At 41.0% G+C, this 288,358-nt stretch overlaps 2 protein-coding genes across 2 annotated transcripts; both read right to left on the bottom strand.

Annotated features, from left to right (window-relative positions):
• Positions 1-106,779: 106,779 nt before the first annotated feature.
• On the bottom strand, positions 106,780-107,728 carry LOC134498591 (taste receptor type 2 member 40-like). Its single transcript, XM_063304748.1, is given in 4 exon segments — positions 106,780-106,923; positions 106,925-107,037; positions 107,040-107,359; positions 107,700-107,728. Coding segments are annotated over 4 exon segments (606 nt in total).
• A 5,862-nt stretch (positions 107,729-113,590) lies between these two features.
• LOC134498590 (taste receptor type 2 member 40-like) lies at positions 113,591-272,836 on the bottom strand. Its single transcript, XM_063304747.1, has 3 exons — positions 272,798-272,836; positions 124,034-124,193; positions 113,591-114,507 (listed from the first exon to the last, which is right to left on the bottom strand). Exons 1-3 carry the CDS (start codon positions 272,834-272,836, stop codon positions 113,591-113,593), a joined length of 1,116 nt encoding a protein of 371 aa, XP_063160817.1.
• Between the last annotated feature and the right edge of the window lie 15,522 nt (positions 272,837-288,358).

Genomic DNA, 288,358 nt, shown 5'->3' with positions numbered 1-288,358 from the left:
TTCTCTAAAGCTACATTTCACATTTTGGAGCTTATATTCTAGCTGGCAATCTATTAGTTGGAGCAGCAAATGGTTCCCCTGCATTTGCTGGAACTGTTGCCCTACTTCCTTCCATCTTTCTTTTCCAGCCCTCCCCATGACATCACCGCAGCTAGCACTGCAATTAAAGTCTTGAACTAGAAAACAATTCTAATGCACTGTCAAATAAGTGTTCTTACTTTTCTTCTTATTAGAAGGCAGGAAGCTAAGCCTGCCTGCTGTTGGCCCAGAGGACCAGCCTGTGCTGGAGGCTAATGTTGGTAACTTGTTCAGTAAGAGTCAGAAATTGTGGCACACTGCAGGCTTCGTGGAGAGGGGAAGAAATGAAACGCGGTGGGTGGGAACTAAAAGGAATTCAATAGGTAGGTAAAAGATGAATTTGGAGATGAAAAAGCCAAAGGAGCTGCATTCTCTTTATTATGCGCTGGGCTTTATCCAAACTCAATAGCAATGTGTTTTCATTTTTAGTTTTTGCATTTGTGTTTGATCACAGCCCATGCAGATGTTGTTTCATGCTTCAGGTGTTTAAAATGACTAATTTTAAAGATGTCCACTGGGCATGCATCTTTTAACTGCTCCAAGAGGCTTTTCACACTTCACCTCTCCCTGCAGGCTTCAGGAGAGTTTTCTTTACACTTGAAGACGCTTTCGTGAAGTGAGCTGGAAGCAGGATTTCTTGACAAGATTTCTTGGCGCATTTGTGCAGAGGGCGAAGAGGAAAGAAAGGCAAGAACTTGGAGAACACCACTGTTTGCCTTTGCAGATCTCCAGCATCCATTTCGAGAAGAGGTCAGAAAGTTATTGGGGGCTTTCAGTGGAAGCAAGAATGTCAAAAGTATGCTAAATATTTGAAGGAGCTGTTTAGAGGGGGTTGGGAGAGAAAGGGGAGAAAGCAAAAGGAATTTGTGCAAAATCTTAGGCGGGGCTGGTTTGAAGATGTTCTGCCAATATTACTCAATTCACAGTCAGCAGGAAGGTAAAGTAGGCAGGAGATCCTTGGATGATTCTCAAGACAGGAGTATAACTCTCCTGTCACCCACTGTTCAAAAATAAAAAATCTTAGGATTCATGTAATCAGAACCCCTGATTTCCTGTTTCTGCTTTCTATTTTCATAGTCCTAAACAACTATGGCATCTCAGCTCCATTTTTTATGACCTCTTGCAGCCCTTAATGTGCCAATTTTGGATTACAGGTAGTCCTCACTTAACAACCATTTGTTTAGTGATGGTTTGGACTTACAACAGTATTGAAAAAAAAGGCCTCATGACTGGTTCTCACACTTATGACTGTTGCAGCGTCCCTGCAGTCACGTGATCACGATTTGGGCCTTTGGCAACTGGTTCACATTTATGACCATTGCAGCATCCCATGGTCATGTGATTGCCATTTTCAACCTTCCCAGCCAGCTTCTGGCAAGCAAAATCAATGGGGAACCAAGCGATTTGCTTAATGACCACATGGTTTGCTTAACACCTGCAATGATTGGCTTAACAACCACCGCAAAAATGGTCATGAAATTGGGTCAGATTCACTTAATGATCACTTTGCTTAGCAACCAAAATTCTGGTCTCAATTGTGGTCATTGAGGACTACCTGTACATGATTTTTACTCATTTCATGAAAGCCACTCTAAAATAGGCATGCTAATATTGTTGGAAGCTTAATGCACCTATTTTTTTAGCTCCTCCTGAATGGGTTGGAAAGATGGGTCCCATATGTAGCTTTCAGGGGGTGTGAAAAAAGAATAAAATGCAACCCAGGGGCACAAAATAATTGATTGGGCTCAGCAAACATTCTAATTGATGGAGTTGGGTGATCTAGCAAATAGCAATCTAGATCCTAGAAGTTGGAACTCTGGCCTTCAAGGTCCTAAACTATCACCAAAATGTTCACCTAGAGCAAAATTCAAAGAAAAACATGATGCTTTTTAGCTTTGGAGGAACCTCCAGATCATTGAAAAGAAAGCCCAAACTTGTTTCCATCAAAGTACTTCCATGAATTCTTTTGCATGAAATACACGTATTTGGTTTCTTTGATGCTTATTGTTTAACTTCTTCTGGCTTCCAGTCCAAGTTAATAAAGTTTTGGTAATGATGATGAACAGCTTTTCTTTCTTTATCATTCCCCCTGCTCTTTAGACTTCAACTGAAGCTTAGCATGCAGAAACGTAATAACTCAAGCTTCAGTAGGACCATCCTTAACCCAATTCAACATTCTGAACTTCAGACCATTCTCTTTGCTAACAAAAGGTTCTTCTAATGTCAGTCTCTCTTGTTCTTGCTCTCTGTTTTGTGGGAGAGAACAGTGATGCTCTAAGGCAGTGTTTCCAAACCTCAGCAATTTTAAGCTGTGTGGACTTCAACTCCCAGAATTCCCCAGCCAGAAATGGCTGGCTGGGGAATTCTTGGAGTTGAAGTCCGCACAGCTTAAAGTTGCTGAGGTTGAGAAACACTGCTCTAAGGTGTTATGCCGTTCTACATGCCTAGTTCTCCAGGGCAAGTAAGATGTAATAGTTGGTACCCAGACTGATAAGATTCAGGAGACAATATTGTAAATGGCCAGCTGCATGCTGCTCTTCTACAAGTGACCATGGTCATCACTGGACCATAGGAAGTCTATCAGAAAAACAATCTGAAAGTCTCTGCCATAAAACTTGAGGATATGTTGGTTCTAACCTAAAAACAGTTCATTTGCTAGAATCCTGGTAACCCATCCCTCTTGTCTCAAGAAATCTTGCTAAAGAGAACTCTGTGAGGATCATGCTGGGAAGAGAATCACATTCAGTTCAGGCAGCTGTCATCAGGAAAGACCAATCCTGATTTATAAATCCAGTTATAGAAAACATGGATGCTGAAAACTATCACAGTGGTGGAGGGTGAAGGCCTCCACTCAAACTAAGCGCAGGGAGATAGAGAACTGATAGTATTTCTTTATAAAAGTTAAGCTATTGGATTCGTTCCCACTTAGTAAGAAGATGGCCACTGGTTTAAATCATTTTAAAAGCAAACTGGACAAATTCAAGAAGGATTGGGTTATCACTGACGTCCAGCCAGACAGAAACTTTTTTTGGGTCATTGGCCAGTAAAAATACATTCAGTAAACAAACAAAGCAAAGTTAGCCCCTGACATCAAGAACAGCTGGCCACCATTGATGGGCAAAGCTTGCGCATAATGTAGCAGAATTTGGTACGTTTCAAGAGATAGATTTATCCTAGTTGTCTAACAAGCAATGCAAATAAAAATTATCAGAGTGCCCCAGAAATTTAATAAAAGAGGGGTAATCAACCAATGGCAAATGTCCTGTAGAACGGACAATACAAAAGAACATGAGCGGAAGTTTCCATGGCACCCATGTCACAGGGGTTCATAAGCGGTTTTCCTATATTTCCTGTCCTAACAACCAGGAAACACACTGAGACAATGAACTGGTCTCTAATATTTATTACTAGTACTTAACAGGAATCCTAACAAACTGAAGAAGCGTGAGAAAAACCCAGACAAATAACCCCCAAGGGTTAAGGCGGTCCCGATCTGTGTCTCTTTGAATGGCTGAACAGTTCCTCAGTGCTACGCATGCGCTTGACAGTCTGGATGGGAGCCCCCTGCTCGCCATCCTTACTCATGACATTTCCCTTCCAAAACAGCTGTGGGGAGAACATTAAATCGAGCTAAAGATAAGGCTCTCCTGCAGGAACTGTAATGTGATATAGATATGAAGCTGGTTTAGGAGCAAAAATTTGGCCATTTACAATTATATTATGAGAAAAAGCAGCCATTTCTGTTTGGCCTTCTCCATCTAAGATCCTTTGCCTTAATATTGATCCAGCTTGATCTGGCCCTAAGGGACGCGGTGGCGCTGTGGGTTAAACCGCTGAGCTGCCAATCGGAAGGTCGGTGGTTCGAAACTGCGCGGCGGGGTGAGCTCCCGTTGTTAATCCCAGCTCCTGCTCACCTAGCAGTTCGAAAACATGCAAATGTGAGTAGATTAATAGGTACCGCTTCGGCGGGAAGGTAACGGCGTTCCGAGTCGTCATGCTGGCCACATGACCCGGAAGTGTCTATGACAACGCCGGCTCCAAGGCTTAGAAACGGAGATGAGCACCGCCCCCTAGAGTCGGACACGACTGGACTTTACGTCAAGGGAAACCTTTACCTTTACTGATCTGGCCCTAAATTTAAGACGGCATCTCTGGAAAAGCCATCGTGGCTCAGTTTCTTCGGGATCGCTGTTTCCCAAGCAGATTTGAAGTTGTCTGCCAATATTAGATGGGTCAGTCCACCAGGACTGTGGTGTGGTTTTAGCCAGTAGGTAAAGAGAGATTGGATTTATCCAGAGATTGGATTCAAGTTTACAGACTGACTTCCAGTCTGTGGGAATGACCTTGGAAGACAGGAGGGAGAGCTGTGGACTGGACAACTGGTGTGTAAAAGGTATCTCAGCCCACAGAAGGAGGGAGGATGTGGGAAGCATCTCAGAAGGGACCCTCCCTGGTTTTCTGAAGTGTAACAGGAAAGGAGGGGATAAATACATTCAGTCTTGCAAGATTCTGCAAATGTAACCTTCCAATAAAGATAGAGCTAGTCCTATTTTTCTGGACTATCTTGCAGAACTAACCCAGTCTCAATGGTTGTTATCTCAGGAATCATAAAGAGTATCCCTTGAAACTCAGCTAGTCGTGAAAAAGAATGGAAAAGGTCAATGAAGCTCCCGTCCATGAAAATTTACTCAATATGTCTGCTTAGCAACCGTGTGACACAGAACCCTGAAATAGATAGATCTTTAGCCTAACCTGGCAGGACTTGGTTTACATTCCCTTTTCAAAGTTGCTTCTAATCCAGAAGAAGTGCTGTACTAAGATAATTTTAGATTCTGCATTCAACAGCCTGATTGCCTGTTCAGTTTGGAATGAATTTGCCTTCTCTCTCTTTAAAACCCAACAAACTGACCTGTGGTTGGCCTCTTGTTCTTTTTAGAGCCTTTTGACTTTTGTCTTGTTGCTCTGTCCTAAGGGGACCACCAGAAAAGAGTGACTTGGAGAGGCAGATATCTCATAAAGGTATACTAGCTATGCACAAACCAGTGGTAAAAAGTTTGTAGCACATCAACCTAGAACAAAAGCAATGCAGTCAGACTGCTGTTTCTGGGCTAAGCTGTAGCCTGACTTGACTTTTCCAAGAGAACTCAGACTGGAAAGTGTTTGTGCATCAAAATCCATGATTTTTTACTAGACCCAACTTCCTTTCCCCCCCTCCCCCAAAGGCAGACCAGTGTAAAAGAAATTGGGTGGATGAAGAAGAGTTGAACATTACGTTACACTTCAGAAACTTTGTTTTGCTTTGCTTACAGTAAGCAAAAGATGGGCCTCTCGGGGGAATTTCAATGCCTATTGAAAATAATTGAATCTCATTATCAAGCGTTCACCATGCCTCCATTTCATTTACTCTCAGTCGACCATTAAAAGGGGCTTCTGCTCCTCTTAGCATTCTCAGTAAGCTGGCCTTCTGGGTCATTTTAAAGGAGTACAAATTAACTCTCCCTTTAGGCTGTCCAAAAACTGGATAAAATCAGGAAGGATCCAATGTCAACATCACTTCAGACATGAAATTATTTACTTATTCTTGTGCAAGTGGAACATCTTCATGATGCATGTTGATTCTGGAGTTTCATCCAGCACTGAACTTTGACTTGGTGTCACCAATGAACTGTTAAAACAAAGTGTGAAAAGACCACCACAGAAAAGTTTGTCTTTCCTTAAGACATCCCTCCTTCTGACACACTGTGTCCTGAATCTGGATCAAAACCTTTTTCATTAAGAGTGTTTAGTGAGGAAGCCACCTAGCACAGAACACAACCAGAGAGATGTTGCTTCAGCAATGCTGAGCAGCCTTATAGGCAAGGTTTTTCCACCCTCCCATCCTGGTTTCTCACTAAGATGATCTGGATGTTCTCACATGGAGAACTGAGACCTATAAGGGCACTTTTGCTCTTCAAATGTTGTAACTTTCTTGAATGAGTCATTTCCATGACTGGTGATCTCAGGAGGCTATTGACATCTGACTCTGTTCCATTCCCTGCACATATAAGAACCAACAATAAATCCTCATCCTCCTCTGGGGTAATTCCAGAAGGCAGGACCAAAGCCAGTGGGTTAAAACAAGGAAGAAAGGAATTTCAGGCTAAACATTAGGAGGAACATGCTGACCATACAAGCTGTCAGCCATTGGAAAAGGCTGCCCCATGGAGTGGTAAGTTCTTCTTTGCTGGAGGTCTTCTGACAAGCTGGATGGTCCTCAATCAGAGATGCTCTAGTGGATCCTGAACTGAGCAGGGGATTGGACTGGATGACTTCTGAGGTCCCTTCTTCCTCTATGGTTTTGTGAGATTTTTCCACACCACACTAATTACATTGCCAGATTAGCATGGGTAGAATCTGCCAAATGTGCTGTAGTAGAAGTCAATTCTAGTTCTCAGAAGACCAATAAGACCAAACAGCCAATAAGTGTCACAAGACATAATCCAGCTTCTGATCTTCACACCATGAGCACCCTCACATCTTTCTCCCAAGAGCCCATGTTTCATGTTTAGGTTCTAGTAAGTTTAAGTGCAGGCTTTGGATTGGGAGGTAAGCTGCATTACAGTGATCCAACCCACCAGCTCTTGTTGAGTTTTCTTAAAGAAAGATTCTGTACAAATCTCCATAAACTGCCTGAGGCATTCACCTGAGACTTTTTAAAAGATCCTAACAATTCCTGCAGCATCTCACAGCACAGCCTGCTTCTTTGATAAGGCTTAGCAGCACACATACTTAAGAATTCCTCTTTTCTAACAAAAAATGCTACGGGCTTAGCAGAAGTGGGGCAGGGGAGTTAGAGAAATAGTTGAAACTTCCCTGTTGCGATCACTCTGGGAATGAAGAAGATACCCCTTGTTGATTAAAGGAGGGTTAGCTGGATTCCTTTTTAAGAAAGAAAAGGCCATTTTCTGTAAGGTTTTTTTTTTTCTGTTTAAACAGTGACATTGTCCATCTGTGCATGTGTTTTACAGACCAAGATTCTGCATAAACTCCTGATATACAACAGACTAGAATAGAACCCTTACCGCAATCTGGGACGTTTATCTTTGTATTTGGGGGAATGTCATCACTGGGAGTGTCTGGTTAAAATGTCTCTTATGCATAACTAACAAACCATCCTCTTTGCCATCACCCTTTGCAAGAATTTATATTTTTGCCTACTCCAGGACCTTTGCAACCTACATATGAATTCAACATATGATCTCTACTTGCTTGGCACTATCTTTTTATTTATTTACAACATTTTGGAGAGGGGGGGAGTCACTCCAAGAACAGACTCAAAAATGGGAACGGGCGGAATAAGAAATAAGAAAGGAGGAAGGGAGGAAGGGAAGAAGAAAGGGCAGCTCCTAACACTAGGTGCTTGTTCCTCATTCATGACCAGCTGAATATAATTCAGGGAAAGTTTGGAAGACTTCATCTGGCACGGCTGATGAAATAACCCTTTCTCATGTCATTCTGTTGCACCCTGCGGAAAGATTTCTGCTGGGGAACAGCTATTGTTTTGTTTTATTTATTTACTGGAAGTTATATCCCAATCCAATTGCTGATGACTCTAAGCTGCAAACTGACCCAACATCCACAGATTAGGTTAAGTAGTAAATAGGGTGGCAATAATACAATCAAAATATATCTACATATGTAAACATATCTATATCTATAAACACTAGGAGCATTAATGACATTAAACAAATATTCTAATGGCAAAGGGAGCAGCATCACAACATGTTGAAGGAGCTAGTAGAGTCCCACTTACAGAAGGCTGATGCAGTGGTAACTGTTCATGTACAGAAAACAAAAATGGAAGATGAGGACAGTTCTCCACTACAGCTAACAGGTTGACTATCAGCTTGTAATGATTGCTCCAGCCCAAATACTCAGACTCACAAGAGGCTGCTATATGAAATCTGATTTATTAAGGAACTTAGGGCAAAAACAGAGAAAGCTGAGAATAAGCAAAAGCGCGCCAAATACAAACTTAAACCCTTGGTGCAAACGTATCCCGCCTCCCTCGTAACAGCCCCGCCCGTCACAGGTGCTAGCAATCGTCAGAGCTGCTAGCCTGGGAAAGTAACCTTGAACACAGTAGATAATGCAAATACATTCCAGAGCAAAGCCAAAAGATAACTACTCCCATCCTCCCGAGAAAGATGAAACACGCATCCAGCTAATGACATGCGAAACGTTACGATGTATCAAAGACATTGAAACGGCGAACATGACACAGCTTCAGTATTTCTCATGTCTAAACCCTAAGTGGGAATGGGCCATCACCAGGAAGATTTTTCTGCAGTTCTAACTGATCAGTTCAAGAGCCAGTTTTGTGTATTGGTTAAGGCACCAGACTAGAACTTTACTAGGTAATCAGATGCAAAGTATTTGGGCTAAGGAATCTTGAGCAGGAAATTCAGCAGAGGCTAATCCGCCTCATCTTCTGTAGCACTAAAAGCTCTTGGTGAACCCATTACAAATTTCATTGGCTGCATTCCTGAATTTTGGGTATGTCTTCTCAAGTTGAAGTTGAGCAGAGGAGTCTTACTGAAATAGCCACAACATCAGCAGCATTTTTATTTCCCAGAATACTTGTGGGACCAGTTAAAACAGAAGTCAGAGGCATTCTGGGAAAATGGAGATTACAGTTGCTTCGGCTAGTGCTTCTTTTCAACCAGAAAACTTTCTGTCTCGCATTTGATTCTTTTCTGTTCTCTAAAGTTTTCATGTTCTCTAAAAACACAACTTTGTTCTACCTTGTTTCTGTTTCACTTACCATTTTTTGGTATATTGCAAAATTCCTATACATTTCTATGTACTAAATCCTGCAGATTTATGCATCTGAATAAAAACTCTTATTTAACACAGATGTTACCCTACATTCCCTGATATATCTATTTCCTTAATGTACAGATTTTCCTACATAGCTGCAGAAGTTTTCCCTACTGTACAGATCCTACTGTTTATTCCCAGGCACATATGGATAAAATTGTAGCTACTGTCCAATAATCCAAGATTGGACTCTTGGATTTAGGGCATTCATTGTTTCATCAATTTTCCAGTCATAAGCAGTAGAGAGCCTCGTGTGGCACAGAGGGGTAGGTGGCAGTATCGCAACTGAAACTCTCCCCACGACCCGAGTTCGATCCCAGCAGAAGCTGGATTCTCTCTTGGGTAGCCAGCTCAGGTCGAATCAGCCTTCTATCCTTCTGAGGTTGGTAAAATGAGCACCCAGCTTGCTGGGGAAGGTGACGAATGGGGAAGTCAATAGCAAACCAACCCGATAGAGTCTGCCAAGAAAACATTGCCAAAGCAGCGTCCCCACAAAGGGTCAGACATGACTCAGTGCTTTCACAGGGGACCTTTCACCTTTCACATCACACATGCAGTAAATAGATGGTGCAGTGCTGGACTTATTTAAAAAAAGCCCAAGGAAAACTACCAACTCAGGGAAAGACAAAAATAGTACTTAAAAAAAATGTTTCTGTAACCTTCTGTTTACAAGGCAAGTGTTATACCCATTGTGCTATTGTAGTATTTCTGTAAAAGTAGCTCTAGAAGACATTAGAGACCATTGGCTCAATTGAGGGGCATTTCTTCCTTGGCAAAATAGCTAATGAACTGCTAGGGCTTAGTCTGTAATGAAATGAAATTTACCAGCCAAAACAGATAGGAGCGCTTGAGGTAACCTAAGGGGGAAAACGGTACTTTAAAACCACAGCAGGAAAATGTCCTGCCCTCCAGAAATGGTTCTGCTAATGGGGCACACAGGCAATTAGAAAAGAAGAAGAAAAAAAGGGAGGGAGGGAGTTCTGCAAAACGAGTGTCTGTCTGTCTGTCTGTCTGTCTGTCTATCTATCTGTAAATTGTCACTCAATAGCATTCTGCTAGTTTCAACCTGCAGGGCATTTCCAGGCACTAAAAAAAGGCCATTGAGAAGAGCTGTCATAAGGAGCATAAAGGGCATTGTGTGTTTGGGAAAGGGCCTTTCTTTTTCTTTAAACAGAGAGCTTGTCCTAACACTGTGTCTTCAGAAGACTAATAGCAAAGTGTAGATGTTACCAATGCAAAGCTTTCTGTTTCCACATACTTCCCCAATACAACCGCATCAGAAATCTTATTTACAATACCTCCCTCCAGGCTATACTGCCAAGAGCATCAAAACTCAGTGCCTGGAGCAGCTTCCACCAAGGTGTCTGCTTTGGTGAGGTTGTGATGTTCTTTCTGATTGATGTCTTGACCTTTCTGGACATCACCCTACTTCTGCTTAGGTGAAAAGAACACCTGATCAATGGAGGCAAAAATAAAGAGGGTAAGAGGTGAACAAAAAAGTTTGGAGTCAGGAGAACTGCTTAGTTCACTCCAGTCTACACTGCATAGCTTGGGGAGGGGGTAGAATTTATTTAATAGTACAGAAAGAAATATTACCAAGCTACAATTCAGAATATTGAATATTACATTTGGGTATGTGTGTTTCTCTGCTCTATATCCAGTTGTTGTTGTGTTTTTCTCTCTCTCTTTCTCTCTTCTTTCTAATATATGTATTCATTTTTAATTTCTATGCTTCCCTTCAAAGCCAAGTTTTTTCAGAAGATATTATTTACACGTTTATATATTTATCCTGTGGGGGAAAATATATAATATATAAAATTCCCCTGATGCCTGGCCATTGCATGTATGAATGAGGCAAGAAATGCATGAAAAAGGTTGTGTGAATTTTAAAACAGGCTTCCAGGAAAGAAAGAAAGAAAGAAAGAAAGAAAGAAAGAAAGAAAGAAAGAAAGAAAGAAAGAAAGAAAGAAAGAAAGGGAGAAAGAAAGAAAGGGAGAAAGAAAGAAAGGGAGAAAGAAAGAAAGGGAGAAAGAAGAGAGAGAGAGAGAGGAAGGCAGGCAGGCAGGCAGGCAGGCAGGCAGGCAGGCAGGAAGGAAGGCAGGCAGGCAGGCAGGCAGGCAGGCAGGCAGGAAGGAAGGAAGGCAGGCAGGAAGGCAGGCAGGAAGGCAGGAAGGCAGGAAGGCAGGAAGGAAGGAAGGAAGGAAGGAAGGAAGGAAGGAGTGCTAATCCTAATTTTTTAAAAAAATCTCCCCCTGCTTATGTGTGGAAAACAAGCACATGCACTTTGCATCAACACCCTCCCCCCCTTATGGAATTCTTGTCCCAAAATTAAATGACTTACCACTCTTATGAGGTCCTCTTTTAATGCTTGACTGAAAGGGGAAAGGTCCCCTCTGCAAGCACCGAGTCATGTCTGACCCTTTGGGGGAATGCTGCTTTCATGATGTTTCCTTGGCAGACTATAGTGGTTAGTATTTGGTTGCCCGAAATAATAATTACATGGTTTCTTGAAACAAAGACTTTTAAATACACTCCCATAATTATGTGCATGCCCAGCCAGATAACCTTAAATTTTATTAGTTTATTAGATTTATCTTCCACCCTTCTCTCAGGAAGCTCTGGCGTGGGCTGGTCCATGAAGTCACGAAGAGTCGGAAGCGACTAAACGAATACACAACAACAACAACTTCTCTCAGGAGCTAAAGACATAAAGAAATAAATAAACTCTCCCATGAAATTCCACTCAAAAGAAATGGTAATACCAGGCTACATGCTGGACAAATGTGATTTGCTATAGTGCAGCTTCCAATGTTCGATCTATTTTTCCTTCTCCTGCTTTGCTCCATCATCCTGTCTTCCTTAGACTAACACCAAGAGGTAAACTGGCCTTTGGGGTAACAAGAATAGGCAAGACAATTCTTTGTGCTAATCTGTAAGACAGACTTTGCCTTTTTTGAAAACAGCTAGGAGATGATATTTTGATTTCCCTCAAGAAGGAAACATGCTCCACAGCTATAGGGGAAAAGATGAAAAGAAAAGGATGCTAGTTGAACATCTGGTGTGGCCATCATTGAGGATTCCTCCTAATGTTTTCAGATCTCTGAATTGCATTTATTTTTCTTGCACAATTCCCACAACTGATTGCCGTGAAAACTCTGGTTCATTGCCCACTTATTATTTTACTATTAAGTAACATGCTTGGAAGCATGGTGGAAGGAGGATGTCCCTTAGACAGATGTTTTCAGTCCTAATTCAATAGAACAAGAATGAAGCCCGTCTATGTTGTTAATATGCAAGCCCCATAACATTGCTCACAAAGGAAGCATATCTATTCATGAAAGCAAACAAACAAACAAAAAGTGCTGATCAAGAATGGGAAGAATTGCTTTGTTCTCAGCAATTCATTTGTTTCTCTTCTTTGTGTGCTTGTTTTAATGTTTGCTTTTCAATTAGTCCTTTTTTTCTGGGGTGACAATTGTTTGCAATGGATTGAAAATATAGTTATTGGGAGCCGGAACATCTGCAAGGGTGTCAAAAATTTCAAGATGGCAGGTGTGATTGTGTGATTGAAGCCCCACCCCTGTTTTACATGCATGTGATATAAAAGGGGTGGAGCTTCAATCATGCAGTCACAGTTGCCACCTTGAACTTTTGATACTCCTGCCCTCTTGGACATCCTTAATATTTGTCCCCTGATCCCAAAAGTCTTTAAACTCCCCATAAAGGGAGAGGAATCATTTATTTGTTGTTGTTTATTCGTTTAGTCGCTTCCGACTCTTCGTGACTTCATGGACCAGCCCACGCCAGAGCTTCCTGTCGGTCGTCAACACCCCCAGCTCCCCCAGGGACGAGTCCGTCACCTCTAGAATATCATCCATCCATCTTGCCCTTGGTCGGCCCCTCTTCCTTTTGCCTTCCACTCTCCCTAGCATCAGCATCTTCTCCAGGGTGTCCTGTCTTCTCATGATGTGGCCAAAGTATTTCAGTTTTGCCTTTAATATCATTCCCTCAAGTGAGCAGTCTGGCTTTATTTCCTGGAGGATGGACTGGTTGGATCTTCTTGCAGTCCAAGGCACTCTCAGAATTTTCCTCCAACACCACAGTTCAAAAGCATCGATCTTCCTTCGCTCAGCCTTCCTTATGGTCCAGCTCTCGCAGCCATATGTTACTACAGGGAACACCATTGCTTTAACTATGCGGGCCTTTGTTGTCAGTGTGATGTCTCTACTCTTAACTATTTTATCGAGATTTGTCATTGCTCTTCTTCCAAGGATTAAGCGTCTTCTGATTTCCTGACTGCAGTCAGCATCTGCAGTAATCTTTGCACCTAGGAATACAAAGTCTTTCACTGCTTCTACATTTTCTCCCTCTATTTGCCAGTTATCAATCAAGCTGGTTGCCATAATCTTGGTTTTTTTGAGGTTTAGCTGCAAACCAGCTTTTGCACTTTCTTCTTTCACCTTCATCATAAGGCTCCTCAGTTCCTCTTCACTTTCAGCCATCAAAGTGGTATCATCTGCATATCTGAGATTGTTAATGTTTCTTCCAGAGATTTTAACTCCAGCCTTGGATTCCTCAAGGCCAGCTTGTCGCATGATGTGTTCTGCATACAAGTTGAATAGGTAGGGTGAGAGTATACAGCCCTGCCGTACTCCTTTCCCAATCTTAAACCAGTCCGTTGTTCCGTGGTCTGTTCTTACTGTTGCTACTTGGTCGTTATACAGATTCTTCAGGAGGCATACAAGATGACTTGGTATCCCCATACCACTAAGAACTTGCCACAATTTGTTATGGTCCACACAGTCAAAGGCTTTAGAATAGTCAATAAAACAGAAATAGATGTTTTTCTGAAACTCCCTGGCTTTTTCCATTATCCAGCGGATATTGGCAATTTGGTCTCTAGTTCCTCTGCCTTTTCTAAACCCAGCTTGTACGTCTGGCAATTCTCGCTCCATGAACTGCTGAAGTCTACCTTGCAGGATCTTGAGCATTACCTTACTGGCATGTGAAATGAGTGCCACTGTTCGATAGTTTGAACATTCTTTAGTGTTTCCCTTTTTTGGTATGGGGATATAAGTTGATTTTTTCCAGTCTGATGGCCATTCTTGTGTTTTCCAAATTTGCTGGCATATAGCATGCATTACCTTAACAGCATCATCTTGCAAGATTTTGAACAGTTCAGCTGGGATGCCGTCGTCTCCTGTTGCCTTGTTATTAGCAATGCTTCTTAAGGCCCACTCAACCTCACTCTTCAGGATGTCTGGCTCTAGCTCACCGACCACACTGTCAAAGCTATCCCCGATATTGTTATCCTTCCTATACAGGTTTTCTGTATATTCTTGCCACCTTTTCTTGATCTCTTCTTCTTCTGTTAGGTCCTTGCCATCTTTGTTTTTGATCATACCCATTTTTGCCTGGAATTTACCTCCAATGTTTCTAATGTTCTGGAAGAGGTCTCTTGTCCTTCCTATTCTATTGTCTTCTTCCACTTCCGCGCATTGCTTGTTTAAAAATAATTCCTTATCTCTTCTGGCTAACCTCTGGAATTTTGCATTTAATTGGGCATATCTCCCCCTATCACTGTTGCCTTTTGCTTTCCTTCTTTCTTGGGCTACTTCTAGTGTCTCAGCAGACAGCCATTTTGCCTTCTTGGTTTTCTCTTTCTTTGGGATGTATTTTGTTGCCGCCTCCTGAACAATGCTGCCAACTTCTGTCCAGAGTTCTTCCGGGACCCTATCTACTAAGTCCAGTCCCTTAAATCTATTCTTCACCTCCACTGCATATTCCTTAGGAATATTAGTGAGCTCATATCTAGCTGATCTGTGGGTCTTCCCTAATCTCTTGAGTCTGATCCTAAATTGTGCAAGAAGAAGTTCGTGATCTGAACTACAGTCAGCTCCAGGCCTTGTTTTTACCGACTGTACAGATGTCCGCCACCTTTGGCTGCAAAGGATGTAATCAATCTGATTTCGGTGTTGTCCATCTGGTGAAGTCCATGTATAAAGCCGTCTCTTAGGTTGTTGGAAGAGAGTGTTTGTTATGCAGAGTGAATTGTCTTGGCAAAATTCTATCAGCCTGTGTCCTGCTTCGTTTTGTTCTCCCAGGCCATACTTACCTGTAATTCGAGGTGTCATTTGACTGCCCACCTTAGCATTCCAGTCTCCTGTGATGAAAATAACATCTCTTTTAGGCGTGTTGTCCAGTAGGTGCTGCAGATCCTCATAGAACTGCTCTACTTCAGCTTCTTCAGCATTTGTGGTTGGGGCGTATATTTGGATCACTGTGATGTTAGATGGCTTGCCCTGAATTCGAATTGAGATCATTCTATCATTTTTTGGGTTGTATCCAAGCACTGCTTTAGCCACTTTACTATTAATTATGAAGGCTACTCCATTTCTTCTGTGGTCCTCTTGTCCGCAGTAGTAGATCTGGTGGTCATTTGATGTGAAGTGGCCCATTCCAGTCCATTTCAGTTCACTGACGCCCAGAATGTCTATCTTTAATCTTGACATCTCACCAATAACCACATCCAATTTGCCCTGGCTCATAGATCTTACATTCCAGGTTCCGATGGTGTGTTGATCCTTAGAACATCGGATTCGCCGTTCACCACCAGCACCGTCGGCCGCTAGCCGTCCTTTCGGCTTTGAGCTAGCTGCGTCATCACATCTGGGGCTAGTTGAGCTCATCCTCTGTTCCTCCCCAGTAGCATTTTGACCATCTTCCGACCTGGGGGTCTCATCTTCCGATGGTATACCGACATATCTCTGGTTGTACTGATCCATTTAGTTTTCACGGCAAGGATACTGAGGTGGGTTGCCATTACCTTCCCCAGGGATCGCATTTAGTCTGACCTCTCTGTCATGACCTTCCCGTCTTGGGTGGCCCTTCACGGTTTAGCTCATGGCATCATTGAGGTGCTCAAGCTCCAGCACCACGACAAGGTAACAATCCTTTGCTGAAGAATCATTTATTTACTTCGATTTATGTTACAATTTGTCTGGTAGAGAATTTCCACCTTCAGGTACACAAACTGAGATCAGGAGAAACAAGAAGGAAACTAGTTTCTCAAACTCGGGTTACTAGCTTGGCTCAATCTAGAAACAAAATCAGGATGTTGGCTGCAACTGTGCAATTAAAGCTGCAACCCTTTTTACATGTATTGCATGAATGTCACACGTAAAAAGGGACAGAGTTTCAATTGCATGATCACAGCTGCCATCTTGATTTTTTTTGACACCCCCCCCCCACCAGGGATGCACCTAGTCCTCCCTCTACAGAAAAAGCTATTATTTCACAAGACAGCCTTTGTGTTAGCTGGAATTGTTTTCTTCCCATTTCTCCCTTGTGTTCTAATTTGTCATTTGGAACAACTGCAAACTAATTTGCTCCCATTATCTTTGGATGGTCCTTCAGAATAAAATCCTACCCAGAGAATCAACTGGGTTTAACAACCTCCATCTTCCTTTCTCACTAAAGTCTTCTCCTCCACAACTATTTCGAATAATGATGCTCGGAGATCACACTTGTGATCCATTTGTCCTTAGAGCCTTACAAAGACAAAAGTAAAGATCACCTAAGGACCATACCTAATTTGAGATCTGCTTACATGTCACCCACCAACCAGAAGTAGTCCAGATCTTGTGGTATGCTTAGTTTGTGTTGTTCTCAAGAAGGTTTGGGTCTTCGGATGTTCTGAGAATTTTTACTGACAATGGTTTCCTCTGCTCCTGGACTATTTGATGCTTTACTTTGAAATGAAGCAAATTTTGCTTAAAAGTTTGCAAATTCAATTTGCTTAATCAGACAGTCTGTTAACACACACCAGGCCATTCTGTCCCCTTCCCCCAAATATTTCCTTTTCATTTAACCTGAATTTTTAAAGGAGGGGATGGAAAATTTACAAGGACAGAAGGTATAAACAAACATTTTCTAAAACATTGGGTTATTTCTATCTAATCTGGTAAGAGCCAGAAAAGGAGGTGAGTCAGACATGACAAGCGGAATTGAGTTTGTCTTAGAATCAGAAATGGTTAACTTATGTAATATGACAACCTCTGTACAATGTGCCACTTTGGTCAAAAGGAAATCAGACACAAAAAAGCCATGGTAAGAAACTGGTTTGTTTTTATTGACAGAACTGAGCAGGTGAATAGATATTCTCTAGTCCCTATAAAGGCCTACATCTGCTGTGGAAATGCAACCATTTCCCATCTTTGATTTGTGAATCTGGTTCATATTAAACTAGCTAGCACAGTGTGGATTCATGTAAACATGCAGACCTGGTTTCATTCCCATGCCTCACCACAAATCAACACATTCCATGTGAATTATTCCTATGAACAGGGCTGGGTAAGCTTTTGGACATTACTTGGGTAGGCAAATGTTGCAGGGGGTGGGATGGGCATGTGATTCTGTGATGTGGGTGGAGCCATTTTACATACAATGGGTGCGCAGGATTTTTTCCCCTCTGTGTTTTGCATGGAAAAGCAAAAATAAGTCTAATTTAGCACCTGCCTTCCAGCTTTTTGTTTTAGAACAGTAAGAAACCATGTCACCAATTGTAGATGTGCTCAGAAGCTACATGCAGCCTTAAGTTACCTCCTCCCCTTTCTTAGAAGCACAAAAATTGAATCTTTTAGTAGCATCGACTCTAAACCTTCTTGAGTGTATTTAGTGGGTGCATACTCCAAGATGCTTGATTAAGTAGCCAATGAAAGACCTGTGCAGCAAATTATGATAAATTGCTGATACTGCTTGTTTTCACCAGGCAGGTGAGACCGTCTCGTGTTTAAATATTGGAATGCAGTCAAGGATTATTTGACCTCACCTTTGCTCTGGCAACCTGCCTGAAATTCATTTGAGCTGTCATTCAGTAGCAATTGGACATACGTTGATTTATCCATTCAAGGAGAGGCAGATGTGTTATCTGTTGGAGTGTGACACTGGTGGCTTTCAGTTGGTAGGCAAGAGAGAACTTCAAGATGTTATCAAGGTTGGTTGAAGTAGGTTTTTTTGTTTATTCGTTCAGTCGCTTCCGACTCTTCATGACTTCATGGACCAGCCCACGCCAGAGCTTCCTGTCAGTCCTCACCACCCCCAGCTCCCCCAGGGATGAGTCTGTCACCTCTAGAATATCATCTATCCATCTTGCCCTTGGTCGGCCCCTCTTCCTTTTGCCTTCCACTCTCCCCAGCATCAGCATCTTCTCCAGGCTGTCCTGTCTTCTCATTATGTGGCCAAAGTACTTCAGTTTTGCCTTTAATATCATTCCCTCAAGTGAGCAGTCATGCTATATTTTCCACACTAATTAATCTGTACCTCAATCAGCAAGAAACTATTTCAATTTCTCCTTTTTTTGCCTTGTTTTGGCAAATTAGACATTTTTTTTCTCAACAGAGTTAATGGCTGCTTCTTTTCAAGTTGTCACTGTTTCTTCTGGTTGTAATGAATGGAGCAGAAGGATTGGTGGAAGGATCTACTGCATCAGTGATCTACTATGCATGTTATGTTTTGTTTTGTTTTTAGTCCCTATCCATTCATCATATATAACAGTAGCCTCAATCTTCACAGATGATTTATAATGCAACTAATCTACGAGAAATTTAAGGCAAGTCCAGTCTACAGAGCAAAAGAATCCTTCTCAAGAAGTTCCAAATGAAACAAAAAACCATGGACAAACAATGGGAAAATTTACCTGTCAGGTAGGACCATTGATACCACCCCTTTTTGTTGTTGTTGTTTGTTTCTGTATTCTTTCAAGGTATGCAGATAAGATTAAGATGAAGTTGGTGGTTAGAGCAGTGCCTGGTAATATCACTAATGAAATCTTTTGCTCCTAAAGCAGAGGACCTGTGAGACTGTTAGGGCAAAATCTTTCTATTTTGTCATCTTCCAGAAGACCCCTTCTATCCATGTCAGAAATATGTTAGAAGGAAGGAGACTAGGTCTGTCACAAACTCAATCAGAATTAGCCATGCAATTATGATAGGGCAAATAAACTATCCAATTGCTTTCAAGGAGAAAGGAGAGAATGTAATTCATGGCCTTCCCAGATCAAAGTGGAAGATCTGCATTGAGCTGCGACCATGTTTAGCTGACTATGATTACATACCTGTGTGTAATAAGGGGTTTTCACTGCTTAGGGCTTCTGATATCACGGAGACTGAACTGTATATGTGATTAGTTCCATTACAGGCTTGTTCTGTCAGGACAGGGAACCTCAAGATGAAAACCTGTGGACCAAATTGCATCTCTCCATCTTCCTTCCATGGCTTTCTTTTCTAGAAGATGGATTAATGCCTACCTTACTCAGAATTTGTCTTTCACCCATCATTTGTTCATGTCAGAAGCTCATAAGGCACAATCAGAGGAAACCTTCTAGAAGATCTAGCCTTCTTCCTAAGTTAAAAAAGCCAATTTTATAGAATTTCATTTCTCTGCTTTCAAAGAAAAGTAGAAGCATGATATTACATTTTCCCCATTTCTGCTTAGCACTAATGTACAGTAAGTTTGTTACCCAAAATAAAATGTTGAGAAAAATCGATCAACAGAATTTGAATCCAAGGAAAAATGTGGACATGCAGAGGAAGGTGAAAAACAAGGAAGCCCCCAGACTAGGTCTGGATACTAGCTATCAGAGATAAGAACTACCATACAGCAGGTCCAAACAAGGTCTTGAATGACAACTACCAAAGATAAGAATGGCCATGCAATAATCACATAAAGGTCAACAACAGGCTGAAGTGACATGGAAAGGCTGAAGTTGCTGCTGGCAAAGGATAAAAGACAAGCTGTACAAGTATCTGTCAGAAGACTTCCCAATTCATGCCTGCAAGTATCATCTATAAGCACTCCTGGTCTTTCCCAACATCCATGCATCTTATCAGTTTTGTGGTGGGCAAGTAATTATAAATGTACATATACAGCTATGTGTGCATGCAGTTCCTAAGCAATTGGAACTGATGAAGCTTTTGTACGTTAATAGGGACTCTGTTTGCTGCATATTTCTTTGAGCATTTCATTCCTGCATCAGATCAGGAGATTCTGCATCTCCATTGAAAGTGCATGAGTGGGTTAGGTAGATCATAAGGGAGGTGATCTGCGTATGTGTCTCAGTGGGAAATTTGAAAGGGGAAAAGAATTAATTCAGTATAAATGGAGTAAATCAGTATAAATTAATTCAGCATGAATTGGTAACAAGGTGGGCTTTTTTGTTTTATAAATGATTCTTCTTTATAAGAAGATTAAAGGCCTTGAAATTTAGGAAGGCCTCTAGATACAGAAATGGCTTCAAATGCTAACATGACAAAAATGATACCCATGCACCCATTATCTTGTTTGTGTGTGTGTGTGTGTGTGTGTGTGTGAGAGAGAGAGAGAGAGAGAGAGAGAGAGAACAGTAGAGATCAAATACAAAAAAAAATCTCATTTTGCTATGTACCAGCTCTGAGAAGATACATGCATTCATTGATATTATGTCTAACACTCAAAGTGAAACTTTTTCTCTCCCTCCAGATATCCCTCTGGAATAAACCATTTTTCTTCTATAATAAATTCCAGCAATCTTACAATCTCCTTATGAATTCACAGTAGCACTGATAGCATTTGATCAGTCATTTTTGTTTTCCGCTGGTATCAGCAGTGCTAAATCTTTGGCCATGCCTTCACAAAAACAGCCATCTCTTATTCCTCCCTTTATTTCTTTAGGTGCCCCCAGTAATAAATAAATCACTACCCCAAACATCTTATTCCATTTAACAATGTGTTAAACCTAATGAAATTGCCCATTTTTGCGGTGGGGGGGAGGTGTCCTTGAATAGTCAACTCAATCAGGAGAGGGAAAAGATGTTGTTGGATAGTAAGACTTCTTTGCAAAAAAAAGAATGCTAGACATCAGGGGAACTGTGTCTTCAGAATGGCTGTTCTATAGCAACTTGGAAATACCTGTCAGCTTGCGGACAATGAGGTTTCTCTGTATCAGGTTCTGCTGGGGTTTGATGGACGTTGGTTTGCTGACATATCTTGAACACAGTCTCAGCTCATTGCAGGCTACCAACTGCTACAGTATGAAGGTCCCTTGGCAAGAGGTTTTAACAAGACCTTCCGTTAAATTTGGTTCAAGTCAAGATTCAGAACCAAACACCACTAAAGCTTTCTGCTGAATGAAATGACTACACAATAGCAAAGGAAGCAGAGAGATGATAAATACCTCTAGTGTTGTGCAGAAGATTTGATGTAATGTTCATTCAGTCAATGACCAGCAACATAAATTAATAAAAATAACAAATAAAATCAAACTACATCAAATGAGTATGTTGTGCAGAAGTGTTATCTTCCTTCCCCACCCCTCCCCTCTACACAGGTCCCATTCAGTTTGATGAATACAACTAACTTGTGCCATTTTCTCTTCACATCTCAAGGACACATTATTGATAGGCTCCAGAGACTATAAAAACAGGTCTGAGAACAACTTATCCATGGTTTTGGTCCCAATACATCTGGAGAATGCAGGTCGTTCCATATACCATGATTTGATTTAACGAGATAAACAGCCTCACATTTTATTTCCAGAAAAAATGGCATCAAATGATGCATATATCTTTGAAGGCCCTTTTTAAGGAATCTCCTCAACCATCTGTTATGTTTGCAGATCCTATTTTTGTTATTGCTGTGGCAACTGTATCAGGCTCTGCAATTTACAATCTGAATATTTAAAATTAGGTTTTGAGGGAAAATGTTGAACTAACAGACATATCATCTTACAAAAGACCCTGGACAATCAAACTCCAGGTGATCCTGCATGGAATTTACCTGAACATGGACCATAATTCATCCATCCATCCATGACTTGTATCATACTCAAAAAGTGATCATCAATGTTTCTCTGTCAAGCTAGAAGTATGAACTGAATGAGATACCATAAGTTTCAGTCCTGGGTCATCTCTTCTTCAAATTTTTTATGAATGACTTGGATGAAGAGGTAGGTGGAATGCTTACCATTTGCAGATGATAAATAGGGTAGCAAATACTCTAGAAGTGGAGTGGGTAGGTCAAAATGATGCTGAAAGATGGACTAAGAGTAACAGAATGACATTTAACAGAAAATGTAAAGTTCTTCACTCAGAAACAAAAGCCAAATGCATAGGTTTTGGATGGGAGATACCTGGCTTGGTAAGAGTACAGTACTTGTGAATTAGATCTTGGAAAAGCAATTGATGGCAAACATATGAGAGAGCAGGTGAGATGCAAAATATAGATGTAATTTCAGATTTCATCCATAAAGGATCATTTCTAGATCACAGGAAATAATATTTCACTTTATTCTGGTTTGGTTAGACTCTGTATCAAGTGTTATGTCCTCAAAAAATGGAACAGGTTACGAGAAGGATCACAAGGGACTTCTGGTGGGGACATGGTAGACTGAACAGCTGTGTTCAAGGGTTTAGCAGGTGGAGCTGACAACGCAGCAATCTTGGGGGGGGGGGCTTAGGCAGATTTTCTTGAAGCCCAGGGTACAGAACTAATTAAGGTCAGGAACTGAGCTTGTTAATTTGCAGTTACCACTTTTTAGGCACAGGCTACTCTATGGAGAAAAGCATCTCAGGAAGAGATCACTTTTTAAGCAACCTCTCCACTCTGAGAGAGGGGAAAAAAAGAGAAAAAAATGGGTCAGGCACAGGACAACACATACTAACTGACTGTAATGGCAAACAAGTGACAGAGAGAGAGACGCTGCAATGTTCATAAATGTGGACATTAGTCACAAAGTTACTTTTTCATCACCATTGTAACTGCAAACTGTTGCTATCTGAGGCAGTCACTGAATGAGGATTATGTGTACTGTTACATAGCTTCACCCCTTGATTTACCAAGCATCAGCTTCTAAACTCCAAGTCTTCATCTTCTACCCCAGGTCCTGCACCTCAAGTGATCTAGCAGCCTTCTGGAGGAAGCTCCCAAACATCCATCTTGTATTTCTGATCTTGTCACCCAGCCTGTGGATATCCAAGAAGGGGGCAAAGGGCAGCAAACAACAAAACATGTGTTGTGATGCAAAGTCTACATCTTTTGTACAAGTATCAGCATGTAGTATGCAAGAACCAAAGGGGCGGAGCTTGAGTCATGGCCAGGAGTGTCCCTGATGAGATGGTTATAATGCATGTACCGTAAAAGAGAGGTAGGTGTCATGAGTACTGATGGCGAGCAGGAGGGGGCCCCTATCCAGGGGGGAAAACACATGCATAGTACTGAGGAATTAAGCAGCCATTCAAGGAGACACAGATCAGACCCACCCTAACTTTTGGGGTTTATCTGTCTGGGTTTTTCCCACGCTTCTTCAGTTTGTTAGGATTTTCTGTCTTATGTAGCAGTAATAAACACTAGAGACCTACTCCTCATCTCAGCATGATTTTTGACTGTTAGGACATCAATCCTAACAAACTGAAGAAGCGTGGGAAAAACCCAGACAGATAAACCCCAAAAGTCAAGGCGGGTCTGATGTGTCTCTTTGAATGGCTGCTTAATTCCTCAGTTCTACACATGCGTTTTCCCCCCTGGATAGGTGCCCCCTCCTGCTCACCATCAGTACTCATGACAGTAGGGCTCCCATCATCATACCACATCTGCCAACTTGCTCATTTTAACCCCTCCCCAATGGATGCCCCTGGTCATAACATGACATATGCTTCGTCATTTTGATGAAACTTCAGCTTGCTGCCCACACCCCAATTTAGCCCTTCAGGATAAGGAAGACAAGATGGAATGGTCCTCACCAAAACAGAAGAAATGATTTGTGGGTCACCTTTCCCCGTTTTGTAAATTGAAAAGTTTCTAACAAGAGGCTGAGTGACCACAGTCACCCAGAACTGTCCACAGCTTGCTTTGTGCAGTTATTATCCAGGAAGATTTTCAGTGGTTTCTGTCATGCATTTTGGGGTAGCTCAGTGCTACACAGTCTAAACTAGTTCTTGTCCATCAAGGCTGCATTTACCCTAAAAATAAAATGGTGGCAAGGATGGCTGGGTTGAAGTTGATTCTCCTCTGGTGGTATCTTATATACATGATTTAAATCCCCACCCCCACCCCCCTCAGTACCTTAAGCATAAAAACTGCTTGAATGAAAAAATGCTTGTTTTCCCCAGGGCTTTTTTTTTTTTTCCTTCTCTTTCCCCTTCCATTTACAGTCATTCTTGATTGAGTGAAGGAGATAATACGAGGCTCGACACTGACTTAACAGGGACCCACTGCCTCCCATCAATCACTCAGCCAAATGTCCTCTCTAGCAGATACTAGCTCCATACTTCCCAGCAGTTCGTGCACATGGTTTGGCAGCAGCAAGGACCTGCCAGAAGGTTCTGGCCATGATAAACAAGGATGTCAATGAAAAGTGACAGAAAGCAGCCCAGGCAATCTGGGGAGTGTCGCAAAATTGCTGGACAGGATTGATCTGGAACCACAGGCTTTGATTTCTCTACAGACACTGGCAAACATCTTCTGATTCAGCTATGAATGTAGTCTATAGAGTCTACAGTCTGGAGTAGCAGGTCACCAGGTCTGCATGCTGGAAATCTCCGTTTCGGTCCTGAATCCCCTCAGGAAAGGGAGAAAACACTCCTTTCTAAAATCCTAGGGAATTGCTTTTGTACCATCCTTGGAAGATGGACCAATAGTTTGATTCAGCAATCAGTGCAATAGAATTTGCAGTTAGTCAAAATGAGGCTGGAAGGGTCTTGACAGGAGCTGTTCCCAAAACATCATGGAACATTTCCAGTGCCAGTGTTTGGATCTTCAGACACATGAGAAGACTTGAGCAATTTTGAACCAAGGACATCTAATACATATAGTATTTCTAATCTATCTTTGACCTTATGAAGTTTCCAGGTTCAATCCCAAACATCTCCAGTTAGTAAGATCAGAAATCAGATGATGTTCATGACTGTGGAGAAGCATCAACAGAGAAGGCAATGCTACCTTTGATGGGCGCTATCTACACTTATATACTGGATACTGGTATGAAGTGCCAGCTTCTTCAATCCTAAGAGTGCTGGAAAATTTCAGTGGTCCCAGATGCAGTTGGTAATGTTTGTTTATTGGATTTCTGTATTGCACTTCATTAAAAAAAAATCCCAGAGCAATTTACCAAACTAAATAAAAAAGGCAAGAAGAATTATTTATCATATTTATTATAACACCCTGGCAACTTGCAAACACACAAAATTCCGAGGTGAAGAGATGCATCTGGGGAAGATAATTAATGTACCTCCAGAAGTGGAGATGTCACAATCAAGAAGGCCCTTACAGCTGATCCCTAGTAATTGCCCATCACCACCATCACAAGTAGGGCATATCTATAGATCTCAGTAGCACAGTGTGGGGAAAAATTACCAAGCAGTGGTGCATATCAATCAAACATGCCATCTACATTCTTGGGCAACTAGGTTGCCATTATGGTCCCCCAAGCATAATTTCAAGTGTTGATCCTTAGTTTTAAAACCCAAAAATCTCGGGCCAGGATATCTTAAAAATGCCTCCCTTCATATAAATGAAGATACATTGTCTCGTTAATGAATCTCTTATAACTGAAATTGTTTGGATGGACACTTGGGATGGCAGCCAGTCTTACATGATGCTGATTTTGTTGACAGAACTCAGCATTGCTTTTCAGCTGTCATTCAGGTTTCAGGAAACCCCATTACATGACAATGGCAAAAGCAAGGCAATTTCCAGCAGTGTGTGAAAGAGTAACAGGACAATACTTAAGTAAAAACTTCAGGTCCCAACAGACCCAGTGGTGAAGGACACTGGGTGCTGTAGTTTGGCTACATGTGGAAGCTCACAAGTCGCCTATCCTTTTATAGGGTTAGGGTGAATTTACACCTATTATATCCTTTCCTATGAAGCCTCATAAGTTTACTTGACAATGACACCTATTGTTCTGTTCTGTTCTGTTCTGTTCTGCTCTGCTCTGTTCTGTTCTGCTCTGCTCTGCTCTGCTCTGCTCTGCTCTGTTCTGTTCTACTCTACTCTACTCTACTCTACTCTACTCTACTGGCACCCAACTCCATGCTGACTCTCAGCAGCTCACAATAGAAAGGAAGGGAGGGAGGGAGGACACACTGCAGACTAAATAAATAGGATGGGATCTGGCCACTCAACACAAAACACATCCAACAAGAGGCTCCATTCACTCTAGCCCAAGGCCTGGGACAACAGCCACATCTTCAAAGCCTTCTGCAATTACATGGGGGGGGGAGGGGGAGAGATTTAGAAGTAGCAACAATACTCCAATAAGCACTGGAAAACTACTTACAAGTCCTACAATGTGCTGAAGCTCTTCCTATGTAAATATTCTCTAGGCATTATGGGAAATTTAAATGCAGCTTAAGATGCCAGAAGTTCACCAGAGGTAGTTCCAAGGCATGTCTTTTTGGTAAACCTCACCACTAACCTTCCATGTGCCGCTGTGAGTCCTGATTTGCCCCCAGAGTGTTATTAAGCCCCCAAAATTACAATTAGTCAATGAATCCTTAGTAGCGCGGTTTCTCCCTCCCTCCCCTCTCTCTCTCTTTAAGCTGTAAGACAGTCGAAATAGTCTTAACAAAGTTGTCACATTTCTAAGTTGTATTATCAGACTACTTCTCCTTTGAACTGTGTCATAGTTGCAGGAATAAATGGGCACCCTCTTGTCAACGGCTTTCAATTTTCTGAGACAGCCGTCACTAAGCCTTCTTTAAACACCTGCCGTTTCTGATATAAAAAAAAACAGCACTGTAAATCACATAGATAAAATGGGCAACAGGGAAGGGAAGGTGGTTAAATATATGCCATTTCTTTTCTCCATTTTTAATTTGAAAAGAATTGTTGTTTATTCGTTTAGTTGCTTCTGACTCTTCATGACATCATGGACCAGCCCACGCCAGAGCTTCCTGTCAGTTGTCAACACCCCCAGCTCCCCCAGGGACGAGTCCGTCACCCCTAGAATATCATCCATCCACCTTGCCCTTGGTCGGCCCCTCTTCCTTTTGCCCTCCACTCTCCCTAGCACCAGCATCTTCTCCAGGGTGTCCTGTCTTCTCATTATGTGGCCAAAGTATTTCAGTTTGGCCTTTAATATCGTTCCCTCAAGTGAGCAGTCTGGCTTTATTTCCTGGAGGATGGACTGGTTTGATCTTCTTACAGTCCAAGGCACTCTCAGAATTCTCCTCCAACACCACAGTTCCAAAGCATCCATCTTCCTTCTCTCGGCCTTCCTTATGGTCCAGCTCTCGCAGCCATATGTCACTACGGGGAACACCATTGCTTTAACTATGCAGGCCTTTGATTTGAAAAGAATAGGTGTGAAATTATGTTCAGCGCTTGGAATTAGATTGGAATTTAGTTGATTTCCAATTAAGTATTGCAGTTAATACATAGCGTGTACTCTACAAATGAATCTTTAGTTTATATAGCTCTGGAGAGAGAGAAGGAGAAGAGAAATACCAGACTGGTGTAGTGGTTAAAAGCATCGCAGTAAAAACCGGGAAACAGTGATCATTAGTCCTGCCTTAGGAAGATGGCAGTAGCAAATCACTTCTGAAAAATATTGCCAAGAAAATTGCAAGACATTGCCATGCATTCACCAGGAATCAATGATGTCTTAACTTGAAGGACACACACATGCACACAAAAACAAGTGGCACAGCTGTTCTGTAAGAAATTACCATGTTGCTCCCAGACTGGAGAGTTTCTTCATTATTTCGTAGCTTTTTCACTGACTGTAATGAAAGCATTTTCCTACTGTCCATTTGTAGTGAATTGGGCTGCTTTCTCTCTGTGCTTGCTTTGAAGATTCTGTAGGATGCTTTCACACTTGGAAAATAGCCCTGGATGATCAGTGATTGCAGGATACAATCAATATGTCATTCATTCAATAATTCGATAAGCATCTCAAGATAGAGTGATTGGGAAAGGACGTCTTTGTTATGTACATAGCACTAGGCTGAACTTTTGATTATTTTTCTTGGTGTAATTGTTTTAAATCCTTTCAGCCAGTGCTATCTGAAGAAAGAATACATTCATACCATGTAATTAATCCAGTTCATTGTAGAACATTAAAACTCATTACCTTTCTTTGATTCTTGGCATTCCAGAGAAGTCTACGAGAGTAGTCCACAATTTTAACACCTTATGTTGAGACCATCAGCCACTTTCAAGGAGTTAATCCCCTTGTTTGTTTACAAAGAATGAGTTGTTTTCTCAGGATGAATTATTAATTGCATACGGAAAGTGTCTTAGATGCAAATAGTAATTAATGGCCCATACCATGCAAGCTACTTCAGCATTAAGGAGTCTCATGGATCAAAGATGTGGAACATATAAGACACATTTACAAATAATAGGATAGAGTGTAAGTGGTATTATTTATAATCTACATTAGAGCTGCAAGTAAAACATCCGTCAAGGATCAGTGTCTTGCCTTGAAAACAAGTCAACATGATTAGGCAGCCCTAGGATAAGTCTTGTTCTTTTTTAGAAAACTCGTGGAGGAAAGCCTATAGAGTCAATCAGCAGAATGTGTAGTCCATCAAGATGAAGGGGATTGTCATGACCCAGCCCCTGAGCTGCAGCTAGGACAGTCACAGAAGGAAGAACATCACTTGGACCAAGAAGAGCAGTAACACAAACTGTACTAAAGTATAGGCCAAGACAGTAAATGAGAGTCAGGACTGTCAGCCAGGATGTCCTAGAAACCTTTGAACTAGAGTTCCAGTCTCCAATGACAGAAGTGCTCAGCTGATTGTCCTTGGCTACCTTCATACGAAGGGACTTGAACTTGGCAGACAACTTTTTTTTAAATTTTAATTCTACTTATTAAATTTAAAGCTACCCAACTCCAGAATGACTCTGGATGCCTGACATTATAAAAAGAATAAAAGAAACAATAATAGAAGAAACCATGAATGTCCAGACAAAACAAAATATACAACATACACCTTACAGGCACTCAACCATACCCTACTCCAAGGCCTGGGAGAAGAGCCAGGTTTTTAAGGTCTTCTGGAACACCATGAGGTTGGAGCCACACAAATTTCTGAGGAGATGTGCCATGGTAGAGAAGGCATGATTCCTGGGTCCTGAAAGATGGCATTGTTTAATAGATGGGACCTGCAGAACACCAACTCTGCCCAATCTTATTGGGCAGGCAAACCCTTGGAAAATAGGCGGACCCTCAAATAACCAGGCTGTATGCCATGAAAGGCTTCATAGGTAATACCCAGTAACTTGAATTGCACCTGGAAGTTCACTAGCAACCAGTGTAGTATGCAGAGCACGGTGACATGTGGTCATACTGAGGCATACCCATCAATGCCCACACCACTGCATCCTAGACCAGCTGTAGCTTCTGAATGGTCTTAAAGGGCAGCACCATGTAGAGTTCATTGCAATTGTCCAACCATGAGATGATGAAGATATGAATGACTGTCCAAAGGGCCTCCCAAGCCATGAATGGGCACAACTGGTGCACAAGATGGAGCTGTGCAAAGATCCTCTTGGCCACAACTGCCATTTATTCTTTGAGCAGGAGTTTTGAGACCACAGTAACCTCCAGATTGTGCACCAACATCAAAAATGCAACCCTTTCCAAGATTAAAGATGGAAGTTGTCTGGATCCAAGTGGCCGTAATATCCACAGCCACTCATTGTTGGTTGGATTGATCTTGAGTCTGTTTTTCCCCATGCAAACTGGCACAGCTTTCAGGCACTGGGACAGGACATTGAAAGCATCGTTTGGCTGGCCTGATGTATAACTGAGTGTCGTCAGTGTATTAATGGTATTGGACCCCAAACTGACAGATGACCTCACCCAATGGTTTCATGTAGATATCAAACAGGAGGGAAGAGAGCATCAAGCCTGAGGTACTCCACCAATGAGGGGCTAAGGGCATGATCTCTTCTCCGCTGTCAACAGTGACTGGAACTGGACATAGAGAAAGGCAAATAACCACCATAATACAGTGCCTCAACACCGAAACCCCACAGACGGTCCAGAAGGACACCATGATTGAAGTCATCTTCACAAGGGTGAAGATGTTTGTGGAATTCTTATTTTTATGCAGCCACTCTGTTTCTACTAACTGAACCTACATATAATGTAGAACATAGAGACTAAAATATCAGAACACAAGAAATGCACATAAAAATGGTGATGAAAACTTGTTGGAAGTTGTGAGGGAAATTCTTATAAAAATCTTCCCCATGACTAGCAAAGCATAAATTCTGTGCAATAAAAATTATTGGCACATTGTCCATTTTATACTTACTGTGGCATTAAATTCTTTTTGAAACACAGAGTTCTGTTTAACTCAGTACCTAACCAGTAGGGGTAGATATTGAAGTAGAGAAGAAATTTGTTGGGTTCACATTTTAGATTTGCATTTCTTGAACTAATTTATGAACTGGAATGCAATTCACTGCTGATTTTCTCATTTCTTTGATTTTGCAATGTGATTCCCTCAATGTACACAGAATGTATATATAAAAGGAAACTGATAAAAATGTGCATATGATGGAAAACTGTTTGCAAAAAAAAATGCATGTATTACAGGAACTGGTATTAAGATGCAGATTATAAAAGATGCATAAATGTGATGAGAAAGAACAATGAATTTCTGTCTATATTTTCTCATGGATTTCTTATTTCCCTCTATGCCAACCCCCCAAAATCACAAAATGGTCCAGAAATACAACAGTATAAGCTTCAAAAAAGCTGAAGTTTAAGAAGAAGAAAAGCAGATAGAATTGTTCAAATCAAGCTGGGGACAGTTAAGTGCGGTCGGATTGGAACTATATGGATTAACATTTGCAAGTTTGATCTGTCACGAAAAATCATTTGTAGCTCTTCTGAGGACAGTCCTATCATTTCTTTGATTCTTCTGTCCATATTATCCACTCTTGAGTTCTCTGAGCTTGGTTGTTTTCCTGCAGACGTTTCATAACCAGGCTAAATAACTTCATCAGCGCATGGGGGAGTGAAGGTTGCTGCTTGTTTATCTAAAGTAGCTTGCCCCACCAGTCTTGGTTGGGTGGGGTTTCTTCCCTGATGGTTGTTCGGAACCTTGGCATTGTGACGAATCAGCCATCAACAAACCCATAGAGGTAAACCCCATCCACATACCATTTAAAAGATAGAATCAAAAGTCAAGGGAGATAACAAATAGCCCAGAGCACATTCTTCCTAGCGGTCAACACCCAGATGAGGAAACTGCATTAGATAAACAATCGGGGGGGTGGGGGGGAACCAATATCCTAATCAAGTAACCATTAAGGAAGAAGCCACACCCCAACCAAGACTGGCAGGTCAAGCTACCATATATAGACAACCAGCAAATTTCACTCTCCCTTGCTTGGATGATGTTACTAGCCTTGTAACAAAATGTTTGCAGGAAAACAACCATGTTCAGAGAACACCAAAACCCCAACAGTTTAATCCTGAGTTATATACATTCTGTGCTGTGGGTACATTATCCGCTATCTTTCCCTTCTGCTCCATCAACTTTCCCAAGTCAAGTCACTTTTTTTGGACCATCATCTCCTTGCATCTCAATGGAGCAGTCAGCCTTTATTTGGGCCAGGACCTATTGTCAGTCTCCTTACAATGCATACGGCTAATAACCATTTCCAAATCTATAATTTGAAGGTCTTTATCCTTCCAGTGGGAAATAGTTTTGCCTATTAAGTAGCTTAATGAAGACATTTCGATTCTCTTAAGCCCTGGCTCTATCCTTGGTGTTTGTCTCCTGCCTTATGTGAGCTAGCCAACAAGATTCGGGCGCCAGTTTATGCTAGCCCTCCACATCCTCCCCGCATCCTAAAAAGACTTTCTAATTAAATCCTATTTAAGTGAACAAATATTTTCTGACTGCTCTGCACCACAGAACTCTGGTAAACAGTTTTGTTGCTTATGCTTGGTTGCAAACAAGCTTGTTTTCTCTCTCTCTCTTTGTATACATTTATTGATAAGTATAACAACCAGGAGATATGATAAACTACAGCCAAAAATATAGCAGTGCTAGTAAAATAAGAAAAATTATATATACTGTATAGGATAATGAATAAGTGAATAACATTTTTAGAAACTAAAAGTATATCCATAAAATATTAATACAAAACTAGTTCAGTCCTTTAACATATTATTAAATCTAACCATATAAACAATCTATTGCTCCATCTTCTCAATTTTAGTACAATATGTTATTCGATACAATGATATTTATAGAATATACTTTAATTCTTAATATTCTATTATGTAAATGCCTTAGAGTATCAAAAGTAAATAAGTGAAAAGAAAAGAAAAAAATGATATTCTGTAAATAGTAATTACAATCTTGAATGTTAATGTTCCAAGCATTATAATTATTTGACTTTTCTTCAAAATAAAATACAGGTAGTCCTTGCTTGCTGACAGCCTCATTTAACAACTGTTTGAAATTACGAAGGTGGTCACTAAGCAAGGACTACCTGTATAATGAATATATAAGTGAAAAAATGAGAGAAAAGCATACATCAAGATAATTGTACAATAATAGTTGGGGTCTTAAGGTAAATTAAGGTAAAGGTTTCCCTCGACATTAAGTCCAGTCGTGTCCGACTCTAGGGGGTGGTGCTCATCTCTGTTTCAAAGCCGAAGAGCCGGCGTTTGTCCGTAGACACTTCCGTGGTCATGTGGCCGGCATGATTAAACGGAACGCCGTTACCTGCCCGCCAAAGCGGTACCTATTAATCTACTTGCATTGGCATGTTTTCGAACTGCTAGGTTGGCAGGAGCTGGGACTAGCAACGGGAGCTCACCCCGTCATGCGGATTTGAACCGCCAACCTTCCGATCAGCAAGCTCGGCAGCTCCGCGGTTTAACCTGCAGCGCCACCGCATCCCCTAAGGTAAATTACTTGTTATTAAAATCTCCATTGTATTATTGCAAACCAGGTTCTTTCAAGCAGCATGCTGTTCTGCTCAGAAGAATGAACTTCCCTTTATTCCCAGAAAACTTGCTTTAAAGCAGTGCTTCTCAACCTTGGCAACTTTAAGATGTATGGACTTCAACTCCCAGAATTCCCCCAGCCAGCATGCCTGCTGGGGGAATTCTGGGAGTTGAAGTCCACACATCTTAAAGTTGCCAAGGTTGAGAAGCACTGCTTTAAAACACACTTTCGTACACTCATGCAACCTATTGCAAAATCAGGGGTGCCCGCGCTGCTCTTGATCACTGAATCATTGCACATCTTATTGCTTCCACTGACTTTGCACAACTTAGTGTTTTATTGATTTTGATTGTAGCTTGGAAATCGTGGGACTGAAAAGGGGGCCTCAAGAAAAGAGGGCCAAGAATTCAGTAAAGTACGTGTTAATATTGGTGAGTGCAACTTGACTCCTCATACTATCACTACAGTATCTTTATGATCCTCCCATTAGTTGCACTAATCAGCTTCCACTTCTGGTGCTTCAGTAAAGCCAAATCAGGGGCATGTTCCATAAATTGCCACCAATCCCCATTCTCCTCTGCCCTCTGCAGCCTTCTACTCAAAAATTTCTGCCAGCAGCTAAACAATGAAAACCAAACAGCAACAGAATTATCAAACCAGAACAATATTGTAAAGACAAAGCAAGAACTTTACAGGTGGTCCTCGACTTATGACTGTTTGTTTAATGACGGTTCAAAGTTATGACAGCATCAGAAAAAGTGCCTTATGACCTGTACTCACACAACTGTGGAACTGCCCCCGCAGTCACATGATTGCAATTCAGGCACTTGGTGACCGGCTCTCATTTACAACCGGTTACAGCATCCTGCAGTCATGTGATTGCGATTTCCAACCTTTTTTGCCATTTTCCAGCAAAAAATGGCAAAAAACATCCAGTGGAGAAGCTGGATTCACTTAACGACCTGTGATTCACTTAACAACTTAATAAAATGGTAATAAAATCGGATCGGGTCATGTATGAGTCGACTTATGACCACAATGACTTACAACGGAAATTCTGGTCCCAATTGTGGTCATACTTCCTTCTTAGCTGCAGCATAAATGTGAAACACTTTAAGTGCAGTGGGAAAAACTACCTAAGCGTTACAAAGATAAGCAGACACAAAATGGCCAAATGACACATAGCCCCTCCAAATCTCCAAAGCTAAATTGCCTACAAAAGCCCATGAATGAAACATTGTCCCCTAGTTAAAGTTCTGTTCTGTCATCTAAATGTGGTGGACTGGTGGTAGAATACATGTGAAGGAGGTGAAATGTTTTAAAATATTACACAGAATGCTGGGAACACTGGATATTGGAATACTGGCGGTATGATTTTTGTGAGAAGCTAAGATCTGAACCCGCCAAGGAAGTATCAAGAGGCATCTCCAGTATCCAATATCAAGATTACCTTTGGTAAGATCCACTTTGCAACAGCATTTACTCTCCTATAATTTGCCTACCACATTTACATTATTTTACATTTACACTGCAAGTGATAAGGCATTAGCCTGTTTCCTGCTTTGTCCTTTGAGTAATTCAGCAATGGTCACCATTAACAGAACCCTAAAATCCTGCATCTAGCAAATGAAGCCAAAGTTGTGGCAGATTTATGTTTCAGCAAAGAAATAAAACCAGCTATTCTTGGATCAAGCTAATAACCATTTGCCCCTGACCTCTAAAAAGATCTGGGCTGACATTCTGCAAGTCCGAATATTCGTTCCCTGTTTGGGAAGGAGGTGGGTTGCTTAGAAATGGAAAATGTCTCCTGTCTCTCTTACATTTTGAGGAGGCACATTCTTTTGTGCAAGTTTTTTTTAGACTTTTTTATCCCACTTTTATTATTTTTAGAAATAACTCAAGGCGGGGAACATACCTAATACTCCTTCTTCCTCCTGTTTTCCCCACAACAACCCTGTGAGGTGAGTTGGGCTGAGAGAGAGGGACTGGCCCAAGGGCACTCAGCTGGCTTTCGTGCCTAAGGCGGCACTAGAACTCACAGACTCCTGGTTTCTAGCCTGGAGCCTTAGCCAGCAGTGTTCCTCCCTGCCAGCTCCATCTTTCTGCAAGCTACCCTGTTTAATCCTCCATCATAGCTGAAAGGTGATGTTACATTTATTGTGACATACTGTGTTTATGGAAAAGCCATAATGAGGACCTGAATTATGTACTTACACATGTATGCACAACAAGAATCAGCTAACAGAACTTGCTTCCCCACAATCACATGTTTGTAGGCTGTTCTGGTTTCTTTTTTCTTTTTTGTAATGTAATTGTTTTTTTAAAAAGGAAAATAAAAACCAATACAAACTAATATAAAGTAAGAAAAAGAAAAGATAGATAGATAGATAGATAGATAGATAGATAGATAAATAAAAGGAAAAGCTTAAAGTGCAAGAAGGGAAAAAAAAGAAAGTAAAAAAAAATAGAAAAGAAAGAAAAAAGATACAAAGAAGTTGTAGTTATAAGAACAATCATAAATTTACCACTTACTCTATGGTTACAACATGACTCTCTTCTTTCTATGATCTATCCTGTCTAATCATCAGAACCATAAGTCATAAGTTCATTTTTTTCTGTTTCCCAAAAAATCTATAAGGGGTTTCCAGGCAGCCGTAAATGTAGATATTGTCTTTTCTCTGATTAAAGAAGTCAATTTAGCCATCTCAGCAAGTTCCATCATCTTTACCAGCCATTCTTCCATTGTGGGTAGTGTTGATTTTCCATCTTTGTGCGTACAATAATCTCGCTGCAGTTATCATGTACAAGAACAAAGTTCCACAACTTTTCTCCAATCAATCCCTATCAATCCCCAAAGAAAAACCGCTGGTCTCAATTGTATATTAATCTTTAAAACACTCTGAACCAGTGTGTATTGTACCCAGAATTTTCTGGATTCAATTTTCTGAATTTTTACACACCTACCAAACATAACAAAATGTCCCTTCTTGTTCATATTTCAAACATAAATTTGAAGTGCCTTTATACATTCTGGACAATTTCTCTGGTAACATATAGCAACAGTACACCATTTTATAAAAATTATCTTTAAGATTATAACATAGAGTAAATTTCAATCCTCTCCGCCACATATTTTCCCATTGTTCCATCTGTATATTATAACCAAAAATTTTAGCCCACTTTATCATACATCCTTTCACTTGTTCTTCTGTTTCAAATTTCAATAAAAGTTTATACATTTTAGCAATTACATGTGCATCATTTGTACACAATTCTATTTCAAACTCAGTCTTACAATGTTCAAAACCATATTTTTTTTTTCTGGTCTACTGTAAATCTTTCTAGTGATTGTAAATAAGAGAACCATTGACAACTATATCCCTCTGCTACCAGTTCTTGATTTTATTTTACATTCCCCTTGGTAAAATTCTAGTATTTCATGATAAGTTAGCCATTTGTGATTGCCTATTATTTCTCATCTATAAAATGCTTCTTGTGCTGAGAGCCACAAAGGTGTTTTCTGGCACAGCCTGGGTTCGTATCTATTCCCTATTCTCAATATGGAACATCTAACAATGATTTGTAAAATCCACATTAACCTTGACTTTATCGTACCACCAATATCTGTGCCACCCAAATCTCAGGTCATGTTCTCCTAACTCCAAAAGCCTTCTATTTCAGCTGCACCCACTCTTTCATCCAAACCAAACAGCAAGCTGCAAAATATAATTTCAAATCAGGTCAACCCAATCCTCCCCTTTCCTTTGCATCTTGTAACACCTCATATTTAACTTGTGGTGGTTGTTTTTTCCCCTTGCCATACAAATTTAAATATATCCTTCTGCCACTGTTTAAATGGTGCATCAGTTGTCAAATGATTGGATAGGCATTGTCTAATGTAGGCTGTTCTGGTTTCAATCCAACTCATAAATAGTCCCGAAGTTCTAACCTAAATGTTTTTGAAATAGCAGAGCTTTTTCATCCTGTTGGCAATGAATTTTCTTTCATCTTCTGTTCCTTTACTTTGATGAGCCCTGTCATTAAGATCTTCAGCAAAAGACCCCAGGGATGGGAGGCAAGGTATTAAATCCTCTGTCTGGTTCTGCAGAAGAAAACCGGAAATGGCAAGTATTCCTGCAGGGCCGTCTCTTCACTGTAACCTTGCATCTGTCGAACAAGCCTGTTGCTTCCCTCCCAGGTACACAAGAATGACAGTGTAGGTGTTAATCAGCAGTGTGAGTTTAAGCAGGATAATGCTTGGCTCAGCCATGACAGGCTGTCAGCTGAAGAAATTTCTTCAGGAGCAAGGAGAATATTGTGCTGCCAAGGTGATGTTCTCATGCCACCGGCTTGCCAATCTGCTCAGGGATACTGTTGTTATTACCAGAAAACAGGAAGAAACATAAAAGTTTGGATCCTTATCAGGAATTGTCTGTCAAAGCTCCTGGATTCTTAGTGTTGTTATGCACACAACCACAGGATTCATCAGCTATGATAAGGTAAAGGGCATATTTTCTACTCTTTTAGTTATAGACGCATCACAACATTTGAATATCTTTTCCAAGGTCTTCATTGCTACCACCTTAAATTATTTGATTTTAATCTCTCCCCATAACTTGTTAAACTTTCTAAGTCCTGGGCACATGTACTAAAAATTCTTGGACAATGGCTCAGGAGCCCCCTTTCTTTCAAAATCACCCTAGATCTGTTCAATCTACATTTAATGTCAGAGCAACATTTGGGTGAACAACGATGCTTTGCTGCCCAGAACTTCTTTGTTGCTGATCTCCGATCTACATCTTCTGAATCTTTCACCCCTGGAAATTGCTCGAGATCTGCCCTACTCTAAACAGGTTTCTTTTTCGACACTTAAAGACCTTTTCCAACAGCGCATCATATATAAAAAGAGAAATTAAGGAAATGAATCAAAAAGGTTGTACAGATATTAGAATGAGTGTGAACAAAATACAAGAAAGTGCCAACAACTGTGCCTCCTCTAGACTTTGTCTGCTGAAAATGCCTAGCCTGTTTAGAAACCACCAATCACACTTTTAAAATCCCATCCAATTTCTTCTGTCCATTTAATTACAGCACATAGCTCCATACAAATGGCTGTGAATGCTTCTTGAGTTTTTGCAATAGGTGAATGACATTTTCTACATCTTCCCAAGTTTTGAATCTGTGAAACAAATCCATCAAATATTAAGTTTGCCCCCATGATACTGTCAACTACCTAGAGTTTGGGAGAGGTTTTTTTTTTTAGAAATTTACTTTTTATTAATTTGCCAGCATGTTTAAGGGTAGACATTGCAGCTAGGATTCAGCTTGGGATGCTTAAGAAACCCTGTTAAGAACTGAAATCTGGAAACTCTCGGTACGCTCATTCAAAAAACCCAGAAAAGGTTTTGTGAGCACTCATCGTGAATACTCACCAAAAGATAAGCCACAATAACACACCATTCAAAAGAGACAATAAAAAACCAAAGAAGGAAACAAAAAGATTACAACACGGCCTCTCCAGCCGTCCACATTCAGCTAAGCAGGGATCAGCACCAGACAAATTATCCGGCAGAAAACAATACTCAAGGACTCACTTGGAGGAAACAGCACACTCACCAAAACTGGCAGGGCAAGCTACTGCATATAAACAGGCAGCAAACACCACCCTCACTTGCACTGATGATGTTCCCTAGTTGGGTCATGAAAAGTCTGCAAGCAAACAGCCAAGCTCAGAGAGTACAGAGGACTCCAGGAGTGGAACACAATATGAGGGAACTGCCTATCTATATATGATTTATATTTCCTGTTTGATATTTTCCAAAAAATCCCAAACGTCTGTGGGTGTGTATTCATACCTAAAAGGCAGTTTTCTCTGTAGTCTCTATTCCATATTCAGTTGTTTGTCTTTCCAAAACAAAAGGAAAAGCAATTGATTCACCCACAGCAGGAACTCCCCACCTCCAGCATGCATGTTCTTGTTAATCCACCAAGCAATGACACCATTCTAAGGGTGTGTCTCCATCTCCCTCAAAGCAACACCCCTCCTCAAGTTCTCTTTCTTCTTGAAAGCAAGCACACTATTTCTCTGATAAAGAAGACAGGTGAAGTCATTATTTCTCTAGATCAATGCTGGTGAAACCATATCTGAAAGATTCTGTAATGATTCTGGGCAACACATTTGCAAAGAATAGTGACAAGTTAGAACAGGTCCATAGGAGGTGACAGAGATGATACAGGGACTGGAGAACATGAGGACAAGTTGACAGAAACTGGGATGTTCAATATGGAGAAAAGAAGACTGTGGGAAAGATAATGGTTGGGTTCAGATATGTAAAAATGGTCCAGAAGTATTTTTCATCTCCAGGGAAACTAAGATAAAAGTATATTATAATGAGGTACTGTAGCTACCTAGATTTTGTTTAAATATAAGGAAAAGCTTCCTGACAGTAAATCTGTTCAGCAATGGAACCACATATCTATGGATTTGTCGGTTGTCCATCTCTAGAGGTTTTGAAGAAGCTGGTCATCACCTCTCATGGAAGGTTTAATTGGTTTTCCTGCACACTGAAGAGGTTTGGACATAGACTAGAGCAGTGTTTCTCAACCTCAGGAAGTTTAAGATGTGTGGACTTCAACTCCCAGAATTCCCCAGCCAACACTGGACTAGAGAATCCTTGTAATCACTTCCAGCTCTTTGATAAAGGGATGTTCCTAATACATCCCTAAAGGGCCTCTTCCATTTTTATTCCAGAGAGCTACCTTTGCTTTACCATATATACACAGAGGTTGTTTTTAATTATTCTCTAGTGATAATCCTTTTCCTGCAGAAAGGTACAAGGGAGAGCAGAAACCTGCCTCCTCTTTTCCCATTTTCCAATATTCTAGAAAGTTACCTTTGGAACTTCTTATTCATTGACTTTGCAGTAAATGTGTATCTAGTTCAGGAAAAACTCAAAATCAGTGTCCAGATCCATTTGGAATAGATTCCTATCTCCACCCAGAGCTGTCACAAAAGCTAATATGGCTGATATGTGCAATAAAGATGTAACCTAGAACATCTGTAAGTAGAAGACCAGCCATACTCAGAGAAAGGGACTGTGCTAATGTATTATTGTATAATTATACTGCTAAATTACACTTTGAATTATTGATGCAATATTGACCCATTTAGTATAACCTTAATAACCAATTCCTAGCATACACCACTTACAAGTTAATACACTCTAACAAGGGATTAACAGCAGAGTAGAAGGAACTATAAATTTAGCATTTTTTATCACTCTATGTTTTATTAAAATCCATTACATTCTTTCTGTGTGTGCAAGGTCAGGGACTAAAAGGTATCCACCATTACTTCAATCATGTTACAGCAGAAAGTACATGCTAAAGTGTCCGTGATATCTCTGACTTTAAACAAAGGATGTAGCTATTTGTACACAGATATGAGACCTTCAGGAAATGCAGGACAAGTAACTGGACATCCCAAAGATTTTGCAGGATTGCCACCGGATGAAGGAAGGTGTAACTGGAAATGTACTACTCATAATGGTGCTGCCCACTACATCCAGTGAACATTGATTCCATCCCTCAGATTGGTACAGTCTTAATGAGCTTTCAATAATATAGAGAGTTTTATACATATTCCAAAGGCCATGCATGGAATTCACCTTTGGACTTTTCCATCCAATGGTTTTGAGGATTGGATGGAACAAACCTGAACATAAGCCATAGTCCCCTCACAGGGTATGTTTGCAGATATTCAAGGGAATGGATGAAGGATGTCAGATATGGAGGGAAAAATCAGAAACTGTAATGGTGTGGGAAAGACTTTGGGAGATGGGGAGAAGAGATGCTGCCAAGGGAACAGTCAGATAAGAGAGGGCATAGCCCACAGCTGGATAGTGGGTAGAGAAAGAGGCTCAGAAGGGACCCTCCCTAGTTTCTCAGGTTGTAAAGGAGAAGGCAGGATAACTGTACTTTCAGACTTGCAAGATTCTGTTAATGTAGCTTTACAATAAAGTAGAATTAGCTCATCTGGTCATGTTTCCTGTCTGGTCTACCTCGTCAAGCTGACAGAAACTGATAAATGACAAAGATCAGAGGTGAATAGGGCACAAAAAATAGCAGTTACAATGGGTACCTCAAATTTCCAGTAAGTTGTGAGTTGATTGGAATGGAGAGATGTAAGTCCAGGTAGCCAGCATGGTGTAGTAATTAAGGCATGGGACTAGGAATAGGGAGCCCCAGGTTCAAGTCTACTCTCAGCCATGGAAGTTCTTTGTGTTAAGCAATCTTTCTCAGTGCAGCCTATTTCACAGGGTCGTTGTGGGGAAAAAGGGGGGAGAGAGCACTATACTTAGTGCCTTGAGCCTTGAGAAGGAAAGGTGGGATATAAATATAACAAATAAATAAATTATATGGCACCACCTAACCACACATGGCTGGTTTCAGAAAATGATGCAGCATCAGACCTGGTTACTACTTGGATGGGACACTACCAGGAAATTGCTCACCAGAATGGGAAGTTGAAAAAAAAAAATCCTAAAAGAAGGCAATGCATAGTACATTGCTGCCATGGATATACCCATGAGAACCAATATGGTATAACATGTCAAGCATTGGATGAGAACTAAAGTGCCCCAGAATCAAGTCCCATTTCAGCCATGTGTGGCTGGGTAACTTTGGGCCAGTTCCTTCTTCTCAGGCCAATCTACAGTATTTCACAACGGATTTGTTTTGTGGATAAATGAAGCAAGATTCGCAGGGAAGTTGCCATGAGCTCTGGAGAAAGAAGGGATTTTAGCCTAACAAAGAGCTGTTTGACGATGGGATAGACTACCCCAGAAGATGTTTCAACAGAAGCTGTCAGAATGCTGCAGTGGTGGATTCGTTCACTTACGAACTGGCCTCAGTGATCTCCAGGGGGCCTTCCAACTCTTCCGTTCTACGATTCTATGAAATAATGAAAAACTAAAATGAAACCACCAGCAGTTAACCTCAACTCAGAAGAGGCAACTTATATTTTAGATATAAAGAATTGGCTCCCAAAGATACATTCCTGTTGTAACTGGAAATGTCAACAGTTGTCTGTTTTCATTTTTCCTGAAAATGATACCCAACTCGCTTTGAAATTTAGAGAGTCCTTTGGGATGTCTCCAAGCCCAGCGAGACTTTCACCAGAGGCACTGAAAGCTTTCTGTATTCCCTTGAAATGCATCTGATACTTATCCTGTGTAAGAATAACCTAATTGATTTGGAATTTTGCTTTAGGGGAATTTAAATCTGATGGCCAGCAATATTTTTGCCCTTGGGATAGCAGCTTAGTGAAGCCTATCAATTCAGCACAGGAGTTCTCCTGATTGCCTGGTTTTAGGATAGGTTGTTATTTCTCCCATAACTGCCCCCTCCACCCAAAAGAACAATGCTATGTGATAAATCTCTATTATGAAGGCTTCTGGGTAAAAAATGGCAACCCTTGGACAAAGGCCCTCTTGCAAAACACAGTGTTATTTATTTCCTAGATGTATAAGCTGCTTCAATCACAGGAGATTTAAAGTAATATACAATGGTAGTAGACCACTGTATATTAAGCCAATGCAGGAACAATACAAGGGAATACCACCAACCACAACAAAAACATGCAACAGCAACAATAAAGACCGGAGTCTGAAAAATGGTTCTGAAAATTTGTACCAAAAGCTGTCTATGGATGGCAGTGTTGGTATTTCAGGTTGTTGTGCAAGGAGCAAATCACAGAGAAGCCAGGTACCCATGGTAACAAATCATTTCTTAAGTGTCAGAAGGGTGAACAGGTCAGGCTTAATTGTTCCCAGGTTGGGGTGTGAAAAAGGATGACCAAATAAGGAAAGCTGCTGCATGCTTGGTGGAACTTGCCTAGACTTGCCACCAGAAGGTTCATTTTTCTGCTTCTGTTCAGCCCAGCTCAGCAGCAGCTCTTCTGCTCAGCACACTTGGATGTGTGTGTATTTGTAAATATGCTCTTTTGTATTTAAGAAGCTTTTTGAGCCCATCCAGGCTCTGGATGAGCAAACTGTTTATGGTCTATGCTTTGTTTAAATACAATTATTTTTGTTGAAATGCCTGGTGACGTCCTGGCTTAAGCAAAACCCACGCTGAGATGAGGAGAATGTCTCTAGTGTTTATTAAACTGCTATAGTAAACAGAAAATCCTACCAAACTGAAGGAGCGGGGGAAAACCCAGACAGATAAACCTCAAAACTCAAGGTGAGTCTGCTCTGAGTTTCTTTGAAGGATAGTTCAAAGCCCCTAAACTACGCATGTGTTTTCCCCCCTGGATAGGGGCCCCCTCCTGCTCACCATCCGTACTCATAACAGGTGTCTTCTTTCTGATCTCTCAGGCCAAATGCTTCCCAGCACTCTGCACAAACTCCAACAGGCAGTGATGGAGAAAGCTGTGGTCACTAGGACTGTGCAGTGTTTTGCCAAAGGCAAGATGTTTTTGCAGGAACGGCCAGTTGGGAAATCCTTAAAGCTCCTTGGGCTGCAATATGATGCCAAAGAAAGATGTGTTTGGTTGAAGGAGCCTCAGGGGGTTGCCACATCCATGTCTTTATGTGCTCTGAACCACCTTTTTGCCTTGAAATCCCAGGATCTGCAGAACATTAATGCTCACTCTACCAATGAACAAATCCTTCCATTTTTATGATAGCTGGAGTTATAGTAGCCAAGGTATTTCCATCTACTCACTTTGAGTCCAAGACACAGAATGTTTGCTTTTTTCCAGAAAAGCAGATAGAGAAAAGGAGAGAAGTGGTAGTTTTCCCTTTGATGCATGCTTTCAAATGATGGCTAGATCATCATTTCCAAGGATGATTTAATTTGGACTGCACTGAGCAGGAGTTGAACTTGATGGCCTAAATGGTTTCTTCCAACTCTATGACTCAATCATCTCCATCTCCATCTCTATCTCCATTATCATCTCCATCATCATCTCCATCATCATCATCATCATCACCCTCTTATCTACCTTATCTGGTTTTTCCAAAGATGGAAACATGATGTAATATGTGTTCAACACATATAAGAAAATGTTGAATATCTAAAATATTTTCCAAAAAGCTGCAGTCCTCCAGATTGTTTGAACCCATAATTTTTTATTTCAAGCAGAATGGAAAATAGTCATGATTGTTGGGGTTGATGGATGTCTAATGCATTTACAAGAAATTTGGGAATGCTGTTCTGTAATATTTTACATAATACTATATTTTGTCTTTATAATTTAGTATATGCATTTCACTTCCTCTTTAGTTTTCTTAAATACTTCTTTTTTAAAAAAATCCAGTTAATTGTAATTGCTGGCATTCTGCTGGGTTTTAAATCTCAGTTTATCTTTGCTGGTCTAGTTTGGACATTTTTAAAAGATTTTAAAAATGTAAAGTTGCCCTCAAGTCAATCCTGACTTTGTGCTTGTGCCCCTGCAGTTTTCTAGGCAGTGGTTTAGTAAATGCCATCTCCTCCTCCTTCTCCTCTTTTCAGCTTCCCAGTCTAGCTACAGCCCTGGAATTCTCAGGTGGTCCCCCATCCATGTACTAACCAGATCTAACCCTGTTTAGCTTCTGAAATCAATCAAGGTTGGTTAGGTGCTGCCACCTGCTGAGATTTCTTAATAAAAATTGTACTGTTTTAAATACAACATATTTATGTGTCTTTAAATTGCTTTTTAATTATGATTGCTTATGATATTGTTAAAAATATATTTAGAGTAATTCGCTTGTACTGTAAACTATTCAGTGATGCTATTTGCCTGGAAAACGTGAATATAAATATTTAAATAGATGAATAAACAACATCTATGAATCATATTTATGTCCAGGGAGCTCAAGGTTGCCCATATAAATTTATCCTATTTTTACACTACAGCAGAGCTTTAATATTTAGCCATGATTATTTTAACAATTTTTGTTATTTTTGCTGCTGTTTTCTTTGTCTAGCCCCTTCAGGTGCCAACACTTAGCAACCTTGGGTGATCTCCATGTCTCTACCCCTCCCCCACTCATTCTCTCAATTTTCACTTATTTATGTTAATTTCAGAATGTTAAACATGATCACACCTGGTTAGTACTTGGATGGGAGATGCCCAGAAAGTTTTTAAAACACGTCTAGCTGTCACCAAGAATTGCTACCTTTTTCTTACTTCATCTAAAAGTATAGATTTCATATAGAAGGGTTTTTGATGGACATCATAGGTCACCATTTGTAATTCAAACTTTCATGATGCCAATCAGTTCTCAGCATGATCTTTGGATTTCTTCTTGATGCACACAATCTGATCCTACCAACTCCACACTCTTTGGGACTAATCCACCCAATTATCATGCCCCACAATGCCACTTTCCCAATCATTTTAGTCCAGAAGGCACATTAGAAGTTTTGAGAACACTTATCTCATGCTTATCTCTGACAAATCCTCAAATGAGGTTCAGCAACTGCTGCGGTAGAGTGAAGAAAAACTGTAAAGGTTGAGGTCCTGGACCAAAATGAGGCAAGACCAAGCAGTATTCTTGGAGATAAGGGAATTAATGGGGAAGAATTTATGGACTCTGCATGAAGTCCTATTCTCATTCCTAGCAAGTGCCACTTCTGACAGGTGCAGGACATTTGGCATATTGAACAACTAAAACAGAGATCTTGGACAATTAAGATTCCCAAAATATATTAAATAGTCACTGATACTTGGGCCCAGGAGAGACATCTCTGTTGTAGTACATGAAGTCTGACTAGCACCTTTTCACTGATGCCAGCAAGGGTCAGCTAAGGCACAACCTCAATGTGGTCTTTTGTGTTTTTTCTCCCTATGTCAGATTTGTTCCCTGGGTTTTGCTAGTACTTATGCATTGATCTAGACAACTTGTTTATTATTAATTTCCTGGCTACAGACTTTCAGCTCTCAGGTGTTAAGTATCCATTTGTGACAGCCGGAGAGAAGACAAAAACAGTTTGCACAGCCAACTAAACCACAAGGCCAAATGATGAGGCTGTTCCTTGCCATACTCAACTCCCAGAGAGCACACTGTTAAGTAAAGCACTGAGTTGTCAACATGCACCCTGAGTCTTTTCAATCCAGTGAAAAGTTGGGAAGATATTATGTGAAAGGGCTTGTTCAGGACTCTGTCTGTCCATCAGCAGGATAAAGCTCTGAAAAGAGAATGCAATCAAGTTGCCAACCAAATAGTGAATTCAAAAATGGGATGGATTCAGTTGTGGATTAAAGAAATTCAGAAAAAAACCCCTCTCTCTCTGAGACAGGCAGTGGGGCAGTGGCTTGAAACATTGCTGACTGTTCCATTCAAAGCCCACCTCCATCTTCTTCCAAGACACATTAACCTAGAACAATGCATTTTTAGGTGTTGGAAAGAATTCGAGCAGCCATGCTCTGCATGCTTCCCTGACTTATTTATTCTTTTCAACCCACCATAATGTTGGAAAGAAGATGTTTCAGAACTCTCTCGGTCTGCCTCACCATCAACAAAATAATCTCAATGCATCCTTTGGAAGAGGCAGTTGAATAGTGGCTCAGATATGTTGGCAAAAACTCCATTCTATGCCTCCTTCCTTTATCCCTCCTGGTGATGTGATCCAGAGTGGTGAGTATGCAACCCACCTTGTGCTTCCCTGTACACCCACACCCACACACACACACACACACACACAGTTACTTCATGCCACAGAAGAAAGGCAGATATTCCTTTGGCCATTATTGTACAGAGGGTGGAAATAATTCCAAAAATCATGTTCTGCACACCTTCTCTGCCTCCTTTTTATTTTGCAAGAATATCTGTGGTTTCTGGAGACAGTAATATCAGGATTGTGCTGGAGATTGTCTCCTTGCTATCTAGTTATTTAAATTAAAGTCCCATTTTGCAAAAGGAGATCTGGCAGGCCTTGGAGTGTACCAGGTAGGCTAGCACTGGTCTACACCAACCTTATTCAACTTTGGGTCCTCAGTTACAGCTGAACTACTGTTCCCATCATTTGCATCCACTACAGCCAGAGTCAGGAATGGGAATTTGCAGTTAAGAATTAAAAAAAAAACAATCAAACAGGGCTCCTGGAAGGCACCAAGAGACATATCCAGGGGACCTTGCTGACTATATGATACTGTGTTTAGACTCCAGCACATCTGTGATCAAAGAAGGAAAACCCAAAGCAGTATTCAATCCCAAGATAAGTTAAAGAATGTCTACAACCTTCTATTTTCATTCAGGCTTATACTAGACTTGAAATTTTCTTGGCCCTCTACCAACTTATCTTTTGCGATATTGCTGGCAGAAATAATTTTGCTTATCTGTGTGCAGGGAGAAATATTAATGCAGGCCTGAAGGGCACCTCGTTGCTGGGCTCAAATGATAAAGGGTTTGCATTGTTCTTGAGTTTTCAGCCACAAGTGTGTCCCCTGTCAGCAGGGGGAAAAAAGGGACAATGAAATAGCAGCAAGAAGAATCAAGGACTGCTAAATGGTACATGAAAGAATAGAAATTATTAATGAAGCAAGGAGTTGGGGATAATGCAGTTAGGTGCATTAAATGAGCTGCTGATGCTGTTATTATTATTACCACTACTACTATTCTTTTTATTAGTAATACTACTAGTAGTAGATTTCTTTTTTTTTTCTTCCATAATGCATTTTAGGATGGTTTATGCAGCGTAACCAGGAAACTTCCCCTCCATGATTTTATGTAGCGGCTTGGATGATATTCTGGAATAGTGCCAAATAACTGGTTTGTACAATGGGGTGCTGTTGTTTATTCATTCAGTTGCTTCCAACTCTTCGTGACTTCATGGACCAGCCCACGCCAGAGCTTCCTGTCGGTCGTCAACACCCCCAGCTCCCCCAGGGACGAGTCCGTCACCTCTAGAATATCATCCATCCACCTTGCCCTTGGTCGGCCCCTCTTCCTTTTGCCCTCCACTCTCCCTAGCATCAGCATCTTCTCCAGGGTGTCCTGTCTTCTCATTACATGGCCAAAGTATTTCCGTTTTGCCTTTAATATCATTCCCTCAAGTGAGCAGTCTGGCTTTATTTCCTGGAGGATGGACTGGTTGGATCTTCTTGCAGCACAAGGCACTCTCAGGATTTTCACAATGGGGTGTCTCTGGTTTAAATCATGCCACCCCCTCTCTTGGTGAATTATTTGTTTACAATCTTGTTTTTGAAAAGGGGGCCTAGTAATAACAACCAGAGGTGTCCAGAGTGGGGTGGGGGGTCCAGGGGAGCAGCAAACAATACAAGCTGCATTGCCCTGTTGCAATGCAAGCTCCCCCCTTTTTGTAAGTGTTTGAGACCTTTCACATACAGGCACACAGCTTGCATCGTGAAGGTGCAACACTGTTTCCGTCATTCTCCTATTCTGATCCGGTGGACTCCTCTCTTCATCACATTCAAAGAAGTGGGCCAAGTGGGGGCAGGCAATTAAATGTGCAAGGCAACATCACGATGCAAACTGCTTCTTGCACACTCATTTGCAATGTCATGATACAAGTACCAGAGGATGGAACATTGTGCATTGTGAAGTTGTGGCACACATTTCATAATTTTGGCATCATAGGGGTTAGGTACGGACCCCTTTGTTTGGGATGCACATTCCTGGGTGGCCTTTGTTCTTCAATTTGGTGTTATAGCTTTCAAAAGCAGAACTTTCAATGCAGGGAGACAGTCATCGCGGCCGTTTTTAATTGTTTTTAATTGTGAATACAAAATCAGATTCAAGATAAAGCCAAGGTAACCACATTGGAGGGTTGCCTCATTTTTAAGGTGTATTCCCTATCATTATGTCAACGTCCACTTTTTGTTTTAAAATCAATTCATTTCACCCAATGATTTTAATGGCTGATGTCCTGACTAAGCAAAGACCACGCCGAGATGAGGAGAAAGTCTCTAGTGTTTTATTACTGCTATTGTAGACAGAAAATCCTACTAAACTGAATAAGTGTGGGAAAACCCAGACAGATAAACCCCAAAACTCAAGGCGGGTCTGTTCTGAGTTTCTTCGAAGGACAGTTCAAAGTCTCTAAACTACACATGCGTTCTCCCTCCTGGATAGGGGCCCCCTCCTGCTCACCATCCGTACTCATGACAGCTGCCTTATAGAAGCTCTGCAGTAAAAGTGGGTTTCCATGACAATGATCACGTATAATGGATGGTTAATCGTATGTTCATTAGCTGGATGTCAGTGGGAGACCAAGTAGTGATGCAAATTAGCAATGGAGAACAGGTTTCACCTGGTCGCCAGCTCAAAGTCTGAGCAGTTTCCATCTCTGGAACTGATTTGCAATGCAAGTATGTTTGTGAACCTGACCAGTAACTTTGATTAGAAGGATACAAATCCTCAGTAAGAAACACTGCGTCCTCCTTAGCCAAACTGATTTAGAGGAAAACAGGTTTGCTTTTTATGGATGTGGTTCCCTCACTTTGATTCAGAATTTCTTCTCTATTTACAAGCTTTTTGAGTGAACTGCAAGGAAAAAAAATTGTCTTACAGTTAGCTTGCAACACTGTCTGTCTCTGCAGACTTATTGGAATGGCTTTATGCTTCTTGGAGACATCTGATTATTAAAGATAATTTCTGGATTAAATTACTCTTTGCTCTGGACTGTTTGTATTGTCACATGCCAGTCCATCTAGTTCTACACATTCTTTTGCTGTTCCTTATTATTCATGTTTCCTTTTAATCAGTATCTAAATGAAGCAGTTGAAGCCCTGTTAAGCTGATAGGGTCTAAATAAATTCTTCCTGAGCACTATTTTTAAGCAAATGAAATTAGTAACACAAAATTCTCTCTCTCTCTCTCCCAATTAAAATTCAGTAACACACAGTAATAAAAAAAAGTAAAACCATGCATGTCTTATGTTGACTTGGTCTTTAATGGAGCTGTTCCTTAGTTTTAAGATACCATCTGAAAGCAATGAAGATAACCACCAGAACTTCTATAGTATCTTCATTTCATGTTTCAAGACCCCTTGAAATAGGAGATCTATCAATACTTTATTGGACAACACTGGTTGGTGCATCTGTGGGTGAAACTTTCGCAGTGACAACAGCAGCAATCATGACTTAGAGCAGCCTTTCTCAACTTTTTGACACTGGAGGATCCCTTGAAATATTTTTCAGGCCTTGAGGAACCCCTGCACATTCAGGCTCAAATATAGGCCAGAAGTTACAAAATTATTCTATTTGTTTCATGTGTAGGCCTGTATAGATGCATTAAAAGTGTCCTTAAACTAAAAACAAAGAATGAAACTTACCTCTTTAATGTGAAGTTGCCGAAATTTGAAATAATTTTTTAAGCAAATAATGATCTCCCATGGAACCCCTAGTGACCTCTCACAGAACCCGAGGGTGCCACAGAACCCTGGTTGGGAAACCCTGGCCTAGAGGATATATAAGGAGCCATAGTGGCCTATTGTAATTCTATACTCCTATCTTGATGCCCCTTTCAGTTCCAAATGTGTGTCTCTGAAGATGTCTTCAGGACAGAATAGGGTTTTTGCTGCTATATCACCTACTTTGGATATGGCTCCATATCCAGAGTCAATTAGAGATGGGAGGTATCCAAGTGGAAATAAGTAAATAAATAAATGAATAAGGTCTGGAGAACCCTAGTTTCTAGAGTGCTCATTAGGATTTTCTGATCCACCATTACAGAATATTACGCTAAAGCTCTGGCTGGCCTCTGAAACGGAAACAACCTGGGTGATGAATATAATTGAAAGCCTCTTCAGCTGGTCTAGAATCCTGCTGCAAGAACAGTTATAGGCATGCCATAATACGCCCATGTAATACCTCTGCTTCATAAACTACACCGGTTATCACTAGGCCCCTGGGTGATGCCTGATTAGCCCTTTCTTAGACAAAAAGCAAGCACAGTGACAAATAAAGAGGGACACAGAAGAAATTAGTGGTTGGTCAGACAGTCATGGGGGGCTGAAGAGTCAGAGCCATAGGATTTGTACCTCCAATGTATAATCTCCTTCTTTCCTTCCCTCCCTCCTTCCCTCCTCTCCATTTTTGTTTTCATTGTTTCACAATACGGTTCACATTCAAAATCTCACTGTATTATTGCTTAAACTGTACTGACATCTGGTGGCTCACACTACTTAAGGATGTTTTTTGAAAGACACTCAACTATAACAGACAATTTAGCCTCCTTTTTTCTCAGCCTTCTCCCCAGCCGCCCTACCCCCATCATTCATCTTTTTCCAAGGACTAGTTCCATCCTTCCCAAGCTATAAGCTATTTCTCCGTTTGAACACATCAATACTTCTGGGCAGGTTTTCCATTAGCATGAGGTAGATGTGTTCCAGAAAGAACATTATTTTATTTTATTTTTATCCCCCTTTATTATTTTTATAAATAACTCAAGGTGGCGAACATACCTAATACTCCTTCCTCCTCCTACTTTGCCCACAGCAGCAACACTGTGAGGTGAGTTGGGCTGAGAGAGAGGGACTGGCCCAAGGTCACCCACCTGGCTTTCATGCCTAAGGCAGGACTAGAACTCTCCTACCACGCCTGATTGGCTCTTGGGCTGAGAGGGACTGGCCCAAGGTCACCCAGCCGGCTTTCAGGCCTCCGGTGGGACTAGAACTCACAGACTCCTGGTTTCTAGCCCAGCACCTTAACCACTAGACCAAACTGGCTCTCAAAGCATTGGAAGATTTTGTTATTTTCATTCCCCAGAGCAACAATGATATTAATCTGAATATCTCTGAATAATTTTTAAAGAGCCTACTAAACAAGCAGTTGATTCAATGTGTGTTTGCATGTAGGTATGGATATGCATGTTTGTCTGTCTCTGTGTGGACACAGGGCAAAGAGAGACAGAGACAAAGAGGGGTGTAGACACAGGAGGGAGGGAGGGAGGGAGGGAGGGAGGAAGGAAGATGATAGATAGACAGACAATATGGCAAAGTGTTTTGGAACAAAAGTTTCTGAAATTGAGCCCCTTTTCATCTGAGTTGGCAAACTGATTCAAGGGGAAATACAGTAAAGAGGAATTGCTTTCTTTTTTAGAAACTCCTATTGACACCCCTATTGAAGCTCATTGGAGGATGCAGACCCGTGCACGATATGGAAACCAATTGAAACAACTTTTTCTGCTACAGAGGCAGGTCTTCACCGTTCTCCAAAATGCCAGTAGGGTGGCAGCCACCCAAATCTCAGGAGGAACCTCATTCCAAGGGCAGGTGTTGTAACAGAGAAAGTATTCTTCCAGGGTCCCAATCGATGGCATTATTTAATCGAAGCCCCCCTTTGCTTTCCTATAATATTGTAACTTGTGATGGGTCATAGATTTAGGACATGCAAATAAGATTATGTCACACAAAGCCTAATTTGTTTACGGAATACTTTGCTGCAGGAGTTCAGAATGGCCACAACTTAAAATCCTTTCCCAAGGAAGTTGGACAGGGACTGTCAATGGCTGCTTGTCAAGAAATATCTAAATGGTCATCCACATTTGGAAGCAGTATGATGAAGGATGCGTAGAACAAAACAAATCAAACTAGTATTTAATTCTTCTCATTATAAAAGCAGATCTCTGTTTCGTCATTTTTCCCCAACAGATTTATTTTTAAAGTTCCTTTTTAAGATCCACATCTCTGGTTACTTGCAATTTTCCTAACATATGGAGCTCTTGTAGAAAAATTCCCCTAATATAAATTCTTTTTAACAATAAATCTCTCTGACATTCCTTTTCAAATGCAAATTGCCTTGGATTATTCTTTTTTTTTTTTTGTCTAAATTTCCCTGTTATGGGATTATTAAACAGACATTTCACCAAGGATCCCCAGTATTGGCTTTTTGGGTGCAGTAGCCACATGTACTTACATGCCGTATAATCTTCAGTTTCCTCATTTATGTCTTTTGACATTCAAGCAGAGCTTTAATCAGAGAAAATTGTGGATCCCATTCTATACAATGTCTGCTTTCATAGATTTCACCAATCTGTCCCTCTAGAAATCCTCAGAGGACTTATTTTACATCTCTAAATATAATACTTCTGAAAAACACTATAGAAGTCACCTCTTGCCTTCCCATTCTGGTGAAGAACTTCTGGGTTGACTTCTGGGGCAAACAGGTTGCCAGCTTGATGAAAGCTTTCATTTGACCAATCAGAATGCATTTAAAAAACGCTCAACCTTTATTTTATGAATTAGGGTGTTCCACATTTCCAAAATAAGTTCACCTCAACATAGGCTTTAGGATCTATGTAATCTGAGGTGTCCATCTTGACATTCAGCTGCAAGATGCAACTGATGATGAATGCACCATTGGAAGACCTGAAGGCCAGGGTGGGGACAGATCAACTTGATCAATTAATCAATCAATCAATCAATCAAGATAAATAAATATATTTCATTTTAAAAAATTGAGCCAAATCTCAAGAGTTCACACCATGATCCTAAACAAACATTTTAGTCCATTAAGTATTGTTATGCTTTAAATTATTCATGTGTTCTTGTTGATCCAGAATGTTTGAAAGTCAATGAGATTTTTTTTTTGAATCCCTAGCCAGTATCTCTGCCTCTGGAAGGCCAGGATGGAAACCATGCTCTGTCTACACACCTCCTACCAGCCTTCACCACCCTAGAGATTCCAACTAGGCTACACGTTCTATCATCTTATTATCTATTTATTTATTTTATTCAATTTGTACACCTCCTGGCTCCCAACGACTCTGGGCAGGTCACAAGAAAATATAAAACTGTAAATCAATAAAAGCAATACAACAACAAAACCAGAAGCAAAAATGGCACAACCAGACAGCCACAAAAATGTGCCCACTCCTTGAAAGGAACCACCCACATTCTAGCCAAAGGCCTGAGTGAAGAGCCAGGTCTTCACAGCCGTCCGAAATGCCAGTAGGGTGGTAGCCACCCAAATCTTGGAAGGAACCTCATTCAGACAGCAGGTGCAATAACAGAGAAAGCATTTTTCCAGGGTCCCCAAAGATGGCATTATTTAATCAAAGGAACCCAGAGCGTGCCAACCCTGTCAGATCAGGTCAGCTGGGCAGATACTATGAGAGACAGGTAGACCCTTAGATAGTTAAGCCCTGTGCCATGAAGGGTTCTATAGGTAACAACCAGCATTGCACCCAGAAGCAAACCGGCAACCAGTGTATCTCTAGTTAAATAAGTGTACATTTGGTTACTTGTGGTCTGAATTTTGTACATACCCAGGATTCACCCAAAGACTTAGAAGCCACATTTGAGACATTAAGCTTGGTTAGAGTTAACTTGGTTTGTTGTTTTGGAAGAAGATCGGTAGGCGTACTGTCACAACTCAGACCATCAATTAGTTTATAGTTGCATGCATCATGCAAACACAAAACATGGTCTAATTCGATAATGAGATTAAGTGAGAACACAGCTTTAAGCCATTTTTTCACTAATGATTTAGTGTTTCTCAGCCTTAGCAATTCTAAGATGCATGGACTTCAACTCTTGGCTGGGGAATTCTGGGAGTTGAAGTCCATACATCTTAGAGTTGCCAAGGTTGAAAAATGCTGATTTAGAGCATCTTATAGTATCATCAGCCTTCCTTGTGCCAATAGGATGCCTCTCTTCATTACTGTTGCACAGAGATGGTTGGATGACACTGTGAAACACTTCTGAGGAATTGGCCTCATTTATTTGTTTCTGCATTGTGGTAGTAATTGTAATTTAACACTAACAAGTGGAGCTCTGGACAACATGGTTGATTTTTTGAGGGGCTGGAATTTTGAGCTGGATATTAATGGCCTATAATAAAGTATGGTTTTATAGACTATTAGTAAATCTCAGGTGCTGCTTCTCAACAATAGACTCCCTCCTCTTTTTATCTCTATTTGCCAATTTCCAGCTAAATCTCCTTTCCGTTCAGTCACATTCTAGAGCAGTGTTTCTCAATCTGGACAACTTCTATATATGTGGACTTCAGCTCCTAGAATTCTCAGTAATGGCCATGCTGGCTGTGGAATTCTGGGATCTGAAGTTCACATATCTGGAAGTTCACATATTCTCCACCTGAGCAAATGCACTCTGGCTTCTCAAGATTTCTAGATTTTAGGACAAAGCTCTTTTCCTACCTTTGGAGCTCCATGATACAACCTGGTGTAATGGCTCTGGCACCAGAAGCTGGGGGCAAAAGATCATGCAAGATCACCAGTATCTCTTGATACTTCAAAGCAATCTTGGGAGATTTTCAGCATCCCTGCTTCATACCTCCCAATATGTTGACATTCTGGTAAAAGAACTTGTGAATTTTTTAAAAAAATAACAATTCTTGGTGATTGTTATTGTTTGATTTGGGGTGGACTCTAGTGGACAATCTGCACCCCATGGAGCATGTTGTTGATTCCCCCATAGTAAGGTATATCAAAGTTCTGTATTGGTCTTGCTAAAAGAAACTAATATATAGCCTATGGATTCTTTAATTTATGGTAACAGGGAAATAATCTAAGTGAAGGCAGCCAGAGCATATAAGAGGGAAGATGGGATTGGGGGGTATAAAATTGGTACTATAAGACAAGCAAGAACAGCATCATCAGGGCGCATGGATGTAGCACAGCTGGATTCTTCGAATTATATCCTCTATAATGTGTTTCAAGTAGAGGTTCCAAAGGAGAAAATTAAAAATGGGCTTAAGGAGGAAAAAGCACCTTATCTATTGGAGATTTCCATAGCGTTCTGGAATCTGTGGGATACTTTTTTTTAATCCACTTTCATTTCCTGTAGGGTAGTGAGAACTCTTCCCAATATTTCAGAGTCAGCAAAGAGCATTCTCCATCCAGCATGTTCCTCACACTTCCTCTTGCTGTGATCGCTGATCCTAGCTATTGCTATTGCTGTTTCATGCCAAGCATCATCACTTTGATTGAAGTCTATAATCCCTGAAATTTACCAATATGTATAGCCATGCATCCATACACGCAGACACCTACAGGTTCAGTTTATTATCCTGTTTTTATTAGGCTTTGCCATACACATCAACATGTTCACACAGCCTATGAAGGATTTCTCAGTCCATGTTAGCAAAGGAGAAATGTTTTCTATATGCACCCATTCCTAAACATTTCTTACTTTTGCATAGAAGTGAATGGGGAAAAGCTTCAATCTAGAACTTCTTTTCAGGTGCTGGATTAGATGGGTGGAAACGACAAAACCTCCTAATTGAATACACAGTCCAACAGTGCTCTCCTTTAGCGTTGTCTGCACATCAAGCTCAAATGCACTAGATAACATTTATCTATCTATCTATCTATCTATCTATCTATCTATCTATCTATCTAATTTATCACCACCCCTCTCCCAAAAGGGACTCTGGGTGGTTTACAGTCAAACATGAATAAGAGAATTTTAAACTATAAAATGCTATAATACCTAATAAAATAAATATAATAAGAACCCAATGGCTAAAAGTTCTCTGTGATTCGCAAGGAGAGCAGGGTCCTTCGAAGAGACTAGCCATCTCCAGGAATGACTACTCTCTCTCCCGCCCCAGGCATGATGACAGAACCAGGTCTTTAGCTGTTTCCTAAAGTCCAGGAGGGAGGGAGCCAATCTCACTTCTGGGGGAAGGATATTCCAAAGGGCAGGGGCTGTTGCCGAGAAGGCCCACCTTCTGGACCCCGCCAGATGGAGTTCTCTTACGGACGGGGTCCGTAGCATGCCCTATAAATAACTCAAGGTGGCGAACATACCTAGAACTCCTTCCTCCTCCTATTTTCCCCACAACAGCAGCCCTGTGAGGTGAGTTAGGCTGAGAGAGAGGGACTGGCCCAACGTCACCCAGCCGGCTTTCATGCCTAAGGCGGGACTAGAACTCACCGTCTCCTGGTCTCTAGCCCAGCACCTTAACCACTAGACCAAACTGGCTCATAGTGTTGGGACTTTCTCCTACACAGAATAGTCTTAGAACACATATAGAGGAGAGTCTTCCCATTCCCACTTCTCTTTTTCAAATCCATCCTTCTTGCTACTCAATCTGACTCCAAACTTAGATACCTGATCATCCAAATCAGAGGATGTGACAGGTTAGAAAGCACTGCATGACCAGGTGGGATGGGTTGATGTGATAGGGGTGAGATGGTCCCTTAGGTAACCTGGACCCGTGCCATGTAGGGCTTTTATCATTATCTGTCTAGGAGCATTTGCCCATGATTCAAAGTGAAAATAAAAAGAATTTTTGAATCCCTGGATCACTTGAGAGTTTGCAAAAAAAAAAAAGAAAAAAGGTAGAACTCTATAAGAGCATACATCTCTCTGATCCCAGCTGGTTATACATGCACACACACATGCACACACAGAGATCCACATCATATTGTGCAATTTAAATCATGAACATTTAAATCAGTGGAAGCAATGAAATTAAGCATAACAGTAGGTGGGAGCAACTGGTCAGCCAGTTGGAATGCCCAGTGATAAACGGCTCATTTAACTATAGAAAGAGACGTACGTTCTTCCGATAATAGTACAAATACAACCTTTGCTAGAGTCAGCTTGACCATTTCAGCCATGCTGGGACAAGCAGCCGTTTGTCTCCAATTTTGGGGAGGTGGGGTGTGTGGGTGAAGCCCTAAGTGTTGTTCTGCCATGCTGGAGGTGGCTCTTCAGAATCGCATCCCATCAGAGGCCTATCTCTCTCCAACATCATCTTCCTCCTGGAAACATTGAAAACAGAACTTTTCCAGAAGACTCTGGAGATCTGAGGCCATGTATAGTTTTGGGATGTTTGAATGTATTGACAAGATATTTTTGTTTGATTATGGTGTTCCGTTCATCATTGTGGGCTGCTAAGATACTTTTATGACTGCAGCAGGATATAAATTTGACTAATAAATATTCAGCAAATAGTATCAGAAGAATGTGGGAACATTTTGGTAGGGTGCCTCTTCACTCCATCTCCACCTGGCTTCCCCAGGTGTTGCAATTGTTTCCCAGTGTATTACAGCTTGTGAGACTCAAGCAATTTTAGGTAGATAATAACAATGGTCATCAACCAAAGAAAAATACAATTTGCTCTATCATCTGTTTTATCAAAGGATAAAGAGACCCAGTTTGGTATAGTGGTTAAGGTGCTGGACCAGAAACCAAGAGAACGTGAGTTCTAGTCCTTGCCTAGGCATGAAAGCCAACTGGGTGACTTTGGGCCAGTCCATCTCTCTCAGCCAACCCACCTCACAAGGTGATTGTTGTGGGGAAAACAGGAGGAAGAAGGAATATTAGGTATGTTCCCTGCCTTGAGTTGTACAAAATAAACATGGAAAATAGATCTAATTTAATAACAACCTCATCCTTCTTTGGAATACAGATCTAACCCACACTGATATGTACCTTCTGCAATAAACAGTCCCACAAAAGAATTATTATATTTCCCACTGCTGGTCTCAGAAAGGTTAATCAACTTGCAGAGGGTTTTTTTTATGTGGCCCATCAATATACAGTATATTGAGGAGCTTGAACACCATATGCTAAGGAATGAAGTGCCAAATATTTATTCTGCAGTATATTTTCAATGAATTTTTATTAAGCACAAAATCAGTGTGTTGTTTGGTGCATTTAAATAGGTTGCGGTTAATGGGGAACAAACATAATAGTATAGTGGTTCTGCTTATTTATTCATGAGACTCTGAAATGCCACAGATGGGGGTTGGGAGGGACCACTCCATCTGTCCCCTTTCAGAGGCAGATTTCTGGTCTGGCATAGTTTCTTACCTTGGTTTCATAATTTCTTTCACTCAGCAGTCAGAATTCCAAAGAAAAGGAGAACATTGTGCGACATTTTCTAAAACCATCACAAAATAACTAAGATTACCCACTAGGGCAGTGTTTCTCAACCTTGGCAACTTTAAGTTGCGTGGACTTCAACTCCCAGAATTCCCCAGCCAGCCTTGCTGGCTGGGGAATTCTGGGAGTTGAAGTCCAAGCATCTTAAAGTTGCCAAGGTTGAGGAACACTGATCTAGGGTATTGCAGAATCCACAAAGATCTCATTTTGCTCTCACTAATCTATGGCATTTTCAATCATCTATGATTGCCCTCCGAACAGTCACTCGTGCCCTTGTCATCTCCCATATAGACTATTGCAATGTGCTCTACATGGGGCTACCCTTGAAGAGTATTCAGAAGCTTCAGCTAGTCCAGAATGCAGCGGTGCGGACAGTTATGGGTGCTGTGAAATCAGCCCATGTGACACCACTGTTACACGAGCTGCATTGAGTACTAGTTCCGGGTCCAATTCAAGGTGTTGGTCATCACCTTTAAAGCCCTACATGGCATGGGACCAGGGTACCTGAGGGTCCGTCTCATCCCCATAACATCAACCCGCCCCACCCGGTCAGGCAGGGAGGGCATGCTACGGACCCCATCAGCAAAGGAATTTCATCTAGTGGGGTCCAGGAGGTGAGCCTTCTCTGCAGTGGCGCCCACCCTTTGGAACATCTTGCCCCTGGAGTTGAGACAGATTTCCTCACTCTCGGACTTCCAGAAGAAACTTAAGACCTGGTTCTGCTGCCTTGCTTGGGAGGGGGAGAGCGATAGCTCCACCTGGGGGTGGCTGGCGCTATAGCACCCCTTAGTGATTGTGTCCACTTGGATTTTACATTTATTTTATTTATATCTTAATGGTAATTTAGATAGCTATGTTTTTAGTGTTATTTTATTGTAAACCGCCCACTGGGGGAGATGGGCGGTGACATAAATTTAATAAATAAATAAAATAAATAAAATAAATGTATCACAATGAGGATAGAAAAAGATCCTGCAACCTTCTTTGTGACCTCAGAACACTCATTCAAGAGCAGGATGAGGATACAACCTGTTTTACCTAGGTATCCAAAGGTGTTTGCAGGGTGTGGTCAAAAAAGTCAAGATGGCAGCTGCATAACATACAGGCAGAGCTTCAAGCGCAGCGCTGTGGCTCCCATCTTGACTTTTTTGAGCTTATCCTGCAGACATCCCTGCATCCCTACCAGAGGGGTTACAAGGTCAGTGCAAAGGTCAGAGTAAGCAGCAATACAATAGCACGTGTGTGGCTGGATTTATTTCTCCAGTTGCTCAAAGACATCTGTTTGGATTTGAGCGGTTACCATAGTTCCCTTCCAAGGCACTGAGAGTAAGACATGGAATTGGGGAAAAGTTGCAATGCATATACAGGATCCTGCAAGTATCTTGCAAAAGAAAAGTATCCCCCTGTCAATCCCCAAATGACAAATCTGGGGTTATGTGCCCCAACGCTAGAGTATATTGAACAGGATTTGATTTCCACTGTTGCTCTGTCAAATCTCAGTGCCATCATCTAAGGCAGGGTTTCTCAACTCTGGTGGATTTATCATGATTGGACTTCAATGCCCAGAATTCTGGGAGTTGAAGTCCACCCATCTTTCTCAACCCACCAAGGTTGAGAAACCCTGATCTTGAAAATCTTTGGGACCTTCTTTCTCCCACACCAACATACTTTGGAAAGCAAGTTTCCCTAAGATTTTTTAAAATTAAAAATCCATGAAAAGTTCACTAGCATGGACCTGGGAGACAGATCGACCTTCAGTTCCCTTCCAAAATTCATGAAAGCTCTGGTTTATCTTTCTTGTAAGTTTAAAACTCTTGTCTAGTTGCTTGCTGGACTCCTTACAAGTGGGAAAGGACAAGTGTCAGCCAAGGCTTTGTTCCCATTAATATCTGAACTTTCTGGAGCCACAGGAAATGAAATATCAAAATTTATTTTCAGTGGAGACAAAGGCAAATTTTATTTCATCCTTGTTAACCCTTCAACCTGCGTATTTTTTCAGGGTTGTTGAACAATGTGTATCATTTCACGCAGAAACAGAACTGATTCTATACAACACAATCTTTTTAATGTTTCTCTGCACAGAGAATTTCCTTGCACCCCAGTCAATCAACACACATCTTCACCTTCCTTCCATACTTAGAATCCTGAACACCTGTATAAGGCAATGAAAGTTATTTTTCCTGAAGCTTATTGCAAAGGGTAATTAGATAACATCCTTTCCTTTTTAAGGACTTAAAATATATGAAACCTTCATCCAATCTGTCTGAAATTTGGAAAATATTACATCTGTGGAGAATCATACAGTCATGCCATATGGATTAAAACCTTTCATATCTGAGGAGGAAAACACAGGGAAATTTCCCATCATGCAAGCCAAGGGTATTCCCTTTGACACTTCGTGGAAGTGAAAGTTGGATCTTGAAGAAGCGGGATAGGAACAGTAGAGATGCTTTTGAGCTTTGGTGTTGGAAGATACTGAGAATACCCTGGACAGCCAAGGAAACAAACTGATGGCTCATCAAACAAATCAACCCAGAGTTCTTATTCAAGTCACAAATGACCAGGCTCAAATTACCCTATTTCAGACACATTATGAGAAGACTTAGCTGTCTGGAGAAGGCTGTTATGCTGGGAAAAGTGGAAGGAAAGAGAAGAAGAGGAGGACCAGCAGCAAAGTGGAGGGACTCAGTTAGAATGACGATGGGTACACTGTCAGAAGACCTGAAAGAACAGGTTAGGGACAGACAGTCATGAAGAAAATCTATGTAAGTGGTCACTAGGAGTTGAAAGCGACTTGATGGCACACAATCAATTAATCAATATGCAAAGAGGAGATCACCCTCCTCCAATTGTCCATTAAATAGGAGTGATTGTCCAAACAATTCAACCCTAGGTAGATGTGGTGCCCTAGAATATAATTCGGAGTCTGAAAATATTGGGCCATTTTAGTGAAGAACTATAGAGACCTACGAAATAGTATCAAACAATTAATGAAATGAGTTAAACAGGCACGGAACCCAGATTGGTAAATTGACAAAACTGATTTTCCTCCTTCCACATTATTGACATCCATTGGCCAAGAGGTCACTGTGCTAATCTGCTACTCCCTGAACCTGAACAAGACATTGGAGTTTCCAGAGGATGGGGAAGGGGAGACAAGTCCCATTGTGTGCATCATTATGTCATTATGCAGATGCCACAAATATTGTTCTTGCATCATTTTGAAGCTGCCCAGAGTCACTCGCTGAGATGGGCGGCTATAGAAATCAAATGAATGAATGAATGAATGAATGAATGAATGAATGAATGAATGAATGAATGAAATAAGTGTTCATGACTTCTACTAGACACCTAGGATGAGACTCTCACCATAACTTCAAGGTCACAAAGCCAAAAATTCCTCCAAGTGGTCAAACACAGGGGAAGAGCAGGCTCATTTAAAGTCAATCAGAAATGGGCCTATTTGGTGTTGGAAGTCTAAGTCCAATGGCACTAAATCTTCAGCATCTCAGGATCTACTCACCACCCAGGGCAATGTGGTATAAATAGAGAGTTAAGACTTTCCTCTGTGTTCCCCTCTTTGTCTCTCAATCTGCCTGCTCTTTGTGTGAAAAATTGCTTAGCTTGGCTTGTGTGTAAAAGATTGTTTATCTTGGCTTGTTTCCTTCTGGGTTCCTCCACACATGCACAGAGCACATTTTCTTTTTATTCTTCTCCTGGTGGGATGTAGTTACCAAGGGATTCTTGTAAATAAATCTCCTTTCTGATATAGACATAATAAAATCATTGCTCAGAACAGGTTCCCATTCTCAAGAATGCTCATATGTGCACACCCAACACTTCAACCTCCAACATTTGGCAACCGCGGACACATGGCAAAACATGGGTTAATACAAGGGCTCAGAAATAATTCTGTCTTTTCTTTTCTTTCTTGTTTCTTTTCATCCTGTCTTCTGCAACGATCCAGAAAACTATTATGCCCAGAAGAATTCTGAGAGAAAATAAAAAGTAGAGAGACAACCAGGAACAGAACAGTGCTGAACCAATGGAAGAAAATAATGGAAGAAAAGGAAGAAAATAATAATAATAATAACCCGCTCAGAAAAAGAGTCATTTATTTATTTCATTAAATGTATTCTGGTTGCCCACGCCAACAGACTCTGGGCAGCTTGCAAAATCTTATATAAGATAAAATAAAAACATGGACTATTTTTCTATGCAACTTTAGACTATTTTTCTAAAATGCTGTAATTTATCAGGGATGTTGTATTGTCCTTGTAGCTAGCCTTATTATTATTATTATTACAGTATTATTATTATTATTATTATTATTTAGATCTTGCCTTTTCTCTGAAAGCTTAAAGCAATATTTAGGGGGGATCTCTCATCTTTTGTCCCTACAACAATGTCCCTGGGAGGTGGTTTGAGCTGAGAGGGAATGATTAGTCCAAAGTCACCCAGGGAGCTTCCATGACTAAGGACGGACTTGAATCTTGGGTCTTCTGGTTCCAAGTCCTGGTATTAAGCCGCTTCACTATACCAGCTCTCATCATTGCTGAAATACCTTTCTTTGCGATTCACCATGCAGGATCAATGTGATGCAGTGGCTAAGGTGCTCAGCTGGGATTGGGGAAACCCAAGTCCATGGCCATCCTCATCCATGGAGACCCACTGGGTGACTTTGGGCTAGTCATTCTCTTGGTCCAACCTGCCTCATCCCACTCCCTTTGTTGCTGTGGAATAAAATGTAAGAAAATCCTGGTGTAAGCCACCTTGTGCTTCTGTAGAAAAGGCAGGAACCAAGGAATAAAAACAGATAAATAAATATCTCAATCTCACTTGCAAATTAGGAAAGAATGACCTTGTTAACAGGCATAATCCAAGGAAAGTTGCCTGAAAAAGTCCATGCTACATATTTCTGGGTTCAAATTGGAGAAACCTTGGTGGCATCTTTTATCTTCATGTTGATTTCATTGTTACTGGATCATAGTGTAGAAAATCCTGTGTCAACACTAAATCTACCCCCCGTTCCCACATTTTCCAAGGAGGAGGTGGAGGAGGAGGAGAAAACATTTGAAATGAAGGAAACAAACTTTAAGGACTTACAGGGTGCTCTACCATTGCTTGCTGTCCTTCCTTTCTGGGCCAAAATAAAGAAATAATGTAGGCAGCAGTACATCTTTAGCAGCCTAGCAACACAGCTTATCCATTTATATATACCTCCATAAATAAAATGAATTTAATTTGGAACTGCAGTTGATTAATACATCACAGTAATTAAAGTAATCAAACTGACTGCTTCGCTTGGAGTTGCATAGGTCTGAAGTGCAGCAAAGTGTTATCTATGTAAACAGCGCACATGAGAGATGTGTGGAAATTCAAACGTACGGAATGCAGCATAGTTTCCTCAATAATTACAGTTCAGCATTCAGTAATTTTCTAAGCTCTCGGAATGATCTATTAGTCCTAAATATTTCCTCTGAGGCTTCTCCTTCCTTCCTTCCTTCCTTCCTTCCTTCCTTCCTTCCTTCCTTCCTTCCTTCCTTCCTTCCTTCTTCTCCCCCCATAGTTTTATCAAAAGTAATAACAGAATGCAAGAAAACTAGTGTTAATCATATAAATGGTTAATCATACTGAACATTTTTAAACAGATAAAATGTTGCATCTCGAGTTTTGATGACTATGAAAGGTGCTTGTATCAGTCAGGGAGCCTCAGAAGAAGGAGTGGTGGGGGAGGAGGAAAGGTGCATTTAGTTTTTATGGCAAAAACATAGAAGGGTGTTGCCCTGGCCTTCTGACATTCTTTTAAACCTGTCCAGTCTAACCTCCACCCATAGGATTTTCTGGTGGGCTCCCCTCCAAATGGCAACTAACTCTGACCCACTCATTCCCTATCATTGTTAAAAATCTCTCCATCATTCTGTAGTTAGTCTTTCTCTCCTGTCATGTCTAAGAGTATATTTGTGAGAAATCCTCATTGCTTTTCCACCAGCATTGCAGAGATGCAAACCTAAGGCTACCATATTTGGGCTGCCAATCCTCCCCCCCACCAAACCCAGACATCTTTTTCACAGGGAGTTGGCACACCAGCCTAAGTCTTGCCCACAAAATTCAAAGTCCCCCCAAATGGATTAGGCTTTACCCATGCAACCCTTTGCTTTGAGGTAAGACCTACTGAGCTCTTTGATAGGGCTGCCATTTCTAAATTGCAAAACTTTAGAGAGCCACTAGATGGCAGCAGGGTATTCAAGCTTCCTGTATTGCTTTGCTACCACCTAGTGGTTGTCTGGATTTTTGCAACCCAGATATGGTAGCCCTATGCCAACCGTGAGACTGTTTTACAGTGACTGCATGTACCCAGGGCAAGAATTCCCATCAAACTGAATGATAGTGGTTGAAAAAAATGGATTTAGACTAGAGCGTAGTTTCACTCTTTTCTTATGTAGACCTGGATGAGCTGTCTGAACAGCATAAGCCCTCTAGATAGCTACAAATAGCTATAACTGAACTTTTGCATCCCTGTTTCTATCAAGAAGAGCAAACAAAAACAACTGGACCTCATTGTACATGGTTTTATATGCACAGCCATTATCTCTGTTTATAAAACCCAGAGCACATCTCAGTTCCTTCTTTAACTGTGAGGTGGATGAATGGATAATTATTTACAATTTGCCACTGACCTAGTTTTTCAGGTACAGTAAAATGAAAAGCCATTTGGAACTTAGAACTAATTTGTTTGAGACAAAATAAATGTGGAAGCTTTTACTATATTCTACAGTGAGCTGAGATACAAGTGGGCCTTCAAAAGCACTGGCCCATCCATGGATTTTTCAGTGATGGCTTCAGATCAGGTTTCAAAAATTTATCTGCTTAGGAAACATAAACATAGCCAGTTCTGAAAGAGGAACCAAACAGTGTCCTTATTCAGAACTGGCTATTCTTATACTCAATTATGTTGTCTCAGAGACAAAAATAATTGACCACATCATGTTATGACATTGCCCCATTCACTCTTTGATTGGATAGGATTGCTCATGTGAATAACCAAGGAAAATGAGAAACATCAGTGAAAATAAAATTTTAAAAAAATGTAGCAGAGGAAGGGAAAGAGGAAGATGAAAGAATCAAAAAGATTTTAGTGTTTCACATTAGTGGGTGACAGAAACATTTGCAATTATGTACACCTGAAGAATACTTAGTGTACACAGGTCTATGTAAAAGTGTCTACAGAAATGTTTCTGCAGAAGAAAGCCCGCAACAAAAAATACCTTAAAACTGGACATTAAATACATAAGAGATAAGAGTGCATTTCAGGGTCCAAAAGGCTGGTCCAGAAGCTGAATGAAGCTGCCAGCATGATTTTTGTGCCCCCCACCCACCCAAGTTCTTCCAGAGATTATGGGCCATAATAAATGCCCCTTTTTTTTTGCATGTTTGGAATGGAGGGCAGATAGTTTAATGTGTCTTAAACCTAGAAGATGCTTCAAATATCCATCTTGCCTTTTAAAACCCCTAAACACCCCCTCCATAATGGAGGCTGATTCTTCTGATTTTTATATGTAGCCTTCAATGGGCTACATAAAGCTGGTCTTGACTTCAAGCCACCAGAAGCTGTGTACCTCTAATGTAACTTCATACGATTTTGCCTCTAGATCTAGGCCAATGACATCTATGGAGAATGGGTCCAAAAAAATCAATAAGGTGGTTGCAACAGCTTGGTTGAAGCCCTGTATCTGTGTATGTAGAAGTGATGTCAGCATGATACAAAATGGGCAGGGTTTTGATTATGCTCTTATGACTACCATCTTGATTTTTTTGACACCTCCCTCCCGGCAGACACCATTGGTCTAGGTTTTGTAGCCCAGTGAGCTGCAAAATTTAGGATCACACAGGTTAAAAAATCATCATTATCCTTTCTCCTCATCCTCCAAAGAAGCAAGATCTCGATACTGGTCATAATTTTAATGCTCCCAGTAGCCTTCCAAATGTGGAAATATTCAAGGAAGGAGAGAAAGTGCTAAGAAGAGAGAGAAACTGCAAGTTTGTCAAGGGGAATAAGAAGGAAAATTCAAGACAGCCAGGAGATGAAAATTAAATGAGACAGAAATGAAAGGGCAGAAGAATGGGTGGTATGAATGTGAGGATTTGCCCAAAACCTTCTTAACCATGCAGTTTACAAAAAACTAAAATTAAAATTATTACTATACCTGCCTAGCCACCAAATTCCTCACTTAGACATTTTAACAAATACAAGTTTTTAAAGTTGCCCAGGAATAGCAACAGAATGCTAACTCTGGACAAGAAGTTCTAGAGCATCCTGCCCTAAGTGAGCAGATATTCAGCTCCAGCTCCAAGTAAGCATTAACCTGAGTCCATTAATTCTTCCCAACCATTCTTCCTCTGTTTTGTCAAAAAGTAATGGAGGGCACACTTGTATTACTTAGCTGCTAAGAAAGTTGGCCCCATTCCCAATGTCAGTTGTTGAGCTCTTTTCCACAAATAAACCCATAACCACAACACTTTTCAAGGTACGGTCAAATAAAAAGCAAATCTTAATATGAGGCATATGGTGATTCCATTTTGGCCCAATCTGAACATGCAACTGACATCTAAATGCAACCCAGTGCAGAACGAAGAGTAAGCTTCCCCTCCAAAGAATGGAAATGAATCAGAGCTATAAGAGAAAAGTAAGCCATACAACATAAGCATGTCAAAGTATCAGAACCTGGACCTATACAACTTGGGTCAATCTCAATTTGCAATGTATCTGCCAGAGCTTGCAAAAACAGTGCAGGAGTCTCAGCACAACAGACAATGAACTATGCATTTTTTCATTAGATTAGTTTGTACATTGGATCGTTAAATATCACAAGTTGCAGGCAGAAGGCATACAGTGCGGCATAGGAACGTATTTTACATATTCCATGGAAAAAGAATCTGAGACTCATCCACCCATATATATGCATACAAATTGCAAATATGTTCTCATAATCGGTCAAAGGGCAATCTAGCAAAAAGAAGCTGAAATCCAAAAAAGTATGACTTACTGGGTTGTCGCTTAAACTTCTACTTGCATCCCATTCATTGGAGTCCCTGGAAAGATAAGAAGCACTGATTTATTCAATGGGAAAGCATTTCCACTGTTCTCAGAAGAAGAAGGGGGAAAAAAATCATCTAATTGGCTCCATGTTTTTATCAGGTATAAAAACATGGAGCCAAAGCTGGGAATTTAATGCAGTGCCAAAACCTACTGTACAATTCCCTTACAGCTTTCTTCTCTTCAGGAAAAGAAAAAAAAAAAAAGCTTCTGCTTTTCCTCCTTATTCTTGAGGTGCTTAAGAATTTCCTTTGAATTTTTCTTGCTGTTTCTGAGTTGAGTGTAAACGAGGATTAGTTGTCAATGGGGGGATAGGATGTTGTTTTGGGGAACACGTTTTTTGAGCATTCTGAGTTCTCCCTGGATTCACATCCTTCCCAACCTGGAAAAAACTCCAAATGAGGGCAAGAATGACACACACTATCCATCTGAACCTTATTGCATTTCCTTCTTTGGGAAAACTTTGTAAGGCAAATCCTCTTTTATCAAAATGAGTGAGAATTGGGTGGGGGGAAATGCAGAAAGCTTCTGTTCTGTGCTAATTTTTACCTCTGTTTAAAAAATAGTCTTAATTTTATGGATGTATTTTCTCCTGGAAGGGTATTAGTATATTCAGATGTTCTTTTTGGTCTAGCACTGTGCAACCCTAATGGGAAGAAAATGCTTATAGATGGATATACTTACAGGATAGAGAAAGATTGTCTATACAATTCAGAGATGTACAGACCAGTCTTAGCTGCCCTGTTGCAAAACTGAATACATTCAGTCATTATCCAATCCTCCCCCCCCACCACCCCCCGAAATAAATTGCTAAACTGCTTTTTCATCTATCTCAGGACTGAATCCATTTTAGGAGATCATAATATTTCAATTAAAGAGAAATCCAGACTGTGTGTCTTCCACCACCCTGGAGTGAATTCTTTTCTTTCATTGTACAATTGTCTCTCTGTTGGACTGCAACTTCACCAGCTTCTTGGGATTCAGTTAAAATCCTGCAGAGGACTTTAGGAGATGATCCCTCCCATGAAGCTCTTTCAGATTAGGAAGAATTCTTTGGGACACAACAAGACAGATTTAAGCAAAGTGCTGCATGGCTGAATTGCATGTTCTGTCTCAGTGCTTGTTCCAGCTGCGAAGAACAGGAAGACGCTGAGTGTAATTGCATGCTTTGGCATCATAAGCCACACTCCTGTGTGGGTAATGCTGCTTATACCTAGTATCATAATCTCATGTGCTATAGGATCCCTGATTAGCTGGGATTATATCATGAGAGAGAAGAAAATAACTCAGAGAAGGCAGGAGAAAATAGCTATTGCTATAAAAAGATTCACCAACAATTCATCCAGACATTGCATTTATTTCACTGAGTTAACCCAACATGAAAAAAAAAACCAAGCCTTATTTTTAATGCTCAACATTTTCCTTCATGGATCTATCAAGCCAATGATGTTTAATATTCATTCAAAATTAAACACAGCTTTGGTTTAACTCAGCATTTGACATTCAGTTTCTATGTTTCTAGATTGTTTGTATGAAAAATGATCTCATACAGGAAGAGAGGGTGACTAAATTAAAATTTACCATGTACAATGGGATTATGGTTCTATTCTTCATTCAGTACTGGTTGATTGTCATATTATTCATTTTTTAACAAATATAGAGATGAGAGAACAGAAAAACGTAAAGTATGGTATAGTAGCTCTCTCTATCTCCAAAATATCTCCCTCAAGAATTTACCACTGAGGTCCAGTGTGATGTGTTGTTGTGTTGTTTATTCGTTTAGTCGCTTCCGACTCTTCAGGACTTCATGGACCAGCCCATGCCAGAGCTTCCTGTCGGTCGTCGACACCCCCAGCTCCCCCAGGGACGAGTCCGTCACCTCTAGAATATCATCCATCCACCTTGCCCTTGGTCGACCCCTCTTCCTTTTGCCTTCCACTCTCCCTAGCATCAGCATCTTCTCCAGGGTGTCCTGTCTTCTCATTATGTGGCCAAAGTACTTCAGTTTTGCCTTTAATATCATTCCCTCAAGTGAGCAGTCCGGCTTTATTTCCTGGACTGGTTTGATCTTCTTGCAGTCCAAGGCACTCTCAGAATTTTCCTCCAACACCACAGTTCAAAAGCATCCATCTTCCTTCTCTCAGCCTTCCTTATGGTCCAGCTCTCGCAGCCATATGTTACTACGGGGAACACCATTGCTTTAACTATGCGGGCCTTTGTTGTCAGTATGATGTCTCTGCTCTTGACTATTTTATCGAGATTTGTCATTGCTCTTCTCCCAAGGATGAAGCGTCTTCTGATTTCCTGACTGCAGTCAGCATCTGCAGTAATCTTCGCGCCTAGAAATACAAAGTCTTTCACTGCTTCTACATTTTCTCCCTCTATTTGCCAGTTATCAATCAAGCTGGTTGCCATAATCTTGGTTTTTTTGAGGTTTAGCTGCAAGCCAGCTTTTGCACTTTCTTCTTTCACCTTCATCATAAGGCTCCTCAGTTCCTCTTCGCTTTCAGCCATCAAAGTGGTATCATCTGCATATCTGAGATTGTTAATGTTTCTTCCAGAGATTTTAACCCCAGCCTTGGATTCCTCAAGCCCAGCTTGTTGCATGATGTGTTCTGCGTACAAGTTGAATAGGTAGGGTGAGAGGATACAGCCCTGCCATACTCCTTTCCCAATCTTAAACCAGTCCATTGTTCCGTGGTCTGTTCTTACTGCTGCTACTTGGTCATTATACAGATTCTTCAGGAGGCAGACAAGATGACTTGGTATCCCCATACCACTAAGAACTTGCCACAATTTGTTATGGTCCACACAGTCAAAGGCTTTAGAATAGTCAATAAAACAGAAATAGATGTTTTTCTGAAACTCCCTGGCTTTTTCCATTATCCAGCGGATATTGGCAATTTGGTCCCTAGTTCCTCTGCCTTTTCTAAACCCAGCTTGTACATGTGGCAATTCTCGCTCCATAAATTACTGAAGTCTACCTTGCAGGATCTTCAGCATTGCCTTACTGGCATGTGAAATGAGTGCCACTGTTTGATAGTTTGAACATTCTTTAGAGTTTCCCTTTTTTGGTATGGGGATATAAGTTGATTTTTTCCAGTCTGATGGCCATTCTTGTGTTTTCCAAATTTGCTGGAATATAGCGTGCATTACCTTGACAGCATCATCTTGCAAGATTTTGAACACTTCAGCTGGGATGCCGTCGTCTCCTGCTGCCTTGTTATTAGCAATGCTTCTTAAGGCCCATTCAACCTCAATCTTCAGGATGTCTGGCTCTAGCTCCCTGACCACACCGTCAAAGCTATCCCCAATATTGTTATCCTTCCTATACAGGTCTTCCGTATATTCTTGCCACCTTTTCTTGATCTCTTCTTCTTCTGTTAGGTCCTTGCCATCTTTGTTTTTGATCATACCCATTTTGGCCTGGAATTTACCTCCCATGTTCCTAATTTTCTGGAAGAGGTCTCTTGTCCTTGTAATTTATGGAGCGAGAATTGCCACATGTACAAGCTGGGTTTAGAAAAGGCAGAGGAACTAGGGACCAAATTGCCAATATCCGCTGGATATTGGCAATTGCTTGTTTAAAAATAATTCCTTATCTCTTCTGGCTAACCTCTGGAATTTTGCATTTAATTGGGCATATCTCCCCCTATCGCTGTTGCCTTTTCCTTTCCTTCTTTCTTGGGCTACTTCTAGTGTCTCAGCAGACAGCCATTTTGCCTTCTTGGTTTTCTCTTTCTTTGGGATGTATTTTGTTGCCGCCTCCTGGACAATGTTGCGAACATCTGTCCATAGCTCTTCCGGGACCCTACCTACTAACTCCAGTCCCTTAAATTGATTCTTCACCTCCACTGCATATTCCTTAGGAATATTAGTGAGCTCATATCTAGCTGATCTGTGGGTCTTCCCCAATCTCTTTAGTCTGATCCTAAATTGTGCAAGAAGAAGTTCATGATTTGAACTACAGTCAGCTCCAGGTCTTGTTTTTACCGACTGTATAGATGTCCACCACCTTTGGCTGCAAAGGATGTAGTTAATCTGATTTCGGTGCTGTCCATCTGGTGAAATCCATGTATAAAGCCATCTCTTAGGCTGTGGGAAGAGAGTGTTTGTTATGCAGAGTGAGTTGTCTTGGCAAAATTCTATCAGCCTATGTCCTGCTTCATTTTGTTCTCCCAGGCCATGCTTACCTGTAATTCCAGGTGTCATTTGACTGCCCACCTTAGCATTCCAGTCTCCTGTGATGAAAATAACATCTCTTTTAGGCATGCTGTCCAGTAGGTGCTGCAGATCCTCATAGAACTGCTCTACTTCAGCTTCTTCAGCATCTGTGGTTGGGGCATATATTTGGATCACTGTGATGTTAGATGGCTTGCCCTGAATTTGAATTGAGATCATTCTGTCGTTTTTTGGATTGTATCCAAGCACTGCTTTAGCCACTTGACTATTAACTATGAAGGCTACTCCATTTCTTCTGTGGTCCTCTTGTCCACAGTAGTAGATCTGGTGGTCATTTGATGTGAAGTGGCCCATTCCAGTCCAGTTCAGTTCACTGACACCCAAAATGTCTATCTTGAATCTTGACATCTCACCAATAACCACATCCAATTTGCCCTGGCTCATAGATCTTACATTCCAGGTTCCAATGGTGTGTTGATCCTTAGAACATCGGATTCGCTGTTCACCACCAGCACTGTCAGCCGCTAGCCATCCTTTCGGCTTTGAGCTAGCTGCGTCATCACGTCTGGGGCTAGTTGAGCTCATCCTCTGTTCCTCCCCAGTAGCATTTTGACCATCTTCCGACCTGGGGGTCTCATCTTCCGATGATATACCGACATATCTCTGGTTGTACTGATCCATTTAGTTTTCACGGCAAGAATACTGGGATGGGTTGCCATTACCTTCCCCAGGGATCGCATTTAGTCTGACCTCTCTGTCATGACCTTCCCGTCTTGGGTGGCCCTTCACGGTTTAGCTCATGGCATCATTGAGGTGCTCAAGCTCCAGCACCACGACAAGGTAACGATCCTTTGCTGAAGTGTGGTAGAGTGTGGTAGAGTGGCTAAAATGTGATTTAGAACTGGGGAAACCCAGGTTTCAAATCTACTCTCAGCCATGGAAAATCATGGGGTGACATGGGGCCTCTTTCTCTGCCCAAGCCACCTAGGGTTACCAGGTGTCTGGCAAAAGGAGGACATGTCCTCCTTTTTGGCCTCATGTCCTCTGTCCAACAGGCATAGCCTTAAAATCAAATATTGTCTGGTTTTGGGGGTGCTTTTTTTTTGGACTCTCTTCACAACAGTAGTGATTCAAACTTTCATGTAATGTGATCTTGTAGCTTATCTGGTTCTTTCTTTTCCTTATCTGTCAATAGACTTGACAGCCTAGATTTACCTTATTTAATTTATTTCCTGATTCCAGCCATCAACTTCAATCCAGCCCCTTAAATCTATGATTACTGTAGTCTGGAGATCGCATGACTTGTCATACATTTCTAGGGTGAAATTTGGAAAGCACATTGTAGTTGATTCTTCATTATCACTAGTGTATGTTCTTGAAAATAAAGATTTGTTGGAAAAATATTGTGATTGAAAAAGCAACCTTTCAGAGGCTAGAAAAAGTAAGTTCAGGTACATTTAAGCCTAGGGACATTTTTGCTGTAATTTTTGTCACAGATTATCCATGTCCTCCTTTGCCTGTTCAGATATCTGGTAACCCTAAATCTACCCCCTAGGGTTGTTGTTAGGGGAAAAAACGGGTGGGTTGCAATCTTATAAGTGATGCATTGTTGACCCTTCCTTTCAAGACGATCAATATCAAAATCCTGGATCTGGCCAGTGAAAATGCTGTCCTAGATGGAACAGAAAGGGTATTAAACAGGTAATTAGGTATCTGCCACAGAGGCCCCCATTCTAATAATAAGTACGAGAGATTATGGGGAGGCTGGAAAAAGAATGGAAGAAATGTTGGATATAAACAACCAAGAGATAAGGAAGGAGTAAATAGCAGATGAAAAAATCCACCAAGAAGAGATTCAAATTAAAGAATGAACTCACTATTAATTGAAAGCAGGAAATTATGTTGCTGTTTCCAAGATTCTATAACTTACACCTAATTCTGACACTACAACCCCCTTAATGACAACAGTTAGAACAACCAGCCTTGGAACTGACAATAAAGATATTGAAGTGGGGGATAGCTTCTCCCTTTCAGGATCAACCATCAACGTAATGGAACAGTCAAGAAATATGTGCAGACTAGCACTTGGTAGAGCAGCCATGAAGGCCTTGGAAAAGAGATTCAAATGCTGTGATATGTCTATACAATCATACAATATGGATTAAAACCTTCAATGTCTAAGGAGGAAAACACAGGGAGATTTCCAGTCATGCAAGCCACAGTATTCCCTGTGATACTTTCTGGAAGCAAAAGTTGGACTTTGAAGAAGCAGGGCAGGAAGAGTATTAATGCCTTTGAACTTTGGTATTAGAGAAGACTCCTGAGAATATCGTGGACAGCCAAGAAAACAAAACGATGGATCACTGGACAAAACAGCCCAGAGTTCTTACTCAAGGCACAAATGACCAGGCTCAAATTATCCTACTTTGGACACATGATGTGAAGACCCAGCTCTCTGGAGAAGGCTGTTACGCTGGGAAAGGTAGAAGGAAAGAGAAGAAGAGGATGACCAGCAGTGAGGGGGATGGGCTCAGTTACAGTGGTGATGGAGGCACCATTGAAAGACCTGAAAGACCAGGTTAGGGACAGATTATCATGGAGAAAATGACGATCTATCAATGTGATTGCTAGGAGTCAAAAATGACTTGATGGCACATAATCAATCAATCAATCAATCAAATCCTTGTTTGTGCCTTGATCCAAGTCTTGTTTTTCAGTCTCCCAAGTGTCCCTCTTAAACCTGGACACTCACCAGCATTGGGCTGATAGGAACAATAACTCAAATCTGAAACTATACCTTTCGTTCAGGAAGAAACAATTTTATCAGTGAGTAACTGGGCCAAAATAACCTTCTGAAAATGTTGGTTTTAGCCAAATACTTTAGTCAACAGATTGTAATGCAAGCCTGTATAATGGCCAAGTTGAGTTCTAGTCAGGAAAGAATATCTGGCACACAAGTGGGGACATTAACTCTTATGAATTTAGATAAGAGTTGTTTCTAAAGCCCTCTGTCTTTATAAGCATGAGCAACAGCACCATAAAGCAGAAGGCTCAACACCTTAGCTCTAAATAATTTTACTGTGGTGGGGACAAAATTATTGCCATTACAGCTAGCAAATTGGATTATAGCTTTGAAAGCCCTTTGGGTTGGAGCTGTGATATTTTTTGTTTGTTCTTTTGAGCTGTAGATGATGAAATAAGACCTCTAGGTAATTGAAGTCCTTGACTTGTTCTATGTGGATACCATTCATTTTCCAATTGTGAAGGCAATTAACATGCCTCTTGGAGAATAAAATCACTTTTGTTGGGGAATTGTGAGTGTCCAATTTTTCTTCTCTGCCAAAAGTTTCTAGGGTTCCATTCTCCACCAAAGGCCCACATCCATCAAAGATAATGTAGCCCAAAGGGATGCAGTAAAGTTGGAGCACCCTGGTGAAAATCTGGAAATAATTTGGGTGCTAGGAAACTGGATGCTGAGGGCTAGTAATTAGTAAGCTGTAGGCAAGAAACCTCGGATGAAAGATCAACAGGAAGAAATGGGGTTTAAGATAACAGAATGGGAAGAGGGGTTCTTACTAGACAGTGGGTAGCCTACAAGAAGATCTGAATTGGAGACATTCCCAAGGGGCGATTGGAGATCATTCTTCAGACATGAGACAAAGAAACAAAACTTTGAATGAGTTTTGAGCTTTTCAAAATGAGTTTTGAAAAGATACAGGGGTCTCTGCAACATGTGGTTTAAAAGGTAAATGTAGTGGACACAAGAGAACAATTGAAGCATTCCCTATTTGTTGTGTGCATCACAGAGCTTCAATCTCACTGTCATGGCCACCAACTTGACATTTGTGCCACATCCTATGGACACCCCTTGAAAAGTATAAAAGATGTGGAGTTGTGAAGAACAGGAACAGGCCTAGGGCCAATCTTGGAACCATGTACTAAGAAAAAGAAAAGGAAGTGTTTCTTTAGAGAGGGACCCTGAAGTGACGAAAAGGAGACAGATGACTCAAGGATAAAGGAGATACAGAGAAGAGGCAAAGCTTTTAGAGCTGGAGAAAGATTTGCAGTGAATCAGGCAACTTAAGGAGATAGAAGAGATAAAAGACAAAGACTTTCAGGTAGAAATGTGAATGAAAGAGTGATTAATAATAAGCAAGAAGGAAGCTTTTCTTCTTGCTGGTGTTCCTGCTTTTGGCTCAGGTGCAAGAAGGGTAGTAAATCAGCTGGCAGGTTCCCCCCAGTATAACAGCTGGGGGAGCAGATAAGGCCAGGGGGATGAGGAGCACCCAGGATGGATTGAGGTCGGCCAGAGGACTGATAAGCATCCAGCCTGGGTTTAGATTGGGGTCAGCAAGGATGAGATGCAAGAAGAGTTAAGAAGACCCAGGAAGAAGAGACAAAAAATGTTCCATGAGATTTAGCTATATTTCCTTTTACTGATCTCATTCCTTTAATTCCTATTTCTTATGTTTTTTCTGGGTTCTGCCTAATGTAGCCTACAACAAAAGGAACAGTGTGATTTGTGTGTGTGTGTGTGCGTCTGTCTGTCTGGTCTGTCTGTCTATCTTTCTATCTATCTATATCTTTTGCCTCAGTATTTGTTGTAATACTTGTCCTTCTCAGGAATGCTAAATGTATACAATTTCTGTACCCTCCAATATGTCATTAATTCTGTTTTCTTATTGCTGAATCCATTACCAGAGCAAATCATTAGGTGACCTTTCTTTTTCTTTTTTTTTAAGGTAAAACAAGTCCCTACAATTCAATAAAACTTACATTATCTGGAGTTGCAGGAACATTAGTCTAATGTGCTTTAAAAGATCACCTTCTTGGAGTGCTATAATAAGTTTGTGTGAAAAGCAGAAAGCATGTAATATGTAATAAAATCTGGCCCTTAATGAACCATGGTGGCACTGAGGTTGCTGCTACCGCTTGGCAGAAGACGTCCCTTTAATTAGTGAATAAAAAAAGCAAGAGGCTGTTACCTTTGATAATAATTCTGTTTAAGGATGTGAAAGAAAGAAAGAAAGAAAGAAAGAAAGAAAGAAAGAAAGAAAGAAAGAAAGAAAGAAAGGAAGGAAGGAAGGAAGGAAGGAAGGAAGGAAGGAAGGAAGGAAGTGAGGGAGGGAGGGAGGGAGGGAGGGAGGAAGGGAGGAAGGAAGGAAGGAAGGGAGGAAGGGAGGGAGGATGAAAAAGAAACCTGCCTGCCTGCCTGCCTGCCTGCCTTCCTGTCAACTATGCAGCCATATAAAATGAATGAATGAATTTATTTTTCATTTGAACCCTAGTGCTTACTGTTGGTCAGAGTAAAACAATTGCATCTGTAACAAAGGTAGAAGAGAGAGGTACAGCATCAGCTCTTTCTGAATTCTTTGGCCATTCTATGTAGAACACAATTGTGTGTCTTTCACACAACCCTAATCCAGATCACTTTCTTCAGAAACAGTAGAAGATTCTAACCTGAGGCCTGTAAATTCAGCTTCCGGCCTGTACAAGATGGAGGCGTGGCATCTTGTCTTTTATTTTTAACACCAAAACATCTTGGGATGCCTCTGCCAGACCCATTAGTTGCTGAATGGGAAGATCTAAAGTAAGGTTCCCCTCATATTCAATTAAATATGAGTAGATGTCTCTGCACAGTGAGGAACTCTGAACCAAAGAGTCATTCATTGAGTGAGATGGGCAGTGACGAAATTTGAAATATAAATAAATAAATTATGGAACTTCCTTTCAGAACACATTGTTCTGTGTATCTATAGAAACTGGGGATGATAGGAATGCATACACTTTCCTACATGTTGTTCTTAAATAATGCCAGAGAAAGTCTTGTATGTATACATTTGAGTTAAATAGGTGACTGCTGCCTCCATTTCAATTAATTTTCTCCTCTGCTTCTGTTTTTCAGAGATGTTCCCTAAAAAAAATAAGCATTAATTTAAAAAAAGTTTCAGAAACATTTGAAGTTCAGTGGGTTGCCCCTGACAGTGACCAAGAAATGAAGGGAAGTGTCTTGTTGTCTTCCACAGGCTGTGGAATAACTAGTTGCCATTCTAACCCACTGGCCTTAGGAAATTAGAATGCTGGAATAAACCTCAAGACACCTTAGGTATCTATGTAGTTGTACATTTTAAAAAAGTGGATCCAAGAAGGACCACTCTTCCCTATAATCTGAGCAGTGGGGCATTCAGGAGAGACAAAAGAATGTACTTCACTCAACTGACTGTTAAACTATGGAAACACTTTGGCATAGCATGTGGTTGGGGGATGAGCCTGTCCACAGCTGTTAGTCACAATGCCTACATGCTCCCTCTAGTATTGGAAGGAGCATGTCTTGTCATAAAAGGTGGAGGTGTTGACAGTAGGGAACTTCCACTGACTTTCTTCCCATACTTGTGGTCTGCTATAGTTGTTATTTATTCATTCAGTCGCTTCTGACTCTTCGTGACTTCATGGACCAGCCCACGCCAGAGCTTCCTGTCAGTCATCAACACCCCCAGCTCCCCCAGGGACGAGTCCGTCACCTCTAGAATATCATCCATCCACCTTGCCCTTGGTCGGCCCCTCTCCCTTTTGCCTTCCACTCTCCCTAGCATCAGCATCTTCTCCAGGGTGTCCTGTCTTCTCATTATGTGGCCAAAGTACTTCAGTTTTGCCTTTAATATCATTCCCTCAAGTGAGCAGTCTGGCTTTATTTCCTGGAGGATGGACTGGTTTGATCTTCTTGCAATCCAAGGCACTCTCAGAATTTTCCTCCAACACCACAGTTCAAAAGCATCGATCTTCCTTCGCCAAGCCTTCCTTATGGTCCAGCTCTCACAGCCATATGTTACTACGGGGAACACCATTGCTTTAACTATGCGGGCCTTTGTTGTCACTGTGATGTCTCTGCTCTTAACTATTTTATCGAGATTTGTCATTGCTCTTCTCCCAAGGATTAGACGTCTTCTGACTTCCTGGCTGCAGTCAGCATCTGCAGTAATCTTTGCGCCTAGAAATACAAAGTCTTTCACTGCCTCTATGTTTCTCCCTCTATTTGCCAGTTATCAATCAAGCTGGTTGCCATAATCTTGGTTTTTTTGAGGTTTAACTGCAAGCCAGCTTTTGCACTTTCTTCTTTTACCTTCGTCATGAGGCTCCTCAGTTCCTCTTCACTTTCAGCCATCAAAGTGGTATCATCTGCATATCTGAGATTTTTAATGTTTCTTCCAGCGAGTTTAACCCCAGCCTTGGATTCCTCAAGCCCAGCATGTCGCATGATGTGTTCTGCGTACAAGTTGAATAGGTAGGGTGAGAGTATACAGCCCTGCCGTACTCCTTTCCCAATCTTAAACCAGTCCGTTGTTCTGTGGTCTGTTCTTACTGTTGCTACTTGGTTATTATACAGATTCCTCAGGAGGCATACAAGATGACTTGGTATCCCCATACCACTAAGAACTTGCCACAATTTGTTATGGTCCACACAGTCAAAGGCTTTAGAATAGTCAATAAAACAGAAATAGATGTTTTTCTGAAACTCCCTGGCTTTTTCCATTATCCAGTGGATATTGGCAATTTGGTCCCTAGTTCCTCTGCCTTAGCCTGCTATAGACATCTGGGTAAAAGAATGATGGACCATAGAAATCTTTATTCTAATCCAGCAAGGTTATTTCTTATTCTTAACAGTTTAGGCCAGTGAGTTAACAAAATCTCCATATTTGGATACACAGACCAAATGCACTGAAAGATGCTAGTCCGGCAGCATCCAATGAGGATCCCCCAGCCACCATACAATTTTCTTTCCTCCTTCCTCCCTATCTGATTTCTTAACCAACCTAAACACTTGTAAGTGATACTCCTATTCCTGCTTAAATGTTACCAAAAATGAACATTGCCTATGAAAAGAATGCTTTTCCAAAGAGGAAGATTTGAAGTGGGTGACAAAAGCCCATCAGGGAAGGTCCAGTTATGGAACTCCAAAGTCATGGAGCTCCATTATTTAGGCACAGCTTTTGAACATGCTCTGTCTCTCATCCCCACAAGGTGATGTATGCAGCAAAGGACCTTACAAAAGACCTCTCAATTTGACCTTAAGAATGTAAACTTGTTAGATTGTTTAGATGTTCCAGACGTTAGTTGTGTTGCATTTAGACATGTCAGTAAGGGAGTAATCTTTCCCTAAAATATCCTGTATTAAGCCCTTTGGGATTAGAAGCCATTTAGAGCATTATCCTCTATGTTTTCTTTGGAAACAACAGTGAACAAAGGATACCTGATTTATATTGCAATATAAATGACCTTGCAATAATGCACTATAAAGAGCAAATAGTTGGAGCTAATTAAAAACAAGACATTGTTATTATCTGCTTGCATGCAAAGCCTGCAGAATTCACAGAAGTGGTAATTAGCAGTCTAAATTTAATAATATTCCCTGAATTTATGAGGTGTTAGCTGCAACTGGTACTTGGTGCTGAACAAAGGCTGGGGCTTTGTCATGCAACAGTTAATTGGCAGAGACAGTGCTAAATGCTGTTCCTTATGGAAGAAGGAGGAAAGACTCCAAAGGCTGTTGATGCAAGGCAAAGATCACCAGGAGGCTAAGGTGGAAGATGGATGGAGCCAAATCCAATTATGGACGAAGCCCCCAAAGGTGGATTGTATTTCTGGAGTTACACAGTTCTTTTTATCTCCATGCTTATTGGCCGCCTCTCTCATGAACATGCAGCAGAGTCGAAGAGAGTTCCCACAGTCTTCTCAGGAGTCTTCACCAACCCCAAAGTTCAAAGGTGTCAATACTCTTCCTATCCTGCTTCTTCAATGTCCAACTTTCACTTCCATAGAGTATCACAGGGAACATCATGGCTTGCATGATTCTGATCTTAGAGGAATATACACTAGCAGACAGTTATAATAAGAGTTGGGCAAAAGTAAATATGGTAGAGACAAGGGAATCAGATGGAGTGCTGGATGGGACTCTGGCTGGCTTTGCCCATCATTTTACTTTTTACTTGTAAGTTGGTTGAAGAGGATGGTAGTTTATTGATTTTATTTTTAAAACCCATCACCCCTTCACTTAGCAGCCCCCTGTCTGTCCCACAAAAGAATGCCCTTCCTAATCTCTTTCCTGGGGATAAACTGATAAAGAGGTAGCCATAGAGTTTGCAGACCTGAAGGTGTGAGGACTGTACCCAGAAAGGCAAGATATTCAACCTTCAGACATTGCTATAATTACAACTTGGTTTGCCCAGCTAGTGAAGGCAGATAGCTAGCCTTATTCAGTTTCAGAAAAGTGAAGCTGGTTTGGATCTAGTTATTATCTAGACGGGACACCACAAGCACAGCCAGACATGAGCAGGTTATCTATTCTCTAGTAGGTGATCTTTCATGCCATCCTGGGGATACCTTCAGGAGGCTTTGAGTCTATTAATGCCATGGGTCCACAGACAGAATTATATAGGAGACTAAGTTAAATAAATGGTTTTTGAACTCTCTTCATGCCCACTTATGTAGCTAGTGAGATAGATAATAGTGACCAAATGTAATTGGGAACTAAGGCTACAGCTTAGTTTATTGTAAACTGCCCAGAGTCCCCCTTTGGGGGGAGATGGGCGGTGACAGAAATTTGAAAAATACATACATACATACATACACACACACACACACACACACACACACACACACATACATACATACAGCTTCTTGAATACTTTTAGATTTTTCTTAAAGGTCCAAAAGATAGATCAAAAAGCAGGGATGGAAGAAAACATGGGAGCAGATTCAGCCTAGATAAAGAAAAACATTTGGCCTTAAAATTCCAGAAAAGTGAGCAACCGTTTGTTTACTCATCTACTCATTTATTAAGAAGAAGACATCTGTCTAAAAGAAGAGAATGGCAAGAGGGTAGTCCTGGTTCCAGTTTGATACAGCGCTACCTAGTGACTCAACTTGATGAAAACATTATCCACATAGCTGAGCAAAGAAGAGAGCCAGAACAGAACACTGCAGGAGAATAAGCTACAGTGTCCTTCCAAAGGGGACTGGGATGCTCAAACAATGCTAAAAGACTAACTGCTCTCCAAGCATCAGGTGCCACTTAACTACTTCCTAACAGGATCAGCTATGATAAAGCTAGACTCAAGGTACCTATCATTTTCAACACAGTAATCAATTGATCAGCTCAATCTACGCTAATTATAAGGATACATACACAGAATAAAGTGAATTAAGTGAGATAGATACAGAATGAAGTGAGACTCAAAAGGGTGGGAATGGGAGAAACCACATCCTGGTCAAATGTCAATCATTGAATTCAGGGTGCTCAGCATAGGGTAATACCCAATGCACTGGAGTTTTGATTTGTCTAGATTTCAAATACACACACACAACCCCCTTGGGCCAACGTGGCCTGTTAGTCCTATTGTTAATATCCCCCGGAGTAGCTGATTATCATTTATCTGGCATTTGCTAAGCAAGCTGTCTTACTTCATCTCGCTGCGCCTTGCAATAAATCAAGGGAATTTACAATGCGCATTCTTATCTTAGCAAGCAAGTACACTTTCAACCTTGATTGCCGAAATCCCATTCTCCTTGCTATGCAACAGCCTGAATCATCACATTTGAAAAGAATGACGCTTGTAATGCCTCAAGGATAATATCCGAGTGGCTGAAAAAATTGGATGTTTAATACGTTCAAAATATCTATAATCCAATGGTGACGTATACAGAGAGGATTCAGCAGGAAGAGAGCTTCTTGATCCAAATCAGTGAGAATGAGAGAAGCAATTCCTTCTATTTCAGATGTTCAGAGTCTAAGAGTCATTATTTATTTTTATTTATTAGATTTGTATCCCACTTTTTGTTCAGGAGTTCCAAGTGGCCTGCAGAGCATACCTCCTGCCTTCCCCCCACCCCCCACAATGACCCTCTGGGATTATTTATTATTCCTTCAAGGTTAGGGAGATCAACTTTAGCAAAGGGCAAGGGCCAATATAGATAATTAGGTGATCATCCCTAAATATCCAAGCCATTTACTGATGCATACAGAGACATTATGCTTTAGATATGTGGCTTGTGAACAAAAAAATCAAAGTAGCCTAATGGGTAAAAGATCAGGTTTAAGAATTGCAGTAGTTCTATTCCATTCTAACCTCCTTGCAATACAGAAGACTTCCAGCACATCCACTAGAATGGGGTAATAGGTTTGTACAGTACACATAATTACTGAATGACTCCATTTTCTGAGTTTACAGAAAGTTCATAAATTGACTGAACAGACTGGGTTCACCCACCATGTTCAGCCAGGAAAAAAAAAAGGACCACAGTTAAAATTAACTACGTGAGCATCTGGGATGGGTTATGCAAACCAGAACCACAGAATTCCATACATCCATGGGCTGGATTCACCCCACTTGCAAGACTGGGGTTGGATAGTTTGGGGTTCTGCATATTGTGGGCACTTAGTCACTGGCTTAGGATGTTGTTCAGACCAGAAAGCCATAACATGGCTTATTTGTTTTGACATAACCTACGTGGATAGAACAATTCTGTTTCATTAACCTGGGGTTAAGATTTAGTATTTGACTCCTGGGAACTACAGTTTTCTTGCCAAGGTTTTTCAGAAGAGGTTGGCCATTGCCTTCTGCTTCCTAGGGCTGAGACAGAGAGAGAGACTGGCCCAAGGTCACCCAGCTGGCTTCATGCCTAAAGCAGAACTAGAACTCATGGTCTCCTGGTTTCTAGCCTGGTTCTTTAGCTACTACACCAAACTGGCTTTCCTAATCTACTATCATAAAGGAATATTCCTGTAACCCTTGTGATGTCAGTTTCCTGAGCTGGCCTCCCTTGAAGGGCTGACACCATGCTTTTAACTTTGCAGAGAAGGGTTAAAGATGTGGGCCTTGTTTGGACACATACAATGTGATCATGAGTAAAAAAAATCTCTCCATCTGAGAGCTGATGCAGAATTTCTCCATTCAGCACATAAATTTCAACCTGTAGGGTGAAACTCATATCCATTTTCCACTGAGAGGCCTTCAAATTGGAGATGCGGGTAAAACTCATCATTGAGTACCATCTACTTCGCTGGTATTTCTTTTTTTTAACACCTATTTGCTGCTTAATTACCATGTAATGACTCAAGTCATTGGTGCTAAATGTACACTGTGTGCTCATCATTCTTATTTTATCTGCGGATGATCGACAAAATGTGTAACATTTCTGGAAACATATTCCCTCGGAGACTTAAAGGATGTATCATAAAAGTTGGCTAGATGGCACCAGAATATATACACTGGAATGCAAATGTGTTGATGAGACTTGTTACTAAGATTGCCTAATCCAAGTCTCACACATCAATTTTTCTTGTGGATCATCTTGGTGAAAAAGAGGCCCCAAAGTGAGACTTGTATAACCCATAGTCTAGGAAAAATTAGGCAACCGTTCTCAGCAGAAGCCCACCTTCCTTCTTCTTTCTTTTCTTTTCTTTTCTTCCCTTCCTTTTCTGTTTTTTCTACTCCAGTCCACAAGGACACATCCTAGATCAGAGATTGTCCTTCAATGTCTTAGATCAGATTCTCACCCAGCACAAAATTAATTACATGGATTTTAAAGATTACAATGTTAGCATAATAAAGTGCAAAACACTTTGCAATTTTTTTCTACTCTACCAGTTCTCATTGATTTTGTTCAAACTGTCCTCCAAAGGAAAAAGGGCTGAATGCAGTTTTCATGGACAGAACAGATGGTCCTTGTTTTCCTTTAGGGATAAGGTGGCCAAGAGTATGTGTGAATCACATTCTGTCCTCGTCACCATCCCCTCTCTGGCCATTGACAGCCTGTAACTACTGAAATTAATGTGGCCTTTGTAACAAACCAAAGAGGTTAAGAAAAGCATGCTGTGGGCCATGTATCAAGAAGGAAGAGGGCAGGGTTAGAATGGAGTAGTCAGCAGCATTTTTAGTTGCTATCCCCTGCCTCTCCCATAGGAGGGGAATTGAATAATTCTTTCTCTGGATCTTCCTTCCTTCCTTCCTTCCTTCCTTCCTTCCTTCCTTCTTTCCTTCCTTCCTTCCTTCCTTCCTTCCTTCCTTCCTTCCTCACCAACCCATTTTTTAACTCAATTTTTCTTCTGCCAATTTATCTTCATACACCAAATTCGGTCCTCTTCCATTCAGGGTTTGAATCATTAATTAACCAGATGAGGAACAGAAAGACAGATAGAGTCCTGACTCTGAAATACCCACAATGGAGGAATGGTTGGTGAAGATGACAAAATTTCCAGAGAGGGCAAAATTGACTTGTTTGATTAGGGAAAAGACAATAACTACATTTGTTAGTGACTGGAAACCCTCTATGGACTTTTTTGCTGAAAGCAGAAAAAAAATGAACTTGCGATTTATGGGTTTGATGATTAGAAAGGGTAGACTATGGAAAGAAGGGATCCATGATGTAACTGTAGAGACAGAGGATAAAATAAAAATGCTTTTATAACTGCTGTAAAGAAGATCGGAAGCCCTCCCTCCCTTCCTTCCTTCCTTCCTTCTTTAACTTTGTATTGTTTTTATTCTGTAAAAAAAATTATTTTTTTTAAAAAAAACAACAGAGTCCTGAGCCACTTGTTATAATATCCTTGTTATGTGCTTGATGGCCATTTTATATTTTGCATTTGTTTATTGTCATATGGTAAGGTTTTTTCTTTTTCTTTTTTAATTTCTTTGTTTTTTATGCTGTAGGCCACCCAGAGTCCCACTGTTTAAGCTGGGCAGTCTTAAAAACCTTATCAATTGCTCACTCACTCACTCAATGAATCTTTCCAACCTGCTGGTGGGTTGGGCAGAATAAAGAGTAGCCCAGAGTCGCTCCCTGAGTGAGATGGGTGGCCACTAAATTTGAAGTATAAATAAATAAAAATAAATAAAAATAATAAGGCAGAGGAAGCCTGCAGGACAGGACTTCTGGAATTATTTCCAAGCTCTTAATAAGAACTTCATTCTATATCATGTGACTTGGAGATAAGAGGCTCAGAATGGAATAGTCACCAACATCCCAAGCTGCTGTCCAACTATCTCTGCCCTAGAGTTACATTGGGTTTTTTTTTTCCTGATTTTTTTTTCTCTGAGGTCCCTGGCCAGATCTGGCTCTTATTTTAATGTGACCAACTAGTTTTGCTCAATCTGCTGATGGGCAAATAGAAGGAACCCTGATCCCCTTACATAATTACTTTCTGCCATTCCATTGGGATGGAAAGAATAAAGGGATGATTGATTGACTGATTGATTGATTGATTACATGCTATCAAGTCATTGCCAACTCTTAGAAACAGCATGGAAAGATTTTCTCCATGACGATGTCTCCCTAACCTGTCCCATCAGCTCTTCCACCAATGCATTCATCACCACTGAAACTGAGTCCCTCCACCATGTCACTGGTCATCCTCTTCTACTCTTTCTTCCCACCTTTCCCAGAATTAGAGTCTTTTCCAGAGATCTGGGTCTTCACCTAATTTGTCCAAAATAAATGGATGAAAAACAGCATATTTAGTTAAGGAGTTAAAAATTATATCTCAAAGGGAAAGAGCTTGAACAGGAACCTCGTTTGGTTCTGTCATTACGGTGCCTTGCTAACAAGCCTTGATAACCTGGGTGGTGTTCCCAACCAAGTTATCTGTAATTGCAGCCACACCAAGGGTAATCTGTATGAAATCCACCTAATGTATCACTTGCTGGAAGGTCTGTCCATGTGTGGTAGATTAAGGAGTTCTCATCGTGTCTTCTGACTGCCAGTTGGTGTTTGTGGATGCGCTCTGCTATTCTTCACCTGCCTGTCCTACAGAGTGGCTGTTACATTCCTTAACCTGTATGTTGTAGATGACTCCTCTTTTTCCTTCCTCAGCTACTGGGTCTTCTGGTTTACTTAAGATGTTCCAGAGGGCTAGTTTCGTTGGCTTGTGTGCTACGGTGATGCCGTGAAGTCGTAAAAGCCTGCTGGTTGAGATGTTTCTGACGGATGGCAGTGTTATCCTTTTCATAGTTTGTGTTGGTTGTGCTGTAGTGGGTTGAGTGGTCAGGCAGTTTTTGATAAAGTTGAGTGGGTATCTGTTTCCTTCTTCTGGTGTTCTTGTTGCAGTGTGTTTGTACTCATCTGAATGATGTTCTTACACAGCTCCTCTTGTGGCAGGTTGGGTGGTTGCATTGGTAATGGAGCATTTGGTTAGTGTGGATTGTTTTTCAATAGACTTGCATTTCTAATTGTCTGCCATTTCCTCTGCTGATGAGGTTATCCAGGAAGGGTATTGTGTTGTTGTTTCCTTCTTCCCTTGTGAATTTTATTCCTTTGAAGATGATGTTGATTGTTTCATATGTCTTCTCTAGTTGTTCCCTTTTTATTGTGACAAAGGTGCCCTCTACATACCAGATCCATACTTTGGGTTGTATGTGTGGGAGGGCTGTAGTTTCTAGACGCTGCATTATGGTCTCCGATGTGAATCCTGAGAGTGGTGATCCCATGCGTGTTCCTCTGATTTGTTGGTATATTTGCCCATCACACTGAAAGTAGGTAGTGAGGCAGAGTTGATGAGGTCCATCATTCTGAGTTTTGTTGGGTAATGAAGCGTCTGCAAGCAAACAACCAAGCTCAGAGAGCATCAAAGACTCCACAGTATTAATCGTTTATTTATGGGCTTATTATTTTGTAAAAAAGCATGTTAAATCTGCTATAGTAATGCTCAGGGAGACTGTGAATCACTTAGACTGCTGGCCAATATCTAGATGTCCACAAAGGTATTTTAACTTCAAGAAGTTGCATATTTTTAAAATGCTTGCTTTTCTTTTTAGCTAATGGGAAGCACAGGAGTTCAATTGAAGCCTTTTCATCATCCTTACAACTTCCAGCCGAGAAACAAATATAGAGAGAAGAAATGAAGCAGTGTAATTAATACCTAAAATTAGGGAAAGAGGGACAGAATCCAGACAGGCCACCTACTTTCACCCTGATAGTTCAGGCAAAGAAATTTGTACCTACTTTGCATTCATAATCAGCTGAAGGAGCATAATTATCCACAGCCTGGGAAGCAGACTGTTTTCCATCTTTCAGAATGTTCATAAATCACTGCACCCCTTTAAATAATATTTATTATTCAGCATTATGCTCTCATTTTCTCATTCCCACTGATTGTCAATTTCCTTAAGAGCTGTTATCAAGTGAACATATGGGTTATTTAAAAAAAATAAAGATAAATCCATTGATAAACAGGAAGATGGCTTTTCATTTCCCCAGAGATCTATAAATGTAATGTGCTTATCTGTAGACTCATAAAAAGATACAGGCCCTTGGCAAATGGGATGATCATATATGCCGACAAGGTGAAAAATGAGGAGAACTTTGCTTTAATTTGAATATGAAAATTGGTGTTTGGAAAGCACCTGAGAAATGAATTGGAGGCTCAGTTAACTGCAAACCATATACATTAAAAGCAGCAAATAATCACATGGGATGTTAAAGATTACTGTACTGAATATGGCACAGTGAAGTGCAGAAAACTTTTCATGCTTTTTTTTCCCAGTCAGTTTGAGAAATCTGAAAGACACTTTCAAACACCTAAAAATGAGATAATAAAACAGATATGTTTGCAGGAGAAGAAAATGTTTGAGGATTTGAAGGGAGTTAAGCCTTGGTAGATGCTAAACCACAAAATTCTATGACATTGTGTGTTTGTTGGGTTTTAGCAGTGCATTTCTACGTTCAGAAGTAAGACCTACTGAATTCAATGGTAGAGCTACCAGATCTAATCTCCTAAAATCCATCTAGTGATCATCTGGAGTTTTGCAGACCAGATTGGATAGCCTTATTCCATGGCATCATTCCCAGATAAATGTTTTCAGGATTACAGTCTAAACTATTAGCCTTCAAAGTACCAGATTTCATTGATTCACTGGAAGATCTAAACTAAGGGTGAACAACTTTCAGATCCATGGTTCCATGCAGCCCCCAACTTTTTCTGCAACCCTTGAAGTCCTTATGACCTTAGTCACCCCAAATCTGTAGTAGGTACTTTGGGGACAGTCATTATGTCTCAGCCCAATGTATCTCAGAAGATTGTGTTGGTAGTGACAAAACTGGAAGAGGGAATGTTATGCAAACCATCTTGAAGTTCTTGAAGAAAGGTAGGACATAAAGGAAGAAAGAAAGAAAGAAAGAAAGAAAGAAAGAAAGAAAGAAAGAAAGAAAGAAAGAAAGGGAGGGAGGGAGGGAGAAAGAGGGAGGGAGGGAGGGAGGGAGGGAGGGAGAGAGAGAGAGAAACCAGTATGCCTGGGTGTTTTAGGCATTTTTTATTAAAGAGTTGTCCAAGATAAATTATTTTCCCCCACAGGCACTTCTCTCAGCAGGGAATTTTCAAGGGCAGTTAAAGAGCTTAAATATAATTGCTGTGCTTTCATTGATATTTCCTCCCTTTCTCCTGCCCTCAAAAGTCTTCCAATGTGTATTTGTATGTGGTGTACCCGGCTCTGGGACTGGGTGGGTGGGGAGTGAAGGGTATGTATGTAAGAGTGAATGGCAGAAACTGAACACTGAAAACTCCTGAAATCCAAATGAAGATTGCCCAGACCCCACTACTGATGCCAAAGTCTGGTCAATCAGAAAACTGGAAGCTAGGATGAAGTTTCAAGGATAAGAAGGGCTGTCATGTAGAAAATTAGGGCAGATTTGTTTTAAAACACACACGTCTGAAAACAATAAGCCATTATTTCAAGGAAGCAGATTTTGACTGGATGCCAGGAAAAACTTTCTAAAGATAAGAACTGTTTAACAATGGAATAAACTAGAGAGGTGGTGGACTTTCTCTTGATGAAAGTGTTTAAACACACCGGATGGTCATCTGCAGTAGTGGATTGTTGCACTAAGCAGAGAACTTGACTGGATGGTCTCCAACACTCATTCCAAGGCTCACATTCTGATCCTATGCTCATGCCCATGAAATGCTTTTATGCTATTCAAGGAGACCAGAGGCCAGTGTGTGTCCATAATTATTATTACAATCCACTCTGGAAAACTCATTTCATGGGAGAGTCTATGCAGTCAAGGAACATACTGGTTGGGTTTCCAACTTTTTAAAACTGGTTACCAAATTTACCACTTTTTCCAGATGTACTCAATATATTGACTTATAAACTAGCCAAACTAGCTGGGTTCATCTAACATGCCAAATGACAAAAAAAATAACCAAGATTAACACTAGTCAAGCTTATGCACAACGTGCAGAGGCAGCCATAAATCTTTAGCAGGTTAAGCATAACGTGACTTTAACCTGAGCTTGTGTATCTCTGCCTTAAGAGATACACTAGCCTTGGATATTTCTGCTTTCCCACAAGCTAACATCATATTCACAAGAGCAGATATTTGAAGTTTCATAGAGGAGATCTGAATTGCTGTCACAGTGCTGATGGGTGCATTGTTGGAAGATCTGAAGAACCAGATTGCAGACAGATCATCCTGGAGGAGGTCTATCTACAGTCAACATTGACTTGATGGCACATAATCAATCAATGGACTAAGGAAAGCTGAAGAAATAATGGAAAGTGGAGGAAAAACTGGTTCTCCTCTCCCTCCATTAAGCCAGTTATTTATGGTGTTTGCATAGATTTAATTATTTTTGTTGTGGTTGTTTTGTGCTCATCGAAAATAAACACACATAATCCAACTCTTTCATCAATCCAGCTAAATCTACTCATCCTGTTTTTCAGCAGCACAATGACCTTTCTATGCTGTCTGAGTAATGTGAGCTTTACAACATTTGTAACTGATATAGATTGCTCATTCTGTCCCTGCGTGGTGGCCTAATGATTAATAGCATGCTGAGAACTAGCTCCTTGTGCTCAATTCATCACCTGTCATAATTGTTCAGCAGTTAAATATTACAGATTTCAGAGGATCACAAGACCACATGTTTTGACAAGGAGGCAAAGGGCAACCACGTTCTTTTGTTGAGTCACAGCCCTGTAACCCCATCCTTTGTGCTGCTATAGAGTGAGGACTTAGTCATGTATCACCAGTTCTTCATCATTCTGATGAATGTGTTGATTTGAGCTGATTTCCTGACTGGTTCTGAGTATAAGACTCAAACTACTAAACTGAAGGGTTTAATAACTGGGCTTTCCTTATCTTTTGAAATGTATAAAATCTCAATGGATCTTCCATTAACTGAATTGGATGGGCCAATTTATTTTTCCTTTTAACAATCCCTGCACTCTACAGACCATTCCTAACAACTACATTTCTTTGTAGTAGAAGCATTGGGCTACGATGGGGGTTGAACTGGGAGGCTGTTTGGTCTGGCGCTTGGGGGGAAGGGTACTTCTGTTTTTATCCTTGTTTTTAATGGATTGTTGTGAGCCCCCTGGAATCATTATAAGAGATAGGCAACCATATAACTCCTGGAAAGAAAGAAAGAAAGAAAGAAAGGAAGGAAGGAAGGAAGGAAGGAAGGAAGGAAGGAAGGAAGGAAGGAAGGAAGGAAGCAAGCTTTGTGGTTTTTGCTTATCTCCTAGGGTAACTCCAGATAGGTGTCATTTACTCCATAAAGGGCAAGAAAACCATCCATCCTGCCTGCTCCCCACCACCACCATCACTGCACCCCTTAACAGTTCCACCTCCATGCTATTTATGAACTGGAGACATTTCTATGGAATAGAAGCTTGCACAAGGTTGTATCCCCTACAGGATCAAATCCTGCAGTCAGAAATCCCCATTATAGGATACCCGTGTGTGTTTGGCATAGATAGTAAAGGGACAAAGAGACAGGAGACACGTGTTGCTAGAGATCTTCCAACAGAAGCTGGATGGTCGTCTGTCAGAGATGCTATCGTTGATCATGTGTTGAGCAAGGGATTGAATGAGATTATCTCTAAGATCCCTTCCAACTCAAGGTTGTTACAATTCTATGAAAGCCCCAGAATTCATATCTCTGAAGCCCCCAAAGCTAGCTGCAATAGCAGCACAAAATGAGCATAAAGTTCCACAGCATAATGTCTCAAGTTATATTCTGACTTGTAATTACAGCTGTAATAATAACAGAGGGTGGGTGGTCCTGTGTCAGAGATGTTCTAGAAGATCCTGCACCTAGAAGGGGATTGGATTAGATGACCTCTGAGGTCCTCTCCAAATCTGTGGTTCTGTAAATCCCATTTCTGGTTCAGATGATGTATTTCGTCCTAACTGGATTCTCAGAACACATTCAGCGAGCTTAAAATGGAGTTGGGTACTTTGTGGTTCACTGAGTTGTAAAAAATCCAGCCATTGTCTTCGCCTGTTCTATGAGCCAGACCCTGATAGAGCATAGAAACATAGAATGTAAGGATTGGGGATCATCTAACCCAACCCCTTATCCAGTGCAGGAATTCACCACTACAGCGTGGCCCTCCACTCTCTGTTTAAACTCTTACAGCAAAGAATAGGCCACAACTTCAATATTCTATGGTTTGAGCAATGCAAAATGATAACTATTACATTATCATAATACGGCTTTGTTTCTTTGTTTACAGTATAACGGGAACTCTTTGCAATTATGTTTTGTTGTCCCAAGTTTAGGCAGGCCCGCAACTAGGGTCTCCGTCACCCGGGGGCAAACATGGATTCCACGCTCATTTTGGTGCCCCCCAGCGCTCATTTTGGCACCTCCCCAGTGCGGTGCCCGGGGCACATGCCCCACTTGACCCCCCTAGTTGCGGCCCTGAGTTTAGGGTTCAGTGAACTGTATTACCCTATGATGGAATAAATAGGATCTGAAAATAGGATCTCATGCATATCCACGTAGCAAGCAAAATGGGGGGGGGGCAATAATTCTTTTAATAGTGGTAGAATTTGCAGCTCTTGTGGGTGCAGAAAACCTTGCTCACCTTGTTGAGCTTGGTTACCAGACTCCCAATCCAGAAAAATTCACACTTCTCTGCCAACAGAGGGAGGAACAAAGGAGTGATGGAAAAGTGAGAAGATGTCCCAATAAGGTCATAAGGTTCACCTGTCTATTATCATCATGAAGTGAGATCTATGCCCCAGGCTGAGAAATGAAACAAGGAATGAGCAGTGAGATCATTTCAAGGCAAAACCCAGTGAAATATGTGCTTGAGTGGGTTGGCTGATGAAATGATTGTTCACTCTGCAGATTCACAGACATCTTCACTATTGCAAGTCTATTCTCTGATACGCCACTTCTAAAATGAAAAGATCATTGTGGTCCAAATCCCAGTTATCCTCGGCCTGCCTGTATAACATCTATCCACTAAAACCATTTCTACATTAGTAGTTTTATACTGTTTTACCGCCGCACCCAGCCATTGCTGTGATGATATACAGCCTGTCTTCACTTCCAATGTATTGCCACAGGGACAGTTGGATGCTGCTGCAAGCTGCTGTTGACCCAAGTGTGGAAATAACATGTGTTATCCTTTTCCAGGAAGAATGTTGAGCCACAAAGCTCACCAGTGCTGTGCTCCTGCATTCCTTCACAAGTGTCCCCAAGGAGGAGCCGAGCAGATTTCCAAACCTTTTTTTTTTTTTGCAATAGGAGCCACACGCTCCATGGACAAGTACCATGATCTCCCACCAATCACCAGTTCTCAGCCCTGTATCTTTCCATCACTTTCCTCAGTTGCAAAGGCATCGTATTTTCTTTTTACATTCACTCATTCTTTTTTTTTTCCAACCCACTGCAGTGATGAGACTCTCACTGGGTTATAGTTTCATAAGAAAGCTTCCACAATATTTGATTTCATTGCAATTTCTTTCTTTGATTGTTGTGGACTGCCCAGAGTTGTTGAGAGTTGGGTGTCATATAAGTTTAATAAATTATTATTATTATTACTATTATAAATAATTTTACATAACCATATGTCATAATTGCAGCCATGAGACCAACTCCAGGCAGGTATCATCAGTGATATGGGATGTGCTAAGAATTGTACTTCAGCCACATCTGCAGGAGGACCACAGGTATAGAAAGAAGCTTTTCTCCATCTTAGAAACTGAGATCTACGAGAATTGTTGAAGATTTCCTAATTTAATGTGGAATTGTTCAGAACTCTCATTAAGAGAGCCAGTTTGGTCTGGTGGTTAAGGCAACAGCCTAGAAACCAGGAGACTGTGAGTTCTACTCCCACCTCAGACATGAAAGCCGACTGGGTGACCTTGAGCCAGTCCCTCCCTCTCAGCCCAAGAGCCAATCAGGCGTGGTAGGAGAGTTCTAGTCCCGCCTTAGGCATGAAAGCCAGGTGGGTGACCTTGGGCCAGTCCCTCTCTCTCAGCCCAACTCACCTCACAGGGTTGCTGCTGTGGGGAAAATAGGAGGAGGAAGGAGTGTTAAGTATATTCAGAGAGCCAGTTTGGTCTGGTGTGGTTAAGGTGCTGGGCTAGAAACCAGGAGACTGTGAGTTCTAGTCCCATCTTAGGCACGAAAGCCAGCTGGGTGACCTTGGGCCAGTTACTCTTTCTCAGCCCAACCCACCTCACAGGGCTGTTGCTGTGGGAAAAATAGGAGGAGGAAAGAGTAATAGGTCTGTTCGCCGCCTTGAGTTATTTCTAAAACTAATAAAGGTGGGATAGAAATTAAGTAAATAAATTAAATAAATAAATAAATAACCCAAGTTGTGAACCTCCTCCTTCAGGGCCAATGCTACTCCATCAAGAGAGACAGCTGGAGGTGTCAGGGACTATAGAGTTGTATGGAGGTGGCTTTTATTTTATTCATTGTCACATTTCTTCCTGCCCAACTCGTACTACGATGACTCTGGGTGGTTAAAGAAGATGTTCAACAGCTGTTGTTTAAACAGCAGCTAAGCCCTGAAAGGGAGGAGTGAGTAAGAAACTCAAGATTGCTCCACCAGAGGCCATCTGGCAGACTTTCAAGATTATACCCTGCAACAATAGAATAGTGTTACAGCGGTCCTTATGGAGTTTGTTTCCTGACCTGGCCGACCCTAAAGAGCTGGCAGGGACCCACAATAATCAAACTAATTATCTCATCTTAGAGTTCAGCCTCAGCCTACTCCATCCCATTCAGGCCTTCACAGCCTCCAGACAGTGGGCAAAAGATGTAGACAGCATCACCTGTCCTGCCTGGGATGGTGATGTACAATTGGGTATTATCAGCAAACAGGCAGTCCTCACTTAATGACCACAATCGAGACCAGCAACTCCATCACTAAGTGATGCAGTCATTAAGTGAAACATCATGTGACTGAGCTAGACTTAGAATTTATTTATTATTCAAATTTAGCTACCGCCCATCTCCCCCAAAAGAGGGACTCTGGGTGGTTTACAGTAAAATCATACAGTAGAATGTCAGTTCTACTGAGGTCTTTAAGCAAATCACCCACAGTCATTAAGTGTGACATCATGTGACCACAACTTGCAACTTACTGCCAGCTTCTCCGTTGACTTTGCTTGTTGGAAGCCAGTTGAGAAGCTCTCAAATGGCAATTGCATGACTGCGAGGACACTGCAACAGTCATAAGTTGGAGGACCCGTCATAAAACTACTTTTTCAGCACCATCATAAGTTCAAACACTCACTAAACAGGGCAGTCATTAACCAAGGACTACCTGTATTGATGATACTGAATGCTGAACAGCCTGATGATCTCTCCCAGCAACATCAAGTAGATGTTCAAGAGTAGGGAGGAGAGGACCAAGCCTTCTGGCACCCCACAGACAAGGGGCCACTTGGCTGAGCTCTCATCCCCCACAAACATCAACTGGCTTGCCCATTGAGGAAGGAGCAGAACCACTGCAATCCAGTGCCTCCAACTCCTAAGCCCAGCAGGTGGTCCAGAAGAAGACCCTCACTGATGATACCAAAGGCTGCTGGCAAGTCCAATAGGGCCAGCAGGGGCGAACGCCTCTCATCTCCGGATACCATAACATCATAATACCTTCCAAGTCTTTTCCTAACCAGACAAGCTATAGTTTGCTTATTTTTTCCCTGACCTTGAGAAAATACAGCAGGAAAGTGAGGACAGGGAGCAATAACAGCTGGAGGGCCTATTTCTGAACTCTTCATTAGTTGGATGGAGGAAACGGCATGAATGCATCCCAAAACCTAAGGAGAGTCCAGCTCAACTCAAAGGCAGTTTACCTGCTCAAGACACCCAGTTGTTGTTTATTCGTTCAGTTGCTTCCGACTCTTCGTGACTTCATGGACCAGCCCACGCCAGAGCTTCCTGTTGGTCGTCAACACCCCCAGCTCCCCCAGGGACGAGTCCGTCACCTCTAGAATATCATCCGTCCACCTTGCCCTTGGTCGGCCCCTCTTCCTTTTGCCCTCCACTCTCCCCAGCATCAGCATCTTCTCCAGGGTGTCCTGTCTTCTCATTATGTGGCCAAAGTATTTCAGTTCTGCCTTTCATATCATTCCCTCAAGTGAGCAGTCTGGCTTGATTTCCTGGAGGATGGACTGGTTTGATCTGCTTGCAGTCCAAGGCACTCTCAGAATTTTCCTCCAACACCACAGTTCCAAAGCATCGATCTTCCTTCACTCAGCCTTCCTTATGGTCCAGCTCTCGCAGCCATATGTTACTACGGGGAACACCGTTGCTTTAACTATGCGGACCTTTGTTGTCAGTGTGATGTCTCTGCTCTTAACTATTTTATCGAGATTTGTCATTGCTCTTCTTCCAAGGATTAAGCGTCTTCTGATTTCCTGACTGCAGTCAGTATCTGCAGTAATCTTCGCACCTAGAAATACAAAGTTTTTCACTGCTTCTACATTTTCGCCCTCTATGTGCCAGTTATCAATCAAGCTGGTTGCCATAATCTTGGTTTTTTCGAGGTTTAGCTGCAAGCCAGCTTTTGCACTTTCTTCTTTCGCCTTCATGATAAGGCTCCTCAGTTCCTCTTCGCTTTCAGCCATCAAAGTGGTATCATCTGCATATCTGAGATTGTTAATGTTTCTTCCAGAGATTTTAACCCCAGCCTTGGATTCCTCAAGCCCAGCATGTTGCATGATGTGTTCTGCGTACAAGTTGAATAGGTAGGGTGAGAGTATACAGCCCTGCCGTACTCCTTTCCCAATCTTAAACCGGTCCGTTGTTCCGTGGTCTGTTCTTACTGTTGCTACTTGGTCGTTATACAGATTCTTCAGGAGGCAGACAAGATGACTTGGTATCCCCATACCACTAAGAACTTGCCACAATTTGTTATGGTCCACACAGTCAAAGGCTTTAGAATAGTCAATAAAACAGAAATAGATGTTTTTCTGAAACTCCCTGGCTTTTTCCATTATCCAGCGGATATTGGCAATTTGGTCCCTAGTTCCTCTGCCTTTTCTAAACCCAGCTTGAACATCCGGCAATTCTCGCTCCATGAATTGCTGAAGTCTACCTTGCAGGATCTTGAGCATTGCCTTACTGGCTTGTGAAATGAGTGCCACTGTTCAATACTTTGAACATTCTTTAGTGTTTCCCTTTTTTGGTATGGGGATATAAGTTGATTTTTTCCAGTCTGATGGCCATTCTTGTGTTTTCCAAATTTGCTGGCATATAGTATGCATTACCTTAACAGCATCATCTTGCAAGATTTTGAACACTTCAGCTGGGATGCCATCATCTCCTGCTGCCTTGTTATTAGCAATGCTTCTTAAGGCCCATTCAACCTCACTCTTCAGGATGTCTGGCTCTAGCTCACTGACCACACCGTCAGAGCTATCCCCGATATTGTTATCCTTCCTATACAGGTCTTCTGTATATTCTTGCCACCTTTTCTTGATCTCTTCTTCTGCTGTTAGGTCCTTGCCATCTTTGTTTTTGATCATACCCATTTTGGCCTGGAATTTACCTCCAATGTTTCTAATTTTCTGGAAGAGGTCTCTTGTCCTTCCTATTCTATTGTCTTCTTCCACTTCCACGCATTGCTTGTTTAAAAATAATTCCTTATCTCTTCTGGCTAACCTCTGGAATTTTGCATTTAATTGGGCATATCTCCCCCTATCGCTGTTGCCTTTTCCTTTCCTTCTTTCTTGGGCTACTTCTAGTGTCTCAGCAGACAGCCATTTTGCCTTCTTGGTTTTCTCTTTCTTTGGGATGTATTTTGTTGCCGCCTCCTGGACAATGTTGCGAACATCTGTCCATAGTTCTTCCGGGACCCTATCTACTAAGTCCAGTCCCTTAAATCGATTCTTCACCTCCACTGCATATTCCTTAGGAATATTAGTGAGCTCATATCTAGCTGATCTGTGTGTCTTCCCTAATCTCTTTAGTCTGATCCTAAATTGTGCAATAAGAAGTTCGTGATCTGAACTACAGTCAGCTCCAGGTCTTGTTTTTACCAACTGTATAGATGTCCGCCACCTTTGGCTGCAAAGGATGTAGTCAATCTGATTTCGGTGTTGTCCATCTGGTGAAGTCCATGTATAAAGCCGTCTCTTATGTTGTTGGAAGAGAGTGTTTGTTATGCAGAGTGAGTTGTCTTGGCAAAATTCTATCAGCCTATGTCCTGCTTCGTTTTGTTCTCCCAGGCCATGCTTACCTGTAATTCCAGGTGTCATTTGACTGCCCACCTTAGCATTCCAGTCTCCTGTGATGAAAATAACATCTCTTTTAGGCGTGTTGTCCAGTAGGTGCTGCAGATCCTCATAGAACTGCTCTACTTCAGCTTCTTCAGCATCTGTGGTTGGGGCATATATTTGGATCACTGTGATGTTAGATGGCTTGCCCTGAATTTGAACTGAGATCATTCTATCGGTTTTTTTGGATTGTATCCAAGCACTGCTTTAGCCACTTGACTATTAATTGTGAAGGCTACTCCATTTCTTCTGTGGTCCTCTTGTCCACAGTAGTAGATCTGGTGGTCATTTGATGTGAAGTGGCCCATTCCAGTCCAGTTCAGTTCACTGACACCCAAAATGTCTATCTTGAATCTTGACATCTCACCAATAACCACATCCAATTTGCCCTGGCTCATAGATCTTACATTCCAGGTTCCAATGGTGTGTTGATCCTTAGAACATTGGATTCACCGTTCACCACCAGCACCGTCGGCCGCTAGCCGTACTTTCGGCTTTGAGCTAGCTGCGTCATCACGTCTGGGGCTAGTTGAGCTCATCCTCTGTTCCTCCCCAGTAGCATTTTGACCATCTTCCGACCTGGGAGTCTCATCTTCCGATGGTATACCAACATATCTCTGGTTGTACTGATCCATCTAGTTTTCACGGCAAGAATACTGGGGTGGGTTGCCATTACCTTCCCCAGGGATCGCATTTAGTCTGACCTCTCTGTCATGACCTTCCCATCTTGGATGGCCCTTCACGGTTTTGGCCATGGCATCAGTGAGGTGCTCAAGCTCCAGCACCACGACAAGGTAACGATCCTTTGCTGAAGCAAGAGACCCAGAGTCATTTTTATTCCAGTCTGCTTTCAGATGACTTTATTGCACAATGTTTTAAGCATGATTTTTATCGGCTTCTGTATTTTGTGATTTAATATGGTTGTTTTATTTCTGTTCTTTAATAGCTAGTAATTTTATTGTATGGTGTCTCTGTCGGTCGGTTGGGGTGATGAACACTCAGAGAGAACAAGAAAGCCATTAGATAAACAGCTAACCGGAGAAGAAAAATAGCAGAAGGTAGGTAGACCCTCTTAAAACCTAATTCAGGCATAGATGAGGATTTAAGCCAGGGATAGGCTATGTCACCTTGCTGAATTAGGGCTTCAATTTGCTGCAGAGCTGCGGGCTTGCTCCAGCATTATCATCCCCTTGCCAAAAGAATGCTTCAAAATGCTCAGGGGGCCACAGCATTCTTGAGAAATAAAAATAGCCTGAAGTAGCAACTAAAATGCATCACTACAAGGCCTTCTGGGATAATAGAAGGGATGGTGGGAAGCCATATTTCTGCTCCTTCCCTCCAAGCATCCTTAAAGGCAGTTGGACACAGGCTTCTATGTAAGCCACAATGGAATCACATAAATAGCGCCAATGTTGTCATTTGTGCAATGGCATCACAATGTGTATGATGTCTCCCTTATCTCTCCTGGCCCCATCATTGATGCCCCTGATGGTGGGAGGCAGGTAAAGACCACCCCAAAATCTGTTCCCCCTGGATTCTTCCCTTCCTTCACACCTCACAGAGACATTGTTATCAACAGGTTGTGCAGGTTGTTTCCCATAACTGGTCTTATTGTGTTTTTTTTTATATTATTCTGGTTTTTTTTATGAAGGTTACTAAGAGCAACAATCTTGTCTATGCGCCTTCTGATAAAGGGATATTTTGTGACTGGACATGCCTAGCAAAACGTCTTGCCCAGTAATAGCTATTTTGTAAGAGTGTTTATGGGGTGCTCCCCAAACTCCATATGAGTCCACTGTTACAAGAAATAAAATATTGGGAGAAACTGATGGATGGAATTTGAACCCAAGGAAAATATGGATGTGTGGATGGTTGAAAAACAAGGAAGCCACCAAACCCGGTCTGGATACCAGCTACCAGAGATAAGAGTTCATAAGGAAACAATCCATCAAGATTAGAGAAGGACTGGAGGATAGCAATCACAGATAAGGATGTTAACATGGAACAAGTCATGTTTGACCCTGCGGCCTAATAGATCAATGGAAGGCTGAGGTGATGCAAAATGGAATGGGTGATTGGCAGTTCTGGCAAAGGATAAAAGGACAAATTGTACCAGTCTCTGTTGTAAGATCCCAATCTGTTCATGCAACTGAGCATTTCATTGCTGCCTCAGAAGATCCTGAACTCCTGTATCTCCACTGAGAGTGTGAAGGTATCTACTAATCCAGAGTTTCTCAACCTTAGCAACTTTAAGGTCCATGGACTTCAACTCTCAGAATTCCCAGAATTCTGGGAGTTGAAGTCCACACATCTTCAAGTTGCTAAGGTTGAGAAACCCTGTACTAATCCCACACCCCACTCCCAAGACAATGCCTCAGCTGCACCAAGCTAGTCTTTGGACTGGGTGGAATGCAAGGGAGATGCAAACCAAATGAGGGAGATCTGAAAGAGGTAAAGAATGAATGAAGTATAAATGGAAAAAAGTGCAACAAGTACTTATACTCTATCCTGCAAGTGAGCGATGTCCTTTTATAATTGGATTGTTCAGAAGACCCTGACAATAGTAGAGCAAGAGTGATATCTAGGCAAGGTAAGTTGGTGTGTTACTACTTATCTAGAAGAATTTTATTTATTTATTTATCTATCAAATTTTATCACTGCCCGTCTCCCCCCAAAAGGGGGACTCTGGGCAGTTACTCAGAATACTGCCGAGAAGGAGCTTCATCATGAAGGGATCCCCATTACAACCAATCTACTGATAAGCTACCAGTGAAGATCCTCCTATTACCTGGAGGGATGGAGAAGAAGCCAGAGGGAGTCAGCCTAAAATTCTACACAGTGATGTGGGCTTGCCTGTCTGGGGAAGGAAAGGGTCTGGCTTGATATGGAAATAAATGCATTTTCACTCTCCCTCCCATGCTTTTAGCCCCTTATGCTTACACCAACAGCTGCAATAAGATAAAAAGCAGGAATTTACAGCCCAGCAAAGAGACATGGGGGTGGGGGGAGAGAGGGGAACAGAGATTACTTTTCTCCAGATTGAAGCTGTTGGAAGTGGGAGCGAGAAAGTGAAAAAGAAACTGAAGTTTCTTATCAGCGAAACTGGAGTGGGGGGGCTTTTCCTGTCATCTCTAGCAGTGTTTCTCAACCTTGGTGACTTCAACTCCCAGAATTCCCCAGCCAGCTCTTCTTGCCAAGGTTTTTCAGAAGTGGTTTGCCATTGCCTCCTTCCTAGGGTTGAGAGACAGTGACTGGCCCAAGGTCACCCATCTGGCTTTGTGCCTAAGGTGGAACTAGAACTCACGGTCTCCTGGTTTCTAGTCTGGTGCCTTAACCACTACACTTAAACTGGCTCTCGGATTAAACCCTAAAACCATGTTAAACGCATGCCTATATTGGGTTGGTGTTGCATATCTGCAGCCATTGTCCTACATATGTTTGCATAGGAAAAGTATTTGTCCTGGTTTTATTATAGAGACAGGGAAAGTTCCATTCCACTGACCCAATTTGATTTCATGTATTTGGCACATAGCAGTCTGCAGTAGCTGTGCCCTCCTGTTCTAATGAGAAACTCATGATACCTTGGAAATCTGTCAGATAGTCCCTCCAGCAGCCCCTTAACTAATGACCAGTCAAAAATGTGTAGAAGGCCAGCCTGGCAGCCAACTTTATCATTGTCTATAACTAACTTAATATTATTAACATCTCCTTGAGTCCTTGCAGAAGAAGCTAGTAACAAGATTGGAAAATAATTGGCTCGGGACCAAAATATGGACATGAAAACTTCACCAGGTGAGTTTTATGCAGTGGTTGTTAAACTGTCAAGAGTCTCACTTTCAAATAGTGGCAAATTAAGGAACATTTTAATGGCTCCAGGTAAGTAGCTGCTGTGCTGGTTTCTAGGCCAACTTTTTGAGATCATCAGGTCCCATCGGATCAAATCATCTTTGCCCTGTCTTCTACCAGAACAGAGTCCACACTACAGAAGAAAATGTTCCCTTTGGGTGATTTTCCTTAAGTGCCCTCTAGATGCCTATCATTTATTTTAAATAATCTAATTTAAACAAAAATAGCCATATGGGGCCACAACAGGTTTCATGGTCCTTAGACACTCGTGATCAGAAGTCTCAGGGATAAGATAGTCATTTGGCATCCAGAAAGCTTTTTGAGGTCACCTCCAAGAGCAGCCACAACTATAATACATCATAGAAATTAGTCCTGGAGATTAAACTGAATGGATGAGAATGCAGAAGTCCAAAATACCAAGACAACATGGGTTCTAAATGACCATGCCTGAATTAATGCCCAAATTCCAAATGGACATTTCATGAGATTATGGATGCAAAAATTAATATGCCCATCAAAATTATTTCACAGTGGGTCTGTTTCCCTAACCTTCATCTCATGAAAAGTCCTATCTTGGTAAATGATAAGTTCTCCTGTAGGCAGAGTGACATTTTTTTGGATAAGAGAAAGTCCTGTATTTTGTCCATCTGCTACAGAATGCAATTTACTTAAAGTAGTTTCCCAATATTATTGGAGAAGTTTTAGCTTGTGGCCTCCTGGGATGCAAATCTGAGAAACATGTCACTGTGGAATTTGCATCCTCCCTTGTACAAATTATAACATCTTCTGTCACCAAAATGGAAAGCACAATAGATGTTTAACCTGAGTACAACCAGAGGTATCTTCAGGGAGGGGGTGGACAGAAAAGTCAAGATGGTGGCTACAACCAGGTGATCAAAGCCCTGTCCCTTTTTTATGTGCATCCTCTTGATGTCTAGCCACCATTCTGATGTTTTTGACACAGACACATATACACACAGACACCCCGGCATACAGCAATCGAAGTGGTAAAGCTCTGTCTTATTCCATCACTTCAGGCTGCAGATGGGATCTCACGGAACTGATGTTTTCAAATTAAAACACAACCACACTCACCCGTCCACCTATGCACGCACGCACGCACGCACGCACATGCACACACATCCCAACACAGAGAAAATTAGCACCTCAGGGAAAATGAGTGAGGAAATCAGCCCCTAAATTCAGTACTGCATTTACTGAATTGTGTTTGAATAAATCCACTGACATTTGCTGTACGTTTTACCAAAATACACAGCATGCAATTCATAGGGAGAATATCTGATGATGAAAATGTACACAGCACACTGCCGTCAACCATCTGAATACACGTAGAGGTCTCGCCTAATCTCTCGGCATCCAAATTTTCCCTCAGGTATTGATATCCAGAATTCCCTGGCCTCATTTCTAAAATGATGCTCATGCAATAGAAGTTTAATTGTTTTCTTTTCTTTTCTTTTCTTTTTCTGAGAAGTGGACGCTTGCACTGTTTGTTTTGTTCTTTCATACCTTTAATTTGTTTTCTCCTCTACCTTTTTTTTTTTCCTGTTCAATCATGGCCAATTCTCGGAGACAACCTGGACAAGTCCCTGCCGTTTGTTTGGCAAGGTTTTTGGGAAGTGGCTTGCCATTGCCTTCTTCCTGGGGCTGAGAGAAAGTGACTGGCTCAAGGTCACCCAGCTGGCTTCATGCCTAAGGTGGGACTAGAACTCCCGGTCTCCCAGTTTCTCGCCTGGTGCCTTAACCACTACACCAAACTGGCTTTGGTGTACACCAAACTACACCTTTAATATGACTTATTTCCATATGTTTACTACTAAAAGGTCATAAAAAAAAATCTTGATGTAATGACCCTAAATTCAGAGTTAGTTTGTGATTGGAGCAGCCTAAGTTCTATAAAGTTCTTTCATTCATTCATTCATTCATTCATTCATTCATTCATTCATGGATTTTTAAAGATTAAGACCCACTTAATGCAAGACCCACTATGCACATTGCAATTATAACATCCTAGACTGAATGATCCAACGCTGTTTAAATATTTCCTGCAAAGGAATCCCATCATCTTGCAAGACACCAAGTTTCTTTTTGTGCAGCATTTTATTGATTTATCAGGTATGTTTGTATCTGCACTGATAGACCATTGCAACATAAGGAAAAAAAGCAATCCTAATATCATTGCATTGAAAGTTAATGAAAGAGTTCATAAAATTTAACATTTCTATCGTGAGCTGCATGGCTACACTAACAAACCAAAATATGCCCAGGGTTGGATAACCAGGCTTGTGTGTGTGTGGAAGCCAAGTTCTAAGAAGCACAGTTGAAAATACTGGGAGATTTAGCTATTCAGGGAGGCATGACAGCTGTCTTCAGGAACAGCATGCAGAAGATGGAGTAAGTTTCTCCTCTGATGTTTTGGAAGGACTGGAACCAATGGTAGAAATTTCAGGGCAGCAGGTTTTATTTATTTGTTTATTTGTTTAGCTTTTAAAATAATAACAGAAAAAGAAAAGAAACAAAGATAATTATAATGCAAATGCATCTAGGGAAGCAGCTTTGAGCTAAATGTTTTAGGAGAACATCTATCCTGGAGTTAGTAGATCTTCTGGAGACAGAAGCAAGTCTGGCTGAGGTTGTACCTGATACTTTAGAATCCACGATGAGCAGAGCATTGGATTATAGATATGAAACGTTGCTTTGAAATCAACAAGTCCGTAAGGTCCTATCAAATATTGCTTTTATTTTATTCTTTTTCTGGAGTCCAAGAACGGATCAATAAAAAAGAAACGTGCTTATACCGCAATCCTTGAATTAATTTTGGAAATCATACTAGCTAAGATAAAATGTTGTAAGGATTAAATGCTAAGTCAATTGTAAATGGTAAACAGAGTAGCAGAATAGAAGAAAGGAAATCCACTTCCCTTGGTTACAATCCTTTTCTCAAAGAAAGGTGAGTAGTACCTGCATCTAGATATGTCCTGCTATGAGACTGAGGGCTTGGACTTCATTGAAGGATGGGAGGGGCCTTATTTGAGACCCCCTGGCTAGAAGCAGCAGCCTGATTGGCCACATCGCCCCTATTTTTAAAGCTCTTAAGGATAAGAATCTAAGAAATTTGGAGGCCACCATCTGCTCTTAACACTGACTTAAAATCCCCTGGAAGTAATGTACCAGCATCTTGTAGCATCTTTCTTAGTATCATCCAGGTTTTATCCTGCTTGGGGTGGCTAGTATCTTCAATAAAATTAAAAGAAAAAAAGAAAGAAATAGGAGGTATTGGATTATCTTGTATTTAGTTAAGTTATTTTAGTTAAGTTATTTAGTTATTTGATTTTGCTAAAAATCCTCCTGGAACTTTCAGCCGCGCCCAAAGATTTGGCCTTCCTTATATTCAAGGATGGCTCCATGCTTCTCAACATTCTTTCCAGTCCTAATGTGGATTAAGGCACCTGCTTTGTCTTCTCCAGATTCAACGTTCAATCTGTAGTATTTCCCAGTAGGACTGAGAAAGATCCCAGTAGAACTGAGAAAGATAACCTGGAGGAGAAACAAAAAGTCTACCAAGAAGTATATATAACACTGGATCTCAGGACAGTGACCTTCTGCCCTGCTAGTAGAGCCACCAGATCTGGGTTATAAATATTCAGACAGACAGCAAATGGATGCAAAGATGTATAGAAAATTCTTACACTGCTGCCATCTCATGGTCCTTTAGGGTTTTGAAGATGAGATCTGGTTCTCTTGTCCCCTCTGGGGAAGGAAAATACCTGGGCCACCATCTGCTGGACCATCTGCTGGTTTCAAACTTGATGTAACATCTTTCAAAGTATCATTCCAAACTTATTTTATTTATTCTCCAAATCAGAACCAAAACCAAACATAACTTAAGAAAACACACAAAATAATTCATCATGACCTGTTTTAAATTATGAAGTTTGATTGGACTATGCCCCCCCCAAAAAAATTTCTGCATAGGTACAACAATTATGGTGCTATTTATTTCCCAACAGCAGGTTTAATTTTATTCAGGCATTAAGGGTAAATTCAAATTTTCTTAATTCAGTCATCTACAAAACTGCATTTTGTAGGTGCTGTCTATATCCAAAGCACTTCAAACTGAGAAGGTCGCTAAAGACATGCACTAATAGGCTGTAAATGTGGGTATACCATATTTAAGATAAGACCACTAAGCTGTGGTTTCGCTTCCCTTCTCTTCCAGGTTTTTGGAGCAATATGACAGGATCTCTCTTTCTTCAGAAAGGTCTAAGGAATAGTCTTTTTTCTGATGGCAGGCCACATAAAGGAGAATGCTAGCTTCAGTCCCAAATTAAAGAGAGTTAACAGAATGTGGACTGAAGGACACACAGCAATCACAAGCAAACAGATGTTTCCTCCCCATTTGCTGCTAGCTCAACAGGAAGGAATCCCAAGCAGCATGCCGGGTACAAAACTGCAGATGTAGAGCATTGGGAAAGAGATTAGAGTTTTAATGGCAGTGATGTGAGCCTCTGTCCTTGGATCCTTGAAACCCGTTGTGCGCTGCCTCATCTGCTTTGGTGTGCCTCCACAGAGATGCAATTAACAAGGTGGATGATGCCAGGGAGAGCAGAAGGGGAATGACTGCCCAAGTCAGGTGCAAGATGAAGACTTTCAGATGGGAGATGCTCCCCATGTGGTTGTCAATGTGGAGACATTCTTCTGATGGCTCCCAGTTGAGTTGTACAGATGGATGCTATAATCCATCCAGATGAAAGGGAGGCACAAAATCAAAGAAACTAACACTGACCCCAGCAGAAGCATTGGAACCATCTCTGTAATTCTCAGCTTACAGAGAAGAGAGTACCATTGAGTGAAAGTGGCAATTTTTGCACAATAGAAGGCACTGAGGCAGGCAGCAAACCAAAGACAAGCTGTGCTGGCCAGCAGCAGAAGTACCTTGAGTACATCCCACCGGTGTAACTTGAGTGCAGGATGAGTGCAGGATGGTTCCCTGAAAGAGAATCCGAGGCAAACTAAGACCCATCAGTGGGTCTTCACAAGTGGGCAACCTTTTCCCTTTCGCCCACTTTGAGTAGCCCCAGCCACAATAAAGGCACTTGCGACTAGGCCGTGATCACAACTTGGAAGGTGGTGACACTGTTGAAATCCACTTTTCTTTTCCGTCTTGCTTTTCCCCAGTAATCAGATCTCCTTGCTGACCCCTCAAATGATCTTCTGTTGACTCCCTTCAATGGTAGCATGGGAAACTGGCCAATTTTGGAAACAGGATGCCTATATATAAACCATCAATTTAACCCAATACAAGTATTCCTCTCTCCTTCCCTTCTTACCATCTCTTGATGTACTGTATGATAGGCATTGTCCTCAAACTTTGCCTTCTCTCTGTCCTGGAAAATTTGTGGAAATCGATACTCTGTGCGTTATTCTGGTGTTGTTTGAGAGCATGCAAATATCAGATAGCATTTCATTGTGGCTTTGATGCCAACGAACACACCTGCTCTTGTTACATTCGCCCTTCCTATTATTCATTCCCTTTCTGAATGTCAGATTTCAGATTCTCAACTCCTTGGAGAATAAGCGTATCTTTTCTTCTTGTATGCTCTCAAAAAGTGCTGAATAAAATTGCTGTCTCTGTCTTGGCTCAATTGACAGGTCATGCTTTGATGGTTGGGGATGTATGAAGGCCAGTAATTGATTTTGGGGAGTGGGGGGTGAGGGCAAATTTAAGAGCATTTCCTTGGCATGCATTTCTCTGCTCTGTTGCAGTGGGTTGGTCCACCATGTTTCCTGTCATTCCCCCTTAGTTGTCCAGAATGCTGTTTGAAACGGGGCACCGCAGCTGTTCGGTTGGGGACAGTGAGATACATGGTAGTCACCAGACCTGAAAATGGACTTTGTAATATTTTAAATCTTAAATCTGTAGACCTGTCCTAACAACCAGGAAACACACTGAGACAATGAACTGGTCTCTAATATTTATTGCTAGTACTTAGCAGGAATCCTAACAAACTGAAGAAGCATGGGAAAAACCCAGACATATAACCCCCAAGGGTTAAGGCGGTCCCGATCTGTGTCTCTTGGAATGGCTGAACAATTCCTCAGTGCTACGCATGCGCTTGACAGTCTGGATGGGAGCCCCCTGCTCGCCATCCTTACTCATGACAAGACCTTAGCGACAGGGAAGATTGTCTTTGATCCTTTTATTAACACCTATGTGGACTTACTCACACAGCTTTCAAAAACCCAACAGTTCAACCAGCCCAAGCTTCTGACATATCGATAGCAGAGTATGATTAAATATAACCATTATTACTAGTCCCCCAAGAATTCACCTCCTTATGATTCATCTCGTCATACATTTTGTATAAAAGTAAGAATGGGAGGTTGTGTTGAATCAGACCCACAGGGCAGGGGGCTAAAAGATTTAACGGTTCCTCTCTAATCATTAGATTAGGAAGAAGAAAACTCCAAGCAGTACAAACAGGAATCTTTTAACTATTACTAATTTCAAGCTCAGATGGACAGACAGATCCAAGGGGGGCTCAAGGAGATTTGATGATGAAAAGACCATCCAAGCCTCTAATTCTGTGGATACTTCTGGGGGTGGATGATTTTTAAAGCAAAGGACAATGGCTGGGGAGAAAAAGAAGGACCTCCATGTTACCTGCAGTGGAGTTGCAATCTGCATACCCACTAGTCCTCATTGCTTACTTCACATTACATAAAAGAACCATACAGAGCTGCATCAAAGCAAAGTCTTCAAAACTGAGTTCATCTCCTGGTGACCTTATTCATGTAATTTGCTGGAAACAGTGCAGAAATGCTTGCTTTTTTTTTTTGAACTTCCCAGTCTGCCTTATAATCCTGGGATTTCATAGTGGCCTTGCATCCAAGTACTAACCCATTCCAACCATTCAACGTGGCCTAGATGGTATCAGCTGCCGCAACAAAGATTAAAGCATTCTTTGTTTCAAATTTGACTCAGGTGGGACACCATGGACTTGACCCTGGCAATAATGCAGATGTGATTTGCCATTGATTTCTTTCTGGATGCTTTTTAAATTTCCTAGTCTAGCCTATAGTCCTGAGATTTCTAACTTGCTTAGGTTTTTTGAGATCAGCCAAGGTCATCTAGGTATTATTATGTATAAGAATTAATTTGCAGGGAAACCTGTCAAATATATAGGACAGCTCATACATACTGTACTCTGCACTGCAGTTTGCATGGAAAAATAATGTATCCCAAATACATATAGTAGGGAAAACATGCGCACGCATGCACACTATAAAAATTGTATTATAGTTGTGGCAAAAAAATGCCCCCAACCCATTTTCCTGTAGAAACATTGCTTACAAAAAATGGGCAGACAAATGAGTACACAGGCAATGCAAAGAAAATATTTAATTCATAAATAAAGGGTAAGATGAAAGTTACAAAGTGAGAAATAATAATAATAATAATAAATCATTGGACACAATTGCCCAACTCTAGCCCTACCAATGGCCTGAATTACAGAAGGCAGTTGCTTTCCTGGTTTTACATCCAGTATCACACACAGAATTTTCAGTTTCCTTGAAATGCTAACAATAATACTTACTTCATTTCCATGTATAATTTCTCACCAAAATTAACCAAGCAGAAATGAAAGCCATTTTGATAGTTTAAACTCGTCAACATATTTCCGTGCTACCAGATTTCATATCATAAATATCTTTCTTGTGGTTTTTTTTTTAATAGTTCATTAATTAACTACAGCAATACATTTTCTAGGATTGATCAGCAAGTGTTTCTGTAAGAGAAAACAAGTCCATCATGGAACATCTCCATTCATCAGATAGTCATCAATGCCTACTTAAAATATTCCAATCCCATTTTTGTTCTTGCCAGATTGTTATCCTAACCCTGAGGCAGTGAGGCTGTGCTGACTGAGGATTATGGGCATTGCAATCCAACCTATCTGAAGCTCGCCACACTGGAGAAGGCTGTTCAAGTGAATGTACAAAATCTTTCTGCTGCCATAATCACAAACTCTAAACATGATCAGGTCCCAAAGATGGAGGGATGATGTGTAATGATAGGTGATAGATGTATGAACCACCCAAAGCTTTGCCTATAGAAAATCTATCCTTTCGCCCATGTATTTCATTTGTGTTGGGCCTTTCTAATAGAAACTGGGCACAAGACCATTAAGAACAATACAATTCAAGATGGAATATGACATAATTGAAAGGTAAATGAAAATCCATTAACAAAGCAGCTATAAAGAAAAAGTAGTTATCAGTGTAGCAAACAAGTCAACCAAGACGCCAAAAGCCTTTTTTTTTTAATGCCACTTTTCACACAATCAGGAATTATTTTCTGAGTCCAATCTCCTACACTTTGCAGGAAACCCAATTCAAATTAAAGCTTGTAGCTTCTGCTTGCACACATCCAGTGAAAGAGAGTGCACCATCTCACCAGATAATAGTTTCTGTTATTGAACTGACCTTACTGTTAGGAATCGTTTCCTAAAATTCAATTGGAATCTGTTTTGCTGCAACTTAAAATTGTTATTTTGTTTTCTGCTCCCTGGGAGGACAGGTACCAGCTCTTCACCTTCTTCTGTGTGATAGCCTTTCAGTACCAGGATAGTACTAACCAGAAGCATCCACAAAGAGCTGTCAAAACAGTCAGGATGGCAGGTGTGAAATCTTGGTCCAGCCTTTTGTACGTGTATCAACTATCTCACCCATTACAAAGGGGCAGGGCTTGAACTACAATGCCACACTCACTATCTGGCCTGTTTTACCTTCTCTACACATACTACAGATGCTAACATATCTCCACTTAGTCTTTCCAGTGCTGAACATACCCAGCTCCATCCGCTGCTTTTCACAGGAGTGTTTCTTGTCTCCTGATCATCTTCATTGCCCTTCTCTGAACTTCTTCTCATCTTCTTGAATCTTCCTAAAATGTGAGGCCCAGAACTGAACACAGTCCTCAAGGTGGGGAATGACCAGTGCAGGATAAAGAAGACTTTACTGAACTATTGCTTCCAGCGATTTGGAAACTGTAGTTCTGTTGCAGCCAAAAATTGCATTGCCTTTTTCCTTTTTGCAAATCACATCACTCTGCTGATTCAAATTCAATCTGTGATCAGCAAGCATCCCAAGGTATTTTTCACACATACTATTAGAGAGCCAAATGTTCCCCATCCTATATTTATGCATTTGATTTATACTGCCTCCGTTTATAGCTTTACATTTCCCTCTGTTAAATTTCATTCTGCTGCTTTTAGTCCATTTCTCTAATCTATCAATATCATTTTGAATTGTATTTCTATCCTCCAAGGCTCTAACTATCAGATTTGAAGATTTGATAACAGTTCCTCCCATCTTGGCATCCAAGTCATTAATAAAAAAATTGAAAAGACCTGGGACAGAACTGGGGGGTGGGGCGGGGAGGAAACAGTAAACTCTTTCCAGTTAGATGACACATTGTTGATGCTCACAGCGTTGAAACCAGCTATGTATGATTACATCCCTCATAAACCATGATGGGTTGTGTTTGTCCACTGTGTTTGCTGAATCTGATGGAAAGGGAGAGACAGGGATTTCAGATTTTCATTTCAGCTGTAATGTTGAAATTAAGAGTGAGTCTGTCATTAACATTTCCTGCAAGTGAACACCTTAAGGCACTTGGGTGTCAGAGAGATGTGCTGAGTAGGAAGGAATGTCACATAAAGCCAAAGGGGAGTAAAGACAGTGAATTGCCTTATTACATTCCAGAGAAATGGCCATTTTACTGGCAGTAGTCTTCTTCAGCTGTATTTAGAAGTACTCCCTGTCCTACCATCTCATAGTGCTCAGTTGGCTTCCAACAATAAAACCACAATTGAAAAATATTAGAATTTTAAACATCAAAATAATTGGAACATTAAAATAGTATTACAGTTGTGGTGGAAAATACCAAATCAACTCTAAAAATATTGAAAAACTACTTTAATAGGACCACTCAAGGTTTTTGGAAGATAAGCAAGTAGGTCATCAGCTGTTCTTCGCAAATCTGAGGGAAAAGTCCTGACTCAGGTCCAATGTTGAATTGGGTTTTTATTTGGACCTTTGGCCAATTAACAGATCTATTGGAGGTTGATTCCAAAGGTCTGATGATCTGTAGAGAAGACCTACCAATAGATCTTCTACCTAGCAGACTCTTGCACAGACATGAAGAAGATATTGCCAGCAGATCTCAGACTGTGGTGTGATCAGTACCGGATCTCTCAAATAATCAAGTCCAGAATTGGGCATTTGTTGAAGAGAAGTGAAACCTGGGATTTCTGAATGTACATCATGTTCTCTATTTCTTTGCTACCATATAGCCAAACTAGCAGCATTTGGGGAAGAAGAATTCATACTGCAACACAGCAGATGAAAGAAAGATGCAGAAAACCAGGAAAGAAGAGTCAGGAGATGGCATAGGATTCTCATTCAGTTTCAACTATAAGAATTTAACAAAAACTGCAAATGTCTAATGAAAAATATGAAGGACCTTGAGTCTGGGGAAAAGGAACATGCAAGAAAATGAAACCAACAAATGTATCTTCTCTTCAGTTCCATCTACCAAAGTCTAAAATCTCTCTTTCTCTTATTCTCTCTCATCTATCTATCTATCTATCTATCTATCTATCTATCTATCTATCTATCTATCTATCTATCATCTTCATCACGAGATTCTCAGTGGCTCACACTAATTATGAGCAACACAAACATTTAACATAAAACATTCATGTTAGGAATTAAATATAAAATTCTAAAACCATAAACATCATGAAATCAATCAAAATGAGCATCCCATCACTCACCATAATGCCAGGGCAATGGGGATCAATCTAATTTCTAAGGGGGACTTTTCCACTAAATAGGAGTTTCTACTGAAAAACAGTAGGTGTGCCTAAAGCACATTTGGAAAACCATTGGGAACTTTCACTTCAAGAGAAAACATTCAAAGGATTTTGAGTGAAGCAGAACAAGAGTTGGCATGGGCTAAGAATATTTTACACAATACTCCACACCCACATGTCCCATTTGAAATCTTGGGCTAGGAAAGTGGCATCAAGTTGAATCTATAGTGAGCCATGCGTAGAGTTGATCCAACAGAATCAGTGGGTCTTGAGTTGTCATTAATATTAATTCCATCCATTTGAGCATGATTTAAGCATGATTTAAGTCTGAGCTCAATCCTTCATGTCTGTTTTCTCAGACAGTGGAACACCTTGCTTAATCCTTCTCTTAGTTTGGAATTCATGACAATCAAAGCAATGGTGTGTCCTGAATTATATGAAGCGACCACAATTATGGATATGACTGATGTCCAGGGACTGGGGGAAAGCGTCATTGAGATTTCTGATACAAAGGTTGCAGCATAGAGGATAAGAAAAGAGGTCAGGATTTTGGTGGCTCTCAAATGAACATTCATCCTCTGATCTCTAAAACCAGGTGGGTTCTGTTGCATCTTCTTAGTATGGTGCACAAGGGAGTAAATTAAGAAAGCAGAAGAAATTAAAAATATTACAAAAGATGGAAAAGTCCCTATAATATATAGTAGACCAAGTAAGAAAATCTGGGGGCGAATTTTTGGAAGCATCTCATGTCCACCATTTGGAAGAACCTGTGTTGTGTTGCAGGAATGGTTGCAAGCTTCAATCCAGATGACAGGAAGAGCAGAAATCAAAGAAACCAACACTGCTGCTACAAGCAAATAGGGAACCATCCTGGAAATCCTCAGCTTAATTTTCACAAGGAAGGGCTGGGTGAAGTTGACAATTTTCACACAGTAGAAAACTCCAAGGCAGGTAGTAATCCACAGGGTGATTGCATTGGAAAAGGCCCAGAAGAAAATGATGACGTTTCCTGCCTGTTTCGGATTATTAATATCAAGGAAGGACAAACAATGGAGGCTGAGAGTTATCCCAAGAAACAGAAGCCGGGCCAGACTGAGTGCCATCAACAGGAGGTCAGGACCTGACCGTGTTTTGCTTCTGGTCCAATCATGGCAGTCTGAAATAATGATGAATCCATTTCCTATCATCCCGACAAGAGTCACAGCTATGACGATAATTAGAGAGAGCAAATTTGGAAATGCTGAGGCTGACATTGCTCCTCACCTGGCAAGCAGAACAGAAGCTAGTGAGAAGCCACCAGTAGCCCAGTGAACGGTCAGCATTTATCTAGTACAGGATGCATTGCTTGGCCTTTTGTTCAGAAAAGTCGGTAACATTACAGAGATTTTATCTAGGGTTGTTGCTGGCAATGTAAATATTATATATAGCCAAGTACAAATCTTGTCTGCCACATTTGCATGCTCTTTTCCACAGCTGTGTATACTCAGGGTGAGGCATTAGTGTGTTTTGAAGAGCAATTTCCAAGCAGATATCTCCTCTCCCTTAGGCCAAGTCACCAAGGAACAGGAGGCAGGGAGGCATTGAAGCAATCCTCCAACTGCCTCTCTTCTCTTATTAAATGCCAGGTTGGTAATAAATAAGGCCCATTTTCTGGAGATTTGATTCATGATGAAAACGCCAACCTGGTTGGTGTGACGGAGATCTGACTAGGCATGTTGGGTGATGCCATCTAGTTCCAAATTCTCCCACAAAGTTTCTTGTTCAGGAGTTTAGATGTAGAGGAGGTCAGGGAGGGGTAGGCATTGTTGCAGAGGATTCCATTGTCCTGGCCAGACTAAAGTGAGAGAGAGTAAAGGCCTGGAATCGGGGAAGCAAGACAGGTTGACCTGTTAGTGTATTGAGTATCCTTCTGTCCAACATCTTCCCCACCTCAGCCAAAAGAAGTGGTTTCAGATCTTGGGAACTTCAAAATCCACACTGAAACCAGAATGTTGGGAGGAGCTCAGAAGTTCCTGGTTCTCAAGACTTCCACCGAACTGTCTCAAATAATATCTGCCCCCTACTCAGCAAGCAGGTCACACATTCCAACTTGCTTCATTTGTTTTATTTTGTATCAAGAAAGTTGCTCCATGGATGGAGCTACCAGTTATGGCCCCTTTGTCATAGATAAATCACTCACTGGGTCAGCTTGTGATGGATAGCTCTTTCCTCTCTTGAACAACATAGGGTCAAGTGTATGGATCCTATAGATCCTGTAGAATTCCAGAGTTTGCTTGTGGAAAAGCTTGCTGATTCACCAGACTGCTTTGTCAAGGCCTTAGTGACCAGCTGGAATGACCAGCTGTCCCAAACAGGCCAGTGATTAGCTCCTATGTATCTTCTGCCTGCTATCTAAGTTCACCACTTTCCTAGGTTTGCCAAGGTACTGTGGAGATGAAGCAAGAGGCTGACAACTAAAGTACCAGCACAGTAGTGGAAAACTAGATGTAAATATCACAAAACAGAGCTCCAAGTTTGGCATTCCAAAAGACCATCGGAATGCCTATACTAGGACAGTGAGGGAGAAGAAAAAGGGTTTTCTCTGTGTCTTTTGCAACTGGGGAATGATTTGGGTTAGTTTGGGGTTGACAAAGCCTGAGCAAGCTGTAGACGGCCTTCTTAAGCCCGTAGAGACAAACTGTCAAGACTTTATGATTTTTTTCTCAAATAATGTAACAAAGGCTCTACAAAGGTATCAGCCTAGATACTGATACCCAATCCCATGCTTGGATGAGTCTGGGCACCACTTGTCCTCCTTTAGATCCATCTTCCTCTAGGCTGATGCCTTTGAGGTAGCATTATATTTGGTTGTCAATGCCTCCGTCTGCCTGTTGTAGAAATAATCTTTGGATCCCTCTCTTCTAGATAGCTATGGGCCATTTTCAGATTTACCATTCTTAGCCAATATGGTTAAGTTGGTGGCAAAACAAGTCTAGAAGCTTCTGGGTGAAACTAATTTTCTGGATTCATTTAAGTCTGGTTTCAAGCTAGGACATGGTACAGACATGGCATTGGTAGCCATGCTGAATGACCTGTTGAGGGAATAGAACAGGGCTAACATTTCCTTGCTTGTGCTCCTGGGTCTTTCAACATGTTTGAGAGCCATGACATCCTCTTGACATGTTCCTCCTTAGGGAGTAACAGCTGGGGAAGGAGTTCAAAGGAAGATACTGGATGGTAGTCTTGGGGAATTATTGCTCCACTCGATAGCCTTTGGGCTAGGGGTACTCCAAGATTCTACTTTTCAAGTTTGGTTTCTCTAACATTCTCATACGTCCAACTTTAAGTTCCCAACATGGGCTCAGCTTCCTATTCCGAATCCTCCTCTGGATCATGGAAATAAAATTCCACTGAACCAGTAACAGAAGGTGTCATAATTGCTTTCTAAGATAGAAAGCTCTTGTTCCTAACACAGTGCACCTAAATGTGGCCAGGAATTACCTCATGAGGGTACAAAATAGAGGTGATTCCTGGCCACATTTAGTTTAGGACCAGCTGGAAAGCCCTTTTGCTACTTGGATATTCATAGTACAAGGTATCTTCTGATCAGTTGAATCCTTAGCAATAATCTCTTGGCTGGAAGATTGCAGGATAGGTACTTCATCTGCCTCATTAAAGAGCAGAGAAACAAAAAAAAATCACCAGCTCCAGAGGTGACAGGAAGGAGGGCAGGAGTATGGGAAGTTTTAGGAGAATCAACCAACAAGGCAATTGAAAGAGGGCCTGGGGTCTGAGAACGATCAATTCTTTCTTTCTGTGCTTACGACACTTGAACAAAGGTTCTCAAATAGCCAAGACTTCTACTGAAATTCTCCCTCCCTCCTGATCCAATTTAATACTTGCTATTTTAAGTATCAGAAGCAGCAGTGTCTGGGGCAGGGGGAGGTATCAAAATCTGCAAAGTTGTATTCTGAACTAAGCCTCGCCCATAGAATCACGATACCGGACCTGCCATCTTGTAGATTTTGACCCACAAACACACACAAATGCTGCTGTCATCAGGTCTCCAAGGCTTTAGAACAAGAGCAGGCAACCTTTTTTTGTCAGTAGCCCCCCCGCTTTTAAAAAACATAAGGTTTGTGTATGTTTGTGTGTGTTTTGCTTCTGAGGGCCAAAGGGAATGTGGCAGTAATGTGATGACATTGGTAGAAATAGCATGGCCAATTATTTTTTCTCTCTCTCTCTCGTTCTCTCTAAGTGTGTGTGTGTGTGTGTGTGTGTGTGTGTGTGTAAAATTGGTTTTTTTCTCTCTTTTTAAAATTTTGTCTGTAGGTCTAGTGGAAGCTTAACCCAACTAAACTTTGGCTTTTGAATTTGGGTAGCTCTATCAGGTAACTGCAAAAGGGGGACTGGAAGATCATCCCTTCCTCCCTCCCTCCCTCCCTATACTACCAAATGAACCAATTAATTAATGCAATTAATTGAAACCAATTAATATGTCATTGATTGCACTTCTTTGCTTTTCACAGTTCCTCTCCCCCAACTGTGCTTGCTTTCTCTTTTCACTCAAAGGTCCGCAGACCAAAGCCGGCCCTTTTTCCATGCAAAGTGCCCTCCTTCTACCGTAGTTTTCTGACATTCCCCCCTTCCCCATTCACATCCTGACAAGCAACACGGCAAACCAAAGAGCTCCAAGCAACCTGGTCTTGATTGTCTGGCTCAGTTTTATTTCTTTGCTTAGTCCGAAATGAGGTTTCTAGTGCTTCTGATAAATTACTGCTCTCACCCTGGCTAGGTGTTTGCTTGTTGAGTTATGAGATTCCACTTCCCTACAAAGATTGCTCAGAAATGAAAAGCTTAGATAACAGCTTTCTCCTCAAGGAAGGGTTCTTTTACCAACCCTCTTAACAAAACACAGGAAAGCAATTTCAGTGAAACACAGGACAGGGCTATGCAAACTCCAACCGGCAATCCATACATGGCAAGGCAGATGAGATTTATGTAAATACTGCGTGCACAAATAATAGGAACACTCACTAATAAAATCCTGCTTGGATTTGCATCCTCCCTCCAGGAGAAGAAATGAATACTCTGGGTGTCTTTTTCAAACTGTCCTTTCCTGAGCATCAAAAGCTAGACATACACATCAGTCCCCCAAAGCAAATATATAACTTTTACCAGGATGGGATTTTTTGAATGGTAATGTTACATTCATGCCCCCACTTGACCATCAAATTCACTGGGTGGCTTTGGGGCCAGATGCTTTGTCTCAGCCCAACCTACCTGAAAGGTTGTTCTGCGGGTAAAATGAGGGGGATGCCTCCTCCCAGTTCCAATATGCCATTTTTTGCTTCCAGAAGAAAGAAGGGATAGAAATGCAAGTAAATAAATATGGTGCCTATCTCACTGCCAGGTTTGAAATAGACACCCCTCCCTTTGGATTGGATTGGCTTTTGGATTTTCCTAATTTTTTCAAAAGAAAGGGGAAGGGAAGGGAAGGGAAGGAAAGGGAAGGGAAGAGATAAACATTTCTGAGGAAATCTGAAGATGCAAGATTTTTAATGTATTCATCTTCCTCTGAGTCTGCTCTTCTATATTACAAACATAACATTCTTTTGCTTCCTTTCTGTTCTATGCCAGGCAGAACCAAGCCAACTTGCTGACTTCTGAATAATAATAGTAATAGTAATAGTAATAGTAATAGTAATAGTAATAGTAATAGTAATAGTAATAATAATAATAATAATAATAATAATAGTTATTAAACTTGTATGCTGTCTGACTCTCAACAACTCTGGGCAGCTTTGTTTGAAGTTTGAAGATGGCATGGCATTCCTACCAACTCAAGGTAAGATACAAAGCCCTCAAACCCAGTCAAATTATTCTGGCACTGGAAGAAGTAAATGTGTGTCCAACCGCCCTGGTAGTGAAAACATAGTAATAACAAATCAAATAATTAATCATTTCCAGCCTTAATGCTTCTTCACTCTGCCTAATGATGGGGTAAAGATGCAGAAGCACACTAACGGAGTACGTCAAGACCTTCATCTGTTCTCCTTTCTCTGCAGTTGCCATTGCACTGAATAGCCGGTTCTAGGTGGTGGAGGAGTCTGGAGATACAGTTCTCCTGAGATAGGGATCACCAGTCCCTATATGATAATCTGTGACGTAGGTTGGCCTTACATAAAGTGCCTGCACCAAAGGCATCCAATGAATTTCATGGCATGGCACCATTGTAATCTGGGTCTCCTCCTTTATAACCCAGCACCATCACCTCATGTTGATATTCAAAATGGAAAGGAAGTATAGGTATAAAGATACAGTTGTGAGACATACGTTTAACAATGCACATTTAAATATGTTTTTTATGAAGAAAAAGGCTATGTAGCTAACCTGCAAAACCACCCAGGTTTGGAAAAAAAGCTGGTGCATTCTCCTCTCATTCTGAATGAAACAGGGATGGGCAATCTATCACCCTTTGGATGTTAACTCAACCATGTGGAAAAATGTATAGCAACATCAGGAAGGCTACAGGTTGTCCATTCTTGGAACGAACATTCCTTGGATGCTTCCTAGGAATTCATGCCTTCTTCTAAATTGGTCTATTGCTCTATGTTGCCCTGTCTACACAGTCTGACAGTGACTTTCCAGCCTCTCAGACAGAGTCACCCTCACACCTACCTAGAAATGACATCGATTAAACTTGAAATTTGGGATCATAAAGCTGCTCCCTGAACCACAGAATTTTTGCGGCACAGTGAGCAAGGCTGTATTACTTGCATATCCCTATTTTTAAACTCCACAACCTCCTTCTTATTTAAACTGATGCTTTCTGCGAAAGCAACAACAGCCAGGTTTCAATAACTGATATGCAATAAGACAAGGCAACTGTCACTGTCATTTCGAATTTCTTTTGTGCTGTAATTAAGGGAGTCCATAAATAAACAAGTCTTTTTAAGGCAGCTGAATTATTCATGCTCTGCAAGTTGTTGTGGAGAGAAAGGTCTCCCCTGAATCCCTTTGGTTCTAGTGCCCAAACGATGGCAACTGTATGTAACATCTGGAAGTAAAACCTCTAAGTGCATCATTAGAGCATTAGACCTTTGTGACCTCCAGGGATGGGTGACATTTTATCTGTTTTGGCAGCCTCTGTTGAAACATGGCAAGGAAAGCAGTTTCAGGCTGCACCTGGTGAGAGCAAAGCACTTAATACCCAGGCAAGTCATGATTTCTATAAAGCAGATGACAAAACTTGATATAGCAAGGTGTTGTTTCTACATCAATCTGTCCAATGAAGGAGGCTTGCTTGCTTGGTATTGTAAATGGAGAGTGGCAGGAAGAGAGGAATTAGAGCAGGGAGGAGATTTAGCAAGATAGCAAGCTGTATTCCTGAGTGGCAGAAAGTGTATTTTCATAGAGAGTATGTCATGTTTTGATTAAATAAATCTCCTGGGATTTAAACATTAAACAGACGTAATGACTACAGCCGTGCTATCAATGTAGGATGCTCTCTATTCCCTAGGACTGGAAAAGCTAGCATCGCTGGGAAAAAAAAGAAGTGCATCAGCAAAACAGCACCAGTTTTGCATTTGCTAATTTTAATGCTTGGGTATACAATTCTGGGAAAAAATGGCTTCTTTTAAGGGAAATAAAAGACAACTCACCATAGTGGGAAGGCTATCAGCAGGCGACCCCCATCGTTCTGTTGAGAGTGTACTGGTTAAACATCTGGCCTTCAAAGTTCCAGATGGTGGTTAAGTGAAGAGTTAAAGTTCTGCATCTCTTTGCTGCCATGTAGTAGCTATCCTAATTTTTGCAGCCCAGCTCTGGTAGCCACCAAACTTCATATTGGTAAAAGTGCAAGGCAGCTGTAGAGAGCCAGTTTGGAGTAGTGATTGAGGCACCAAGCTAGAAATTGGAAATATGAGTTCAAGTCCTGCCTTGGCCATAAAATAGCTGATGACCTTGGGCCAGTCCTGCTGTCTCAGCTTTAGGAAGAAGGCCATGGAAACCAAACTTCTGAAATCTTGCCAGGAAAACTGCAGGGACTGGTCCAGGCAGTCACCATGAGTCAGTGCTGACTGAAAGCTGCCCCCCAAACCACACACACAAAAGCAGGGGGTGCAGCTATAACTTTGGACTGACCATATTTGTTTGAGGTTCAGAGAATGTCCCCTTCTGATGTTTAGGTCTCTGTTGGTGCTAACTGGAGTACCCAGAAAGGCATAACTGAGTCAGGATCAACCCTCCAGTTCACCCATTTATGTCTCCACATTAATGCTTAGTCAGTCAACTGATCTGACTTAGCAAATAAACAAACAACAATAAATTCTATTGATCATATCACGAAGTGATGAAGCATTAAATAGCAGCTAAAGCATTATTATCTGTATCAGAGAAGAGGCCTATATTTCTTTGTGGTGCCTGTTTCCTGACCTGGTCTGCCTCAAAGTGTTGACAGACCATTTTCCCCAACACTTTCTGGTGTTCTCTCATTCTTTCAGATATATATAGTTTTTGCTCCTAACACCTTTCAGAAATGGGGGGATGCCACTGGCTTGAAAATGGCCCTTCCTTAGGAAGCAATCCATTGGCCCATACATTTTAGGCAACCATCTGCAAACTTTCCTTTCCAAGGAAGGTTGTACAGAAGGTGGTGGGGGAAGCAACTACAGAGGTTCTGAATAAAGCAGATTATCTGGCTCCTTTCCAATTGGAGTCCAGGTCTGAGAGTGGACTGGAAACTGCTTTGGCCCTTTTTGTGGATGTTCTGCAGCGCAGTTTAAGAGGTCATCTACTCCAAATCGGATCTGCTATCTAGTATGCATTGGCTGAAAAGCCATGTAATTCTTCCAGCAAGATGTTAAGGATCAGGAGCTTGGATGCAGGTCTTTTTTTATCATAGTCCCCTTGCTCTGGAAGAGGTTGCCCTCCAAATTTAGGGTAATCCCTTCTTTGTTAGCATTTTGGAAAGCTATGAAAGGCTGTCCCTTTTTTCACAGCCTTTCAAGCAAAGGGTACCACATAAGACCAGGCATCTGACTGGAGTGATGGTTTAAGTGGTGACTGGTTGCCATTTGGATGATATGGTCTTATTTATAGATTATTGTTTTCTGGAGGGTTTTATCAACAGTAAACCCCTTAGAATCTTTTGGTGAGGTGGCATACAAATGCCTTTCCCAGTAAATAAAATAAACATCACAGATCTCCTGACTTGTTAATGCTATTTCAAATCCACAGCCTAGGTTCTACTTTAAGGATGACCAGGTACAAATGCAAAACTTTCTTTTTGTTCCATGCTATTTCACTCAATTAGCAAGTATTGTTTTCTTATTCTTGACTATTGAATTTCCACTTTTGGTTTCTGTTATGCTCTGCAATCTTTTTTTTACCTTCAATATTCAGAGAGCAATTCACATAACAAGATGAGCAACAGTCAATATTACCAAGGCTTGAAGCCTAGACATTTTCTGCAGAAAGAGCATCAGGGATGGAAAAGTGCTCTCTTCAGAGATCCTTTCTGGGGACTGACATCTCTACTGAAATGAATCGGGGGAAAAACCTTAACCATCCAGAACTGGGGGATTCATGTTTTCCCCATACAGTGAGATTGCTGCTGAAAAGAATAATTTTCAGTGAAAACTGGCATACACAGAATTGAGTAAAGAAGGCTCTTTCTCTGCACTAATCTGACACTTGAAACAATGTCTGAAGATGCTGTGCTTTGCTGGGGGTTTTGTTAAGCCCTTATTAGAGTAGCATGTAGTTCTGCCATATGATGAAGGCCTATTTGCCTCATTTGGCCTGAAAAAAACCCAAAGCTCCCAAATTATGCTCTTTTGTGTCAAATTCAGCTGCTCAGGTAGTTTGGCAGTTAGACAGCAGCCTGTTGAGTGAGCAGTGAGGACATTAGATCATAGGGCAAAACATCTATCCATCCAAAGCATAAATAAGTGAAGGCAAACGATACTGTTGTTGAGAAGCCAACATTATCAGGGAGAAGGAGGAGGGGATAAAAGGAGAAAGTTTCCCTCCTTTTCCCTCCCTTTCACTCTTTACAAAGTGAACCAACCCCAACAGCTGTCTCATCCTTTGAGTTCAGCTCGATTCCTCATTGTAGTGATTTGGCTTATTTATAAGACCATATATAAATTAGTGGAACAGTTTGATGGCACCTTTCACAAATGGCAACATGTTTGTAAATGCAGTGTATTATTAATAGAGGGTGTCTTTTTTTGCCAAGCAAAGAATAACACTCTTCATATTATAACTTGGAGATTTTTTTTAAAAAGTTTGTCCAGAGAACCAACATAACATGGTACCCAAAGTGCCTGGAGCAGGGTGAGATAGATCAGTTGAAGCTCCCAGGTACATTGGAGTTTGAAGAAAATGCTGCTAAAAACTGGAGAAGTTGGAAGCACAGTTTTGAACAGTATGGTGTCCTTAGTGGAGGACTGAAAAAGTCAAGCAGCTTTGTTCTTCCATGTTGCTGGGAGGGGTGGGGGGGGAACACCATCATATTTTACACCTTCCAGTTTGATGAGGAATCAGATGACCAAAAGCTAAATTTTGTTTAGCTTTTGTTTGTTAAATTTAAATCATACTGGGCACTAAAAAAAAATTATACTTACAAGAATTATACTATATGTTTGCAAGGAGAAAGCCTGTATCCTGATGTGATTGATTTGAAATTATCCAGACAGCCTTAGGAATTTGGACAATTGAAAGACGCCCTTATCAAGGACTGCGCTGTTGGTGAAATTAGGTTGTAAAAAGTGCAAGCAGAATTACTGGAAGAATTTCACTCTTTGGGATTTCACTCTTCCCAAGCATAAGAAAGAGCAGTAAATCAGCTGAAAGGAGTTGACTATACACGTACAGGTTAAGAATAACGCATCCACAAAAGCCACAAAAATTAGGAAGTGTGGTATGTACCACAGTATAGAAAAGCACAGAGAAAAAAAACTGCAGGAAATGTGGCAAACTTAATAACCTTGCCAGGATGTATAAGGTTAAAAGTGAACAGTTGCAAATCAAACACTTTTTATGAGAAGAAAGGAAAATATCAGGAGGAGGAGGAGGGCCGCAACTGGAGGGCGCAAGCATGTGCCCCGGGCGCCATGGGGGGGCGCCAAAATGAGCGCTGGGGGGGCACCAAAATGGGCACAGAATCCATGTTTGCACCGGGTGACACAGACCCTAGTTGCAGCCCTGAGGAGGAGGAGGAGGAGGAGATTGTCTGCAAAAATTCTTCCCTGGGACATCGAATTATTTAATTAAAAAAGTCTTACAACTTGCTTTAGGCTTTAATAGTTGTTAGGTGGTAAGCTTTAAAATAGATACTGGAGCAAATATGAACGTATTGCCTTTTGGGGCCATCTGCAGTGAGATCAAAATGGTTAAGATGGCGGGTGTGACCACATGATTGAAGCCCCATCCCTTTTTAATGTGGATGCAGTGCATGAAAAGAGGCCTCAAACTTCAACTACATGATGATGCCCACAATCTTCGCTGTTTTTTACTGCCTACCACTAACACCCTGGCAGATGCCACTGTTGTCTATTAGTGCTTATAAGAACTTAATCCTTTGGAGAAAAAAATAAAATCCCAGTTTACTTTCATACTTTGGGCAGAAATAAACAGTTTAGGGAAACAGAATCTGTTTGTGAAAATAGAAATAAAAATTTCCCATTGGAATTTTAGGTAGTGAATTTTGCTGCAAAAACTGTTTTAGGTTTAAAGACAGAAACTGCAGTGATACAAGATGTAAAGATAATAAAAGAGAGCAACCACAGATTTGGAGATTTTAGAGGCGTATTTCAAGGACTGGATTCTGTACTAGATTGTACATTTTTTCAATTAAACTCACAAGTCCATCCGTGACCTGGATTGCTAGAAACCTATGTTGAGGTACAAGTAGAACTGAAGGGGATGAAGCATTTGGATATGATGAAGGTCTAGAATCAACAGAATAGCTTAATCCTATGATAATGCTGAACAAAGTAGCAGAAAATAAAGATTTGTTTAGATCTAAGGAAGATGAATAAGGCTCATACTGTAAATGAAATCATTTAATAGGTACAACACTGTTCACGGTATTAGATGCTAATAATGGATTTTTCACAAACCCACCTGGATGAAAATAGTTCAACATTCTGTAGATTTAATATACCCTTTGGGAGATATAAATTGAAAAGACTGGCATTCTGTATGTTATCTGTTCTTAAAGTCTATCAGAGAATAATATTATGACAAATCTAATGAAGGTACTGAGGCAGTTTTGTGTTATATTGATGATCTACTAATCTGGGGCAGAAAAAACGAACAAGAGTGAGCAAAACAAACTTTTGTAGATGCAGAGAGAAAATAATTATCTGAAATGAAATGCAGCAAAATATGGATTTCGACTGGCAGAAACGAACTATAAACAATAAAAGAAATTAAGACCGGAGCCATTGTTGGAATGTTAAGTCCACCCAAAAAAAAAATGATATTGCAAAGTGTTTTTGAAAGATGGTAGCTTATTTGGCTAACTTCATACAAAATATGGCTCGAGTTACCACACCTTTGTGATGTGTTTCATTTTCAACGGTGAGCTATGTACCATTCTTTGTGTTCGTTTCTAAGAAGAATGAAGGCAGGAACCCTTTGAGTCATGATGAAAACTGCTTCTATGAACATTACTCCCCTTAGAGGGAAGGTCCTAAGGATGTTAAAATCCCAAAATAACCAGAATGGGAGGATATAGATTCCTGTTTCATAATATCTGAGACAGTGGCAACTGCATGGGTAGAGCCAGAAATGGACGTTTGCCATTTCATTGTCTGGAAACGTCCGGTCCCTTATCTCAACTTCTGACAGAGATTGCATCAAAGCATGGGATGATGGCCTGGCCCCGTTGGCCTCCTGGTGATCTACAGCAGGAAGGAGGCAATATCAAGACCCTTTGAATGGCCTATGGAGGGCTTTTTTCCAAAACTTTGGTGGGACAAGACCTGCATTTGATGCCGTGTACATTAAGTTAAATTAATTAGACACAATCACGGTGGCTACTCCCCAGATAGGAAATAATAGTTTCTCCCTTTTGCCATCTTAAACATTTCAACTCGGTGACACGTTGAGGAAGCTTCTGAGATCCATGCTCAAGGCCTTCCAGCCCACGGGCCAAAGTGCTACATCCACGAACCCCAGTGACTTCTGCCACATTTTCAAGGACATGAGTGAGCATTTTTTTCCAGGTACACTTCTACAATTGGGCTTTCTGCAAGTTGGCAAGCTTGCAGAACATGTACATTAATCCACCAGGAATGGGGGGAATATAAGCACCGACAACAGCTCGGCTCCTTCGCATTCAAAATCATTAATCTCTTGGACATGACGAATCTCACTAGCAGAAGGGAATAAATTCCAGATAATAAGTTTCCAAGTAATGAATAATTCTTGCCTGGGAAGAGCCCTTAATGACTTTTCTTGTCAGAATTCAGATTTTATTATTAGCTGTATGGAAGAGCAGACGGCCTTAAGAGCTACACTTACAAATCAATTTCACTGTTCCTCCATAATGAGTCCCTAATTGACCCCAATTTTGGATAGAGTCGCATATTTCCTTCCATACTTTATTTTAATGACATGTATATTAGAGGATTTAGTAACTAGGCATAAAGGAATTTACTTTAACTCTGTGTGGCCACTTGCCGACTTAGGATGGAAACATAAATTACTTCGAGGACATTTGCTTTGATGGCTGGGAATGTATTTTTTATATCCCTTCACAGATAAGATTTGTCTCGTTTTGTTATATTAAGTGATTCATTCATCTATATAATTCAGGATAAGACAGGTTGGTGGCTGGCAAAAAACACAGTGCTTTTCCTTTTGACCTAATAGTTCTGGGCTGGTAAATGCTTTACTTAAGTCTTCCTGAATCACCTGGCTAACTTTTGAAGAAGCTGATATTTCTTGGAAAATAAGAATAGAAGAAACTGGGTATGAAGTTGATTTATTTGTCAGCCTAGCCCAATAATATGTATTCTGTTAGAGAATAGCTTTCTGGAGTCTCCAACAATGGAAAAGTATTTCCATCATCTTTTAGCGTATCCCTTAAAGCAGTGTTTTTCTAGCTCGGCACCTTTAAGATGTGTGGACTTCAACTCCCAGAATTCCCCAGCCAGCATATTCCCCAGCTTGATGGCTGGGGAATTCTGGGAGTTGAAGTCCACACATCTTAAACTCCCAGAGATTGAGAAACACTGCTTTAAATTGCCCAGTGGAATCCCCTGGATGCAAAGCTGGAATCTACCAGACAGTTATGTTTCCTTGCCAAATTTAACTTGATAATTACACCACTTACTATGCAGATAGAGAGCATCTGGCTTTTGAACAAAGTGTTTCTTTGGAAAATTATTTTTCCTTCCTCCCATTCAGACAGACCTGGTGCAAGACATTTGGCAGTCTGAGTCATGAACCCACCCCCCAAAATAACTAACCAAATAAATAACCTCCACTACCACCAACCCCTGCGACATTCATCTATCTATCTGTATGTCTATCTATCTATTATCTCTATCTATCTATCTATCTATCTATCTATCTATCTATATCTAGTAAAGGAGGGGAGAAATGCATTCAGACTTGCAAGATTCTGTTACTGTAAACTTACAATAAAGGTACTGCACAAACTCATGTTTGTGCTCCTTGTCTTGGCTACCTCAAGTCTTTCCATTCAGTAGCCAGTGCAGAAGACCCTTCTAGATATCTTACTGGAAGCTTGTTGCATTTTCTACATTATTTGTCAAGACCCTTTTCAGAGTCTCCTCTGTGAATTCCCCAGAGACTTTTTTCCTTTTTCAAAAAAAGGCTTCAGCAAACTCAACATCTCCATAAACTAACACAATTTGAAGTTGCCTTAGGCTTCAGCATGAACTAGGCAGATTAAATATCCACGTCTTGAAGGGGGATGCTAGGATGGATGAAACACGAAGACTGAGGTCTGAGCCAGAGGTTTTGGTCTGGAATGAATGGAAACATCTGAGAATTAAAGGGAAAAAATACATCAAGGCAAGTTAGTTGAGAAGAAATTTAGAAATGTGGTTGAGACTCCAGAAGGAATTAAGCTTTTTTTTTAATTTTTGAATTCTTTATTTAATCAATGTATATAACCACCCATCTCAAATAAATGGCTCTGGGCAGCTAACAATATTAAGAGTAAATAAAAGCAAATACATACACAAAAAATTAAAACACACGGCAGCTGGGAAAAATCACAAACAACCATTAACACAACCAGGGGATGGCCTCTTTCACATACCCAGTGCCTCAGGCTTAAACAGAACCAGGTTTTTAAGGCCAGCAAGGATGGGACCAGTCTAATATCTGGAGGGATGATGTTCCAGGGGTTGGCATTATTGGAATTCCTTTAAGAATTGTTTGTTTAGAATGCTGGGAGGGAAGCCCAGGAACCTCATCCCCTTGCATCTCGTCCAGCTCCCCAACTCCATTGTACAGACCCCTACAGATGCCCCAAGTTGACAAACGGCACCACTTAGCAAAACTTGCTGAACTTGAAAAAAAACTAATCTAAATTAGACTAGTTAGTCCTTGGATGGGATACCTCCAAAAATTCTCCGAATTGGAGTACACCCTTAGAGTTTTTTTTTTAAAAAAAATCCAAGAAAGTGAGAATGGCAAACTACTTTCATATTGTTGTGAAGCAATGACATGGACATGAAATTGTTGAGTCAAGCTGATCTTGACGCAAAGGGATCTTGACCTTTCTCTTTTATTTACTGGCTTAAATAAATTGCTTTGACTTAAAAACCTGAATGTGAATGAGTTAAGGCATGCTCCCTGCCAAACGATACTTTCTATGAAATTCTGTCAAGTAGCTAAGGTACAAAATTGAAATCATTCCCTTCAGCAGTAAGTAGGATTTTGTTAGCAGTATTTTGCTATGGTTGAAGACCTGTAGGACTGATTTAAACACCTTGAAGCACAAATGGGAAGTGAGTTTTCCTCATTCAAAAGTTCTAAATTAGCTTGCCAAATTAGTTTGGCTCTTGAATTGTTTGCTTCTTCAAATGGAAACGTGTCTATATATGTCTGTGAGTGATGGATCTAGACCCCTCTCTTCACTTGCTAGAGCATCCCTCTGAACAAGGGTGGGGCTACCATGCGTTGCTGCAAACATCTACATGATCATTAGATTGCAATGAAATCTTAAGTGTTTTGTAGGCCAACAATATTGGAAAAAGACTCCAGGTTCAAGTACATACAATGATTCAGAGGATTTGGGAGACTGACATTTGGCTGAAACTGGACTTCTCCTCTTGGGACTGATGAATAAGCAGTTCGAAAAACAGTCATGGGACATTGATTTTATATGTGATAGCTGCAGTGAGATTATTGTACACACAAAGATGGAAAGATTTGGCAATACCTGCAACGGAGGAACGGTTGATGAAGATGATAGAACTTGCTTAGATGGCCAGATTGACCTGTTTGATCAGAGAAAAGACAGTATCTACATTTATTGGTGACGGAAAGCCCCTTATGGACTTTTTGCATAAAGAAGAAAAAAATGAACTTATGATTTATGGTTTTAATGAGTAAATAGGATAGATTGTAAAAAGAAGAGACTCATGATGTAATTTTAGAGTGAGAGGTCAACTTATAATTTTACTTATAACTGCTGTAGAGAAGGTGGGAAGCCACTTCTTTATATCTTTTTTCTTTCTTTTCTATTTTTCTGCTACTCTTTTTTTTCTTGCACCTTTAATTTATTTTTTTTCATTTTTCTCTTCTTTTTCACTCTATTTTAGTTTATATTAGTCTCATTCTTGTGTTTTAAATTTTCAATACATTATATTTAAAAAATGAAAAAAAAAACCAAATTGATTCATTGTAGAATGGAACAAATTCTGAAAATTGTAATCCCATTGCAACCTGAGATATTCTTATTAATTTTGCCAAACCATATATCTTGTCATATTATAATGAATTTGCCTTGTATGACTTTGCTAATGGCTGTAAGGGTTCTATATGCCTTTGATTGAAAAAGATCTTTGATTCCCTCTTTAGAAAAATGGTTAACTAAACTGGGAATACACTTCAATCTCTGGAACAATTTTGTATTTATAAAGCAAATCCGACATAGAATTTAATTTTAATTGGAAGCCGTTCTTGGTCTACAATCTTATATATGGAATCCTGCCACATCCAAAATATAGGACAGAGAGTTCGGATTTTAATTTGAGGTATAGTATAATATAATATAGCAGTTCGAAAACATGCAAATGTGAGTAGATTAATAGGTACCGCTTCGGTGGGCAGGTAACGGTGTCCGTTTAGTCATGCCGGCCACATGACCATGGAAGTGTCTACAGACAAACGCCGGCTCTTCGGCTTTGAAACGGAGATGAGCACCACCCACTAGAGTCGGACATGACTGGACTTGATGTCAAGGGAAACCTTTACCTTTATCTATAATATAGTATTGGTTTAATGTATTATTTACCATTTATAGTCTTTAATTATTTCAACTGTGTTAACCAAGCATTTTAGTTTAGAGCTCAACAAGGGAAAGGGATATGAAATATAAGTTTCTAATGATGTATTAGAATGTGTTTGTTTTATGATATTTCAGGTGTGTTGCTTATCCACCCGTATTGTACCTGATTTTCCTATTTGTACCATCTATTGCTCATATTCTTTCAAAATACATAATAATAAAATGGCAAAGAAGAGTTAAAAGATGTTTTATATATCGTCTTGCTGTTGTTCTGGGTTTATCCATATTTTTTGCAGCTCAGACATGGGAGTACTAAACAAGGGACATTTCCTGATATAACCAGAATAAATCTGACCTGAATCTACATCTCAAAGTATTTTTCCTGAAAAACAGGTAGTGTAGGAATTATCTGAAAGTCACCTGATCAGATCAACCAACACACTGATGGGTTAGTTAGAATTTCTGTTCTTGGAAGCTACTTCCACCCTGCTAGATTCCCTACCTCCACCCCACTGGGTGAACCAGCTTGGTCTTCAAGAAGCTAGTAGAGAACAAAGGTTAGATCTTGCTGTAGAAGTTTCAGGGCATCTTTCTGTAAGTATCCCCAAACTTAGTTTGTGATATGTTTAGGTAGATAAAGCTTTTAGACTTTTAGTTAATACGTTTATGTTTTATTTCATTTTGAACTGCAACTGATCACTTCTGATTCTTCTCTGGTAGAGTTTTAATAGATGTACTTAGCTTGAAAGTGCAGTTGATTTGCTGAGAGGGTTAAACTGACTTCTTTGATCAGAGAGAAGACAATATCTAAGTTTGTGGCTGACTGGAAACCCCTTATGGACTTTTTGTGGAAAAGAGAAAAAAATGAATTTGTGATTTATGGTTTTGATGATTAGACAAAAGAGGTTATAGAAAGAAGAGAGTTATGTTGTAACCCTAGAGTGAGAGGTAAATTTGTAATTGTACTTACAACTGCTGTAAAGAAGATCAGAAGCCACTTCTTTGTATTTTTTTTTCTTTTTTATTCTGTTTTTCTTGTACTTTCTTGTATCTGTATGTCTATCTATCTATTATCTCTAGATAGATAGATCTCGCTTTCTCTTTGAATTCTTTCTTTTCTTTTTCTTACTTTATATTAGTTTCTATTAGTCTTTCATCTTCTTTTTAAAAATAATAAAAGAAGGAAGGAAGGAAGGAAGGAAGGAAGGCAGGAAGGCAGGCAGGCAGGCAGGCAGGCAGGCAGGCAGGCAGGAAGGAAGGAAGGAGGATTTAGACTTTATGGCTAGCCTGGAATTTTACATAGGGTGATGTTAGCCCTGCGAGGTAGTCCAGACAAGAAGCTCTATCTTTATTTTTAGGTTACATTAACAGAATCTTGCAAGACTGGAAGTATTTCTCCCCTCCTTTCCTTCTACTCTCCAGAAAGCTAGGGAAGGTCCCTTCTGAAATGTTTCCGGTGTCACTTCCCCTTCTGCAGGCTGAGATATCTTTTACATCCCATTTGTCCAGTTTGCAGCACTTTCTCCTGTCTCCAAGGTCATTCTCACATACCCTTACAGATAACATACCTAGCCTGCCAAAATAAGAGTGAGATGGCACGCAAGGGATACAGAACATTCTAACTCTTTGTTTCCCTCTAGCGGGCACCTATGGGCCTCGTGTGGCACAGAGTGGCAGGCGGCAGCATTGCAACCGAAACTCTCCCCACAACCCGAGTTCGATCCCAGCAGAAGCTGGATTCTCTCTCGGGTAGCCGGCTCAGGTCGACTCAGCCTTCCATCCTTCCGAGGTCGGTAAAATGAGCACCCAGTTTGCTGGGGAAGGTGACGGCTGGGGAAGGCAATGGCAAGCCACCCCGCTCTAGTCTGCCAAGAAAACGTGGCAAAAGCGGCGTCCCCCCAAAGGGTCAGACATGACTCGGTGCTTGCACAGGGGACCTTTCACCTTTCACTGTCACAGTGCTCATCTACATCTTTGCAGGCCAGTTCTGATAGCTGTAGTTTTACCTCTGTATCAGCCTATTGGCTTTCCATATATACCTGGTTCTTAAGGAGAGGGGAAAAACAGCTCTGAAAATTGTCCTTCTCTAGTAGTGCTACTCTTAAACCTGAACTCCTGAGTTTTCAGGTTGAGTTTTAGTAATTGCAAATTACTGAAGAGGTAAGTGATGGCAGTATACCTACTTCAATGTCAGCCCTTCAAGGTAGACCAGTCTAGGAAACCAAAGTTATGAATGCTAAAATTACTTTTATTATAAGGTTACAGAATCTTGCAAGTCTGGATGAGCCTACCCCCTCCCTCCCTTTACCTTCAAGAGAACTAGGGAGGGATCAAGTCTGAGACGCTTCCTCAAATTACATTTCTGCCCCAGACTCAGATTGCTTTTATCTAACCATTGTCTTGGCTTCAGCTCTTCCTCCTGTTCCTCAAGGTTATTCTTACTTCCCATTACACTCAACAAAGAAAGTCTGGCAGTAGATAACTACTGCTCATCAGAGTTATCCTGGCCTCATGAAGGGAAATGCTTATCTGGATTAAGAGTATAAAGAATCTGGCAAGCTTATCCTGAAGTAAAAAATGCACTTCATGTTTCATCGACACAAAATCAGGTTCATTGGGCAAACCGCTTCCAAAAGGGGCACAGGGAAAGAGAAAGTGAGCGAGTGAGTGAGTGAGCAAGTGAGTGAGTATGCAGATAAACCAAGTCCAATCCCAAGGAATGGTTTAGGTAGCTAAGAATTCTTGGACAAGAATCCACAGAAGCTATCAGAGATAACCCTTGTCCCATTGACTTTACTAATCCCAGCTTCCTCCTTAAGTACTAGCAGATTCTGATCCTGTCTGAGCACAGCTAGCCCTGACCAGGTCTGTCTTCCTTCAGCAGTCCAACTATTTTTTCAATGTAGCTGAGTACTCCTATGCATCTGCTTTTTGCTGCTCCCTCTTCAGACAGCAGTATTTTCAAGTACTGGATATATACAGTAGTTTGCCCTGCCAGTACCACTACAATACCCTAATCAAGGAACTACCAAGGAGAAATCACACTCCACCAACACTGCAGGGCAAGCTACCATATATGAATAGGGAGCAAAACCCACGCTCATTAGCACTGATGATGTTCCCTAGCTGGGTCATGAAACGTTTGCAAGCAAACAACCAGGCTCAGAGAGCACCAAGGATTCCACACTACTGTATAGTTACAGGATTTTTAAAAATCTGCTTATCTTTGATCCAGATCAACCAATGGTTCAGCTGGATGCATGGGTCAGTTTCACAGTAAAGAGTTAGATAATCAACACTTAAGCCTGTATCCACTGCAGCTCCTGATTTTGGTCACCTCGGCAGATGAGTAATAATAAAACAGGCCTAAAATTGGCACATAGACTCAAAATACATCTCAAGATTTATTAGGAGCAGAGGAAGAATATTAGGAAGGTTGATTCAGCATACAATCAAATAATGAGAGTTATGAAACTGTGCATTTGGAGTCTATTCTTTCTGGACTTGAATACTCATTTATAGGAAAATCAATCTTCCCATTTCTTTATTCCTTTATATTTATTCAGAACTTTCATACAGTAAAAGACAGATCCAAAGAAGAACGGAAAGGAAAGGAAAGGAAAGGAAAGGAAAGGAAAGGAAAGGAAAGGAAAGGAAAGGAGGGAGAGAGGGAGGGAGGGAGGGAGGGAGGGAGGGAAGGAAGGAAGGAAGGAAGGAAGGAAGGAAGGAAGGAAGGAAGGAAGGAAGGAAGGAAGGAAGGAAACAAAAAAGTGCAGGACAAGAAAAAGGGAAAAGTTAAGAAATATATAAATGACTTCCAACCTTCTTTTCAACAGACAATTGTAATCTTATTGTCCCCCTCCTTCTTAACCCCCCCAACCTCATTTAGTTCACATCTTAGTCTTCAAATCCATAAATCATCCATTCATGTTTTTTCTTCTTTCCGCATAAAGTCCATAGAAGGTTTCCAGGCTTTCAGAAAACTTTTGGTTGGTTGTTCTCTGACCAGTTTCACCATTTCTGCCAATTCTGACATTTCCACAACTCATTCCTCCACTGTGAGAATTTCATTATTCTTCCACAATCATCTCATTTCAAATGCTCAGTGTTGGAAGGGGTGAGTGGGAAACCGAAGAGGATTGGTCGTAAACTGGGTCTTTTAAAATCGTTTTATGCATACTTGATTGTTAGAGCAATCGCTTACACCTACGTAGAGGTAGAATCTCACAGAATTCCATGGAAGGTATCTCAGTGGGTCCTATTGGTAAGTGGGTATCAGATGAAACTTGAGACAGGTTTTATAAATATTAAACTGGCTACAACTCAAATCTCCTTTTCAGGCTATCAAGTATATCCAAATATGTTTTCCAGATTCCTTCCTGGTTCTTATCCATCCGGATTTCAGTTGAAGCTATTATTCAGTTCAGTGAGTCTCTTAATATGCAGAGCTGGGTTTCGCTGGGACAAATTTTGTTCAAAGCATGTACAAAATAGTTAGTACACAAAGATCCAAGGCATATTAGTGCTGGTTTGTTGTGCTGCAGAAGCCCTTGTGACTGCCTTAATTTGATGAGAGGTGTAAGAACGACTCATTAAATCATAATGTTGGTCCAAAAGCTAGCACAAAGTTTCATTATGCAAACATGAAATTGACTAGGAGGGCTAATAAGAGAAACATGATACCCCAGATGTCAATAGAAAACAATCTTTTTCTAACATAGCTTCTCTTTGGGGACATTTCTCCATCTACCATAAAGATTTTGTTTACTGATTTCCTGTTGCTTGTTAGGCTGAATAACCATGTAGGCACAGAAAAGTCGCAATAATACAAGCCAGGAGAATAATTTATTCTTTAAGTTTATTACTAGCGGACTGGAGTAGCTATTTCTGTATCCCCTAGAAATGGAATGTTTCAGAAAGCCATTTTTAAAAAATGTCCTTCCTTGTTTGGGAATGGAAAAGGTAGAAAAAACAGGCTGGATGTCCTGAACTTTCTCTTGAACAAATCCAAAAAGTCCACAGGCTAGCCCTCAACCGTAAGGAGCCATTGTAAAACCTAAACTTGGTGAATTTGAATATGAGCCCAGGGGTCTTGCAAGTGCGGAGAATAAGAACTGGAAAGTTGAAGTACAACAGGTAGTGATGGCTTCATTGTTCAGACCGGTGTTTCTCATCCCCAGCAACTTTAAGATACGTGGACTTCAACTCCCACAATTCCCCAGCCAGCATGCTTACATGCTCACAGCTTAGCCCTGTTTATTGTAGAGTTTCTTTCTGATCAGAAGAAGCAATCGGTATGTGCAATGGATTTCCTTAGATTCAAGCATCCTGCTTTTGCCTGTACTCAGAAACAAATTTCTCCTGTCCTCTCCTATGAGAAATATCAATAAGTTTGTGTTTTCTGTTCATCCATATATACAGTTAAAGAGCTTTTATATTCAAGGAAGTACCATGACTTCTAAAAAAAATGTACATTGTATTTTCTTAAATTAATTTTCAGATTAGCGCAAAAATTGGAGATAATGAATTTACATGCAAAATTGACAAAATCTGGAAATAAAGGGATTTACCAAGCCTTCATTTTGAAAAGTTGTCAGAGGACGGTGCTCTGTTTGAGGGAAACCTTCATTTGAAGTCCAATTTAGACTGCAATGAGTTGAATGATCAAGAATGTTAAGGAAGAAAGAATCAGAGGCCTTGGAACTGCCCATTATTGGCCCCTACTGGGGTGAATTATAACTTCTTTTGAAAGTATTGAGGTTGTTCTTAGAACTTTGCAACTACAAAGAAAAAGATTAGCATATGCAATCTTAATGCAAAGCAATTTCCTTTTTTGTCTTCCTTTCTGGTGATGTGTTTCCTTATTTGGCAACACATAAATAATTTCTCTCTGAATCCCATGTTTTCCATGTTGCTTCCCAGATTGCCAAATATCCTGCCTTGGTAGGGTGGCTTGGTCCTCTTTTTACTGACTTTTTGGCCTTGAATTATTATTTTTCTTTTTCACCAAATATTCAGATTGATTTAAGCTGCAACCTCCATTATTGTGAGTTAGATTTTAACTTTTAATTCACCTGTACTTTTGCAGTATTGCTGGTTTTTAAGTTCTGCTTTAGATGGTGATTGTAAACTCATCTGATTGGAATATGATCCAATGTGATAGCAAAAGTGGAAAAGGAGGAAGAAGTGAAGGAGAAGATAAAGGAGAAGAAGAAGATACGGGATGAAAAGATGTAATGGTCTGTGAGAATGACCTTGGGAGACAGGAGGAAGAGCCGCAGACTAGACAACCATCATACAAAAGGTATCTCAGCCCACAGAAGTAAAAGGGGAGTGGGAAGCATCTCAGAAGGGACCCTCCCTAGTTTTCTGGAAAGTAAAAGGAAAGGAGGGGAGAAATGTATTTTCAGACTTGCAAGATTCTGTTAATATAACTTTACAATTCGAATCCGTGTGACGGGGTGAGCTCCCATTGCTAGTCCCAGCTCCTGCCAACCTAGCAGTTCAAAAACATGCAAATGTGAGTAGATTAATAGGTACCGCTTCGGCGGGCAGGTAATGGCATTCCGTTCAGTCATGCCAGCCATATGACCACAGAAGTGTCTTTGGACAAACGCCAGCTCTTCGGCTTTGAAACTGAGATGAGCACCGCCCCCTAGAGTCGGACACAACTGGACTTAATGTCAAGGGAAACCTTTACCTTTACTAACTTTACAATGAAGGTAGGGTTAGTACTCATGGTTTGTGCTTCTTGTCTGGACTACCTTGAAGGGCTGATAAAAGCTCATGCTGAAGTTGGTCAAAGGACCACTAGAAGATTCATACCTGAGGTGAGATTTAGCTCCATTTTATCCTGAATTGCTGTTAACTGGTACCCTGAATTAGAATTATTACAAATAATCCTTCCTGAAGTACTCAACACCCTTATAAATACTTTCTCTGTCTTCCTAGCTGACCTATCATTTTATTTTACTTTTAATTGCCTGAAAAGATGTTGTTTCTATATAATTCTTGGAATAGAAGTGATATCACATTTTTCTCATTTTTTTTAACGAGGAAGCAATAAGAACATTGCAGGACTCAACATATATATCACTGAGATTGTGTTTATATACATATAGCTTCTATATTTAACAGACACACTGACACATTGCATAGCTCAGTTTAACAGCAACTTAGCCTTTGTACCTAAGGTGTTAATATTATCCTTGTTATAATTATGCCACTTTCAACAGTTTTGTACTAAAGCAGCTGTTTTAAAACACATGCCATAAACAACATGGATCTTCCTTCCTTCCTTCCTTCCTTCCTTCCTTCCTTCCTTCCTTCCTTCCTTCCTTCCTTCCTTCCTTCCTTCCCTCCCTCCCTCCCTCTTTCTTTCTTTCTTTCTTTCTTTCTTTCTTTCTCCTTCATATCACAATCTATCACCAAACTGGATTTTCTGCTTGGTTGCTAGGCCTACTGATTTCCTGCCAGTACTGAAGAATATTCTGATAAAGAATGAAGTTATCACGTCTGTATGATTCTTCCTCATTAAAATACAACATGCAGCATAGTTTGCACAATTCAGTGCAGGGTAAACAATGCAAAAAAAAAAAAAATCTGGAAACTGGAACAGGTATAAAGAAGGGGAACAAGGATGAACAGGAGACTGTAAACTAAGTTTTATAAGGCCTGGCTGATGGGACCAAGTATATCTAGCCTTGACAAAAATAACTCTATGAGAAGGGAGACTGATGCACTTGACCAGTGTTTCTCAACCTTAGCCATTTTAAGATATGTGGACTTCAACTTCCAGAATTCCCCAGCCAGCATGTACTAGACCTTTGGGGTACCTAAAGAATATCACAGAAGACCAGATATAGACCAGATATCCAGTTGAATGCTTAGGAAAATCTTATAATAAGAGAAATTCTACAGTGGGATGAATTACCCTGAGAGATACTGGGCTCTCTTTACAAATCTATTAAAGCAGATACTAGAAAATTATCTATTGGGAGCCCTTAAATTTAGATTTCTGCATTGAGCTGGATTCTATTGCCTAAATGGGCCCTTTCAACTTTAGGAGTCTAAGATACTCAGAAAATATTCAAAAACCTCAAGTGGGTAAATACAGGGAAGGTAGTCCTTTAAGCCCTTAGACCTCAAGCTTAACAGCAATTAAATAGTCAACAGCTGAATCCAACATTTTGAACTGTGCATTCAACACATATAATATGTAATAAAAGTGAGATCATCCCAGCGAATAATCAGCATTTTGTCTCTCAGACCAGTTGGAGTCACCCTGTATTATGGTAACCACTCATCTTGACCTAATTAAAGATCCTGCCGCTAGAAAAAGAAGAAATAATTCAGGTACATTCCAGGAGAATATCAGAAAATAAAAAGACCATGTATTGACTCCTGAATTTTCCAAAGGCAAAAATGACACAAGAGGAGAAGAAGTTGGAAAAATCTTCACCTTTCCTCTGGTTCCTGTCCCCTAATTTGAGCTCCAAGGATGCACAGAAAATGTGGATCCTACACAAAATATTTTCAATGAAAAGACATGAACTTCCCTCCCTCCCTCTTGTTACAGCACCTTCACCTTTTAATCAACCTTTATTTTTATGGCAATTGCATCGGTTGGGGAAAAGAAATACACACAACCCTTATTTGAGCAATTTCCCATCACTTCAACAGTGATAGCAAAGCTGGTCTTAAAGCTATATGTGCTTCTCTGCTTTTAGCTCAGACCTAAACTGATTCCACCAAAGATAAGCATCTTCCCTTTCCTCATTAGTTAGCAGGAATTTTATGGAAATTGCTCTTGTCAATAGCAGTTGACATTTTACTGGAATATATTCCAGAGTAATCAGCTTTATTTTTATTGGAAAATGTAATGAGTTGCTGCTTTCTTGGCAGCGAAACTTTCCCTTGAGATATATTACCAAGGCAAAAACAAAACAAAAACTTTAGGGTAAAACATTGGCCATTGGTGGCTTGTCCAAACTCATTTGGTTAAAAAAAATTGTTTGATTTTAACTTTTTGCTACAAAACCTACAAAATGTCATGAGCGTTGATGGTGAGCAGGAGGGGGCCCCTATCCAGGGGGGAAAACGCATGCGTAGTAGAGAGAGTTTGAGCAGCCATTCAAAGAGAACCAGAACAGACCCACCTTGGCTTTTGGGGTTTATCTGTCTGGGTTTTCCCATGCTCCTTCAGTTTGGTAGGATTTTCTGTCTACTTTAGCAGTAATAAACACTAGAGACTCATTCCTAGTCTCGGCGTGGTTCCTGCTTGTCAGGACACAAAATCTGGCTTAAAATTCAGAATCCGGGAACATAAACAAATTCTTAGTAAAACAAGATTTTATTTTTTTATTTTTTTGCATTTAACTCTAGAAATCAACTCCAATTTATAGATTCAGAGTTTGAAGTTCGAAGTTCATGTCCAGTTCATAATAGCTCATACTGATAACATCAGCATTCTTCATCACAGCCATCATTCCTAGCTTCTGGACCTTGCTATTTGGGGAAAGTCATAAGCTGCAGTGCAGGGAGAACTTCAGCAACACTAATCTTTTAGATATGAATGTTCCTGAGTTCTATTTGCTTGACAGCAATACCTAGGAAAATCCTAGAAAAAGTAAGCAGGCAGTGGGTTTGAAAGGACTTAGAAACGAACAGGGCAATTACCAGAAGCCAGCATGGATTTGTTAAAAAGAAGTCATGCTGGACAAATCTTATTGCTTTCTTTGACAAAATGAGTAGATTAGTGGACTTTGGGAATCCTGTGGATGTCGTGTACTTGATAAATAGACCACAGCCTCCTTCTTGATAAACTGGAACAATGTGGGATGGATGGTCCCACTACCAGATGGATTCACAGTTGGCTGAACAACCATAACCAATGCATTATCCTTAATGGGTTTATGACCACATGGAAGGAGGTAAATAATGAGATACTCAGGGTTCAGTCCTGGGCCCAGTACTCTTCAAGATCTTCATAAATGGCCTAGATGAAAGGATATCTCCCATATAGACTATTGCAATGTGCTCTACATGGGGCTACCCTTGAAGAGTATCCGGGGGCTTCAGCTGGTCCAGAATGTGGCCGCGCGGGCTGTTTTTGGTGCCCCTAGAAGGGCGCATATAACACCTTTGCTTTGTGATCTGCACTGGATACCAGTTTGCTTCTGGGTCCAATTCAAGGTGTTGGTTATCACCTTTAAAGCCCTACATGGCATGGGACCGGGTTACCTGGGGGACCACCTCTTCCCCGCTTCATCAGCCCGTCCTACCCAGTCATGCAGAGAGGGCATGCTGCGGACCCCGTCTGCAAGAGAATTTCTTCTGGCAGGGTCCAGGAGGCGGGCCTTCTCTGCAGTGGCACCCACCCTCTAGAACATCTTGCCCCCAGAGGTGAGATTAGCCCCATCGCCCCTGGCCTTCTGGAGGGAATTGAAGACCTGGCTCTGCCATCGGGCTTGGGGCAGGGAGGAGAATAATCCTACTTGGGGTTGGCTAGTGCCTTGAAGTGCCCCTCCTACGCAAGGATTGAACGAGACCATAGCCATCAGGATTTTTTTATATTTGGTAGTTTTTAAAATTGTTTTAGTCTATATTTGATATTGGAATTTTATTGTATAGTTATTGTTTTATGCTGTAAACCGCCCAGAGTCCCTCCGTTCAGAGGAGATGGGCTGTGACAAATTTGGTAAATAAATAGATAAATAAATAAAATAGAAGGGATGCTTATAAATTTTGTGGCTGACCCAAGTCGGGGGTATTGCTAACACCGAAGGACACAGGCTCAAGATGGAAAAGGGTCTTGATATGGCCTTGAACATTGGGCCATATCCAACCAAATGCTCAGTTGTGAGAAATGTAACGTTCTGCACAAACCAGATGCAGGAGTACAAGATGGGTGGTGCATGGCTTAGCAGCAGTACTGCAAGAAGGCTGTGGGTGTGTGATGGAATGTGCCCCTGAAGAGGGGGGGGGGATGTGATGTTGCTCAGACCTGAGGAGGTAGAGAACACTTATCTGCCTGGCATGCGCTCTCTAGCCCCTCAGTTCCGAGCTCCATCATATCACCCCCCTCTTCAGGGGCACATTCCATCGCAGGGTGTCTTGAAAGACCATAGATTAAGCATGAGCCAGCAATGTGCCACAGCTGCCAAAAGAGCCGACACAATTTGCTGCATCAATAGAGGCACAATGTCAGGATCATGGGAAGTGAAAGCTCTACTCTGTGCTACACTGGCCAGACTGTATCTGGAAACCATACCCAGTTCTGGTTGCCACAATACAAAAAGGATACTGAGGAACTGGAAAGAGTACACAGAAGAGCAACAAGATGGTGAGGAACTTGGAGGCTAAATCCTCTGAATAGTGAACTTGGGCATTTTTAGGTTAAAGAAGAGAACATTAAGGGGAGACAGGACAGCAGTCTGCCAATGCATAGAGGAATGGCACGGGGCAGAAGGTGTGGATTTATTCTCCAGAGCATCTGAAGGGAAGACAAGAATCAGTGGATGGATCTTCAACAGGGAGAAATCCAAACTTGAAATAAGGAGGAATTTCCTGATTGTGAGAGCTATTAAGCAACGGAACAGGCTGCCTCCTGAAGTCATGGGTGCTCCATGGCGGTATTCAAGAAAAGATTGGACAACTATTTGGGATGATATGAGGATTCCTGCACTGAGTAGTGGGTCCCCTCCAACCCTATGATTCTATTAACTATTCCAGGCCACCCAGAAGCGTGGAGAATCAATTCCTAAAGGTTTGGCTCCATATATTAAGCAAAGGAATACTAACTGATTCCTGAACAGCAAGAGACATTCCCAAGCAAGTTACAATAGACTCCAGCCCTACAGACCTTCTAGTCAAGAAGTCCACTAGAGGGTGCTCAAGGCCCTCCAAAATTGACAAATCAATACAAATAAAGGTAATTTACCCTTTTTTATAAATTGTCAAAATTGTGTGAGATATCCAGATCTTGCACATTATGTGCAAGACATGTGTGTTCAGACATATGGTTTCCACATTATATGAAGTTGTGCAATGATGTTCCACCCACTGAAAAAGCGGATGGTTCCTAGCATACAGCATTTAGAAATATCCCTACCAAGACCTCCTTGTCACTACACTATGGAAAGGGGGATGGATATTTGAGAAACGGAACATCAAGTGGAGAAATACTGAGGGTGAGATCTTGGGTGTAACCTTTACAAATGTTCCAATCTATCAATCTATCACAAATGATGGCTTGGCAGTACTTAGACTAAGAAAGCAACTACCAAAAAAGGATTTCAAACTTATTCCTTTTTGAAAACTAAAATGTGGTGAAAATTCAAAGCAAAGATGCTTATATAGTGTCCTGCATTCATTTTTGTGAGCAGATTAGAATGTCTGAGCCAGATGATGATTTTTTTTTTTGTAATGAGTGTATGTGAGGCTGGTGTAATGGTATGTGAGAAAGACCTTGAGAGATGGGGCGAAGAGTGGCTGCCTAGGGAATGGTCAGATAAGAGAGGGCATAGCCTGCAGCTGCATAATGGGTGGAGAAAGAGGCTCAGAAGGAACCCTCCCTAGTTCCTCAGGCTGTAAAGGAGATGACGAGAGAATTGGACTTTCAGACTTGCAAGATTCTGTTAATGTAGCCTTACAATAAAGTAGAATTAGCTCATCTGGTCGTGTTTCATGTCTGGTCTACTTGGGAAGGCTGACAACTGGGGAGTGACTGATATCAAGTCCTCTTCCCACTTGCTATACCATTCATCTAAACAAAGATTTTGTGGTGGATTTCAGCGGTGCCACTGGTTCTCAGGAGGGAGGGAGCAAATTCCAAGGAGGTGGAGGAGATAAGCGGAGGCACAGTCCAGGAGGCAATGGTGGGAAAATGAAGAGGTTCAGGATAGCCGTGCCCTAGAGCATCCCCAGGTTATTTCCCCTTAAGGTTAGGTAGAGTAGCTTTAGTCTGGCAAGATTCTGTCTCGACAGTGTGAGCAAATAAAGAACTGGAGTTTGAATGGACTGACTCTTCGTTGTTCTTGGGCTGGGCCTGACAGATTTCTAGGCATGCCCTAACCAAATTCACATCTCTGGCTGATTTTCTTATGATTGGACCTTACACAAAGAATCACCTGGAAGACACCCAATAAGGTCATCCAAACCATTACTGGGTCAGGTTGAATTTACAGCCCGAGAGCCATTTCCACCACCAATTAAGTCCCCATTGGGTGAACTTGCCTGGTCTACAAGAGGGTGGGGGACAGTAAAGACCAGATCCTGCTGTGGGGTCCCTGGAGATCACCCTGCTAGTATCTTCAAAATTAAGGGTCCTGATAAATTCAGATAGCTGATTTTACTTAATAACATCTGTGTTTTGTTTCATTATAAACTATAACTGCCTATTTTTGACTCCTCTCTATGGGATTTTTTAATAAATGGGGAGGGGATGGTCTTATTTGTGCACCAGACTACTGCACGTGCACCTTTCTTTGGTCCTTTAGGAGAGAAAAGGAAAACGCCTGTCCTTTTCTATAAGTACAACCTTTAAGCCTGGCTTCTTCTATTTTTAGGCTGAGATTTAATAATTTAGTAAATCACACGAGTGGCGGCAAAGTCCCTGGGGGATAGCAACAATCATCATCTTGTCCGTTTTTCACCCTAAATGCTATTCTCTGTGAATATGATAGTTCCATTACGAACATGAAGACTGAAAATAGGGGAAAAAGCATATTGGAAAGCTCACGACACAGAGGATGTCGCACTTGAGGAAGTGACTGTGTTGGGAGAATTGTCTGGTACAATTGTCCCGTGTCTCCCAGGTTTCACCCTTAGGAACAAAGACAGCATTATGAATAGAGGCCCAGAGTCACCAGCATAGCACATACCAAGAGGCATAGAAAAAAATATATAAATTCCTACTCATGAGGAACAAGCATGGTTTTGACTGGAGTCACTCTTATTAAGAGGCCAGGAAGTGGGAGGGGAGCAACAGATGAAAAGTATATCTCCTAATACAGCAATGTGCTGAGAGCAATCTTGGTTTTGGAATGCCCTTAACTTTGACCTATAGAATTATTCTTGATATCCCAGGCTTCAACCTTCTTCACAGCCCAGGATCACCATCATCATCATCCTATCATCGTCCTATCATCATCATCACCATCATCACCATCATCATCATCTTTAAATATATAATATGGCCAAACAAGTACTATATATCGATAACATCAGCAACACTAACTAAAGTGTGCAACTCATAATATGGATGGATGGCTGAGCAGAAAGGGAAAAGATTATAGGCCTTGGTGTTTCACATATAGCATGTTTTGGTGGATGCTACTCGGTTTGAATACTGTAGTTATTTCTTAAAAATTACAAGCAATGAGCTTATTCAGTATTCTAAGCGCTGAAGGGAATGTACTGAAGAAGTTTCTTGGAGGAGATATAGATAGAACTAGGTAACCCACGACCCACTGAGTCATCCTTTCAGAGATATTTCCCTATATAAACAGAAATAGAATGACCACAGGCAGGCAAGAAAGCAATGGGGATGGGAGCAACTTTTGATTTCCTGCTGGCTTCCCCATTGACTTTGCTTGTGGGAAGCTGGCAGGGAGCATTGGAGATCACTCCTCCTCCTTCTCAGCTGACCCACAGAACTGCCTGCCACTTTGCTGGGGGGAGGGGGGACAAAGGGAGCCTGTGAGGAAAACTGCACCCCCACTTCCCATCCTAGCATGTCCCCAAGGGCCCCCTCCCTCCAGCGCCCCCCAGCCAGCCCTACCTTGCCAACTGGCATCCGAGTTGCTCCTTAGTCCTTCTGTCACTGCCCACCACCATTATGAGATTTCAGATTTCGGTCTTGGTTCCCAAACAGCCAATCACCATTCACCACTGGGCCTTGCTGCCAGCTGATTGGGGGCAGCAGTGGGAGCCTGAGCAACTTCCAACTTCCCGCCGGCTTCCCCATTGACTTTGCTTGTGGGAAGTTGGCAGGGAACATGGGACATCACTCCTGTTCCTCCTCGGCTGACCCACGGAACTGCTTGCCACTTTGCTGGGGAGAGGGGAGCCACAGACCATGAGGAAAACTGCATCCCACTCCCCATCACAGCATGTTCCCAAAGTCCCCCTCCCTCCAGGGAGGAAGAGGGCTTACCCATTGACCGCCGGCACCCCTACCCAGCCCTACCTCGCCAGCAGGCATCCGAGTTGCTCCCTCATCCTTCCCTTGCTGCCCACCACCATTAAGAGATTTCAAATTTTAGCCTCTGTTCCAAAGGAGCCAATCGCCACTTGCCCGTCAGGCCTTGCCACCAGCCGATTGGGCTCAGGAGCCAGAGGGAGGAAAGAGGGCAGGGATATTCATTTATTTATTTATTTATTTATATTTCAAATTTCTATCACCGTCCATCTCTCCCGAAAGGGGGACTCTTTATACGCCTCCCATCTTCCCTTGCACCATGCAACTACAGGTTTCTGGGAAGTGTAGTCAGAAGCTGCAGTGTGCTGAAGCAGCCACAACGTTACCAAATTTCAATCCCACAGGAGTAATAGGTCCTGGATTTTGGATGCATTCTTTAAGTTGGCCCATTTGAGGTACATTGATTCAAAAATTGTTGCCCTGTGATGCACCGTTTCACCCAATTGAAGGTTACAAACAGAAAAACACAGACACAAGTTTTAGTAGTATATAGATTTCCTCTTCACTAAATGGAATTCGGATTGGTGTCAAAGGTTCTTCTTCTGCTACAGCATCCTTGATATGTCATTTCTCAGGACTATGCAGCTGCTTTCTGACTTATTTTGAACCTGCTGGAACAGCACAGAACAAATTTAATCCGTTATCAGTATGATAAGCCTTCAAATATTTGAAGATGATTATGATGCTTTGACTTAGTTAGGTCTAGTGGTTAAAGAGCTGGACTAGGAAAACTGAGTTCTAGTCCCATGTTACACCTGGAAGACAACTGGGTGATCTTGGATCTGTCATTCCCTCTCAGCCTTCGGAAGAAGGCCGTGGCAAACTACTACTGAAAATGTTGCCAGTAAAACTGCAGGGATTTCTCTGTGTACTCACCAGGAATCAAGACTGACTTGAAGGTACTCAGAAGAGGGGAAGAAAAGATGCCTTCTTTCTAGGATGAAAAAAACATAGCCAGGATATCAGTCCTAAGATCAAATCTGAGGTTCCATCTACTCCAAAGTTATGGAAGTAACACTACAAGTTTCATGACAGGTCCTAGATGAAACTAATATCAAACTTCCATAGGTGAATCCCTATGTGGAAATACAGATGGATCCTTGAAAAGTAATTTAGTGCATTTCATACTCAAGATTAGCAAAGCCTGTTATGGGAATTAGAATGATCCCCCATTCCATTAAAGTTAATTGGGAGCTGGGAACCAAATCTCGCAGGATCTTTGGGAAAGATGCTCAGTCTGGAAACTAATTAGAAGGAAAAATCAATCCTATTCAAGGGAGGGAGATAGGCCATGCTGACACATAGAATATCCTTGTTTAAAAAAGACAGTGCAAATAAAGAGGAAATAAGTTCCTAAAATAGAAGATACATGAAAATGTAGGACAATTTTAATCCAGGCTATTCTTTCAGCTGAGCTAAAGCAAAGCTGCCAATTATGTCGTGAAAGCCTTCTATACGTGCTATTGGATGGCTTCATTCAGACCTTATAATAAGCATAGACCGCTTGAAAGAACATCGACCGATCCCTCCCCTTTATACTATATTGTACATACGTTTCTATAATGACACATAAGAGGTCACAGCTTACTGAATTCAACAGAATTCCTTTCAGAGGGAACGTTTGTAAGAAACATTCATAATGGGCCACAGCCCTCAATGGACACAAAGTGGCTCTTTAGTGATCAACCCAGGTTAAATAGAATACATAATGGGAATGGTAGGCTGGGACACCATTGCAGTAGAGACTCTAATAATCCCATTGTATTGAGAAGAGGGGCAAATTACTGACACATCCTATCAAGGGTTTCCAACCGCACTTTTCTTTCTTTGCCATCAAAATTCACAGAAGCCATGCTCACAGGCTGGAACATTACATGGCCATGATTAAGACTGGGGAAATGGATAGAAGGGATTCTGGCATCCTGGAATGAACACTAGGAGATTCATGGCAATATGTTACATAAATACTCTGTGGTATTTATATCTTTGCATCTGTGATAGAAAGCCAAGAAGATCCATAACATAATGGGGTGGACCATTGGTCCCCTACCCTTGCAGAGGTCAGTAGTGGCAAGGAGCCATCGGCTGACCAGGAAATGATCTGTCCATGATAAAGGAACACATTAATTTCTTCAACCTCCAGTTCAATTGCTTTTTGCTCTGAGATGAAAAATAGTTAAAGCATATGTTCCCGTGTGGACTGGGTCAAATAACAATTGGGAGAAGTCCAAAGTTGTCAGGGTGGCCATGAATTTCTGAGCTATTCCAGGTTGCCCACCCAGAGCATGTGGATTAAATCCCCTAATATCAACAATTTAGGGGACTCAATCACAAGTCCCAGTGGGCAATCCAGAAGCTCAGAGAAAGCAGCTGCTGGACAATTGAATGGACAGTATACCAGCAGCACCCCCCAGCTTCTCCCTGGAACTCAAGAAAAGACACTCATAGTGGGGGTTCCACAAGGACAGGGAATAATGAATGTAAGTTATAGGAAGGCAGAGTCTGATAGAGAAATCAGCAGTGGAACAAGATGCAGTGAATTCTTCTTTACTGGATATGATCAAGCAGAGCCTGAACAACTGTAAGAACATAAGAACAGGCTTGCTGTTCAGGCCATTAGCCTTGTGGGTCCAGCATTTTGCTTCTCAGTGGCCCATCCAGTCCCTCTGGGGTGCTCACAAGATAGTGATGGGGGCATAATCCTCTACGGCCACTTTTCCCCTGCAACTGGTATATGGAGGCATTCTGCCCTCAACCTGGAGGTAAGACTGAATCTTCAAGATGGATGGTCCTTAAGGATCCTCCACGAATTAATCCAATCCTCTTTTAAAAGCCAGTTTGGTCTAGTGGTTAAGGTGCTGGGCTAGAAACCAGGAGACTGTGAGTTCTAGTCCTGCCTTAGGCATGAAAGCCAGCTGGGTGACCTTGGGCCCGTCACTCTCTCTCAGCCCAACTCACGTCACAGGGTTGTTGTTGTGTGGGGAAAATAGGAGGAGGAAGGAGTATTAGGTATGTTCGCCACCTTGAGTTACTTATAAAAGTAATAAAGGTGGGATAAAAATTAAATAAATTAAATTAAATTAAAAACACAAGTTGTGGTAATGAATTCCACAAGTAAATTAAGCACTGTGTGACATTTTTTTCTTTTTTTTTTGTCTGTTCAAAAGCTCCTTCCAGCCAGCTTCATTGGGAAACCTTCCTCCTAACATTTTGAGAGGGAGAACAAATCATCTTGATTGTGTCCCCTTTCAGCCACCCTTTTTCCTAAGCTAAAAAGCCTCATACATCTGGGATGCTTTAATTTGGCTTCCTAACCTGGTCTTGATGGCCTAAATGACCTGTGATCCTACAATTATAGGATTGATACTGTCAACCACAATATTTCTTGGGCCAGCTTTGGTGATTGGGAGTGGGAGGCACTGGTTATCTATTTATATCTCCTCCTTTCTCTGTGCCCAGTTCCAACTGGTACTGATTGGAGGTGAGAGGTCACACCTGCAGCCTGTCACTTGTAGGTTCAACTCTTTCTTTTCCTTTTGTTTAATATCTATATGAAACTTCTGGGTGAGGTCATCCATTGGTTGGGGTCAAATATCATCAATATGATCTCAACCACAGGCCAGACAGGTGATGCTGTTGAAATTCTGACCTATGGCACAAGACCAAACAGCATTTCATTCTGTTATACATAGGGTCGCAATGAGTTGTAAATGACTCAACGGCAACTAACAATAACAACAACCTGGAGGTTGTGTGGGCCTGGATGGGGAGGAACTGACTCAGGCTCAATCCTAACCAGATTTAGTGGCTTTTTTTGTTTGTTTCTTTGTTTGTTTGTTTGTTTGACACCTCTGGTTTCAGGGGCCCTCCATCTTTAGCTTTAATCAGGTTGCACTTTCCCATGCAAGACGGGTGCTCAATCTCAAAGTCCTCTTGGACTCCCAGCAGTGGCAGATGTGGCCAAGATGGCCTTTGCTCAGGTTTACCTTGTGCACCAGCTGCACCCCATTTCTGGACTGGAAGGGTCTTCAGACAGTTACTCATTCTTTGGGTAGCTTTTGATTGGATTACTGTAAGGTGCTCTACACGGGGCTGCCCTTGAAGACAACTCAGGAGCTATAGCTGGTCCAGAATGCAATGGCATGGGCAGTGACGGGTGTTTCATGGTAGGTGCATGGGCCCCTGCTGCATCGCGAGCTGCACTGGTTGCCACTTGGCATCCAGGTGCAATTCAAAGTGCTGAGTATTACCGATAAAGCCTTGCATGGCATGGGGCCTTGTTACTTGAGGGACTGTCTGTCTCCAATATGTTTCTGCCCATCCCATCAGGTCAGCTAGAGTGCTCCAGGTCCATTCTATTCAGCAGAGTCATCTTACAGGATCTAAGAAGTGTGGGCTAGGATGGGGATTGAGCCCCTTTTAGGTTTTTAAATGGTCCTCCTCCTCCTTCTTTTCCTTTTCCTTCCTTGACATAATTTGCTTTCTTTTTATTTTTTTATCTGTAAGCCACCCATGGTCACTATGGAGTTGGGAGCCCTCAAATTTAAAATAATAAATACATACATAAATAGTGCTTCTATAAATTTCTGGGGCATCACTATTTTGACTTCCTTCAGATGAGACTGGCAATGTAATGTCCTTAATTTATGGATTTCCATGCACAGTCTAAGTGGAAGCAACAAGACCCTCTCAGAAGACAGCTGCTGAGCCTCAGAAAAGACATAGCAGAGGAGGAAATACAGACTGCAGAGGGGACCTTGCTCTGCTACATCTTTCTTGAAGCTCAGCAGTTGTCCTTTGGGAATATCTGCTCTCATAGGAGCTCACTCCTGTTTGTCCCCCCAATCTATAGTGCTATAAAAGCACTATAGAAGGACTCCAATCTTTGATTATCACCTTATTTAGAAACACAAAGAATGTAAGAATACAAGAATACAAGAAAAGTTCAATTTAATGTAGCATATTGTTTCCAGATTGGCCAAGCAAATGCATCTGGGAAGCTCACAAGAAGAGCATAAAAAGAGCGGTCTCCTACTGTGGTATCTGAATGGTAGGTTTTGCTAGCCGTATCTGCAATGAATTAGTTATGTTGGCTTATCAAGCCATCTAAACTACTTGCCATTGCTACATCTTGTGATCTCTTCAGGAGATCATCCCGCAGTCTTTAATTTCCATTAATGGAATATCAGCAGATTATTAAGCACCAATCCAAAGAAATGATCATATTGCTCCCATACATTTATGGAATACCTTTAAGTTATGTAGATAAGGAACTCTCACTTTCACTCTTTCAAATCCACAAAGTTTCCTTTGAGTCAAGCTCAGCTCCTGGTGACCTTGTGGATACCTCGATGCAAAGCAGAAACGGTTGCCACTGCCTCCTTGTGAGATGTTTTTTGAAGTAGTCTGGACTTCAGCCTTAGAATTCTCAGGAAGTCTGCCATTCACATACTAGGCAGGCTCAACCCTATTTAGCTTCTGAGATTCATCAAGGCTAGCCAGGTGCTACCACCTAATTAGGGCTGTTTTCTTAATCTGTTATTACCTGGGGCTAAAATGGCTTCTTCAGGAAATCTTAGGCCAATGCTGCTCTCTACTGGACCATGTGCATTTTCAGGCACACTGCATTTTATTGAAGCACTAATTAATTCTCCCTACCCTATTTCAGGCCATGGCTCTCTTCACTGAAATTGGTTTCCAAGGCTACCATGTGCTACCTGCAAAAGCATGCCTCATTTATATGTCATGCTATTTGCAATTCAAATGCAAAAGTTTGCAACCACATCACAGTGAATAATTCTTCAGGCCCTATAAACATGGTATGATCCCTGCACTGAGAAATCAGTTCTCACAGCAGAAGCCTATACTTATCATGGGACTGACAAGCACACCGAAACCTTTTGGAGCATATGGGTAATTAATGGGGAGCAATGACAGGACTGTATCAGCAGGTATACCCACGTGTCTCTGGTTCTTCTCAGATTTGGCTTACTCTTGCTGGATTCCGGTTCTTCACTTAATGGCAACCATGGTAACAGTACTTTAACACAACTTGGATGATGGATGGGAGCCTAGGGCAGGAGGAAGGGAATGAGAAATGAAAAGAGACACAAGCCAAGCAATTTGGATGGGGAATCTTGATGTCTCTCAATTTTCACTTTAGTTGATGGCAACATTCCTACTTATTTCTAAAGTGCCAGAATTTCCTGGTAGGAAATCTTGAAGAGTCTCCCAAATCTTTTCTGGTAATCGAGCAAAGTGTTTTAATCAAAATAGCCAGCATACTCAAACTGAAACCAGGCTATAGTCTCAAGTCATGAATAGAATGACCTCTATTCCTTGATGCCAAAACTCCAGAAACCCTTCAGCACTACCATAATGCCATATTAAAAATATTAAAATATTACTCTGTTTTCATAAACAGTATAGGGACGTGGTGGCGCTGCGGGTTAAACCGCTGAGCTGCTGAGCTTGCCAATTGGAAGGTCAGCAGTTCGAATCCGTGTGACGGGGTGAGCGCCCATTGCTAGTCCCAGCTCCTGCCAACTTAGCAGTTCGAAAACATGCAAATGTGTGTAGATTAATAGGTACCGCTTCGGCATGACCACAAAAGAGTCTACAGACAAACGCCGGCTCTTCGGCTTTGAAACGGAGATGAGCACCGCCCCCTAGAGTCAGACACGACTGGACTTAATGTCAAGGGAAACCTTTACCTTTACCTTCATAAACAGTATGTATGGAACTGTCTTACAGCAAGCCAGGTTTTCAGTCCATCTTCTCTTTATTGGCTACCTTCCCATCAGTTTTCCAGACTCTTCAACATAGTTCTTTGCCATCTGTTACCTAGGCTTATTAACTGAAAATGCAGGGGTTGAATCTGAGATCTTCTCCTTATACTAGCTAGGAATTTCTTAACTAGGTCAGAGGACCCAAGCATTGCAGTGGTTCTACCAACTCAGCTTCTCAACATAAATCTGTAAGGATTTTCTGTTCAGTTTGAGACTTCGCAAAAAATTCTATCCCATTGTCTGGTGGCCTAATATCTCTTCAACTGAAGGCCTCAAGGAAAGGTTCAGCGACCTTCAGAATGAAAATGGACACAATGGACACTACTACTGTCCATTATCTTTCAATCAAGACATAATTAAGACAAAGAATCCAAGAAATATTTGGTCTAAAAAGAACATATATTTGGCACTCACACATAGAAAAAAATCTTATAAAAGTCTAAATGGAGTCTGACATTTTATTTTCCAAAAATATATATGAGAAGTAGGTGCATTTTTATCAATTAAACTTAAATGAAAATATATTGGATTATGTTAGATAGACCATTGGCTTGATTTAGCAGGATTGTTTTTAAAACTACAGAATAAATGAGAATGCATGTGGGAAACTTAATAGAATCATCAAGAATAAATTGCCAAGACCACTACATGTTATATTATGTGGAATGGGGAAAGAAGACTTGCCTTGAAAAATTAGGTGTTTCTAAAATGCCTTTTTTTAAAACTTTGTTGCATGAACCTTTTATATCTCCACCTTTCCTTTCCATTTTAACTCAAGTCATGTGTTTGAAACACTTTAAAGAAGGGGAAGACATTTGTTTCAAATGATCTTGTTCTTGCAGTAGTTGTCATAAGGCATGAAAAAAGACCTATAAGTAGGCTGGCATCAATCATCCACTGGATCTTTATTTCTTATTCATTGTCCTATTGTTCGTTTTCAGCATTATTTGATAGCGTGCAGTGCAGTAAAAAAAATCATTTCCTATTGCATTTCCACTGCAACTTGTAAAGCATGTCACAAAGTAGTTTACTCTGAATGAAGCACAGACTCCTTAAGGAGTGAACCAAACTGTGGTCAAGAGGGGAAAAAAAGATTTATTGACCTCCTGCTCAATAGTAATGATTAAAATCTAAGCAAGTACTATATTCTGCTCTGGGACTGAAGAAAGAAAAAATGTTGAAACAACAGCAAATTCACCAGTATATATTCATCACAGATGACTGTGGGCTCATCCCCACATCTTCCTAACTTGGTACGAACATGCCCTAGTAGCTGTCCTTATATGACATATCCTTATGACATGGCCCTCATCTTCTCCCCAGCTCACAACTGAGGCACCAAAAAGTCACTTTTAGCTCTTCCCGTTTTAGAATAATGTTTTCCCTTTTCACCAAACAAAAATGTTGCCTTGAACCCAACTGTGATGGAATGTGAGGGTGACCTTGGAAGATGGGGGGGGGGGGGGAAGAGATGCCGCCTAGGGAATTATCAGATAAAAGAGAAAGGAGCCCACAACAGAGTAACGGCCAGAGAAAGAAACTCAGAAAGGACCCACCTTGACCACTCAAGCAATAAAGGTGGGGCAGGAGACTTGTACTTTCAGACTTGCAAGATTCTGTTAATGTAGCCTTACAATAAAGTAGAATTAGCTCATCTAGTCATGTTTCCTGTCTGGTTGACCTGGGAGGGTTGACATCAGTCTTGCAAATCTGAAAGTAGAAGTCTCCCACTCTCAGTCCCACAAGATGACATTTTCTAACAGAAGCAACCTAGACTATGCCAATCCTAGAGGTTCTCCATAGTGAAGACATAACCAGATACAGTTCTGGCCACCATTTCTACTTTTTTGACCCACCTTCACCCTCTGTGGGCACCCTGATTAGAAGTTGGATCCACGTAACAAACTTTTCTTTTGCACATCACATAGGCACTAGAGAAACAGATATATTGTTTGTAAACAAGCTTTGCCAATATTGTTTACAAACAATATATCTACATAGGCTTATTCAGGAATAGATTCTAGCCTACTTTTTAGATGCTTCCTTTTTTCTGTTTAATTAAGAGAGGAATCTACATCATTTTCAAAAGGCAGACAATGGGAATGGATCATTACTAATCATATTTATCCCCTGCCTTTCTTCTAATTAGTTCAGTTGACATATTGTACAAGGATTATTCAATTTTATGTTCATAAGAAACCCTTCAAACTAAACCCTTTAACAGATTGGGTTAAGAGAGAAAAAATGGATAAGGTTCCAAGGTTAAAATCCACAACAGAAAAATTATCTGCGTTGGTAATAGATGGAGAGAAGTTTACCAATGCTAGAGGAAAAATAGGTGTATAACATAAAAGGTAGTTTTTGATATTCACTATCCTAAGTTACCTTCCGCCTTTCGTGAAAAAAAGAGGGATGGAAACATTAGAAGCCCAAACACTCAGTCATGTAGGTGAAACAGGAATAACTCTTAATTTGCTACCTTTGGGACCTATGATATCTTTAGACTACTGTAAGAAATTAGGATTTACAATTTGTACAGACCCATCAAATACTTGGGTTTATATTTTTCTCAGAATATCTCATAATACGTTGAGCCAAATATATCTAAATGTATAGATGCAATTTCTGGAGATGGCAAAAACTTCCATTAAGTGTCTGGGGTAAGATTCATGTAATTAAAGTGAATATTCCATTGAGATTAATGCATATTTTAAGAGGGGTTTCAATGTTAATTCCTATGAGTTACTTTACACAGAAAGACAAGCTCATGAGGAAATTTTTGTGGCAAGCCAAACCCCTCAAATATCGTTGGCCAAATTGATGATGCCCTATGATGAAGTAGCTTTAATCTACAGGTTTTCAACTGTATCATTGGGCTTTAATTTTAATATCTATGTTTTTCTGGAGTATTTTTTCCACAATACTGCTGTCTTTGGGCTTCTTTGGAACCCCTTTGGAATCTTGGCAAGTTTTAGGATACAGAATCACATGAGAAATTGATCTTGTGGAATAACCCAATCTTGAAGATAGCAAGGAAGACATTCTGTTGGAATGCTGAGACCAAACAAGGGATAAATACCTTAAAAGCAGTTGATTTGTAATGGTTGTTTTAAAGACTTTGAGAGACTGTGATCTGAATATGATTTAGCTATGATTTACCATCAGCTTTGCTATATATGCAGTTGAAACATGTACTGAATAAGTATTTTTAATTTATATATTCATTCATTCAATTTATACAGCCACCTATTTCACTTTTACATGACTCTAGGTGGCTTACAATAAAATACGTAAAATACACAATATAAAATAAAAATAAAACATAGCGGCTGGGCACTGTCTAGCCAATCATTCACACAGCCAGGAGATAGGGTTTATCCCATGCCTGGGACCCCAGACTCAGGCGCAGTACCAAGTTTTCAAGGTCTTGAAAAGGCCAACAGGGCACTATAGAAAACATATATTGTTTGTATGTATATGTATGTATTGTATTGTCTGTAGGGATGGGGACAACCTAATCTCAGGGGGAATGTTCCAAAGAGTGGGTGCCAAGGCAGAAAAGGCTCTCCTTCTGGGCCCCACCAGTTGACCGTCCTTGGATAACAGTACTCGGAGCATTCCCTCCTGTCAAATCAGATAGGACAGGTAGAGACAATTGGGGAGAGACAGTCCTGCAAGTAACCTGGTCCCTGAAGCCATTAGCGGACAGCTAGGACCACTGAATGCAGCAGAGCTTAATACAGTGAAAAAGCATGCACAGAAAAAGAATATTATCTAAAATAGCATTAATAAGCATGTTCGAGAAATATAGATTATTGATCTCACACTTAGCCCACCCAAGCATAAAGAATTACACACTTAGACAAAGTAGGTTCAAAAGTAAGTAAAAAAGAGTCTTACTGATTAATTTGGTCCAGTTACATCCATTCAGAAAAGTGATTCTTGTTCTTCTTTCTTTCCCTAAACGAAATTAACTCTTAGCCTTCATTGCTGCTAAAAGCTGCATGCAGAAAGGGGCAAGCTCATGGCTCTAGGCCAAAGCATGGCCCACGATGGAAGAAGCAGGAGCCGCATGGTTCCTTCCTTCCCAGATGGTGGAAGAAGGAAGAAGAGGACAAAGGAATGTGGGAAGGGCAACAAACAGCTTCTTCCAGAAGCACATAGAGAATTTGCATTCTAGAATGAACTCATCCATATGTTAATGAGGCATGCTGATTTGCTGAGACCTCCAACAGTCCCAAGCCATGAGGGGCTCTAAAGGGGACAACCAGCACCTTGAATTGCACCTGGAAGCACACTGGGCTTAGACTATGCTGCCATGACTGCCATTTCAACTTTTTTAATCCCACCCCACCCTGGATGGGGAAGGAGACCAGGGTTGGGAAATATTATGCCTCATATGTAAAAATACTTCAACTGAGTTTGGATGTGCATACCATTGATTCTCCTACTTCAAGGAAGCCAGAGGTCCTCTGAAATGTTTGTAGCATTTATACAAAGAACATTTTGAGAAGCTTTGGCCCACAGCTCTAGAGTGCATCCTAGTTGGCAGGTCTTGCATTTTCCCCCCTTTTCCCCTCAAAGCTGCCTTGTTGGCCCAACAATTGAATCATGTACCTCACCATTTAGCACTTCCCTCCACTGCCTTGAGTCCCAGATTAAATTGTGTCTTGAATAAAACCTTCATTGAGAATCAATTTCATCCACCAAGTCTTGTTGCAGCTGAAACTCAATAAGTCTAGCTCTATCAATATGTTCCTATTTGCCTTCTTTCACTTCAGATAATTATAGCTTTCCCTTAGGAACAAGCCAGCCTGACATTCCTTTGTATATTTTGTGGATAGCGCATTGGTCTGTCTGAAATATACTGTTAGATGGTATAACACCTGCTTTAAAAGACTCTTCTGAGTTTAGCTAGTAATATTGACCATTGGGCATAAAATCAAGCAATGTATTGTTTTACAAAAATACTCTAAAGAGCCCTTAAGCATCCTCTTCTAGCTTCAGTTGCTAGTGTTCAACAGGAACCCTGTAGATCTCTTAAAATTGGGAGGGAACTAAATACAGTGATGTTATACTAAATGCTACTAATTTTCCATATGCATTGTTTTAAATCTCTGCTTATTTAATTGACAGGACGACAACAATGACGACGATGACGATGATGATTATTTCTATTTTGTTTTTTCTCAAGGAGCTTAAGACAGCTTACATGGAATCTCCATTTTTTTAGAGAACAACTCTGAGTTAAGTTGGATAGAAAAACAATAAAGCAGTGTTTTTTAAAGGTGCCAAGTTTGAAAAACCCTACTTAAAGTCAGCCAATAAGACTCTAGGGCTAAGAGATGCCCTGAATCTGGTCCTAATGCAACACCTTAACCACTTCACCATTCTAGACTTTTCTGAGTATGCATTGAATTGAATTGTGAACACACTGAAAATATCACTAATTAACAACCTGAGCCCTGCACAATTAAATTAGAGACGTAGATAGACAGGTCCATCAGGTCTGATTTGCTTTGACTTCCCATTTTTCCAGCCTCAGCTTTGCTCCTTCTTGCATTCATTTCTGATTGTTTAAAACAAACAAACAACAAACCCTCTTGAAAAATGGTATGCATTTCCTGGTGAAGGGGAAATTTCCCCAATGACCCAGCTGACAAGTGGAGACCACACAATCTGCTTGAGCCAGGTTTTATTTAAACAGTACTAGAGACAGAATGTAAGGTTCTGCCCACTTAAGGAGTGTACAAACAACCTTTATATAATTGTATAATAAATGCTGACTAGTAATGATGCCAGTTTGGTATAGTGCTTAAAGCACCAGGCTAGAAACCTGGCTAGAGACCAGGTGTTCTAGTCCTGCCTTGGACACAAAGCCAGCTGGGTGACCTTGGGCCAGTCGCTTTCTCTCAGCCCTAGGAAGCCCTAGGAACCACTTCTGAAATCTTGCCAAGAAAACTGCAGGGACTTGTCCAGGCTGTCTCTGAGAATTGGACATGATTGAACAGGTTTTTTTTAAAAAAAGATGCCAAATGCCAATCATATTTTTGATAACATGGGTTACATTTTCTGCTTATAGTGATATAATCAGAATAATAAAACAGAGATCAGTATGAGTCCATTTTTGTGGTTAGTGGCTTCCTAGTTTCCATCTAAAAATACAGCTGCTGATTTAAGACAATGGGTGAGCCACCATCTGCAAATACCTAAGCAAGCTATTAAGGAGGCTTACTTGAGTTCAGGGGCCTTATTAGTTTGAAGGTCTTGGTTCAGGTATCTGTTTTACTCTTTCACTTGTCCTTTGAAGAATCTCCTTTCACTCAAACTTGATGCCTAGTGTTTACATAGACCTAACATGCACTTTTCTTGGCAGAAGTGTAGAGGTGATTGCCTACTTTTTTTTTCATTTCCCAGTTAAGCCTCCATCTTGGGATTCCTGGTGTTCTTCCAACCAGGTACTAACCAGACTCAGCTCTGCTGAATTTCCAAGTCCAGACAGGTTAGCTAGAAGCTGCAACATGCTAATGCGGTATTATTATTCTAATTCCACTAACTGTGTGTCACAGCCAATTTTGCCCAGCCTTCCTCTTCATGATTTAAGCCCTACCCATCATAAAGATACATCTTATTATGTATGAGGTACCCCACATTGCTGTTGTTTGTAGCTGGGTGTCACGCGCTGCCTACTACTGAGTAAAACACAGACACTAATTCAGGGAAGATCAGGTTCTGGTTTATTTCAGCATAGTGCATAGCTGGAAAAAGCTGAGAGTGAAGGGAGCGCACCGGTATGGGGTTTAAATAGCCCGCGCCGGTCAGCGCCCCCCCCCACCTTGGGTTGTGTCATCCCCCCAAGTCCTGTATGCTTCGTTGCCGGTAGGTGAGGGGTCGCGGGGCCCCTGCTGGTGCCCCGGGCTTCTCTCGTAACCGTCTTCTTCCTCCGGCCGGTGATTGCTTTCAGCTGGGCGATATCTTTTGCGTTCCTGCTGACAGCTCCAGGCGTGCCTCGTGTTCCGCCCGGTCTTTGTCGCTCTTTCTTCCCCCTTTGTGTTCTTTTGACTGGATTTTCCGGCCGGGGTCATTCCCTTCTCCTCGGGGTCTGTGTCTGTTGTTGTGCGTCGCTTTGCTTATCTTTTAATCCCTTACTCTTGTTTCCATGGTATTGTTATGTGTGCCGTTGTGCTGATGCATTCAGCTCAACGGTGCTCATGACACTGGGCTGTCGTAAGTTGTTCCAAATGTATGCAATCCAATTTTTTTCTATATCCTTGGGGTATTGCATCTTGTGCTTCAGTAATAATTCATATCACTGCTACCTTAATCTATGCACTCTTCCAAGTAATGCAACTTTGGTTATTGATGGATTATATTAATAATAATTATTAATATTATTATTATTGGCTTTGCAGTTTGAAGAAATACAAATTGGATGAATCTGCTCTAAACACCAACCAAATGGATTCTTCTCCCAACGATAAGATATAATTATTTAAATGTACCAGAACTTTTTTTGCTGGGACTAATGGATAGACAATTAGAAAAGTGCTATGGAAGATTATTTTTATATATAATCACCACTACGAACTATTATATGCACAACAATGGAAAGACTCTGAAATACCCACATTGGAGGATTGGTTGGTGAAGATGACAGAACTAGCAGAGAGGATGGAATTAACTTGTTTGCTTAAAGAAAGGTCAGTGACTACATTTATTCGTGACTGGAAACCCCTTGTGGACTTTTTGCTGAATAAAGAAAAAAAATTAACTGATGATTTATGGGTTTGAAGATTAGAAAGGGTAGCTTATGGAAAGAAGGACATTATGATGTAACCTTAGAGAGAGAGAGTAAAATATAAATGTACTTATAACTGCCGTTAAGAAGATCGAAATCCACTTCTTTCTTTCTTCCTTTCTTTCTCACTTACTTATTACTTTTCCGTATTCTTTTTCTCTTCAATTCAAAATCTGTATTGTTTTTATTCTGTTGAAAACTTCTTTAATAATAATATATACAATATGATTACTTAAATGTGACAGTTTCTATTCTAGGACACTCTAAACAAAGATGGATATTCTAACAGTAACATTTCACACTTCCTCGCCAGCTCATGCCGCCATCAAAATCCATTGAATTAGCTTCCTCATTCAGTACTGTATGCGCCTTCTCAAACTATTATCTACTTGTTCCTTTAACATCAAAGAAATGTACCAATTTCCTCTGTTAAATGTCTTCTGGCAAAATGCTTATTAGCTTGCCATGACCTCAGCTGATAAGATAAGTGGTTTGGGTGTGTAATATTGAAGAAAAAGAAGAGACATTTCAAAAGGGCAGATCTTGGACTAACATTATTTGGATCACTGGAGCTATCACATTTTTCTCCACTTCTCCAGAAATCTAGATTCTGTTTTCTGAAATAATTAGAACATGGTAGACTAAGTCTTAGGATGTTTTTCAGGTGCTACCAGAAAGGTGAGCAATCCATGGCCTGCATGTCATAGGTAACTTTTCCCCACATCCTTTTTGGAGACTTCAAAGCAGAAGAGGAAAGGTCAAAGCCTTCACCCCATGGCAAGATGATGGGGCTTTAAGAAGAGTTTTGAGCCTCAGGAGGCTTAAAGAATCTATTTTACTCATTAAACAACTCCAATGCCCACCCAACACAGCCTTTTTAAAATTTTATTTATTTATCTTTCCAACGTTATCACTGCCCATCTCCCTCCCAAGGAGGGACTCTGGGCGGTTTACAATAAAAACTAAATTAAAATCAAAACAGTTACAAATACAATAAACACAATAAAAATAAAATATGATGGCATCTAGAAGGCTGAGAGCTCGTTATCAGTCTGTGAGTGTAATAGGTCCATTGAAAATCACTCTAGGGTGGTAGCCATCCCCAGGTGTGGCTATTCTCCCACCTGCTCCAAGCTTGCTGGCAAAACCAGGTCTTTGATCTCTTTCAAAAGTCCAGGAGCAAGGGGGTCTGTCTCACCTCTGGGGGGAGGATGTTCCAAAACAAACCCCCCTTTTTCCAGGTTTTGGGGGCAATAAAATGCAAAATGGGTGCTTAAAGCTCATGGTTCAAGATAATCTGCCCAGAGTCACTTGCTGAGATGGGCGGCTATAGAAATTGAATAAATAAAATAAAAATAAATAAAATAAATAATCAATTTTTTATATAATCAGCTACAGCCTCTAACTATCCCTATCATAAAACTGAAAGTGCTGGCCCAGCCCAATGTGATGGCATGGATATATTGCCAACCATCCCCCCTTCAGTATTTGATAGATTTTATGCCATCAGGTTGCTGTCAACTCTTAGCAGCCACATAGATAGACCTTCTCCAGGTAGATCTGTGCCCAACCTGTCCTTCAGGTCTTCCAATAGTGCACCCATCACCAGTGTAACTGAGTCCATCCACCTTGCTGCTGGTCTTCCTCTCCTTCTCTTTCCTTCTACTTTTCCTAGCATTCATTCTTGGGGGGAAAAAGTCTGTGCCCCCTTCTCCAGCCCCCAAAATGTGTGCCTTCTTCCTCTGTCCTAGGGGGCTTAAACCAGGAATATGGGTTCCTAGTACCAATAAGGAAGATGAGCAAAATGCTCCTGACCTGAGAGATTAAATGATACCCATAAAGCCATAAATTTCTTTCATTGTTACCTTCCCTTTGTTTCTGTAAATCAGTGTTTCCTCACTTGGACAACTTTCAGATGTGAGGGAGTTCAACTCCCAGAATTCTGACCAATGGCCATGATAGCTGGGCAATTTTGGGAATTAAAAGCCACACACATTTGAAAGTTGCCAAGGATGGAAAATGTTGGTGTGAAAGTTTTCTGCATGGAAATAGCAAGGAAATCTACTTCAGAAACCCTGAGGACCCTTTTCCTAAAATAAATAGCTGTTTGACAGAGAAACAGACTGATTCATAAGGTGGTAAGCTCTCTAGGACAGGTTGGAAATATAAAAGAAATCTGCCCTGAATCTCTTTTCATTGGAAATGTTCTGAATGACCTGAATAGATTCTCCTGATTGTTCTTTGGAAAAATCTGCTTACAGCCAACTTTCATTCAGAAAAGTTGTATACGGAGGAAGGAGAGTCTGTGGAGGAGAGTAAAAACAAATAAAGAAAACTGCTGTGTTTTTTTAAAAAACTGGATATTTGTCGCCACATAACAAAAAGGACAAAGCTTCAGTGACACAGTTGTGACCATCATGACTTTTTTGATCCCATTTACCATTTACAAAACAGCTTGCATTTGTGAACTTGGAGTTCAAAATCAACATACAGGTAGCCCTCGACTTACGACCATTTGTTTAACAACCGTTCAAAGTTACAATGGTGATGAAAAAGTTACTTACAACCGGTCCTCACATTTAATGACCATTGCAGCGTCCCTGTGGCTAAAATAGGGCACTTGGCAACCGACATGTATTTACGATGGTCGCAGCATCCCAGGGTCACACGATCACCATTTGTGACCTTCCCAGCTGGCACCTGTGATGATTGCCTTTATCCAAATAAAACTCTCAGACTCAAAATCACAATTCAGGTTCTGGGTTTATTTAGAATAGAGTGCAAACAGGTAAAAAGCTGAGAATGAGAAAAGCGGGCCTAAACTCAAACTAAATAGCATCGTTTCAAACACCAGCCCACCCCCTCCCTCGCGTACAGTACAGCCCCACATTCCCAGGTGCTCCTAACGAGCTCTGCTGATCAATGGGTAAAAAGACCTTGACATTTAAGAGAGAGCCCAAACACATTCCTCCCTGGCACAGTCCAGCATATCTCCTGTACAAGGCTTTCAGCAGCACCCTCCCAGCCAGCACACGTATCAGCACTTTGGCAAGTAAACCGTTACGATGCAGAAACACCGCAACGGTGAACATGACAGCACCCAACAAGCAAAATCAATGGGGAACCCATGATTTGCTTAACAACCATGGCCAAAAAGGTCATAAAATCAGGTGCAACTCACTTAACAACCACATCACTTCGTGATGGGAGTTCCAGTCCCAGTTGTGGTCGCACGTCAAGGACTGCTGTATACTTGTAAAAGACATATACCAAAGTGGAGACAAGCTGAGCATTATTTCTAGCCTAATTGCACTTAAATAAAAAGTTGTATGGAAAAGGCAAATATTAGCCACCTACAAAATGCTGAGGAAATATTGGAATTGTTCTAGGCACTATAAATTTATAGATTGAGAAGAAACCTCAGCTTAGAGGTGACAATATCCAGTTAAAAAAAAATGCAACAGAAGAATTCGGTAAAATCTCCTTGGATTCCACTGTGCCTCTTCTCCTCAAATTCCCAAGGATAAATATTCAACCTGGTACTTGTGAAACTATAGCAGTTTTCAGCAGAAACAAACTTTGAGGAAAATCAGATGATTTACATCTGGCCTCCAGTGTTGGAAAGCTGCATGGCAATTTTTAGTGGCAATAATAAAAATATCAAAGGGAAGATGGCTTGCTATAAATTGAGAAACTTGAAGTTTATGAGAGTAATAATTTCCTGGTAGGGGAGTACAAGAAGGAGAAAAATCCCACCCATTTATTATATGTTCACATCTGTTTTTCAGGTTCGGGCAATGGGATTCACATGGGATATATGCTATAGGATGCTTTTATGATCACAGAAATGTACCGTCTGTAGATTTACATGCCATGAATGAGGAAGGAATGACTGGCTTCCAATATGCAAAGTCCAACTTCTGAAATGCTGAATGCGTGATGAGAAGTCTGCTGAATTGTATGAAATAAAAAAAGTGATTGCTAATCCTTTTGCCAGCAAATAACTAACGAAGTGTTCTTAACGCTGACCAGTAGCTAAGATTTACAGAATTTACTTCCATGAGCACTCATGGCTGGTAGCCACTTGTTTTAATACAATCTAGTGTTCAGCTAGAGAGAATAAGGTGTCTTGAATGTAGCCTTATGAGCCCTCCAAAAATTTAGGAAATTGAATTAGTTATTTATTTATCTATTATTCAAATTTTGCTACCGCCCATCTCCCCCAAAAGGGGGACTCTGGGCGGTTTACAATAAAATCAAGATTATAATAACAACAATTAACATCTATAAAAACAATTACAGATATAAAATGCAATAAATAAGTATAAAATCCAAGAGGTTAAAAATTCTGATCAGGTGGGAGGGGCTCTAAGGCGCGAGCCAACCCCATGGATTGTTGCCCACCTGCCTGCCCCATGCGAGGTGGCACAACCAGGTTTTCAGGGCCCTCCTAAAGGTCAGAAGTGAAGGTGCCTGCCTCACCTCCGAGGCAAGATGTTCCAAAGGGCGGGGGCAACTGCAGAGAAGGCCCGTTTCCTGGACCCCCCCACCAGATGGAATTCTCTTATCGACGGGGTCCACAACATGCCCTCTCTGCCTGACCAGGTGGGGCAGGTTGATGTTATGGGGATGAGACGGTCCCTCAGGTAACCATCAGTAAAGAATTAGTTATTGTAATCATGTCAGTAATCACTTTTACCTGCATATTTTGTAAAATTTTATTAATTTGATTTAGGGATATGTGGAGGCATATAAATTCAGTCTGCATTGCTGTCTCATGTATGAATACATTATTCTATTTTTTTAGTGAATAATCTTGCCATTCATAGTCCATTTTTCCTAGGCCATTATCCATCAGCATCACATGCCCAATATATGGACATTTCTGCTTGCTGATCATTCTCTCAAGGAGTAGGTCAGCTTTTATTTATCTAGGATTCTTCACGCACTCCATGGTGTGCTTCTTTCTGCCTCCATGCCCATTGTTTCAATCTCTTTGTCTTCTTCCTCCCATAGATTCTCAATATTCAGGTTTCCAAGCTGTACCTTTATCTGTCTGTCTGTCTGTCTGTCTGTCTGTCTATCTATATTTTTATCACCGCCCATCTCCCCCACACAGGGGACCCTGGGCAGTTCACAATAAAAACAATTTAAAATTCAATAAAACCATAAATAATACTAGTAATCAATAAATGTAAAATGCAATGAAATCCAAGTAACTAATTCAGCCCATAAGGGGATAAAACCGGTCCCGGCAGAACTAGGGAACCAACCAGCCCCAAGAATGGCTTTTCCCCTCCCCACTCCAGGCAAGGTGGCAAAACGAGGTCTTCAGCTGTTTTCTGAAGTCCAGGAGGGAGGGGGCTACCCCCACTTCTGGGGGAAGGATGTTCCAGAGGGCGGGAGCTGCTGCAGAGAAGTCCCACCTCCTGGACCCCACCAGGCAGAATTCTCTTACCGACGGGGTCCATAGCATGCCCTGTCTGCATGACCGGGTGGGACAGGCTGATTTAACGGGCTGAGACGGTCCCTTAAGATAATATCATACCTTACCACTGAAAAGACTACAGTGGATCTTTATTATCACTGAGAGAAAGAAACAATGTTGCCTGAAAGGATGTCCGTGGGACAGAGATAAAAAATCAAGCAAGTGGGCATGACCACATGATTGAAGCCCCACCCCTATTTTACATGGGGTGGAGCTTTGATAGCACATTTATTTATTTATTTATTTTTCGAATTTCTATTGCTGCCCATCTCCCCCAAAAAGGTTCATGGTGGCCATCTTGATTTTTTTATCTCCTCTGGTGGAGCTATTGAGTTTCATTCCCATCCTATCTTGAATTGCATCCTTGCCCAAAAATATTCCCACCCATTTTTGCAAACCTTTCATTGTGAAAATGAAAGAAGGCATTTTGGAATATCATACCCAATATCATACCTAAAATGACCTTTAGTTTCAAGATTTTTCACTTGAGCCAAAATCAGGATGTTGCTTCTTTGTAATCCCACTTTGGGATTGCTTTTAATGATGAAAACGCAGGATGGAAAATTTGTAAATAAATATAGGGATGGCAGATCCCACAGCACATCTGTTCATTTTTTTTCTGAGCTAAATATAATTGGCATTTTAATATTGTTGGCTTGTTTCCAGATGGTGTGGGCTGTAATCCCCCTTTTTAATAAAAATTATTGTAAAAGTCCCACTATTGCATTCTACCTGTTAGTTCTAATCTCTCTTCTCAATTCCATATCAATATTTTCAATCTTATGCTTTTACCTCCTTTGTCATTGACACGTACCTCTTAACTTGGAAAAAGAAGTTTGAATATATTTTTAAAATTCAATTACCAAGGGATAGTGGAGAGAGTGAATGAGAGTCAGCTTCATCTGCTTACTTCCTTTCTGGTCTATAAAAATGAGGGATTTTTCCCCCAACCATCTGAATCATCCAGGGGGAGATTGGTAAAGAACTTGAACAAGAAAGGGCTGTTGCATTGAAATGAAAAATAATAACAAGCTACCTCTAAGCTCAGTTAATATGGATCAACTTTTAAAGGATTAGGAACTAATCTTGCTGAAATCATTATCCTCATTAGCATAAAATTAGTTTGCACAAAGTTTGGAGGGGTGCTTCAATAGAGGCAAGCAGCAAAGAGAAAGCTACCTACAGAATGAAATGTTAAATAATCAGCTGTTTAAAAGAGGGATCTAAATATTCAAAAGTCTTCGAAGAAAAGGGACCTTTTTCCCTCAAAATGCCACAGTTTGTAGTATTTTTTTTAAAATCAGGATTTTGACCAATTAAACACTGACAAAGAATTCAGTTTGAAGTTGATCAGTCTACTATAATTCATTTGCTTTTCAAACACTTGCATACCAGCATTTGCCCTTATATATATCCAATCAAAAAGGTAAAAGTTCTACATACCCAAATCTGGCTTTGCAAAATCTCAAATGTATATGTAAATATGACTTTACAAGGAACCACAAAATATTTCCACATAGGGATTCATCTTAATAGGCTTGACTTTACTTCTACCCATAACAGCTGATAACTAGAGCTGATCAGAATAATCCTTTGCATCCTTTACTCAAAAGTAAGCCTCTCTGAGTTTAATGAGGTTGATAACCAACAACAGATCAAATCATTCTAAAACTCTAGTGTCATTCAAGTCATTCTATTGAAAGATTCACATATCCTATTCAATAAGATGTTAAATAAGAAAAAAAGGAGTGAATTAAAAATACATTCTGAGGGCTACTTGACAAGTCACCTTGATAAATAAAAATATATACATTTCTTGAGTTGAACTTGACTTCTGTTGACTATATGGACATCTCCATATTTTTTTTTTCTTGGCAACAATAAGAAACAACAGTTTTGCCTTTTTCCAAGGTATTTTTATTCTTCACAGACTAATCAATAGCCCTAAGAATTCCCTTTTTTTCCCTTTCTTTTTAATAATTTTTATTGAAGAACTTTTTCAACAGAATTAAAAACAATACAAATTTTGAATTAAAGAAGAAAAAGAAGTGAAAAAGAAAAAGAGAAATATAAAAGGAAAGGAAAGGAAAGGAAAGGGTTTCCAATCTTCTTGACAGCAGTTATAGATTCATTTATATTTTACTTTCTCTCTCTCTCTCTCTAAGGTTACATCATAATGTCCTTCTTTCCATAAGCTACCCTTTCTAACCTTCAAACCCATAAATCACACTTTCAATTTTCTCTTTTTTCAGCAAAAAGTCCAAAAGGGATTTCCAGTCACTGTAGTTATTGATCTTTCTCTAATCAAACAAGTTAATTTTGCTATCTCTGCTTGTTTGTCATCTTTACCAACCATTTCTCCATTGTGGGTATTTCAGAGTTTTTCCATTTTTGCATATATAATAGTCTTGCAGCAGTAATTATATATAAGAATAATCTTCCATGGCTTGATTGGATTGGATTTAAAAAATGTTATGGTTTCAATTGAATGTTGATCTTTAAAATTATTTCTATCATTATACATAACTGAACCCAAAAATGTCTTGCTTTATACAAGCCCACCAGGCATGATAAAATGACCCTTCATGTTGTCCACATTTCCAACTTCCAATTTGAAGTACCTTTATACATTCTAGACATTTTTATGGAGTCATATACCAATGGTATATACATCATTTTATAAAAAATATCTTTTAGGTTAAAACATGTAAATTTCAATCCTTTTAACCATATATTTTCCCACTGTTCCATCAATAACATTATATCCAAAGTTCTTAGCCCATTTTATCATACAGTCTTTCACTTGTTCTTCTTTTATTTCAAACTTCAATAAAAGGTTGTACATATTAGCAATTACATGTTCATCATCTGAATATAGCTGAACTTCAAATTCTGTCTTCTGCTGCTCAGTTCCAAATGACCTATTGTCTACCTTAAATCTTTCTCAACTGTGCATATGAAAACCACTGAAAACTAAGTCCCTCTGCAGCCAGTTGCTCTCTTGATCTTATCTTATGTTCTCCATGTTCCTGTTCTAACAACTCTTGATAAATTAACCATTTTTCTTTACCTGCTGTTTCTTACCTGTAAAATACTTCTTGTGCTGAAACCCATAAAGGCATTTTCAGGCACAGCCTGGGTTTATATCTGTTCCATATCCTCAATATGGCACTTCCAATATAATGATTCTTAAAAACTACATTAACCTCAACTTTATTGTACCATAGAAAGCCATGCCATCTGAACCTAAGATTGTGCCCTTCTAATTCTAAGATCCTTATTTCTCAGCAAAACCCACTCTTTCATCCAGACTAAGCAGCAGGCTGCAAAGTATAATTTCAAATCAGGCACTCCCAATCCTCCTCGTTCCTCACAGAAAGAAAGAAAATTATTAGAAACAGGACCAATCATCAGCATTCAGCAGCAGCAGTTTTTAAAAAAAACAGCTTCAAAATCAGTGTTAAATAACTGTTAAAGGCAATCTTTTTTATACTGGGAAGAGCTTCAGGGGAAAACTTTTATCTTAAACCCAGGCTGTTACTTCAAGCTGGTATTTCTCAATCTGAACTTGGAAGAAAAGTAAAAGCCAACACAGATGTTTTAAACCTGATGTGCTATGATCACTGTGGATCATATTTTCTTTTTCAGCCCAACATTATTGAATGCTGCAGCCAATGATCCCCTTTAAAGACGAACATTGAATCCAGAATAGCTTAAAAAGAAAATGTAGCAGATAAAAAGTGTTATCTGCCTCCAATATGAGCTCCAGTAATAAAACTGGCGTGTGAGAATTAAAGAGAAACTAACCGTTGTATGAAGTAATGGTTAAAATCACCAGTCTGCCTTGGAGCATTTGATTCTTTGCATGAGAATCAATCTTGCCAGTGATTTATCTTCCATCTTTAAAGTCCTGCTTCCCTAAATGGAAGATTTAGGCAGATCAACTCCATAAAACTCACAGCAATTAGCTTAGGATGCAGGGAGTAAAGATGAGATGGTTAAAAGCCTTAGCGAAGCAAGACGACCAAACTGCTTCCACTTATTTTTGATACGGTTCCCCAGTTTTTAGAGTCAAATGGAAGTGGTTTCTTCACAAGACTCACTCATTCACTTTTGCTAATTTCACTCTCAACTCTACCTGATAATTTATTAGGCTGCTAAAAAAAAAAAACGTTGCACAGCCAAGTGAAATTCATTTTCATCTATTTACTCTTTATATAAAGATGGATTTTTCATTAAGATCAGCAAGGCCACATCTGCATAGCTGTTCAGTGAAAGAGATGATGATGGTGATGATAATTAATTAATTTATATTTATATCACACATGACTTTTTTTACAAAAAGCTCTCCTGGTAAGTTGGCTGGGTTCACACAGTAATGCTAAACCAGTTTCCAAATAAATCCATTTTGGGGGTTCACACAATACATTGCACTGTCCATACGCTAACCAAATGAACTGGACTCACACAGTAACAGGCATAGACATACAATTATTCCAAATTAAACTTAGCCAAACTTAACATGCTAGTGTTTTGTCTGGATGGAGCTCTAATCTGTCTTGCAAAGTATTGTCTACTCTGCTCTAATAAACATAAAACAGACATTAAAAAATTCTGTAGCAAATTCCCAGGCATGCACATTTGGGCATTGTGCTCCTAAGAAACTTTTCAGGGGTATACATCAGACAATTAAATGCAGTCCCTGACATATTTGGCTTGCTCTGATCAACAATCTACTCAAAGGTACTCTGAAAAATTACATACAAATGGCAGCACTCACATTCCTTAAAAGTCCTTCTATTGAAAAGAAGTGTTCCACCATCAGAAAAATGAGGAACGTAAAACTGACCCCCACACTTCTGCATGGACATGAACTTATTGAATGTAATTTAACTGAAATTCAAATGGATTGTTTGTTTGCTTGTTCATTCATGCATTCATTTATATGGCCTCCCAAATCTGAAACTCTGTTTAATGTCCATTGTAGAGATAGCATTGGTTATCCTTCTGAAAGACCAAAGGTGACTCTCAGCCTGACAAAATTTATTTACTTATTTACTGAAATTTATGGGCTGCCCAACTCCAATGGACCCTGATTCAACGATTTAATATTTTAGTGTGATTGCCTTTTGACTCTAATGGTGTCACTTCTTCTGATTCTCAGAAAGGAGAGGAACTTATAGGAATTCCTTACTACTATGTTATTGTTCTCTCCATCCATCCTTGATTAAATGGAAAAACATACCAGCAGGGAAGTTGGTGTCTTGATTGCTAATCTCAGCCTGACTCTGTTCCTAGTCATTGCTATCCCCTGGCAGCTAAAATGGGCAGTGAAATAAAATATGTGTAATGGACTCAAGATCCCTGCTGGGGCAAGGACAAAAGAGATTTTGAATTGGGGAGTTATGATATCTCCCTTCTGTGAGCATAGATAGTAAGGCGAACAATGTGTGTTTTCACAGTAATGTTCAATCTTTAAGAGGCCCAAAGAGGGCCGGAGAAAACATTTGCCTGGAACTTTGGAAGATGGTGCCAGGTTGGATAAACTAAAGGTCCAATTTAATATAACATGGATGTATATGTTCTCAAACTTAAAAAAAGGGGAACTGTTAGAGTTGGAAGGTTTTACATGTCATTGGTTTACATATGTACAATTGTTAGAACGTTTTAAAGTGGACAAAAAGAATTGTATATTTGTTAATGAAACAACTCAATTTGAAATGGAACTTTGTATAAATGATGAACATGTTATTACAAAGATGTATAAAATGTTACAGATGAATTTAGAAGATGGACAAGTTAAAGAATGTATGATTAAATGGGCTAAGAATTTTGGATACAATATTATGTTGGAGCAATGGGAGACCACGTGGAATGAAGGTTTGAAATTTACTTTGAATTATAACTTAAAAGAGAATTTTTATAAAGTGAGGTATCGTTGGTATTTAACTCCAGATAAGTTGTCAAAAACGTATAATGGAGTAACGAATGCGTGTTGAAAATGTTCTCTTGGAGAACTTTTTATCACCTTTGGTGGACTTGTGAAAAGGCCTAAAATTCTGGGACCAAATATGTGGTAATATTCAAAAGGTCCTTAAAGTGGACTTACAAAAAAAAAACAGAACTGTTTCTCTTGGGCATAATGGAGCAGCAGCTGGAGAAGCAACATGGGACTTTGTTTTTATACATGATTACAGCAGCAAGACTTCTATATGCACAGAGTTGGAAAGATCCACAAATACCTTCAGTGGAGGACTGGATGATTAAACTGATGGAGCTGGCCCAAATGGCCAAGTTAACGGCGTTGATAAGAGAAAATACTGTCTCTGGATTTGTTTCTACATGGCAACCACTTTTAGACTACTTGCTTGTGTCAGGAAAAAAAATGAAGTTTTGATTTAGGGTTTTAATGATTAAATGGCTTGATCTGATAGAAATAATGTTACTAAGGTTTAATGGTAATAGATTATACTTGTAAATGTATTCATATCTGTATTGGAGAAGGTCAGATGTCACTTTCTGTTACTGCACTTTTACAGTTTTTCTTTTTTCTTTAGACCTGTATTCTATCTGTTTTATATTCTGTATTTTGTGTTTTAATTATATTTGGAAAATTTGTGAAATTCTTGTAAAAAAAATCATGGATGTATATGTTCCTATCTAAGTCACTGCTGAAAACACGATGCTGGGCTAGGACAGGTCTTTGTCTGATCCACCAAAATTTCTGTTCTATTCTCTTTTTTAAAAAGAGGAAGGTGTCACCTGTATATGATATTCTCTTGAAATGAAACTCACTGACCAATAAGATGTTTACTATTTTCCTATAAGCAAACAGCCATCTGGTCTGAGCTAATGATGAACAAGGGAATTAGAGAAACATGGTATTTTATGCACAGTATTTTGGAGCAAGCATATCATAAACATTAAAACACTGGATGCTGAACTACTTGGTGGAGTGGTAGCCAAAAGAAAAAGAAAAAGCACTCCATGGTTGGGCAAAGCCACTGGCATAGGTGCCTCAAGATATTCTATGGAGTCTGAGTTGTTTATTGATTAGGATGCCAAAAAGAAATCCTGGGTAGGATCCAAAGAAGTACAGATGGGGTAGGTTAGCAGCTTCCTCTGGAGAACTTCCATCATGGGCCTCTGAGCTTAATGTCTTCACACTTTTCTAAAAGCTAATTTAGAATCATGGGGCCCTCTGCTGAAATACAAAAAAAAAAGAGTTTGAAACAAATCATCTTGGGAACCCATACATTTTGTACAGATGCAAAAGTTCTGCTAAATCATTTTAGCTCTTGAAACTAATGGTCTTAGAGTACCACCCTCACACCTTCTTCAGATATATGTTTAGCAGTGATGTTTGAGGAAAAACACCAATTAGCTTGGCAATAAGAAGATGGAGAAAACACCTGCAGCCTTGTTTCTGTTAGCAAGACTACTTCTCCCATTAACACATTTTTAAAAAGAAGAAGAAAGGATCCTGAAATAACCAGTATCATCCTGGGCTTGGCTAGGCTAGTACACTGTTCTGATCCTGGTGATGGCTGCTAGATCACTGAATGAACCCTGGACTATGGGTCTCTGGATTTTGGCCTTCAAGTGATATATTCCCTGGTTATTATGAGCTGGCAAGCCTTCTGAGACCAGAAGACTTGGGGAACAAAAGCCACCTGGATTTCTAGAAAGATCTTTATTGCTAGTAGGGTAATCTTGAAATCCTGCCAAAGCAATTATCTTGCTCAACTTATGCCTAGTATAGTTAAAGAGGATTTGCTCTGAATCTCTCTCTCGCATGCTTCCCCACTTCCCTGGGGTGAGGAATCTCATTTGCAATGTTCCTGTTCCCTTCTCTACTTTCCCAGGATCTAGCAGACATTCCAACACATCTGTACCTAGAACCTTAAAATCATATACTGTATATGGATCTTTGAATATCAGACTAAGCAGAATAGAATAGGCAATCTGCAGAAACCCACACAGCACCTACTTTAAAGGAAGTGATCCCTTTCAAGCTAAGAAACATTGTCCTTACAAAGCTAGTGGTCACAGGCATCCAGTATAAATGATGCACTGCATTCCTGAATTGGTTCTCTAGGTCCAGAATTGGAATCGGATATCAAATGGCAATAAGTCAAGCTATTTTGATTGTGTCATATAGCCATTTTTTTTTTATTCCTGGGTAAAACTGGGTGGGTCAACTTAATAATGCCAAACCACAGTTGGCTTTTGGAGATAACCTTCACAGTGCTTCCAAAACTCCCACCAGAATGTGATTTTTAATGTTACAGAAGGTGGACTACTTAAATTATTAAATACAGGAAGGAATAGTCATATATAAACTGTTGTTTCAATTACAATCAAAACTCAGTGTACATTAAATTAAATGTAAGGCTTGGTGTCCTGGCTCCACATGCTTTTTTGGAATGTAGCCCTCAGCTTCTCACTCAAAGGACAACTGTGGTCCTCACCACCAAAGAAGATGCATTCTCTTGAGTTAAATGAATGAATACAATTCAGCGCTTAATTTAAGTACTAACATAAATCAACTGACCGAAACTGAGCACCTAGTCATTTAATGCTATATGATCAGGCTTATGTTGTGCTTGAAACTGCCTAACAGTGGCTGAACACCAACAAGCACAAGTTTAACTAAGGCTACCAGATCTGGGCTGCAGAAACCCAAACTATAACTAGATGGCAGCAAAGAGATAAAGAAAACTCTAATTCTTTGCTGTCATACGTTGGTCATTTGGATTTCTGCAGCCCAACTGGTCAATAGGTGAGATTTCTCCTTGCTACTCCTTAAGCCTTCCATAGGTTTGTTATTATGACTGGGCCTGCTTTAAAAGTTATTTGGACAAAGGGCTTCTGTAGCACTTCTCACAGACATCTAGATGTATGCAGCTCAGATAGGGTAGCCCTATTAATTAACAAGGTTTCTTAGAAACCTAGTGTCTGCATTTTCATTAGGCTTTTGAGTTAGCCTGTGGTGCAAGCTCAGTTCATTTGGTTGCTTAGAGTCGGAGCTCAAGGAAGCCATTTAAAACCATAATTGCCTCATGTTTCACTGTATTTTGTGAACTCAACAATAACTGTAGCGATCATGTTGTTTGAATGCAACCAGTGAGAGAATGTACGGGGAATATTCAGTCAGCAGGAAGGAAGAGCTAAGGGGATCTGAATGGAAAAGAACTGTCCATTTGCTGATGGAGAAGAGAACAGCCATCAGTGCTGCTCCAGAAGTATGGGTTGAAATCTATGGCCAGCAATGTTTCCACCACTGATAGTCCCATCGCAGTGCATTTAGAAGGCAAGATAAGAATGGTCTTAAATCCCCAATAAACCGAAGACCCCCTCACTCTTCCAGTGCATCCCATGACTGAGCCACTGGGAAGCTTTCAAAGTTATTTTTCTGTCTGTTCTTTCACTAAGGAGGACATTAAAAATGTAAGAACTCCCAGGTTGTCTTTTTTTCACATCAAACCCAGAATAAACCAGCAGACATCTCCCCTTCACTGTTAAATTGCTTTGCATCCCAAAGTCAGCTGTGCATGACATAGAACACCCCATGACTTAGTGCACTTAGTGCACATCACCTAGTCGGGTAATGAAACATCTGCAAGCCGACAACAACCAAGCTCAGAGAGCATCAAGGACTCCACAGTTCAGCCCTGAGCTACATGTACTCTCTTCCCTTAGAAGACCCCATCCAACCATTCCATTAGCCAGAAGAGTTTGCTGCCGATGCATTGTTTAGGCGCAGAAGCCACCTCCAAACTCCTAGTGTTGACTGGAAGAAGCAGAAACAGAAGTTGTGATGTTTCAGGAAGCCATATCAAAGCATAACCTTGCGAACAAACAAACAAAGCTTTACAGAGCTTAATTCCTTTGTTGCATAAAGGCTTTTCTGCTGATTTCCCTACAAGATTCTAAGGCAAATATGTCTGTCCAGCCTGGCTCATTAAACATTTCTGACTGGGGGACTTTTAGGTTGGCAATCCCCTCTCCTGGCAATTGTTTGCCTCATATTTAAAAGCAGACTTTGACTGCGTGGCTGTTGGCCAACATGCATAATAGAAGGTCTGAGTTCCATTTGCTGCATTCCATATCTGGCCTTCTCCAAATGCTTTTCTACCCATGTTCTGTTTTCTATGGTTTTTCTGTGAGTTTAAATTGTACTTTTCCAGCCAACTACTTCTGATTCTCCAGACAAGTCTCTAAAACAACTCTACCATGCTATAGTGTACCTGCAGGGGAAATGCAAAGGGTGAAGCCTTCTGTTTAAAACTCACTGATGGGAAGAGTTGCTAGTCTCTGTAATGGCTTTTTAATTTTGGTCCAAATTGGTCTGTAATAAAAATGGTTGAGACTTATTGGACAAGCCTCGCAAATTTCTCATCCAGGATTCCTCTGCTTACTTAACAGTAACAGCTTTAGAGACAGGGAGAAACTAATGAGTCCATTTGGATTAATTTAACAACAGGAAACTAGCCAACACTCTGAGAGAATGGCAGGATGAAAGTCTGGGTGGGATTGAACTCAATGCCTCCAGAGTTAAACTAAGAGGTGGAACCATGACCAGCTCCCACTTGGCTATGAACTGAGCACAAGCATCCAGAATGTATGGTGGGCTCATCCAGTATGAAAGGCAGAGGGCAACTGTGTTTCATTCAGTTTGATGAAAGAGAATTAGCATTCTTTCAAAGGAACATACAGTTTTGGAAAAGAGTAGAATATCATGTCCTTGTATTTGTTTAGTAATGAGAGGACCAAGGGCTGCATAAAGACAAGACCTCTGTGTGCAGCCCTTGGTCCTCTCATTACTAAATAAGTACAAGGACATGACATTAGCAGCATGCAATACTTGCTTCTCTTCCATCCAGTCCCTGAGAAGACATCATGAGAGAGCAACTCCCATGGAGCTTTGGCTGACTGGGCAACCAGGGAGCTGGAGAACAACTGGAAATTGTGGAACAGAAAAGTCCACCAGCAAACTTCAATGATTCCAGTAAGGAAGTAAATTTCAAAACACTACCAAGAGAAATTTGAAAGTAATTTTCAAGTGTCTGAGAATAAGGAAGAAATGTCTCTCCTGCAGGGGAGAAACACTTTTGAGATAACTGACCACTCTGGACTTCTGGTGGGGACATGGCGGACTGAACAGCTGTGCCCATGGGTTTAGTGAGTGGAGCTGACAATGCGGCAAATTTTTTCAGCTCAGGCAGGTTTTCCTGAAGCCCAGGAGTGTTCTCTGGATAAAGAAAAGCACCTGGAATCACCCCATCTGTCCTCCAGACAGGTGCTTGCAGCCAGAAGATTGCAAACAGCATTTCATGTTGGACTGGTAAGAGCTAGCTGGGAGGCAGGGACATCATCATTTTCCAAGCCATGCTGTAGCCTTAAAGGGACACTAAGACCGGCCGCCCCATTTCTAAATCAATCAATCAATCAATCAATCAATCAATCAACCTATCTATCTATCTATCTATCTATCTATCTATCTATCTATCTATCTATCTATCTATCTATCTATCTGAGTACCCTAAGAGAGGCTTTCTACAGTGAGGAGAAGCTGGTTCTCTTGATGCTTATCGTTATTTTTGGGATTATTTTTATTTTTGAAAAATTCTTTTTAAGTTTTGGATTTTGTTTTCCTTCCAAATATAGATGAGGATTGGGAGTAAACAGTTGTCTTCCTGTTATTATTTTTGTACTAAGTTTGAAAATATTAGCATTTTCCTAGACATTGAATCGGCTGATTTGAACCTTCAGCTTTCTGTTTTCGCTTTCCCTTGAGAACTGTCTGCTTATCTCACTCTTACTTTGTGTAAACACACTCCAGAACTTTTCCATATCTTTGGCTTTCACTGGTTAAGCTCCTAGGGGGTGCCATAATCTACTGTGTGAGACATGGAAGTTCTTAAACAGATTCTTTCTGACTCTGATCAAGCTTTTATGCAAGACATTCAGGACATCAAGGAAAATATGAGGTCTGAAATGTGTCATCTGGTTGGGGACATAGTGGATGAAACTGAGGAATTTAACAGTGATAGAAATGTTTCTTCTAAGAGTGAGATCAGGATTTCTATTGAGATGCTGGATGAAGATTGGATAGTGGAGTTGGAGAAATTTAAGGGAGGCAAAGATCTGCAAGCAATAAGAGAAATTGACTTTCTGGTGACTTTCTGCCATGAAAAAGAAAGGGTTATTATGTATGGGAGGTTTTCTGATGAGAAGTTGGAATTTTTGAGGGGAGCAGTTGGGCTGTTTGATTTTCCTAAGAAAAATGTTCTGTGCACATTGTGGGGATATGTAAATGCTCTGGTTTATTTTGAAGTGAGATAAGGGTTAAAGAATGTTTATCTGGATTGCTTTTAGGGTTTGGTTGATATTATTTGTCTTTAAGGATTTGGATTAAGATTATTAGGTTAAAAATGCTTTGGTTTTGGATTTATTAAGATTAAGGGTTATTAAAATTGTTGTACTATTAAGTATAACGGCAGACAATTTATGTGCTTTTTAGTCTGATTTTTATCATAGTAGACAGAAATGTATTGAGTAGTAGTAGGAAGGGAATAATTAAATAAGTGTTATATGAGGGGGGAGTTGTTTAGGAGGTTCATATGAATTTTTTTTCTTTATTTCGATATTAGGGGAGGGAGTAACTGTACTTAATGATTTTTATAATGTACCAAAGTGGAATGATTTATAGAAATAACATGGTTTTGGTTTAATATAGAGTAAGGTATTGATTATGGAAAATTTTTGTATATACTTGCTGTTAAAAGTCAGAAGTCACATCTTTTTGTAACTTTTAAAAAAAATTATCTTGTTTTTTCACATCTTTTTAGTTTTTCTTCTTTTTTTCATAGCTTTTATCTTTGCTTTGAAACTTAATAAAATTCTTATTTTTTAAAAAAAAAGCAATAACTGACCACTCTGGAGCTGATGCCCTACCTCCATGCTGGTAACAGAGACTGCCTCAACTCTGCCTGGAGTTTAAGACTAACCAGTTAATTCAGAATCTACAATAACCATTGTTCTGAGTTCCAGTGAGAAAGAAGCTAAGGAATATTTTTCATCTCAGCTTGCATCCATCCATCTATCCATCCATCTGCAATATTTGTAAACCTCCCCAATTGTACACAATGTTCCAAATCTCATCCATCCATCCATCTGCAATATTTGTAAACCACCCCAATTCTACACAATGTTCCAAATCTCAATTACCTTGCCTTCAGCACCTCTTTTTGTAAATTCAGCTGAACAACTCTGCAAACTTGGGTAGCATGGCTTGGAGGTAGTTCATTTTAATTGTTTTATACACAGAGGAGCATAGACAGAGTACATTTTAGAAAAGGGAAAGCCATCTAAACATATCTTCAACAAGCAATCAAGACATGCCAAGAGGAAAATAGATCCCACCAGATTAGTTTGCATCTTAAGTGGATGGAAAAATATAAAAATATTCTACCAAATGCTGGTAGAACGATATTGAGTAGTATGCGACACTGTTGTGGAAAATGAATGCTTGTTGCAAGAAGTGAAAATGGCCATATAGTGTGCTACTGTGTACTTGGTTATGCAGACATGACAGGTATGTCAGGAGAAACATAGAAGTTGGTTGTGGGGGGAATGGGATCCATAAGTGTGCGTGCTAAAGAAGAAGAAAGAAGATCAAGAATGGAAGGGTGCTGAATGAAAGGGGAATTGAATACAGAAGTGCGTGACCAGCACAGATGAGATGGTGTGGTCATATAGAACAAAATAAATATATAAAGGAAGAGTGAATGGATTGAGAAGAATGGGACAATCCAGAAAGTCCTGGTTGAATGGAACTGATGAGGTCCTCAAAAAGAGAAGAATTTGGTGGAAGCAAGGTTATGGAGAGGCAACGTGAATGGTATGAGTGTAAACTAGATTTAGTTAGTTTTCCTTTCCATATACCTTCTAGTGTTTCTACCACTCACGATTTCTTACTCTTTTTCTGGGCTTTGCATACCATTGTTTACCCCAAAAGGAGATAGTCTGATGGGCATGTTTGCATGATTGCTTGGTTTTATGGCACCTGGCTTAAGAAACATCTTAGACTCTGTACAATGCCATGCAAAGCTACAGCAACTTGAATTAATGATCAAAAGGATACCATAGAATCCTTTGGCTGCTGCTAAGCTCTATTAAGTCATTGAGTATTTAAGAACTCTTTCCACATAGATCAATATGTAAATAGCCTGTGAGGGCTTCAACTGGAGTTACTACTGTAACGGTGATTTACAGATGGTGTCACTGTGCCTTTTAAACTACATTATACTGTTACTCATACTTTTTTGAATAAAAGGCAAGCTGCTCTGCTTATAACATAATTCAGCTAGATTAACATAGAATTCATTTACTATTTGAGAGCAGTTTGCCCTGATTTTGGAATTTTGTTTTTGGGTCAAAAGAATCTTCTCAAGACGAGCAAGGTAAGTGTGTCTCCGTAGTATTCAATTCCTTCAGTATTTCCAAAGCCTTTGCAATTAAAAGTCACCTTTGCTGACAAAGTTCAAGTGTATGAAGCTAAACCACACCATGATGTGTTCAGTATTTAGTGGTAAGCTAGTCATTCTTACAAGGAAATCATAGAATTATTATCTTATATGAATTGGGATGGGAACTTGAAAGACATCTGGCATACTTGCAAACAGGTAAGAATGAAGAATAGGAATTTGTTCAATTCTATCTATCTATCTTGCCCTTTCTCTCCCACCCCAAACATGCATTCTGTTATCCAAGCCCTAAAGAGATATATCCACCTGAACAAGATTGGGGATGAATTGGGGCTGAAGTAGCATATACCACTTGGAAGCTCTCTTCGGAACCCTATCAAAGACATGCATCTTTGACAGGGCACTCCATAGGGGCAGGTGTCATGTTGCTGACCTGATTGGTTTTATACCTTCCCACCAATCAGCTTTTTAGTTACAGATTTTAACCCTGCAATGATTTAGGTTGGATTTTTTAAAATGACATAACAGATACCTGAATGCTTTTTTTCAGGCCTTGCTGTTTCTCAAGTCTTGCTGTGCAATTAATCTGGTGTTTGCAACATCATCAGTTTGATCTTCAGAAGATATTCAGAGTGAAAAGAGTAAACAAACAGCCTAAATAAATGTTCTCTTGAACTGTGACACATGAAACTATCTTTGGGTGAGAAACCTGGCAGGACTATGTATTGGACAATTTCAAGGTTCTCTGGTTTAATCCCTTGAAATGTCCTAAAATTGAAATACCAGGAACAACTTGTGTTTAGGGAGCTACCAAAAGTGAAAGTATAGTCTCCTTCAAGTTGAGCTGAACTCCTGGTGATTTCATGGACATGACTATATAAGGTGTTTTGATAATCATAAGGGTTTTTCCAGTATCTTCTTCCAGGATGGTTTGTGAGTTCCCAAACTACCCTCATATCCTGGGATTTCTTGATAGTCTAACATCCCCAAAGGCACAACCCTTCTTATCTTCCAAATCCATAAAATCAGCTACTGTAGGTGGAATAAAAACTGAACTATCTACCCAATTTGAGAGGAACTGAATTCCTTTACTATGTCTGGTGCAAGTTTTCCTTGATTCTTTCTTTGGTATGTACTGTAAATTTCCCCTGATATAAACCTGCTTTTTACTCACTCTATTAAAATTTACATTTTTTTTTCCTGGTGTATAGCTCACAAATACATTTGTACAGGTTTGGAAGCAGAGAAAGATGCTAATGGACTCAATTAATTACTTCTGTCCTTGCTACAGAAGAATCTATTTAGATGGATCCCATTAATCAGTCCCCATAGAAAACTATGGCTGATTTCTTTCACATCTCTAATTCTGCATGATCATCTATACACAGGAACATACAAGAGAATAGCTGAATAGGCACAAGCATCTGCCTGGAGGAACAAAGGGGACCAATGACAAAATGTGCATTGTGACATCACAATGCAAACCCTTTCATACTTGTGTTGTGATATTGCACACAAATACATAAGAACTTGAGTGTGACCTTAGCATGCATATTGTCAGAGTGCTGGAAAGAGTTTGGCCCAAGAGATCAGAAAAATCAAACACCAGGCATTTCTATAAAAAATAATATTTACAGAAAGCACAAAAACATATTTTACAAGCTTGTGCATTCACACATGCTCAGAGAGGACTGAGCTGCAATGGCTACAAAAGTGAAACTAAACAAGCCCAGGCAAGCTGCCCTCCCCCAGGCAATGCAGCTATTAACACCCCAACCGAGGACAATTAAGTTCGACCTCTTCACCCTGCCGATACTTAAGAAAATATTCAATTACCATGGTAAACTAGTGGCTTGGTCCAAACAAAAACAAAGAAATGCCAACACATATTTCATCATTTTGATGAGATATCAGCTTGCTACAGATGTTCTTTCTCACTCCAAGCACAAATGACCAGGCTCCAGTTTTTATATTTATATATTATAATACATTTATATAGACCCTATTACAATGGTGAACGGTGCATCTCTGAAAGATCTGAACAGCCAGACTGGGGACAGATCATCTTGGAGAAGGTCTATTTATGTGTTTGCTAAGAATCAGTGCCAACTTAATGGAGTATAATTAATCAATCACTTATGCCCTGCGAACAGGATATCCCAAATGCAGGTAACTTTTCACCAAGTCCAATTCTGTAGACGTATGTTTGTTATCAGTGGGAACAGTGGAATTGGCACATTGCCCCTTTTCTCTCTCTTGCACTCTCTCTCTCTCTTCCTTTTTTCTCTTTATCCTAATATCTTTGGTCGCAGAAGAGTTGATGAAAGCTGGGAAGAGTTAAAACATTAGGATGTAGAGGAAATAACAAGAAAAAGTTGGATTGCCCTACTCTTAGCCATCCAGAGTCACATGGCAAATGGGCAACCATATACATTGAATGAATGAATGAATGAATGGATGGATGGATGGATGGATGGATGGATGGATGGATGGATGGATGGATGGATGAATACATACATACATACATACATACATACATACATACATACATACATACTATGCTTTTGGAATGAGCTGCAGCTTTAAGGAGATTGTTGTATGAGACAGAAAGCTAGTTTGGAAGATGAATTTTTGCAGGACACAGTTCACAGCTAGAAGTGGGATATTTATAAATAAATTATTTATTTAATGTATTACTCAAATTTAGCCACCGCCCATCTCCCCAAAAAGATATATCTGTTTCCTGATTGGATGTCCCAGGAAGAACGGAACTTGACCCACACAGAGTCCCTCTGCTGGTAGATGTTTCAACACACGTTTCATGAAAATCAATTTTATCCAAGTTAAAAGAAACCCTTTGGGAGATTCTTGAGAGAGATTAGCTCTCAAACCCAGAACAAGCTTCTGTGTCGCAGCAAAAGCTACATTTACTTGAAAAAAAAATACTGAAAAATCAGTATATTTATGGAACAATGGACACGAGTGAACGGATAGACAAGACAAGAGCTGTACATGTCTTTGAATTTTGCTTTCTTTTTTATGCAAAGAAGCAAGAGAAAGAGCAAGGAAAAGAAACAAAAGAAAATATATTCCATACAAATATACATTTCAGATGAATTATTAAATAAACCATTAAACCTTGACCATGCAAAATAATACCCATCAGTCTTTCTATAGCAGTAGCATGTCAGCTCATAAATGAAAAATGAGCATCTATCTATAATCTAATGTTGCAAATTCAGAATAACTCTATTTCCTACACTGAATAATTATCTTCTCTGCTGCTTGCCATGTATGCAATGTAATTCCTCATATAATGATAAATTCCAAAATTTTGACATGTCATTTAAATTGTATGGCATATAGACCACAAGGATCTTTGTGACACCCTATTAACAAACTTGCATATCTAACTCAAATGGAACGTTAATTGAATAAGCCTATTTCATATGAATTAGTTTTCCCTCTTCCAGCATCAAAAAATTGGTAAGCACCCCTTTTTAAAGATTTTCTGAGGACCCCAATTTCTCCTTGGTGTAATAGCAATACAGGCATGTAAACTTAGAGAAGCAAGACCATCTTTTTCTTCTCCAGAATGGGAACCCAATTATTTTGATGCATCTCTGCAGTCAGGATGGGCATCTCCTTTACAAGTCCCACCGTTGGTAAATATCTGTTCCTAACCAGTGATACCAAAGCAGGTGTTGTGATGTCACAGTGCAAGCCCCACTCTTTCTGACTTGCATTATGACATCACACCGAAGAATGTAAGCAGCAGAGTATGCACTGTGGCATCACAGCACACTCTTCATCCTTTGCACACCCTTCCCCCCAACAGTGCCTATGTTTGTAAACATTCACATTCATGTGCTTTTAACTGAGTTAACTGCATAAGGAAGCAGAGACCCACATGGCTTGAGGAGGGGGGAATCTACTTCACGGAGAAATGACATCACTAGAAGTCACAATACAGGATAGTGCAATGAATTGAAGGTTATGCACACAGACTCCCAAATGTTGCTGTGATTTTTAAAATAAGGAAAATATCATTTTATTAGCAAATTATTCTCAGCAGAGTCTAAAGAAAAAATAGCAAAGTAATAAAATCATCTACGAGTTGAGCTTGATCCCTGAGCATCAGTTCAGTGAAGTGGTAAAGGGGCTGGCCTAAAAACCAGGAGACTCTGAGTTCTAGTCCGGCCTTAGGCATGAAAGCCAACTGGGTGATCTTGGGCCAGTCCCTCTCTCTCAGCCCAAGAGCCAATCAGGCATGGTATGAGAGTTCTAGTCCCGCCTTAGGCAAGAAAGCTGGCTGGGTGACCTTGGGCCAGTCCCTCTCTCTCAGCCCAAGAGCCAATCAGGCATGGTATGAGAGTTCTAGTCCCGCCTTAGGCATGAAAGCTGGCTGGGTGACCTTGGGCCAGTCCCTCTCTCTCAGCCCAAGAGCCAATCAGGCATGATATGAGAGTTCTAGTCCTGCCTTAGGCATGAAAGCCGGCTGGGTGACTCTGGGCCAGTCCCTCTTCCAGTCCAACCCACCTCACAAGGTTGGTGTGGGAAAAATGGGAGGCAAGAGTATTAGATATGTTTGCCACCTTGAGTTATATATTAAAAAGGTGGGATAAAAATCTAATCATCATCATCATCAGACTGTTCTTACCTGATAGATTCCAGTCCCATATCAATTAGGTCCAGCACTACTTAGCTTCTGAGCCAAGACAAGGTGTTACCATCTACAGGTAGTTTTTGTTTAACAACCATTCGTTTAGCTTGAACTTACAACAGTGCTGAAAAAAAACAACAACTTACAACTGGTCCTCACACTTAGGACTGTCACAGTGTCCCCACGGTAATGTGATCACCATTTTCGACCTTCCCAGACAGGTTCTAGCTAGCAAAATCAATGAGGAACCATGCAATTCACTTAATGGCAACATGGTTTGCTTAATGCCCACAGTGATCCACTTAACAACTGCCACAAAAAAGTTATAACATTGGGTCAGATTTGTTTAATGACTGCTTCACTTAGCAACCAAAATTCTGGTTCCAACTGTGGTTTTGTTCAACCATTTCTTCTTCCTCTTGACCTTTGATTCTGACTGGACAACTGGAGCTTGGAAGTGATACTTCTCATCTTTAATCACCATGGGATGGAATGTGGGTACAGAATACTTCTGCTAGGAATGGGTACCTAATTTGATATGAGCCTATCTAATTTGCATTTCCTAGATGCATTTGTAAATTGAAAGTATAACCCTTTGAACTGCATGCTTCTCCAAAGACTACAATTCAATCCTTATCTGGTTATGAAAACAAGCATGACTTTTCATGCTGTTGTTACCTCATTCACAGACTAGTAGAACTAATGGACCAAAGTGAGTTATGTCTGAATGGTTCTGTTTAAAAAGGTATGGATTTACTCATCCCTAACCTCAACTAAATCCATGCAAGTCACTCCCAACCTCGGGAGGAATAATTGCCCAGTTAGCAACTGTGTATTTGAATGACAGCTGGTGTACTTTGCCTCTTTCTGTGCCCCCAAATACTTAAAATAGATATAGCTCCTGCTGTTCATTGTTATACAGACCACACATCATGTTCTGGCTGATGCTCCTTTAGGCAGGTTGCCACACATCCACATGTTCTTCTCTCCACTATCTTTACTAGATCAGAGTTTCCTGCTTCCCAACAACTCTGCTCCATTTCTTGGAAATTTATCGGTACGGCACTTGGATTTACTGTTGGTATTCCCCTCCAGATCCTAGAGCTACAGTAATTAGAACCATAGAATTATAGAGTTGGAAGGAACCAAAAGGGCTATCTATTGTAACCTCTGCAATGTGCAGGAAAACCAGTAAAACTATCCATGAGAGGTGGCCATCCAGCCTCTTCTTAAAACCTTCCAGAGATGGAGACCCCAGAACCTCTATCATCAAATGGCATCACTGTTGTACAACCCTACAATCAGAAAGTTTTTCCTTATATTTCAGTGAAAACTAGGCAGCTGCAACTCATACCTGTTATTTCTTGTCTAAATTTCTCTGGCTGTCTTCCCTTTAAGGTACCCGGACAAAGCTATCATATCTCCTCTAAGTCTTCTTTTCTTCTCTTCTGGACATTCCAAGTTTCCACTTTAGGTTTCCAAGTTTCTTCAGCATGGCCTCATCAGGCATGTCCTCAATCCCCAGTATCAACTTTGTCAGCCTCCTCTGAGCCTCCACCCCTAAATAACTTTCTGACTACTCACACTTAGATATTTGACCTATGGAACCTTAAGATCCCTTCCTCATTTTCTGAAGCCCTCCCCCCATCAGCAGTAGCCAAGGGTGGGTTTTGAGAATGACCAAAAGCATCAGTTCTGCTTCAGCAGCCTTACACCTGTCTTCTTTTGAGCCACAACTTCAAAATAACTATCCTAGCTATCTGTCTGGGTACTTTAATTTGCATTTCTGCACTAAGGAGGAGGTTGGACTAAATTCTAGGATTCCATGTATTAATTGGGCTGTAGATTTTTAAAAAAAACTGTGAGAAGTCCATGGCTAACAAAAACAATTTATCCTCCTCACCCCACCCAAGGAAATAAAATTAAAATGAACTACAGGTAATCCTCACATAACAACCATTTGTTTAGGGATGGTTCAGACTTACGACAGTGCTGGAAAAATCAACTTATGACCAGTCCTCACACTTACGGCTATTGCAGCATCCCTGCGGTCACTTGATCACAATTCAGGCACTTGGCAACTGGTTTGCATTTATGACCATTGCAGTGTCCCATGGTCACATGATCACCATTTTCAACGTCCCCAGCCAGCTTCCAACAAGCAAAATCAATGGGGAACTATGTGATTTGCTTAACGATCATGTGGTTTGCTTAATGCCCACAGCGATTCACTTAACAACCATCATGAAAAGGTCATCAAATCACGCTGGATTTGCTTCATGGCTGCTTCACTTAGCAACCAAAATTCCAGTCCCAATTGTGGTCGTTAAGCGAGGACTACCTGTAACATGATGGATTTAAGTTATAAGAAAGCAGAATCCTGCTGAATGTTAGAAAAAGCATTCTAACAGAACATTTCAACATTGGAACCAGTAACTCAAAGAACTGATAGTTCCCCCTTCACTGGATGTGTGTCACTTCCTCCTCTTTTCCCCTTCACAGTCTCCACAACTCTCAATCCTCCTCCTCCCTCCCCCAGGTCAAAAGGCCCCAAGCTAAACAGACATCCACGAGGGATGCTTGAATTTGGATTCCTGCACTGAGCAGAGTTGAATTTAATGGCATACATGGCCCCTTCCAATTCTATGATTGCATGAACCCAGAAAATTGGGATAATCAATAATCGAGTTAAGGGTGTTGTATGAATGCAACCAGAGGGATAATAGAGGGAAAGAAAGGAAAAGATCCTTAATTCTTTGCTCTGTCAGGAGCACAGTGGATGCCACCTACCAGATCAGTGAACATTTGAAGATATGCATGTTAATTAAATATTTCCTGCTGACTGAATGGTTTTGTTATAATATCCACAGACATTTCAGCTCTGCATCCTTAATTGCCGTGTCTTGGGTCAAGTAGATCATAACACATTTTTGCTAGTGGAAGGAAAAGCAAAAGAAAAGGATTTACCCCTTGATTCTCAGTGCTGAGCTTCTTATATATAGAAGCAGCAAAACTCTCCCCGCCACACAGACATAATATTGTATTGGTATAATAAGGCAATTGTTCTACTCCAAGCGATTTGCCTCAAACTAAATAGGCCCTAAATTGTTTTAATTTCTGTCTCTCACAATTAGCACCGTTTTGCATCCCTTTCAGTTAAACACAGGGGTTGCCCAGAACCAGTGTTTTACCTATGAGGTCTTGAGACATGTATTGTAATTACAATGGAATTGATTTTATGGAATAATTCTTCTCTGAAAACCCCAAACACATACAAACAAAATAAAAACAAAGAAATGACTTGAGTTTCTGAAGGATTGCTTTACCTCAGAAACATTTGCGCTAAACCCTTTCACCCATGTATGCAAGACTGGTTTTTTTTAATTGAATTTGTGACTTCAAGTGGTCAAGGGAGACAAACATTATCCTCCCCAACCCCCTTTTTCATTTGTTTTATTGGTTTTGTCTCTTTCTATTTTAGGAGTGGTTTTGATGAGTTCTGGTGTAATGCTTCAATCTAGCCACCCTTCAGCCTGAATCTGTAGGGACATCCATGGGAAGGGAGCAAAAAAAATCAAGATGGCAGTCAAAAGCACACAATTGAAGCCCTTCCCCTTTTTTATGTAATGCACAAAAGGGGCAGGGCTTTGATTACACAGTTGACTTTTTTGAATCTCCCTCCCCAGACACTCCTGATTCAAGACATCAAATCAGGTGCCTCTATGTAGTTTCAGAGAAATTGGAAGATTTAGTGGACCTTCTGGCTCTGTAGAAGTTCAAACGTTATTGTGGATGTCTATATCTATCTGGACCACACTGAAGGAGAGACAGGCTTTCTAACACTGACAGGAATAAACTCTCAATAACGTTGACATCTCAACATCTAAATGTATCTTTCAGTGCATTTAGGGAAGCCTTTTCTATTATTAATCTCTCACTCTTCTCATAGAATTTGCTTAGGCAGGTTTGCTTCAAGAGAGAGGACTAAAGAAGAGGAAGATTCAGATTTACTCATTGCATGGATGAATCTGAGTTTAAATGCTTGCTGTTAGATTCTTACATACTGTATATTGTGTGGGCAAGTTCTTTAAACCACAGCATTATTATACAGGTAGTCCCCGGATTAAGAACGTCCCAGTTTACAGACAACTCCTAGTTGAGAATGGACTGCCATAAAGACTATTATATTAAACATTTGAGTTAAGTACAATGTTTCAGGTTAAATATACAATACTACATTGTGTATAATTATGTTTAAGATGTTTTAGTTTATTTGGAAGTGTTTCTTAAGTGTTTTGTATGCATAGAAAGAAAAAATATATACTATATACTAAGACAGACATGTGATGCTTAAACACCTGTTCTGACTTACATACAAATTCGACTTAAGGATAGACTTAGGAACAGAATTTGTTCTTAAACTGGGGACCGTCTGTATAGGCAATTGGGGTATCTCATACACTTCTCAGAGGTCCTTTAAAAAATCATAAAACCCATAATACATCATCCCAAGAAGAGGTTAATGATTCCAATAAGACAGACTTGCCAGTGCAGAAAAGCATATGGTCTCAGGATAATGAGCTCTTTGACCTTTAGTAAAAAAAACAAAAATTAAGACATTTTGGAAGGTTTGTATTTTTAAGTTGGAGTAGAACCCTTTCGGCTTAAGGAACTTGGTTTTACGCAACTTTTCTAAAGACTGGTGAACAATTTGGGAGCCTGCCATGCTGTCCATTCTTCTTCTTGCTATCTCTTCCTTAAAGGAGTCCAAGGGATAAATCACTGTGATATTCACTTTATCTGAGTAAAGCCCTTGTAACTATATGGCTAAAACTTCATAGCATTAATGTCCTTTGAAGTGTCTTACACTACCTCCCTTATTTTCATTCTGTTCTGCCAAAAAAAAGGAGGCTTTAATGCCAATTTTAGCATATTGCTGAATATCTTCCGGAAGTGAATCTCAAACTGGAACAAATTGCATCTCATTAACTTTCGTTCTCAAATCACAGACTCAACTGCATCACCTTTAAATTCCAAGATCACTTCCAATCAGATCTTGGCAGATTTTAACACCTCTAGTTTTTTTATACTAGTTTAATTATTATTTTTTTATAAAGTTCTATTCAGTGCTTGTGCTCTTTATATTAAAAGCTGTTTTGTCTTAATGCAGGGGTAGGCCTTGCAACTCCCAGTCCAATACTGGGAACTTCAATGTCCCCTTCCAAAGACCATGCCACCCACCTTTGGAAGTAAAATTAAGACTTCTCCAAAGTCTAAACCTGCTTAGCTTTTTGGGGGGTTGGGGGGAAATTAACCAAGGTTTGCTAGATCCTGTCACCTAGCAGATACTCACAACCAGAAGAACGTTGTCCACCTCCCTGTTAAGGTATTTGATAATTGTATTTTATTTATTTTTATTATTCAAATTTAATTACCGCCCATTTCTCCCAAAAGAGGGACTCTGGGAGGTTTACAATAAAATCAAACTCCAATCATAAACATTAAAATCTCATAAAACCAGATACATTACAATTATTATAAAATACAATAAATAAATATAAAATCCAAGAGGGTATAAAATCCAAGATGGTGGGAGGGGCTCTAGGGTGTGAGCCACACCCAAGAATGGTTGCTTACTTTCCCACCCCAGGCAAGACGGCAGAACCAAGTCTTCAGGGCCTTCCGGAAGGTCAGGAGTGAAGGGGCCTGCCTCACCTCTGGGGCAAGATGTTCCAAAGGGCGGGGGCCACTGCAGAGAAGGCCCGTTTCCTGGACCCCGCCAGATCGAATTCTCTTATCAACGGGGTCCGCGACATGCCCTCTCTGGATGATCCGGTGGGGTGGGCCGATTTAATGGGGATGAGACAGTCCCTCAGGTAACCTGGCCCCATGCCATATAGGGCTTTAAAGGTGATAACCAACACCTTGAATTGGACCCGGAAGCAAACTGGCACCCAGTGCAGCTTGCGCAGCAACGGTGTTATATGTGCTGACCTAGGGGCACCAAAAATGGCCCACACGGCTGCATTCTGGACCAGCTGAAGCTTCCAGATACTCTTCAGGGGTAGCCCCATGTAGAGCGCATTGCAGTAGTCTATATGGGAGATAACCAGGGTGTGAGTGACGGTTCGGAGGGCTTCACGATCCAGGAACGGGCGTAACTGGCGCACAACCCAAAGTTGCGCAAAGGCCCTCCTGGCCACGACTGCCACCTGCTCTTCGAGCAGGAGTCGTGAGTCCAGGAGAACCCTCAGATTACGCACTGAGTCTGTCTGGGGCAGTGCCACCCCATCCAGAACTAAGGATGACAGTTTCCCGGAAGATGAAGCCCCATCAACCCACAGCCACTCCATCTTACCAGGGTTCAGTTGAAGCCTGTTGTTCCCCATCCAGACCCCCACAGCCCCCAGGCACCGAGAAAGGGCAGTCACTGCATCACTTACCTCACCTGGGATAGAGATGTATAATTGGGTATCATTAGCTCAACCCGTGGTGACGGATGATCTCACCCAGTGGTTTCATGTAGATGTTAAACAAGAGAAGAGAGAGAACCGAACCCTGCGGCACCCCACAATGGAGGGGTCGAGGGTCGGATCTCTCCTCTCCTATCACCACCGCCTGGGACCAGCCCTGGAGGAAGGAGGTGAACCAGCTATCCTATGAGAATGGATTACAAATATTTAAATAACAAAACGGAATCAGTTAAACACAGCAGTGTTATGAATTGTGCAGCACAGGATATATTTAAAACCTTGGAACTACTTATCGGTAACAGTGAGCAATTTGAGTTCACGGACTCTCTTTTGATGACATGCTGTCATCATTACTAGCCTCCCCTGTGGTGGAGCTTTTGATCAGATTCCAAAGAATCTGTCCAGAATTTTATAGCTAACATATAGTAGCATTTTCTGATCATACAGAAATGCCATTCAAGCATGGGAACATTAACTCATATGAATTTGGACGTAGCTTATAATTGTCACATTTGTATCTGAAATTCACAGGACTGTCAGTATGACTTTAGACTTGTCAAGGATGCATATGTTCATTTTGGCCATATCCCCAATATTTGAAATGTATCAAGGCATCAACAGTTATGGGTTTTTCACAAGTGGGAAAGACCCAAATAAATTATTATACAACATTGGAAAGATAAACCTACACTTCATATGGAGCAGTGAATTGTTGATATGTATTGCTTGTCAACTGTTGAATTAGCATTCTTTTGACACCAAATGAGTAGGAATAGGATGTTCAAGCAATCTGATCAAATTTACTGGGGTTGTTTTCTTTCCTCTACAAATTTCTAGGCCTTCTTGTTGCCCTGCCTTTTTTCTCTTCAACTTTAATCTCACATTATTCATGGGATGGTGTTATAAAAAATAACTATTTAATACCTTTTATGACTGGTGAATATCCTTACAACAATGAAATACAAATCTGTCACTTACATTTTTGTTTCCCCCTTTATTATGTTGTCACAATTATTTCTCTTTGCTTTAGAAAGCACAACAAAATAGGATTTGAATACTTAAGCTTTTCAAACTCAAAGCAATAATTCTAAAGTACTTGGTAAAAATGTTAATCTGAATTTCTTTATTTAAAATCTGAAATGTCAGTAGCATCTACAGGAGCAATCAACAGTGTCAAACTGGTGGGCACAATTGAGCAAGCAAAGCCTTGCCCCTTTATAATGTGTGTTGCGCATTCCATGCACATAATAAAAGGGTTAGGACTTGGATCATCCAGTTGTGTCTGCCATTTTAACATCCTTGATCTTTCCAACAGACGCCCTGGGAAATGTGAAATTGGAAAGTTCGAAAGACTGTATCTCTGCAGATATTCATTTCATCTCTAGCAACTGTCTGTCCTCTAGAACACCATACCTTCCAGATTGTTTGTTTTAAGTCTTCCAGTGAGCAGGGGGACCAAAGGCCTCTGCAGTGGAGGTCAAAAAAGTCACGATGGTAGCCACAGTGGTGCAGTGGAAGCTCTGCCTCTTCTTTACATGCATTCCATGTGTGATATTTCATTAAAAAGGGGTGGGGCTTTGACCATGCAGCTGCAGCTACCATCTTGATTTTTTTGACTCTCCCTCCCACCAAAACTCCTGATGGAGACATAATTCATCAGAAGAACAGATGTATTAAATGACAAGTGTGCCAAATTAAAGGTATCTCCAGAAAAAAGTGCACAAAAGAACCAAACAGCAAATCATGTGACCAGTAGCTTCCAGGGCAAATGATGTTGACACAAAAATGATGATGTACAATCATCATGTCATGACACAAATCCTACTGTTACATACTTGCCTCCTGACACCTGACAGAAGAACATGAGTCATATTTTTTGATGTCATGATGCACATACGACTTGCCTGCCATACTGTATGGCAACTTCCTTATCTAAGTTGTGTATACTAGACAGAATACATAACTACAGACCTAGTTACAACATAATACTTGATGTCAGAACTGCATCTCATTGGATGGCAATAGACCTTGGATGTCTTGTGTCATACTTGAAGTCATGGGCCAAACATATGCTGAGTGAAAATGGCATATGTAAGAGAGAACATAGAAAATGCAGAGCTCCCATTTTGACTCAGTCTTCTCTGAGATCATGGAGGAAATCTATGTGGTCGCTAGTAGTCAAAACAACTTGATAGCACATAATCAAATCAATCTTCTCTGAGAAGAAGATAGAAGTTCCACTGGGTAATTGTGAAGACCTGGTTGAAGAAGCAGGATCCCAGCAGAGGCTTGATTAAAACAGCCAGGGAATATGCACTGAATGCATTCAGATTTCCATGATCAGATGCAGTGCATCCTAACATATTTATGAAACTTCTAATGGCTTGGCTGGGCCATTCTCCATTATCTGTGAGAATTCTTGGTGAATGCATGAAGTCCCATCACGTACAGATTAACAAGCTAATTAATTATGGATTATGGACTGGCCTCTGCATTACTAGTTCCTCATTAAGCTGAAGTGAGGTATCCCAGAGTTCAATTCTGGGCCTGTTCCTTTTCAACATCTTCATTAATGTTGGAGAGATTAAAGGAATACGGTACTGCAGATGACACAGAACTGCGTGGAACATCTAATAGGCCTGTGGAAGGTGACTTTAACTTATCTAATTGAGGTATTTCACACAGCAAAGACACTCTAATCCAGCAGTGGGGTGAAGCGGTGATGCAGTTTGCTTCAATGAGACATTCTTAGTCATTCTTAGTCACTCTGTAGTCTTCTCTTAGCTTCCAACCATCGTTACAAAAACAGAAAACACTTCTGCCCATAGGTTTTTGGACAAGTGTTGGAGAAATAAGAGGATGCTATAGGAAGCTTCAGAGGAAAGCGAAGTGAAGGAATAAGGCTGCTTCACTTAACTCTCAAAAGAGAAGGGTTGATCTGTAGCAGCTTTGAATGGTGTCTTCAGTCAAACCTTCCTCAAAGCATAAACCTCTTTCAAGCTTTGCAAGCCCTCATGGCTAACATTCTTGAACGCAAAAACAAAATCCAGCACAGTCAAAGAAATAGGCTGAAAATAAGACTATGTGAGTTTTTCACTTAGGGGGGAAAAGGTATAGCGTGGGAAACACTTGGTGATAGCGCTTTTGAAAAAGATCTTAGAACATCACTTCTACTCCTTGTGAATGATGGACCTGCATAATTTATTCAGAAAGCTTTCACTTCAAGATCATTAAGGTATTATTTTTGTCTCCAATGCATGTAAATTATTATTATTATTATTATTATTATTATTATTTGAATTTCACCTATAACATGAGCTCATATTAAGTTTTTGAATGCTTAATAAATTAACACTGTTCTCACTACCCGCAGGAGATGTGTCATGTTTGATTTCCTCCGTGAGGTCAAACTGCACATTTCCTTTGTGAACTCGAATTGCTGATTGCGCTCTTGGAAGAAAAGACAAGAGGCAAAACTATTCATCCCCAGTTTATCAGGGAAGATGGACCATCCTTAAACCAAACACAGGAAGTTCTTGTAGAGGGACAGCAGCACCATGAACTTACACTGACAAACACAGAGATGACGGAAAAAAGCCAAATGGAGGGGACAGAGAAATAGAAGAACATGGAATGAAGGCCAAACCCTGTCAAGAAATCCTTTTATAAGCTGAAACTTCAGAATCAATCTCTGGGCTTTTGACTGTTTATTGTTAAAGTCGAAGGAGCAAGTGGTATGAAAGATATTTGCTTGAGATGACAGGCGATGACAGTCAGTCAGGGCAGACGATTTTGACAGTCTTGATTTGAGGTCAGTCTATGTTCCTGAAAAAGCCCTACAGATCACATCAAAGCTCCATCTTGTCCAGCATCCTGTTTCCTTCACTGGCCACCAAAGGTTTCCAAAGGTCCACAGTGGGATGTGAATTTAATTTTTTTTGCCCTGTTTTTGATCTCCAAGAATGGATTTTCAAGGCCTGGATCCTCTTAACCTGGGGTTTTCACAGGGTCTCCTGACCAACAGCCTTTGAAAGACCCATCTGCTGTTCTGGAAAGCACTGTTCACATCAAAAGATGTGAACTAAACCTAAAAAACTTTATGAAGCTGAATTCCTGCTGAAGTTCTTTAGATCCCAACCGCTAGTTGTAGGACTCACAAATGACTATTAATGTCAGTTTAACTTTTGTTACAGAGGAGTTAAGCAAAAGCTCCCATCATTTCCACTGTATACCCTACAAAAGGTTGACAGCTAACAAACTGTTCTCATCTGCCTTTTGTTCCTCTCTGATTTATTCAAGAGATCATCATGGTAAGAACTTCACTCATTTTGTCATTCCTTTTTTACATTGTGATTTGAGTATGATTTTTCCCTCTTTCTTTGACTCATCATTCAACAGTGGCATAGCAACCGGCCTGCTTTTCTTCCTTTCTTCCCCTTTCTCTCTCTTGTTCTTCATCCTCTTCCTTCCCAAGGCAATGCATCTGAGTCATAGAGGCATATGATTTTGCAAAAAGAACGTGTGTGTCAATGAGAATGTCCTTTCCAAGACATGAATCGATTTTGGATGTCATCTTTAGGGCAATGTTGCAAAAGAAGGAACCTTTATTAAGGACTCTTGCCTTTACTTTTCCCTCCTTCACTTTGAGCATCTGCCATGCCATCTTATTCATAGCCATTTGCCTGGCTGCAATACATTATAAGGAATTGCATTCAGGCTAGTTGAACTAGCAGTCAGAGAAAGGACAAAGGACCTTTGTCCCACGGCCAGCTCTTTGCATTTAAGGGCAGAGGACACAGATTTATCTGCAAGAGACCTCTTTGATCCTCTCGGCTGACTAAAAAGCTTCAGACAGGAGTCTTTCCCTGTCCTATATGGAGATGCCAGAGACTCAACATAAGCCTACAGTAAGAAAAGCAAGTGTTCTCTCTCTGAGTTACAACCTCCCATATTGCTAATGTGCATTTCTATTAGTAGTCTTCTTTTTTCTCAAAAGATCTGGCAAAGGAGGAATGGAGTGTTCTGCTTATGAATAAAAAGTAGTCTGGGAAGTCTAGAAAAAAAACACTTAAGAAGAAAGCAGTAACAAACCACTTCTTGCAAAGAAGTCCACATAGACATGTCTAGGATGTTAAGATCAAAGATCAAGTCAAGATCCACATCACCAGGAGTCAAGATCAAATGGAAGGAGATTTTATCTCCTGCTTAAGGTTACCAGATAGGAGCTATAAAAATACAGATGATCATTAGATGGCAGCACAGAGTTAGGGTTTTCTGTATCTTTGCTGCCATCTAGTGGTCATCTAGAATTTTGCAACCTGGTCCTGGTAGCCCTATTTTCACTAGAGAAAGAAAGACAGGTTGGAAACTGTAGTTAAGTGATGAAAGAACTCTACTATCAAAAGAAACCCATATGTCCCATGCAGATTTTCAAAGTTCCTTACCAGCTGATCAAAATCCGATTGTCACCTATTTCTCCCCTTTACTTTTGATAAAATTCATTTCAGATTTATGGGATGGCACATCTTTTCAGGGAGAAAAATTTGGGTGGCAGACTGTAATTTGGGGCTCTTGTCAAAGATCAAGTTAATCATGAGATACTTTCATTCATCACGGAAGCCTGACATGCATTTTGGTATGAGAAACTAGAAGTAAAATAAGAAATGGCTCAGTAACCCAAATCAAATTCAGTACTACATTTTCTGAAAGTAGGAATTGTCTCTGAGTTTGGAAGGCTACAACTGAACCATGGACATGATGGCCATTTTCTACTCATCCCCAGCAGATATCTGTTCTTTAGCCTTTTGCCTTTTGCCTAAAGGAAAACATTTTGGGAGTTCTAAATAAAATTAGAGACAAAACCCAAGTTATCATATGACTGCAAAGCCCAGAAAAATACACTTTTCCAATCCATCATCTCAAGGACAAGAGCTTCTCACTTATGCGGGATTTGGAAATTATGTGAATGTGCCTCTTATTACAGCCTATGATAAGTTGCCTTAATGATCTTTCAGTCAAAAGGTGGGATATAAATCTAACTATACATACTATAGACCCAAAGAGGTACATGCAGGACTAACTTATCAAAGATTACTGATGCCTGATTATAGTTTTTCGAGATTCCACAAATCTTCTCTGCCTCCTCATATCATCTGTTCATATTGCAGCATGAGAGATTAAATCAAATCAAAATATTCATCTCCAGTCCCTTCATCCAGGTACAATATGATACCAGATTCATAGTAGGTATTAGTAATTCAGGATGTAATGATACACTTTTGCTTTTGAATGTTTTCTGGCATTACTGGTTTTCCCTGTGGTGCTCTCAAATGTAGTATCTTCCACCCACCCACCAGAGGACAATTTAATTGGCCCCGACGGACAACTTTCAAGCCAAGGCGAGAGGTAGACACGTTTAAAGGATCACTATAACCATTTTACACCACCAGGCATTTCAGCTTTCCCAAAATGCTTTTAAAATGTTCAGATGAAACTGTGCCTTTCCATTGTGTATTTTGACAGACAGAAGAAGGGAGCCGAAAATTGAAAGGATTGTGAAAAACAGGCACCTTTGGAGGGGGAGGAATAATAAAAGAACTTTCTTTCCCTGGAGTTAGTTGATTTTGGAGTTTGGGTGGTATGTGTGTGTGTGTGCTTACTTGAGGATGTTTCTCTCTCTTATCCATTTGGGTAGCCAGAAGCAAACAGTGAATCACAGCCTTGTTATCTCTGTGTGAGAAGGTGGCCAGATGACTTTCCACCTCCATCTGCCACAGCTTTAAAAGCAATGTGATTTCAGAATTTCGCTCGCCATGTGTCTTGGCTATTGAGAGGATTAAGGGAGGTGTTTTGAAATGCCTTCCACAGGGCCTGGATAACAAAAAGCTTTGTGGAATTTGAAAGACAAAAGCCCTTCATTCCTGCAGATGCTGTGGTGGATGGCGGTCCATTTCTGTGGATGTCTGGTTCTGAGAAGGATTCAGAAACCAAATCCTGAGAAGGAAATGGGAACCCAACCTGCTTTGCAGACCAGAGCTGGGTGTTAAGTGCCTCAGTCCATCATCCTAGTGGTTGGTCCAGGGTTGTCTGTGGGTGGTGGGTTAAAAAAGTCAAGATGGAGCTGTAACTGCCCAATCAAAGCCCTATTCCTTTCTTATGTGTGTCACAGCCACCACCTTGACTCCAGTTCACATGAGCAGCAATTGGAATAATGGAATTCCCTGGTTAGTTAGCATTTCTTTAAAAAGATAACTATCCAGGCCAGGAGTGTGTTTCTTTCACTTATTTGATGAATGAGGACAAACGTCATAACAGAAGACAAGTTCACACAACTATATTAGATGCAATTATTTTTATGTTTGTGCCTTCAAGTCAGCCTTGACTCCTGGTGGCTGCCTAGACAAGGTCCAGGCAGTTTTCTCAGCAACGTTTTTCAGAAGTGGTTTGCCCTTGCCGTCTTCTTCCTGGGGCTGAGAGAGAGGGTCTGGCTGAAGGTCATGTCTGGCTGGCTTCATGTCTAAGGCAGGACCAGAACTCATGGTCTCTTGCTTTCTAGCCCAGTGCCTTAACCACTATACCGAACCTCAATTAGATTTCATAATCAGCTCCGAAGTTTGGCACGGCTAGAATGAATTTATTCCATTTATTCCAAGTTCTGCCAAGCCTTTTCAAATTCAGATGCAGGAAAATTTACCCTCACCAGAAATCAACAGATTTTCTCTTTCACAGCCTCCCGTGTCTGATTTTTTTTAAAAAAAATCTGCCTCCTAACTTTCCAAACCACAAGCTTACCAAAATGACAAACTGAATTTGTAAAAGCCCTTAACACTATATTTGTCTAGCAGCAAGGACACACAGCTATCACATAATGATATCTAGGCGTACATCCTGGGCTGACCATGCAATGCCTCTCAGGTTCTTTTCCAGTGCCTGGCAGATGTGGGGTTCTGGATGGGGGAGAATACTTTACAGCTCAACGCTAAAAGGAATAAGTGGCTGTGGGTTTCACACACACACACCACTCTGGAAATTTTCCATGCACTTTTCCAGGCAGAACCAATGCACAATTTGGCGATCCTTTTGGACCCATGGCTTCTGCTAGGGAGGACCTTTCCACAGGCTCATCTTGTGCACCAGTTATGGCCATTCTTGGATTGGGGGCCTTGCTCAGAGTGACTCATGCTTTAGTCACATCCCACTTGGGGTACTGTAATGCACTTTACATGGGGCTGCCCTGGGAGAGTATTTGGAAGCTGCAACTGGTCCAGAATGAAGCAGTGTAGACAGTTTTAGTGTCTCTCATGCTAATATAACACCGTTGCTCTACAAGCTGTCCAATTCAAGGTATTGGTTAACCTCTGTAAAGCCCTAAATGGCATAGGACCAGGGTCTTTGTGGGTCCACACGTCCCCCATTGTCTCTGCCACCCCACCAGATCTAGCAGAGAGGGCATGCTCCAGATGCCCTCCATTAAGCAATGCCATGTTCTTGGACCCCAGAGTTCTACCTTCTGTGGAGCTGCACCTGCTGTGTGGAACAGCATCCCACCTCCTCACCCCTGAGATCCAGATGGCCCTGACCCTGTTAGCCTTTCAAAAGACTTGAAGACCTGGGTGTTCCTTCAGGCTTTTCAGCCAGGTTAGGCAAGCTCTGTTGGTGATGTGGTTTTGCTTTGAAGGTCATTGTTTAACCAAGGTATCATGAGTTTGATACTATTATGATGTCACTGCTGTTAGATAGGCAGATCTCTAAATCAAATAAATAAATAAACTCTCTCTCACACAAACACAAAAAATATTCATATCTATCCAATGTAAAGTCCAGCAGACCAGACTACATTTGAGTCCCAAAGATCTGAAGCCAGAACCTCACCAGATAGACCTATTCTGTATTCTGTAACTTCTGACAAGACTTCACCAGTCTCATCTGATATCTCTTGCTACTTTTCCCCTTGAGTAACATCACCTGATCCAGTTCACATGGGAACCATCTCTTTTTCTCAGAACCACTTTGTGTTTTGAGAATCACCTCTTGTACCAATCGAAGTGAATATTTGTAGCTCAGGGTTGAACTGTGGAGTCCTTGGTGCTCTCTGAGCCTGGTTGTTTTCTTGCAGACGTTTCATTGCCAGGCTAGGCAACATCTTCAGTGCAAAGAGGGGGTGGGCCTTGCTCTCAGTTTATATACCGTGGCTTGCCCTGCTTGTGTTGGGGGGGGTGTTGTTTTCTCCTTGGGAGTTCTTTGCTACAAATATCCACTTCGATTGATAATCCGATATGTTTTATCTTTTGGAGGAGAGAAAGATGTTTAGGAGATTTATGTGATTTTTTTTCCTTCATTTTAAAATAAGGAGGAGGAGTACCTCTACTTAGTGATTTTTATTCTGTGTTAAAGGGGAATGATTTATAGAAATAATGTGGTGTTTTGGTTTAGTATAGAGTAAGAGAACAGTTATGGAAATTTTGTATATCTTTGATGTTAAAAGTTGGAAGCGACATCTTCCTGTAAATTTTTTAAAAAAATCTTCTGCTGCTGCTGTATTTTTTTAGTTTTTCTTTTTCTTTTTCTTGTAGTTTCTTGTTTTTCTTGTAATTTTTATTCTTTCCTGGAAACTCAATAAAATTTACTATAAAAAGAGAAAACGGAACGATAAGCTCTATTTTGCATTTGTGGAATTTCTGGCATCTTCCCATAATAACATGGAGGGCTGGAAGACCCTTTTGGCTAGAAGACCCTCATGATCATTATGACCACCATGGCTTAGTTTGAGGCGCTGCTTGTTGTTCTACTCCAAGCAATGAACTGTCATGGACCATACTGGCCTACCAATTGGTTTTGTTGTTGTTTATTCCTTCAATCGCTTCCGACTCTTCGTGACTTCATGGACCAGCCCACGCCAGAGCTTCCTGTTGGTCGTCAACACCCCCAGCTCCCCCAGGGACGAGTCCGTCACCTTGAGAATATCATCCATCCACCTTGCCCTTGGTCGGCCCCTCTTCCTTTTGCCTTCCACTCTCCCTAGCTTCATCATCTTCTCCAGTGTGTCCTGTCTTCTCATTATGTGGCCAAAGTATTTCATTTTGGCCTTTAATACCATTCCCTCAAGTGAGCAGTCTGGCTTTATTTCCTGGAGGATGGACTGGTTTGATCTTCTTGCAGTCCAAGGCACTCTCAGAATTTTCCTCCAACACCACAGTTCAAAAGCATCGATCTTCCTTTGCTCAGCCTTCCTTATTTAATTGTTATTAAATTGCTATCTACCTTGCAGGATCTTGAGCATTACTTTACTGGCATATTTCACATGCCAGTAAGGTAATGCTCAAGATCCTGCAAGGTAGACTTCAGCAATTCATGGAGCGAGAATTGCCAGATGTACAAGCTGGGTTTAGAAAAGGCAGAGGAACTAGGGACCAAATTGCCAATATCCGCTGGATAATGGAAAAAGCCAGGGAGTTTCAGAAAAACATCTATTTCTGTTTTATTGACTATTCTAAAGCCTTTGACTGTGTGGACCATAACAAATTGTGGCAAGTTCTTAGTGGTATGGGGATACCAAGTCATCTTGTCTGCCTCCTGAAGAATCTGTATAACGACCAAGTAGCAGCAGTAAGAACAGACCACGGAACAACGGACTGGTTTAAGATTGGGAAAGGAGTACAGCAGGTACTACTCTCACCCTACCTATTCAACTTGTACACAGAACACATCATGCGACATGCTGGGCTTGAGGAATCCAAGGCTGGAGTTAAAATCTCTGGAAGAAACATTAACAATCTCAGATATGCAGATGATACCACTTTGATGGCTGAAAGCGAAGAGGAACTGAGGAGCCTTATGATGAAGGTGAAAGAAGAAAGTGCAAAAGCTGGTTTGCAGCTAAACCTCAAAAAAACCAAGATTATGGCAACCAGCTTGATTGATAACTGGCACATAGAGGGAGAAAATGTAGAAGCAGTGAAAGACTTTGTATTTTAACTCCAGCCTTGGATTCCTCAAGGCCAGCTTGTCGCATGATGTGTTCTGCATACAAGTTGAATAGGTAGGGTGAGAGGATACAGCCCTGCCGTACTCCTTTCCCAATCTTAAACCAGTCCGTTGTTCCGTGGTCTGTTCTTACTGTTGCTACTTGGTCGTTATACAGATTCTTCAGGAGGCAGACAAGATGACTTGGTATCCCCATACCACTAAGAACTTGCCACAATTTGTTATGGTCCACACAGTCAAAGGCTTTAGAATAGTCAATAAAACAGAAATAGATGTTTTTCTGAAACTCCCTGGCTTTTTCCATTATCCAGCGGATATTGGCAATTTGGTCCCTAGTTCCTCTGCCTTTTCTAAACCGAGCTTGTACATCTGGCAATTCTCGCTCCATGAATTGCTGAAGTCTACCTTGCAGGATCTTGAGCATTACCTTACTGGCATGTGAAATATGCCAGTAAAGTAATGCTCAAGATCCTGCAAGGTAGATAGCAATTTAATAACAATTGGTATTAAAGTAAAAATGCATGATATCACTAGTGTATTCCATCCAATCCTAGAAAGGGTTTTACAGAACAAATTTTGCAATCTGTATTGAAATGATAAATGAATTTCTGTGATACCCCCCCACCAGAAGAAAAATAGTGATTTCATTGGAAATAAGGTTAAGCAAGAAATACATTATGTATTATTAGCCACTCAGAGTCACTAGCTTGAGATGGGCAGCCTTATAAATTCTTTAACTAAATAAATATGTAAAAAAAAACCATAAACATATTTAACAGTTAAACGTTCATCGATATATTACAGGAGATCTCAAATTTTCCAGTACTATAAGCACCTGCAGTGAGTTTGCTCAGCGAAACCAGAACATGATTTTGACAGTGCTCCATTATGTCTATGCAAGCCCATAGACATGCATCAATCAATTAAAAAAATTCCTGTCCTTCCTCTAAACTGGTGGCATCATGACCCACAATTTGAGATCCCTACCTTAGAATAAAAGCACCATTTTAATAGTGCAGAAATCCAATCATGTTCTTTGCACAGTACATCTGAAGTGGTGTTTCCCCACCTCAGCAACTTTAAGATGTGTGGACTTCAACTCCCAGAATTCCCCAGCCAGCCATGTTGGCTGGGGAATTCTGGGAGTTGAACTCTAAACATCTTAAAGTTGCTGAGGTTGAGAAACACTAATCTGAGGAAATAGGAACTGTTATCCCTCCTCCTTTCCTTTATCCCCCACCCCACCCCACCCCACCCCACCCCAAACATCTGATCAGCTTTCAAAAAACACCTTCACTTTCCTTAAAATGGGCATTGGCGGGAACAGCAGAGAAATCAAGTCTTCCTCTTACATGTCCTTGGCAGAAATGAGTCTCCCATCTGTGCTGCTAGCCAAGCCCAGGAAAAGAGAGAAGAAAATCTCCCTTCCCATCTCTAAGACACTCATTCAAGGAGACAAAATAAGGATGTCCTTGGAAGTTATGGAACAGTAATGGTTTTGTGAATGTGGGACAGGAAGATGGCTAAAATGTTCAGATATTAATTCAAACCAATGAGGAATTCCAGTCCTCTTCAAGATGGTTGTTAGATTTTGTGGAGAAGCTGCTTCCTTTATTCCTCACTTCCTGGAATGACCACGTAATAAAGCAGCATTATGTGAAAGTGTTGGTTCAGGAAGCAAAACAGAAAAGTCAAGTCAAGGACAGCAGTAAGCATGCCAGTTTTAAAAAATTTAATGAACCTACCCCCTCCTCCTACATTTAAAAATTAATCCGTGCAGCTCACACCCACCCCATCCAGTGAGCTGCTTAGTGTTGCACAACCGAAGTGGTGTCAAAGCATTTGTAACAAACAATTTGTTCAGATTTTAAAAACAGCCCTTGGGAGGGAGGGGAATACCAGATTCAAACATAGCCCTGCCAAAGTGGCAAGAGACCTCAATGCTGGGTGCTAATCAGCCATCTTTAATTTTTTTTAAGAAATCTAAATTTTAAAATGAAATGCTATACAGTCAGTTACTTGAAAATATTTCCATTTTCTTACATTTCTTATATTGAAGTCACTGGGAGAGGTTCTAGTGTTTTCTGCAGGGGTGCATTCAGTTGGCCATGCTAAGCTGTGAGAGTTCTTTGCTTTCCAAGGACTGGACACACCACAGTGTAGCAGAACTGTACACAATGCTTTATTGTGGCACACACCTTCCCCAACAACAGGCTATTGCTCTGGGTTAACTCCACCCTCCTAGGCCTAGCAAGTTGATATAGCCATGTAAATACAGTACATCTTTAATACTCAGTCCTTTATATTCAAGTCCTTTAATACCCAGTCCAAGCAAAAGTCTCAGTGTCTGTAAAGTGGCATACAACCTTTGCCACCCTCCAAAAAAAATTATTGCACTGACTGGGATGAGGTGCTGCCTCAGAGTGGTTGGTCCTCTTCTGATTGCTGCTGAGCTTCAGGCCAAGCTCCAAGCTCCGCTCTTAAGCAGGGTTGCTTTTGAGCACTCCAGTTGAGCTCCCAAGCCAAGCTCCAGGCAGAAATCCCACTAGGATGTGCTATTTACCATAACTTGTGCTCCTAGCAGTTGATCAATAGCCCTCTTGCCTGCCTGTAATAGCTGTAAATTTCCAGACGTCGCCTCCCGCTTCCTCACCTGCTTGCCATTTTCCTATCTCCTTTTCTCCTACACACCCCCACACACTCTGTCTTCATGTTTGCTTTTGTAAGCCTGGGTGGGGTGAGGCTGCCTCTGGATGTCAGCACGATCCTGAAAATGCCAGGGTGTGGCTCCATTAACCAGACACCTGGAAGGCTGGTGTAAATGCTTGTGAGTAAACTGTGAGTGGAGAATGAATGAATGAATGAATGAATGAATGAATGAATGAATGAATGAATGAATCCATCTTCTCTCAAGTTTCTGGGGCTGTAAATTTTTACGGTCCATTGGGAGAAGGGATAAGCCAAGCCTACCCTTGGGGAAGTGGGGTTGGAAAGCATTTCTGCCTGGCTGCAGTTGCTTTTCCCAAATGCAGAAGGCAACCCCAGCTTCATTCCCTCACATAAGCCTTGAATTGAAGGTCAGGGAAAATCTACCTCCAGTCTCCTGGTGCCTTCTTTGACACACCCATGGAGTTTTCCTGGCAGCAGTGCAGAAGCAGTTGGCCGTTGCTTTCCTCCTGGATTTTTTTTTTTTACTTCCTAGTCTAGCCTCCATCCCTGGGATTCTGGAAGGACTCCCACACAAGTCCTAACCAGGTTTAGACTCTGCTTAGTTTCAGAGCCCAGTTACTCATCCAAGCACTAAACTGACAGCCCAGGGTAATGTATCTTCTACCAAACATGGACAACTTTTGCAGGTAAACCATATCAATCTTTTAATACACAGCAGCATGTAGCTATTTCTTTCCTCTGCACTTTCTGAGTATAGAAAAGAACTGAAGTAGCTGCATTCTAGGTATTAAAAATAATATTTAGTCTGGTCTTTGCACTTTATTTCTGTTAGGTAATCTAGACCAGTGTTTCTCAGCTTCAACCAGTTAAAGTTGGCAAGGCTAAGAAACACTGATCTAGACTCTTTAGAGCACTGTTTCTCAGCCTCAGCAACTTTAAGATGGGTGGACTTCGACTCCCAAAATTCCCCAGCCAGCACAGGTTAGGGTTAGGGGTTAGCACAGCTGGCTGGGGAATTCTGGGACTTGAAGTCCACCCATCTTAAAGTTGCTGAGGTTGAGAAACACTGCTTTAGAGAATAAGTGGTGCTATTTCTTTCCATTGCAGACACTGAATTCTCCCAGATCTTCATGAATTTTCATAAATTGGCACCTGGGATTTGACTGTGTATTTTCTCCATGCCTGTCTGATCCCTGCTGGGTTACTTTACTATGGTGTAGCACATTGTATGAACTCAGAAGTTATGCTTAAGTAACCTGGGTATAGAGCAGAGTGCCTGGTGCCTTAGCTCACCAGTTAATCCCAGCCTTCTCAACTGGAAAACTCTTACAGAAAGCTGTAAATTCAGGAGCTATTATAGACCAAAAAGTGACAGCAGTTATGAAAGATGTTTTTCCAAGTTCTGGTTCTCAGTGGATTCATGCACTGGGGAGAGAGTCAAACTGGGCAATCTCCAAGATCCTTTCTCACTTTTCTATGATTCTGTAACCGATGTTCAAGATGAAGCACAACGTTGGCAGTGATCAAGGCAGGATTCCAGAGTTGCACTGGCTCATGAGCTGGACTGCTGAGGACTGTGGAAGGTATGAACCACAGCTAAAAGAGAAAAGTCATTCCAGCCCCCATATTGTAATGACATTAGTGGGTTTGCTGGGGAGATGTTGTGACAGAGCTATCAGACATCTTCCATGAAAACAAAAGAGAATAAAGGAAAATGAAACTGAAGAACTGTGAGCAGGAGACCCCTCAACCTAATCCAGTGTGTGGCTATAAAAAGATTTACCATCTGGAAGCTAATTTTCAACTTTATTGCTAGTAGGTATCAAATTGCTCTAGGAAGGGAAGGGGGTAGAGAAGGAGATAGGGAAAGAGATAGAAGGAAAGGGGATAAGGAAGGAGATAGATGGAAGGGAAGGGAAGGGAACAGGGAATAGGGAATAGGGGAGGGGATGGGGAAGGGAAGAGGACAGAGAAGGAGATAGGGAAAGAGATAGAAGGAAAGGGGATAAGGAAGGAGATAGATGGAAGGGAAGGGAAGGGAACAGGGAATAGGGAATAGGGGAGGGGATGGGGAAGGGAAGAGGACAGAGAAGGAGATAGGGAAAGAGATAGAAGGAAAGGGGATAAGGACGGAGATAGATAGAAGGGAAGGGAACAGGGAATAGGGAATAGGGGAGGGGATGGGGAAGGGAAGAGGACAGAGAAGGAGATAGGGAAAGAGATAGAAGGAAAGGGGATAAGGAAGGAGATAGATGGAAGGGAAGGGAACAGGGAATAGGGAATAGGGGAGGGGATGGGGAAGGGAAGAGGACAGAGAAGGAGATAGGGAAAGAGATAGAAGGAAAGGGGATAAGGACGGAGATAGGTAGAAGGGAAGAGAAGAGAATGGAAGGGAAGAGGGGAGGGGAGGGGAAGTAGATAGGGAAGGAGGTGGAAGGGAAGTGGATAGGGAAGCGAAGGGGGAAAAAATCCATCATCTTTAGAGCAATCACTCATTAGAGTGATGGGTACCCAAATGTCAACTCTACTGATGGTTTTTAATCTTTGGCTATTTTGGAAAAACTGGAGGCAGACTATAAATAGAGAACTGGCTCAAATGATACATCTATTTGTGCTTTGCTATGTCCCTCAGAGGTTTTTTTCCCCTTTTCTTTGAACAAAATAGGTCTACAGCTTCAGGTCCATTCCAGCAAACTGAGTCAGAAGCACATTGAAGGACAGAATTGGCCACCATAGAGAAGAACAAGCGTTCCTGATGAAGGACCAACATGGCTTTCTGTACAGTGAAGCCCTACCTCACCGCCTTTGAAGTGTGTCGGCTCCAAGGCATGATCTGAAATAATGTATACCTGAGTCCCAGGCTTTTGACACATCTCTCCACTGCTGCCAAAGGATGCTGTTAAAGAAGTTAAGAACATTCAAAACAGCATGGAAAAAGCATTTAAGGATGAACTGTTAATAAGAACCCAAGATACAGTAGACTCTAAGTTAACTGGAACTCAAGCAACCGGCAAAACAATCTGTGTCTCTCTGCTGCCATCTAGTGGGTATTAGGGTTTAATAGTAACTCTCAAGCAACCAGAAACTACATTTATCTGGCATCTACCAATCCCCATGGGTGCCGGTTAACAGAAAGCCTACTCTATATCTTAAAGACAAGAGGGCACAAGATTTGTTGCACCGTGTTGTGCTAAAAGTGGCATTCTTTCCCAAAGTCTTTAGGTGGAACTCAGGACAAAATATAGGTGCAGTCAGGAAAAAAATCCCCACTAAATGTTATTTAAGTTTACACTCAGTTAAAATTAGACTTCATAGTTCAAATTGTCATATCAAAAATGACAATCCTGTAGCAAGCTATGGAGCAGGGGAGCTTTGATATGAGGATAACTGGCTTCCAGCCATCAAAGACCATTAAGCAAACAGTTTCAGCTATGAAAACCCTAAATGGCACATCAGCTCTTCATATTGCAGAATACAATACTACGCCCCATAACAAATGTTTTCTGTTATAGTTCTCTGAACAACTGTCTCTCCCTTTTGACAAAGCTGCGCAGGGTATACAATAAATCTAAGGAAAGCTGTGGTCCATCAGATCAAACCCAGACAAAATGAATGTTCCTTCAGCAGAATGCAGCTGCATCACAAAAGGAATTAAATCAATGTACAGCAGTCATGCCAAAGCTTTCAACACTAATTCAGCATAAATGATTTGGATTAATTAGTCAATTGTCCTGATCTACTCAAGATACATTATAAGCAAGGAGAAATTCAACTTGCTAGGAATACTTTGGACAACAGAATCCCAAAATATTCAATAAGTTACTCAATTTTTTTGCAAATCACCAGAGAGCTATAAACTCAGGAACTTTTTACAACACTCTCCAGGTTTGAATGTTGAACTTAACCAACTCGGAGGCACTTAAATCAATTCAGATCCATGGCTTGAAAAGGCACTCGGGTATGAATTGAATTGTTACCGTAACAGCTACAGCACCCATAATTACAAACTCTGATACTGCTATATGTTAAACAAAGCTACATGAAACTGGAAGTGATTTATTCAGTGTGGGTCTGAAACTTTTCTGGGGTGACGGAAAGGGATTTCTGTGCTCAGTCTAACCTTCTGTATCCCATGATAATTCTGCATGTGAAAAGTTGGTTTCCCCCTGGAGGACATCACCCATCATAACACCTTCAGTTGATGCTCATCCTCCTCTTCATCATCAATACCATCATAAATCTCAGGAGACATCTGAGTGCCAACCAATCCTGTTCCACTGAGCTTAGTGGAATTTGAGAGTCCTGTCTACAGTCAAGATTTGGTGAGGTGACTTCCTGGGTATTTAGAGTGAGCTGACTTCCTGGGTGTTTAGAGTGTTATGAACTGTTTGACTATATGGACTGCAAAAGAGTTTGCCTTTAAGTATTTGCAGAGTAGACAAGGCAAAGCAAAACAAAACCCATTTGCTTGTGGGTGGGCTGCTAGAAGAGGGACAATGCATGACTTAATTTTTCTGCATTCACTACAGAATGAATCAAGCTGTTGGAGAGAGCAGTATCCAACCCCGAAATGTGCAAGGCAGATGGAATTCACTGCTTATCCTCTCCTAGTCAATTTCTGCTGAAGGCTGGTGATTCTAGTTGGCTTTATTTTATGGTAGAACTATAGCAAGAGGAGCCAATAATTGTCAGCACAGATTTATTAGTTGGATTTGCACAACAAGCTAAGCACAAATTTGCTGACAGTTTGCTGAATAAACCATAATTGGCTGGATGCACAGAGAACACGCTAAGCTACCAGCAATAGCTTGCAAGCCACTATGACTGGGTTCCTATCCCTACCATCTGTGTGACCACAAACAAGCAAACACAATTTGACTTAGAGTATTGTTTGAACACAGATATGTCATTCCAACCTCCCCAACCTGCTGCCTTCTAGACATCTTGGATTATAAACCCCTCTTCATGTTGTCTGAGAAGTCTGGGAATTGTAGTCCCAAGTCCCTTGCAGGACATCAAGTTTTGAAGGTTGACGTCCTCATATAACCCTATATATCCACAGCCTTTCCCAACTATTTGGTTTTGGGAATTAGCAACACTGATGCCACTTAGGAAAAAAGAAGCCTTCACAGTTTTGCACCCCACAATGCAAAAATTGTGTTTTGTTTGCTTCCATTGGTACCTTGAAGGGCACTGCACTGCTCTGAAGCTTTAATAACTTAGTATTTTTATGTATACTCTTCCTTCCAAAGCTTTCCACCTGGTCCCACACCATCTCCCAACTTGATTTCAGCACTTCACTTCACTCCACCCCCTTCTTACTTCTGTCCACCTGCAAAGCATATTGGACATGCTTAATATGCTCAAAGTTAATTGGAAAGTCTGCTGAGGACTTTCAAACATTCCTGCCAGGTGCTACTAGTCATGGCACTTAGGAAGGGCTTTTCACAAGTGATTAATGAAAACCTGCCTGCCAGTACATTTAGCAGCAGCAGATAGGAAGTCAACATCATATTTTATTTTCTAGAGGATTATCTTCCACTCATTAAACCACCTTGATCAGAAACCTTGGCTGAACATTTTCAGTCTGCACGTGCAATAAGTCTGATCACCTAACAGCCCCAAGTATGTGAGGATTTCAAGAAAAATACCTGGAATTTATCTCTATTGCAATGACTTGCGAAATCCATCCGTTCCTTCCCCTACCCAGCCCACCCCAGCAGTCTGCAGCAACACAGCTGGGCTTAAAACAATTGTTCTCCACACACAAGCAGCCACAAATGTGCAACAGGAGAATGCAAAGCAAACAAGATTGTGACGTACCTTGAGCTGTGGGTTGCTCCACAAAGCCAGACAGCTGTGGTGTGCTCAGCATGCACCTGCAAAGATGCTCAGAACAAGTTGTTTCAGATCTCCGGCGTGAGGTGCAGTGAGGACTGTTTGAAAGTTGTCTTCCGGGGCCTCTTGGTCTCTGAGGCAAGGAAGCCAGACTTTGCTTTTGGACTGTTCCTGCTTCCGTTCCACTCGCAGGGAAAGAATAGAAGAATGTATGTGCCAGCAGGAGCAACACACACTCATCAGCCAGCCACAAGCAGGGAGATGTGAGATGCATTCAGAAAAAGCCAGTGCAAGGAGGAGCCCTCTCCTCGAGGGGAGCATCTCTTTAATCCTATTGCTAATTACACCCTATTGACCTTGATGAGATTGAGCAGTAAGAACTCCGATCAGTCAATGGGGAAAGAAGCAGAGAGAGGGTGGTGAGGGGGGAGATTGAGAGAAAAGAAGTTCACGCAAAGAACAAGTGTCTGGATTCCACTTCCTTTATTACCAAGACACTTGCCAATAAGATTTTTAAAAGCTTTCAGGAGAGACTTTTTGGGGGGGAAAGAAAACTTGATTCCTCACAACTTTTTTCCTGGATTGAATCCACACTTACTCGTACCCAGTCTTGTCCCGCCTGCTTTGGAGAACAGCGGGAGGGAAGCAGCAACTCTGAAGATGGAAGAGATTTTCTTAATATTTACAGGAAAAGATACTTGGGACTGACCCATGTTTTTTTGGGGGGGGGGATGTACCCTCCAAGGAAAGTGGTTTGATTTCCTGCAGGGAAAACAGTGCTAAACTTTCAAGAAAGATGGAAAGGGAAATAATCTGGGAGATGGCTTTTTCACTCCATCTTTTTCTTTCTGGGATGTCCTGCTTAGGCTTATCCACTTTCCACAATTTGAGATCATATGTCACAAAATGTAGTATTGCTGTATGTTGGTCAAGAAAGAACAGAAGCAAGGGTTCTGATAGATATCATACTGTTGGGGTGTGTGTTTGTGTGTGTGTGTGTCACATCTTTGTGTGTACATGAACAGCCTAATTTGGTGGCTTTATTTTATCTGCAAGAACCCTGTCCTTTCCTTCCTTTCCTTTCCTTTCCTTTCCAGTGTTTTCCTCTGGCTGCATTCACATAATACCCCTTAACCTGGTTACTGAATGAATTTTCATTCCACTTATTTAATTTAATGTAACTTAAATTACCTGCATTGGTAGGATCCATAAACTAAACAAAAGAACTAGCTAGGTTCATGCAGTATCAAAGTCAACTGTGGGGGGGGGGGCAGGGCGGCAGAAGGGGGGCAAATGACAAAATGTTGTGCCACCATGGCACACCAGTGATTTACATACTTGCATCAGCTTGCATTGTGTCGTCACAACACATGTTTTGTTACCTGGACGGTACCTGACGCTAATGTACAATGGATGAAGGCATTCTGATCACCCACACAACTAACACCCACCTACTGTAACTAATGTTTATATATATACAGTATATATGTAAACCAAGTTTAAAAAGTTGTTCATAAGTAGCTGCTATGGCCTATAATTAATGGTGTTGTGGACCATAGCTATTCTAACTATTGTGTGATAACACAGGGGGCAGTCAGCTTTGTTGGTTGAGAACTGACTGTGTAAAATCCAGTGCCAGGCAGAGAAAGAAATTTGGCTCCTAATGCTCACTTTGTCCTCAAATCAGTTCTTTTCACTTACTGCCACGATTTGCTTTGGCACTGAGTTTAAATTGCACTGATTTAAAAACCCAAGGCACCTCCCTATCTCAATACAGAAGAGAGGAAGATAAACAATTAACACATTAGCAAAGAAAATATTTACCACAAACTATTCTCATAAATCCTCTAAATTCCCAGCCATATTCTCCAAATCAATGCAACTTCATTAACGGCCCTTGCAAACATTAATAAATTAATTACATTACATTACAATTATTTATTTATTTATTTATTAAATTTAGCTACTGCCCATCTCCCTACAAAGGGGGGACTCTGGGCAATTTACAACAAAGATAAAAGCATTAAAATACCATAACTAAATATAAATATAAATATAATATTAAGCATAAATACAATATGAAATCCAGATGATAAGAGTTGGAATATCATTCACGTGTATCTAAAGGGCCATTTTAGGGCACTAACCATCTCCAGGAGTGATTACTTCTCTTCCTGCCCCAGGCAAGGCGGCAGAACCAGGTCTTCAAGAGATGGAATCTGCCTTATCTCTGGGGGAAGGATATTCCAGAGTGCGGGAGCCACTGCAGAGAAGGCCCGCTTCCTGGGCCCTGCCAGATGGAATTCTCTTGCAGACAGGGTCCGTAACATGCCATCTCTGCACGATCGGGTGGGACGGGCTGATGCAATGGGGATGAGACGGTCCCTTTATTATATCCTAACTTTTTATATCCTATATCCTAATTATATCCTAACTTCCCTTCAGGACTTCAAGGGAACATAAACAGTTTTCTCCTTCCCCTCCCCCCACCCCAATGACATTTTCCCACAATCCTATGAGATAGGTTGAATGGCAACTTGAATCTGGACAGCAACATCAACGGAAGTGTTGCACCATGAGTTTTACCCGTTTTGGTCATGCATATGAGCTCATGATACCTCTAGAAAAGGCTTAGTGTTTGCATTGCAACACAATAACATTGTCTGCATGTTTCTGATCCTATCCCCCAGTACTCCCTGTGGATGCCACTGAAAATGGGTGCCCTCAGTCCTAATGAAAGTCTCCAATCATAACATTGTCCACGTGCAACATTTTTCCCCAAGAGCTGCTAATGCCAATAAATTATGGCTAACTCCCAACACGACATGCTTTGATACCGTATTAACCCATGGTATGGGTTTGCACAATACCTTGACCCATAAACTAAACCAATGCACCTTGTTTGCACAACATCCTCCCACCACAGCGAACATTAACGAGGTTAACAGTAACCAGACTTAGCATGTTGTGCAAGATCAGTAGCAGGGTCTCTACCTGACCAGGTTACATGTGTTGTGGGTTTATAGCCAGGTTGTAAATCATGCAAGCACAAAGCTTTTCCCCCTTTATGAGCTTGATGCAGCCAAGATAGCTGAACTATTCCAGTGGCATGGGGGGAGAGAGATGTTCAAAATCAGCACGTTGGTAGAGAGAGTATCAGGAGGCATGCCCTACCCCTTTGGAAATTGTACACAGAGCATGAACAAAAGGCTTGCATTGCAATGGTCCATTCACCACCTTGCTGGGTTTGACTCCCCCCACCCCCCGGAAAAGAAAAGTGCTGCTGAATCATTCTGATATCTACCTCTTCTCCACTGTCCTCTTCTGGGTGGGTCTGGCTGAAGGCTAATATGAGTCCTACCAAGACTGAGTTGCTGTGGATGTTTAGGCTGCCCAAATCTGAGGATATATCAGATATCTCTGACCTAGGATGGGGTGGCACTTCTCCCATTCAAGGCTGGTGAGCAACCCTTGAAAGGGAGAAGGGGCCTTTGTGGACTCACAGTTCCTATTCAGTGGGCAGCTGGCTAGCTGTGGGGCATTACAATAAGGTTACCATATCTGGGCTGCAAAAATCTAGACAACCATTAGATGGCAACAAAGCTTTAGCTGTTCATGTATTCATACAGACACCCAAAAAGATGTTTTGTACTAGCTAGCTGATAAGAGAAACAGAGATCAGAAGTTAGTTTCCATAGGAAAATGTTCTCAAAGGAGAAGTAAAGGCTGATGGGTTGGCATCAGAAGTGGAGTTGAAACACAGAAAGAGAGAGGATTATAGATAGAAGAACTGGGAGGAGAATTTTGATGGAAGATCTGAAATGTCTGGCTGATCCTAAGATAGATCTAAATAGCAGTAGCAGTGAAGATTTCTTGTTTCAGTAAAGAGCAGTACTGACTGGTAAACCTAAATTGTACTGTGCAACATTTTACTGATGAGTAAGAGGGCATGATGACGGCATCCCAGCTGAACTGTTCAAAATCTTGCAAGACAATGCTGTCAAGGTAATGCATGCTATATGCCAGCAAATTTGGAAAACACAAGAATGGCCATCAGATTGGAAAAAATCAACTTATATCCCCATACCAAAAAAGGGAAACACTAAAGAATGTTCAAACTATCGAACAGTGGCACTCATTTCACATGCCAGTAAGGTAATGCTCAAGATCCTGCAAGGTAGACTTCAGCAGTTCATGGAGCGAGAATTGTCAGATGTACAAGCTGGGTTTAGAAAAGGCAGAGGAACTAGAGACCAAATTGCCAATATCCGCTGGATAATGGAAAAAGCCAGGGAGTTTCAGAAAAACATCTATTTCTGTTTTATTGACTATTCTAAAGCCTTTGACTGTGTGGACCATAACAAATTGTGGCAAGTTCTTAGTGGTATGGGGATACCAAGTCATCTTGTATGCCTCCTGAAGAATCTGTATAACGACCAAGTAGCAGCAGTAAGAACAGACCACGGAACAACGGACTGGTTTAAGATTGGGAAAGGAGTACGGCAGGGCTGTATACTCTCACCCTACCTATTCAGCTTGTACACAGAACACATCATGCAACATGCTGGGCTTGAGGAATCCAAGGCTGGAGTTAAAATCGCTGGAAGAAACATTAACAATCTCAGATATGCAGATGATACCACTTTGATGGCTGAAAGCGAAGAGGAACTGAGGAGCCTTATGATGACGGTGAAAGAAGAAAGTGCAAAAGCTGGCTTGCAGCTAAACCTCAAAAAAACCAAGATTATGGCAACCAGCTTGATTGATAACTGGCAAATAGAGGGAGAAAATGTAGAAGCAGTGAAAGACTTTGTATTCCTAGGTGCAAAGATTACTGCAGATGCTGACTGCAGTCAGGAAATCAGAAGACGCTTAATCCTTGGAAGAAGAGCAATGACAAATCTCGATAAAATAGTTAAGAGCAGAGACATCACACTGACAACAAAGGCCCGCATAGTTAAAGCAATGGTGTTCCCTGTAATAACATATGGCTGTGAGAGCTGGACCATAAGGAAGGCTGAGCGAAGGAAGATCGATGCTTTTGAACTGTGGTGTTGGAGGAAAATTCTGAGGGTGCCTTGGACTGCAAGAAGATCCAACCAGTCCATCCTCCAGGAAATAAAGCCAGACTGCTCACTTGAGGGAATGATATTAAAGGCAAAACTGAAATACTTTGGCCGCATAATGAGAAGACAGGACAGCCTGGAGAAGATGCTGATGCTAGGGAGAGTGGAAGGCAAAAGGAAGAGGGGCCGACCAAGGGCAAGATGGATGGATGATATTCTAGAGGTGATGGACTCATCCCTGGGGGAACTGGGGGTATTGACGACTGACAGGAAGCTCTGGCGTGGCTGGTCCATGAAGTCACGAAGAGTTGGAAGTGACTGAATGAATAAACAACAACAAGAGGGCATATCCAGAGAAGACTGCTGAAAGAACTGGTTGGGTAAATTCAGCAGAAGATTCATTGGAGACCTGAAGAGGAAGATGAACCATGAGGGTTTTTCTACCCAACGCAGAGGATCCCTCAGGAATTGAAGATGATGGAAGATGATACTTTCAACCAGCCAGAGCCACAGGAGGAATCCTGTGCCAGTGTGAGAGATACAAAATGCTGTCAATATATTCAGCCCTTCCTTGTCTTGAAAGCATGGGTATCTACAGCTCAATCTTCTTTTATCAAAATGACAAGCACAGTGTCACACCATTGCATCATTGAGTTGCAAGCTCCATTTCTTCTAGATGTGCCTGCATCTGGATGCCAGTTCAAAGGGAGCAGGGCTTGCAACAGGACAGCGCAATGGTGCTTTTTTCAGACTGACCAGTTTGGACGTGGGCAGAGTAATCAAAAATTGCCATGCATGCATGCATGTATATATATGTGTGTGTGTGTGTGTGTATGTGTGTGTGTATGTATGTGTGTGTGTGTGTATGTATATATATATATATATATATATATATATAAGCTCGATATGATGACTTGCAAACATATATGCAGTCAGAGAAACCTTAGGCTATGAGGTTCAAAGCAGAGAAAAACAGAATTCTCTCAGCAAAGCAGTTGGAAGACAAGCAGGGGTGCTATCAGCAGACCAAGGGGAGGAGAAAAATAGCTAATGGAACCTGGATCTGTCACACTGTCTACAGATATGGCACTGCCTTGGATGGGATGGCTATTCAGCTGCATCTTTTACTGAGTTGAATGCACAAGTCCATACACTAGGCCTACCATATCTGGGTTGCAAAACTCCAGACAATCACTAGCTGGATTGAAATGTTCTGTATCTCTTTGAAGCTATCTAGTGATCATCAGATTTTTGCAACCTGGATATTTGGGTGTCTGTGTGACTTCAAGTCACTGTTGATGCCTAGTGACTGCCTGAACTAGTCCCTGCAGGTTTCTTGGCAAGGTGTCTCAGAAGTGGTTTGCCATGGCCTCCTTCCTAGGGCTGAGAAAGAGTGACAAGCCCAAGGTCACCAGCTGGTTTTATGCCTAAGGCAGGACTACAACTCTCAGTCTCCCAGGTTCTAGCCTAATTCCTTAACCATTACATCAGACTGGCTCTATGGTAGCCTACCATAGACAGAAGGGGAGGATTAGAAAGTAACTTGGGAACTTCATTTTGGAAATGAGTACTCCTTGGGCCCATCATACAAATAAATTTCTAGTACATTGTTTCGAACCTGTCTCCTAAGGAGTTCCATCTGGCGAGATTCAGGAGACATGTCTTTTCTGCTGTAGCCCCCACCCTCTAGAACATAATTTCCCCTGAGATGAGGCTAGCCCCATCTCTGCTAGCCTTCCGGGAAGCCTTGAAAACGTGGTTCATCCATCAACCTGGGGATCCCGTGGTGAGCCTGCAAAGTGGTTGTACGAGGTTAAATGATGGTTGTGCTTCCCTTATCTTTGGAGTTCTTTCATGGTTTTTTTCAATTTTTATTTTCATTTATGGGGTTTTTGTTTGGTTGGTTGGTTTTTTATTTTTTTATTTATCTTTTTTGCATTGATACATGCTTTTAATTGTGACTATGCTTGTAAGTCGCCCAGAGTCACTTTTTCTGAGATTAAAACACCAGTCTTCCAACTGCAAAACTAGAGACCACAAGGAGCTTATGAAGTCATCCTTCCACCTGCTCGCTCATTATTTATATTTTGTCAAACATTGTGCGTGTATTCTTTTAGGTGTTGATTCTAATTCACCAGCCTTCATCAGCTGGTAACTGTCATAAATGCAAATTACAGCTTTTTTCAAGATTAGGCCTCCTCATTATTCATAACTGATAGGAGAGTCACACATTTTCAAAGAAGCTTGTTCATGAAAGAGTCTTGGAAAACGTAACTGTCTCATACAAATCATGTAAAAATGAGGGGAATTTAATGCCATTCTAATATCTTAGAAGGTAAATTATTAATGTTCCAGGGTAAAAAAAAAGGGGGGGGAAATGAGTCTACTAGGTTAAACACACAACTTGTCTCGGATGACATTCAGGTATCCTTGCTTTGAAAGTTAGAATTTATTTATTTATTTATTATTCAAATTCCTATTAAATGGAAGCGAAGTCAACAATATCCTTGGAAAGTCAAATATGGAAGGCTAACAGGAATGCAGCACTTGAATTGGGGATTCAGCACAATAAGTACTAGGGAGATGATGGGATCTGGCCCAGTCGTACACTGAACTGGGTGATCATGAGGAGATTCTGAGGTGTAGCCAGACGTCCTCCAAGACCATAAGGAGAACTTCGAAGATAAACCTGGTTGGAATTCTCCATCTCATTCCCCAGGCTCTGTGTTTAGCAGAGCATGCGTGTGTGAGTGGAACCAAATCCATTAAGAGCTTCAGGGAAGATGGTCAAGAACTGTTTTCTGTGGTCACAAAAACTAAGACCAGAAATAATCAGCATAAGTTACAACTATCTGGATTTGGTTAAAGGTAAGGAAAATTTCCTGACAGTGGAAAGTTATTCTACAATGGAACAGTCTGCCTATGGAGATTGTGGTTCTCCATCTGTGGATAGCCACCTCTCATGGACAGTTTAATTGATTTTTGTGCATGTTGCACGGGTGGCACTACAGGATCCTTGTGGTCTCTTCCAACTCAACAGTTGTATGTAAATAAAGTTAAGGGTTTAAGATCCAAAAGGCCAGGTAAGATTTACCAAGGAAATTACATGCTCTTGCATCTCTGAGCTTTCTGTTTGCATGGTGAAAAAAACAAGAAAGAAAGTACAGGTGGTCCTTGCCTAATGACCATTCGTTTAGCAACAGTTCAGACCTACAGCGGTGGTGAAAAAAATGACTAACCTGTGTCCTGCAGTCACATTTTCACCATTTTCAACCTTCCCAGCCGGGAACCATGTGATTCGCGTAATGACCATGTGCTTTGCTTAACAACCATGTGATTCACTTAATGACTCTCACAAGAATGGTCATAAAATTAAGTTGGATTCACTTAACTACCACATTGCTTAGTGACTGAAATTCTGGTCCCAAATGTGGTCATTAAGCAAGGACTATCTATATTACATTTTTCCTGTAGGAGGCAGGATAAAGGGGAAGGCCTAGGAAATCAGAATTCCAATTAGGTGAAAGCGAAGTACAAAGAAAAACAGGAGCAAAGAGGGAATCACTTATTTGCTAAATCTTCTCCTGATGCCCCTAGGGGTCAACAGGACAAAAAATGCTGAGGCTTAACAAAAAAACCCCATCAACTTGAAGTTTCAAGTGCAATTCAGTGTTTTGGAAGGCTGAAGGTTAGCAAAGTATGTCTGTAAATTAGATTTTCTGATGCATCCCTATGGAAGAGGTATTCAAGCAGCCTCTACTAATTGCTTCTCCATGTTTCAAGTCTTCCTCCTTCCTGGACATGTGACCCAAGGCAGAGCTGCTATTATGGGATTGGAACTAATTGCAGAAGATGGACCCTGCAGGTTTCCCTAGCCTTGTTTCTCTTTGTGATACATTCTTCTTTTCCACCTGTGTTGCAGAGAAGGAGCTTCACCTTTACTTCTTTAAGCGATCATCTCCATTTATGACATCTGGACTTTATGATGTGTTTGTTTATGAAATATTCTTTCTTTTGTATAACATGACATTAGCTTCCCTTCCTAAGCTGAATGGAATTACATTCCTCAGGATGAAAATACTGGGAATTATTTCCTTTGCAACATATTAATGAATGGAAGCAAAAACAAAGAGGAAAGGAAAATGTTTGTGTAAAGAGAAATTTATACATTGAACTTTGTAAAGCAATTACATATTGTACAATGTGCAATGCAGATTTATTCTCCCATGCATTTTATAGGTTCATAGTTTAGTATTGATTTTAATTACCTAATAACTTAAGTTCCATCAAGCTGATGTTGACTTTTGACGACCACATAGATAGATTCTCCCCAAAACTTATTATATTATATTATATTATATTATATTATATTATATTATATTATATTATATTATATTATATTGTATATTTACAGTATTACATTGCATTATGCTGCATTAAATAATTACATATAGCATAGATGTATATTGCATTTTATTGTATTATCTATTGTAGTAGATAGCGCAATTTTATGTAACGCTGCCAAGATCTATTTAATTGACAACATAAACTTAACTTCACCATTTATTTTCACCCTGAGCAGTTTACTGGTGTCTTCTGTGATTCTGGGAACAGTTGCAGAAGTAAACATGAGAATGAAAAAATAAAACTCAGGCTGTATTTTTAACCAGGTTGGTTATGATCAGTTTACACTTTGGTTTATTTATTTATTCCTATGTTTTGTAGAATGGTGTCTATTGTATAGAAAAGATCTATTTCATCTTTAAATAGTATTTTTCTTGGTAAAAGATAAATCAGACTGGCATAACAAACTTGCTGAAAAGGCAAAGCTCCAAAGATATTTGCAGGAAGGGTGTGGTTATAGGAAGCTGTAAAAAAGCAGTAGTCTATCCCCTTCAGGTGTATCTCTCTTTATATATACATTTTTAGTATATCAGTGCCACTTAGTGGCCAAGATGTACTCATGGGGTATTTCACCATAGCTATTGCATATTCCAACAATACCTCCTGTTTGGCCTTGCAGGAGATCTGAGGCTCAACTTATGCTACTTCAGACACATTTTGTGAAGACCCAACTCTCTGGAGAAGGCTGTAATTCTGGGAAAGGTGGAAGGAAAGAGAAGAAGAGGATGACCAGCAGCAAGGTGGAGGGACTCAGTTACAGTGATGATGGGGGCACCTTTGGAAGTCCTAAAGGACCAGGTTGGGGACAGGTCACCATGGAGAAAATCTATCTATGTGGTTGCTAAGTGTTGCCACTGACTTGATGATGGCACAACATCAACCCATTTTCAAGAAAAGCTCTCAGTGACTTCTATAAAATTCCACTGGATTGATTGATTGATTGATTGATTGATTTAGAAAATTGATCTGGCTGCTTAACTGAAGAGAATAACTGGGTGGCTAACAGCAATACAGGAAGCAATATTAAAAACCAAAAGAAAGAGCTGGGGCATCTCACAAGCAACTTGCTGCAGACACACTCATACCAGGTACCACTAGCAGCTGGAGGGAAGAGCCAAGGGTTCACAGCTTTCTGGAAGGCCACCAGGAGTGGGGCCATCCAGATTTCAGGGGGAGGCTGTTCCATAGGGCTGCCACCATAACAGAGAAGGCACACCTCCTGGGTCCCACAAGATGGCACTCTTTCTCAGAAGTGACTCAGAGCATGCCCACCCTTGTTGGATTTGAAGGGGCATGCTGAAACTACTGGAGACAGGCAGTCCTGAAAGTATCCTGGCTCTGTCATGTAGGACTTTACAAGTGATAACCGGCATCTTGAACTGCAACCATTTATTTATTTATTTATTTATTTATTTATATTTTGAGTTTTGTCACTGCCCATCTCACTTGAAGAGCGACTCTGGGATGATTTACAATCAAATTAAAAATAAATACAGATAACAATACAATAAAAAACTGTACTTCTTAAATACAAATACAGATATAAATATAAAATATAATACTGGCATGTGTTGTTAGTATTCAAGACTGCATTTATGTAGAGTGCATAGGAGCATTTTATCAGTCCTACAAAGAAATATAAAGGGGGGGAAACCTGAACAAGTTCTTGACTTGTATTTCTTTCCTTTGCATATGAATTGAATTAGAATTGGTAAGTATACAGAGCTAAAAATTATTTACTTAAAATTACAGAGCTATAAATTGAATGAATAAACAAATACATAAATACATAAATAAAGGTGAGAGACTAATATAACTTTGATCTAAAGGTGCTTCATATGGTCCTGGAATGGCAGGTACTGACCTGTAACTCATTCAGCCTTAGAAGTGGACTCTCTTCCGCAGCCAGGGACATTTTAGTACTTAGAAACTCTGGTATGTCAGCCCACAATTTCCAGTTACATCCTTAGGTCTCAGAAATAGTTATAGGGAGAAATGGAGCATCCATCTTTCCTTACATCTTGACTTCTGACCACTCCAGGAGGGGACAGCATAATGTCCTCTAGTGATTCAACAGCGGCTTTCATCATTTCTGACCACTGGTCAACCCGATTGAGGCTGATGAAAGTAGGAGTCAAATGTAATCAAGAAAAGATATGATGTGCCCTCTCCTGCTCCAGTCCTTTCAAGGACAGGTTCTTTGGTGGGCCAAATCCATGGAGGCAACTTGCAGATTTATCAAGAGAACGTATCCACCACAGGACAGCTGCGGCTATGACTGTCCAGAACAAAAGAAATAACAAGGTGGTTATTTCTGGAGTCTATCCACATGACGGTCTATAAAGATTGATTTACCTAGTTTGATGCATACCCTGCTTCCCTCCAGCACTTCCAGGCAGTGTACGTAGCATTCCCTCTTCTCATTTTCCCCCATAACTCTGTGAGATTGGTTGTGCCATAAGAGAATGGCTGCCTCAAAATTACCATGTCAGCTTCCATGACTGAAGGTGAACCTGAACTGAGCTTTCCCTGGTCCTAATCTACTACTATAACAGTGTTTCTCAACTTTAGCAACTCTAAGTGGTGTGGACTTCAACTCCCAGAATTCCCCAGCGAGCATGCTGGCTGGGGAATTCTGGGAGTTGAAGTCCACATCTCTTAGAGTTGCTAAGGTTGAGAAACACTGCACTATAAACACTATACCACAGCGCCATCCTCAAAAGCTCACTCAGTCTTGGAACCTCATCAACTCTGGTGAGAGTCCATATTTGCTGCCATAGCAACAGCTTGACCATGTGCCTTCTCTTTTTATAATCAGGCCACAGAAGGCCTGGAAAGGCAATTCAGGTGGAGTGAAAAAGGGAGACATTCTCAACCATTAAGATACCACCACCATTTTCTGAAACTATCTTTATAACCTCCCCCAAAGTCAACATATGACATAGTCAGCCCTTCCTTTCCCAGCTGGTTGGTCTGCAAGGACATCTGTTGAACCTTTCCCAGCTGGGTTGACTACAGCAAGGACACCTGTTGAACCTGGTCTGTGAGTTGGCTAGCAAACATTTGTTATTTCTTTCTGACATTTATATCCCCATTTTTCCTCTAGGAACTTCAGGCACCATTAATATTAACTCAGGGCTGGCAACAGTCCAGATTTCAAACCAAAAAACTGCCTGCGAGCAGAGGGATCCATAGAGAGAGGAATCAGTGAACAGTTGTGCAACTGATGCACAATTCATCATTTTGCCTCTCCCCAAAGCAGCTAGACCACTGAGTGGGAATTTGAGCAAGGTATTCCCACTGGTAATTTCCACTGGCTTCCTCATTTTTCCTTCTGCAAGATTCCTGAGTCACTACTGATGTTCAAGATTCATTGTTGCTACAGCTCCCTCTTGAACCATTTGCTCATGAATTCTGTCCTCCAGACAAGCCCACAGATTTAATTAGAAGGGTTGTCTGTGGGAAGCAGACAAAGTTTGCTTTAGCTACCTTCTTTTTCCATCACCCAGGCATAGATTAGTGGTCAAGAGCCATCTCCAGCCAAAGAGGCTTTATGTTTTATAGATGATCTTTTCCATCATGTCTGTCAATACCTCATTCAAGTTCTAGAGAAATCCTTGACAGCACTTCTGACATTGCCACTCCATTAGGAGGTAAGGCAGCACCTGCTATAAAAGTTTAGCAATGCCTTTTTGGAGCACTAATGGGGTATATTTCTTCTGCTGTATAAGGATAGATTCAAAGCTATCAAAGATTTTGACAAAATTTAAATGTTTTCCAGCCCTGAAGAAAATAAGAGTCTTGGAAAGTTTGGGGAGAGAGAGGAAGAGGGTATTTCTAATAAATGGCCTTGAAATTGAGCCCCCCCCCCCATATGAAGGCTACAGTAGGTGACCTTGTTAGTCTCGAACAGCTAAACAGTACTGGAGCTGGTTAGTAGACCTCTGGAAACCCTCCAAGCTGCCATCTAAAGTGGGAAGTTTTAAAAAAATCTCCTGGAAGAAAGCAAATCACCCCCAATTGTTGCCAAGGAAACGTTATTAATATGCCCAACCAGCCACCAGGAGAGTTTTTAATCTTTATTTTAGGAAAATCCCAATGGAAGTGGTGGGAATCTAGGCTGAATCTAGTAGTGAACTCAAAGAAAGGACTAAGTCCTATTCCATAATGTACTGATTGCATATCCTGCAATGCAGCTGGGTATTCAGCAAAACCCTTCCTGCATTCTCTCACCATTAACAACCTCTTTCTGTCAGCATAAAAAGTCACTTCCAGAGTCACTTGCTGAGATGGGTGGCTATAGAAATTGAATGAATGAATGAATGAATGAATGAATGAATGAATGAATGAATAAATAAATAAATAAATGTGTATTTATATGAAAGAATATGGGGAGGTGGCTTGCTTACATACTTAATTTATTTTAAACCCAGGACAGAACTAAGATTGAAGGGAGGGATGGGCAGCTGCATGGGTTAAAATGTAACTATTCCATGACATAATTAATTAATATTTATGGTCTTCATGCCTCCTCCCAATTGTTAAAACTTTTTTGCTGGCCCTGCCCATTTGTAGCACAGCCGTCAATTTTCCATGCACAGGAAAATTGGTCCACTGCAAATTGCACAGATATTGAGCTAACAAAGCTGTATCCAGGGAAGATCATCCATCTCTTGCCTTCTAATAACTAGACACTTTTAGCTTAGTTTTTCCCAAGCTGGTCAAAGGGCACTGCAGCTGAGAATTCTGGGGGTTGTGATTCAACACATCTGGAGGGCTCACAGTTGGAGAATGCTTTTGCAGCCAAATTCTAACATACAGTACATGTAACTCAGGGTCCCATGTTTCCAGTCTTGAGATAAAGAGAAGATCTCCATCCAAGACTAGGAGAAGATCTCCATCCAATAACCAATAACTGATCCTTCTAAACATCTGAGATCAGCCAAGGCTTGGCTTCTCCATGAGATCTTTCCTCTTGATGGAGATGTTTGGTCTGATCTTTCACCAAAGCACACACTCACATCCAACATATTCGTGGACAGTTTGCTTTGTTTTGAGTCATTTCTTTTATTTACCTCTTTCCATTTCTCCATTCCAAACACGCCACAGAGTCAGTTTAGAGATAAAGCAAGTGAGCTGTTAAAGGGAAACTGGAGAAAGAGCTGAATGCTTGAAAATAAACCCAGTGCACCTGCCAACAGTGTAGCCTTTGGAAATTTTCCACATGAGGGCTATTGTTTCATTCCCACTGAATTATTGTGAAGATTCTGAAACATTCTTTTCAATTCCCTTGGCATAAAGATAACAATGTTCTGCCTGTTTCTGGAACTTTATCTCATTGGATTTTACACTTGGCTCCATCAGAAGAAAAAAAATGGCATTTAGCTATTGACAGCTTGGCCCTTGCAATAATCAGTGAGGCATGATGCCAGCTCATGCAGTTTATGTGCAAAAATGGCCTGGTATTTTTGATACTGAGAGCCAGTTTGGTCTAGTGGTTAAGGTGCTGGAGTAGGGGCAAGGAGATCTGAATTCTAGCCCTGCCCTAGGCCCAAAAGCCTGGAGTTTGGGCAAGTTATTCTTTCTCAACCCCAGGAAGAAGGCAATGGCAAACAACTTCTGAAAATGCTGTCTAGAAAACTGCATGGACTTGTCCATGTAGTCACCAGAAACGAACAGTGACTCAACGCCCCCCCCCCCCACAAAACCTTTTAGTATTCATTATAACTGAAATGGAAAATACCAGATAGGAAGCAACCAAATCCAGAGTAATTAGGTATAATTTAGGGATCCCAACCAGCTTGATTGATAACTGGCAAATAGAGGGAGAAAATGTAGAAGCAGTGAAAGACTTTGTATTCCTAGGTGAGAAGATTACTGCAGATGCTGACTGCAGTCAGGAAATCAGAAGACGCTTCATCCTTGGGAGAAGAGCAATGACCAATCTCAATAAAATAGTTAAGAGCAGAGACATCACACTGACAACAAAGGTCCACATAGTTAAAGCAATGGTGTTCCCCGTAGTAACATATGGCTGCGGGAGCTGGGCCATAAGGAAGGCTGAGCGAAGGAAGATCGATGCTTTTGAACTGTGGTGTTGGAGGAAAATTCTGAGAGTGCCTTGGACTGCAAGAAGATCAAACCAGTCCATCCTCCAGGAAATCAAGCCAGACTGCTCACTTGAGGGAATGATATTCAAGGCAAAACTGAAATACTTTGGCCACATAATGAGAAGACAGGACACCCTGGAGAAGATGCTGATGCTAGGGAGAGTGGAAGGCAAAAGGAAGAGGGGCTGACCAAGGGCAAGATGAATGGATGATATTCTAGAGGTGACGGACTCATCCCTGGGGGAGCTGGGGGTGTTGACGACCGACAGGAAGCTCTGGCGTGGGCTGGTCCATGAAGTCACGAAGAGTCGGAAGCGACTAAATGAATAAACAACAACAAAGGGATCCCTTCCTCTATTTGTGTTTGCAAGTAAGGGTTGGTTGATATGCAGCCCAAATACACTGTCCATTCCCAAGCACAAAGGTGGGCAACTCATAACTCCAACAGTGGTCTCATTCCAACCTGAAATCATGTCCCAGTTGTTTCCCATCTCCTCTGGCATCTTTTAGAGTTAATTTCAAGTTGAATTTGAGAGTTAAGAAACAAGAATTCCATTAAAATAAGATGTAGGCGGGTTTTGTTGCTTCTTTATGTCCTGGAACTGCCCACTTCATTGAGCTTCATCTGCTTCTTTCATTTGATATGGCCTCTGGCATTTCATACAAGCCTTCAGAGCAGCTCTCAACCCCAAAATGTTTGCCCACCTAAATAAGAGAAGTATCTGCAGTCTCAGGGAAACCAAGGTTTTGCAAATATAATAAGGAGAACCAGGAGGCAAAGGGAGGGGAAGGAGAAGGAGAAGGGAGGAGGGGGGGGAAGTGGAGGAAGAGGAAGAAGAAGAGGAGGAGGAGGAGGAGAAAACTCAAAACAGCCCAAGGAGAACTAAGCTTGCTCAATGAACAAATAATGCTGATTATTTGCATGAAGTGTTGCAAACAGATAGAGGGAACATGGAATAGAACACGAGGCAGGAGGTCATGCTGGCAGTGCACGGTATTCCCCAACATCTTTGTTTAGCTACCACCAATAAACTATTGAACTACCTCTTGGTCAGAAATAACTTGTCCCAAACAGCATCTGTAAAAACACAGTACACAGTGCTTTACAGTGATTGCAAGGATGATTTTCTTCCAAATGTGCTGGGTAAAATAAATATTAACTTGAGAGTCTCAAGGTTCCCTTTCTTTTCTTAACTCTGGATTGATTCTTCCCTCCACTCCTCCGCCAACAGTCACCACCAGCACAGAAACCCAGAAGCTCCTGGTTCAATTCCCAGAAGGTTTTAATTACAGTGGCCTGATGGGGCGATTAGCCTGTTTCTCATTAGAAGATTCCCTCAAGAAACCACTGATAGCATCTTTAAATTCTTCCATACAGGCAGCTGCATTCCAGTAGATCTTATTTCTCACTAAGGTTGGGATCAAAGTGTTGCATATAAACTGCTAAAAATGCTTCATGTTCAGCCTGTGCTATGATTGCCAAACCATATATCCCCTGTGTAAATAATTTAATTCATGTTTATTGAGCTCAAATGCCAAGAAATGGGAATTAGTTTAAACTGCTTTAAGGTGGGTGGTAGATTAAAATCAAATCAATTGTAGGATTGCTGGCACTTTTCCCCAAGGTGAGCACACACACACAGAGACACACAGACACACAGACACACAGACACAGACACACACAGACACACACCACAGAGAGAGAATGGAGATTTTGAAAATTAAATGCTCCATCATTACCTAAATAGGCAGCGATAACTGGTTCATTGATTAATACTGGAATCAGGCTGGGCTCAGAGGCCACTCTGAGTGGCAAAGTGCCCCATTTGATCCGATCTTTCTCAGTCCTAGCTTGAGTAGCTGGAACCAGCAAAACCATAAATATATCAAAGAACCGAGGTAAACAAAATCATAAAACACCCAACATGACAACTGAGACACCCACTGATGAATAAATATGTAGAAATTGATGGGCGTTTCCAAAACACCCACTAGATTTTGACTGGAGGGTTACTTTTGAACAGTCCAATCAGATCAGATTGTCATGTGTTCACATGTCCAGATGAATAGGGTCCAACCAGGTATAGATTAGAAGATAAGTAATAAGGATTGACTTGTCATGTATTTGCAATGGTCCATATTTATTTTCTTCAGCAAAGGATCATTACCTTGTCGTGGTGCTGGAGCTTGAGCACCTCAATGATGCCATGAGCTAAACCGTGAAGGGCCACCCAAGACGGGAAGGTCATGACAGAGAGGTCAGACTAAATGCGATCCCTGGGGAAGGTAATGGCAACCCACCTCAGTATTCTTGCCGTGAAAACTAAATGGATCAGTACAACCAGAGATATGTCGGTATACCATCGGAAGATGAGACCCCCAGGTCGGAAGATGGTCAAAATGCTACTGGGGAGGAACAGAGGATGAGCTCAACTAGCCCCAGACGTGATGACGCAGCTAGCTCAAAGCCGAAAGGATGGCTAGCGGCCGACGGTGCTGGTGGTGAACGGCGAATCCGATGTTCTAAGGATCAACACACCATCGGAACCTGGAATGTAAGATCTATGAGCCAGGGCAAATTGGATGTGGTTATTGGTGAGATGTCAAGATTAAAGATAGACATTCTGGGCGTCAGTGAACTGAAATGGACTGGAATGGGCCACTTCACATCAAATGACCACCAGATCTACTACTGCGGACAAGAGGACCACAGAAGAAATGGAGTAGCCTTCATAATTAATAGTAAAGTGGCTAAAGCAGTGCTTGGATACAACCCCAAAAACGACAGAATGATCTCGATTCGAATTCAGGGCAAGCCATCTAACATCACAGTGATCCAAATATACGCCCCAACCACAAATGCTGAAGAAGCTGAAGTAGAGCAGTTCTATGAGGATCTGCAGCACCTACTGGACAACACGCCTAAAAGAGATGTTATTTTCATCACAGGAGACTGGAATGCTAAGGTGGGCAGTCAAATGACACCTCGAATTACAGGTAAGTATGGCCTGGGAGAACAAAACGAAGCAGGACACAGGCTGATAGAATTTTGCCAAGACAATTCACTCTGCATAACAAACACTCTCTTCCAACAACCTAAGAGACGGCTTTATACATGGACTTCCCCAGATGGACAACACCGAAATCAGATTGATTACATCCTTTGCAGCCAAAGGTGGCGGACATCTGTACAGTCGGTAAAAACAAGGCCTGGAGCTGACTGTAGTTCAGATCACGAACTTCTTCTTGCACAATTTAGGATCAGACTAAAGAGATTAGGGAAGACCCACAGATCAGCTAGATATGAGCTCACTAATATTCCTAAGGAATATGCAGTGGAGGTGAAGAATAGATTTAAGGGACTGGACTTAGTAGATAGGGTCCCGGAAGAACTCTGGACAGAAGTTGGCAGCATTGTTCAGGAGGCGGCAACAAAATACATCCCAAAGAAAGAGAAAACCAAGAAGGCAAAATGGCTGTCTGCTGAGACACTAGAAGTAGCCCAAGAAAGAAGGAAAGCAAAAGGCAACAGTGATAGGGGGAGATATGCCCAATTAAATGCAAAATTCCAGAGGTTAGCCAGAAGAGATAAGGAATTATTTTTAAACCAGCAATGCACGGAAGTGGAAGAAGACAATAGAATAGGAAGGACAAGAGACCTCTTCCAGAAAATTAGAAACATTGGAGGTAAATTCCAGGCAAAAATGGGTATGATCAAAAACAAAGATGGCAAGGACCTAACAGAAGAAGAAGAGATCAAGAAAAGGTGGCAAGAATATACAGAAAACCTGTATAGGAAGGATAACAATATCGGGGATAGCTTTGACAGTGTGGTCGGTGAGCTAGAGCCAGACATCCTGAAGAGTGAGGTTGAGTGGGCCTTAAGAAGCATTGCTAATAACAAGGCAACAGGAGACGACGGCATCCCAGCTTTACTGTTCAAAATCTTGCAAGATGATGCTGTCAAGGTAATGCATGCTATATGCCAGCAAATTTGGAAAACACAAGAATGGCCATCAGACTGGAAAAAATCAACTTATATCCCCATACGAAAAAAGGGAAACACTAAAGAATGTTCAAACTATCGAACAGTGGCACTCATTTCACATGCCAGTAAGGTAATGCTCAAGATCCTGCAAGGTAGACTTCAGCAGTTCATGGAGCGAGAATTGCCAGATGGACAAGCTGGGTTTAGAAAAGGCAGAGGAACTAGGGACCAAATTGCCAATATCCGCTGGATAATGGAAAAAGCCAGGGAGTTTCAGAAAAACATCTATTTCTGTTTTATTGACTATTCTAAAGCCTTTGACTGTGTGGACCATAACAAATTGTGGCAAGTTCTTAGTGGTATGGGGATACCAAGTCATCTTGTATGCCTCCTGAAGAATCTGTATAACGACCAAGTAGCAACAGTAAGAACAGACCACGGAACAACAGACTGGTTTAAGATTGGGAAAGGAGTACGGCAGGGCTGTATACTCTCACCCTACCTATTCAACTTGTATGCAGAACACATCATGCGACAAGCTGGCCTTGAGGAATCCAAGGCTGGAGTTAAAATCTCTGGAAGAAACATTAACAATCTCAGATATGCAGATGATACCACTTTGATGGCTGAAAGTGAAGAGGAACTGAGGAGCCTTATGATGAAGGTGAAAGAAGAAAGTGCAAAAGCTGGCTTGCAGCTAAACCTCAAAAAAACCAAGATTATGGCAACCAGCTTGATTGATAACTGGCACATAGAGGGAGAAAATGTAGAAGCAGTGAAAGACTTTGTATTCCTAGGCGCAAAGATTACTGCAGATGCTGACTGCAGTCAGGAAATCAGAAGACGCTTAATCCTTGGAAGAAGAGCAATGACAAATCTCGATAAAATAGTTAAGAGCAGAGACATCACACTGACAACAAAGATCCGCATAGTTAAAGCAATGGTGTTCCCCGTAGTAACATATGGCTGTGAGAGCTGGACCATAAGGAAGGCTGAGCGAAGGAAGATCGATGCTTTTGAACTGTGGTGTTGGAGGAAAATTCTGAGAGTGCCTTGGACTGCAAGAAGATCCAACCAGTCCATCCTCCAGGAAATAAAGCCAGACTGCTCACTTGAGGGAATGATATTAAAGGCAAAACTGAAATACTTTGGCCACATAATGAGAAGACAGGACACCCTGGAGAAGATGCTGATGCTAGGGAGAGTGGAAGGCAAAAGGAAGAGGGGCCGACCAAGGGCAAGATGAATGGATGATATTCTAGAGGTGACAGACTCATCCCTGGGGGAGCTGGGGGTGTTGACGACCGACAGGAAGCTCTGGCGTGGGCTGGTCCATGAAGTCACGAAGAGTCGGAAGCGACTAAACGAATAAACAACAAAATATTTATTTTAGACTGCCTAGAATAGATGGATGGAAAATCGTATCTGCCATTCCTGATATGACCTTCTTACTGGAGGTACCCACTAAGTATCTGAAGAAGTATGCAGGCCCCAGAAAGGCTATTTAAAAGTTACCTTTTTAGGCTTCTTTCATTGGCTTGTATATAAGCTTGAACATTAGGCATTGCATAAATGTGGTGTAGAAGAGTCCCTTCACTGGAGTAAAGAGGAGATTGGACTGAATTTCAGGTTCCATAGGAAGCTACAGAGCAAGCCACAGTAGTAACAACATAAATGTCAATGGATGAAGAGCAAACATTTGAGTAAATGATGTAAATGGAGCACTCGAGGTGTCTAGAAGACAGTAGGTCTGGAGGTGCCTTACTAATAAACATAAGGATTCACCAAGTTCAGTAACTTCACAACAATTCTTTTAGTGAGGTCAGATTTTAAGGCCAATGGGATGAACTTTCCTGTTCTACTTATTGGACAAAATTACTGTAGCTCCTGTCTGGATCCTGGAGTTACTGATCAGAGAGACCAAGGAACTTCTCTCCAAACTTCCAGATCCCAAATTATAGTACCTGTCTAAACCCAGACTGCTTCTAGGATATAGTGGAAATTGGCAACATAATAACAAGGATGATCCAGGTTTTGAGAACTCCTATCCCAGCTTTCCTTGGATCACATAGCCAACGGTTCAGGTGATCAAGACCACAATTTCCCATCCTGACCTCAGCAGGCAAGACAAAGGAACTTTTTTTTTTTCAGAAAGGGAAACTAAACTTGCTCCCTAACCCTCCCTCCAAGATTCCAGACCCAACAATTTAGCCAAACTCAACCATTCTCAGAGAAATGTATGCACGTCATTGTAAGCTGAACGTGCTGGTGGCTACCTGGGTTCTTGATCACATGGAATGTGAGGTGTGTGACAAGCAGCAGCCTGGAGACAGACAGAATAAACAAATGCTTAGTATTTTGGCACTGAAGATGGGAGGGAGGCAGAATATGAAGTGTTTACAGGAAACAGTCTAGGGTCAGCCAAATGTTTTCATGATCTGTTGCATCTCTCTGACGATGGGCCTTTCAATCCACAAACCACAACTCTTTCCTCACGACCAGCCTTACCCAAAGAGAGGAAAGAAAATAATTTGACCACACAGAAGAAAGCAAAGGTGTAGACAAATAATGTCCTTGTAGAAAAACTCAGTCTGTTCCTTGGTCAGTTCCTAGTGACAGCAGACAAACACAAAGAGAGAGCAAGAGAGTAATACCAACAATGTCGTTGGTTGAATTTGTTCACTTTAGTCTGTAGAACATAATGGAAGTCAGTGTCAGCCAAATCTGCCATGGTTTCTATGTCAGGAATAATCAAACTGAGACCCAAAGATTCATGCAACCCTTGAAATCCTTAGATGCAGTCTCCAGAACACATTCAAAAAGTTGTCATTAAATACTAAACATCGTTGTTTCTCGGTGGTGGGATTATTACATGCACAAGTAGCCAGCACATTATCTATATGCATATAGTTTTAACTTGAATTGTAGCTGAATATAAATGAAAGTATAAATTAAATGATGGCTTTTGTCTTGACCTTGTCCTGTTGTGATCTACCCTGTGGACCCTCCAGGCAACTGAAATTCAAATGTGGGCCTTGGTATTTAAAAACTTAATAATTTTCCCTGGATCTACTCCATTCTGTTCTTAGCACCAGGCTAGAGGCAATATTGGCCACGGTAGGTGTTTGCTCTGAAAAAAGCTAGCAGATCTGAACCTGTTTCAATTTGGATGGAGGCTACCAGAACATCCCAAATCTGTAGGCCAGATTGGGAAGTTTTTAAAAAAAAATGGCAATGGCAAAAAATATGGCACATTGTTACAAGAAAGCTACTTGGGCTTTTCTTTGAAATCACCAAGAGATTTACTTTAAATGCAGGAATAGAGATCTGAGATGTTATCTCACCTCCCTTCAAAAAAGCAGTGGATGGGCTTTCAAAGTGAGCACTAGAAGAAGGTATTTTTAATGCTTTGCCCTTCTTCAAAGCTGCTGCAGGCTACACAGGAGTGGGGGAAAGAGACAGACATACTATGGGTGCTTGTTCCTAGGACACTTGAGGAATTGAAAAGGTAGATAACTATGTATTTCAAGTTTCAGGAAATCTGATTGCAAATTTCGCACGTAGGCTGTTCTGCTCTGAAGCAAAGGTAACAACCAGCATTTGGTCGAGTGAACAGGAACGGGAGCTTTGAAGTTGCTGTCCAAAGTGCTGAAAGTTGTCTAGGCAGTAAACTTAATCCACAAAGTTGTGACCCCACTGAATTTGGGGGACTGGGGGGACTGGATCCTAATGAGTCCATAACAGAATTGATTTGGAATGTAGCTTGACAGAAATAAGACTCAACCCATTCCTCCTGTTTTGAGGAAAGCTGCAGAAGAAAGAGATGTGTCATGTTCCTCTGTTGTGGAAGAAAAGATAAATTATGTTCTGGCATTTTACAGACTAGATTTGTTGCAGCATGCAAATTCATGGGGAAATGTGTGGTGCATTACAAAATTGGAGTGAACAGGAATATTGGACTGTAAGGAGGTGCCTCTGTATGTGCCTGTAAAAGAGATGTAGATTTTTTTTCTCTTCATTTTTAAGAATTAACCTAGTTTGTATTTCCAAGACTACTAATGAAGAACACAACATAATCACACTTCAGATTTTGCTTTTCTTTGAATATTGCAATACAGTTTGCAGCCCAACATTTTCTATGTGTGTGTGTTTTTAAGTGGCCTTTTTTCAGGTAATTGTGGTAATTTTAGGCCAAGTACACATGAAACTGAAAGCAACTGGAAATAGGTTTATTTGTACAAATCAATATGCATATGTGCACACATACAAACACAATTCCATACACATGGAGATACTTGTAAATGTCAGTGAAAATACCTTGGCCTCCATTTTAGCTTTTTCTGCAAAATGTGGGAATTTCCAGTGTTGACAGATGGGTCTATGAAACATTCAGTGGCCATGCTGGTTGGAAAGGGTGGGGTGGAAATGGTGGCCAAGAACATCTGGAACACAACAGGTTAGGGTAGTGTGACCTTCAGGATAAGCTGATAATGCTATGCTATACAGGACTCCTCAGCAATCAGCTGTATTGAGTGGAAGGCAGCTTATTTTCAGGTAAAGTAGGAACAGGAGTGTGAACTAAATATTATAAGGATGTCTCTGTTTTGGTGCCCCTCCCCCCCCTCAGTTCTTTACCTCAGCATGTTATGTTTTGCAGGACATTGGTTTCTATGTGTCACTATCAGTTGAGTAATAACTGTCTTTGCCCCTACAGATCATTTAAAACTACAGGAGATCCTTGTCTTCTCAGGGGCTTATTGAACACAATACTCTTTGCATTTCAAAAGGCACTCCAAGGTGAATCGCAAAGGCAAACTAATGCGGGGAGATTTGTTTTTCTCTCTTCTAACAAGATAAAATAAAAACAAATGGCTTTGCAGGTCGTTAAGGAAAGCACCATGTCCAGTTCTGAGCAGTGGGAAGAGAAACGGGAAGAAATGGCAGAAGAAAGGACCCTTGGGAATTAATTTTCTTTCCTTTTTTAATGGGCTTTTTAAAAAAAATCCAAAAGTGGATGAACATGCTTCAAGTCCCTGGATGAAAGGACTAGAGGAAGTTATGGAAGTCTAGCATGATCTGTGTGTGACTCCTTAAACTAATCCCATTGCAGCACAATTCTGGGTTTATGCAGGGATTTCTGTCCAACCCAAGTTGACCTAAACTGGAGAGGGTATATATTGGCACATACACTCCACCCACTACATCCTCATATGCCTGGTTTCCTTAAAGTGCTTTCCATAGCACAAATATCTAGACTGTAATGGTTGCCTATTCTGACAGACTCAGTCTCACAAGCAGGTGCTTAAGGATAACTGATTTATTGAGAGAATAGTATGCAAATACAAAGAAAGCTGAGAATGACCAAAAGCGCGCCAAATACAAACTAAAAACCCTCACTTCAAACCCGATCCCGCCCCTCGCCCCACCATAGCAACCACCCCCTCCCAGGTGTTGGTAACCGTTACACATCGGCCTGGGAAAGTAACCTTGAACACATGCAATAACCCAAACATACTTTCCTCAGTAGCAGTAAGGAGATTACAGCCCAGCATGGCTGAAATTCTCCTCCCAGCAAATGACAGACACGGATCAGGAAATTGACATGAGAAACGTTAGGATGTATTCAGACCATCAGAACGATGAACATGACATAGACATTATTCTATTTTGTTAAGATTTTTGGGTTTCTAGCAATTGAAAATTTGAGCTGGCTTTTTTGGGAGGAGCCAGAATCCCAGAGGTTGAACCTCATGATCTCTGGAAGCAAAATGTGGTGTTGGCGTCATTCATTAACTTTTGGCAAGGAAAATTCTCTGTGGCTTGCTATCTCATTTCCTTCCTAAATTGAAGGGTTTCTCTCTCTCTCCAGGAGAAGGAAACTGATAGGGGAGAGAATTTGGCCCTATAAATTGCTCCTTCTGAAAACTCGTAGTTTTGAATCTTTCAGAAGAAACAGAAGTCTAGCTGATTTTCTTACATTCCATGGGTACTCTCTTATTTATCAGGAAAAGGACCTTGGGATGAGAGCATCCAAAACTATGTCCTCCCTTCTAAATTCTTCTCTTCTACCATTCTTTTCCCGATAAAATTATACCCTAGCGTTGAGGTGAGGACAAAAACAAATGCATCATTCTTTCAGCCATAATTAACTCCAGGCATTGTTTTTGCTGTATCTTTCTTAAAACATCAGCCTAGAGAGAGAGTTTGCTCCATCACTTGAAATATATCTGTGTGCATAGATGCATAGACGCATGCACAAGTCATCAGATATGTCTCTAAGAATAAAAATAGAGGGCGTGATTTATTGGGCGAGGAAAAGACATGAACTGGGTTACAAACTCTTTTGCCCATGCCCTCTTTAAAATTAGTGTGTGTGTGTGTGTGTGTGTGTGTGTGTCCAAAATAACATTTATTGCACTTCTGTGTGGTAAGGAAATCACATCCACATGTCATACTCCCCTGATTGCCTTTCTACCTGGTACAGCTGGCTGCCCTGCCTGGCCAGACAGAGTCAATATTTCTTCTTTCAAAGGTTATTCATGGAACAGCAGTTCTTGTCAATAAGACAAGCACCAGTCTAGCAAACTTGTGAAAAGTTGCTGTCTGAGAGCAGCTCTTCTTTCAGCTACAAGGAGAGGGGAAATACGGGTAGTCCTTGCTTGACAACCTCAATTGGGACCGGAATTTCAGTTGCTAGGTGAAGCCGTCATTAAGCAACTCTGACCCAATTTTATGAACTTTTTTGCAGCAGTCATTAAGCGAATTGCCATAGTCGTTAAGTGACCCATGTGGTTGTTAAGTGAATCACATGGTTCCCCATTGATTTTGCTTGACAGAAGCCAATCAGGAAGGTCAAAAATGGCGACCACATGACCACAGGACACTGCAATGGTCATAAATGTGAACCACTTGCCAAGCACCCAAATCGTGATCACATGGCCATGGGGACACTGCAACGGTTGTAATGGTGAGCACCAGTTGTAAGTCGTTCTTTTTCAGCACCGTCGTAAGTCTGAACCATCACTAAACGAATGGTCATCTGTATCTTCCTGTATCTTCTCCTTTGCTTCTCTGGAAGTGGCAGTTCTCTCTCCAAGGTGGGCTTTGTGAGCATGATCCTGCCAAAAGGAGGGGATCCATTTATGAAGGAATAACAGTCATGCTCAGAGTGAAGAGTTGGGTTGATTCAATTAATTTGATGGCAAAGGTTACCTCCACACCACCACCATTTTCATTTCACCTGAACCCAAGGAAACCATTTAAAACCAACCTGGAAAGTTTCACCACAGCTGACCTTGAAATGTAGTAAGAAGACAACATTAGTGGATGCAGCTCAGCAATCTGCGAGTAACAAAAATGGTGCTTCAACTCTTCTTTTCCATCTTTATTCAGTAAGTTGTTTGGTGCTCAAATAAATAAATGCATCTTACCACTGCCTATCAGGGAGAGTTGCCAAATTATCAAGGCACTCTGGTCAAATAAAAAACACTGTGCATTGTAAACATAATCAATAAAGTTTTTTTTGTTCCACTTGTTGGTTTGTATTTACTGTACAAAAATACTATGAAAATAGAAGCAGCTCAAACAGGTTGTCCCTTAATGTACCACTTTGGCTATGACAAGATCAAGCCAGCTGCTGTTTAGACAATCAGTGTGTGAAGCAGGCCAAATGATTTTCAGCCAATGTACCGTATGTACTCTGGTGGACAAATGTGATATGAAAAAAGGGCACTTCTGAATACATCTGGAACAACTTTGGAACTGTTTTCCAAACTATTATAATCAAAGAACTGCTGATGGTTTAGTTATTCCTGACATGAATATCCTGCTTTAGATTTACAAACAGCATACCTACGAACCCTGCCAGTAAAGGAATTCTACCTGGCGGGGTTCAGGAGGCAGGCCTTCTCTTCATTGGGCCCGCCCTCTGGAATATTCTGCCCCTGAAGGTGAGACAGGCTCATTTGCTCCTGGACTTCCAGAAGAACCTAAAAACCTGGTTCTGCCACCTCGCTTGGGGTGGGAGGGGCACCAGTTCATCTTGTGGGTGGTTAGTATCATAGATCTCTCCCCAACAAACAAGATCTGCACTGCTTGGATTTTATATTTTATATCTATTTTATTTTTTACTGATCTATTTATATTGTAATTTATATGTTTAATTGTGATTCTATTGTAAACCACCCAGTGTCCCCTTTTCGGGAGAGATGGGCGGTGATAGAAATTTGAAAAATAAATATTAAATAAATAAAATACCTGATTGATTCATTGATTCATTCATTCTTTCTTTCTTTCTTTCTTTCTTTCAAATTTGTTATACCTGCCCGACTCCAGAGGATTATCTCCATCACCATATTTTTTTTTCTCCACAACCACCTTGTGAAGTCAGTGTATGATAGTGATTGTCGTAGAATCATCAAATTGTAGAGTTGGAAGCAACCAGACAGATTGTCTAGGTCAGTGTTTCTCAACCTCAGGAACTTTAAGATGGGTGGACTTCAACTCCCAAAATTCCCCCAGACAGCATTCTGGGAGTTGAAGTCCATCCATCTTAATGTTCCTGAAGTTGAGAAACACTGGTCTAGGCCAACCATCTTCAGTATGCAGGAAAAGCAATTAAGCCATCCATGGGAGGTGGCTGTCCAGCCTCTTCTTAAAATCTTCCAGAGGTGGAGAATACCACAATCTTCATGGGTAATCTGTTCCACTGTTGTATAGATCTTACCATCTTTATACTTAAATGAAATCTAGTTAGCTGCAACTTATACCCATTATGTTTGATCTGAATTTCTGTGGCCATGGAAAATCTCTCTTTGACATTTTCCCTGTAGCTTCCCTTTATGTTTGCAAACTCAAATCCATCTGTAATTCTATGCACTAATCACTATCCTAAATTGTTTCACCACTTATGTCAATGTGGGAGATACAGAGCCATGCCCCGAATAATGGACAAATGGACAACAGCTCCTATACCACAACCATTAGCCATGATGAGATGTCTATTATTTTGATTGCACCATATTAACATATACCACTTTCTATTCTGATGGCATGAAAGTGGAGTCTTGAAGTCTTTATTGCCAATCTGCATATAGACATGCAAGATTCTACTTCTTTAGGACTGAGCTCCTACAAGTACTCAAATTAATTGTATGGCTGACTATTTGAGGTCATGCTCTTTCCAGTTCATAAAGACGCATCATGCTAAGTTGATATTTTACAAACCACACCTGCCAAATGTATACAACTTACCAAGTCAGAACCAGAAAAATCATATTATGGTTTAGTCTGTTAAATTAATGACATCATAATTTTGTCCTCTCTTGGCAGATGCCAAAACAGAATTCCAAAGCTCTGTTTACTGAGCTTTGGATTAATGGGGGTGTGATAACTGAAAATCTATCTTTGCAGATTCAAGGGAAGGATAAATTATATATTTGGACTTTTCTTTGTGACTTATACCAAACTAGAAATCTGTTCTGGATTAAAATGGAACAATTACGATCTGTTATGTTTTGTGAAAGGAGATGACAGGAAATCAGAGAACAAATAAAGAAAAAGATGCCATTTTAGGCAATATTAGTGGCCATTTTTAATCATATGGCATCATCACCTCCAGATTTGTAAAATCACATCTCCTATATGTTGTGACACTTCATCCCATGCCTGAAACTAAAAACGATGCCCAATTTTTGGAAAGGAAGAAGAGTTAATGTGTTCACTTTGTCTTTCTTTCACTATCTGAAAACCTCTGAAATAAATGTGAGTGGGTTTTGTTGTGTTGTGTTGCGTTTTGTTTTGTTTTAAAAGCACTCAAAACAAATTATAGTACTGTAGTCTATTCAAATAGGACTATTTGCAGGAATTGGCTGTGGGGGGTAAAAAAAATTGCTAGTTTCTTCCCTGACCCCAACATTGACACTCAAAAATATATTATTTGGTTGTACTTGTAACATAGCCTCTATCCAATTGTATTCCTTGATAAGCAAGAAGCAACATCATTTTGGGGTGACTAGAAGGCTGCAGTGATAGCATTTCTAGACTTTCTACTTATGAATTGTCTTTTTATCAACATTGTAGAAAAACAGATCAATAGGAGTTTGGGCAGTGAAGATCTACCTTGTTTTTTAAGACCTGAGATCCTCTGTAGATAGTTTAATATAAAGTGTATCATTCTCTCTCTCATTCCCTCTCTTTCTTTTTCTTTAGTTCTGTATTTGCTCCCTGTTTGCATTTTCACTTAATTTTGTTTCTGGTTTTCGTTTTGTTTTGTTTTTTGTCTGTTATAGATTCAAAACAATTTTAAAATGTTGTTTTGCCTCTCTTTGGACATTATGAGCCCTCCAGGGTTTGGCTGAGTTCCTCTGCAAAGTATTATCAACAGGACTCAGAAAGGCCAGTTGGAACCACTAGCTGAGAATGGTATGACTGGCATACACATTGGTTTAAGCAGAATAGTGTTCCCTCTCTTAAAATCAACCTTTATATAGGAATGGCTCATTGGCCACTAAATTTGTGTGGAATGTTGAACCAATTTGCTGTACCGCAAGCATTGGCCCTTCTCTCTGGCGCTGATCACTGCTGTTCAGCAGGAAATGTAAAAATGGCACACACTAGTGTGTTCTGAAATCCACTGAGCATATCCATGCCCAATGAATATGGCTCATGGAATTGCAAGCAGTAAAGGCACTACTAATTGGCTTGATACTGCTTGCACAATGGTATGAGTCATACAATATGCTTAACTGGGCTACCAAAGTCACCCATTATCCAGATTCATCCAATAGAGTAACCCATCACCTCATTCAACGGTCCAGGTTTTATTACATACACTAAGGTGTAAATAACTGTCCAAAATGCAAAGTTTAGCAGGCTGGGTAAATGAATTTGCTAGATCTTTCACAGATTTGTTTAAGGGTGTTGGATAAACACAGCTGATCAGGAAGACTTCAGTCATTTTTGAGAAAAGCATCATCTCCTTCTACAAGACAGTCTCCTGCAACAAAGAGTAGGCAACAGGGAGAAAGACAGAAACTGAGCAACCCTTTTCAACAGGGAATAATAATAATAATAATAAAATGGCTCCCTGGAGGGAATAATATCATGCCAAGTTTTTTTTTTTTACATCCCAATATAAAATTAACAACCCTTTTCTTGCATTCATGTAGCATTTGTGAAATAGACGGAATCCTGAGCATTAGAAAGGCCATAAAATGCATTGGATGCCAGTATAAGCCATGTTTTTTACCAGACAACAGAGGAAAACTTCCATTCAAAATACAGTGATTAGATTTACTTCATGGAGAGAAAAAAACAGTGCCACCTATTTCCAACAATGGCTTGCTGACAAAGCTGTGGGGCAGAACCTGTTTGGCAAAGCCCAGCTTAAATATTCTCCAAACCAGACCTGAATAGGTTAAGGAGTTGAGCTCTCCCACTTAGATCTTTGAATCATGCTATATAGCTATATTGCTGATGATCTCCATTCATATACCTCAGTCAACTCAGGTTTTAATTTCCTACTTGAGTTCTCCAGTCAAAGGATGGTTCACAACTGTCATGTTCTCATTCCAATGTCTGGTTAACATTGTAACGTTTCACATGTCTTTTTCTGTTCCATGTTCCTTCACCCGGGGTTTTTCCATTCCTTCGCCCTCCGTTGTTTGGAGGGCTTGGAATGCATGTTTGGGTTTGCGCTCCTGTTCAAGGTTACTTTCCCAGGCGCGTCTAACTGCTTCTAGCACCTGGGAGGGGGAGCGTCCTGACGGGCGATGGGGCGGGATCTGCTTACAAGCAAGGCTTTTAAGTTTGTATTTGGCGCGCTTTTGCTCATTCTCAGCTTTCTCTGTATTTGCATACTATTCCTTTAATAAATCAGTTATCTTTAAGCCCGAGCTTGTGAGACTGAGTATTTGGGTTTAGGCAATCGTTACATAAAGCTGAGAATCATTTTATCCATTGTCCGCTAGCCCCATCCAATCATTGGATAAGAGGGAACGCTAGCGATGACAGAACCTCAACTTCGCGCAAGTGAGGGAAGCGAAGAAGAGCGGGAGGCGGCCAAAAGCCGGCCAGTGCTAACTTCGAGAGCGCAAAGAGCAGCACGTCGGGAGTTGCGAGATATCCAATTGGACGAGCTGCTGATATCCATGCAGGAGAGTCTCAGGAGTGAACATAGAACTGTCATGGAAAGAGCACAGGGGAGGGGGTCTCCACAATTGACCTGGGAGCATGAAGTCCCCTTGTCACCGAGGGTGGTGGTAACCAACCAACCCTCGGAGGAGCCGGTCACTCCGGCCCGTATGAGGGCATTAGAAGATAAAATGGATTTGATAGTGACGATCCTCAAGGATCTACCCAAAGAGGATCTACCCAGAGAGGCAGAGCCCACCCCGGAGGATTGGGGAAAAAGAGGCTTTTGCTGTAAAAACGGCTTTGGAAACATGGCGACACCTATTGGAAGGCACTTCAAACCCTTTTGAAGTCTGGACTGACCATAAAAACCTGGAAGCTCTAAGCACCAGTCAAAAACTCAGTCCCAAACAGCTCCGCTGGGCTGAGTTTTTCAGCCGCTTCGACTTCACCCTTAAATTTATACCAGGCAAGAAAAACTTTTTAGCTGATGCACTCTCGCGCAGACCCCAAGATGCTGGCCCAGGGCCAACGGTCCAAGGTACCGTCTGGACCGACAAACAATTAAGTTTGGCAGCAGTAACTCGCAGCCAGACCCGAGCGCAATCAAATCAGCCTCCGGCCGCTTTGCCTTCCAGCCGCTCGCCGCACTTGTCAATTCCTTCCGATTTGCAACAACAGTTGCTTTCCCACCTTAAGACAGATACTTGGTTGCAAACCAATAGACACCTTTTAACTTTCACCGATAATTTTGCCTGGCGCAACGATCGTCTCTATGTCCCCGAGGCAATGCGGAAAACCATACTCCAGCGCTGCCACGATGACAAGCTAGCTGGACACTTTGGCTACGTAAAAACTTTGCACCTCGTTCGCCGGCAATTCTGGTGGCCAACTTTACTCAAGGATTTAAAGGAGTATGTCACTGCATGCCCTGTCTGTGCGGCGATAAAGCGCAAACCAGGCAAACCCCAAGGTCTCCTTCAACCTGTTGCCACTCCATCTGTCCCTTGGCAGGACATCTCCATGGACTTTATCGTTGATCTACCCCCTAGTCAACGCAAAACTGTCATTTGGGTCGTCAAAGACTTTTTCTCCAAACAAGCCCACTTTATCCCCTGCGCGTCAATCCCCACCGCCCAACAGCTGGCACGCCTCTTCCTCATCCACGTGTACCGCCTCCACGGTATCCCCGCCCGTTTGGTGAGTGACAGAGGTACACAATTTACGTCACAATTTTGGCGGGCATTTTTAAAACTTTTAGGTACAAAACAGTCGCTTTCCACCGCCTGGCATCCGGAAACGGACGGATCTACAGAGGCGGTTAATTCTACATTGGAACAATATCTCAGAGCTTTTGTTAACTACCAACAAGACAACTGGGTCGATTTACTCCCATTTGCTGAGGTCGCTTACAACAATTCCGTTCATCAAACCACTGGCCAAGTTCCCTTTAAAACAGTTTTTGGACGTGACTTTGTTCCTATTCCTGAACTTCCTCATCCTCAACCGCTACCTGCCACCCTTGCTGACTGGGCAGACTCTCTTAAAGACTCATGGTCTAATATTCTACTGGCTCTTCACCATGCCCAGGCTACCTATAAACGCCATGCCGATGCAAAGCGTTCCCCGGAACCATCCTTTCTGGTCGGGGATAAAGTCTACTTATCAACTAAATTTCTCAAGTCCCCACAACCGTCTAAGAAACTTGGCCCTAAATTTGTCGGACCTTTTCCAATTGTTGCTCAGCTCAACCCTGTTACGTTTAAACTTGATTTGCCCCACAACCTTAAACGTTTACACCCTGTTTTCCATTGTAGTTTACTCAAACCCTGCCTGTCGTCGGACCGTTGGCATCCACAACCCGTTCCTCCACCTCCCCTCATGATTGACAACCAGCAACACTTCGAAGTGGCATCCATCCTCGACTCCCGCCGCCTACGCTCCCGTTTACAGTACCTCGTCCGCTGGAAACATTTCCCTCATCCTGAATGGGTTGCCGCTCCAGACGTACATTCCCCTCATCTCGTCACCCAATTCCACTCTGCCTATCCTGACAAGCCGGCTCCTTAGTTTCTTCTGGGGGGGCAATATGTCATGTTCTCATTCCAATGTCTGGTTAACATTGTAACGTTTCACATGTCTTTTTCTGTTCCATGTTCCTTCACCCGGGGTTTTTCCATTCCTTCGCCCTCCGTTGTTTGGAGGGCTTGGAATGCATGTTTGGGTTTGCGCTCCTGTTCAAGGTTACTTTCCCAGGCGCGTCTAACTGCTTCTAGCACCTGGGAGGGGGAGCGTCCTGACGGGCGATGGGGCGGGATCTGCTTACAAGCAAGGCTTTTAAGTTTGTATTTGGCGCGCTTTTGCTCATTCTCAGCTTTCTCTGTATTTGCATACTATTCCTTTAATAAATCAGTTATCTTTAAGCCCGAGCTTGTGAGACTGAGTATTTGGGTTTAGGCAATCGTTACAACAACACACTTGTGTAGCACCACTGCTACAGGAGCTAAGTTGGCTTCCAGTTTGTTTCCAAATGCCCGTTACGCTGGTCAATTCCTACAAAGCCCTATATGGCTTGGGTCCTGGATGTCTTCTGGACCTCTCATTTCAGAGGTCCAAACAAAGAAGGTCCCTTGCTAAGACTTCCCTCATATCAGAAGATTTGATGAGAGGGAACCTGGAGGTGGTTATTCTCTGTAGAGCTGCTTTCCCCCAGAGGTAAAGACTAGCTCTTTGTCAGGCCCAGCCCAAGAATGACAAAGAATCAACCCAGTCAAACTTCAGTTCCTTATTTGCTCACAATATATAGACAGAATCTTGTCAGACTAAAGCTACTCTACCTAACCTAAGGGGAAATAACCTGGGACAACTCTAGGACGGGGCTATTCTGAAGCTCTTGGTCTTCCCACCATCCTCTTATCTCCCCCACCTTCTTGGAATGTGCTCCCTCCTTCCTGAGAACCAGCAGCACTGCAGAAAACCACCACACCCTTTCTCTTCTGACACTCCAGAGACTTATGAACACCTGATTATTCAAGCAGGTCTTAGGAGGCCAAGCTGGTTGCGAGTGCAGTACCATGAATAAATGTGGCTAAATTAGTGTTGCTGATGATGATGGTGATGGTGGTGATGATGATGATGATCTTATAGTTTGACTATTAGGGACTCACTTTGGATGGTTGATTTTTATGATGCATCACTTGAACTGCAGACAGCTTAGAGCTGCCTGTAATTGAAGCAGCCTAACATCACATACATACATAACACAATAAAGTCACACGATGAAAGCACAGAAACAAGAGGAAACTAATTTATACAAGGCTTTCTCTTGTACCACCTCCTTGTTTCCTACGCTGGTGTCCTCCTGGTACATTGGATTAGAAGTCTCAGGGTTGCTTAGTTAGCCTGCACACCTGCTTAGAAGAAGAAAAATGAATTAATTCCATAACGATCTGTGAAACCTCTGATAAACTATGCTAGTTCATATAAAGGGATATTATGGGTGCTAGGTCTCACAGCATAAATGGTATGTGAGAAAAACCTTAAGAGATGGGATGGAGAGATGCTGCCTAGGGAATGTTCAGATAAGAGAGGGCTTAGCCCACAGCTGCATAATGGATAGCGAAAGGGACTCAAAAGGGACCCTCCCTAGTTTCTCGTGCTGGAAAGAGGTAGTGGGAGATCTGTACTTTCAGACTTACAAGATTGACATCAGCCTTCCCAGGTAGACCAGACAGGGAACACAACCAGATGAGCTAATTCTACTTTATTGTAAGGCTACATTAACAGAATCTTGCAAGTCTGAAACTCCAGTTCTCTGCCATCTCTTTACAGCCTGAGAAACTAGGGAGGGTCCCTTCTGAGCCTCTTGCCCCACCCATTATGTAGTTGTGGGCTCCTCCCTCTCTTATCTGACCATTCTCAAGCAGCATCTCTTCCCCCGTCTCTCAACGTCTTTCTCACATACCATTACAGCACCCACCTAGTGCATGGTATGAACCAGAGGGTGCTGGCAAGGCTTCATGTGATCACCAGCTCTTCCCCATTGGCCAGAAAGTCAGCAGTAGGGATGGCTTGGACTCATCAGTCAACCCAGCTTTGGGTGGGTTTAGTATGTTCATGATCCCAGCAGGCATGGACAGATTCAGTGAAGTAGCACTAACCACGATGCTGGGCAAATTGTCTGAATGTAGCTGCAGAGATTTTTAAGAGCTCAACCCCAGGGAAACTACCTTTTATCATGGTGCATCTAGTGTTGTTTCAGGTCAAAGAGGTGCCAAGGACCTTCTGCATTTTAACATCCTTCCTCTAAACAGGAATCCCTAAACTCTTCAGCTCATCAAGCCTGTCAGCCTTCCCAGGTAGACCAGACAGGCAACACAACCAGATGGGCTAATTCTACTTTATTGTAAGGCTCCATTAACAGAATCTTGCAAGACTGAAAGTACAAATCTCCCGCCGTCTCCTTTGCAGCCCAAGAAACTAGGGAGGGTCCCTTCTGAGCCTCTTTCTCTGCCCATTATGCAGCTGTGGGCGAGAAAGTAGGGGGAGTTTCTTTTCAGGTCATGATTCCTATCTGGTTGACCCCATGAGGCCAACAATCTTGCAAGTCTGAAAGTACCAATCTCCCTTTGTCTCCTTTGCAGCCTGAGAAGCTAGGGAGGGCGGCTCCCCACTCTCCAGTGTGAACTGGCACAGTCCTCTCTATGCTTCTGGACTTGATCAACTTATTCAAATCTCAGTTAACAATTTAGAAGCATTACAGTGAAGGTATTAGATGAGAAGTGAGGTCCCTTCTCAGCCACAGAAGTTCACTGAGTGACTTTGGCCCAGTCCCTCTCTCTCACTGCCCAACCTACCACACAGGGTTGTTGTTTTGTCGAGAAATACTGCCCTGAGTCCCTGAATGAAAAGCAGGATATAAGTCAAAGACATGCGTACATATGTACCTTTCCGAATCCTCGAGTGTGTTTCATGAATATTCCAAATTATTTATTTTCTCCTGTAGAAATAATAGGATTAGTTAATACACGCCATGAATGCCCTGCTTGGTGGCAGCGCCCAGCAGCTTTGGCTGAACCCAAAAAGTTAAGCAGAACAGCAGCAGTTTGGGACCTAGATGGGAAACCACAAGGAAATGTCGAAGTTGTAGGTTAGCCTAGAAAGGTAAGTGTGTGTGCGCCTGTGGGCACGTGTGGGTTTTTTTCTTCCCGGAGAAAATCTATCTATGTGGTTGCAGAGAGTCAACCCCAACTTAATGGCATATAATCAATTAAATCAAATATATACATCGGAAGACAATGGCAAACCACATCCATATGGTTGCCAAGAAAATAACTTAATGGTGAGAATGAGGTCATCAGGAATTGTGCTGGACCTGAAGGAGGATTTTGTGGGTTTGGTGTCTTCGAGTCCTCTTGACTCCTGGTGGCTGCCTGGACAAGTCCCTGCAGTTTTCTTGGCAACGTTTTCAGAAGTGGTTTGCCATTGCCTGCTTCCTAGGGGTGAGAGAGAGAGGGACCTGCCTTAGGCCACCCAGCTGGCGTTGTGTCTAAGGCAGGACTAGAACTCACAGTCTCCTGGTTTCTAGCCCGGTGCCTTAACTGCTGCACCAGCCTGGCTCGGAAAGAGATTTTGATTTTGACTTTGACCTAACCTTTACCTTTTCCAGTGCCATCACTGCTGACAACAATGCTGCAATGATGATGATGATGATATAATAGACTGACTTCTGTTTCGGAAAATGTATGTCTTTATTCTCCCTTCCCTGTGAATCAGTCTTTTATTACAATAAAAATTAAGGAGCCTAAAGTAGTTCTGTTTTGTTTGTCACTGCATGACTGTTACTGAAGGCAAGAACCCACTCCCTTATCTATTCTCATCTGCAGAAATTGATTCATAACAAAGTCCTCTTTTTTTGAGCCCTACAGATGAATATTTTCATTCCAAATTGTATTAGAGCCAGGCAGAAGCTTCTAATGTATGAAAATAGTATTCCAGAATGATCTATTTTGTAGCATCTCCTTTCAAAAGCAAACTACGTCTGTGCCCAGCATCCTCTGGAAAACATATTTCTTTTGATCATCGTGGCATTAGTGATTTGACTGATAAACATGGCATCAACTAATACTGCTGCCTTTTGTCTGCTCAGTTTGCAGAGGAAGCTTTCAAAGAGACACCTCCTTTGAGACCAAACAAAAGCATCTTAGTATTATTTTGGTTTGCTTTATGGGATAAGATTTGCATTCCTAAATAAAGCTTTGACAACCTAAAGAAACAGAGAGGCCTACAACCTCATTGTCACTGAAGTAGCAATCAATTCCTTGAGCTGCACCATTTCAGGCAGTAGGTGATGCTTACAGGATGGAAACAAAGGCTGTACAAAAGTTCCTTTACAGAGGAAATGAATCCGCTGAAAAAATTCTAGCCTAACTTAGTATTTCAGGATACAGCTGGCTTGTGTCCTGTAAAGGAACCTCAGTGCAGGAAAGTCCTCACTGACTTTAAGTGGGGTTGGCCCTAGTTTGTGCCTAGAGGGGAGACCCCTAGGGAATCTGAGGACTAGATTAGGGAGGAAGAAAAAGGAGGAGGAGGAGTGGGAGGGGGAAGGGGAGAAGGAGAAGGAGAAGGAGAAGGAGAAGGAGAAGGAGTGGTGGTGAAGGAGAAGGAGAAGGAGAAGGGAGAAGAACTTGGAAGAAGGCAATGGCAAACCAACTGCATAAGGTCATCTAAGTTCAACTTCATGGATGAGGTCATCAGGAATCAAGTTCAACTCAAGAGTGTCTTTAGTCTCTGAAAGCCTAAATCCTGACCTTCCTAAAACAAGGCATGCAACAGTACTTTCCAGCATATGGGGCAACAAAAAAGGACAATGTATGACCCCATTTTCTCTTCAGGACATTCTCTGACTGTAAGGAAGGCCCTTTCGAAATGTGTGTGGAACAGCAGATGGACCTTTGATGGAATAACTTTTCTGGTAATGAAGCGCCTTATCTATTAGACTTCACTGTTGAGTTTCTAGCAAGACAAGCCATTGAGACGACACTTTCCCATAAAGAAAGTGAGTGGAAGACTATGTGACAAAGAGTTAGGGATGTACAATATATGAGCTGGCTGGGGAATTCTGGGAGTTGAAGTCCTCACATCTTAAGGTTGCCAAAGTTGAGAAATGCTGGCCTAGACTACTATATCAGCTTTTCTGTGCACCATTTAAAAAGATCAATTTTTTTAAAAATGCAACTTTCTCTACCATTCAGAGCCTTTCTCAGCAACTTCCCCTGATGTGAGCATCTGTTCCCTATGAAATCTCTTTTTATTGAAAATTTCCCTGTTGCCATTCTTCCTTATAGAAACCTCCCCCAAGTAGAATTTTACAGTGTAAACATGTGTGATAAAAGCAACTTCAAAACTGTTGCTACTCTCTCAGTACAATGTGTAGCCTTTTTAATGTAGAAACAGCTCCCACATTAGGTAGCCAAAGGTGGATACTAGCAGATCCCATTCAGTTCAGCTGCCCCTGATTCGATGGAGCCCATTACAGGTAATTCAGCCAACGCATTCCCAAAGGAGTTCAGGTTATTTATTTATTTATTTATTTATTTATTCCTGGAATCATGCAAATACAAACCATCTCAACAAAATAATTTCATCATTTTGGCTACAAATGGAGGTCTCTGCAAAGCAACCCTGGAACTCTGTTGCATTTTAAGAGCTCTTTCAAATGCTAAACACAAGCTGACTATTCATAAGAATGAGTGTTACATGTGAATGGTACAATTAAGGTTGTCTCTCTCTCATGCTAAAATAATTCCAGCTATGTGATAATTTTTATCAGTTGTCGCCTGGCAGGAAGAATTGCAATGCATTCCTGGAGTGATTACGTTCTTCGAGCAGCCCTCTCCTCCGGCTCCTGTTTTGCCTTCTTGCTGCAATTACATCTGAATTAATTATGAACCATTTGTTCTTATTTTGCCTCTTCCCTCGAGTGGATGGCCATCAGCGGGCTAGCGACATTAATTTCTTCTTCTAATTCCTTTAACTGTTTGGAATGGAATGCCCTTCCTGACAACTATGGAAGAAACGAAGACTTTTTCTTGTCCAGGAAAATACTGCATTTTTTAAAAATTTTTAGCTGTACTCTTTTGTCCAGAAAAGCTTCCCACACTGCCACAGGGAATTTGGGATCAAGAGCCCACCAAGAATTTCAAACTCCAATTCCATTGCAAACCCTGTTTATTGCCAGCTTTGGCTCCATCCACTGAAGGAATATTCAGAAGCATATGGGTCTTCTCTTTAGCTCTCTACCTGACTGTTAGCCAGGAAGAAACTAAACCTCAGAGATTTCGCTACTGCTATCCTAGTTGTCCATTCTGGCTTGCAGCTGGAAGATGGTGCCCTCATCTCTCATGGGTACCCTCTGGTACTTCTCAACATCAGGATCTTGGGAAAGCCTCTCACCCCTAGTTGGCCTTCCTAGCAATTGATAGGTCCTGACCGAGGTGGCTCATGAAGGAGGGAGAAAACTTACTCAAGATCCTGATTTGCCATCCTGCAGGCCAATTGTTGTGTCGGATAGGAGCCCTGGGGGCTTTGAAGCAGCCATCTCCACCATCAACCCCTCCATCATCCGCCACATCTCCCAACCTGAGAAGTTTGCTCACTGGGTCTCCAAATCCACAGATCAGCTGCTCTGTAGGATGGAAGACATGGGAGCTTTGAAAGAGCCATCTCTCCACTTCAATTGGCACCTCTCCCAGGGCCTGTCAGCTGCTAGGAAGTCCACTTAACAGGTGCTGTGGGGTGATGGGAGGTAGGCATTGTGTGCTGAAGGGAAAGCTCTCTTTGATCCTCTAAGTCAGTGCTTCTCAATCTTGGCAACTTTAAGATATGTGGACTCAACTCCCAGAATTCCCCAGACAGAATGCTGGCTAGGGAATTCTGGGAGTTGAAGTCCACATATCTTAAAGCTGCCAAGGTTGAGAAACACTGCTCTAAGTTATCAGTCAATTCTATCAGCTTGGCATAATCTGCAAATCTGATAAGCATCCAGGGGCATCCTTAGGAGGGAGGGATCAAAGAAGTCAAGATGGCAGCTTTTATCACATGGCTGTGGCCATGATCTTGACTTTTTTTTTAACCTCTCCACACAGACACTTATGTAAGGAACACGTCCATCTTCTAACTCACTATGATGATGAACTGCTCCAGACAAGGAAGGGGTGCTGGGGATAATGCTGAACCATTTACAAGGACCTTTGTCATCCTTATTACCCTTCTTTGCCTCTGTTTGCCTGAGTTTTTCTTAAAACAAGGTGCCCAGTACTGAGCAGTACACTTTAAATGGGGTCAGACCAATGCAGAACAGAGTGGAACTATTACTTTCCATGACTACAAGATTCTATTTTTATTTGATGCAGCCTAAAATAGCATTTGCCTTTCTAGCAGCCTTGTCAAACTGCTAACTCATATTGAGTTAGAGATTAACTGCTTGTTCCCATCACTGCTTTAGAGTAATGGTTTTCAAACTCCATCTTCCACAATTTCACATTCTGGAGACCTGCTGTATCAGATCAGACTGAATAAATTGCAGTGATATCTTTGAACTTTCCAAGGAGACAGCATTTGCCAAATGGAAGTAATTTTAGAAGCAATGGAGAAGAAGGTAGAAGGTGGGGGCTTTGCGGGGGGGCTAGATTCATTTAAATAAAATTAACTGGAAACAAATTAATTCAAAAGAAAAAAAAACCTAACCTAGGGCCAAATGTAAGGAATCCAAAGTTGGTAACAGTCACTATAACAACATTTTATAAGACAGGCTAACACATAACAGTAACATCTTCCATTTCTAAAGGAAGGATTTCAGTGGGAGGATAAATGGAGTTAAATGGAAAAGGAAGGATTTCATGGTAAGGAATCAATATGTCTGTCTGTCTGTCTGTCTGTCTAGTTTGGATCTTGCTGCAAGCACAGGACTCTCAGAGGCTCACAAAATAAGATTATACAAAAATATATTTAAAAATAAACAGAATAGATGAAAACCCCAACATAGTACAGCTGCTGGGATAACTGGAGACCTGCAGAGCAATGGAAAGAAGAAAATATCAAATTGATGATTTCTGGATTTGGGGATTAAAAAGGGCCACAAAGGATGGGGAAAAGAGTAAGATGATAATTAATTGATAGATAGAAAGAAAGAAAGAAAGAAAGAAAGAAAGAAAGAAAGAAAGAAAGAAAGAAAGAGGGACGGAAGACATAATTGTATGATCTCTTCTCTTTTCATTTCTTTCTTTCTTTTTCTTTCTTTCTTTTTGTTGCTGTTGTTGTTTTGCATACTTCTACTATATTGAAAAATTCTAATTTAAAAAAAAAACCTAGCTGCTTCTCCAGGCTTGATCACAGTGGTTGGTCCATCTCTGGGAGATGTGGTCCTGCAGGTAACTACAAAAACTCCAAGACAAAAAGGATGTTATAGATGTTATAGATTAAAACCAGCACTTTAAACTGCACCCAGAATGAGAGAGTGGAATTATAATTGGCCAGAAAATGCAGATTATTTATTGTCTAAAATGAGGCAAAGGATTCTGATTAGAAGTTACATTTCTTCAACTCCTGCTTTTCTCTTGACATTCTCTATATATCACGAAGTTGAGCGAAATTTCTCACTGCTCACAGGGAACAGTTTTTATATTATTTTATGGGGGCTGATGCCCAATGGAGAAGGAATATGGTGATATCATCAAAATGGGTGGGACCAGGATTTCTAGGCCGTATTTTTTTTCAATATTTCAAGTTCTGAGATGAATTGCTGTACAAAACCTCCCTAGGTGAGGGAAGGTCCATATTTTTACGTTGAGGTCCATATTTGGCTTTGGAGCAACATGTTGGACATAGCCAGAAAAAAAAGTATGGACAACTACATTTGATTGAATTAAAATTTACATTTAAACAAAATTAAAAATTAATAGAGTTAATCTGATTACTTCTTGTCAGCCCTTCCAGGTAAACCAGACAGGAAACACAACCAGGTGAGCTAATTCTACTTTATTGTAAGGCTACATTTACGGAATCTTGCAAGTCTGAAAGTACAAATCTCCCGCCCTCCCTATTTATCGCTTGAGAGGTCAGGGTGGGTCTCTCCGAAGTTTCTTCTTTAGACCGTTACCTTCTCATGGACTTCCTTCCCTTTCATATGATCGTTCCCTAGGCAGCATCTCTTCCCTCTGTTCTCCAAGGTCGTCCTCACATTCCATCACACTTCTCATGTATTTAATATTTTCCCCCTCCTAAATGTTAAAATTATAATTCCATGTCAACTTATGGAGGAGTTCAGGTTTCCAGTGGCTTCATATGACATGGAGCTATAGAGCCTGGCCAAAATGAAGACTTGGAACCCTATTTTACTGTAACTGTTTTCCACTGATAAGATAGTAGACCAGGAGGTCATGCTTTCATTTCTTGATAGCTGCCACCAAAATTCAGTCCAGTGTTTTTGCTTTCTCTTTTTTAATTCCTTGCAGACACATCATCTCTCTGAATCATCAAATCATTCCTGAAGCTTTGAGAAGCTCCAGATTTGATTCAGAACACTTCAGAAAGAAGCTTAGTTTAACCCAGAAAACACAATATTTCATGTGACCAGACACCCTCCAGATTTGTCCATATATAATAGACATCCCAGCTTGTCCTATTTTATTCCAGTCTTTCCCTACAATTGAAAATCAAGTTAACAGCTTCATTTGGAATGAGGTTTGTGTAATAGAACTTAAACTAAAACTTTTCTTAAACTAAAAATAGAATGAAACTTACCTCTTTAATGTGAAGTTGCCCAAATTTGAAATAATTTTTTAAAGAAATCATGATCTCCCAGGGGAACCTCTAGTGACCTCTCATGGAACCCTAGGGTGCCACGGAACCCTGGATGAGAAACCCTGGGATAGGAGAATATGTTTTTGTTACTCTTGTTCTGAATGACAAGGAGGACATTTATGGGTCAATGGAGCTCAGCTTCAATTTCCTCCAGGCGTTACAAGATGGGTAAATTAATGTCCAAGTTACTCATATTGACACTCACACATTATCTCTGTTCTCTAGCCAAAGCAGCTTTGTGCCCAACAATAATCCATATCTGGTTAGAATACAATAACACTGCACACTGAAATCTATTTAAGTTTTAAAAGGATCTTGGGAATAATAACAAAGATGTTACAAACATCACACTGTCAGATCTTGATGGATAGAATGAGACAGTTCTATTCATTAAGACAAGCCACAAAAGCTGTCAGGGACTTCAAAGCAAAACTTCAGGTCTTTTTTTTTTCCCCATCATAGCTAGAGTAAAACAAGACCATGTTTTTCCTCCTCCTTCTTAATATTTCACAGTTGAAACATTTTAATTTAAGCTAATGCTCATTCCAAAAATTTAATATCATCTTTATTAATTCTGTTCCCCCCAAGGAGCATGCAATTGGCGCATTCCTCATGAATGTGTGTGCATGCCCATGTAGGTGTTTGTGTATGTGTGGTGTGTCAAAGAGCAATGGAGAGGTCCTAATCATACGTCAAAGCTGGCACATATTCACCTCTAAGGAAATTCTTGTTTCATATACTTTTTCGTAGAAGTCATATTGGCTTACAAATAAGATGGGGCTCTTATCCTGAACAAAGGGAAAGTTCAAAGTCATCACATGGTTAAGGGATTCTTTGCTACCTAACTCTATTTTTGCTTTCCCTTTCAAAAGAAGTCCACAATTTTCACTAGTTTAAGGGTCTTCCTCCACTTTGTCAGGGGGTCATGCTTTAAAAGCAGGCACAGCCAAGAACCACAAGAGGCGGGTTCAAAAGTTTCTAAGGAAGGAAATGAGCCCCTTAAACTCTGCAAGATCCAAGGCAATGATGTTGCAGCTTAATCCAACCCTGAACATTTAAAAAAAAAAAAGAGAGACATCTACTGCTGCTTTTCACTCTTGGGGAGTTCCAAGTGCTGCAGAAGGGCTGTTGGAAAACAAATGAGGCTCCCAAACCTTGTGTCCCCTTTGCAGGTTAGGTCATTCTATTAGTTAGGATTCAATAAGCCAACTTAGGCAACCCATTTAACATTGTTTGTCATGAACTTAGCTGGTGGCCACCTGCCAATGACTCTATGGCCTAGCTGACTTTCTACAAGTATATTCCAATAACAGGAAATGAGGTGAGGCCACCCACAGATGTATGCACATGGTACTTCTCCAGCTCCATAACTTTTCCAGAGTGAGATCCAGAAGAACATGGCAAGAGGAAAACAGGTTGTAAGAGATCCCAAGAAAGCCAGGAGAAAAATGCCTAAGTTTCAGTCCTATAGCCTTGTTGACAAAGAATAGGAACCATACGATTTTCTGAACTATGGAAGGAAACAAATGGATTTCAGATGTCCCTTCCTGACTCTCTACAAGCTTCTTTCCTAAGTCTGGATAGCTGAACTTCATAAAGGCCCCTCTGGGGAATTCCACGAAATGTCTAGGGACAGACATAAGGGCTCCATATCCAAAAAATATTCAACACCCTCTCCCTCTTCTATATGTCTGACTGGAAAGTAGACTAATAATTTGTTGTTCATGGAATGAGGACAAAAGGAAACAAGAATTCACTATCTAGAGCTGAGCCTGACAACCTGAAGCATCAGACATAAATCTTGCCAGGTAGGGCTCAAACAGAAAAGAACCACACAAGTGAGACGCAGAACAATAAGGCATTATCCCAAGAAAACTCCCAAGGTTCGCTGAAAACCTTGAATGACAATCAGCTACAAAGTAATTGTAAATGCATCTCTGTCAGTTAAACACAAGGAATCAATGGGGGTAAGAAGTGCTAGAGTTATACTTTTTGAAACAGTATTTTTAGCCTCGTTCATTAATAATGTTAGGATTGTTTCCAGCATTATTATTAGATTTTTCATATTATTTTACTGTGCCTTATAAAGAGTTAGCAGATGCAGTCACACAGCAAGTTAGTGCTAACCTTGGTTACATGACATGTGGTTTATTGTGTTAGGTGAAGAGAACCTGTTTGGTTAGTTTATGGTTCAGTGTCTTGCACAGGCCCATAACGTGGATTAATTCAGTACCCAGGTTAAAAGTGTTGTGTGAACACAGCCATTGGGTATGTAAAACAAAAGGATTGCACCCTAACAATAAAATTAAGAAAAACACTTATCTTTTAACTATCTCATGAGATTTTGAACTGACTGTTATTGAGAAAAGCATTTTCTCATGGTACCTTAGACAGCCTCTGTTGCGTATTATGACTTTTGCTGTCTAATTTAAAGGTGAGAAACACAGAAGCTTTCTGATAGCTGCATAGAGATCATGCTGGAAAGTCCTTCTGCTGTTTTTTCCCCAATTATTCTCCTTCAATTTGATAGAAAAGAAATTGCTTCATTCCCTTTTCTTTTTTAAAGGAGAAGAAAATTATGGTGAAATTTTCCTGGGTAACATGCACTTAATGTAGTTATGAGTGTATGAATGTCCCATCTTCCAATATACAATAGACTGGTGTTTTTCAATCTTGGCAAATTTTAGACTTCAGCTCCCAGAATTCCCCAGAAAGTTGAAGTCCAAAGATCTTAAAGTTGCTAAGGTTGAGAAACTCTGCAATAGACTACCAGCAAGTGTCCTTCCTATTTTTCCTCCAGACTTAAGGGAAACCACAGGAAATGTCTTCTCTCGGAATTTTTTTTTTTTCCTGATCAGTTTGCTGGGATAGCTGGAGCCCTGCAAAGCAATGGAAAAATCTTGGATAGAAATAATATCAGCACATTGGTCCACCATGCTCCAAATATGTGAGCCCAAACACACCAATACCAATTCTAAAGAGTTCTGAGAATGAGGTACAAAAAACAGAAGCTTTTTTTCTCAGCAATACTTTCTGGAAAGAGAAAGGTTTTGGCACAACATTAATAGAGATGAAAAATTCTTAGTTGCTTATCTGGTCAATCGAAAGGTGCCTATCCATGTGCACATATGGTCTTCTGTGTGCAATCAGCATGTCTTCATCTTTCTCTTGGAGACAGAAAGTGGTACTGAATCCAGTGATGAGCATACGGCTAAAATCTTACCAACAGCCCTATTCCGTGTCACCAGATATTGACTTAATGTCATTTTTTTCCTAATTTCCTTCAAATGCCCAGAGGAAATCCACCCAGAAGGTTTGAAGGTTAATATTCATTCCCTTTGTCACCCCAGAGCAACCTCTGTTGATCAATGGAAGACCTGCCTATTGTAATACATGTTTCATGAGTTTCATGCTCGCTATGCAAACACACATTCACCATCACACTATGGCTTTTCTGAGTCAGCAAAATACAGAAAGGGAGTAAGAAAAAAAAGGTATGGAAATTAAAGGCAAGAGATAAGATAAGGAAAGGAAAGGAAAGGAAAGATAGCTAAATCTATATCAACAGCATTCATTGCATTACTCCATATTTTTCTCTTCTTGCAATCCATCATGGCTTCCACCGCTTCATACTTTGCCTTTTTTTCTTTAAACTTCTCAACCTTTCTCTTTTTGAGGATCCTATCAACCCAGCCCTGACTTTCTCAGTCTTCCACTTCCTCTCAGTCCATCCGCTCTTCCTTTGTTCATTGGTTTTGAAATTGATTATGTGCCATCAAGGCATTGTTGACTCATTCATTCATTGGCAATCACTTGTAGCCGAGTAAGATTGTCTTCCAGGATTAAAATCTTAACGATGGATCCATAAGCGGCTGTAAAGGCCAATTCTGGATACGCACAGCCTCCCACAATGAGGGCATAAGTTTCCAGGTGGAAGAGGGTCACGATGAGGATTTGCTTGACATGCCTTCCTCTTCGTTCGCTTCTCCCTTTCATCCTGTGGAACTTCAAAGTCCATAGCGCCTTTAATACGACCTCCAATTTGAATGCTCATGAGTTAGGACTTCCCAGTTCTGAGTACTGATGTTAAACTTTTTAAAGTTAGCTTTGAGAACATCTTTGAATCTCTTTTGCTGTCCACCAATACTCCATTTTCTGTTCTTAAGTTGGGAGTAAAGTAGCTGCTTTGGAAGACGATCAGGCATTCAAACAACATGGCTGGTCCAGCTAAGTTGATGTTGGGTGATCATTGTCTCAACACAGGTGGTCTTCGCTTCTTCCAATATGCTAACGTTAGTCCACCTATCTTCCCAAGTAATTTGCAGAATTTTATGGAGGCAGCATTGATGGAACCTTTCAAGAAGTTGGAGGTGGCGTTTGTAGAAAGTCCATGTTTCAGGGGTGTACATAGAGACCACATAGATAGATTCCCTCTATGAGGTGTTGCAATTAGATTCTCCATAATTCTATCTACATGACCAAACCGCCCCGGTGTATGACCTGTTATTTTTGTATTCAATTCACATTCATTCAGCACCCATTCATTCTTGACCTTCTTGTTTTACCACACATCCTTCTGAAGTACTCCACCTCCACCTCCCATTCAGCTTACTGTAGTTCTATGTTTTTCCTGACATACTCAGCTCTTACTTCTCTTCTTAGGATTTTTTTTTTCTGATCAAGCTGCTGGGATAGCTGGAGACCTGCAGAGCAATGGAAATTTTTTGGATAGAAATAGTAACAGTACATTGGTCCACCATGCTCCAAATATGTGGGCCCAAACACACTAATACAAGAAATACCAAAGAAATTCTAAATAATTCTGAGAATGAGGTACAAAAACAGAAGCCTTCTATCTATATGACCAAACCACCCCAGTGTATGACTTATGCACCTGTTATTCACATTCATTCAGCACCCATTCATTCTTGACCTTCTTCTGTTTTACCACACATAAGATGGGCAGAAGCACACTCTTATATACCACCATTTTTACTTCTTTCAAAAAATATTCAGCAAAGCACATGCATACACAACAAGCAACGTTTCTACCAGCATTTGCATCTCTTAAAATTTCTCAAGCTATTTCTCCATCTATAGTAAACATTCTACCAAGGTACACAAATTCATCCCATTCCTCTGGTTTTCCATTATGCACTTGGTTTTCAAAGGATCAAGTCAACAGCAGGGAAATCCTCCTAGGGGGCTTTTTTTAAAAAAATCTTGGTGATTCTGTTATTGTGGTTAGAAATTTTCCTCTTCCACTGAAGAAATTTGGGCACTATATATACTATACACCACATCATACTCTATTATTATTATTATTATTATTATTATTATTATTATTATTATTATTATTATTTCTAGTAATAAAAGTCAAGGAGCATAGTGAAAAAAGGGACTAAAATTAAATATAGAGAAGATAACAGATACAACAACCAGCCTTAGAACTGATAATGAAGATACTGAAGTAGTAGATAGCTTCTGCCTTTTAAGAGCAATGATCAACAATAAAGGAACAAGCAGTCAAGAAATATGCTGCACAAGTGAGATGGTTGGAAGTAATGTCCTTTTAAAAAGGCTTCATACATGGCTCCACAAGATGGCTCTCCCGCTTCCCAGCTGACTCTCACCATTCAGTCACGATTCCATGATTCTTCAGTGAGTTCCAGCCACCTGGAAGACAGAGAGAGTGATTCACCAGCTTCCCCTTCCCTGGAGAATGCTGCATGTCTCAACTTACTTCCTGAGACACCCAATAATTGCCACGTTGTAGATCCTAGCTACAGAGCTTCACTAGGACTAGACTTCCACCATTTCTCCTCACCGGAAGCCCCTTTCTCCTCACCAGAAGCCCCTTTCTCCTCACTGGAAGCCCCTGACTCCTGAGAAGACCATAGACACCCAAGAAACGAAACCAATGGATCATCAAACAAATCAACCCAGAGTTCTCACTTGAGGCACAAATGACCAGGGTCAACTATCCTACTTCAGACACATTAAGTGAAGACCCAGATCTCTGAAGAAGGCTTTAATGCTGGGAAAGGTGGAAGGAAAGAGAAGAAGAGGATGACCAGCAGCAAGGTGGAGGGACTCAGTTCAAGCGGCGATGGGTGCTCTGTTGGAAGATCTGAAGGACCAGGTTAGGGGCAGATTGTCATGGAGAAGAACTGTGTATGTAGTTGCTAAGAGTCAACACCAACTTGATGGCACATAATCAATCCATCTATTATACAACACATTGTTGTTGCTCTTGTTGTTGATTTAATTCTAATTTGTATGATGTTTTGTTGTTTTTAATTCTTTGTGTGCCAGCCAGAGTCACTGGAGATGGGCAGCTATATAAATGGCTTAAACAAATAAACAAAATAACCACCAAATTTCCTACCCAAAACATTGGTGCTGAAAAGGACTTTGTCTTCAGTGCAAAAGTTGTTGCCTGCGTTTTTCCTATGAGGCAGACAGAATTCTACTGGAGTAGTGTGACATACTGAGATAAAGTTTGCAGCACTAATAGCACAAATTCATGTTTTCTTCCATCCCATATTCCAGATCCCAGTCTATTTCACGGGGACTTCTCTGCGTTCTTGCAGAGATAATAGTTCAAGGAGGAGGTGGCATGCTAAGAAAAAAGCACCAGGAGAAGTTTAGAGTCTCATCTTTTCAGCACCATAGCCCTGATCTGAACTGAAAGAGTGCTCCTGTTATATAGCCATTCACTCACTTCCATGGACATCATTTCACCAGGACTGTCTATCAGTAACTGCTTCTCTGAGGTCTTATAAGTTCCTGCTTTGGTGATCAGTGATAGTATCTAGCCCCCTTGTCTTTAATCAGCTTCTTCTCCGATGGCCTTTGATTTCTCCAAGCATCCAAGTCATCTTCAGTGGCTTTTGCCTTCACATTAGGCAAAAAGCCTGTATGAGTGTCCAAAATATTCGACCTTTAGCTTCATTACTAGTAGTTCCAAGCAGCAGTCTGGTTCCTGTCATAGCGAATGGAACGATTTTATTCTACTGGCAGATCAAGGTATTTGCCGAATCTTCTCTGTTGGAGAATTTTCTCCCGCAGTTCCAAGACACCCATTTTTCTCCATCCAGCTTTCCTGATTTTTGCCTTGCTTTCATAGCCATATGTCACAACTGGGAGAAGCATGACTGTGGCAGTATGCACCTCTGTTGTCAGGGGAAGGGTGTATGGCTTCTTGAAACTTTCTGATCGGGAATTTCCTGCCATATTGTCTGGTTTTCCCCATAATCCTAAAGCTTTATGAGTTTCTCCCCTACGTGGATCAGATTACTGTAGCATACAAATTGTTTTACATTCGCCATATTCTTGCTGTGACCGTTAGTGAAGTGGCTTAATTTATCTCATTCACAGGAGTGGGCCAGTTTTTCAAAATGAAAACTCACCAGAGATGTTCTGCTGAGCCCTTCAGAATGGACTCACTAAGTAGTGAAAAGGCTTATGAGCACCTACAGACCCACCAACCGGCCTGGGCAGATAGACCATTTTCCATTCAGCCTCTGCATTGCACAAATCTTTTGAGTACTTCTGAGTAGATCTTTCCTTTAATTATAATGCAAAGATACCACAAGACTATATCTTCTTCCCAAAAGTGTGTCTACATTTATCTGCATTTAGACAAGGTATATACTGTGGATTTTATATATATATACACACACACACACACACACACACACACACATATATATATATAAAATCCACAGTATATACCTTGTCTAAATGCAGATAAATGTAGACACACTATATATATATATATCCATCCATCCATCCATCCATATCTGGGGTTTTTTTCCCCCCTATCAGTTCTGACTCAGTTTTCTGGAAGACAAATTACTTTTGCATTTTTTTGCTCCAAAAGAAAGAAATTTGATGAAATTCTCATGAGTAGAGTGAGGCTTCCTCGCAAGGCTAATTCTCATGTTAGTGGTGAGGTAGCCAAGAGGTTTGTGTGAATATATCCTATTCTTCTCTCGATCAAATAGTCAAGAGCAGAGACATCACACTGACAACAAAGGGCCGCATAGTTAAAGCAATGGTGTTCCCTGTAGTAACATATGGCTGTGAGAGCTGGACCATAAGGAAGGCTGAGAGAAGGAAGATAGATGCTTTTGAACTGTGGTGTTGGAGGAAAATTCTGAGAGTGCCTTGGACTGCAAGAAGATCAAACCAGTCCATCCTCCAGGAAATAAAGCCAGACTGCTCACTTGTGGGAACGATATTAAAGGCAAAACTGAAATACGTTGGCCACATAATGAGAAGACAGGACACCCTGGAGAAGATGCTGATGCTAGGGAGAGTGGAGGGCAAAAGGAAGAGGGGCCGACCAAGGGCAAGGTGGATGGATGATATTCTAGAGGTGATGGACTCGTCCCTGGGGGAGCTGGGGGTGTTGACGACCGACAGGAAGCCCTGGCGTGGGCTGGTCCATGAAGTCACGAAGAGTCGGAAGCGACTGAACGAATAAACAACTAATCCTATTCTTCATGATAGGATTTCTTCTCTCTGACAGTTTCCTAAACTTCACTTCAATTCCAAGAATTCCTCCCAAGAGCCTTTTTCAAGCTCTTGAAAAGGGGCTTCAGGGTGGTGAAAAGAAGTGCCAATATAGTTTAGAATACCGTAAGCCTACTAAAGTGTAGAAGAAGGAAACATTCTGATGGTCTTTGTTGAGGTCTTCCTACTAACGATTAAGACTGCTATTGTACCTAATCATTTTGGCCGGGTGAAGAGGTTGTATTGTATGTCTCCTTTCACGTGCTTCATGCAAATCGCCTGGGGGGAGGATCCTGCCCAGACTTGTTTCTTACTTCCTCTTTTTTTTTCTCTCTGCCGATATGTAGCAAGCCAGGCTCGCTATCAATGAGAGCTAAGTCCTTTAAATATGTTTTGCTTTTGTTTTGCTTTTTGTAAATAAATTATTTTTATAGAAATGCCTGATGTGTGACTTTTCTGATCTCTCCTGGGCTAAAGGCTTTCCCAGCATTCTGCCAACAGTCTTGTCCCTTTCTTATCTTCTGGTGGCTGGAATGTCCCTGTTCCCCACTTCATGCTATTCCAGAAGTTAGATTTAAAGAGATTCACAGAGCTCTGTGAATTTTGGTTGCTGTTTTCCTTATCTGAAACAGTCTTACCTGTAAGACTGTTAAATTGTTCTGTCCCTCAGCCCATGGTTACAGGTATCCTTGGATTCAGAAGCAATCAACTTATTCCAAAGCAGTATGAGCAAATAACAAAATAATATTCAGAAACACTGAAGAACAGAAGAACAAAGAAAAGAAAGATCTTATTCCCCTTCTGCCGGTCATGATGATGGCGAGCAGCTCCCTTCAAAGCTAGCGAATATGCACCACCTTCCCAGTTAGATCTGAATCAACATTCCATCCCGTGGGTGTTTCTGACCAGCTTATATGGATTCCAAACCATAATTAATCAACCTGTTTTCTTTTCTTCTTAACTGAAAGTATATTATAAACATATGGCCACTTTGCATTCTTCAAGCTGATAGCAAAAAAAAAAAAACTAGCATAGATAAAGAAACGTGAAATACAGGAACAAAATGAGAGCCAGTTTGGTCTAGTGGTTAAGGTGCTGGGCTAGAAACCAGGAGGCTGTGAGTTCTAGTCCCACCTTAGGCATGAAAGCCGGCTGGGTGACCTTGGGCCAGTCCCTCTCTCTCAGCCCAAGAGCCAATCAGGCATAGTAGGAGAGTTCTAGTCCCGCCTTAGGCCTGAAAGCTGGCTGGGTGACCTTGGGCCAGTCCCTCTCTCTCAGCCCAAGAGCCAATCAGGCGTAGTAGGAGAGTTCTAGTCCCACCTTAGGCCTGAAAGCCGGCTGGGTGACCTTGGGCCAGTCCGTCTCTCTCAGCCCAACTCACCTCACAGGGTTGTTGTTGTGGGGAAAATAGGAGGAGGAAGGAGTATTAGGTATGTTTGCTGCCTTGAGTTATTTAAAGGCGGGATAGAAAAGAAATAAATAAGAAATAAATAAGAATAAAATAAAATAAGAATAAAGTGGAAAAGCAAAACAAAGAAAAATCTTAAATGAGAACTTTTAGTAGCTCATTTGCCCCTTCCCTTCCATAGTCTCTACTTACAGTAAGTATTTGTCCTTTTTTATTTTTTGAAATATTGGAAATGGTTGCATATGCATATTTAAATTATTTCATCTGATTTTTAAAAATAAGTCTCTTAACTTGCTTTCTAAAGAATCATTTTTGAAAAGTCTAAACCTGCCCTGCTGTGTGATATATCATGTGTAAGGGAGTCATTCTCCCTGGATTTAATTAAATTTTTATTATGAATATTTGCCTTTGCTGTGGATTCTCCAAATAAACCTGTTTTCAATTTCATTTGATTTTGCCAAGGGCAAGGAGGAGGAATTTTATCCTGTCCTGTTCCTGGAAGGTTTTGCCTGCTCCTGCCAAAGGATACCATCCCAAGATTAAGGTTTTGTTTCAAAGATGAAAAATATCATCCCACTCTACCAAATACCAAGGACAGGATAAAGTATAGTATAACTCTTTAGTAACTAAAATTAACACTTGCTTAATTCTGTATTACCTACTCTACCATTCCATGGAAATATAAAGTTCTATGTACTTTCCACCTAAGAGAAAGAGATATTCACCACTATCTAATTCAGTGTTTCTAAACCTCGGTAACTTTAAGACGTGTGGACTTCAACTCCCAGAATTCCACAGCCAAATTCTGGGAGTTGAAGTCCACACGTCTTAAAGTTACCAAGGCTGAGAAACTCTGATCTAATTCCTCCCCGCCAACCTTCTGGAAAAAAACACCACCTTTACAAAGGCCCTACTTTGCAAGTTTAGTGTGCATATAACAACAATCTGGTTTCTAGAAAGGTCTAGAATCAATCAAAAGAACAGTACAAATGCATCAGTATTTTGGGGGGTCAGACTGTAGTTGCCCACCAGATGTGTCCCTTCTCCAAAGTTCTGTTTCCAAATCCACTTTGAAAGAACCAATGTGTATTTAGTTTAGATAACATTTTAAATACGGAATTTGATATCCAATTTTTCAACAAGTATAGAGAAGGAAACAGAATGAACGTGCCTTGAAGCCAAAGTAGACAATTTGCACATCGTCAATGTTGTTTTCTGGGCAGTTATATTTCTGGGATTCTTCTTTATCTTTGCCAGATAGATCTTTTTCCATCCTCTTCTAAAAGACGGTTGTCTTTCTAAACAGAGCAAAGATAGGACATATCAACCTCACATAAGCAATGTTTCTCTTCCCTTTTGTTCAGTCATGCTCCTAACACATTAATCATCCAGAAGAGAAGGGAAAGTTACGTTGAAGGTGTGTGTTGGGGGAGAGAGAGAGAATGAAAGACTATGTCTGGCAGGCTGTTTCGATCTGGAGAGTTCCCCCTTTGTCTCTGACAATGTTTTTGGCTTCCCCTAAAGCGACTGATATAAAAATCAAATGCCTTAGCTTTGTTTACATCTGTGGCGCACCAGTGTGCAAATCTTTGCTCTGCTTTGTGTGATGGATGCCCTGTTTAAACGTGTCCTCTGAGAGCTTTCACAAATGATCCTACAGAACACTCACTGGAGAATAAGTGACTTCCCCTTGAATTGCAACCACCTGAGTTTTAGCAGACGCTTGGCATGAAAGTTGACCCACAAATTAAATATATATTCCAAAGCCTCTGGGGCTAAGGATTCACTCTCAGGGAGGGGGGGAAATTGAGACAAGTTCATTTGATTCAAAATGTATTTTGATCCATAAAAGGAAGAAGAAAGTATTCCCTTTTGCTTTTTACTTCTCTTTCCACTCAATGTATTTGCAGAAGATGACCAAAACGGAGCCACTTTCAGTTTTCTACCCCTGCCAATGAAAGGAAGGAGAAAAAGAGGATCACCACCAGCAAGGTGGATGGACTCAGTTACAACAGCAGTGGAAGATCTGAACTAGCAGGTTGAGAGCAGATCATCATGGAGAAATTCTATCTATGGGGTCACTAATTGTCAACACCAACTTGATGGCAATCAATCAATCAATTAATCAATGCCTGTCAAAGAATGCATTAAAACTTTATTAATGTATTAGAGCTACAGCATTGATAGAAAACCTTAGGAGAGAATACCAAATCCTACACTTCAGAAGTCACTTCAGCACCCACAGCACCCATATATGATTGATTGATTGATTGATTGATTGATTGCCAAATTTGCTCAATCTCTGTTTGAAGGTCTTTACATTTCCCTATTTTTTCTAATCCCATTGACCCTTCTGTCTCCAGCTACTGCATGTGATAAGACATCAATTATCCATACTTGTTTCTTTGTAACCCCAGCCATGTCTGGTTTCTTATGGGCTAAATGTCTATCAGTTTGTATCTGGAAGTCCCACAGGATCTTAAGCTCTTCATTGTTTAATGCTCAATATTGTGATTCCAACCATTCTTTGTAGTTGCTAAGTTATTATTTTTCCTAAGATTCCATTGAATCAAGGTGGCCATTTTATTATGTCTTTCCAAGTATTCTGTCTGTGCAATCTTCTTACATCCACAAAGCAGGTGTTCAACAGACTCCTCTTGTTCATTGCATAAGCGGCATTTATTCTCACACTGAGTTTTCTCAATTTTAGCTTCACTACTTTTGCCCATAGCAACTGTTCTTCAGCCACTTTGCTCTCAGTATATCTCCCTTGAGATTTGCCCGGGTTGTAGATCAGTGGGCAGGCCATTTCAGCAGTAGTTCCCATGCTCTAGAATAAGCTCCCCACAGTAGTATGTTTGGCCCCATCTCTTGAATTTTGCTTGCTGTACTATTCCAATGTCCCTTTGGTCTTGGCTGACTACAAGTGACCATCTTAGATAATTATTGTTTGGGATTATTGCTGTTTGTTTTCTCTTCCTTAGATGTACACTACCTGGAGTGTACATTAGGGCAGTTTACCCACACTAAAAATAAATAACAATCACATAAATAAAATACTAACATAGATTCGATGACTGTCCTAAAAGCCATAAAAGTAATCTCTTGGAAGGGCACTCACTGGCTGGCCTACCTCTTAGGTTTCCATCATACCATCAAGAGAGTTTGCACAAAATCAATGGAAGAGGTTGTCTGGATAATTGTGTTTGGTGTTAATTGATATTGCGATCATATCCTACCCTGTCTCCTTTTCATTTAAGGAGATTTAAGGATCTATTCAAGTTCTAAATTGGTATAAGATGTCAGTAATGGCTGGGAGGTCAATAATGGACTGGATTAGGGCCAAAAACTGGAGCTTAATCCAAGGTGTGTTTCAGCTGGGAGGAAAAGAACAGAGGCATGAAACTTAGGAGAAGGAACTTCATGGCTAGTTTAAGCTGAAGAAATCCATCAAATGCCAAGCTTTTATAAGAATGGGTGCTTATTTGTCATTTGGATTGCCAGTTTGCTGAGTAAAATTTAAGAGGAAAAAAAATTAAGGAAAGGACTCAGCTTGACAGCTTTCCAACTAAGTGGACAGTAGCACTTTTAGCACTGTACATCCAAAAACTCCTTCTTGAAGAAATCCTCAAAGGAAGATTGAACTCCAAAACTAGCAAACCTGGGTAAATAAAGAGAATTGGAATGCATGGAGCAACACACTGTAGTGTAAAATCGCAATTGGATTGCTGTTGTATTTTTATAATTTGGAGTTTGCCTCCACTTCTTGTTTTCCAAATTTAAGCATGTCCTTTGATATGTTTTCCCCCCATGGCAGCTTGTTGCAATAATGAAAACATGACTAAAATGAAAAGGAGGATATAAATAGTCAAAGCAGCTGTGTGAGCTATTTGTAAAAATGTTATATATTTGTCTTCATGCAAATATGGTAGGGAGGGAAAGACGGGGGGAGTCAGAAGCAAAATGGAGGTTATTCCAAAGAATAACTCAAGAGAACCACCACCACCCACTTTAATGTCACACTGAGCTAGATTTTTGTAAAATGAACAGTGACTCCCATGTGCAACTCCCAAATTAAGAGAGAAGATTGCAGATACTTCCCACAAAACCTTTCCTTCTGTAAACACTACCACTGACAACCCAAATACTATTATTCATTTATGATTTGTTTACCATACAAATCATGCAGGGGGAAAATGCCAGTTCTGAATTACTTCATTTTTCTTGTTATTCCTTCCTGGAGAATGCAGATCTAGCCAGAGCAGCACATCTGTTCACAGAATTTAAGATATGGAGAGCTCCTTATAGGAAAGCAACTATTCTGGCTTCCAAATTATTTGGGGGGACAATGGGATTATCTCAATGGATGGAAGCATCTAGCCAACCTTGGCTAGGATTTGAAGGCTATGCAGAGTCAGCCCTCATATTATCTATTGTCTGTCTGTCTGTCTGTCTGTCTGTCTATCATCTGTCATCTGTCAATCTATTTATCATCATCATCTATCTAAATTTCTAGGTCACTCAGCTCCAAAAGACTCTGGGAAGTTTCACCCAGTTGAAAGAATAACAATTCAATTTTTAAAAAAATCCATACAGAAAACAATCTTTCAAGGGAACACAACCATCCTTCCACATCCTGCTTCAGCCAAAGAGACTGGTTCATCCATCTTAACTTGAAGGCGGGCAAGGTGGAGGTCAAACAGATCTCCAGGGGGAAGTTGTTCCAAAGGACAGGTGCAGGGACAGATGTCTACCTCTTATGTCCCTCTATTTCAATGAAAACGTTCCAGGAATTCCAAGGCTGCAGGTTAGATCTTGGAAGAAGGCGATGGCAAAAAACTTCCTTATTGCTGTGAAGAGAACTTGAGTTGGAGATCTCTTTTACGGTTTAGGATAGAGTTGATGACCTTTAAATTTCTCAGTGGTTTATGGCCAAGATATTTGAAGCACTGCCCTTTCTCATATCAACATGTCCATCAATTAAAACCATCTTCAGATGCTGTGGGACTCATTGGACTGGGGTTTGAGAGATAGCTGTTCTCGTTGCTAAAAACCTGCTAGAAATTGGTAAAGTCCCAATGCATATTTGCATTGCTGTATTATTGTCTTGCATATTTTTATGCTGATATAATGGTTTGTCTTTGCTCTTTTATATTGCTCTGATTTTGTCGATGTGGTGAGCCACCTTGAATTAACTGATGGATAGGTGGAGTATAATGCCTTAAATAAGTAAGCCACAATCAATAGCTACTATATAGGTTGTATGTGTGTGTGTGTGTCCCCAGAAAGAACAAAGGAAGAGGAGGAAGAGAGGGAGTGAACTCTCATCTTAGATAGCATTTTTAGATAGGACAAACTACAGGTAGTCCTCACGTAACAACCATTCATTTAGTTCAGACTTACAACATTGTGGAAGAAAACAACTTACCACCAGTTCTCACACTTATGACCATTGCAGCATCCCTGTGACCATGTGATCACAATTTGGTCACTTGGCAACCAGTTCGCATTTATGACCAGCACAGCATCCTGTGGTCACATGATTGCCATTTTCGACCTTCCTGGCCAGCTTCTGGCAAGCAAAATCAATGGGGAACCACATGATTCGCTTAACAATCACATGGTTTGCTTAACACCTGTGGTGATTCCCTTAATAATCGTCACATAAAAGGTTGTAAAATTGGGTCAGATTCGCTTAATGGCTGCTTCACTTAGCACCCAAAATTCCAGTCTCAGTTGTGTTTGTTAAGCGAGGACCACCTGTAGTGAGAAGCTCTGTCCATGGTGCCTACAACCTTTTTTTAATCTTAGCGGCAGAGCAGTGATTTGTTTTCTAAGGGTTATATTAAACAAGGGCAAGTTCATAATAGTGCAACTGATACTCCACATAACTAAGTCCTATTCCATTAAGGACTTTAAAGATCAAAATTAGCACTTTAATTGGAACTTTCTAGAAACCTAGCAGTAGAAACACAGAGAGCCTAAACCTGACAGGCATTATTTAAAAACCAAAGTGGAGATGGATCTGTCCTGCAGCTGCTGCATGTGATGCTTCAACCAGCTTGCTTTTAAAAAGCTAGCATTACTTGCAGTTTGGCCGACAGCACTTCGGTGAACTCTGAGGAACAGCAGCTAAAGCTGTAAGACTTCTTCAAAAAGGGTCCTTCCTCTTCAGGGGCAGCCCATAGACACCGATCTCCAGCCATTCCAGGAGCACAGATATCCTGAAGGTCCCATTTTTTTGGCCCAGTAATGATCTATTCATCCTTGGGAGAAGAGCAATGACCAATCTCGATAAAATAGTTAAGAGCAGAGACCTCACACTGACAACAAAGGGTCGCATAGTTAAAGCAATGGTGTTCCCTGTAGTAACATATGGCTGCGAGAGCTGGACCATAAGGAAGGCTGAGAGAAGGAAGATCGATGCTTTTGAACTGTGGTGTTGGAGGAAACGTCTGAGAGTGCCTTGGACTGCAAGAAGATCAAACCAGTCCATCCTCCAGGAAATAAAGCCAGACTGCTCACTTGAGGGAATGATATTAAAGGCAAAACGGAAATACTTTGGCCACATAATGAGAAGACAGGACACCCTGGAGAAGATGCTGATGCTAGGGAGAGTGGAGGGCAGAAGGAAGAGGGGCCGACCAAGGGCAAGGTGGATGGATGATATTCTAGAGGTGACGGACTCGTCCCTGGGGGAGCTGGGGGTGTTGACGACCGAGAGGAAGCTCTGGCGTGGGCTGGTCCATGAAGTCACGAAGAGTCGGAAGCAACTGAACGAATAAACAACTAATCCTATTCTTCATGATAGGATTTCTTCTCTCTGACAGTTTCCTAAACTTCACTTCAATTCCAAGAATTCCTCCCAAGAGCCTTTTTCAAGCCCATGAAGCCTTTTTCAAGTCCATGAAGTCACGAAGAGTCGGAAGCAACTGAATGAATAAACAACAACAAAACAAAATGATCTATCCACAATAATGGACAGATTCTGCATAACCACCAAGAGTCATTTGGACTGTGGCAGGATACAAATACAATAAACAAACAAAATAATGGAGTTGGTATTAGCTCTCCAGCCATAAGTGTTTCTTGAGGTTATGGAGATCGCTGGTGAAGAAGGAGGGGGCTCCTTCCAGGAGGAAAAATGCATGCGCAGTGTAGAAAGCCTTGGGCTCCCAGCCAAGAAGATCAGAAGGGAACCGCCTTAGAGTTCTGGAGTTTTCCCCTTAGAGTTTGCTATTTCTGTTCAGGTTTGGCAAGTGTAAGCACTGGCGCATTCAAGCATTCATCCAATGACGGTCAGGAGACCAGGCTCTTTCTACTGTTTTAATGAAGCGAAATGACCAGCACAAGGGGAAAGCTGCAAATGCCCCATTCCCGCTCAAACCTACATTTAAAACTACATTCCCTAAATTGCCCTCTGCCCCCCTTCCCACTAAAGCATGTCACCCCCCTTCCCAATCCAGGTGGCTCCTCTGATGTATCTTGCTTGCATGGCCTTGGGGTAGCCGATGCAATAAGTCCATAGTCATAACAATTCAGTTCGCACTCCAGTCCGGCACCCGGTCCCATCTGGCGACACAAAGTCTGTTCACACCAATAAGAGAACGATGGAAGATGCTCCAATAAGGGGTTCTGTGAACCTTTTGATCAGAGAGTCTGGCAGCAAGATTCTGTCAATAAGGTAGAACAATAAAGGCTAGAGTTTCATTCGTAACTCAGCATTGTTCCTTCGCCTTATTCCTGACACTGCACTACTCCATTATAGAATATCCTACATATCTGGAAAAGAAATACCTGTTATAATTGCATATGAAAGCATTTAAATGCATAATTGAGCCAGCTAGAATTCGTAGCTCAAGCACTAGAAGATCCTCTACCAATGTTGCCCAAGTTTATGCTTGGCCCTCCTACTGTCTGTCACTGTTCCTAGGCTCTAATTTCATACAGGGACCCTTTCTCTGGATTCAGAGGTTATGAAGTAGAGCTGGGTATCATTAGGATACTGATGGCTCCTTGACTCTGAGACTTCCTGCATTCCAAGGATGCATGAAGCTTGATCCTAATTAACTTGGTTATCTGGGGGGGGGGGGGGGGGGTTGAACCTGTTAGTCCTGAGGAAGTGGACAGGGTTCCAGGAACTGTAAGCGCCTATGTGACATCTTCATGGAGCCTCACCTCATGGGTGAGGTCATCTTCTGGCTTGGGGTGAGGCATCGTCAGTATGCTGATGATATCCAGCTTTATATCTCTGTCCCTGGCTGACCAAGCAATGCAGTAGAGGTCCTATCTTGCTGTGTGAAGGCTGTGTGGGTCTGGATGGGGAAGAACAGGGTTCCAGCAAGACTGACTGGTTTTGGACTATTCACTATTTTTGGAACAAGCCATTCCTTAGATGGGAGAGAGGAAGGGACTCAGATCCCCTCTTCTAATTTGTTCTACCCATTGGGCTCCTCCAGCCCAAGAACTACACCACAAATTCTGGGCTATAATCTACCATAATTACAGCAAACTCTGATCCTAGTTCCTGGTCCTGTTGACTCATACAGAGTATGTCAAGGTCTTTTAATCCATTTGCCCTAAAGCCTTCTAGCGAAACTTGCTATGTAACCGTAGAAGTTTGCTTTAATATTGCTTATTTGAAGTAACAAAATCTGGCACCAGAAGCATTTGTGTGTGTCTGTCCCATCATTATTCCAATCTCGGAGGATCTATTTCCACATTCACAAGCCCATCATTTTGTCAGGAGGACCATTAAGGTGTTATGTACAAAGGCAATTGTCTGATGGAACTTGGCTCCAGACAGTCTGAGAGGTGAATACAGATGGTTGCAAGAGTGTCACCACATTAAGCTGTTGATTAAACACTAGGTAACTTGGCCTGAGATTATCAACCAGGAATGAGACAAAGGATAGGAGGTTGGAGAGAGATAATGATTCAAGCAGAAGGGTTTTTACTCTGCTTGCATAAGAGATTTCTTCTTCTTTTCCTTTTCCTTGCTTACGTTAGGGATCTAAGGTTTCCAAGTCCAAGCGCCAAAGCTGCCTTATCCAAGCAAGTTTGTAAGAAAAGAGAAACGATGCAAAGAAAGTTTTCTCTTTCTCAAAAGATTGTAGAGATTTCTATGTGGTCTGTTGTGTTTTCTTTTGTTTAATCTTCTGGTCTACAAGACAATCCAGTGCCTCATCAAACATCGGAAGCCTCTACGTTTGATGAGACACTGAGACTCCTCAATAAACAGAGGAGTGTATTAAAATTGAAATCTGGCATTGAAAGCATTTTTTAAAAAAACACACAGTGACACTTTTCCACATTAACAAGTATGGAACTGACTTTAGGATTTGAATGGGGGGGGGCTTCTGTTTGTTTGCTTGCTTGTTTAATTTTGGGGGTTTGTGCACGCCCTCAAGTGAGTCTTGACTCCTGGTGATTGCTTGAAGGAGTCCCTGCAGTCTTCCTGTCACATTTTTGAAAGTGGTTTGCCCTTGCAACCTTCTTCCTAAGGCTGTGAGAGACAAGATGGCCCAAAGTCACCCAGCTGGCTTTGTGCCTAAGGCAGGACAAAACTCTCAGTCTCCTAGTTTGTAGGCTAGTGCCTTTAACCACTGCACCAAACTGGCTTTCTTGTTTATTTTAGCTACACCCTGTGTTATTTTTCTGGCAATAAAAAAGAAAAAAAAATAGAAAAAAACTGAAATTTATTCTAAAGTACCACCTCCTGGCCTTATAGCATGGAGGTGAGTGATTAGGGAAATCTGGATAGCAGAACAATCTCACAAGAGATAAATAAAATAAAATGTATTAAAAATAAAAAAAGAATAGGTAAAAATTCCCTTTCAGGTTTAAATTGTGAAATGTAAAACATTCAGTGGCAAAGTAGATAAAACATAAAGAGTTGCTCAAAAATAGCGTCTGAAGAGAACCTCCAATAAAAAAGCAGGGCAATGTAATCTTCTGAGTGGATCACAAGATGGTATTGATCTTCTGCTAAGCAGAAGCAACCCTGATGTAAAGAGATGCCAGTTAGCACAAAAACACAAAATGACAGCTTATGCAGAGCCATACTGCAGATACCAGAGACAATGAAGCATTTACTAACAGACACAAAAAAGAAATTACATTTAGCAAAGTTTCTAGCTAACATTTTCTATTCCTCTGAACAATAGCCACCATGTCAAGGAATGTAGCTCTGACTCTGAGAAGAAGGTAGGAGAGGCAAATGTGTTGCTCAGTCTTAGGAAAATAGAAAGTGTGTGAGAGAGACTCATTTCTCCCACTTGTGTTGACCTTCTTGTCCTTAAAAGGGGGCAGTGAAGGTTTTAGATGGACATTCAATATGTTGTTAATCTACCCTAGAAAAATCAAGCTGTATTCCTGGAATACCTACATACAACCCTTGGAATAGATGTCATCTCTGTGCCAATAGAACATTCTTCTTCCCATAAATTCCATCTTAAACCTGAGACTATGGAAAGATGCCCCATTCTCTTCTTAGCCTCCATTCCATCTTCTGCCTTTGTTTCAGAAATGAACTGTTTTTTCTCTCCAAAAATGGAGAGGTTGGGAAATTTGACTTGATACAGTATGTGGCTCAGGGCAAGCAACTATTTATTTATTTTATTTATTATTTATTTATCTAATTTATCCCCACCCATCTCCTCCCGTCGGAGGCTTCTGGGCGGTTTACAACAAGTGATTAAAACCATCAGAATAATACAAAAAATAAAATACAGTAAAAATACTATAAATAGAAATAAAGAATAAAGAATAAAAATCCAAGCGATGAAACGTCTAAAACAGTCCAAGTGTGGGAGGAGTGGTCTAAACAACCATCCCCATGTAACTCTATTCCCTTCTCCACCCCAAGCGAGGCGGCAGAACCAGGTCTTCAGACTCCGCCGAAAGGCCAGGAGCAATGGGGCCAATCTCACCTCCGGGGGCAGCATGTTCCACAGGGCAGGAGCTACTGCGGAGAAGGCCCGCTTTCTGGACACCGCCAGATGAAATTCTTTTACAGACGGGGTCCATAGCATGCCCTCTCTGCACGATCGGGTGGGATGGGTTGATGTAATGGGGAAGAGGTGGTCCCTCAGGTAACCTGGTCCCATGCCATGTAGGGCTTTAAAGGTGATAACCAACACCTTGAATTGAACCCGGAAGCAAAATGGTACCCAAGGCAGCTCGCGCAGCAACAGTGTTACATGTGCCCTTCTGGGGGCACCAAAAACAGCTCGTGCAGCTGCATTCTGGACCAGCTGAAGCTTCCAGATACTTTTCAAGGGTAGCCCCATGTACAGCGCATTGCAATAGACTATCTGAGAGATAACAAGGGCATGAGTGACTGTTTGAAGGGCCTCCTGGTCCAGGAAGGGACGTAACTGGTGCACAGCACGTAGCTGCACAAAGGCTCTCCTGGCCACGGCTGCCACCTGCTCTTCGAGCAGGAGCCATGAGTCCAGGAGAACCCCCAAGTTACACACCGGGTCTGTCTGGGGCAGTGCAACCCCATCCAGAACAAGAGATGTTAATGTCCCGGATACAGAAGAAGCATTAACCCACAGCCACTCGGTCTTACCAGGGTTCAGTTGAAGCCTGTTGTTCCCCATCCAGGCCCCCACAGCCCCCAGACACTCGGAGAGGGTGGTCACGGCATCACTTACTTCACCTGGGATGGAGATATACAATTGAGTATCACTTACTTCACCTGGGATGGAGATATACAATTGAGTATCATCAGCATACTGATGATACCTCATCCCATGGTGACAGATGATCTTACCCAGCGGTTTCATGTAGATGTTAAAAAGGAGAGGGGAGAGTACTGATCCCTGTGGCACCCCACAAAGAAGGGGCCGCGGGGCCGATCTCTCCTCCCCTATCAACACCGACTAGGATCGGCTCTGGAGGAAGGAGGTAAACCAGCGTAAGACTATGCCGCCCACCCCCAACTCCCTGAGTTGCCCCAAAAGGATACCATGGTCGATGGTATCGAAAGCTGCTGAGAGATCAAGGAGAGCGACGATGGATGCACTGCCTCCATCCCGCTTCCACCAGAGATCATCCATAAGTGCGACCAATGCCGTTTCCATCCCATAACCGGGCCTGAAACCTGACTGAAAGGGGTCTAGATAATCCGTTTCCTCCAGGACCCTCTGGAGCTGCAAAGCCACCACTTTCTCAAGCACCTTCCCCAGAAAGGGGAGGTGGGAGACTGGACGAAAATTGTCCAGAACAGCAGTGTCCAGCAATGGCTTCTTGAGGAGCGGGTGTACCAATGCCTCTTTAAAGGCCGCCAGAAACACCCCCTCTCCCAAGGATGTATTAACTATCTCATGGACCCAACCACATGTGACCTCCCAGCCTGCTTTTACTAGCCAGGAGGGACATGGGTCTAGATGGCATGTGGTGACATTTCTGTCCGTAGGATCCTGTCCACTTCTTCAGGTCCAACAGGATCAAACTGCTCCCAGATAACTGGGTAAGCCTGTTCCCCTGGTATCTCTCCAGACCACGCCTCACACCTGGAGTCCAACTTGGAGTGGATCCAAGTGATTTTGTCCTGCAGATGCTCAGCAAATTCCTCTTCACGGCCCTGTAGGTGGGTCGCTGAACCCACCTTCCCCAAAAGGGATTGAGTGATCTTAAACAGGGCCGTCAGGCGGCATACTGCAGACACAATAAGAGCAGAGAAATATTGATGTTTCGCTGCTTTTATCGCCACAAGGTAGGCCTTAATGGCTGCTTTTACCTGTGTTCGGTCGAATTCAGTCTTTGTCTTCCTCCAGCAGCGCTCTAGGCGTCTCTTAACCCTCTTCAGCACCCTCAGCTCCTCCATAAACCACGGGGAGTGCCGGGTTCGATGAGACAAAAGAGGCTGCACAGGCGCAATCCTGTCCAAGGCCCTGGCCGCCTCCCTATTCCAGGCTGCAGCTAGGGCCTCCGCTGGACCGTGCAGCAGATCACCAGGTATAACCCCCAGCTCCCTCTGAAACCCTACTGGGTCCATCAGTCGCCGGGGGTGGACCAATCGAATGGGTCCTACTATCCCTTGTGCAGCTGTAGATTCCATGTCTGAGATGTGTGAATGTGGATTGAAACTAAGACATATTTGTCCTTAAACATGGGCTGGGAACTTGTTTGCCCATTTACTATGTCAGTAGTATGGTACTACTATTTATTTATATGATTCATAGCCAGTTTCATCATAAAAGTTACCAACCTGCTTTGCAAAACAGAACAAGCATATTTATGCTGCCTTTTGAAACAGAATCGCAAAATACATAATATATGTCAAATATTCTAGTGGAAAATTTGCTGAAGCCACAGAATGAGAAAGTATTTCATTCAAATTTACATCCTGCCATGTAAAAACAGAAGAAAACAGAATGCATCAGCTCTTCAATCACTTTAATTGAACCCAAAGCATCCTATTCTCAAAGGGGAAAATAGTGTCCAGAAGGAAGAGCTTAATACAGCCTTTCTCAACCTTTTGACCCTGGAGGAACCTGTAAAATATTTTTCAGGCCTCGGGGAACCCCTGCACATTCAGGCTCAAATGTAGGCCAGAAGTTACAAAATTATTATATTTGTTTCATGTGTAGGCCTGTCTACACACAAGAACAGTGTTGTCAATGAAGATTCTAAGTCATCCAGGTTGAATTGTCTGTAGGTTGAGTCATGGCAACTGGATTTCTTTCTTTTTGGTAGAAGCATTTTGCTGCTTGTCCAAGCAGCTTCTTCAAAAGCTGCTTGGACAAGCAGCAAAATGTTTCTACCAAAAAGAAAGAAATCCAGTTGCCATGACTCAACCTACAGACAATGAACAGTGTTCTTAAAATAAAAATAAAGAATGAAACTTAACTCATTAATGGGAAGTTGCCCGAATTTGAAATACTTTTTTAAATAAATCATGATCCCCCAGGGAACCCCTAGTGTCCTTTCATGGAACCCGAGGGTGCCACAGAACCCTGGTGGAGAAACCCTGACTTAATGGGTGAAAATAGCTGATCTGAGAAAGGTATTTTTCTAGGAATAAAGCATAAAAGCAACCACCATACTGGCTTTACGCAATCAGTCATATTGGCTTTACAAAGTCAGAAGTTAGTGCTTTCAAATGATAACATGTGCCTTTTTAAGTCAAAGGCTGCTGGAAAAAGGGGAAGTCTTTTTCTTTGGCCTGCTCGTACTTCAAGCAGTTTCCTTCAGCACACTTTCCCTCTTCCTTCAACTGGTTTTATCAGCAGGGTCCTGGAAAGCTTGAATAGAAACACTGACACAATCTGCACTTCAACACTTCAACAAAAAGGAACAGACTTTGAGGGACCTGCCTTTCTTAGGCCCATGTAGCAAACCTTGACAGTTTTCGACTTTCAAAAAATAATGAGTGCTTTACTGTCATCCAGAAGAGGATTTAGCTTGGTCCTCTCATGTCTTGAGGGGTGTCAAATGTTTCTTGATCACATACTGAAACCCCAAGGCTGTCCAGCATTGTTTCTGCTTTGATTTCCCCTCCCCCCCCTTTTTTTTAAGCTCATCACTTGAATCCCCACTTAGTGGGTGGCATAGTACCTAGCACCCATCATAGGACAATGCTAAAATCACCCCCATCTTGGTTTGACAATTTCCCTTCAATTTGATGCAGATGAAAATGTTTCTGACATTATTTTTCCAAAACGAAAATTGTAAAATTCTCCTGGCTAAGACTTTTGTCCTAGTTAGGTGACAAGGAACATGGGTGAATGTCCTATCATTTATTACTAATGGTTTATCTTATGGGTTTGCAGGTTTATTAGCATTCTAGATTTAAAACCCCACAGAAGACACCCCAAGGGTCCTCTTCTAGGCTTTTCTAGGCTGAAGATGTTGCCTAGTCTGGCAATGAAACAACAAGGCTCAGAGAGTGCCAAGGATGCCACAGTTCAACCCTGAGCTATAAATATTCACTTCGATTAGGCTTTTTAGATTCAGAAATCATAGAATGAGAGGATTGGAGAATATCTTGAAAGTCTTTATTCCAACCAGGGCCTCAGACTAATGGTTATCCAACCTTTGCTTGAAGACCTCCAGCGATAGAGTCCCCATTACCAGCTGTTCTACTGCTTAATAGTTCTCATGGTCAGGAAATTCCCTCTTATTTCAAGCTTGGATTTCTTTCTGTAATGCTTTCACACATTGGTACTTGTCTTATCCTCAGGAGCTATGGAAAATAAATCCACTCCTTCTTCCCAGTGACAGTAGTTTCGGAGGAATTCTACCAGGTCTCCCCTTAGCCTTCTCTTCTTTAAGCTAAATATACTCAAATCCTTTAACTGTTTTTCATGCGATTTAGCATCCTAACCACCCATCATCTTTATCACTCTTTGCATTATTTCCAGTTCTTCTGTGTCTTTCTTACATCGTGGCAACCAGAACTGGACACAATATTCTAGGGGCAATCTAACAAGTTACCTAAAGCAGAACCATCAGTGCTGTGATCTCAACAATATGCCTCTGCTGATGTAGCCCAAGATTGCATTGGCTCTTCTGGCAGCCGCAGCACATGGACAGCAATGGAAGTTATAGAGGAATAGAGAGTCTATAATGTCTCTATCAGAAGTAGCTATCTAATTATGATAAGAGAAACATAAAAATATCACCCAGAGAAACTATGAATCACCTGATAATGACATTAGAAGCCAAAAGGGCTTTCACAGGGGAAATACATTCTGGGAAAATTGGAGAATAGATTTTATATGCAGCTCCAATGCCATGAAACCTGGAGATCACAAGAACTGGTCCACAGAGCCTTCCAGAAAGTGATTTGCAGAGCCTTCCCCATGAAATACTACCTCAATAACTATAATCTCAAGTTTCCCAAATGGACAAGGAGTAATTTATTAATGGTCACCCAGGGATGGGAATTGAACCCAGTTATTCAAAAACATTGAATACTTAGACTATATTTCCTCACTACACTCCCCCCCCCATTTTTGATATGTATCTGTATGTGTGGGAGAACTGACTCAACAAACAAACCAACAAATGCCTATAATTGAAGATTAAATTGAAATTAATGAATTACAACATCTGCCCTTGAAAAGCAGTTTCACTCAAGAATAACATCCAGTATTTTAAAACTACAGTATACTAAAGAAAAAAAAATTCACTCTTATTTTACAAGATTCATCTTCCTCCCTTCCATCCTTCCTTCATTTTTATAAGCTAGATTACACTGAAAGCATTAATTCATCACAAGGTAGTATCTGTATCTAAGATAGTGCTGCCATCTCCTGATCTCTGCAAATCCAGGACTATTCAGAGGTTTCTGAAGTCAGAAATCAGCACCAAAGCAGGGCTGAAATCTCTGTTGACTGAACACAGTCAGAAACAGCAACGGACACTTGAGGTTTAATCTCATCTGCATTCCACTGATAATGACAGCTTCCCTTTCTAGCAGCTTTATATCACCTAGGGCTGGCCTCGAGTTTAAGGAACTCCTCAGCCCAAGAAACAGGTTGATACAGGAGAATGCCCAAGGGACATACCTCGTGGTGGAAGCAATGGGCAGTAGCAACAGCACTTGAATTTCACTCAGTGCCACCTGACTGAGTATATCATGTTACCTAATTGTGTTAAGCAGAGTTATTGAAGACTGAAGGCAAACTACTTGTTACACTTACTACCCATCCAATTCTGCTTGCAGCAAACACAAGTACCTAGGAAGAATGATTCTTACCAGAAACTTGATGTGAAGGGAAGAGAGAAGAGAGGCTTATTTCTTTCCTACCAGCACAGCCCATCACTAATACTGCATGCAGCTAGAACACTTAGAGAACAAGCTTTTCCTAAGCAGTTCTAAGTATTTCTAGTAATGTTGGAGATGGGTTATTTCAGATATGATCCCATTCAGAAGTGAAGTGCTAAGCTCTGCTCCCAATATACTGTATACCTACTAAAGATGGTCTTGGGGGGAGGGGAGAGGGAAGAGGAAGAAAGCAGTGTTCAATCCCTTCTATACTGCTGCAAGATAACTACTGTTATGGCCAAATCCTGGCTCACCTAAAGCAACCAAATCACTTTGAGATGCAACATAAATTTATTAAGCATGCAAACAACAGACAGTGTACATCAAGCTCCCACCAAAGCATTAGCAGCTTGTTGAGCATCCCTGAGCAAAAACAGAACCACAGTTTATATACCCTTAGCCTAGTACATTTCAAAAACAAGATAAAGACACAGTGTAAATTACAGCATGATGTTGGAACGTTTTAGGTAAAGCCATCTGGGTGACATTATTTATCTCTTCCTACTAGTCAGGATGCTAGCTATACTATCTTCAAGATATGTTCAGTGAATATAAACAATTTGGTTTACTAGACCACTGGTCTGATTCCACCCCCTGTTACCACTCAGGGTCAATTCAGCTTGCAGTGAATGTTTTATTACAAGGGCACTTTAAGAAGTTCACATGTTAGTGCAGGGGCAGGGAGGAAATCTCTTAAGATTGGTAATGAATGCAACCCACATGCACATGGAGGAGCACCTTTTACCACCACACTACATAGATGTATCTGTGAAGTCACCAAAAATCAAGCTCTACTTGGCAGAAACTAATGGCCAGCTGTGACTAGCTAAACTCAAAAAGCTAAGCAGGGTTGGACAGGATTATTAACTGGATAGGAGAGCATCAGGAAATTCCAGACTTGATGGCTAGATTGGGAAGTCAGAAGAATATCCTAGAAGGCAATGGTAAAGCACTGTTGTACAACTTGGTTGTAAGAAAACAACCTAGACATTTCCATGATCAAACTTAGCTCAGGAGTCAAGTTCAGCTCAAAACTTTACCTTTTCCTTAATCAAGGCAACAAAAAATGAATAAAAAGTCAATTGCACTTGTTGGAGATCAGCATGCATATATTAAATAATCACAAACTGAAAATAAAAAGAAGTGGAATATCTGAAGGAAAGGAAAGGAAAAAAATCCACTGGGTCTATACCACCTTTCTACAATCTGGTGACCATTCTACAATCTGATGATAGATATATATACAACAGCCAGTCTGGTGTAGTGGTTAAGGTACCAGGCTAGAAACCAGGAGACCGTGAGTTCTAGTCCTGCCTTAGGCACAAAGCCAGCTGGTTGGGCCAGTCACTTTCTCTCAGCCCTAGGAAGGAGGCAATGGCAAACCAATTCTGAAAAAATCTTGCCAAGAAAACTGCAGGGACTTGTCCAGGCAGTTGCCAGGAGTCAACACTGACTCAAAGGCACAATATAGGTAGATAGATATCAACACAAAAAGACTTAGTGTTTTCAACTTTAACAGAATAATTTAAACATCTGATTTGGGGAAAGTGCCCAACATATTGAAACAAACATTCTAATGCTCTGCCAAAATCTGTTAGGTATAACAACATCAGTAAGATAAATCACTCCATTTCCTTTGGTGTGATATGTAGTTAACTATTGCATTTTGACAAATTTGTGCTGTTTCTTTGCTCCCCATTAAATTACATGGTGCATTAAATTACACAAACAAGATGCATTTGCGAGCACCATGTTTGCTGGTAATGTATTTTTTTCCCAGCCTAATGTCAGTGACAGCATCTACACCAGTCATTTAAAAGCTGGCATGCATTATCATTTAGATATAATTCCTGACCCTGTCTCTGGTATAAATAACATTGTGGGAAATGATTGTAGCCATGTTTACCTGGAATTGAATCTAATTGCTTCGGGAGCATTTTCCCCCAAGATCCAGACTTGACAATTCTAAAGAAAGACCTGTCCCACATTCAGAATCTCCCATCATGCTTGTATCCTTCATGTATTCTCACAACCTTTCATTATAATCAATCAAATCAATCATATCTTTAGGCTGATATTTTTTCCTTTGCCATGTGTACATGTGAATACACTTAAAATGTAAAGGTTCACAATAAGTTAATTGTGAATTAAGATTCACAAGAAACAGGCCTTTTGGTAAATAGATACTTCCTAGTCGTCATGCTCAATTATTCTAGGTCTCCAAATGGCCTGATTATTTTTTCTATATTCTTTCATCTTGTTCCAACCTATGAATTCATGTCATCCAGCAGAATAATTTTTCACCTACTGTATGTCACATTCCTTCATAATGTTGCATCATTTTCACCACACACACTCTGGCTCTTTCCTTATCACCATCCACTGGAGTGTAATCTGCAACTATCATCCATCTATGGATTCCTACTTTCATTGGACCCACCACAATATTGTCGATCAGCCTTTCTCAACCTTTTGACCCTGGAGGAACCCTTGAAATATTTTTCAGGCCTCGGGGAACCCCCGCACATTCAGGCTCAAATATAGGCCAGAAGTCACAGAAGTTATATTTGTTTCATATGTAGGCACAACGGAAACCCTGTTTTACCACTACCATGCTCATGCTATTCTATGCAAGCTGGAATCTCTAATCTAGACCCCACCTTACAAGCTAATATACCATTGCCTGCATCGCACCACGTAGGAGGCACATGCATGATACTCATTAAGAAAAATGTTACTCTTGCCCAGTGATGTCATAATTTCACAGGTCAACAACCCCACAACCAAGCAAATAAAAAATGCAGCTACTGAGCCTCAGAAACAGGACTCTAATCTCCCCTCCCCAAAAAAAATCAGAGACAGGAAATACCTTGGAAATATTTAGCTACTCAGATGAGAAAGCACACCACTTCAGAATCTTTCTCCAAGGTCAATTACTTACCCCATGGTGACTTACTGTTTAAAAGCTTTCTTGATCTTGTGGCTAATCTCCCTGCCAACCTTTCTATTGTTGGCTTGGTCCATTTGGCTTCCATTTTATTCCTGTATTAAAACACAAGCACAACAATGTTGTTTTGTGTTTTCCCTCCTATGGCTTTTCTTCCTCTGGCTACTTTTCAAAGCAGTAGAACAAATAAACAAGATTCCCTTCTGAAGCAAATCACAGCATGTTTTATTTATCTCTTTTATTTCTTTGTGCGGGATACCAAAGGCTAAAGGAAGGCTGACCTTTCCTTTCCTTTGCTGACATTACTCCAGGGGAGAGTCAATAGCATCTGCTTGAGGAGGAAAAACAGAATGGAATAGAAGCAAATGGAATACATTTTTAAGGGTTTTGATTAAATTGCCAGTTGTAGCATTTTGGTGCACCCAGAATATTGAGCTTCTATCAAGGAAAAAAAGAAGGAAGAGTCAGGAATTGGCATGAATTGTTAAAAGCTCTCTAGAGAGAGACCAGTTGATTTTTCCCAAAGGTTATGCAAAGTGTTCCATTCTAGAATCTTCCATTTTCTTTGGATCACGTCAATCCCATCATTTGGTTTTCTGGAAGTAAAATGAAGAAACAATTTGTGGTGTTCAATTGTGATCTGGCCCTGAAATGAAATGGAATGTTTTACACAACCATATTTTCTTTTCAAGATAGAACATTTAAAACTGAGTCTCCTCAGAGTCAGTTCTTCCAAGCAGGCTGGACAGGAATCAGTTACTTAAAAAACAAGTCTTTCAGAGCCCCAATTAATAATATTTATTAGAAGGAAAATTAACACAAGATTCCAACAAGAACTTTATTTTCAAATGAGGGTGTTGAAGATCTCACAATATATTCAGGTCAATGTGGAGTTATCTGTTCTTCTAGGCTCCTGGACTGCAGTTGCAGAGAGTTTTCAAAACAAAATTGCAGTTTAGTTTGAGCCCCTGAATGAATTTAATGGAAAGGAAATGGTATAGCAATCCTTTGAATAAGAATAGGTGGAGAAGAAGGAGGAGGAGGAGGAGGAGAAGAAGAAAGAGGAACATTACCTAAATGGTTCTTCCTCTTTATTTTGCCTAGTTGGATTATTTATTGGGAAAGACAGTCTCTAGATGAACTTTGTTTGATTCTAATTTCATCTTGCCTTGGGGATCTGGCAGAAGAAAGTTAAAATTATTTTCCCTATGGTGAATATTTTGTACACAGTTCAAATTGGGATATAATTCCAAGATCTGAGATAAAGATATCATAGATCAGTGCAATGGCAATTATGTATGAAGAGGGTCATCCAGAACTTTGTCCATCTAAAGTCAAATGGCTCATTACCCTAACTAAAAGCTCATTTCACATCCTTGGAGTCTGTGTCAATGATCAGGCTACCACAAGACCAATGGACAATGGACTAACCTTATCATTGGGAAATTATTCCTGTTCTAAATAAAATAGTAAGAGTTAGCTCACTTTCTAGTCCCGATGAGGTTCTTGGTGGTACCTAAAATACTGACTCGTTCAGAAATCCTGTGGTGATTTATCACTGAAAAAGCAACATATCTTTGCTTAAGGAAACAGGTGCTTCCATTTGATGGAGGAGGAGTGGAGACTTTATAGATTCTTCATTAAATTTATGCATATGAGGCAGATATATTGGACACAGGTGTGTGGCTGTCAGTTTTGTGACCCTAATTTTTCCATCTTTGGTAGATTTTCCTTTCATTCTCATTTCAGCAAAAGGTCTTGACTTCCTAGAAGTTCTCTACTTAGAAAGCCCTCTAATTCACATGGTACACTCCATCTGTGATTTTTATGCTTTAAATTAATACCAAAGTGTAGACTGAATTCTAAAAACCTCCCAGCCTGATTTCAAAATAACTCCTGGGAGTTTCATTAAATCTTTTTAATGGTCTCTGTCAAGTGAACCCTCTGTTCTTGGTACAATTGTTATATTTCTTTCTCAACTCAGCTGCTTCTTTAGGAAGGGAGCAATCGTTTTAAAGCAATAAAGAAAAAAATAACACTGAAGTAAAACAGACTGTTTGGGGTTTTTTTAAATCTGTTTATTACACAATTTTCCTTCCTGTGTGTCAAGGTCCCATTTCAGAAAAGATTTTTTTCAACCCAATTGAAAAATTCATTCCTTTAATCTATTCAGGATTAAATTTAAAAAACAGAGAGAGAAATTTTTAATGGAACAACAAGGGTTGCTTTGAAAATACTGTCACATTTGTTATGAGGTAGAATTAAATTTCTTCCACCTCATAAACTTTATTCTACCTCATAATAATTGTTGCAGTACTACCAGGTCCTTATTAAAAGGCATTGAATACTTATTTTTCAGTTACACAAAAATCAAAACCATTTGTGAAGCTGAGAGAAAAACAAAACAACATTCAGATGAAGGGAATATATTTATTCAGCCAACTGGAAGTCAAAAACTAGAGTGTGAGCTTTTGAGGTTTCAGAAACTCTTCACCAGGAATGTTTTTTAAAAAACAAAACTATGTTTTTGTTTATAAATAAGAACAGAATGCAGGTATTAAATAGTGTTTAAGCTATCCCTGAGTGCAACTAGAATCACACAGTCAAATTCCAAATTATTAAAATAGACCAAATTCAGTTGAATTGAGAATAGGCCCAGAAATTGTTTCAAGTTCCCACTGGATTCAATATCTTGGAGAGTATTTAGGATTAGTAAATTTGAACGTTTTGCCAGCTAACTGTGATGCCACCCTACTCTGACTGGGATCTAAAGGGATTGTAACTTCACTCCTCCTTTCATTTTTAGATCCTTTGGAAAAGAGAATAATCAGACAAAAAGAGATTTACCAGGCATTTTTTATGTTAACAAAAGTGGAGTTCATTTTAAACACTATATAAGGTTAAAAGAGCCATTAGAAACCCAACTGGATAGAATTAGCTGCTGAGTGAGAATATGCAATCTCAGAGCAAGCTGATAAAAAAAATCAGATTATTCCAAATCCATATTGCTGTTCCCCATACTGAAATCATATTCCATTCTGTTAGATTTTGTGAGATGTCCTTTTTCAAAAAGCACATTGTTTCTAAATATTTACTTTCTTTATGGATGCATCTTTCCAAAATGGGTTTGTCTGGAACATCGAACAGCATGGCAGATATTAGTGTGGAATCTATGCATGTATGTGCAAACAGCTTGTGCTTTTCAGTTTTCAAGAAAACCATGAGGGATTTCTTCTACAATGGTGCTTTCAGGGTAAGACTCTTGAGAGGCTAACTCTTGTGTTTTCTAAGTAAGCTAAAGTTAATAGTAATTGTGATGAGCCAGTCCTTAGCCATGGTGTCTTGCTTGCTCTTCATGTAGTCCAGCATCCTTGCCAATACCCAAATGAAACAGTTATTATCTGCTTTGCTGATATGGAGATGAGAGTAGGTGTTTGTTTAGATTCTCATAGGAAATTATTCTCACAGGACAGAAGGATCTGCAGATGAGCTGCTCTGAGCATTTGTCGGCCTCATGGGGTGAACCAGATACGAATCACAACCAAATGAGATAATTCTACTTTATTGTAAAGCTACATTGACAGAATCATGAAAGTCTGAAAGTACAATTCCACTCCCCCACACCCCCGTCTCCTTTACAGCCTAAGAAACTAGGGAGGGTCCCTTCTGAGCCTTTTGCCCCACCCACTATCCCGCTGCAGGCTATGCTGTTTCTTATCTGACCATTCCCTTGGCAGAATCTCTTTTCCCAGTCTCCCAAGGTCCTTCCCACATACCATTGCAACATCAGATACTGAGCTGCCATTTAAGAACCTTCAAAGAGAACTTTGGGAAGGAAAGGTTTGGGATTGGAGGTAATGGCCAGCAACTAAGATGGATATAGACTGCAAATGGCTATAGAAGATGGGTTGTTGGTTTTAATAAAGAATAATAGGTGGGATGCAAACATGAATTGGGTAGGGCAATGTTTGCCTTACTGAGGAGAATTATTTGACACTATCCAAAGAAG

The sequence above is a fragment of the Candoia aspera genome, chromosome 5 (assembly GCF_035149785.1).
Source record: "Candoia aspera isolate rCanAsp1 chromosome 5, rCanAsp1.hap2, whole genome shotgun sequence".
Taxonomy (NCBI): Eukaryota; Metazoa; Chordata; class Lepidosauria; order Squamata; family Boidae; genus Candoia; species Candoia aspera.
Note: the sequence above shows the minus strand (reverse complement) of the source record. Positions and strands in the feature narration are given on the sequence as shown.

Bases quoted from the DNA above. Each gene is read 5' to 3' on its own strand.
- LOC134498590 (XM_063304747.1), bottom strand. From the start codon at position 272,836: ATGCCTCACCCCAAGCCAGAAGATGACCTCACCCATGAG. The intron at 124,194-272,797 runs GTGAGGCTCCAT...CATTTCCTGCAG, and splicing joins AAGATGACCTCACCCATGAG to TTTTTTTTCTCTGTGCTTTT. The intron at 114,508-124,033 runs GTGAAATTCTTC...TTGCCAGGTGAG, and splicing joins GAAGAGTGAAATCCCAAAGA to GAGCAATGTCAGCCTCAGCA.